Genomic DNA, 288,358 nt, shown 5'->3' on the forward strand with positions numbered 1-288,358 from the left:
TAATAATCGTAAAACTGAAGTGTGTGGGGGGCTGTGAGTAGAAAATATTTTGAAGCGTGCGATTGAGTGATTCGGTGTTGCCAGATCTCGCAAGAAAAAGCAGTTTGGTTTATGAATCAGGAAAGGTAAATTGCTTAAAGGGATAGTTCACCCAAAAATGAAAATTCTGTGATCATTTACTCACCCTCAAGTGGTTTCAAACCTGTAAGAATTTATTTTTTCTGCTGAACACAAAAGAAGATATTTAGAAAAATGTCAGTTGATGGACCCCATTGACTTCCATAGTATTTTTTTTTTTCCTACTATGGAAGTCAATGGGGTCCATCAACTGACATTTTTCTAAATATCTTCTTTTGTGTTCAGCAGAAAAAAGAAATTCTTACAGGTTTGAAACAACTTGAGGGTGTGAGTAAATGATGACAGAATTTTCATTTTTGGGTGAACTATCCCTTTAAATTCACTGATCAAAATAGAATTTGAAAAAAAATAAAATATAGTTTATCAAAGCTAGGCTAAATTGTGACAAATAATACAAATATATTTTTTTAATAATTAAAAATAATTATCCTTTTGTAAAAAAAAAAAATAATTATTTTTTTACAAATACAAATGGACACTTAAAGGTAGGGTAGGCAATTTTCAGAGAGGCTAGCAATAGCAAGCTAGCTTTGAAAGCATAAGATCCCACCCTCCCTTCAGAGCGTCTCCAAAGCTCCAGAGCTCCTTCAAAACACATGAACGTATACAGCAGGGAGCAAACAAAAGCGTCATGAGAAACGGGGTTAACTACCTCATGTTTCAAAGCACATAACATTACAATAATAATTAATGTAAATTACTGAAAGATCACTGATCTGTACCACCTGACAGTTGCAGATTAATTTCAGCGTTGATAGTGTTGCCACTGAAACGCATAATTTCGAGTCACGAACCGCTCCAAGTTTAATGTCACTCTTCCCAATTACAGTAGGTAGTAACGCTGCATTCACACGGGGCGTCTACGTTAACACTTCTCATTTACTTTGAATGGGTGAAGTCATGCTTTGCTGAACTGAATTGTGGGTTCCATTATTGCATCCCACTGGCGTTGCTCATGGCAAAAGTTGAACAAATTTCAACTTTTCAAGCGCCAACGAGGGCGTCAGCCAATCAGATCGCCTATGCAAATACCCTAGTGCAGACGCTAGCCAATTGCGTTCACGCAACACCGGAAAAGTAATGTGATTGGCTGTCGTCACTATGGTGGTCGGGTCAGCACCAAGCTTCAGGCACGCCCTCCGTCAAGCGTTGACGCCCGTGTGAATGCAGCGTTATGCCGTGAACGCATTATAAGCTGGTTGTTTTGGTTCAGGAGGAACTGTAAAAGGTGGCTGCTGTTTCGGTTGCGGTGCTCAGTGACTGAAGTCTGTCTAACTTTGCATAGCATGAAACTCGCTGATGATGTGTAATGGTGCGCGGAGTTATGGAAATACATAAGTTGACAGGCAGGAACGAATGCGATGATTGGACGAACATTGTATGGTCCTACGCCTTCCACAGATGATATGTAATACATATAATTTAGATAGACCACTTAACTTATTGCTATCAGGAAGTGAAGAGACTTTCAACCAGCATAACAAAAAAATCACCTAGTCTGCCTTTAATTAATATAAATATAGTATAAATGTATACCTATTATAAATTATTTATTTATTATTAATAAATAATTATATACATCTATGGTGACTTATACTGGCATTGCATATAGAGGGCATGGCTTGAATAGTATGGGGTCTTGGGGATATTGGAAGCTGCTATTAGTGGTCATACTTTATTGTCAAACATGCACCAGCAATTACTCGAAACGTTACTGTAAATAAGACCAACAACTGACCCGCGATTGTCCATTTTTTGTTAACCACAAAAAAAAAAAAAAAAAAAAAAAAGTTTATAATAAGAAGACATGATGGCAACACTGGAGTGACTGCAAAACGCGAGCGGTCCATTCTGTCACCCGGGTTACCCGCACATTCAAATCTGCAGTTCGCTGTGGCTCGGAAGACCATCCATCAAAAGTAAATGGTTAACGGCTTCTTTGTACGACTCACATTCATCATCCAGTCTCTATGGCGCACGTCTTCATTAGAGACCCAAACTTCGCCTCTCCACCTTTTACCAAGCCCCTACCCCCCATATGCTCAGCTCTTTTCTTCCGGGAAACAGCAGGGGTGAGGGGGAGACTATAAAGACCCTCGGGGACACTGCTGCAACCTCCTGGCCTCTGCCAGGTCACCTTTTGTGCCTGCGTAATTCTCTTCCCTCGCGTTCTCTTGCTCCCGTCAGGATCTCTGGAATTTCCACCTCCCTCAGAGGACCCTCCATGTCTCCCTCAGCCCCAAACGGGGAAGACGGTAACCACAACGGAGGCAGATCCAGTTACAGGAGCTTGAGTGTGCGTTGATTTAGATAGCCGCGGGAATGGACAAGAGGGACTGAACTTGACAGAGCTCTGTTTTAACAATCAGTCTGACAAATTGCCCTGTATGTTTATGCTCATATGTGTGTCCTACTTGTACACAGCTTGTCTGCCACAGAGAGAGACATCTGCACACATGTTAATTGTGATGTCTCTTGTTGAATGTTTATTCTATTCCATTCTATTATTTTCCTACAGCTTATATGATAGTATTATTATTATTAATATTGAATGGAAAACAAACATGCCAATAAAGTAGCTACCTGAGAAATAGCAGGGAGGGCGTAACAACACCACCAATAATTACGTCAGTGGGTCCCAAATTTCACCAATATTTTTATATATTATATTTTTTTTATATTTTGTATAGTCTATATAACATTTGTATAAGTAAATCCCCATTTTATTTATTTTATTCATTACGTTGTTACCTTTTATTTTGAGTGTTTGCCTACTACCATGGAGTGCAACTAAAACTGTTTATAAATAAATAAATAATAATAAATAAGATAAAGAATGTAAAAAAAAAGTTTAGTTAAATAAATAAATAAATAAATAACGTTAGATAACAACAAATGATAACAAATAGTTATATAATTAAAAAAATGTATAAGTAAATTACTAAATTAATTCATCTAACAGTACAATGCTATAATGATTAGGGCAAAGTTAATAGAAACTAAATATTTTCCAAATAATTTTTTTCACAGTATAAATTTATAGGCTATAGAGGCCTTTTAAATCTTAGGATGGGGGACCCTCGCACGATTCGAGGTCGATCAGGTGGGTCCGCGGCATCTAAAAGATTGAAATAGATCATTTGGCACGATTGTGAATAGCCCATGCCAGTAAAACAGGAGTAAAAATAAAGTTTTAGCAATAATTTTCAATGTACAGTAATAAACAAAGTCGTATTCATTTAAATATTTAAGGAAAACTGTGCAAATAAATAAATAGGCTATATTAAAATGAGCTCTAATGGGCGTTTTCAAGTGCGCACATGTTTTCAGCGGGGCGTGGTGTGGGCGGGACAAGATCATCTCGAAGTATCATTGGCGCCTTGATTTGACAGGGCAAATAGAGGGTGGGGTTTCTCAAAAAAAGGGGTGTGTGCGCTCACAGATTAAGCGTGATAACTGGCCCGAATTTTAGGTTCAACCTATTCACCACAAGCCATAACGTTTGGAAGAACTGAATGAAAGTCTTAGACGGGAAGAAAAAGGCACCCACCGATTGACATCTTCAGTTTATCTAGTCAACGGCGGAAGACAGAGAGAGCAACAGAAGGGTAGAGGAAGGAGAAAAAAAATCATTTTAACTTTAGCAGTGGGAACACTGCTTTCAGAATCAAAGTTGCAGGTACTTTTAGAGGGTGTCAGGATCAAGGACCGTCACTCAGCCACACACCAGAGAGAATATTAGTGGGATACACTCTAAGGCTCGACAGAACGCACGATGGATCGCAAAATCCCCGATTTTGCTGGTACCTGGAAAATGAAAAGCTCAGAGAACTTCGAGGAGCTTCTCAAAGCACTGGGTAAGTGTTTATCATGATGCCGGCGAGCGCGCAGAGAGAGAGAGAGAGCGCGCAAATCCTATATGGATTGCGCTACAGACCAACACATTCATTACCTCTCTTGTGTGTGAATGCAAAACGCTTTAATATTTATCCCGTAAAACTAGGCCTACCAGTATCTGTTTTTTTTATTTAATACGTATTATTTAGTCTATATACTAATTATACTCCAACTTTAGTGCGTTAAACAAATAGGCCTAGCCTAAATATTATTAGACACTATTCATTTTTTAATAGTTTTAATAAAACTAGTCAGGTTAAAATCAATTGGCACTTAGATTTGACAGTGCTGAGCTTATTTCACTTAATTTCCTTGAGCAATATGATACTGTCCTGACTGGTGCTTTAAAGATCCATTCGCTGTCCTTTGCGTTTTTGTGCTGGATAGAAAAACACCTCGCGCTCTCAATTTGTGGGTGCGTAAATTGCATTTGTGTGTTTGGAAAAGTCGGTTCACTTGCTGTATTTCTCGGCCAACTCGGAAAATTCTTGTTTAAATGCTTACCATTGCTCAAGCCAGAATCCAAGTTTGTCTGTGGGTTCCCAAAATTTGACTGACGTCCGATTTAATGAGGGCACCCCTCTTCAACAGTCTGTGCCGAACAAAATAAGCAGATTCCCTAAGAAGGGAGAGTGGGTCCTTCATGTCACCATTCAAAAGAATGATGAAATGAAGCAGACAGGTTAAAGAGGGCGGAGAAGGAGCACAATAGAGAGGGAGTCCCGCTGTTTCTGACATGGGAACATGATGTATTACCAGTATATGAATACAAAAAAACTGCAGGAGATGAGATCTGCAGCCACACGAACTTCTGAGGACAAATGTCACCGAATATGCATGGAATGTGGAATGAACTTTGCAACTTGTTTTAATGTTTTGCACAGACACACTCACACACATGCACATAACTCTTAAATTCACACGCAGTAAAATTCTTTTTCAACACACAAGTGTTCCTGTGCACAGCTGGGCCCGACCTGTCGCCACACCCTGTCATCCACCCTCCTCATCTTCATCCCTCTATTCTGAAATGCTTCCTTTGACCTTTAACCTATGACACTGACCCTGACCGTCTGACTCCTAGCATATTTTCTCGGTTAGTTGTGGAGTTTGAAACAGGGCTTGATCTGACAGGAGTCAGTCTAACTTTATTAGCTAATGTTTTTTTACAAGGTTCTGCCTGCCTCAGTAAATTGTAAATAGGTTTAGATTAACATTTTCTTGTGTTTATCACACAAATTTTATGTGAATGTGTGTGTGTGTTAATGGATTCTGCTAAAAGTCATTGGAGTAATTGACAATGTGTTTCCGCGTCTCTGCCTGAATGTGTGTCTAAATTTTGGCCTCCATCTTGTCTGCCTTCATGTGTATATATTTACCCTTGGTGACAGGTGGGAATGTGTGTGAGGTGAGTAGTGTGAAATTCTACTCGATGCACAGAGGGACACACACACACACACACACACACACACACACACACACACACACACACACACACATACACAAACACAAACACACACACACACACACACACACACACACACACACACACACACACACACACACACACACACATACACAAACACACAAACACACACACACACACACACACACACACACACACACACACACACACACACACACACACACACACACACACACACACACACACAGAGAGACTGGCCTCTTTATATCTAGCTGTCTTTTCCCACACTTGAATACCCCTTTTCTATGTCTTTGTTGCCTTTCTTGCTTCTTTTTCTTCTCTTGTCAGTAATCTTGCCCTCCCTCAACTGTGCCATGTTTTTTTTTTTTTTTTTTTTTTCATTGTTGCCTCTGCCCTTCCCTACTTCCACACTGCGCTCTATCCATTTCCTGTCAGGAAGGTTTAATAGATTACAGCATCCCCTGTGGCTGGTTGAATAACTTCCCCCTTTCAATGAGTTCACCCACCTACACACACACACACACACACACACACACAGCAAGAGTGAGCATTTTTCTTGGTTATAGTTTCTTTAAAGGGATAGTTCACCCAAAAATGAAAATTCTGTCATAATTTACTCACCCTCAAGTTGTTCCAAACCTGTATGAATTTCTTTCTTCTACTAAACACAAAAGAAGATATTTTGAAGAGGAAGGGAAAAAAAACATACTATAGAAGTCAATGGGGTCCCTCAGCTGTTTGGTTACCGACATTCTTTAAAATATCTTCTTTTGTGTTCAGCAAAAGAAAGAAATTCATTCTGGATATTGGTGACTATTAAATTGGTATATTAATTAAATTGGTATATTAATGTAACATTTAAATATGTGTTAAATTATTTGTGATTGTAGAATATCAGGCCATCTTTATATGTTAACATCATTGAAAGACTATGTACGGGTAGTACTGTGTGGATTACCATGCTTTTTAATTTTCATTTTTATGGCCACCTGACCTCATCTTGTCAAATTGCTTTCCCAATATATGCGGGATTATATCAGGTGATGTCATCAGACATTGTCAGAAGAGAGCGCAGATGTATGGAGCACGGCCAGTCTTAATAACATCGCTCTCAAAAACTCTATAAATGAAGACTTTCCCATAGCTTTTTTGGACGCCAGAGTTCTCGCTGTTCTTCAAGAGATTGTTCTGATGTGCATGTGTGTTTTGTCAGGTGTGAACGTGATGCTGCGTAAGATTGCGGTCGCAGCAGCGTCAAAGCCATCCGTGGAGATTACGCAGGACGGAGAGACACTTTCAATCAAGACCTCCACCTCTGTGAGGACCACCCATGTCACCTTCACAGTTGGACAGGAGTTTAATGAGGCCACTGTGGATGGACGTCCCTGCACGGTATATACACACCCATATAAAAACACTTCAAACGTCATCCTACATTTGTCGATCTGTGTTTTCCTATTCCAAAATGTTCAAAAAAAAACATATGAAAGGTCTGTGTTTGTAATCTGATGTGGACTCAATCACACCCTCCATCTCAGAGGAGCTATCAAACTCAACACACACCCTTTCTCTGGAACTCACATTCTCAATCATTCTGTCTCTCTTTTACAGTCACACATTAAAACAGACCAAAGAAAAGACTGAAAAAAATCGACCTTTACATATTTGTCTGTCTCTTGTTTCTCTCAGAGCTTTCCTTGCTGGGAAACAGACAGCAAAATTAGCTGTGAACAGACTTTGCAGAAGGGTGAGGGTCCAAAAACCTCATGGACCAGGGAGATAACCAACGACGGCGAACTGATTCTGGTAAGATGTGTTATCCTTGTGATTCTTACACACAAATTGGTCTTCGATCATATTTTTCCTTTTAATAGTCTTTTTTCCTGTTTTTTTGCAGACAATGACCGCAGATGATGTAGTGTGCACAAGAGTTTATATCAGAGAGTGAAAGTATGCGGAAAAAGGAAGAATATCCATCCAGATTACTCTCTTCCCTCATTAACCATTGACTGTGATTTTATATCATCTATTTCCTTTCTCCCTCATCTCTTCTTTCATGCTTTTTTTGTTGACAATGTATTTGAATAATACATGACAGAGCCATGCAAATAATTGATGCGAGGTTCCAGATTTTTTTTTAAACTGGGCCCTGATTGGTCATTTAACAAATACATCATTTGGGCTCAAAAGCACTTTTGAGATAGATGAAGACCTGGATAACTACAGCCTTTGGTAAGACAGTCCATAATCACCACTGTAAGAATCTCAGAAAAGGTGCAGTCATATTTTTCATAAATCGCAGAACTTTCACAAACAAAATCCACGCGATTGAGAATTTCACAAGAGGGTGGAAGATTTCCCCATTCAATTTTCGCAACGGATTCAACTGTTTAACCAACATAAATGACTTGTGTGAGCTCTGCTTCATACATCACCACACTGATGGCAATAGACAATGGACTTTTCTTTTGCCTGCAAAATTTTGTGAATGTAACCGTACCTTAAGAATGTACATCAATGTACGATATTCCCTCGGAACATGTTATGTCTGTAGTTTAGTCCATCAGTTTTTTTTATTTTCTCAGTTGACCTTTTGCTTAGCTCCGTCTTAAAATGTTACTGACCAATCCTAACTTACTAACTGTTGCAGGCCTCCATTTTCTCAGACAGGCTTTTACTCTCTAACTCTATGGAGAATCTGTGTTTGGATAGCTTTTAAATTGAATTTTATGGTTTGATTCAGTTAATTGTGAGAAGTGTATGCCTTCATTCTGATTTGCTGTGGCCAAAGTTTACACGTTACAGCAGAATTTAACAATTTGTTTAAAGAAAAATGGCTGATAAAATGCTTTTCCAACTTCAAGTCATTCCAGCCCAAAGAAAGGACGATATTCAATCTATTAAAATCCTGCTGTTCATGGAAATCTCCAGTTCATTCCTATGTGACGTTCTGCAAATCTTGTCTGAATTAGCAACAGTTCCAAAGGGAGCGGAGCTAAGCAAATGTTAAACTGTGATTAGAAACCCCCGAATCTTCAATCCTAACCTACTCTTTTTCTCTTTATTTTTGTATATATTTTAATAAAAGCTGAATCTGAATTTTCATCCAATTTTTATTTTTATGTATAAACAATTTCAGCAATCATTACTTGTTTCTGTGCATGGACAATAAAGATTATTGCCGAGAGTATGTGTCTTTCTGCCATTCATAGCATTTATCCACACAGAAGCTTAGTGGTGGTTCCATGATGCCAATGGAATGAATGTTCGCTGATTTTATTTTAAAATAAGAAGAAATGAAAGAAATCACATTGAACTTTATAACAAACCCTCACTCTTTCTCACTCTCTTTTCTCACTCAGACATACTGCTGGGTTCACATCTTATTTTAGTATTTCTGCCAGCTGGCTGTAACTAGAATAACTTGTCTGTCCCTCTCCACCCCTTCGTCTCTCCCTGATTTTTCCATCTCAGTCTTTCTTTCTCATCATCATCACACTGTCTCTGGTTCCTGTCTTTCAGCTCTCTGTTTTGCAAGACCCTACACTTTTAATTCACTAATCACTGTTCAAATGAATGGAATGTAAATGTATTGTAATGTAAAAATGGATGGAAAACCCACACAACAAGTCATCAAAGAAATTTCTCCAGAAACCTAATCTAAAACATTAACATTTCCATTTTGCCATGCCGGAAAGCATAGGATGTGCTGGCCAAGGGTCATTTATTGGAAACTAGATTAGCCAAAGGGATAAAGCTGTTAAATAAAATAGATCCAGGCAAAGAAGCCAACTATCCATTCTGAGCAGGAAATGCCAGTCGGATTACAAAGTGAAGATGATTAACGGCAGATGTGCTTTACAAGGAGCAGGATCAAGAGGGAATAGAAACTCAGAGTCAAAAAATTAAATGAGGACCAACAAACACCCATATGTATACTGTACATATATATCTATAATACACAGTACACCCATTCAGGACAGTAAAGAACAGAATATTAATAGACGTAGGGCCTAATCAAGTGTATTCACACTTACAATGAAAAACAAAGGTAGGAATGGAGGTGATGGTGGAATGTGGAGAGGTTTAGGGGTGATGCCTGCAGCTGTACTTGGTTACTGTGTGACCCTAATAAAACCAACCCCTCTCTACCTCCTGCCCCTATAAAAGACCCCAAATAACTGGCTCTCTTTCCTCCTTTATTACCCCCTGGGGCAGTAAAAGGCAGCTGTCTCTCTCCTCTCGAAAACCACCCGCACATTTGCACACATATGAAACCAAACATGCACATTCTTTAGAACCTTCACATGTGCCATCAAACACTTTGGACACTGTGAGCACAGACCATAAAACCGCACACTTACACACACTCACACATGCGAGTGCCCACAGCCAGTGATTGGCCCTAATGTACCAGAAACACTCGCATATTTGGTCATTAACTTCAAAGGAACACAAGCAGATAGTCTAACAACTCATAAACACACACACACACATATGCTGATTTTGCCCAGCTATGTGCAGGGCAGGTAAATCTGGAATAACAATCTCTTCCCAACATCTATTCTGTTTGCTCTGGATTTGGCTGGCAGGCAATTTGACAATCAGATAAGCATTTATGCAGCAGAAAACACACACACACACACAAAGTTACTGTTGCAACTAGTGAAGTGACGTGAGGGCCAATATGGCAAACCATACTCAGAATTTGTCCTCTGCATTTAAAGTTAGGTGCCTTGCTCAAGGGCACCTCAGTCATTTTCTGCTGGTATTAAGAAGAGAACCCATAACCTTCAGGATATAAGTCCAACTCCCATTAGGCCACAACTGCCCCAAAATGATGTCCAGCATGCCATTACTCAATAGTGAAGTGACTATTTTCAAAGACATCCAAGAGCAGACTTCCAATTCTAACATTCAGCAAGTTCTCAAGACAATTTTCATATTTTACAAGTAAAATCTGAAACAGCAGTAACCCCTTATCCAGTAGTCAGGGCACTGATCAGGGAGTCGGCCATTTTAAGGGCTGTTTCAATTCCAGTGCACTAAAACGTTTGCTCCCTAAAAAGTCTCACAATGCACTGGGAAAACCAGGGAGCATCAATGATAGTGACATTATACAATGAGGATGTTGTCATGTCACCATCAGTGCGTAATGATTCACGACCTACGAGCCAAGGAGCTGAATGAAACATACCATATGAAAATCTATCAAATTAAAAAGAAAAAGTCATTATTAAATTTTTAAAAATCATTATTTCAAAAATTTATTTTTGTTTGTGTGTGTGTGATGATTCATATAAGTTTTTTTTACATTTACAATTGTGCCGTCATTTCTACCACACAAAAAAAAATTGCCCCAAATAAAGTTTTTTAGAAATATTTTTTAACATTTTGTTCTAAAAAAAGGCAACGTTAAGTTCAGTAGTTCAGTCTTGACTCTTGAATTTCACATGATCTTTCGTAAATCATTCTAATATGCAGATTTGGTGCTCATGAAACATTTCTTGTTATTATCAGGGTTGAATTTTTTAACAGAAAGTTCAAAAGAACAGCATTTATTTGAAATAAAACATTTTGTCAAACTGTACAAGTTTTTACTGTCACTTTTAATAAATGTATTGCATCCTTGCTGAATAAAAGCATTAGTTTCTTTAAAACAATACTAAATTCATAAAATCTTACTGACTCCAAATTCAAATAGGCCTACATATATTTTCATGAAAGATTAAACAAACCCGATGTTGTTAGTAACAGCTCTTTAAAAATCACTCTAATCTCTCTTATCATTTAAATGGGCTTGTAAAAAAATGTGTGTGTGGCATAGACAAACCATGGGATGTGAGCTTGTGATACTCAGACTATGAGCTGGCTGTCATACAAAGTCAGATCTTAATCTCAGTTGTTGAAAGATAACAGATATATCAGATCCGTGTTAAATCTGACAGCACTGTGTGATTTGGATCAGATTTATGCATGTAAATATATGGACAGACGGCTTGGTATGATAATATTTTGTGCCCTGCAGCAAAGACCGCACAGGACATTGTGAAAGATAGAAAGATTTATATGACTGTGTGTGTGTATGTTTGTGGATATGCAGGCAAAAACAATTTGTCAAGTACACTGAGTGGCAACAGAGAGAGAAACTGAAGCAGAGGGTGGATGTGCAAAAACTGTGTGGGCACAGAGTTTTCCAAGTATGACATGTACAAGCGTGTGTGTGTGTGTGTGTGTGTGTGTGTGTGTGTGTGTGTGTGTGTGTGTGTGTGTGTGTGTGTCAAACAGTTAACAGTAAGAAACGGCTAAGAGACAGAACACGCCAAAAGGCCCTGTGGGCTTAATTCAAAGCAACTACTGTCACCTTACAACCGATTGGTGGATCACAGCTGGCCCTGATCCATGAACCTCAAGGGCAGTCTGCGACATACTTATGCACACACACAAAAGTAAACAGGGTTAAGGTCGTATCAAATATGTTTTTCACACCCGTCACGCTATACGCATTTTGCTTGCACACTACCAAAGAGGCAATTCATGCACGACTATACACACATGCACTTGGGCATTTACTTCCAGCCGAAAAAGACAAACAGTCTAAAACATTTCTCACAGTGGTGCTGACTCAAAGTGAGCTGGCGGTGAGGATTCCAAGATTCCAGACGTGCGGAAAGAGTGAGTCCCGCACTGAGGTGTGGAGAGCAGAATCACACGGAAACAGTCACATCTCGTGCCCAGGCTTCTAGGTCAACTGTCAGTTTAAAGGAATATTCTGGGTTCAGGACGAGTTTAGATCAATCGACAGCATTTCTGGTGTAATATTGATGTTGAAGCTTCACAGTTCTGCTTTTAAATCCTAAAATGTATATATAAATCCCTATTCACTTCCATTGCAAGTGACTCACTGTATAACCTCATTGAGTCAAAATTACTTTTGGTTAGTTATCAACATTATGTTGCAAATGCTGTCGACTGAGCTTAAAGGAATAGTTCACTAAAAAATGTAAAATTCTTTCATCATTTACTCTCCTTCAAGTTGTTTCAAACCAGTTATAATTTCTTTCTTCTGCTGAACATAAAGGAAGATCTTTTGAAGAATGTAGGTAACCAAACAGTTGATGTACCCGATTGAGTTCCACAGTATTGTTTTCCTATTTTGAAGTGAACTATTCCTTTAAGCTGTATTGAACCTAAAATATTTCTTTAGGCCTCTGGCTCATATGGATATAGAGATTGAAGAGTAGTTTGGCAAAGTGTCCCTTTTGCAACACAATTTAAAGAGAGCATACTCTTAAAATAGGATCAGATCCCTTTTTAAGTAGTATTTTCAGCGAGAATAACATATAGGGAAAATTACAGATGCCCGAAAGGGTAGATGAGATCAGCAGACATTACTAAAAGATCACAGCATTGACCCCAGTGACTCACTGTGGTTTTTATAGGGTAAGATATCATTACATGGAGCTCAACGCATGAAGGGAAAGAGTGCAGACAATAATAAGGTGACATTTAAGCTACCTTTGCACAGTCAGCATTTGGGGCTGATATCAATTTTTAATTTTAAGAGAGAGTCTTAAACTGTCCCGGTCACTCAACAGCTTTCATAAAGCATTTGACTATACGAGGTGAATCACAACAAACTTTATTTGAACCAAAACAGTTTTTGAAAATCAGACAAAAAGACAAAGGTACAAGACTGTGTAGCTACTTAATGGCTTTAGCGAGGCAAACCCATAATCTTATTAAAAACGATGGAGAAATGTACTCAAAACTACTCATTTATGAATGTTGAATATATGTATAAAAACAATATATTTTAAGTTTGTTGCAAAATATCCATATATATACAAACATTTCAGCATTTCGAGAGCGTAGGGAGATGATGACTTGATTACGTTATTTGCAGTGCTTCATGGAGTGGGCGGAGCTAAAGAGCTATTTTGGAGTGTTGCTTTTTTTTACTCTGATTTGTGTCATTTTCTGTCCAGCAGGCACGTGCACAGGTAGGGCTCAACCAGGGGGGCAGGGTTTTCTATTATTTTGAAGGTACCCCCGGGCGCCGCCATTGGCTAGCGGACCCCCACCTGCTGTTAGCATCCCATTGACTCCCATTCATTTTGGCGTCACTTTGACAGCGAATAACTTCACATCTGAGCCGTTTAAAGACTCCATTTGTCCATTATTTATTTCTAAAGAAACACGAAAATGTATAAAAGGCTTCATTACCTTGTAGCTTCCGTTATGGCCCCGTAGAAGCAATTTTTGTAAAAATAGGCTAACGATTGCGTCATAACCACACGACTCTCTGTCGCACAGTAGAGAATTACCGTATGGACAGGAGGAGAAGCTCGCGCGCAATCGGGGGGACGTGGAGGCAAAATGACAAAATAATGAATCAGAATACATAGCAAAAGTTTCTCCTGCTGCTAGCTCATGGACACCTCCTACTCACACTCTCCGTCTCTGCAAGTTTCGGAAGGGAATGATTTAGATTTCTCTTGGCACAGCTACTAGAAGACAGACGGGTTGCTCACGTCACATCTACGTCGTCAAGCTCAGTTTGAGTCTGCGCAGTACGCTCGACCCCCAGGAAGTAAGAGCTTCTATTTGACTTCACTTGTCTCCGTTGAATCGGGGTCGCTGTGTCCAGTTTATATACTGTCTATGGGCTCAACCTGTGCAGAGCACATGCCCTTTTTTTGGGGTGTTTTTTTTCCCCCTTCAATATATCAATGCTATTGGTCACCCTTTACTGTCTGTCCGTTTATACAAATATTTAGCCAATGAAAGTTCTTAAAAAGAGCTTGTGTAAATCTTGTTCATCCTCAAACTGTCAGTGAACTGATAACTCCGCCCCCTCTATCTTGACTGAATGAACTGCAGTTCAGCAGCAGCCGCAAAGCAGACAACAGCTGAAGTTTTGCAAGGGTAAACAAAAATCTTGTTGTTTGAATTAGTACTAAGCACTATGTCTATAAAGGCTCATATTTTATGTCAAGGCCATTTGATGTCTGACTGAAACATGTGGGACCTGAGAGAGAGGTCTAGCATTTGCCATATTCATAGTCAATACATAGCCTAGGCCTACACTTAAATAGCCTGTGCATAAGGTAGCATTTCATCTTTTATGAAATGAGATTTTGGCCAAATGTATTTTACAACAGGAAAAACTGAGCGCCCATATAGCTACAACAAACTAGTTTGTAACCTGTTAATGAAAATGTAATTTGATGCCGCCGGCTCCGTTTTAATGAGACAAAATGCACATTTGCACAAATTCGCTGGATTAACTGCATTTGAGTTTGACTTCTGTAAAATGTTAACAATATATTGATAAGTAGGCTAATACAACAAATAATTTGTTTTTACCATCGGAAAATCATAAGCACAGGATCGCCCCCGCGGCCCGCGCTGTTTCGTACTGGAACTTCAACTTACACAAAGTGACTGCGTGAGTGATCCTCCCCAGCAAACACGTTTAAAGGAACACTCCAACGTTTTTTTAAATAGGGCTTATTCACTTTCTTTCCTACATTTAGATAGGTGGGCAAATGCATTTTTGTCTCAGTGCATGCATTGTTTTAGTTTGACAGGGTCGGCGCTAGCTTAGCTTAGCATAATGAATGGAATCCTTTGTTGCCAGCTAGCATGTCCTGAGTAAAAGTGATATAAAAAAATAAAAAAAACCCCACCTAATTACTTCTTGTGGCCTGCGTATTCACAACAAGTACAAATAGCGATGCAGATTAACACTAGGCGATTTCCTAGGCAGATATTGACTTATATATTAAGGACTATATTAGGGGGAAGCACAGGCGAAGCACTGCTACTTGGGCGTGATATCTCTGCGCCCAAGTAGCAGTGCTTTGCCTGTGCTTCCCCCTAATATAGTCCCAAGTCAATATCTGCCTAGGAAATCACCTAGTGTTAATCTGCATCTCTATTTGTACTTGTTGTGAAACACAGGTTGGGCTTCCCACTGATGCCTCAGTCGCGAAGTTTCTACTTGACAGGTAAAGTTTGGCATGCTATTTGGAGAAATCCATTTAAAATCACTGCTAGTAAAAGTTAATGTAAGCTATGATTAGCTCGTGCATGCTCTCTCGTGCACACGTTTAATAGGCGTTCCCTCTCGGGAGCAGGTAGAGTGTTGCGCGTGTGTATTTTTTCAAAAAGTGGAGAGGGCGGTTCTTTTCTAAAATTCGGGAAAATCCTCCGCTATACCTTTAAGTGACACGTTGCATTTCTGCTATGGCAACACTGTAACAACATCGTAGAATTGTAAGATGCGACAGGGCTGTAGCAACGTTGTTGCGCGACATTCAGCAACTGAGAGACGACGTTCTGACAAAAAAAAATGTTTATGCTAGATAGGCCTCTATAGATATCCCCCATTTAGCAATTTAATTTTAATTAGTTAATTTTTAATTAGTCAGATGTTAGATGATTATATACTTTTTAAATATTGTTTATCCTTATTATTGAATGGGGCTCAGTAATCTGAACGGCCCTGAACGGTGGTTTAATGTCAAAATTGTGACAACGCTGTAACAACCTTCACCATAGCAACCTTTTGGCCATGTTGTTAGAAGGTTGGGTATGTTGTGCCAACATTCTGTGTTTGCTGGGTCGTCACCTAGGTAACATATTTCTAAGAAATTTCTTATTTGAATTATGATTGCTGAGCCTGATCACTTAATTTATTAACCTTTTATCATGTTATGGTAACATTAAAGCCGCAGTTTTTCCTCTGTTCGAAATCTGCAATTGCAGTTATCCGCGGAATTATTCACTTTACGTGGGTTGTGCCTCGGCACGGCACAGCGCGGATGAATCAAATGTTTTGAGGAGAATGTGGGCTGTCAGTCACCGCGCCGGTGTGGATGTCATTCGGAATCACAGATTCTACTTTTTGTTTTTGGAAGTATGACCAACATAAGAATAAGAACAACATAAGAAAATGTCGTCTGAACAAGTAAGTAACATCCACTTTTGTTCTGACCAACTAAGGAAAAAAAAAACATTGCAGTAAATCGCGCTGATTAAATCTAACGATCGCTTATCATATCACATCAAACCGTGCAAATTATACTTTGTTCTCAAATTGTTAATGGCTACAGATGTAATGACGCAAAGACATACTCCAATTTCCCGCGGAAATCCACCAGTACCACTGGAATTAAAACATTATTACAAGCTTAACATTTTGAATAGAGCTAAGGCAAGCAGATAGTTTTGAACACTGGCTGGTTATGTACTTGCTCAAAAAATTATTTTGGATAATTTTTAACCGAAAAAAGCTACGGACTGCAGCTTTAAATTATGGTTAATTCAAGGCTGTTAATGTGCACGTATTCGATATCTAGCTATTTTTTTAATCTATAGTAGGCTATACTCTCCGCTTGTCTTCACATTTATAAATGTAGTAAAACATGTTTTTTTAGGGCTTTAGCCCTTTAGGAAAAAAAAAACTGTATATTTATATTATTATTATGGTTGTTATTAATAGTGAATAAATCTAAAGCTTTTGAGACTATTATTTTGTGTTATTGAATTTGTCATGAAGATGTGACCATCTTTTCCTGCACTGTCAGAAATAGGGGTACAGTAGGAGTCCATTTCTGTCCCCCAAGGTACAATCTACACTAACTTACCCCATAGGGCTTATTATTGGACCTCAAGGTATTTATGTACCTTTTTGAGGGTCAAAAAGTATTAAAATTTCTTATGGAGAAAATGTATAGAGTTTTTACATCCGGAACACAGCTGTTGCACTCTGTACCATCTAAGTCATGCGTAAACCACAGATATTGACAGGAACAACTCTGGTGGAACACCTGACTGGATCTAAAACTTTAAGATGACACACATCTCCGTCTTCGTATGTTAGTGAAACCACACTTGAAAGCACGCAACACACACAAGGTTAGTTGTCAATTACGGTTGTGTTCAGACAGCAGGGGTTTGCTGTAAATATGGTGGCGAGTCCTACAAATTCACAGGTTACAGAATGCAGCTGTCATTCTCATAAATAGCCAAACTGTACATTAACTTATAGTCTTTTCTTCCCTATTTGTTCCAAGTGAAACAGTTTCACAAACAAGAAAAAATGTAGGACGGTACTTGATTTTGTCCATTTGGAAATTGATTACTTCACAGTAATAAGTACAACGATCCGATGTCTTTACTTATTACTGTGATCTCATGTGATTGACAGGGTGTCCCGTCCTCACGCCGAAAAACACGTAATCAAAGAAGAGAAGAGATTGCAAGAGGGAGGGGAAGATATTTTGAATAAAGATTATGAGGGCATGTGAATTTAATTTAAAAAAAGTATGTGCACTGATAAATAATTCATAATAAATACTGCAATATTACATTAAAAAAACATAAATTGCCAAATTTGAATTCATGGTGACTTTAATTGTATTTAGCACTGAAATATAGGACTGACAACTGAATGCTTAAACGTACAATATGTAAAAAATTTCGCCGCTAGGGGTCGCTAACCTCTTACAATAACAAAGGCGTAGTTTGATGACGCAACACTTGCTAAGAATTATGGATCTTGTCGTCAACGTCAAGCCGACCGATCTAATAATGTTTATGGATGAGTAAATACATCAATGTTTTTATCATGACTGTGATATGAAGCAGGTCGGGATTGCTAAGAGACAGCTATCAGCTCCACACGCGACGCGAGTCCCGCAGATATAAAAGGAAAATGGACATTTCATTCTACCGAACTACACGCAAGTGCAGAATTACAACTCACAGGTCAGATTATTAGACAAATTAAACTTGTGAGGTAACGCAGCGCTGTTTCACTTGGTCTAACATTACACTATCACACTAAACTGCATTTGAATGTGTTGAAATTTATGTTATTCTATGTGTTAGTTTGTCTGTATGAGACTAGCAGTAAGCTAGATCAACATTAGAATAACATACAGATCATATTCTAACATTTTGTCATTGTTGAACTATATAACATTGATTAGTTTTATGTAAATGTGCTCACCTGTTTAATAAAGTACATGTAGGAGCGGTCGAAGTCTCGGACGTGGAGCTCTCGGCATCTCGAAAACACCGCGCTGATATTGATTCTCGTTTTAGTTCTCCTTTTTTATCCAAAGTCTGCTTGCCATGGTCCATAATGTTTGAACGAAACAACAACAGCGTGCAGATAGACATTACGAACTACACAGTTGTCTACGTCTGTCGCCTTGGTTACTATCAGAGGGCTCTGGTTACTATGGCAGTACGAGCGGAAACCAGGGAGAACGCGGATATGACGACATTGACAGCAACAAAACGGAAATAAAGAAATGGGACGTGTCTTCGAATTAAATTACAAATTTCTCCTGGTTTGAAAGTTGTTGGAAACAGTCGGGATAATGTAAGTACACAACTAAAAAAAATATATAACATAGATATAGAGATTTTTGCTATTTTTAAAGCAACAAAATTACATATTGTACCTTTAAAGTTGAACATGGCTTTTTTCTCTCTCTTTCTTCATCACTCACATACTGTACTGAATGGAGTCCCAGGTTTCATGCAATGCTGTATGGTACCATATCTGTGGGAAGCCACATTGCTAGTAACAGCAGGCATCTGGCGGGGTCAGGTGACCGCTGAGTTTTGATTATTTCAGAGAACTGAGGCAGAAGACAAGAAACGGTCAAAATCTGTTCCTTTGTTAAGAGTATGTTTTGGCCTCAATGCTCACTCTTTAATGGCAAGAGAAGTGTGTACTTGGAGAAGATGTGAACACCCAGTTAAAAAGTTTTTTTTTTTTTTTTTTTGTATTACATAAGTGTGAGTCAGAAGGAAAATCCTGCTAGTCCAGTTAATAACCATTGATTTGAATTGTAGCTTTTGCATGTACATGACTAGTGTTTGTGGGTACTTGTGTCCATGGTGGTGCGGTGACATCACTTTTGTTTTAAGACCAGATTCCTTTACCTCCCCAAAATGTGACAGTATTAAATATGAGCTTTTAATGCAATTATCTTTTTTTCTCCAAACATAGTCTATTTCACATTAATCACAAGCTGTTAGCATGAACGCCCCCCCCCCCCCCCCTCTCTCTCTCTCTCTCTCTCTCTCTCTCTTTCTCTCTTTCTGTGTGTGTGTGTGTGAGAGAGAGAGAGGTTAATAACAGCGAGACATTTCATTTGTTTCCACTCCCACATAACTGTTACCTGTGTGACATTTCTTAACATGACAAGCAGTGCACCACATTCCCACAGGTGAATTGCACAATATTCTGCGGTTACAAATATTAAAATTTGTTGTGAAACTTAACACCCTTGGTAACGCTCCATGCTGAAGGAAGACTGAAGGAAATCATCACTCGTAACATACAATTACTTAAAAGGATAGTTCTCCCAAAACGGAAAATTCTGTCATAATTTACTCACCCTCAAGTTGTTCCCAACATGTGTACATTTTTCTTTGTTCTGCTGAACACAAAAGAAGATATTTTGAGGAATGTTTGTAACCAGTTGTGGGGCACCATTGACTTACATAGTATGGGGGGAAATACTATGGAAGTCATTGGTGTCCCACAACTGTTTGGTTGCCAACATTCTTCAAAATATTTTCTTTTGTGTTCAGCAGAACAAATATGACAGAATTTTCAGTTTTGGGTAATAAAAGGTTATCCCTTTAACGCCGGTGGTCTCAGATGGAAAACTGCGAAATAGCGCCACCTCGAGGATTCTTGCTGAAAATGTTAGAAGAAACTAAATAGTTTCAAATGTGTTACTCTGTTGCCATCTGCTGGATGAATATTGCAGGTGCATGACTGAAATTCACTCAAGCACTTGAGTGCAAGGTAGCAGGCAAAAAAAGCACATAATAATGCAAACAATTCTGGTATGAAGTAAACGTTCAATCACCGTCAGTTGTTAGTCAATAACTACACCTAAAAAAAATTCAAACATTGGAGTAGCTACTTTGTTTACTTAAGAGACAACAGTTCATTATTTTTCAATTAAGCTTTCATTTTGTGTAGATATCATGCAAAAATTAAAATTAAATTACAAACATTTTAAAATGTGGTTAAATTATATTGTGATGGAAATTTGGTGATGGGGAGGAGCGAACAGGCAAATAAATTACAGTAATAACCCTATAAGTAGGAAAAAAGAAATAAGATACAATTGTTGCTCTCTCTTAGACCTCATACTCATACAATCATAGACCTCTTACTCAGGCAACACTAAATTAGTTTTCTGGGTTGTGGTGAACCCAGACATGACCCAAAGCACTACAATGTTTTGACAAAGTCTTAACATAACAGAGCTGATAATATATGTGGCACGACTGTGGCGAGAGAACAAAATCAACCTAATCTTGCTTTTTTAAATAGAAGGTCAGTCTGCTTTTCATGTTTTCCATGCATAGCGTTAATGCGCATTGATGCGTTGAACATATGACAACACGATTCTGTTATAAAAACAAAAGGTTTATCAAAAGGAAAAGGCAAACTAATTGGTCTCTGTTATCGTAACCAGAATCTACATGGAGTTGGCAAATCCATAGCCTAATATATTTGTTATTCGATTCACTCCGGTTGGAAACTGTAATACTATTTATTTTCCCCTCAAATCTTTCCAACAAAACCGCATCTGATGTAGGCTACTTCATGTACAATGAGAGTAAAATAAAGCGTGTGTGTGTGTGTGTGTGTGTGTGTGTGTGTGTGAGAGAGAAAGAGAGAGAGAGAGAGGTTTGTGGGCTAGGCTCAAAAAAGGGTCCAGTTTACTGAGGGAGACTCCTGCTGCAGAATCAAGGCGCTCTTTCATTTTTCTAGAAGGCTATAGATAGACTATATATATTGGATACACGGAGCAGTCGAAGGAAAGCAGCCACGAAGGCAATTAAATAAATTTCACCTCAGGAAAATAATATTTATGATAAATTCCACATTTCATATGTAAAGGATAAAGGCTTCTGTAACAACATTGAGAGAAAATCCCTGGATAAAGTCTTTTTGTCGGTTGTTTTTGTGAATGTATTTATTTTGGGAACCGCTCGTTTGCAAGAGCTGGACTAAACTCATGCGCGCGCTCATTTAACGACAGCAGGTGTTGGAGGCGAGCAAACCTGGATTTTGAATAGCATAATCGTTGTTTATGTGGGGAACAAGACGGTAAGTTAACCTAAGTTTTTAATTTGTTTGTTTATGGAGTTTTTCTTAATAGCTACCGTTAAACTTCGTGTTTGCACAAATTATGAAAATTAGCCTGTCATGACTTGACCTCAAGTTGTTTCAAACAGTCTTATTTTCTTCAGTGAGACACAACAGGACTACAGGAGATGTGAATGATGACTGAAAATCACAGTTTAAGTCATTATTCACTTTATTTAAATATAAAAAAGTACACTGACAGTGTCAGTTCCTATAACAGTCTGCCTATCATCTCCATTTGTGCTTCCCTAAAGGAAAAAAGGTCGGTTTTGGAAATTTGGAATACCATAGGCTGTGCATTTTAAATGAGTTAATTTTCATTTTAGGTCCCTGTAGTTTGCCATTTATTTATCATTTATAATTATTAGAAACTTATGAGTTGTTATTATGAAATAACACACTATTGTGTGTATGTTAGGCTACTTATTACATGGTCAAACGATACTTGTTTGAGCCAAAATTAGTAGAATACCATACAGTGATGTCTTTCATGCACAGGGAATGTGAGAGCGGCGCGCGTGCTGCGTACTGCACTGTGAGCGCGTGAGTTACAGTATGCCACTGGAGAGGAAGCACATCTCCACCTGAGAGAACACGCGCGTGCACCCCTGCTTCTGTGCGCGCGCTGTATTTACAATCACTGCTGACATTTCCAAATTGAAGAAGGAGAAAAAGAGACTGAATCACATAACTGGCAAATGGAGATCCACAAGTACCTGCTGTTGTTAAAGATCACTGTTCTTCTCAAAGGTGAGTTTAACCATGTTAGGCATGTGTGTTTGCATTGATTTGTGCTGTATACCCTCTCAGTCACGTGATGTTCTCGTAGTATAGTTTCTTAAATAATTTAAAACATGCAAATAATGTAAGTAAAAGCATTTGAAGCTCTCATCTGTAAGATCTCTGCACTTACAAGACAGTAACCCAAGCTGTTGGCTCTGACTCCAAGGACATTATTTGTTCAGCTAGAGTCTTTTCTACCACATGTTTTCTACCAATGTTATATAGAGTAATTACTAATTAAAGTGTAAAGCATGAAAATGTTTAATCTAATCACAACATCACTTTCCTTGCACTAGTATTTTTACTGGAATTACTTGCAATATAGAGTTATATTCTCTTTTAACCGACTTCATCTAGACATCAACAGACTATTATGAGGGAGACTTTTGTTTAAATTCACTGAAAGAAACTAAGTAGCCTACTTATCATGGCACAATTATGTCACATATCACATAGCAAATTACTGTAAACGCTATGGTGCTTTATGGACCACAACAGATGCAGTCGAAGTATTTCCAGACTGTGGAAGTGCAATGCCTCTAGCTGTATTGTACACACTTACTACCTATACTGCATGACATGTTTATATACAATTTGTTACCTAGACTGCATACTGTAGGCATTGGTGTCTGTTTTTGTGCATATATGCTGCTGTGGCTGCTGATAGATTCTGCAGATGCTCAGTGATGAGCAAGCTGTCTTGTGTTTTGCTATGTTCTTCTGTGCTTTAGATAGAGAACACAGGTGTGGACTCTGGGAATTCCACCCCCTTTTACCCCCTCATCTCTCCTGGCATTTCTCACTCTCAAGCCCCCCACCCCACCTCTTGAGAGGGTTGATTGAGACATTACATGAAAAACAGGGGCAACATAAGGCAGTTAAGGAAAACAGTAGACAAGAAATCCCCTGAAATGGTTTTTAAAGTGTGGAGCAGATATATTAAATCTGTTTGGAAAGAAGTGGGATTTAGAGTAAAGTGACGTGAGAAACCAGTGTATATCCTTACACTGAAAGTGAGGATAAATGTGTGTCTGCATGGATATTTCATTGACCCAAAAATAGTCCGAAACGAGAGAGACAATATAGGGATAACTAAAGAAAAGAGAGTAATAACTAAACTGCACCATTTAAACTTCACAGTTTAAATTAACATGGATAAAATTGTTTACCATTTCAGTGGGTTTCTTAGTAACATGTTCTCTCTCAGTAATGTGTCCCATATGTGTTCGCATATTACTCATACTGGCATGGCTGAACTGTACATACTGGCATGGCTGAACTGTACATTTGCATTTATAATAAGACTCATTCAATGTGACAGCGGTGGGTGAGAATGCTTCTCTCAATGTGGTTAAGGAAAACATTTATGTGTGTAATAGTGTATATGTGTGTTTTTATATGTAAGGAGTGAGAGAATCTCTGCTGCTTTTCCAGACTGTTCACCACCAAGTTACATAAATGTTTACGGTTGTCATGACAGGGCCCTTTAGGCATGGACCAAGAAAACCCACTGAGCTGAAACAGAGGACCAAAGATACTCTAGAACTCTTTCACACACAGAAACAAACATTGAAGAATGAGATCAAAACAAGTGTGAATGAGAAGAGGGGAGTTTTGCTGGGTGGTTTTGGATGAAGATAATTTGGAAGAGATAAATGATTTATGAAGTCAGTTCACTTCAAGTACAAGTATCCTGCAGAACCACCACAGGTGTAGTTCATCACATTAACTATGGACATTTTCCACTAACACAGTGGTTCTCAACCTTTTTGACTTGAAGGCCGCCCACTGTCCAACACAATATCCTAAGACCCAAGATATTTCTTCTGCTATTTCTGCTGTAATTACGGCAATGCTGCTTAGCAGTGAGATCTGGCTTAAAGAAGGTTGCATCCACTCGTTCAGATTTATCCTTGAGGTCACCTATAAGCTCATTCCATTCACTTCGAATGACGGATTGCTGTTGTTATGGCGCAGTTTAGCAGTCTCTCTCTACACCTTGCAAAGTTAAGTGCAAAAAGAGCTTCCCTAAGCGTTTCAGCGATTTAAAGGAGCTACTTTCCTCTAAAATAGTAAAACACTGGCAGAGAGTGTCTTTTTAAAGATGTATTTCTGCCTGTGTGTTTCTGCGTGCAGTCGAAATCTCTTGTTCTCGGACGACCACAATCTCTGTCTCACATGTTTGAGTCGCACCTATACTGACACAGCATTCATGGATGATTCACGTCCTCACAGCGAGAACATGACCATGGCAACGTTGTGATCGTGACTGTCTTTTCTAGTAAAAGGTGTCACCTCAGCTGCTCCTTGTCCCGGTCTGTCTGTAATGCACAAGGTTGCGCCGGCTAGCGTTCAGGGTGATCTGAGGGCAACAATGGGAGCATTTCCGCCGGGTAAATCCCCATGGAGCTCCTATTCCTTGTCTTGCACGGTGGAGTTTCTGGATGAGTTTTACGTTGCATCACATAGCGCACCTGATTTCTCATCCAGAGCTTACTTAAATGTGGGGACGCAGACAAAGTTTGCTTTCTCAATGACCCCATTTTGCAGAATGGACTCTTCGGCAGAACTTCGGTCGAGGACTTTGCCCAGCAGTTCTCGGCAGAAATTAAGCAGACGGAGGCCATTAAACACATCTTGCCTCTGCGCGATTCCTCTGCAGGACGCAGAGGCCGTGCACCGTGTCTATTCGTCGCAAAGAGCGTCCACCTGTGGCTACCGCACATCCTCCACCGCAGACTGAGCAGCCTGCCACTTATTCAGCCCTTGGATAGACCTTGCATTTCTATGGGCAGGGGATTCCCCAGAACAAGTGTCCATGCGCGTTGTTGTCACAACAGACTGGCTGGGGTGCAATGGGCACACAGCATCGGGCTCCTGGACAGGACCTCGACTACAGTGGCACATCAACTGCCTGGAGTTGCAAGCGATATTGCTGGCCCTGTGGAGATATCGACCGTTGATCCAAGGCAGTTTATGCTTACAACGCATGTCACAACTCGTTCATCTCGTCCTCTAGAGTCAGCCGTGACTGAGGTCGCTGTGGGTGACTTACATCCCAGTCTAACTCTATCGCGCAGCGGACTTGCTCTTGCAATGTGTTACGCTTCAGGGGGAGTGGAGAATCCATCTTCAGGCGGTCCAGCTGATCTGGAGTTGATTCAATTCCAAGGAATCCTCCTATTGCCCTCTGTGGTATTCCCTGACCAAGGCCTTGGCCTTGGAACACTTGATGATTATCTAATCAAAATAACAATATGTATTGTAGTGATAAAAAAATAACTGAAATTGAATGCGTTTCTGATTTGTTTATGTTTCTGTCGGCTACATGAACATATCAATGTTGAGAAAGCAATCATATCACTAGCTTTAAATTTGCAACTTCGCTGGCTAATGAATGTATAAAAGTGACCAGCTGGATATAAACTAATGCAAATAGATGGTAACAATTGCGACATTAAACATTTGGGTCAGGTTTGCTTGTGTTTTTGTCACATTGTTTTAACTGCTTGAGGAAGCCACTCCTAATGTTAGTACTCTCAGCCTCGACGGCAAACATACTGCTGGACTTTCTTTACTAATGCAGCATCTAGTCAACAAATTAATTATTTTATAATGATATGGCAATATGTACTTTAGTGTTATGTATTCATACCGTTGAATCTGCCATCTGAAGTGTAAGCGCTCTCCATGAAGCGTGTTCTCTCCGTGCTGCGTGCAGCCTCGCGTGTTAAAATAAACAACTACAGGTGCCAGTAATAGTTTTTATTTGGCCTCTAGAGGCCGCTCTCGCTCTCTATAATGCCAGCAGTCCCTTCTCAGCGCTCTCGTACTGTGTAATGACAGCGCACCCTTCTCAGCCGCTCCAGCAACGGACACAACCCGAAAAACTATCGGTATGGATTTTTGCTCATAACCGATAGTTCCACCAAACAACTATCGGTACCGATATATCGACAAAAGCAATGAATCGGTTGACCTCTACCCTTTTCGAGACCAAGTGGATGTTATTGTAACCTCCGTTCCCTGTCCTCCTGCCACAAAGGGACACTGTCTCGACTACTCAGTACAAACTTCAATGAGTGGATGCACGCCACTTCCTTTTATGCCTGTTTGTCCGGTGGAGTGGCGCATGCAAATTCCACTCGCCAATTCTCATTGGCCTTTTCTCAAAGTATCAGAGGTGATTAGGGCTCCCAAGTACGACCCCTAGTGTCAGTCATCGACACCACATCTCGTGGGAGTGTTTATATAATCATTTTGTTATTGCAGAAATCCAAGATTCTGATTCAGTATGTTGCATATACATATACATATATATATATCCTGTGGCCCCTTTGGAGGTTTGCTGAGGCCCCCCAATGCCCCAATGAAAAGAATCCAAAAAGGAATTAAAGAAAAGAAAAAGAATAATGACTTGTGAGCATAACTACAACAGAGGAAAAAATGCAAAACAGGGATAAGGAGAAATAGGAGCACAAGAGAATTGTGGGAAGGCAAGTTAAGTTTTGTGAACAGTTGGGCAGAAAAAAAGAATGAATTACAGAGTGTGTCCCATTTCATCTTTGATCCATATGGATCCCCCTCCATGTTCTCTTCCACTGGAAAGAGAGAGAGAGAGTGAGAGACTAAAAGAGAGAAATGCAGGCTCCCTATTTGAGGTCTGTGGGGTTTGGTTCTCTGCCTGCCCCCTTTCTGAAAGCCTCCCCCTCTGCTTTTTGGGTAAACAATCCTAAGAAATCCACTCAGAGCACAACTTCACCCATAGTGAATGAGACCTCAGTGTACTTGTGGGTCAAAACCGTATCACACAAAACAGAAAAAATCCCTTCAGATAGGTTTTACTGTTGGAATTATGCTGGGAGTGTGATTGACTGGTCATCTTTGTTCCACACATCTGTTTTGGCCAATCGGGTTGTTTTGAATTAAACTTGCCATGAGTTACAAATCCTTGGGTGAACTTTCCCTTCAGCCTCTCTCTGAATCATATAAAAGCCAGGTCTGTATGTCATAACAGGGAACCACTATGTTCGGTAGTTATTGCAACCGACGCCCTTCCTTCTCTTTCCTTCTCTCTTTTGCCAACTCTTTTTCTCGGGCCTTTTCCTGCCTGTCTATCCATCCATCCAGTTCATTCATCAATTACAGCTGTTCTTTAATGCTTTTACTCTCCAGCATATAGGACACTTGAGATGCCAATATGAGTCGTTCTTGATCTTTATCTTTACATATATTTAGAAGCTTTGTACAGAGCCCGGGAAGTCACCTGTGGGAGAAAAAAAGAATCTGTGGCGACGGTTTTGCAATCCGTCCCCTCAGTTTATAAACCGTACTCACAAATTCTTAAACCGTTCCCTCGGTTTAACAAATCGTGCCCATGGATTAATAAACCGTACCCACGAGTTCCTAATCCGCGCTCTCAGATTTATAAACTGTGCCTTCAGTTTTTGCAATCTGTACCCACAAATTCATAAACCGTGCCCACGCTTTCGCAATCCGTTCCCACAGGTTTGTAAACTGTACTCACGGATTTGTGGTCCCTCCCCCAGTCTGTGCCTGATTCAACCAGGCCACCTATTTAGGTGCGGGATGCATTGCATTGTGTTTAAACTTTATTTTTCAAAATGGATAATTTCCTGAAATTTCTAAAAAATGATTTAGGCATTTAGGCTACATATTTAGAAGCAATTTATCCAAAACAACTTACAAAAAAGGAACAAAGCATTTCGTCAAATGTCAGTCATAATACAGGTTAGACAATAATAATAAAGGGCTAGGATTATCACAAATAACCACAAGATTTTGACGCTCACCATATTAAAATGTCTATTCCAACATATTCCACAATTATTGTGGAGCACGCTTTACTGCATGACATGGAGGCGCTGGTAAGATCACTTGCATTTTCCTATCAACAGTGGAAACAACTTAAAATACTCCATAATTTCTGGTCATACAGAAAAGAATAATACATCATTCGCAACTACTTTTGTGTAAACTCACAATAACAAGAAAACAATGTGCTTTTGTAAAATAAAATAAAACAGGACGTGCTTTCATGGTCTCCATGAACTTGAGCGCGTCTCATAAATGAACTGAAAAACAGCATATACTTTATATACATATTAAAGGCAGACTATGCAGTTTCTGTTTTTCTCAAACACGGAGTACTTGTATTTAATGTGACTGTCGTAAGTTGCATTGCTGGTTTTGCCAGCGGTGTCCCCCCCTGCTTTGCTATCGGGATGATTCGCACTACTACGAGTTCGTTTACCATTGAAATGATTTCAAACAAATTAGAATCGAAAGCAAATAGCCTACTCTCTGATTATGTAATCCGTATGAAAGGTGCATTTCTCTCTAAAGGCGCATCCCCTTTACAGCGGAGATGGAGATATGTTAGCAGCCTCGTTATTTGTTCAGACACATTTATTATCATTAGCCTACTTTTAGGCTTTCTGCATATATGCATGCGCTTGAGCACGGGATAGGCTATATTCCTCCATGCACCCAGTATTTAAGCAGAAATTTATATAAACGTGTGATTAGTCGACTAATTGCTTAAATGGATGACTAGTAGTCGACTAGAAAAATCTTTAGTCTGTGGCAACTCTAATCAGTACATTTAGTTGACATTATTACTTAGTAGCCTAATTAGTATCCAGCTCATTACATTAAATTAGTTGAGTTTACATAATTAATGAACTAATAAAATGATCAAATAAAGATTCAATTAAGATGCTCACCATATACAAAGGACTGTTTTTAAGGTGACAATCCTTTATACATGTGAAGATTGTAATGTATCTTATAAAGATGAAAATTGACATTTTGTTAATTAAAAAAATAAGCACATAATGTTGTAAAAAAAAATAATAAACAACTTATTCTCTGTTAGATGTGTTTTTACTACGTTTTGTATTTTGTATAATTATATCTATAGGTAATGAAGATATATTAACAAAAAATATTGTATATATTAATATATTAGGCCTATATATAAAACTTATATTATTATTATATATAAAACTTATATATAATTACTTATATATATTTTTAAAAAGGGCCTCATTGATTAATTTTGCCCCCACTCAGTAGGTTCGCCTCACCCCATAACCCGCTACAATTGAGAATCACTTTAAGCATGCAGACAATGTGATGTATTCCACTTAATCCACAATAAAACAATATGCAATAAGATTCGTTAACAACATACCGCTTGCTTTTCTTCTAAAATGAGGGCGGGCCACAAATCCGTGAGTACAGTTTACAAACCCGTGGGAATGGATTGCAAAAGCGTGGGCACGGTTTATGAATTTGTGGGTACAGATTGGCAAAACGAAAGGCATGGTTTACAAATCTGAGAGTGCGGATTAGGAACTCGTGGGTACGGTTTATTAATCCGAGGGCACGATTTGTTAAACCGAGGGAACAGTTTAAGAATTCGTGAGTACGGTTTATAAACTGAGGGGATGGATTGCAAAACCGTCGCCACGGATTGTTTTTTTTTTCTCCCACAGGTGACTTCCCGGGCTCTGTAGCTTTGCATTTTGGCCTCAGCATAGATCATTTTTGAATTTATTCAAAATTTGTGTGTAGAAATTTGAAGAAACGAAGTGGAAGAACTTGGAAGAGCAGTCTAAACCCTTATAATTTTCAACATAACCACATCATCTTAGAAGAAACTATGGTTCCCTTACAAAAAATAAGTATAATTCAACTTTATTTTATTAGGTATACTTAAGTAAAGTTCAAGTATATTTTAAGTATACTTTATGTAGTATACTAATATCAATGTACTAGAAGTATACTTGCAAGTGTACTGTTTCAGTACTACTTGGGACTAAATTGGCCCACTTTTTAGTGTATAAAAGTATACTTTTAAGTATGCTTTAAGTGTAACGGTAGTAAACTTTGAGTGCATAACTAGTTTTCTGCTTGTACTGCAACTATACTACAAGTGAACTTGTAGGTGTACTGATAGTTTACTAGTCAAATGTTTTAGTTTTTAAAGTACACTTTGAAGTAAACTCTCATTAATCTACCAGCACTAATTTATAGTTTTATACTGCAAGTAAACTTGTAAGTTTTCTTTAAGTGTTCATAACATCATACTTATAGTTTCCTATTTATATATTATTTTTGCACTTTACTGTAAGTATACTACTATGTTACTATTTAGGGATACATTTTCATACTTTAAATATACCTTTAACTGTACCATTTTTAAAACATTTTATCCTAGCTTCATGCATCCTTTTTTATTAAAAAAGTTTCATAAAAAAACAAAAACAAAAACAACAAAACACATAAAATCTTATTTTTGTCGAAGACTACATCTGGAGCGGATTCAGAATGATGATCAAAACACAGATGGAGTGGATTGAGTCCATCAACACCCCCAAAGCTTTACAGTCATTAACCCTTTCTGGGTCGACATTTCATTTGGCAACGTTAGGCAGTTTTGAACTTATATGCTGTTTAATGTTTGACAGTCGCATTATTTTACATATGAATAGATTTAAAGTAAATTCCTACACTACCAGTGGACTAGCCTGCTCAAAAATTCAGATACTCAGAATTACGAACATATCTGTTTTCTTAATAAATCTGTGTTTTCAAATAATATAAGTTTATAAGCCAGTATGTATAACTATGTGAAAAAAAGTATTTAATAGGCTAGTCAATCAAAAGAGTAAACACAACTACAAGCCAAGTATACTTAGCTTCATTAAACTTTTAAGTATATCTCAATCAAAAGATTGAGTACAAGTATATGCTTATCTATATGCTTATATATAGACTTATCTGTCATGTACTTCTTTCTATGTAGTCCATCTATTTATCTAATGCATAATCTTTTAGTGAAGATGTCTATAATATGTACTACTATATAGCCTAATATACTATATGCTACCTGTAAGACTCAATCTCGCTCTCTCTTTTAGGGCTGTGTGAGTGTTTTAATATTGATGTGAAGAGGCCACGGATCTTCAGTGGGCCTGAAGATGCTCTGTTCGGCTTCTCTGTGCTACAGCACGATGACAATGGAGAAAAATCGTGAGTATACTTTTTTCGTACTTTTTAGTTTTTAACTCACATTTAGAGGTTCTTGATGATAAATAAAGTACTAATTCACATTATATTAAGATGTTATCAGGCGATTAGGACCTATAATATAACAAGCTTATGAATGCATAATGTTTTGCTGCTCTTTGAAGGTCTCCTTGGTAAAGGTTATTTTGTAATTGTATTCTGAGTGACTCATGGTTTTATGAACAGAATTCTGGTTGGTGCTCCATGGGACGGACCACAAAATAACAGGAAGGGAGATATTTACAAGTGCATTGTGGGAGAAGAGATAAATTCCAATTGCTCAAAAGTTAACCTAGGTATTGGATTAACTCTTTGGCTATCAGAATTTACTTCAATAGCAGTGTTGTGCGTGGAGTACTAGTTTACAACGTGTTTTTGTGTTATTCTGTACATAGGTGAAAGTGCATTTCAGAACGTGTCTCGAAATCTTAAAAACTCTCATTTGGGGATGACGCTGACCCCTGCTGCTTCAGATGGCTTCCTGGTGAGATTATATTTGAAACTCTTTAGACGGTATTTAAAGTCTAAAAAACATCTCATGTTTGAGCACTGACATCACAGCCATTTTTGGATTAATCAGACATGTTTATGTTTTTATATATATGTGAGTGGGCATGAGTGTGTACATGTTTGTGGTATGGTGTGTAGAATGAGTGGTTCTTCTGTAAATTCCCCTTCTCTGTCTCATTCAGCCACTACCATCTGCTATGACCACCATCTTTATGCATGTGACCACCTGCAAAACAGTGGCCACTATTTAAATGACACATTATAGAGTCAGTTTAGTCTCTAAATGGGTGTTCTTAAAGAGACAATAATTTCATAATAGTAATAATAGTAATAGTAATAATTTCATAAACTTAAATAGTCATAATTTACAAGCCCTTGTTTCATTCCAAACCATGTGATTTTTTTTTTTTTTTCTGTGGTGTACAAAATTAGAAATTTAGCTAAATGTACTCAGTTGCCCAGTTCCATTGCATGTCTATTCAACTTATGTGCTATAATTCAGGTCTTCTGAAGCCATATGATAGGTTTGTGTGAGAAACAGAACAATGTATGTCAATATTCACTGATAATCTTCCCCTCCATTATTTATTAAAGGAATAGTTCACCCCAAAAAATTTTATTCTATCATCATTTACTCACCCTCATGTCATTCATCTTCGGAAGATACAAATGAAGATATTTTATATATTTTTTCATCCATTCTTTGAAAGTCCATGCAACCAAAACTTAAACAAAAAGTACAAAATAAGACATCGTACAAGTAATCCAAATGAATTGAGCAGTTTATTCCAAGTCTTCTGCAGACACTAGTGCTTTATATGATGAACACATTCGATTTTTTCAATGTTTCTTTCTGTACTTTTTGATGCATGAAAGTTTTGTTGTGAATGGAAGTCTCAGGTTTCATAACAAATATTTACATTTATGTTTTTCAAAGTTAAACGAAATTCATATAGATTTGGAATGACATGAGTGTGAGTGACACTCACAGAATTCTTTCTTTTCTGGTGAACTATCCCTTTAACTACTGCAGTTGGATCATTGTTTCAATGAATTGAACAAGAGAATCACATCAATTTGTAAATGAATCATTCAGACCACTTTCATTGAAAAAAATCCAGCAATGATTCATTCACAAACCCATCAATGTGCTTACGAGAAGTCAGATGTCAAGACTTCCAAATTGTATTTTTCTCTTATAAAGCTATCATATGACCTCAAAAAATCTTGAAATATAGTAGACAAGTCTTATGGAAGTCCCAAGGTCCAAGTCCTGATTTGCATATAAAGTAAAGAAAGTCATGCAGGTTTGGAACAATGTAGAATGATGGTTTCATTTTTGAGTGAACTATTTAATTAAAAGCTATAGGGTCGATGGATGGATGGATGGATGGATGGATGGATAAATGGATTAGATAGATAGATAGATAGATAGATAGATAGATAGATAGATAGATAGATAGATAGATAGATAGATAGATAAAGAAACTCATAAAACCAGCTAGAACCTCACCTGACCTAAAACCCAACCAGAACAGCTAGTTCTTAATATATTTATGGTTTCAGCCTCTAACATTCTTTTACCCACACACACACTTCCACATACACAAAGCTTTTTGTGTGGGGCAGAACGCAGTGAACCAGATCAGTCCAGTTCTGGAGCCGCTCCGCTGTGGCTTTGGTGGAATTGCTGGGTGGCTTTCGCCAGTAGTCAGACTTTTTATGAGAGCGAGCAAATGTTTTGGCGGGGAAAGTCTGGGTATGTGTGTTAAAACAAAAATATGTTTTTGCGTGTGTGTGTTTGTGTGACAGAGGGGTTAAACAGAGAGCAAGTGAGCACAGCTTTTGGGATGGAGTCACACATAGTTCACCATGGTGTATGCCAACTAAAACTAGCACTCACAGTGTGGATGTAATGAGCCCCCACATTGCACATTCAAATATCACTAACCAAATCATCTATTTGAATGTACCTGACTGAGGATTTGTGAGGCTGTGTTTGTTCCTTTGGTCAGTGCTATAACAGGATAAGAATGTGACTCAAGCCCTTTGTAATGACAGGCCGGGGAAAAGCCATAGCACCTCTCACCCTCAGTGCCACTTCAATTCTGTCTCTCACACTCATTCTATCCTTTTTCCTTTCCCTTTCTCCATCCTCCCATCCTCCCATCCCTCTGTTACAGGCTTTCATAATAACAGGGTGGGGAATTGCAGAACCTTTACCCCCCCTTAACCACTTCTTCCAAACACGTCTTTCTTTATTCTCATTCTCCCTCTTTCAACTTTTGGTATGTTTTCTTTCTCTCCATTCTTTCCCTCACCAATCCTCACAATGGTTTTTCAGGCACATAAATGGTACGCTTTGAAGATGTACTATTTTTATGTGTTTTTTTGCCCTTCTCCCCCCAATTCCCACCAAGTACGTTTTAAATTGCTTCATTGCAGGAGCAGCCGCCAACTCTGTTAAAGCATTTATGACAATAACCGACATTTATCAGCAATTCTCTGTTCATATTGTTACCTCTCTTCTCAGTCTCATTATTTCTCTCTGTCTAACCCAATTTAGTGATTATTTCCCAAAGGGAAGAACATTTACAAATTCTCATAGGCAGCAGTGAAATGAATTGAAGAGCAAATGCTGCTTAAGTCTTCTGCTTTTTAGATGTTTCTCCAGATTCAGACTCAAATAAAGAACCAAAGTTTCAAAAGGGCTCTCAACAATACCTGAACTCTGGTCCGATCTAAATAATTTGAATATGAACTTAAATATTTTTCATCAAATGATTCCACAAACTTACACTTAAAAATGATCTGAAATCCACATCCATTTTATAGCTCTATATTATATTATAATAATAATATGTGAAAGTATTTTGAAAAAGATTCATTGATTTGAGACAGTATCTTATGCTCATCAAGGCTGTCCTTTCTGCTTTGCTTCTCTCCTTACTTCTGTTTCTCTCTCCTACTTTCCCTGGTTCACTTCACTTCACTTCAGTAGATTTTATTGGTCTGACCAGCACACCGCTCTTCCCTCCATTTTAACAGAGGACATTTGTCAGAAAAAGGCCCAGATATCAGACTTTTACACAGAATATTGAATGTGCAATACTAACAAAATCCCTCATTTGTGCATATATCAACATGTTCTGTGAGCTATTGTGCATAATAAGTCTACAGTGTACCTCGAGTGTTTAATATTTAGTATAAAGGTGGTACTACAGATGTTGGATGACTTGTTTAAAGAAACTTTTTTCTGTGTTCTTTTAGGCCTGCGCTCCACTGTGGTCCCAGGAATGTGGTACATCCCTGTTCAGCACAGGAATCTGTGCGTCTGTCACCAACGACATGAAGCCCAAGGACATCATTGCACCCACTGCCCAGAGTGAGATAAACATCCTCTATCCATCTGACCTGTTTGATTTAATGAAACAACCATATTTAACTGATCTTTTTTTGTGTGTGTATTTTTAACAGGATGCACCACTTACATGGACATAGTGATTGTTTTAGATGGTTCTAATAGTATCTATCCCTGGTCTGAGGTGCAGAACTTCCTTAGCAACATTCTCAGCAAATTCCACATAAGCCCTGAGCAAATGCAGGTATGTTTTTTTTTTTAACAAATGATGGAGTTCCTGTTTATTTACTATTTTTGTGTGTGTTTTGAGGGATTTTTTTGTGATGAAAATGGCTTAAAATATGTTCTTTCTAGATTTGACTTGCACAATGGTTCCTCTTTTTGGCCCTGTTTACATTTACATTTACATTTATTCATTTAGCTGACGCTTTTTATCCAAAGCGACTTACAATTGCTATATATGTTAGAGGTCGCACGCCTCTGGAGCAACTAGGGGTTAAGTGTCTTGCTCAGGGACACATTGGTGTCTCACAGTGGATTCGAACCCGGGTCTCTCACACCAAAGGCATGTGTCTTATCCATTGCGCCACACCACCCCATTGTTTAATGTTTAATATGCGTTTCGGTCAATCAGATCACAAGTGGACGACGCTAAATACAGGTGTAAATGGGGTCTTAAACGTTTTGAGCTTGGCCACTTTTGACCACTTGCAAAGGTAGTCGAAATACACATTTGACCATATAGCTTTCGTAGTGTAAACGCTCATGTGGTCAAATGTGTTCGAACAGCTGCAAAAGGCTGCCTACTGACCTAAAGCATAACATTACGGGAAGAGCGCTAGCCAGACGGTACCAAGCACAATGTTTTCTCATCATTCCTGATTTCTAACACACACTCACGGCATTCGGTGTAGTCTTGCGGCTGTCAGAGCAGAAACGAAAGCTGCTCTGGTATCGTTAATATGTAAATTGCGCAAGCTTATTTTGTCCATTAGATTAAATGATCTGAAAAGAAAACATACATTTACCCTCTATAGATCCTCCCCCTAGAAGAAATCTGGGCAGAAGTGGTTGAAAGTGGACAAAAGAGACGGATTAAAACACCAGGTGTAAACGGGAATGTGTCTCCCTTGTCTACTTGTGATCAGATCGACCAAAACGCATCTTAATACCTGGTGTAAACAGGGCCTTTAATTTAATCAAGGTCAGAAGAAGATCTGAGCTTGAGTTAACATCAGTTTTGATTGAGTAACTCATTCTGCAATCAAATTTTTTTTATATATTTTTTTATTTCAAGAATATGTAGTCAAAAGAAAGGCTCCTATGTAAATAGCAGGGAATTTTAAATGCATATTTTCCAGGCCTAGAAAATATTTGACAGTTAGTAACATCTTCTGTAAAAAATAAATAAATCTGTAATTAAAAATCTTCATTTCACAGTCTTTACAAATGACTGGAAAAATCATTGCAATTCATTGGTCAGAACATGATATGCATAAGCATAGAGCAAAGAGAGTTAACAAAACCTCTACTTTCAAACGATGTGCTTTTAGGTAACAGAGACCTGGCTGAGGTTTTGACAGATGTGTAGAACTGACTTTTAACCTTAAATCCTGTCAACGGCAGCTCTAACACAGATCTAGCTTTGATGCATTTATCCGGGATATGAGCGACTGTGAGTAATAGAACCGCAAGCCAGTCTGCATAGAGAACTGATCCCAAACAGAAAAAGGGGAAAATAGATGACAATGTTAATGTGAATAGACAGAAGTTGTGGTTTCTAGAGGAGAAAGACCGAAGGGACAAAATTAGACGTATGAATGTGTACTAGTGGCAGTGTGTGAAACCAGAAAGTAATAAAGAGAAGATGGACTGATGGATGCATGAATACTGTAGTTGGATGGATTGAGAGAGAGACGGATAGATAAATGTGAGTAACTATGTTCCTAGCTTTCATATTTTTTTTATGTGAGATATTTAAGGTGGTAGGCAGGCTGGGGGCAACACGAGGTAAAAGGAAATTCCTCTGGTTTGTGGCGCATATCTTGCTCCGGCAGATTTGGGCCTTCATGTTGGTGGGGTGGAGTGCATAGTGGAGATGCTCATCTACATCTCATTCTAGAGTTATCCACCCTGCGCAAATTACTGCTGCTGTGTTACTTACAGCAAATTACCTCAAACATCTGCTAGTCTTTTTTAAAAATATATATATTTTTTTTTTTTACTTTTTAATAGCAGGGAGCCCATATTGATGATCTTCCTAAAATATAAAGGCAGATAAATACACTGCTGTTCGAATGTTTGGGGTCAATAAGATTTTTTTATTCAGTAAATGACAGTATGACAGTAAAGACATTTATAACATTACAAAAGGTTTCTATTTCAAATAAATGCTGTTCTTTTGAAGATTTTATTCATCAGAGAAACCTGAAAAAAATATTTCACGGTTTCCACAAAAATATTACACAACTGTTTTCAACATTGATAATAATAAGGAATATTTATTGAGCAGCAAATCAGCATATTAAAATGATTTCTGAAGGATCATGTGACACTGAAGACTCAAATTCAACTTTACCATCACAGCAATAAATTACATTTTAAAATATTAAAATAGAAACAGTTTAGAATATAACCAAAGTCATTTAAGACTAGTCATTTCTCTCAGTAGCCATCTTTGAAACGCTTCTCGGGCATGCAAGTGCAGCTCCTATCTCTTTAAATGGGGAAACATCAAATTCTCCAAAACTGTTCGCCAAGCTTACGATTAAATTCCATATTTGAAATAACCAATGAAATTTGACAACAACTGTCTCATAAATTGTGTTTTTACACGCTCGAACCATGACATGCGCAGTGGAAGCGCCTGTCTGACTGTTTCTAACGGCAGCTGCAGTGACGCAATTACTTTACCAATCGGCGATTGGCTCTTATTTAGAAGGCGGGGCTTATTCCGCCATATTGATCGTTGCACTTTTCCACATTCAAAACAACACGAGTGACGAGTCTTGTGTTATTCTATAGACCTTATGCGCCAGAGAAACGAGGGCGCCGCCATCTTTAGAATATTGTCTTTGAACTTCGCTCTGTATATTTCTATGGCATTGCTGTCCAGGAGTAATTAGCTTTTGAAGTGGATTTACTTATTATAAAGTTAACGAAAGTTATCATGAGGATTGTAATGTTTAAAGCAGATGTCTTAACAAATGTCAGTAGACCGGGAAGATTTTAAAACGAGCCGTTCATTCATAAATACGCAAGATCGCTGTGAAAATACAGACCGGAAGTCAAAAGACAACGAGCGCAGCGCTGAAAAGGGGTGGGGCTACATAAGGTCTTTGATATAACTCAAATGTATTGGTATAGTACTTTTAAAAATATCATTCGCTCTAGCTGTCCAGCTGTCACTGGAACGGTACCCTTTAAAAAGTTTCTAAAATGTACATTTGAGATACTAATATGCATGCTTTAGGTACAAAGGTGTACATTTTAAAAGGGTACCTTTTTCTGAGTATTTCAAAGCAGATTTACAGCTATATAAGTCTACAGTACCAAGCATTTTCCAGGCGTTTCCCTGATCAGACAAATAGATAGCCCCGCCCACAGACTCCCACTATTGGTTGAAACAATGTTACTGTGTCAAGCTGGTCAGGATATTCAGACAAACACAGAAACAGTCCATGTTTAAGCATATTAACTGAGATGGGGAAAAATGTTAACATCAGAAATTATACTTATCAACTTTAACTTTCACTGTTTGTGACTATGGTGTGTAGGTTGGTGTCCTGCAGTACGGGGAGATCTCAGTACATGAGTGGTCTCTCAGGGACTATCAGACAACACCGGATGTGGTTGAAGCCGCCAAGAACATCAGTCGTCAGGAGGGACGGGAGACCCGCACTGCGTACGCCATCCAAATGGCCTGGTATGGCGACCCACTGCTCATTAAAAACAAATGTAGCACAGCCCTCTCTCTCTCTCTCTGTCTCTCTCTCACTCCTTTTTGAAAGGTATCGCTTTATGTACATTCTGCCCTTTCCCTGATCCCCACCACATCTAGAGATAATGTAACGGGTGTAGCATAGTTGAGTCTGTCTGGTCAATAGTGCCTTTGTTTTTATGTTGATGCTTTTGAAGGTGCCTCCTCAAAACTGTAATTCCATTCTTTCCCCGGAGACTTGCACGCATGAGCAAAGATTTGTTTAAAGAGGCTCATATTCATTCTCTGTGTCCCATTCACACTCCTTCCATTCCTGTCATTTCTGCTTCTGTCATTCTTCTTTATTGGCATCCCAATGGCGAATCCCTCCAGCACACACATGCATAACACTAACCATAGCTGGCACTTGTTGACCACAAAAGCAAAAGCTCACAAAATGAAACTCGCCTCAAATTTTTCAGTGACTGCTGGAGAGAAACACTACTGTCTGAAAATGAGATTTGAAAAATCTAGTCAAGCTATGCATTTTAATAGGACCATTTAATTGAAAACATAATATAACTTGCTTTTTCGAAAGAGAAAATAAATAGAGGAACCAAATGCAACACCACTTCTAAATCTACAACGCGAAACATACTGCACCACCTGTAGTTTGTAGTCTGATTCGGGAACAAACCACTCTTATGAGTTTGTTCTTTTTAGTGAATTGAAAACGAACAGCGTGACCAGTGTAGTCTGATTCCTGAAAGAATCTCTGTTTTGATACTGTTCTTTTTAGTGAATCAAAAATGAACAGTGAGACCAGTGTAGTCTGATTCCTGAATGAATCACTCTTATTAGATGGTTCTTTTTAGTGAATCGAAAATAAAAAGCATGACCACTGATAAGAATGTAAATGTGTACCTTGAAATGCAATGTAAGTCGGTTTGGATGAAAGCGTCTGCCAAATGCATAAATGTAAATGTAATGAATCAAAAACACAGGTTGAACAGTATATTTTGATTTCCGAAACGAATGGCTCTTATACAGTTGTTCCAAATAGAACACTGTAAAAAAAAGTTGCTGCCTTAAAATTTTAAGTATAATCAACTTCAACCTAAATTACATTAAAGATAAATCTTGTATAATTTATTTTTAAAAAGTAAAAATTGCTTAACCTATTTTGATGAGTTAAAGCAATGTAAAAACATGTCATAACTTATTGATCATATAATTTTTTACAGTGTATATTTGTACTTAAGCTACAGTTAAAATGTATGAATGTCTTAAATCATATTTTACAGTAATGTAGGACAAAAACACTATTCAAGCACAACGTCGGGGTCTACAGTACACGACTACTACAGCAACAGCAATAATAATAATAATAACAATAATAATAATAACAATAAGCAATTATATTTAAAACAATAAAACAACATTTTATCTATTTTATTTCTGAAGCATTTCTCAAACAAATTACTTTTGTGAGCCGTTTCTTTTTAGTAAATCAAACACTCAGTTTAAATGGCTTACAGTGTGTGGTTAGCAATGAAACTGAATTAAAAAAAAATCAGGAAATGTTCTAGTCAAACATCTCTGTCAGTGCTGAACACAATCCTTCATTTTGTATTCTCCACAGAAGTTGAAGGGTTTCATAGACTTTTTTTTATTTATAGCAGGTCCTTCAGCTCTTTTACTGTGTGGGGGATTGTTTATGTGTTTGTGGTGTGTGTCTTTGTTTCTACACAATTAAATACTCATTTAAGACTTTCCATTCTCTAGAAGGGACACAAGGGAAGGGGAGTTGAAGTGATAGCAGTAGTTGGGTGAGGTGAGGGAGGTTGTGATAACATTCAGGTTTGCTGATGCAGAGAGAGGAGAGAGCTGGCTCAGCAGAGCCGCAGGTGTGGTCACCATCCAGTAGACTTTGCCTTCGCCCGTGCAGCTGTTCAAACACACATAACCATGTTCAGACATACACACACACACACACACACATGAACGTGAGAGAATTCAAATATAGTAATTAATTCAAACACACAGTAAAATGAAAGAGAGTGTGAGTTAAAAACCACATAAGTCCAGATGTAGCACTCAATAAAAGCACAGCAGCCTTTAAATAACACCAGCCTCGGCAATTAACAGACTTATTTGCTCAAATCACTTTCCCTGCAACTTTCTTTCTTTCTTTCTTTGAAAATGAAAATGTATGACAGTTTAAATTTGCATTAAATGCAATTAGTTGAACAGTTTTTAACCTACTTAAGCAGGATTTAAGTACGTATTATTATTATTATTTAAATTCATAATTATTGTCTTTGAAATATTGTTAAAGTGTACTGAAAATTGAATGTTACTGACAAGCATTTATGGTAAGCTAAAATCTACTTTAATGTAATTTCTATTGAAACCTGTACGTCATGTATTTAAATATTTTTGTAATAATGAAGTGGCAATTTAGTACATTTAAAATAAATGAACTTTAAATGTTATATTGAATAACACACTACAATAACACAATACTTTCATTTAATTTCATTGATTGAGTACACATTCAATACAATTGAGCGCACATTTTATTGCTTGCTTTCTTTCTAAATCCCTTTCTAAATCTGCATTCATAACTCATAAAATCCCAGTCTGAAACATCTGTGTAACAAATTTTTCTAATAATCGAGACTTGTTTCAAGATGTCTGTCCCTCACAACAACTTGTGTATAAATATCGTCATGAAACAAACATTTTTCTCCACCATTAAAACCTGCCCTCTATTTTTCACATACCACATCAAAACAGTCCCTTGCTCTTTTGTCAGATCTCCTTTTGTCTCTTTGTGTGGAAAATCAGAGAACCATTTTTCGCATGATTTTGATACCATGTCATTCACAGATGATATTTTCAAAAATATTTGTTTTCACTCTTGTTTCCTTCTTTATTACATCTACCACTCCTCTCCTCTCCTCTCCTCTCCTCTCCTCTCCTCTCCTCTCCTCTCCTCTCCTCTCCTCTCCTCTCCTCTCCTCTCCTCTCCTCTCCTCTCCTCTCCTCTCCTCTCCTCTCCTCTCCTCTCCTCTCCTCCTCCACTGGATGTAATTAGGCGGAAGGCTGCTGGTTGTTTTTAAACTCTGCACTCTTGCGGGTAGCCACATAGTTATATTTAGCTAGAGTCTGGACGACCGCCTGAAAATCACTAAGTTGACTAACGCTGGCTGTGCCACGAAACTTACATCTTGAAAAATGCTGGTCACCCTCACACAAGCAGCACAGAAACCTGCATGTTATAAATGCTGCATGTTAGTTTGTGTTTGTGTGAATTTTAATAAGAAATATGGACAGTTTTCAGATAGATATACATCTTCAAATTGAAGGAATTATACAGGGGCCCCTAAAAAGTATTTGGAAACTTAAAGGGCACCTATTATGCCCCTTTTCACAAGATGTAAAATAAGTTTCTGATGTCCCCAGAGTGTGTATGTTAAGTTTTAGCTCAAAATACCCAACAGATAATTTTTTACAGCATGTTTCAATTGTCATTTTTTGGGGCTCAGAAAAACGCACCGGTTTAGTGTGTATCCCTTTAAATGCAAATTAACTGCTGCTGCCGGCCCAGGGGGCGGAGCCTCACGAGCTTGCGCTAAGAGCCAGGACATTCTCATCTGATAATATCAAAACAGAAACTCCCACTAGTTCATTTCGACTCGGAGTCGGACAATAATGCCCACAGAGCCAGAGAAAATATGCTGTATGGAGATAGAACAGGAATTAGGAAACAGTTTAGTTTAATTACGGTTATTTGTCATCTGCTTTTATCCACTATTAATACAAGCCTGCTGTAGCAGACCCCGTCCGAATGATGACCAAAATATACTGATGAGTTCAATTAAGTTTATTGTACCTCACACAAAGATGAAGCCTTAGTTTTACTCCAGAAAATCACTGTTAGAGCCGAATAAACACAGTATATAAGTGCGCATTAAAGTCTCATCCATAAACTCTCTCTCTCTCTCCCTTTCATTATCATGGAACATACACAGCGAAATACACAAAACACTCGTTACAACTAACAGTAAACAATTATATACACACCTTTTAAGTGGGTGCTAAATCAACTGGTAAACTGTATATCCACGACTGGAAGAGCTGTCATAAAGTGCGCGCTCTCACTTTCATTTTTGCCGTGATCAGTAACGTTAGGCCTGTCGCTCCGGAGACTGTAAGCTGGATCACGAACAGTACAGATCCATCCTCGAGTAACAACGAGAGTAAATTAAGACTGCTAAGTTCATTCTTACATCCAACAACAAAACACCTCAATCACTTAGGAGACATTCTTGTCTACAGTTGCTCCAGCGTGGAAACAATGGCGGACTGTGTCCAGCTCACTCAGGGCGGGTCTATGCTCAAACTGCAGTGTCAATCAACAGTCGTGGGAGGGGCCTGTGCAAAGTGACGTCACATTGCCCCGAATCTGAGAACAGCTCGTTCTGAGACAGTGCTTATGATTTATGGGGATTTTAAAAAAAGCACTTGGTGGATTTTTATCATTATAGGGTGGTTGTGTACACACACTGCCAACACACATTTATGTTCAAACACCATGTAAAAGTGAATTTTGCATAATAGGTGCCCTTTAAGCTGCACTTAAAATGTATATTTTGTTATACTGTATAACAAAATATTAAGCCATACTACATTTATTTCAAACTAACTATTCAAGCAACACTTTTGGGGCCACTGTACATAACTCTAGCTGAATTGTTATTTATTCCTGTATTGGCAAAGCTGAATTTTCAGTATGATTACTCCAGTCTTTAGTGTCACATGATCCTTCAGAAATCATTCTAATATGCTGATTTTCTGCTCAAGAAACATTTCTTATTATTATTGGTGATAAAAAGTTGTGCTGCTTAATTTTTTGTTTTTTTTCCAGAATTCTTTGATAAATAGAAAGTTAAAGAAAGCAGCGTTTATTTGAAATAATTGAATTTTGTTTAACGTTTCATCAATTTTATGTTTACTGTTTTGATCATTGCTGACATTTCTTTAAAAAAATGTTACTGACCCAAATGCTTGTGTTTAACTGTCCTATCTCTTTCTCACTCACGTCTAGCACCGAGGCCTTCAGTCCAGACAGAGGAGCAAGGGAAGGGGCCACTAAAGTGATGATAGTCGTGACAGATGGAGAGTCCCATGACGGGGAAGACCTTCCTGAGGCTCTGGCTGAATGTGAGAAACGTAACATCACCAGATATGCCATCGCTGTGAGTACAGATACACATTCATACCATAATTAAACCTGACCCCTGATGTAGGCTGGAAAAACCTACAACCCCTCCTAAAAAAAACAGCGAGCATCAGAGTCTATGCCTGAATATCAGATCTCCACTTAAACTGACCATAATTGGCACTGCTCTATTTTCAGTGTCTCTGCTCAGCTCCACCCGGTTCTCTCACTCTCTGTCTGTGCTTGAATGATAAAACTGTCTTCCCTCATTCTTTAAACAATCATAACCACGATATTTCTGCTCAGAAATAGACTTAAACGGGGTTCCTTACCATCAGAGGAATGAACCACACCCTAAAACCTCTCCACACTGACACCCTGCCCCTCTGGGCTGGTCAGTAGGCGGACTGCGCCCCTTTACTGCCACCCTAAACCACAATAGCACAAGAAAAAGACAGAGTGAAGCTGCCTCCACCAGAGCCTGGGGTGTCAGTGTAGCCAAAATGGCTTTCTCCCCTTTAGTAATCTATTTATCTATATCTTAAAGAACACAAATACATACTAGCAAACTCAAAGGGTGTGTTTGTTCTCACAATTTTCTGCCTATATTCATGAGCTCACAATCATGAACTGTTAATTATGGACAGTGGGGTCTATTTTGCATTAGTTTCGAATTTATTACATAAACAATATAGTATCTGACTTCTTAGAGGGTCTTAGGGGACATTTAAAATGTACATTTTCTGAAGAAAATGTGAGTGGTGCTTGCCATGGCAAAACCCGGCACTAGGCAGTTACTCTGGTCTTTTACGTGATTGCTAGAAAGCTAGCTCTCAAGTCTGTGCAATATTCTGATCAGGGGCGGCGCTATGACAGATTGACAGCTTGCCTACCCTGTCAGATCCATGGAAATACATTATTTTTTAATAATAAAATTTTCTTAACGATTAACATTATTTTAAATGTGATTTATTTTGTCATGAATTAGCACTCTATCCTAATATTACATAGGGCTGCCAATTCCCACGCATTCAGCGTGACTCATTTTCTCAAGCCAAACATATATTTTCTCACGCAGTGAAAAAAAATACATTGCGGAGCATAGAGAACACTGACAACACACGACAAAAAGACTTTTGAAATGAAAGGAACTCTCAGCTTTCAAATGATCTCAATTTTATTATGAAATACAAATAATGAATGTGGTTTTTGCGCTGTTTTAATGTGTTGTGACAGATCGCTGTAGCGTCTCAGTTCAAGTGGAATGTGAACCGATCATCTCGTCCTCTTTTACTACTTGTTACAGGACCAAATAAACATGAATGAACATCAGACGGTATTTTGAAAGATACAGTACAACTTACTGAAATGTATCCTAATCGCCCAATCCGCTGCGGGAAGAAGTCAATAAAACAGCTTGTAACCTATATGTCAGATGCTAGTACATAATACATATTCAGGCAGATAGCAAAGTTGAACCATCGTTTTAAAGAGGATATGGAATTGTGAGAAATCAGCCATATTACAAAGTGAAACATGGGTAAGTTTTTAGTCTGGCAAGCCGTGGCATGGTTATGCAATATTTGCGTAACGTGTACATAGGTCACATACAGTAAACGTACTGTATTCGCAATGGTAGGTTGTCGATACAGGACTCAGACATTGTGATTTCGCTTAGTAATATAGCGGTTGTCAGCACTTGGGTTTGATCTAGATCCTCTCCTGGTTTGTTTTCGTTTTCATTTTTCCACATGGCGGCTTCTGTTACGACTAGATGCTTAGAAACCAAAAACCAATAGCATGCCTCATATTCACATGCTTTGGACAGTCACGGAAACAACATGCGTGGTATAAACAGTAGTTTCAGCGTTTGTTTCACAGTTTCAAGAAGTAACATACGAATACCTACGATTAATTGTTAATCCTGGTTAAATTATGAGCAATGTGAAACGTGAATCAAGATAACCCACTAAGTGTGAAAATCACTTTTGTCTGGACACCTGGACACCCCTTTAGACTCAGGGCTGTTTGTGGATCTGACTCGGGACTCTGCGGCCCAAATGTTTGAGTTGATTAAGAAAGCACTGTTGATTTGAATTCCTCGCTCTCTGTTGCAGAACTTGACAGTGCTAAAGTCATAGGAGTTTATAGTGCCTCGCAGGGAGCGGTCCGACAATTCTTTTCTCTCAAATTAAGCCAATTGAATTATTCCTGCCCACTCACACTTTGAGAGGTCCATCCATCATCTACTGTCTGCGTCCGCCACTGGTTCTGGTGTTGAGATATGGCGTGTTCATGTTGCTATACGGTTGCTAGGGTGCTTTAAATGGTTGTTAGGGTGTGGCTACACAATTACCATAGTGATACAGATTAGTTTCCAACCAAAACAAAAACCCAACCCCTGTACCAAGGATGTTGTGGTACTGCTGTTCTGATATGCTTATTTATGCTGCCGATATGCTATTTATGCTGTTTATAAACATCATAGCACACTTCTCAATAAGCCGCATGATTTGACACCTTATTCATTGGTCTACGACAAGCAGTGCGGGACAAGTTACGTGCCAAAATGTATACGAAAAAAGAATAATAAGCAAATGAGATAGTAGTGGTGATGCTTCATTTCTATTTCTATGCTTCCTATTTTATATAGAGCATATCGTCACCTTCCTAAAATAATTGCCTAAGTCATTTTTTGACAAAAAATCCCCACATCCTCAGTTGAACAGATCATGCAGTTCTACCACTGCAGTGTAATGGCCTATGTCAAGAGTGTGACTTAGGCCGTTTTATTTGGCCTAAGTCAAAAGATTTTACAAGCAATTTTAAAATTTTAAAAGGCAATTTTACAAGCTTTTCAAGATGGGAGCTGCATCAAGAAGACCGAACCTCTGAAGTTATTTTTCATTTTTTTTGTGTTTTCTGAGAAACCTGAAAAATGACGTAGGCAATTATTTTAGGAAGGTGACGATATTCAATTATTGGTTCCGTTTTTGTGTTTTCTGAGAAACCTGAAAAAATGACTTAGGCAATTATTTTAGGAAGGTGACGATATTCACATTGACTCAACCATTTGGTGTAGAGTTAACTGCCTGTCTAACCAATTGAGGAAGGGTTATTTTAAACTCGCAAACATGAAAGCAGTCTTTATTTTAGCATTTCTGTTTGGTGTCACTAGTGGTTCAGAAATTAGACACTTTAAAATAGTCTGACAGTGGAACTTATGTTTAACAGATATTGGTTTCCTTTCATCAGGCTGTTCATAATTGCAGTCATATCTTGTAATGTCTGCAGGCAAACAAGTTTTTTTTTTTTTTTTCTACAATCAGAGATCAGTCCAACAGAACCTATTTTTCACAGGGAGGAAAGAAAGCTGATAGTTTGGTCTAACTCATGGAGGATTCATGGAGAGCTCTTGCATATTTTAATTGTGGTATTTGTAATAAGACCATGGTAACCACATGTAAAACCATCCATTGCTCATCATTACCATGCATAGATGTGGCTAAAGTTTCTAAAATAAAAAAAAATGACATTTGTTATTAAAAAAGAGTAGTTTAGACATTCAGAATGTATAAATACAAGTACCAATAAATGTTGTTCGGTGTTATTTTAGTATTATTTACTGTATATCATGATAGGCCTATCTATCAATCTTTTTAATTAGCTTTTTTTCATTCTCATTTTAGTTTAAATTTGAGTAATTGTATGTGCTTTTGTGATTTTTATTAGTTTTTTTTTATTTCTATTTCTTTTTTCTATTTTTTATTGTATTTTATTTAGCTTAATTATTTTATTTCAGTTAGTTGCCAACTTTCATTTCTATTTCATTTATTTTATTTCTACTTTATTTCAATTAACGGAAACAAATTCTTAATAGTTTTAGTTAACACTGATTCTGTTATTCTTATAATGAATTCCTATTCTCTCATATTCCCTCATTTCCATATTAAATGATAAAAATAAATAAAAACAATCATATTAATATTATTTAGTAAGCCATCTAACATTGTCCATTTGGCAGTGCAGGTAGTTAAGTTGTGCTGTTTTGCTTTTTGTTTTACCCATAAGCCACAGTCATTGACAGTAGATAATCAAAAAAGAATGGTGCAATTTGGATCGTTCTCCAGTACAAAATTTAATATAAACCCACTGGATATACAGTGCAGCAAAACCACTTGAAAGAGTCCAAATAATTAAAAACCATAATAAATGTCAGACTGTCTCAAAGTTTTCAATTTTAAATACCCCTGAACAATTCAACATTTCTACTGTACTCTTGCTCATTGGAACGGAGGAGAGCATGTAAACCTGCTCCTGAATGAGCCCATGTTTTCCTCTCTTACACAAACAGTGCCAGAATGGTGTCTGGATTTGCAGAGTCATCTGGGTAATATGTCTTTTTGCATCTCCTCAAGGGAACTGTGGAATAAAATTATGACAGCTGGTTTTGATGCTCCGCCAGCCAATGCATAGCTTTCATGTTTTGATGTGTTTTATGTTCTCCCTTTCCCCTTTAGAACTAGGGAACGGATGGAAAAGTAAAGCACTCGCGGGAGAGTAGAGAAACAACCTCACTGTATTGGTCGTGTGGCTCAGCCAGGATATGTTTTAGACATTACAGGATAGAGATGCTGGGAATGTGAGCATGGTGGGTGGGGAAGTGGGTGGAAGTTCAGAACAAGATACTAGGAATGTGCAACAATTACCACGGCAAAATAAAGCAGATTAGTACTAAAATGCATTAAATATTATAGGTTTGATTGCTTAATGATTGCTTATTAACTCAAATACTGTAAACCAAGTACTAGTTGGGACTGGGAACATGCTTGGAAAGTTTCCACCAATTGCTGTCTGATTGTTTTTGAGAGCAGGAACGCACCCCAGCCTCAGATGAGACCCAAATAAGAAATCCTCAGATCTCTGTCCAGGGTGCTGAGCCATCATCTCTTGATAGCATGAACACTCCTCACTTCCAAGGGGTCAAGGTTTGGCAAGGTTTGCTGGTAGATGCTGTAACTGCACCAATTTGTGGGCAAAAAGAATCCTTCTCTTTTGACAGCCATTTAAATATAGCTGTGTAGTCTGACAAAAAAGAATTTACGATAATTTTTTTAACCTTTTTGCCTTTATTGGAATGGGTCATGTCGTCGAAATTTTAAACTGTATATTAAACTAACCATGTTTCTAACATTTAAAGGAGAACTCCGGTCAATTTTAACATTGAGCTATTGAACATTTAACATTTTTTGTAAATTTGGAGTGCTGTCAGTACAGAGAACAACGACAAAAATCGGTGTTGCCTACACCGTGTTATCCTCTTTTTAAAATTTGCACCCTGTTGAAGTCCACAGTAGTCGATTGTCGAGTTCACGCGCGTGATCATAGGTACAGTACAACAATCCAACAACTACGTACAATATTCTCAAAACACCACACAACACTGTCATCGGCTGACAGCTGACAGTCTCCACTGTTGCTTAGTTACCTATGATCACGCGCGTGAACTCGACAGTCGACTACTGTGGACTTCGACCGAAAACAGGAAGTAAATACAGGTATGTGCGCTGGCTGAATTAACATCACTTTTATTCATATCTCACATCTACTGCAGTCAGATTCACCCGCGTTCACTCTGAAGGAATCACTCACATGGCTGGGCACTTGTAATGACACATCAAGGATGTTAAGAGGCTAAAAGCAGGTTTAAAACTTGCCCCATTTAAGTCAACAGGGTGCAAATTTTAAAAAGAGGATAACACGGTGTAGGCAACCCCGATTTTTGTCGTTGTTCTCTGTACTGACAGCACTCCAAATTTACAAAAAAATGAGCTCAATGTTAAAATTGACCGGAGTTCTTCTTTAACCTTATTTAACATCTAGCAATGGAACAGGATGTACTGTATGAAACCAATGGGAAATTTGTGTCTTTGAGTGTGTGCATGTTTGTGTATTAATATCATAGTTTGGGAAATGAAACTAGACAGTCTGTTAGAATATTGTGATTAGCAAATGAAGTCATCATTAAAACAAAGTTTGCTTTACCTAGTAACAGAGGGGTTTGCATATGAAGAACCAATCAACTAGTGAGGAAATTATGTAATGCAGCCTGACATTTATGCCATACCTCTATACTATAAAAACTGTTGTATTCTTGTGTACTGTGGGATTGTCTCAATGGAATTTGTCTGAGATCCTCCGGCCTTGATTCTTCTTGGGAGAGTTTCTCTGAGAACTGCTCGAAGACTCTCCCGGCCATTATTAAAGCATTAGAGGACATTTGCTGATGTCTGTCTGTTCATATCTGCTGCACAGCAGGTCAGTTTAGGGAAGCAAGTAAGTTAGGGTAAGAAACTCGGTCAGTTGTCGACGGAAGATGCAAAGAGCTGGAGTATAAAGGTTATTAAGTGTCGATTTGTAGACGCTCTGTGTCGATCAGTAGATGCGACAGATTTTATTTATTAAGTGTTGATTTGCAGACGCTAGATAGTCAGGGTTTAGGGGGAAAATCCACTACAGTCAGTATAGGGAATTGACAGGAAGCAAAGAGGGAATAAGAAGGGGACAGGATCAGGAAAGGACCACAACTCAGGTCGGCTGAATAGCAACTGAGCTACATGTTATAGCGCTTTCCATGAGGCTGTCGGCACCAACCAATAATATAGTAAATTTGGCGGATTATTGTGAGGGCTCTTAAAACTTTGCAAACTGTAAACTACGAGAGATAAAGTCACATTGATATAAGATATATAAAGTAATTTTGCGATATATAAAGTTAAAATTGTGAGATATAGTCAACTTTGTGAGATATAAAGTCACACTGAGAGATATAGTCACAATTGTGGGATTATTATCCTTCAGTATCCCAATAGTTCCAGACCTTGGTCATAAATTTGAAAGATGATGACCAATACATGACTGGACAAAAAAAAATCTGATTTCTCATATTGATTAGTTGGAGTTTATCAAGTCAGCATATCCAACCAATGGTCTTGTTGGGAAAGATATAAGTACATGTCAATGGAGAGTGAACTCATGATCTGGCACCAATGGTTTTCAAGGCTTGTCATTAGTGGTGTGCTGCCAGTTGGTGTGAGTAATATTCTCTCTGTTTCCTCTGCGTAGGTGTTTTGTTTCTAGGATGAGTGTCCTCTGAGTCCTGTATCCCTTCATTAATCGATCTATCAGATCATCTGCTTTCGCCCCAATGGTGTGGAGGAGGTGTTGGCTCTACCGATGAGAACATCTCTGTTGTTATTCCTCTCCCTCTACTATGTGACTTGTCTAAAACATGACTCTGAGAAATCAACATTTCTGATTAATTTTCAATAAACGAGTGACTCTCTCTCTTCCACAGGTATTAGGTCACTACATCCGCAGACAGCAGGATCCAGAGACCTTTATCAATGAGATTAAGTACATTGCCAGTGACCCAGATGAGAAATACTTCTTCAATGTGACGGATGAAGCGGCACTAAATGACATTGTAGATGCACTGGGAGATCGCATTTTTAGTCTAGAGGGTAAGAACGTTCATTCTCAATGGCCAGAGAGAAAAAATAACAGATATCCTTCCCTTGAAGAGCAACACTTGTGGTAAGCTGAAGTTTAATAGTTTCTAAAAAATACCAACGTGTTTCGGCTTAAGAGCTTTCCTTAGGGTATACAACAGACAAAATACATAAACATTTTAGGAAAACATCTCCATATTAAGTTACTCACAAGCTCCACTCAAGACTTCACACTGATTGGTTAAAAAGGTTAATTATGAAATGAAACAATCACCCAATCAGTTAATGAACTCAACAAATGTAATCAATCAGTGTGACATCTTGAGTGAAGCTTGTCAGCTGTTGTTAATTTTCTTTGTATGAGTTACTTAATACGGAGATGTTTTCCTAAAATGCTCATGTATTGTGTCTGTTCTATATCCTGAGGAAGAATCTTAAGCTGAAATGCGTTGTTGTTTTTTAAAAACTATTAAACTTCCCCTTACCATGAGTGTTGCTGGATTCCCCTTTGTACATTTATATTGTCTGCTTCCACGCACCCTGTGAGCTGGTATGAGCCAGATCTAACCTTACTAGTACTTCCCTTGAAGAGCAACAGTGGTTCTTTGACCTAAAAAGAACAGAAATATCAGATTTCCTTTTCATTAAGGATGTTGATGTTGTTGTTTTTCAACATATTTAGACACTTTTACCACACTTGACAATGTATGCAAGTACACAAGCAGCATTTATTTAATTCATACATTTTATGTTTGTCCTAAGTCCCGAAATACTTTTGGGGCTATTGTATAACATCTGATAGCAGATCTGATATTTACCATGGTCCAATTTTTTTGTCACTCATTTAGACATAAAGTGCCTATGAACCTTGTATTATTATACGAATGAATATGCTGTGAGATATTTTACCAAAAGATTTTATGTAATAGGTGACATAGACATCACAAAAAATAGGGGAAAAGACAGGACAAGATGTCTTTTCATAAAAATTATTTCCATAAGAACTGGGTGTGATGCTTGTGCCATCTAGATTCTGAGGAAAGCCATGCAGGAAGAAGGGTGGAAGGGAGGAGACAAATTACCTTAAAGTTGGCACAGCTGTGCATCCACAGGACACATAGGTTAGATGAACAGGAAGAAATATGATTAGCCAAGGCTATGCACTAACTAGAATTCACATTGCAAGTAGGCCTATATTGTACATTCAAATATCTTGTACTGCCATCCTGTATTGATAATGTTTACCTTAGCAATCCTTAGCTATGTTTTAGACATTTTTAAGACGAGTTTCCCAGTGTACTCTTTTCTTGAACTTTTCTTGTCCAGTTCAACAGATTTCTGCACAATTACAGATTTTTTTGTAATGTTTTTGAAAGAAGACTCTTAAGCCCCGGACACACCAAGCCGACTGTGTTACATTTACATTTACATTTAGTCATTTAGCAGACGCTTTTATCCAAAGCGACTTACAAATTAGGACTAAATAAAGCGAGTCATCATGAAGAGGCAAAAACAACAACAACGCAAGAAGTGCTCAGAATACAAAGTTCAGGCATTATTCAGAGTAGCATAAGTCTGATAAGTGATGTTTCAAAGGATTTTTTTTTTTTTTTTTTTTTTTTTTTTTTTTTTTATGAGGTTAAGTGCTCACGGAAGAGATGGGTTTTCAGCTGTTTTTTGAATGTTGCCAGTGATTCTGCATTCCGGATGAGGCCGGGGAGAGCGTTCCACCAGCATGGAGCTGTGAATGAGAATGTTCTGGAAAGTGATTTTGTGGCTCTCTGTGATGGAACCACGAGACGTCGCTCGTTGATCGATCGTAGGCGTCTGGTAGGGATGTAGACTCGTAGGAGTGAGTGAAAATAGTAGGGAGCTGAGCCTGTGATAGATCTGTAAGCAAGCGTCAATGCCTTGAATTTGATGCGAGCAGCGAGAGGTAGCCAGTGCAGAGAGATGAACAGAGGAGTGACGTGGGCCCTCTTGGGCTCGTTGAAGACAAGACGAGCTGCAGCATTTTGGATCATCTGTAGAGGTTTTGTTGCACATGCTGGAAGTCCGGCCAAAAGAGCATTACAGTAGTCAAGCCTAGAAATGACCAGGGCCTGGACCAGAAGTTGTGTTGCATGCTCAGTTAGGAAAGGCCTGATCTTCCTGATGTTGTGCAGTGCAAACCTGCATGATCGAGCTGTCTTTGAAATGTGATCTGTGAAGGACAGCTGGTCATCAAGCGTTACTCCGAGATTTCTGACCGACCTTGATGGGGTGATTGATGATGACTCTAGCTGGATGGTGAAGTCGTGTTGTATAGACGGATTGGCAGGGAGGATGAGAAGCTCAGTCTTTGCCAGGTTGAGCTGCAGGTGATGTTCCTTCATCCATGTGGAGATGTCCGCCAGACAGCTTGAGACCCGTGCAGCTACTGTGGGATCATCTGGTTGAAACGAGAGGAAGAGCTGTGTGTCATCAGCATAGCAGTGGTAGGAGAAGCCGTGTCCCAGTGATGTAGTGTAGATGGAGAAGAGGAGGGGACCAAGAACTGAACCCTGGGGAACCCCTGTGGTCAGTTGATGTGCTCTGGATACCTCACCTCTCCATGCGACCTTGAAGGACCTACCTGTGAGATAGGACTCAAACCAGTGGAGTGAAGTTCCTGTGATGCCCAGTGATGAGAGGCTGGGCATAAGGATCTGATGATTCACAGTGTCGAAGGCAGCAGACAGATCCAGGAGAATGAGGACTGAGGACTTGGAAGCAGCTTTAGCTGTGTTGTCGCCTCTCGTCGGCTGCGTCTCAGCCAAAAAGCGCGCTTGAACACACCAAAAGACCTAAAGGCGACCGTCACCTAGCACATGCGTTTAAGGAAACAGCAGGTGTCAATAGTCTATTTTCTTTATTCAAAAAGGGAATCCGAAATTAGGACTGCAGATATACAAACCATAAACAAACCAGCACTTGCTTACCGTTGTGAATATCAGTCACGCTTATCACTTGCTTCGTTCCAGCTGGCTCATGTTATTAAGAAAATATTTGTGCATTCGAATGCTCAGGTAAAATAACGTACAATTATGACACTTATGCTTTTATTCTCGTGCACTGTCTCGGTCTAAGCTGAACAGCCAATCAGAGTGCTCTCTCTCACCAACGGCCCGGTTCCGATTAAGCATGCTGAATCTGCCCAAAAAAAACTTGACTTAGAATTTAAAATGACTAGTTTCTGTTTTAATATAATTTCAAATGCAATTTATTCTTGTGATGAAAAAGCTGCCAGGTAGATTTCACTGTCACATGATCCTTCAGAAATCATAATATGCCGACTTGCTGCTCAAGAAACATTTCTGATTATTATCAATGTTGAAAACAGTTTTGCTGCTTAGTATTTTTGTGGAAACTGATACATTTTACACGATTCTTTGACGAATTGAAAGTTCAAAAGAACAGCATTTATTTTAAAGAAAACGTCTTTACTGTCACTTTTGATCAATTTAATGCTTCCTATTATTTTACAGAGTGTAATTCAATGATAACGTGTTGTGCTGTTACAGGGACCCTGGGATACAATGAAAGTGCCTTTCTCATGGAGATGTCTCAGATTGGTTTTTCGACACACATTTTGGACGTGAGTCTAAATTAACTTTACGTCCACGTGTACTTAAGCCTATTCAAATATTTGAAATGACAAACTGAGTATAGAACATGCAATCATGCTATAATGTGCTATATAATTTTGGACTGTAGGATGGCATCTTGTTTGGCATGGTGGGAGCATATGACTGGGAGGGAGGCGTCCTGAAGGAGAGCAAAGAAGGGCAGATTAGGCCCTCACGAGAGGCCTTCGAGAAAGAGTTCCCACTGGAGCTGAAGAACCATGCAGCCTACCTAGGTAATGTTTCACTTCATAAAAACAACCACCAAATAATCAATCCTTCAAGTTTTTATCTTAAAATAACATTTGCAGCAATTTATTAATATTTAGTGATGGTCCGATTCTCTGTATGTACATCTGTTGCAGGTTACACTGTGTCATCGGTGGTTGTAGGTGACTGGACGAGGTTGTATGTTGCTGGTGCGCCCAGATTCAAGCACAAAGGAAAGGTCATCTTGTTTGACCTGACCCCTAAAGGCGATGTCATAATCACACAGGCCTTAAATGGAGAACAGGTGGCAATCTCTCCTTCATCGCTCTATTTATTTACACTGACACCCTCCCCCTTGACACACATTGTCTCTGGTACAGCACAGAATAGATCTCTATCAAACCCTTGCGTGAAGTCCAATGCTTTGAGTTTTGCAATATCCTTCTTTTCTTAGTTGATCTTTAATTGCTTTTCCTCTCTCTGTCCTCCTTCTTTTACACCACATTCCTGCTCTCTCACAATTAATGAGTTTATTTTTATATTAAACAAAAGCAAACGGGTTTCATTTTCTCAGGCCGCTCCTAAAATTAAAGTGATTCTCAGAACAAAATCCAGAGTCAGGGTTCCCACAGTCATGGAAAACCTGGATAAATCAGGGGACTTTTAAATTGGGTTTCTAGAAGTGGAAAAGTCACAGAAATTAATAAAATCTTAAACATTTCTATAATAAATATATTTTGTCTAAAATATTTCATCAACCAGATACTGCTTTTGTTTAGAGCTTTTGTAGAGTAAAACTTGTGAAAGATTTGTTGTTGTTGAGTCGGTTCTTTTCGCTGTATCATTCAAATGGGTTCACATATTAGTTTGAATGATTAATTTAGCAAGTCAGTCTAAATCAAGATTATTTTTTTATTATTCTTAACAGTCACAAATGAGTAGAAGGTCAATGAAAAATTATGAATATTAGGGATACACAATATATTTGTGCATATTCCTATTTTTCATTTTCTATCTATATTGTGAATATCTACCAGACAATGGGAATTTTAAAAGGAAATTGAAACTGTTGTTTTATTTGTGTACATTTAAATATATTTATATACATTTTCAGCATCATTACTCCAGTATTCAGTGCCACATGATCCTTTGGAAATCATTCTAATATGCGGATTTATTGCCCAATAAACATTTCAAATTATGTGTTGAAAACAATATTTTTGTGTAAACTGTGATATATGTTGTAATAGAAATCTTTTGTAACATTATAAAAGTCTTTACAGTTCAGTCTTTAGAGATTTTAATTAATACATCCTTGCTGAAACATAACATCAAAATAATTATTGCCTTATTATATCCACCAGAGTTTTAATATCGGTGTAATGAAAATACATTCAAGAAGTGTGGAAATCTTCAGATTGCCTAACATCTTTTCTCTCTCTGTCCAGATTGGCTCATATTTTGGCAGTGAGGTGTGCGTGGTGGATGTGGATCAGGATGGAATAACAGATATTCTGCTTATAGCTGCTCCAATGTTCCTGGGAGCAGGAAACAAAGAAACAGGCAAAGTCTATATCTACTGTCTGGATGGGGTGAGAACCACAGTGGCAGTACTGTTTGTGTGATTTATATGTAAATGTGAGAGACATACAGAGTGAAAAAATAAACATCAAGGGTATTGTCATGATCCCAGCCTGTGTTCCCCTGGTCTTGGGGGAACACAGGCTGGGATCATGACAGATATTCACCAGGGCAAATCCCCTTCATGCGAAACAATTTATTCCTCTTTTTAGTCTTAAACTTATACCCTTTCAGTTATAAAAGTCTAAATATTATGCTATATCTGTAACTCACACTCTGTCTCACTATCTGCCTCTCTCTACCAGGATGGTTTTGCACCTAACGGTACGCTGCATTCTCAGCAGAAGGCACAGGATGCACGCTTTGGTTATGCTATGGCCGTAGCCAGTGACTTAAACCATGATGGATACTCTGACCTGCTCGTGGGAGCTCCGCTAGAGGATGACCACCAGGGAGCTCTTTACATCTACCATGGCGACGAATACTACATCATACCACAGTACAAACAAGTAAATATACCACTATTTCATGTGTACAGCCAAATAAGTCCACTGAGACCAGGTAATCTGGAAATTAAATTTTTTCTCTCCTAAATAAACAATGTTTTAGGCAACAGGGCAAATTAGCGTGAAAGCGCAATTCCAAAAAAGCGCGGATGGGAGTGGAAAGTTCTGCGCGTGATCTACTGACGACGCGCAAATTAAAGAACACAGATAACGCAGCCGGATCATTTCCATAATAACCAACACAATCTACCAGGTAGCGTCTGGTTTAAGACGTGCTTTTTTGGGGCGGTAAATAATGGCGCAAACACCAGTACATTGACGAGCGCAAACCTTAGTAAATCACCTTGCGTGATTCATTTAAATACTTTCCTCCCATGAATTTTGCGCCTGAAAGGGAAACTCCTACTTATTGCAGGATTGCATTATGCAATAAGGTCAACTGCAAAAATAACTATGTCCACGCCTTTTCAGCGCTAGTTTTTCACTGCGTGTCTTTAATAAATCCTGACAGTAGTTTTTTAACGCCAAAAAAGGGGTTTGCGCTGGCGTAAGCTGTTAGTAAATCTGGCCCTTAATAAATAAAATGGAATAAAAAAAACAAAAACAATAGACTTGATTTTTCAAATGACCTCTGCAATGAAATTGTTCTGATAAGCATTTGATTTGAAATGAAAAATGTTATTGTGAGAATGTATACTAACGTTCAAAAGTTTGGGGTTGGTAAGATTTATTTGTTATTTAATTATATTTAATAAAAAATATTTTATTGAAGAAATATTATGTGTTTTCAGTTGAATTTTCATTAATCCAGTCTTCAGTGTCACATGATCCTTCAAAAATCATTCTAATATGCTGATTTGCTGCTCAAGAAACATTTCTGATTATTATCAATGTTGAAAACAGTTGTGCTGCTTGACTTTTGTGGAAACTGTGATACATTTTTGTGGGGATTGTTTGATGAATAGAAAGTTCAAAAGAACTTTTAAACCTTTTTTAACATTATAAATGTCTTTACTGTCTCTTCTGATCAATTTAATGCGTCCTTGCTAAAAAAAAAATCTTTGTGACCAATTTTTTTGAATGGTAGTGTTAATCTAGTGACCACTTTTATTAGTGGTCTTAGACTTTTAGACCCCATATTACTTCACACACTAATAAATCCCTCTTTTTCTCTCTGTAGCGTATCCCAGGCTCCTCTCTCTCTGCAGGGCTGCAGTATTTTGGCCGTAGCTTGAGCGCTCTGCTGGATCTGGATGGGGATGAGTTACTGGATCTTGCTGTGGGAGCACAGGGCACTGCCGTCCTGCTGAAGTACTCTATGCCTCATTACAATCTGGTGTTTTTATGCGTCGTCTAAATGCTGCCGTCATACAAGTCAACAATTCGTCACATTAAATTGTGTCAAACAGTAGTAAAGTCAGGTCTGAATATGACCCGTGGTGACAACTTGCTCTCCTCATGACCTCTGTCTGTACTCTACAGATCTCGCAGTATAGTGCAGATCAACGTCAGCCTGTCCTTCCAGCCACACTCCATAAATGTGATCCAGAAGAACTGCCACAGGGCTGGCCGAGACTCCGCATGCCTTAACGCCACGGTTTGCTTCCTGGCCCTGTCTCGCTCTCCTGGCTCTTATGGCACATATTTTGGTAAAGTGTCATGTAACCTTTTTTCTTTTTCATTTTACTCTTTCATTGCTGTACTAAATTCTGCTTATGTACGGCAGTTCTATTAATAGCAACTCTGATACACTTCCTAAAGTACCACATCGGCTTATTTGTATAGATATGCAGATGGGGGGCATGCTGGATGACAGAAAGATCTCGGCTCGTGCTCTATTCGACTACAACTCCCAGCGGCAGACCCTTATGGGCGTCAGTGTTCGTGTGGGGCAGACCATGTGCTACACGCTACCATTTCATGTCTTTGTAAGTTCAAATGTCTTTCAAAAATCAATAAAGCAAAGGATAATGCCCAATTAGCTGGTCGATATCGCAAAAAGGGGGTTGTTTTGCTCTAATGGTTGGCTCACTGTGCATTATCCTTCTCATTACATGACTACATACTGATTGTTTTGAAGGAAAATTGTTTTTCTTTCTCTTTCACACTTTGTACATCTAGGATACAGCTGATTACATCCGACCAATCAGCTTCACTTTGCGCTTCAAAATCAATGACACAGAGAGCGGCCCGGTATTGGACGAAGGCTGGCCAACAACATTCAAGAAGTCTGTGAGTGCTATTAAAAAGCACTATTCCTTTTTGAAAATTGGAATATAAATGAATGTTGCATGTACAGGGTGGATTAAGGTTTTTCCCTTCATACAGCTGGTTTTCAACAGACATTTTTGATCTTTTTTTACCTTTAGATCCCATTCTTTAAAGACTGTGGGGAGGATGATGTATGTGTTACTGATCTGGTTTTACAGGCCCATATGGACATTTCCGGAACAAGGTAACAGAGAAATTGTCATGGGATTCACAACTTCTGTGACTATGACTATAGATTTGAACATACTGGCAGAACTTGTTAGTTCAATTCAATCCCTAGTGCTATGGTATTTATTATAAAAAGTTTAGAGTAGCTGCCTACTAAACCTGAAACGGTGATTGAAATAGCACGTGTTGTGTATGTAACTTCAATGTTGCTCTTATCTGTTCTTGTAGGCAACAACCCTATGTTATACGCAGTCCCCGGCGTCGGCTTGCAGTAGAAGTGCAGCTCCAAAACCGACTGGAAAATGCTTATAACACTAGTCTCACTCTTAATTACTCCAAAAACCTGCATTTCAGCAGCCTGAGTATACGGGTACCAACATGATCTCTCCTCTTAAAACATAAAAGCTTATTTATAGGACAATTATTTATCATTTACTAATAAAGATCGTAATTATGTATACAAAATATACATTAACGTTCAATAGTTTAGGAATCAGAAAGTTGTTTGAAAGAAATTAATACTTTTATTCAGCAAGGATGCATTGAATTGATCAAAAGTGAGAATAAAGACATTTATAATGTTACAAAAGATTTCTATTTCAAATAAATGCTGTGCATTTATTTAAGAATCTTGAATGAATCTTGAATCTTTTTGCGGTTTCTGCAAAAAGCAGGACAACTGTTTTCAATATTGATAAGTGGAAATGTTTCTTGAGCAGCAAATCAGCATATTAGAATGATTTCTGAAGGATCATGTGACAGTGAAGACTGGAGTAATGATGCTCAAAATACAGCTTTGCCATCACAGGAATAAATTACATTTTATAATATATTAAAATATAAAACAGTCATTTTAAATTGTTATGTATAATATGTAATATTACTGTATTTTTATTTAAATAGTTGCAGCCTTGGTGAGCATAAGAGACTTTCAAAAAACATTAAACTACCCCAAACTTTTGAATGGTAGTGGAATTATTTAAACAAAATATTTCTAGTTATACATATCATTTATACAAAAGTATAACTGCAAAAGTATAAACTGCATTTTGTCTGGCCTCTTCATTTCTCTTTCTGCCTCATGTTTGTCTCATTCTCTCTCTGTAGGAAGACGCCCAGTTTAAGATTGAATGCACGGCTCTAAGTTCCAACAGTCACTCCTGTAATGTCAGTTACCCAGTGTTCCGCTCTCACACGAAGGTAAGGCTCTGGAAGAAGAAAGGTTTGTCGTCACGCTTCATTACAACAGTCACTGAGCCGTTTTGGTTCATTGACCAGTGTTTCTCCCAACTGCCTCGTTTTTCTCAGGTGAACTTCATGTTGGAATTTGAGTTCAGTTGTACGTCTCTCATCAGTAAGGTCCAGATGAAGCTCGTTGCTTCCAGGTACACACAAACACACACAACTTAAACCATTAGCAAATGGTACTATCCAGGGATGTCATGCAAATATGTTTTTGAGGGGGGCACCAGGGTGGTCCTGGCTCACTTAGTGCTCTAGACAAAATAAGACATGACCAAAGAAGAAAAAAAAAACTGTTGATTGGGCAGCATTCCTACATTATGTGTAAGTTTAGTTTACAAATCAAGGAGAATTTTTGTATTATATAATTTGACAGTCACTAATCAACTTAATTATCAAAGACATTTTTGGCATGACACTTCTGTGCCATTCTGCGCACAGTGCACCAATATCTGTATACAATATTTAAAAATACACATTCAAAGATGTAAATAAAGGTATCTGTTGATATGTTAAGATGAATACTGAATGTGTATCTGTGTGTTGCCACAGTGACAGTGTGGAGAATGAAGGCACATTGTCGGACAACCGTGTGCAGTTACAGAGTATTGTACAATATGAGCCTGATCTCTTCATCACAAGGTGATATGAACTTTGAGACTCTTAAAGATTTTAGTGTTTGTCTTCAATAGTATAGTTATAGGAGCTCACATCTTTAATAATATCAAATAATTATTATAATAATATTTTGTATTACTATTTTTATTATTATTATTATTCAAGTTCACATTAGTTGGTGACAATTAAGAAAGGCCCTCAGAGATGTTTATTATTATTATTATGGAAAAATACAATAATAAATAATATATAATAAATATAATACATAATTTTAATAACAAAAAGTTTTTTTTAGTATTAGCATTATTTTCATTATTATTATTATTATTATTATTATTACATTAAAACACTACATTAATGAAAATACTACAAGAACTATTACTATTACTACTACTACTACTACTACTAATAATAATATTATTATATTTATTTATATTTAAATATTAAATAAATATTTATAAATAATATTTATTATTATTATTATATAATTCTAACAGAAGTTTAGTTAGTATTAGCATTATTTTCATTATTATTATTATACTAAAACAAAAATGATAATGAAACTACTACTACTACTACTACTATTATATTACTAATTATTATTACTATTATTATTATAACAAAAAGTGTTGTTGGTATTACTATTATTTTTGTTTTTATTATACATTTTCTAAAAAATATTGCTAGTATTAGTATTATTTTTGTTATTATAATAAATTTTATAAAAACTATTGCTAATATTGGTATTATTTTTGTTATTATAGTTTTTGGTTAAATATTATAATAATATTTATAATAATAATAATACTTTTATTATATTATTATTATTATTATTATAACAAAAACAATAATGAAAATACTATTACAACTACATGTTATTTCCTTGATATTTACCAACATCACCTTTTAAACCTAATTACAACCTCAAAACTCTATGTACAGTGTACAGTATCCATATGTGGTGGTCTTATTTCGGCTCGATTCACTACAGTGACTCCAACCTGAACCGCTATGAGGTCCATCCAACCAGGACAGTGTCAGAGGGGACAGGACCCGAGTTCTTCACACAATTCAGGGTGGGTGAAACTAAACCTGATAGGCTCACCAGCCTCTGTTTAAAATCAAACCAGAAAGCTCCTGACTACATGTGAGTATGTTTGTTATCAGGTGCAGAATCTGGGTTGTTACGCCGTCAGTAACGTGGAGCTGAGCGTCAACTTGCCCTCCGTGGCTTCAGGAGACAGAGTGTTCGCCACTGTGGTTGATGCATTCTCTCATAATGTTAGTGTCTCACCGCAAGTCTTTCTGTAATTCTTATACACCTTTGTGTGTTTGATGTTTTTGTCTGCTTTTTTTTAGGCTTCAGGTGTGAACTGCAGTGTAGTCAGTGATCTTTCACAGTTGAAGTCCGGTCAGAGAGATGTACGTCCACTTCACCCGGAAGACATGAAGAAAACTGAACTATTGGTGAGAATACAGACACTATGTTCGCACACAGTATGGTTATGAAAGAAATTGAAAACCGAATAACTGAAGTTAACTCCAAGTTTTCAAGACTTACAACCGAATTTTGCGAGCGAGTTCAGTTGGTTTGAGTTCAGTCACGGAATGGTACAATCATTAATCAAGCTGCTCTGTTCTGTTTACATGGGATGTATACTTTCTTGGTATATGGGATTAAATATATATTTTTTTTTTTAAATAGACTAATTGGCAGAACGCCACCATTTAAAAGAAGTCAGAAGATATGATAATTAATTTTGGCAAGTGAATGAAAGTGCCTTGGAAATTGCCCAAAAATACACTTATTGGGTAATGGGTTGTAAGTAGGTTGTAAGAAACTGTATAAGAATGAGAATTTGTAATGAGATCACGGCTTTGTTGACTGGACCGATGAAGTCTAATCCTTTGGTATCTGGAACTTCTTGATTTCTTGCTAAGAGGGAAAGACTTCGTTATTCTACGACATAGTCAACCTCTTTTTGTCTGGTGAGACAAAACTCCTGTGAAGTGTATGATTGGAGAAGAAATAAAATAAAAACAAACTGGAACGAACCAAAGAGTTTTGGCAGAACATCTAAGAGGGTGAAAGCAGCTGCCTGCAATAGAAAGTCACAATACAAAATTTTGAAATGTAATACTGTTATATTAGATTATGATTACAGGCATTACTCAAGGCTATGAGATGGGGATTGACCCCCAAATATGATCATCCTTGTGTGAGGGGCCCCATACTAAAATTTAAAAGGCATCTATATAATTTATTGTATTAAAATCCCATTTATACTGTGAAAAATGTATATTATAGATATATCTTACATTTTATTTGCAAAAAGTTACATTATTATGTTTTTTAGTCTGGTATTTTTCATTAATGTATTTATTTGCTCATTTTTTATACTTTTTATACATTTCCACAGACCCCCTATTAATTCCTCGCAGACCCTAAATTGAAACCCCTGATCTAAAGTACAATGGCCGTCACCACCATAAGAAGATGCGTGAAATGTTTCCTAAAAATAATTTTGTTTTCGTTTATAGAATTGCACTTCCTCATGGTGTGTGGAGGTCGTGTGTCACATCCAGCAGCTACTGAAGGGAGAGACAGCCTTGATCCGCATCACCAGGAGAATACACGACAACTTCTTCAGACAGGTGACATCTCTCACACTTACGGTATTCACACACACTTTAGTATGTGCTGGCAGATGGTTGCAAAGGTCAGTAGAAAGACATAACACACAAAATATGCACTGGGATCTGTTTGTGTGTCAGTCTTTAACCTCTAACTCCTGTGTGCTTCTGGCAGGCCAAGTTTAAAGCAGTAACAATTGTGGGCTCTTACCAGCTGTCTGCTCGGGAGTCCAATCTGATTACAATGGGAAATGCTGCCCTCGTGAGGGAGGTGAGAGAACTGACGGGACATAAACACAAATCATTCACAAAAAAAAAAAAAAGGGTAGGATTTACATGATTTAATCAACATGAATCAATTAAGTTAAACAAACATAATTATATGTTAACTTATATAACTTATATATTTATAGGATAACTTGCTAAAAGATATATACCTGCCAAAGAAGGCTGCCTTGTGTAGAGATTATAACTGTAAAAACTCGAGACACAGATCAGAAATTTGTTCTACGTATGATGATATAGTTAAAGCACTGGTTGATTCAAGTGATCTCTCACAAAGATTAAAAACCAAAAAGAAAGTGAAACCAGGTTGGATATAAGCCCGATATAAGTACGCTGTACGTTTTAGTAGTAAAAATGAGAGAGCTATGAGGGCTGATTCAATGGCCAGGAAACTTTTTTGAAACAACATGCATGACTTCTGGAAGGAAGTGAAAGGCATGACTGCCAGTTAAATGTCACTACCATCCCAGCAAGCAATTTTGCGTTTAAAACACATATAATAGCTGTCCAAACACAGCCCAGACGTCTAGGCTAAAACAAGGCAGAATTTGGGCTGTCGGTGAAAATTTAATAGACGTCTAAACCAGAGCCCAAGAATAGACTAGTCATCAATTAGATAACAAAGAAAGTTGAGTGAAGAAATGAAACCAAACACCTTGTAATCACTGTTTGCTTTGCTTACATGATGGAATATCACACATCTCGCAAGAAAAACGACATAAACCAAATTTAAGGTTATTTTGGCTAGAAGTGTGTTACTCATAGCTGGACTATATCGGGTCTATAGTTAACCTAAACGGTGAAATGACGGCTATTGCTTGCTGGGATGTGTGGTTGATGGCATGTCAGGTACTGATAATATCTTAGAACTTTGGCGACAACACTACAGTAGTTTGTTTAATTGTGTTAAGAGTGAGTGCTATACTATAAGTGAAGTTGACTGCACAGATATAATTCTGTCACTTGAAGTTTTTAAAGCAAATTGTCTTATAATAAAGCCAGTGGGTTGGATGGTGTTGCTGCTGAGCATTTAAAGTTTGCAGGTGCGAGGTTGGCTCCACTGCTTTCTGTTTTCTGTTTTACTGCTTTTCTTGTACATGGTTTTTTGTTCATGTTAGTTTCTGTGGTCAAAGACAAAACTGGGAAAGTCTGCAGTTCTGACAATTACAGACCAATAGCATTGGCCAGCATAGTGTCAAAAATTATGGAAATAATCCTGCTGGACAGGATCTCAGAATTTGTTAAATCTACGGATAACCAGTTTGGTTTTAAAGCTATGCTGGGCACAGACATGTGTATATATGCTTTTAAAGAGATAATTGCTAAATATAATATGACATACAGTATAATGCAGCTAAGAGTGTGGTCATGATCTGTAGGACCAAAGAAGACAAGTTTATGAAATTTCCGGACTTCTTTCTGTCAAATGTTGTGCTTGAAGTCACAAGGATAATCAAGTATCTTGGGCATATCTTCACAGAGGACATGTCTGATGATGAAGACATTTTTAGACAATGTAGAACTTTGTATGCCCAGGTTAATACTCGCACTGAAGTTTGGACACTGTACTGACAATGTTAAGATTACTCTCTTTAAGACATATTGTATATCTCTGTACACGGCCCATCTTTGGACTAACTATAAAAAAGCCAGTCTGCAAAGGCTGCAAGTGGCCTACAATGATGCTTGTCGTGTGCTTTTAAAGCGACCAAGATGGACTAGTGCGAGTGAAATGTTTGTCACAGCTCGAATTAACACTTTGCGAAAGTTAATGTATAGCTTTATCTGTAGGTTAAATAAATCTGAGAATGAAATAATTATGTCACTAACAAATATTAGATTTAGTGCAGTCCGCTACCAGTCCAAGCTGTGGAGGCACTGGTACAGCTGTCTTTTTAAAATGCCTATTTAAATTGTTGTTGTTTTTTCTATTTGGTGTGTGTGTCTTGTATCTATATTGGACCATGAGTCCAGAATAAAGTTGAATTTAATTTAATTGAAATAAGTAGATCACATAATTTCAACATCACAGAATAAATCCTTTTTAAGTGACCCAAGAAAGTAGTTATCTTAAATGGCTCCCTGTCAGGATTAATTCAATCAATATCACATATTTTCGTGTCCTATGACTGAATTTTTAAGGCTGCGTCCGAAAGCTTAAAAATGATGCCTTCGGAAGTCGCATTTCAAGGTAGGAAGGCATCAAGGCACAACTGAATCCAATGTTAGCTTCACTTCCTGTCTCTTGATATACCTACAACTGATCAATTTTTGAAGGCAGCATACAAGTGTCCTTCGCTGCCTTTGATATCCCACAATACTGTGCTTTCCATTCTGTGACAATTGAGCTAAAAAATAAAGATGGCGTCTGAAAGTTGCGTTTTTTATGTAAATTCACGTTTTTGACCAACGTTTTCCACTTCTGATGTCATTTCTAACCAGAAATTACTATTGTATTTGCTTAGTTATTACCAAAGATCGCTCTATTTTGCTGTAGATCATTAAACTGTTACGCTGCCTCAGAAATCTGTCCGAAATCAGTTTCGTGAGATACCTTTGTGCGCAAATGCTGCCTTCAAAGTCATTGCCTGCCCTAAAGCATTGCCTAAAGTTTATGAATGCAGTCATAAGATTGTACTAGTAAGCTTACAAACTATTGGCTAGCAATAGCACATATTAGCATGCTAAGTGTTCAGTATTAATCATTCCTTGAGCAAAGCAGAAATGGAATTAGTTATACCAGTCCATATTTAAATGGTTCTAATAATTCCAACAAAATTGCACATTAAAAACGATCAAATCTCCCCCTTTTCTCATCTTGCTAAAAAACCCATAAAATAACTCTCCCATTAAGTCCCAAGCAAAACATGCTGGGAACCAGTTTCAGAAAAATCATCTTTGAGAACTTGATTGATTCACATTCGCCCTAATTAATTTAATCTAGTAGATTGCACATTTTAGAGAATTATATTAATCAAATGCATAGAAATCAAGTTTAGAAGAGAAAAAAATGTGTTGCATAGATCACAAGTAATATAATTGAGTAAATTGGACAATATGTGTTTTCCTGTTTTTTCAGCAGTACGTGCAGGGGGTCCAAAAGACCACTCGTGAAATGTTTCCGGTTTACTTTTTTCCATCACAAATGATACTGCAAGCATGACAATTTAAGTCAAAAGTTTAATTTAGAACAATTCACAATCACAACTTTACTTATTTGATCAGTGACCTTTTTTTTTTTTTTTTTTAAATACTACAGCTTTATTTTCGGGTTTAAATTACATTTTGAATATAAGATTTGAACCTTTCAGAAGCCCACTGTACATAAAATCATGTTTGCACATTATTAATGTAATTTCTATAGTATTAGCAGTTTTTTCAACTTGACAAAAAAAAATAAAAAAATTTAAATCCTTACCTACAACTCCACTAACATGCACCTGTAAACTCTCTCGCTCTCTCTGTATCTGTGTGTATAGACAGTTTTGGAAGTGCTGAAGGGGCGTTCGATCCCGATTTCTCTCTGGATTCTGATTGGCAGCATCATTGGAGGACTGCTGCTTCTTGCACTCTTAGTATTCATTCTTTGGAAGGTACGGAGCACAACAGCTTTAAACATAAACAGGTGTACAGCAGAGTGGTTACATCTGAAGTGAATTAGTACTCAAAACACTGAAAAAACACTTTATATATACTAAATACTAGCACTCTGCAGTCTTAACCAACGTGTCGAATGTTTCTTCACAGATGGGGTTTTTCACAAGGAAACAGAGGAAGGACGAGGATGAGAACGATGACAACTGACACTGCAGCACAGATTGAACCTTTACATGAAGGAAATATGCCTTTTGCAGCCATTACTTCCCCTTTGAGACATGACACTTCTGCTCTAGGACAACAAACCATCCATTATCAGGTCCAGCTGGAATCTAGACTTCTTTTTGTGCGCTGATTTTGGGGGGAAATCTGCAGAATGGATTTAAACCGGATAAAATATTTTACATGGAACTGAGAGCACTAAACAAATGTGCCAAAATAATAAATAAACACGCAAAGAGTGCGTAAAACTTGATGAATGACGGTTCTTGCGGTTCAGTCGAGTCTATTATTCACTTTCACGCCCTGCCGGGTCATAAGGTCTCACATCTAATATTTTATTTGGATTCTATTGAGGCAAAAACTACACATGAATCCCAGTATATCGCAAAAGAGAAAAAAGGTTATCTGGGAGATTCTCTGGCTTCACAGAGACAGATCATTTACAATTGCATTGCATTGATGGACCAGAAAACAAGCAAATGCACTATTTGTAAAAAATAATGAAATATGTATTTAAGTTGAAAACATATGGTTTAATACCAAGGTCAATGATTTTGCCAAGTAAGTTCCTGGATCAACATATTTTGTTGATCCTGGAACAACATTTCTGTCCAAAAATGTAGTCCTAATCCTATCCCTACCCATTAGTTATTCCTAAAATCAGAGGGAAATGACAGGTGATTGACACTGATGTGGAAGCACCTAACCCTGGTTGTAAGCCTAAACTTGACTTCAAATCTGATTGGTTGATTGGAATGTAGTTCCAGGATCAACAAAGACATTGATCCAGGAACATGTTGTACATGGTGAAATCACGTTCACCATAATACCAAACTATCAGTTTATTTAATTTTTGTTTCCTTAACAGAAAATCACAATGTTTCAGTCAGCATGGTCAATGCACAGGTTTGAAAATTGTTTTTCATTTTTTGACAAATTATTAAATAAAAATTTGTAAACCGTTATAAAAAGAATTCCATCTTTATTTTTCCCCGTTGAAAACAGAAATAAAACTGCATTCACAGCTCCACAAAACACACACACTCTGTTAAATACAAATCAGTCCTTGTTGCAAATGAAACATCTGTTTGAAAATAGCATGAATCTCAAAATAATAGCTCCATCGACTCTTCTTTATCCACCCCTTTTCACACAAACATAGACCAGTATGTCTTCTTGAACTAGCCTACAGTTGTAAAATAACTGTCAACGAGAGGCCTGTGTAGAGGTAATGTAGGATTCCAGAAGAAACATGGTCTCATCCACCTGGTTTTCACTGGAATCCAACCTGCCCCCATGAGCACAGAGAGAAGAAATGAGATTAATGATTGGCTGAACATGAATCACATGACTCTGATCCATGTGTAGAGAGCAACTGGTCTGTGTAGTACTTGTTAATGTGGTGTCGCAGGGACTCGAGCTGCTGTCTTTCTGGAGCTGTGATCATCTCCTCCACCTCCGTCAGTTGTGTGGTCTCCGCCCCTGTGGCCTGCAAGGATGCCAGGATGGCCTCAATTCGCTGAGACTTTTCCAAAAGTCGCCTGTCACAAAACAACGAACGGATTAATGACATAATCAAAGACGACGACTACTAAGATGAAATGTTTCGTATTGTCAAAAAGGGAGGGACTTGCTTGTTCTCTTTGGTCTCGTACAGCCGCCTCTCGATCAGGTTCCCAACTGTCTGTATGGTGTCCACATACAAATATATATATCAAAACATTATAAAAAGCATTTCAAAAGGATGCTCATGTGAGCTCTGTACCTTGTAGCAGTGTTGCAGCAGCAGTCTGGCGGTGGGCAGCTGATTAACGGTGTACAGGTAGAAGGTGCGAGAAGGGGCGTGGTCTGGCGTTTTGGGAATTTCCTTCAAACACAATACACAAAGAGTGATATGAAGCCTGATCATGATAAAAAGAGACCCCGTTTACACCTCAGATACATTTCAGATCGTCCAATCACAAGTGGACAGTGCTTTAAGAGTTGTAAATAGTGTCCAAAATGTTTTGTGATCACTCAAAATAGTTTCAGGGGTAGTCAGAAAAACATGAATAAATCGCATTGTAGTGTAAATGCAAATCCGTCCTGAAGCATCCCAGACAACAGCCAAGGACCGCCTACTCACCTGTCAATCATCAACCGTGCTAAAACATTAAATCCAATCGAACGTTGACTTTTTAGTGGTGTCAATAATTCTGACATTTTTTATTAAAAGTATATTTGTTAGAAACAGTCGCTGTGTTCAAATATGTCTATTTTACTACTGCATGTATGGCAGGTAAGCGATGCAACTGACAAAGAGTACGTCACATGACAAAGCCAAGAGATTACTTTCATACTGCCTACATAATCCTACATTGCAGAAATAAGCTATTTCCTGTGAACTTGGGAGACTTTCGGTTCAATATCCGCTATAGCTAAACTATAAGCATACAAAGAGCAGTATATGGTAAAACTATATGTGCCACAAACCAGTCTGTTTATGATTACAATAATTTGAATTAAAATAATACCAGTTCGCAACAAGTAGCATAACGGACTGTTTTTGTACAACTAAAATAACTGGAAGCAACTGATACCGGAAGCATTGAACATTTGAGGTGAAAATGGCCGCCTCTGCTCTTCTGTTAAAAATAAGGTTAGTAGAACATACTTTTTTAATGGTCGTAAAATAAGTCTGTCATCAAATGTAGTACTTCATGATCTTTGGACATGAGATCACAGCCATAGCAAACCACAACGATCCAATCGTTTCCCAACTGACAAAAACAAATCCTGCCCTACATTTTTTCTTGTTCGAGAAGCCACTTCGCTCAGATATACGTCACAATGCGGAAGAAAAACTATCGCAACTTCCGTTTCATGCTGACTTTAATACCAGGTGTAAACTGGGTCAGAAGGACAAGCAGACATAGAACAAGAATGACTGAAATAGAACAAAAACTGAATTTTTGAGTGATATATATATATATAAGCAAGACCTGTGAGTGTGTTACCTGTAGCTGGACCAAGTTCTCAGATAGGAGTGTGTACAGCATGTCTTTAGCCTCTTTGGCTGGAATCATGGCAAAATCCTCCACCTGCTTCTGTTCTAGGTGTCTTTTCCGCAGTAACAGACGAAAGATGCGTGCTGAACGGGAACCAAACCTGCCGTAAAGCAAAGAATCTAAGAACAAAACCAAAAAAAGATTTCAGCCAGCTAAAACACTGAGTCTACTAACCTCTCTTGGACCACAGACTCCAGGGTAGCTCTGGCCAGGTTAGCCAGTGCACGGTGTAGATCTGACCACAGGGTCAAGGGTCAACCAATCCATTACAAGATTTCTACTATTTTGTTATAAGATTATTAGATATATACCATTCAAAAGTTTGGGGTTTGTTAATATTGTTTCAAATGTCTCCGTTGCTCACCAAGGCTGCATTTATTTGATCAAAATAACAGTACAAACATTAATTTTGTGAAATATTATTACAATTACGATTAACTGTTTTTTGTTTTAGTATCAGGGTTCCTGCAGGTTTCAGTTAGTCAAATTTAAGACCTTTTTAAGACATTTTAAGACCATAAAGATTGAAATTTAAGACCTACTTAATAGGTAATGACCTACCTTGGTTGCATTGCCAAAAAAATATTCAAATCAAAGAATTCATTTTATTTCAATGAATTCAGTAATTGAAAAAGCATTAACTTAATTTACAGATAAAGCAATCACATTAGTAACCTTCCAGACCCAACAACGCGTGTCAGAGAAAAGAACAGAATCAGATATAATTTCTTTATAGAAAATTGTACTTTGCATATTATAGGCCTACTGTAAAAAACACATAATTAGTTGATTTTAGTTGATCATAACTAGAGATGACATGGCATGAACATTTCATTTAATTATTATAGTGCCAAAAATTACCACTGTTATCACAGAATCCTGTTCAAAAAGTACTAATACTACACAATGAAATCAATTCACCAAGTTTTATGTAAAAAAACAGCAAATAACAAATAAAATTAGCATCAATACACACTAACATAAACATTAAAATAATACGATTAAAAATGATAGCCAGATTTTAAAAGTGTCTTGCAACATGTTATATACTAACATGTACAAGTTCAAATGAAGTTGACAAAAAAGGTTTTTATAAAAAGATAAACCTCACATATTTCAGACTTTAATTTCTCTTTTTTGACTCATTCTTTTTATAAAAAATGATTTACTGACATTTACAATACAGTTTAGCTTATCTTTTATTATTAATAGTAAAATTCGGTCCGATTTTCCCGTGGCGTCTGTCGTTGCTATGCAACCACTGCGCTCTCCACAATAACAAAAAAGTTTTAGTGGCTAATGGATTTCCACCGCCGAAAAACACTTGCTGTAGCTCTGTTACAAGATTTATTTACGGATAAGAGAAAAACACCCGTAGTGTTTGGGTACACCCGCATCCTTCATGTCTTTTTTCATGTCGCTGCGCCTGGAAAAAAACGAGCGCGTCGCTTCAATTATAAGCGCGCTTACCGCGCGCCTACATTTGAATGAACTTACTTGAGCGCGAAAAAGACGCGATGTGAACTGCCTCTTGGCGAGCGACTTCGATACTTTTTTGCTACTTTGTAATAAGGGGTCAAATCTTTTTTAAGACCTGACTAAATGAAATTTAAGACCGCGGATGAAAATCTGGCTGTTTTTAAGACGTTTAAAGTTCATAATTTAAGACTTTTTAAGACCCCGCGGGAACCCTGTAGTATATTTTAGATGGTTGAACTGAATTTTCAGCATCATTACTCCAGTCTTCAGTGCCACATGATCCTTCAGAAATCATTAATATGCTGAGAAACATTTCAGATTATTATCAATGTTAAAAACAGTTGTGCTGCTTAATATTTTTGCAGAAACTGATACACTGCTTTCAGGATTTTTTGATAAAGTTAAAGAGAACAGTCTTTACTGTCACTTTTGATTAATTTAATGTGTCCTTGCTGGATAAAAGTATTCATTTCTTACTGACCCCAAACTTTTGAATGGTAGAGTAAATAATTAACAAATAAATTATAATAAAAATGATTTGCAGTTAGACATGGAAAGCTTCCTTTTGTCTTTCAGGTGGTGTTTTAAAAGGATACTGACGACAAACATCCCTCCTCCACTGTCACCTGTCTTCCCCACAAATTCCATCTATGAGAAAAAGCAAAGATATTGAAGTAATTTAATCCTTGGATAAATAGCAAATATAAAGTAGTGTGTATTGCTTTACCGGATCGTCAACCAGGAGAGTGAGGTATTGGTCTAAAATTGGCCTGGCGATGTTGTAATTGGATGGAAGAGCTCGGAAAATCTGACGGGAAACAATAAGGCTTTGATCGCACTTCATGACAATCTGATTTAGTTTTCTCAGTAAGGGCTGTAAGAAAACAAAAATGTGCATGTTCATCCATTATTACCTCGTTTGCTGAAAGAGCTTGTGTGAAAGCAGCGTTAGCCGGCGTTGTAACTTCACTCATCCGTAACATGGTTCTAACTATCTCACTGCTAGTCTACAGGGGAGAGAGAGAAAGAAATTTAGCCGATAAAGACCTACATTCTACCGACTTATTATTTCCCTTGAGGAGAAAGCCTAAATGTGAGAATCCAGAACGTTCTGTCTCAGATTCACAAGTGAAAGAATATTCAGTCCACAGCCTAATTATATCTCACAGCACACCTTAGATTATATGATGTTTATAGTCACCTGATCAAGTTTACAGGAAACAGCATTAATGATGGCTTGATCCCTGAAGTGCAAGTGAAAGCGTTCAAAATTCACCTGCCAAAAGATCCCTTCATCCCCACACTGGAGAAAGAGAGATAAAAACAGACGTAAAAGACATGAAAAACTCAACGAATGAAAATGTCATGTGTGATGTCATCATCTCGATCGTAATACCTCATTGTTGTCTGTTTTGGCTTTCTTTGCTGCACGCTGGTCAGCTTCACCATCCTCACTTGATCGTCTGCGTTTCCCTTTACCTGGATGAACACACAATTGAATCGCTTAAATTTTTGTCTCAATGTGTTTAAATATTTATCTAGAAAATATAATCTAGCAATATGCCATTTGGTGCCCCCAAAAAATGTGCTTGTATTTTCCAATAAACAATATAATTATTATATTATTATAAAATTAGAATTTAACTTAAATAAATTACTGAAGCAAGTAAAATTGCGTCTTTAACGTAATTTACGTCACAGAGTTAGGTGATCTCAGAAGTCAGGACTCGGGAGTTTATCACACTGACTGAGCATCTATTTATATTCTAACCTTTTACCAGATTTCGCTTCTCTGTTTGCGATCAGACGATTTTAAGCTGCTAAACTCTGGGAAAGTTTTCAGATCAATGATCCAGTAGGTGATTTCATTCAAACAATCAGTCCAAAACCGCACTAATGTAAAGAAAACCAGACTGATTACATCAGAGATGACAGAGAGAGTTTCTCGGCTAGATAAAGCAAACCAGCTACTAAAGTTTTGTTGGATGAGGATTACAAACAAGTTAAAGATGATTGCGGTGATCTCAATTTGGATTTGCAACCTGACTTGTCCAAAATGTAAACAAGCTCTTTGCTTGCACTGTACACATACTATATACTGTTCATTCTGAAAAGAAAAAAAATCCTGTAATGTTTTTACTTCATGAGTGGTTTGAATTGGACTCCTTATATCATTTGGTAATATGGTGCCCTTTTGAAGTCTCCAAGTGTCCTTTTTTGGAAAGACACCTAAATTTACATTGAAAAAAGCTTGCAGAAAATACATTTTCATGAGAATCACCTTTGAATCTGATGGATTACTTTGTTGGATATATCAAATGATGACTGAATGAATGTTTTAAACAAGATAAATGATGTATGCTTAATTGCAATTAAAAAAGTTATTGTATTGACAGCCCTAATACACACATATTATATAATATATATATTATATATATATATACACACATACATACATGTATATGTGTGTATATATATATACACATACACATACATACAGTATATATACATATATATACATACATACATACATACATACAACCTTTATTGGATTAGCTAAACTTTTGACTGGCACTGTATGGGTTGACCACGAAAAAGTTTTTTTAGTATGTGATTAGTGTTTTGACAGCAGTAACTGACCAGTGAGATTGATATAGGGTACCCTGTAGCAGTCTGGGTGGTTCTCTGGTTCAGAGGGTGTTACAGCTGGAGGAGGAGGGTCAACCGCTTCTGAGTTTGATGGTCCTGCTGAGGCCACAGGAGGACAGCGCTGAAGGAAATGAGTCTCCACCAACTGGGAGAATGCAGAGACAACCTCACTGTAGTCCATACTCTGACCCTCTGGTACAAAAAAGTTTAAATAGGTAAGTTTCAAATGGGAATCAAGACACAAGAAGTTGGGTTGAGCATGAAACATATTTCAGATGCTATTTTAATTAAACCTTTTTACTATATTAGTCTGGTTATTATTATTATATTGAATGTTAGGGTACAATTATTAACAGTAACATGTTAATTAAATGTCAAAGGTGCTCTATAAGTGATGTCACACGTTTCTTAGGCTGAAACATTTTTTGTCACATACAGCAAACATCTCCTCACTATCCGCTAGCTGTCTGTCCCCTGAACACACTGTAAAAAAACGTGGTCTCTGTAGACAGCCCAGGCTCCACAAACGACAACAAAAACAAACTGAGCCAACCTGGACCACGAAACATAAACAGTCTTCCAGCCAATAACCGACAAGAATGATTTGGGGGTGGGTGCGTGTGCACATGAAGGGGGGTGTGGGGAGTGGAGGAGAGAGAAGCATGAAGAGGGAAGTTAGCTAGAGGAGAGAAGTCCTAGACAACGACAACGACTAACATTAGAATATTCTCTTGAATTTTGATATGGCCGACACACGACCACAGAGACGACGTTCCGATGAACAAATAGCAAAGAAGAGGGAAAAGGAGAAGGAACACGCACTTCGAACGTCAACAAGAAGTGACGTCACCCAACATTGCTTAAAGCACCTTTAATAAACATCCAACATTTTTGAAACAACAAAAAGACATTTACATTTTTGTTTAATGGCATCTTTTTACTTAGCACTATGAATGAATGCCAGTCTCTATTAAATGGATTGTTTTCCTCAATTTTAGCCATTAATTATAGCCATTCAACATTACAGTATTATTGAAAGCTATCAATTTTATCATTCAATAGGCTTAAAAATATATAACAACTTTTAATTTAACTGAACTTAAAACAAACTTCACATAAAGCCAAATGTCACATTTAGCTATGGTTCAACGCTAATGTTTTTTCTACTGGCCCAGTCGGGCCGGTTCACATTTTTACCTGCCCTTCTAAAATGCACAAAAAAGTTATTGTTTTCATTGTTTTTTTTACCCATGCAACCTTCAAGCATGAAAGAATTCAAAGACCTTTGAGTTTACATATACTGTAAACCAAAATATTTACAAAAAAGGGTCAATTTTTTTCAAATCCTGTTTTGTTTACATCTATGAATCAGCCCTTCAGTCTGCTTGTGTTCTTACCTGGCATATTGTGAGTCAGCCTGTCTGCTACAGTCTTGACTGTGCTGCTCATAGTCATCTGGCCTCTCTGCAGTATCTCCTCAACAATGAGCTCGCCTGTGTCCCCATAAAGACTCTTGGCAGTGTAGATGTAGCGTGGATAACGAAGCATGTGTATGATGCGCTCACAGCTGATGCGATATTCCACAGGTCCCGCTGGACCACGACGCCCTGCACCAAATGTACACATCCCATGCTGCACCAGCACACACAGAGATTTCTTGACCTAGCAGGAGGAGTGTGTGTTAAAGAGGGAAAATGAAGACAGAGAGAATGCGAACAAGATAGTGAAGAATGGTATGTGGTGATAACAGAGACACCCAAGAACAAGACATTACCAGGTCAAGAGCAAGTTTGGTCTCATGAGCAAGAGCTCGCAAGTTCAGAACTCCACTGCGGATGAGATGAGTGCCCACTTTCTCCACCACATCTCCAAAGTGCTCCTGCAGTAGCAGCCCACACAAACGCACCTCCTGTGTTGTCATCTTCAGGAAAGAGAGGAACAACCAAATCACTAAACAAACCGCTGACGGAATAATGTATGTCTGTGTGATGTATGGTTTTATGAACATTTGAACCTGAATTAAGCTGGACTTGACAATAGAGTAGAACTGTAAGCTCAAATGGAGTTATGAGGTTTTTTGACCAGCGAAAGTCGAACATATGTGTTGTATCTGTCAATAGAGGTTTCCACCCTGAGAGCAACAATATATAGCTTACAAGACAGACCATATAAGCTCTGAAGTGGTTAATCTGAATCTGATAACCGGTCGCTTTAAAACGTTCCCATGCAAGCGCTCTTTGTAGAGCATCAAAGGTTTCTATTTACATGTTTTTTACAGCGTTGAGCTTTGTAGCAAATCCCAGACATATCTGTTGAGCGCGTGAACGCAATGGCCAATCAGATCTATTAAGTCAGAATCTGCTCAACAAAGCTCAAAACGCCGGAGGTTTTGTTCAGCACGAGTTGTGCACGCTCGCAAATCCTTTCATTATAACCAACCAAATATAAACACAATGCCAATAAGAGATTCATTGTAGACAGCTTCATTGATTATAATGGGAGTTTTCGCAAGAGTGCAGCTTTGTGTACACTGCGTTGACCTAAAGTAATTGACAGCTTCAGTGATTATAATGGCAGAAATCTTTGCTCGCTTTCTGTATATATTTTCCATGCTGCTAACTAAACATTGCAAAGTTTCTGGATTGACAACCATATTTAGTCTAAATGAGCGATTGATTGCCCGATTGACAGTGAAAGCAATGGACAGAAAAAAACAATCTGATACAGTGTGTCAAATAATCTGTGCATTAAGCCTTGGAGTGTAAATGCAAAATAATAGACCTGTCACTTTGTATTATATATTTACAATGTGTTACCTTCAAATCAGTCACTCACTGATGAATAATAACACATACCTTGGTTTAAAACAAAATACAATAGTGACTTACTACAGCTATTACTACCATAATTCTAAAATACAAATATGATTGATATATTCTTACAACTTTTTTTTTGCAGGTATATATATATATGAAAAAAAACACATTAACATTTAGTCAGGTAGTCTGACCATAAGTGGACTTTAATTTAATAGACTTGTAAAGTAATGGACTTCACTTAACGTGCTGTCACATCATCCCATGTTGTATGCTGATGCTAAGAGCGGCATGCTGAAAGCACTAAAAGAGCATCCTGTTCACAATACAGGAATAATCATATTTAAGTTATGAGTGATGCGCATTACAAAAACTAACACATGAACGTTATTTGCTTTCTGGCCTTTCTACAATTCATACATCTCACGTAAAGTTAGCCTAACATTGCACAAACAGACACAATCATGCACTTACACAAAAATGAGCCTACCTCTAAAAAGTAAGTAGCTGTACGTTTTTAGAGTTAAGATGAGTTTATTCTCACATGTGTTGTTCAGGCGGTGTGTAATGGTCAGCACAGAGCACTGACGAATTTCCGTGGTATGATCATGTGGCACTCAATTGATTTGTGAACAAATCGTTGATATGAATCGATTCTTTGTAATGATTCAGAAGAACCGAATGTGAATCACTCGACTGTCAAAACTATATTTTGAAAGTAAAACAATTAGATAAATGATCAATTGGGAGCATAAGCATAATAATATACAGCAGTGTTTAAAACATATTTATTTAGCTAGAAAAATATACATATATTGAGACACTGTAGGAACACATCTGGCGCGAATACTAGTGATATTTCATCAATATTATGGATGGATTGTTTAATTTCATATTGTAATAATCATTATTGCAAATAAATCACTCACTTTATTTTAATGTTACGTTGTTACTGAAATAAAGCACAGTCTGAGGCTTGTACAAAGCACATTTCACTGCCTCTGCCTGTGTAACAGTTCATTTAAACGAACCGCCCGAGTGAATCGACTCTGTAAAATGGCTCGGACTTCCGAATGCTGATGTCAGAGCGCCTCCCTCTGCAGTGGGCGGACCGACGACCAGCGCTGCTGCTGTTTGGGACACAGACAGTCTCACGGAAAACATGGCGGAGGCTGCGGCGGTCCCTCCGCATCGCTTCTTCTGTCACTGTTGTAAAGGTGAAGTGAGCCCCAAACTGCCGGTGAGTCCGCGTCGCCTGTAACACACAGTCGGTTCATCTTAGTGGGATTCTGTAGTTCTGTTGTCGGTCTCGCAGGTTTCGCTGTTGTGCTAAAGTTAGCATGTTAGCAGTGTATCAACCTGATGTAGGCGAAGGGCCTGCCATGGCTTGTTGTTTGTATATAAAAACCACAAATTGATGTATTTAGCGATGACCAGTATTACTAAACGTAATACTGGTGCTCGTGCACGTACTCAAGGAGAAAACTAAAGTGTTTTGTCTTCAACACAAATGCTAACGTTACACTCATGTCTTGTGTTTTTGTTGGTATTGTTACAGCTTTCGTTTAAATAATGACTTTTTAATAGATATTAGACTTTAACAAGTGTTCCGTTCATGCTGTTACCGTTTAGAAATGCTTACAACATGTCTTTAAATGTAAGTTACTCAACACTGAACTCTTATCAAAAGCGAAACTGGAATATTAAATGATTCTGTTTCTATTTCACTTAACTTATTTGTAATGTCGTAGCTCACAGAACTGTCAGTGACTATTTAATTTCAGCACTTGTTGGTCAGTGTGTCAGTAAGTCAATCCATCATGAGCTGTCCCGATGAGGATGAGTTGTGTGTAATCCCTTGTTTACTGCCCATTTCACTTAGTAAACTTCTTACTGTACTCAGAAGGTGAATCATAACTGGTTCATGCTTAATGCATATAGTGTGAATGAGGCTGAACAGTGTTTTGAGTTGTACTACAAGTCAAGATAAGCAGCCATTGGCCTTCTTTTTTTGGAGACCCACAGGATGACATGTCTTGACCTCTTCAAATCAGAGAAAAAATAGGGAAGCAACCTCCTGAATCAGCCAGAAATTGTTATGACGCGCATTACAGGGAGTGTCTCATTATACAGGACTATTTGCTTTAAAATTCAAATAAATGTGTGTTGTAGTGCTATGCAAATGTGGGTGTCCTCACAAAACCACAGCTATCCCTTTGTTTATTTACAGTGTTGAGGTCATCAGTGTGATTTTTCTGTATTCTGATTCTGATTGTGATTTTGCTTGCATTTAGGAGTATATCTGTCCCAGATGTGACTCGGGCTTCATTGAGGAGGTTACAGAAGACTCCAGGTGAGCTTTTCAATGGCTGCACTTCCTCATTCGTTGTCTCTTATGGCATGTTGTAACTCCTGCACTGCTAGATTACCATGGCGGCTCTTTCAGGGCCTTCTGGTGTATGTAAATAACTCTATTGTATCACCTGATTCATAGCACCAGCAAACGGGCCTGAGAACAAAAAGCTGTCAAAATAGGTTCCTATGATGTTTTTTTTTTGTTTTTTTAGTATTGATAAATCAAGCATATGATCATTCATAGTTTGTGTCACCATTCTGCCAGCGGAAAACATCAATGAAATTAGTTAATTGCATTTAATTCCAGCTCAGTTTAAGTTTAATTTGTTTTAGGCCTATATTGGAATTTATTGGGGAAAGGTTTTAGATCAGTGGTTCTCTTAGATTACTGCACATTGTGGATCTCCTTTATTAAGACAATTTATTTATATGATTAGGTCTTCAGTAGACATGTGCTGTGTCCGAAGTCATCTTTTTACAGTGTGCACTAAATATCAGAACTAGGGGTGTAACGATACCCTAATTTCACGATTCGATACATATCACGATACTGAACTCACGATATGATATTATTGCGATACTCCAAGACATATATAATAAAAAGTTAAGAAAAAATTTACTGTTGATTAAATGCTAAATTTGATATAACATTGTGGGTGTAAATGAATAGGCTTGGACAATGGTGACACTAGAATAAATATATTCATGATTCTGAACCTGAAAATACAGAATTATTTTAGACGAATATGCTTGAACTCTGTCACTGGCTGGATATATTTAAAATAATATAGGCCACTTTTTACTGGTAACATCAGACTTATAACATAAGCATTATCTGGACCCACTAATATTCCCCCATTATTATATATTATATTCAACATAATATATTGTAGTTTAATGTAGTACTGACTCTGAAAACTTCAATTTTTTCTCACAGGGTAATTTTTATTTTGGGTGAACTATCCACGATACATATTGTTGCATTTTTGTATTGCGATATATTGTGACACGATATATTGTTACACCCCTAATCAGAAAAATATCAGATAATTTGACCATTTTCTTACATGACAACTTAAGGTTAGTTCAAGTTGTGAAATGTCATGTGCTACAACCCTCCCAAAAACTGAACTTACCTTAAGCTAGCTGTGCAATTAAACTATTTTAATGCATGGCGTGGAGGTAAAGAACCACCTGTTGTGAAGCGATTCAAATCGTTTAATGCACTGCTTGCCGTGGATTATACAGCATATTCCATGGTCATTTGACAGCATTGACAACTTAAAGCTGTTATTGATGTTTACAGTACAATATTTGACCGGAAGGGTAAAAATGACTTTTTTTGTCAGTTACAGCTCGTTAGATCTAGCATTCTGTCCGCTTTGAGTATGACACAGAGATATGGTAGTGCTGTAAGATTACATTTATCTGAATGCATGAATTGTACCATTTATTTGAATGAATTATCAAGGGAGAGAGATGAGGTTCCTGTGTGAATTGCCTCTGTGTGTGTGCAGCATCTCTGTCTAATAACAATGAAGCTGTGAGTTCAATTACTTCAAAAACAGCGGTGTTCCCCTCTTTGCTGAGAAATATAATGTAGTGATTCAGTTTTATTTATTAATAAAATCAGTGGTGTGTGTGTGTGTGCGTGCGTGCTTCAGTGAAAACCGCACATTAATATAGAACGGTCATTAAACTGAGTGAAACTACCTGTGCATTAAACGGTCTTAAACTTCCAGCCATTTAGAATCGAAGTATTCAGACAGACCATGGTATACGTAATAATATTTCCGATTTAATAATTCATGATGCTATTTGCTTAAAAAAATAGGTGTGTGCATTTACATGTGTTCAAGATGTAAAGACATTTTGTTTTTACTTTTCTTAATGGTTACTTCACAAAACATTTTAGGGTCACTCAATTGTAAATTGTAGCTTGGAAATTGGATAAAAGTTTTTTGAAACCATCATATGAATACAGTAAGTTAATTTCTAAGAACTTGGAACACGAGTTTTAAACTAGATTTATAAACTAGATTATTTATTTTTTTATTATTCTTTACGTCTTTATCTTGGGCACCCTTAGTTTTTTTTTATTTTTTTATTATTATTTATTTTGATATGGACATAACAATAGCATTGGACGCACCAGATACAGTGTTTTAAGTGTTATAGCAATACTGCTAATTTGCAACACTTGTCCATAGGAGACTACATATTTCATAAAACACAACAATGCGATATACAAAACATAGTGCAAAACAGTAACAATACACATCATCAATATTCATTTCATACAGCATTACCATGTGTGCAGATTTGACTTGATTTCAGCCACCGTTTCAAACCTCTATCAAAGGTAATCATGTCTGTCTGCAGTTTTAAGTCACTGGGCAGAGAATTCCATAGTCTCGATCCATTAAAGGAGAAACTGGACTGACCAAAGGATTTAGTAAATCTTGGCACTACACAGTCACCACTGACTGAGGCTCTGGTGGACGGTCTGAGTGAGCCCTGACGTCTAATAATGAGAGCTGAAAACAGCGGCGACACATGATTGTTCAAACATTTAAAAACCAATTTCAGAGTACTGAAATGTATAAAATTTTCGAAAGTAAAAAGATTATGTCTACTAATAATGTCACAGTTATGTGATCTCATAGGTTTTCTGGCATATATCTTGACTGCCTGCTTGTACAATGAAACAGCCGGCTTGAGTGTGGACGCAGATGTTTGTGACCAGGATGTGATGCAATAAGACAGATGTGATAAAATCATTGAATGCATGTATAACATGGCGGCCTGATTAGACAGATCCCTCCTGATAAAACGAAAACAATTCAAATTGGACTTGACCTTTTTACAAACATATTTGACTTGACTTTGAAATTTAAGGTTGTTGTCAAGAATAATTCCCAGATATTTGGTCTCTTTTACTTCTTGAATAGTTTCATTATTTATGCTTACTTCAAATATTCTGTCAGAGGGTCTTGTTTTAACTGTGAAGCAGAAAGTTGCCAATTGCCATTGACCTTTCACTTGAAAAGAGTCACTCAACTCACAGATCTCTCTTCAATTTATTATTTTTCAACTTTTCAAATCTGATGGCTCCTTGTGGCATTGGTTGAACACAATGTCAGCTGATGCAGTAGGTTATTAGGGTATTGTTCATGTTTCACGTTTTATATACTGCTTTTTGCATAGTATGTAGTAGGGATATACTGGTCAGCTTTTAAAGGCAACATAGATGCCTGTGATATTCCACAGTCCTGTTTGTGTCGTTCAGATGTTAAATATAAATAGTATCTGATGCAGCGATTAAAAAAATTACAGTAATTTAATATTTGATTGGTTACTGAACTAAAGCTCACAAAAAAAGACCAGTTTACTAAGGAGCTGCCTTTATACTAAAATGCTTTTGTCATTGACTGTATGGGCACTGGAATAGCAAGGCAGCTGTTTTAGCTTTCTGACGCAGTCCTCAAATGGGTGAGACATCCAAAATGTGCATTTCGGGATCGATGACTCCCTCACTGTGACAATCAGCTGTACTGCAGTTTATGTTGCCAAGTTCCACGAAACAATATGTTCAAGCAATATATTTGTAATATATAATAAATATGTTCCCTGGCTATCCCAGTAGCCAGGTCTGACATGAATGTGATTGTTTACTCCTCAGTCTTCTGGATAGTAGCTCAAATAGCCTTGATGACACAGCTTCACAATTTGCTGAGGTATGTGGACCCCTTCCTTCCACAACATCATCTTCTGTCTTGTGTAGCTGTTGATAAGGAGTTTTTGGATGCGTTTGAATGAGGTACATTGTACTGCTCATTCATAACTATCTCTTTCACTCCCTCTTTTTCTGTAGCTATGGCAGCTGTTGTTCGTGGAGAGGCCGTTCAGTCTGGATCTAGAAAGTCCTGACTCTGAGCGGGTCCCTGGAGGGGGCAGTGGCTCTGGGAGTCTCGGAGCCGGACCGTTCGGCGGTTCTGTCCCAGGTGGGCTTAGTGGGACTCTGGGTGGCCCTCTAAGTGTAGCAGAGCACTGGGGTCCTGGTCGTCCTCCTCGCCTGCACACTCAGAGGAGGTACCGATCCAGAGGAAGCAGTCGGCCGGATCGCTCTCCCGCTGTCGAGGGGTAAGTTATATATCTTAGTTTTTTCACTTGGTCATGTTCTGTATCCCAAATCTGTGGATGTTTTCATTCTCTTAATTTTTTTGCAGGTTGCACTTTCATCTATCATAGTTTCTCTTTTGCATTTGAACTATAATTCGAACAGCACGAATAGTCGGCATGCTTAATGAAGACCAAATTATCTCCGATTCAGAGATAGAGCTGATCTACAAATGCATATTTAGCTGACAGTCAGACAGCAAACATGCTGACAGTTTGCAGATTAAACAATGCATTTTGAGGAATATAGACTCATTTTGTTTGCAAGTACAATGATGCATAAATATACCTCTGTGTTTGTGTGTATGTATACACATACTGTGTATATATATATACTCACACATGTATATTACAATCAATGTTTTCTCCAATCTATATGTACATGCTTGCAGACAAACACACATTATGCATTTTTAATGCCATGATAATAACATAAACTTAATCATGAACATGAAGAAAAAACACTAGTTGAGTGTTAGGTTTTTTTTTTTTAAATAGTTTTTTTAATATTCATAGTTGGTGTGAATAGGCCATTTGATAGTGTTATTTCTAAATGACAGAATATTTAGATTTCTTCAATAACAAATGAATTCAACTTGGCAAACTGGATATAGGCATAATGATTAGCAAATTACAAATTAAAAAATACTGGTAATAGATCAAAAATCAATAATAGGTCTACAATAATATTACAAATGGTTTTATGTCCCATTGAGACTCTTCTTCTCAAGTGCAACGTATAAAACTGTTTTGTTCTACAATATATGTAGTGCTATTTAAAAAAAAATATTACTGGTAATATTTACATGTAATGTACACTCACCTAAAGGATTATTAGGAACACCTGTTCAATTTCTCATAATGCAATTATCTAATCAACCAATCACATGGCAGTTGCTTCAATGGATTTAGGGGTGTGGTCCTGGTCAAGACAATCTCCTGAACTCCAAACTGAATGTCAGAATGGGAAAGAAACGTGATTTAAGCAATTTTGAGCGTGGCATGGTTGTTGGTGCCAGACGGGCCGGTCTGAGTATTTCACAATCTGCTCAGTTACTGGGATTTTCACACACAACCATTTCTGGGGTTTACAAAGAATGGTGTGAAAAGGGAAAAACATCCAGTATGCGGCAGTCCTGTGGGCGAAAATGCCTTGTTGATGCTAGAGGTCAGAGGAGAATGGGCCGACTGATTCAAGCTGATAGAAGAGCAACTTTGACTGAAATAACCACTCGTTACAACCGAGGTATGCAGCAAAGCATTTGTGAAACCACAACACGCACAACCTTGAGGCGGATGGGCTACAACAGCAGAAGACCCCACCGGGTACCACTCATCTCCACTACAAATAGGAAAAAGAGGCTACAATTTGCACGAGCTCACCAAAATTGGACAGTTGAAGACTGGAAAAATGTTGCCTGGTCTGATGAGTCTCGATTTCTGTTGAGACATTCAGATGGTAGAGTCAGAATTTGGCGTAAACAGAATGAGAACATGGATCCATCATGCCTTGTTACCACTGTGCAGGCTGGTGGTGGTGGTGGTGTAATGGTGTGGGGGATGTTTTCTTGGCAAACTTTAGGCCCCTTAGTGCCAATTGGGCATCGTTTAAATGCCACGGCCTACCTGAGCATTGTTTCTGACCATGTCCATCCCTTTATGACCACCATGTACCCATCCTCTGATGGCTACTTCCAGCAGGATAATGCACCATGTCACAAAGCTCGAATCATTTCAAATTGGTTTCTTGAACATGACAATGAGTTCACTGTACTAAAATGGCCCCCACAGTCACCAGATCTCAACCCAATAGAGCATCTTTGGGATGTGGTGGAACGGGAGCTTCGTGCCCTGGATGTGCATCCCACAAATCTCCATCAACTGCAAGATGCTATCCTATCAATATGGGCCAACATTTCTAAAGAATGCTTTCAGCACCTTGTTGAATCAATGCCACGTAGAATTAAGGCAGTTCTGAAGGCGAAATGGGGTCAAACACAGTATTAGTATGGTGTTCCTAATAATCCTTTAGGTGAGTGTATGTGAGTCAGCCGACTGATTATTAACAGCTCTTTTTTTTTTGTCAGTAAAAAATAAAATTAAGGAAGTTGGCAGAATTCCCCAGTACTAATATCAGTTCCTCACTCTGATGTCTCTGCTCTCCTTCTAGAATAGTACAGCAGTTTCTCGCAGGCCTTTTTGCCAATTCAGGAGTACCAGGCTCTCCTCCGCTGTCATGGTAAAGAAAACATTTTCATTCAATATTTTTCTATATTATTATTTTATTTTCATTCAAAATTACTACGTAATTTACTGTGTGTGTACACATTCTGACAGCAAATTACAGCTATGTATATTACAATGCCCAATCTCAGTTTAAATATGGTACAGCTGGTAATCTTGATGTTTGTGTGTGTGTGTTAGGACGGGCATGCTGCACTCAAACCCCGGGGACTACGCCTGGGGACAGGGAGGTCTGGATGCAGTCATCACACAGGTAGTTGAGCAGGATGATGCGTGTGCATGTTGCCTGATCCGTGCCTCGGTGCAAACAAGCTGATCATCTCTGTGTTTCTCTCACTCAGTTACTGGGTCAGTTTGAGAACACTGGTCCTCCTCCTGCTGAGAAAGAGAAAATTTCCTCCCTCCCCACTGTTATCATCACTCAGGAACACACTGGTTAGTCTCTCCTCTCTCTTCCCTTTTCTTTGAAACTTTTGTCGTTTTTCTCCTCTGGTCTTTGAGGAACACCGTGTCATTTTAGTTATGATTTAAGGCTCACAGACTCAGTGGGGGTCATTGACCTACCAGTATGAGCCTTGTGTGGTGATGAATTATAATTCCTATTTAAGGCAACGCTCCTCTACCGAAATCTCATTATTCTCACCCCCTGCATGCTGTCTCTCCCCCTCTCTCCTTCTCCTTGTCTCTTCTAGACTGCAATATGGAGTGCCCTGTATGTAAGGAAGACTATACGGTCGGTGAGCCGGTCCGGCAGCTGCCCTGCAACCACTTCTTCCATAGTGACTGCATCGTGCCCTGGCTTGAACTGGTGAGAGAAACAATAGAGAGGAAGGAACGGGATAAAAGGGAGAGAATGTTCAGGAAAGAATTTAAATATGAGAATCTTTTGAAGTAGGAAAACAAATGGTGTGGTTATGGAAAGTTTCTAGATACCTAGAAAGCACAGAGTTTTCTGGAAAGCATTTTATTTTATTTGTGTACAATCATCTGATAAATAGAATGAAAAGAGTTTTAGTAGCGTTGTATTAAGAGACTGGTCTCGACTTGTCTACGGTCTCGACCGCATTTGTACTCGTTCTTTTCTCAGTATCAGACTAAGAGGACTCAGGATTTAATTCATGACCAGTCAACACCACAAGTGGGGATATTGCTAAATTGCTGGTGCATTGTCTGATTTATTTATTAACATCACTAATGTGATTGGATGTAAAACCTCATGCTTTAAAGTCCGCGTGAACCGGAAGTTGCAAACGATTTTTCTCCAGTGCTGTGACGTATTTCCCAGTGAAAAGGAATATTGAACAGAGGGCAGGGTTTTACTCTAGTGCTCCTCCTCGCCATCTCTCGCTCATTACAGACTAACGATTTGAGGGGAGTGGTTAAGCGTTTCTCAACCCAAGCCGTCAAGCATACGTCATCAGGGAAGGTCCTCCAATGCAGAGGGGAGGGGCATTTTCAGATTTTGATTAAAGATTACGAAGCCAAAACATTTTTTTCCGTGTTTTAACTTGCACGGATTAATTGTTCACCACAAGACTAGTAATATGCGCTAACAAAGTAAATAGGGTCCATTTTGATTTCAGTTGGACTTTAAATGCTATTAATAACAAATCTAATTAATTTTTTTTTGTTACTGCAGTGCTGGGTCATAAATGAATTGGGGAATTGTCAAAAATGTCACCAAAATGAATACAAATGCCCACAAAATTTAAAATATGTTTGCAAAAAATTTACTTCTAACTTTTTAATCATAACATAGGCTTATGTTATAATTAAGCAATATCACAAGAGCAAAAGAGCTGTTTCACGAAAATGAGCACGATTGTAAACGTGCTAAACAAGAACCAGTTATTCTAATGGGAACTGGGATACCTTTTTTTAGGATTCTTTGAGGAATAGATGGTTCAAAAGTACAGCTTTTTATTTGAAATAGTAAAGATGTTTATAATGCAAAGTAAGTAAAGACATTTATTTAATGTGACCTTGTGGAGTAAAAGTATTATGTAGTATGATGTAGTAAAAAAGTATTTTATTATCATTTAAAAAGGCATTCAATTCAAACTTTTGAATGGGAGTGTAAGTGTGATATTAAAAAAAAGACAGCGTTGTTTGTTTGTTTGTTTAATTAAATGATTGGCTTATATGTTGTTATTGTTCTAAAGCCAATGCAAATTAAGGAAATATTATCTGGAAAATATTAACTTTTGTATTAAGTTGACTGGTGGTGTAAGTGTGTTCCTGATGCAAATGTTGTTCAAAGAGGTAGACAGAAAAATTATGCTAATATTAAGTTGTAGCCAATTGTGAAATTAAATTGTAGGATAATCCTTTGTGGATAATACAATCCCAGAATGCATTGTTATGAGTTGACGGATACCAAGATAGTGGACAGCGTTGTGAGTTAAAAGTAATTATATTTTGTTCAGAAGTGGAAAGTGTTTTGTTTTTTTGTATTTATTAGATCCAATCTAACGTCAGACTCTGTTGGAATAAAGTTTCTAGTCACTTGACAGGTTCTAGTTTTTGAGGTTCAAACTGTACTTTCATTATTACAAATATTCACTGACGTACCCTTCTCTCTTCTTCCTCCCTGAAGCACGACACGTGTCCTGTGTGCAGGAAGAGCCTGAATGGGGATGAAAGCGGCACTCAGTCCTCGTCAGAGCCTTCCTCCTTAAACACTGATCCTCGCACAACGGAGAGATGGTCCTTCTGAAACACACACACACACACACACGTCCGCCCGTCTCATCCGAGCTCTGTCTTAACCCAAGCTTGTTTGTCTGTCTTTCCTTTTTGTCAATACTTTGTGTTCATCCTACCATGATGGTATATTTTTACTATGGTTTATTTACTTATTTTCTCTAACACAGTCCTTCTTAGTTGTCTATGCCAATGTATCTATATCTTTCCCATATTTTCAGACGTCTGAATTGATTCCTTCCACAGTTTTCGGCACAGTATTTCCTTTAGTTTATCCATTCTTATTCCTACCCCGGGTGAACAAACAAACATTGCAGGATGAGGGGTAGGGTCGGGCACATATTGTTGCTTTAGCAGCACAACTCCCAACCCACAATTAGATCGTACAGTGTTTGGTTTCCCAGAGACGAGCTGTACTCCCCAGATAGCGCCTCTTACCGTTCAATGTGAATTCTCTTTGGGATGGGGTGGTGTGTTTATAAACGTCGCTTTACGTCCACAGGCCTTTCGTTGTTTTTGCATCCTTTTTTCTTTTTCTTTTTTTTCTCCAATTGTCCAGGGGATCATGAAGTTTTGTCTCTCTCCCCTCCATCTCTGGTGTGTATATATCACAAACCCATCAATGTCATTGTTTAATTTGATTTAGTTCTTTTCACTCTCATTTCTATTACAGTTTTTTTTTCTAATGTAAATAATTTTAGTTGGAAAACTCATTAAAGGAAGACAAAAAACCATTGATGATGAAAATGACAATGAATCGCTAAATATTAAAGTATATAAATATATATTATATGATGTGTATGACCACGATGTATTAATAAAAAAACTGAATAAAAAACAGGAAACATGTTGATCTTGCTATGACACAGGCAAACAACAAAAGCATTCAGCCCTCCATATTGATTTTTTTATTTTTATTTTTTTTACATGTGTATTCTCAGAAAAAAAAAAGGCTGATAAGTTGTATTAGATTATTTTTAATTCATAATATCTTCAGTGCAAGAAATTATATACATCAAGTTTTATCCAGGGATGTTTTTTGTTTTTTTTAAACATGACTCAATTACATCATGCTTTTTATTGCCTCTAAAACGTATAATCATGATTTCTTTGTAACCGTAGTGCTGCAGTCATTTGAAATGTTAAAGTCCTTAAAGCATGATTGAAATGATTTGTGTTAATCATTAAGGTGCATGTTTGGGTTATTGACCCAGCCAGTCAACGTCTGCTCCACAGTAGTGTGAGGATGGAGTGAGGTGAAGCACTTCCTGGTAAAAAGCCCAGTGTTTGATCCCAAACTTCAAACTGCACCTCCTCTTCAGACCTGCAGTTTCAGAAACATTTGATATCAAACTGAATTCATGTAATGACTGCTAAGTAACAACGCCAGTTGAGTGTAAATGATGAAATCCCAGTCTTTTACCTGTTGAGAATGATTAACACTGCTGAGGAATCAGGTCTGATAAAGGCAGATATTTCCAGGTCGGTGTGTTGACTGAAGGACACGCCCACTCTCTGTGACCCCTCCCACAAGAACTTGCTGTCAGTTTTAAAAGCACAAAAACTTAGAAGTTGAGACCCAGTTCAGCATATTCTATTGAAAAATGTTGTATTTGGATTATATGATTCAGATTTATAAAACACTGTGTCAAACATGATACAAAAAAGTCAAGTGCCTACTTCCATGTTTGCTATTAAATTATGGCATTGGCAACATTTAATAGCCAAATTTAAACTTTAGATGGCATTTTTGTGCAAGAGCTGAGTTAACGGTGCCTTAAATGAGTCGAACCTGAAGTGGGCCATGCTGTAGAAGGTGGGCTGCTTGTAGAAGACATCTTTACTTGGGTCCACAATAATGGGGCTGTCCACAAAGTTCTTAACCCAATTTGGCCCTCCATCCTGATTAAGGGCCAAGTTCCAGTCCGTCCAACCGGTCACATAGTTATTCATGTCCTAAATAAAGAGAAAATTGGAGATAAAAGGTACATTATATAACATTTAAAAATGTCTATATATTATATTGCAGCCACTTTGTATATTAGTGGCAGTGCGGCCTCAACACAAAATGTTGCCTGAAATATTTTAATATAGGTTTTATAATATATATAATTCAATATTAAATAGGTTTTATAATATATATAATTCAATATTAAATAATAATGTTAAATATACTCTACAGGTAAGCCTTTACTAAATAATAACAATAATATGTATTTAAAGGTACAATATGCAAGATTTTTTTCCTCTAGAGGGCGCTACATTCCAAACAACAACAACGGCGTAGCTTGATGACGATGTGAAGGAGCGTGGAATGATGGGAACTGTCGTTTTCAACTCCACCGTGGATGTAAATCAGTCAGACGGGAATCGAAAAATCATGTTCATGGATGAGGCTAAGTTCTATTTTTATAATGACATGCTTTTTGTGGTTCAGCGTGGTCTGTAATGGGAGAGAGAAGAGACGAGCAAGTAGGTCAAGTGCAAATGACGAACACCTGTGTCTTATTGCTGTGATCCGCGTGGAGAGACCGCTTTTAAGCCGCGCGCTGGAACGAGAGAGACTGAAGAGAAAATTGGACGCAGAGAAAGAAAACCGGTGGATCCGAGCTCTCATTTTTGAACTGTTTTGTGCCGTCGCGGTTGCCACGGTGAATGCGCGTTGTGCACGACTTTTGTTTGTTTTGCTTTATTTTAATAAAGTACGAGTCCCAGTCACGCCGACCCCTGTCTACTTCCTTCCTGACTCTTGAACCTCATCACACTTTTATTTAATTAAAATGAATTAACCGCAAGAAAAGTAAGGTTTAATACTAATTTGGTTATCATAGATGTTACTGTATGTCGAATTCATTGTTGTGATAACGCTGCGCAGTTTTACATGTTCTTAACAATTGTTGTAAAAGTACATTTGAACATACCCACATCATTTGCCAAAATACTGATTAATCTTTATGTATAACACATGCTATATTTATTTACATGGCCATAAACACCAGACGTGATAAACAATGTCAATAAACTAAACACAAATCTAAAGCAATAATACTTCCCTTACATAAACATAACTATTACCGAATGCTACATTTGGAAAATATAAAATTAAGCATGCTTTGTCGACAGAACCAGCTGCAATCAGTAAAGAATAATTGTGTTCCATAACGACTGCAAGAAACAAGCTAACGTGTGTTGCTTGATAGACACTACAACTACAACTTCCGCATTTGTCCAGGACTCCACGCAGTACGAGCGGAAACCGAGGATAACGCGGATATGATGCAATTGACTGGCGACTCCCAGCTCCCTCCTGCTCTAACGCCCCGTTTCCTTGGTTAAAATCGCAATTTTCTTACGATTTAAAAATAGTTGGAAACATTTGGGATATTGTAAGTAATCAACTTAACAAAATATATAACACTGGCCTTAAGATTATGGGATATTTTAATGCAAAATTCTTACATATTGTACCTTTAATATGTAAATCCTCAATTAAGATTGTTATTATATAGTATATAATAATATTTTATCTATTGATTTTTCTACATTTATCTACATTGATCAAGTACCTGTATGATGTCATGTGCATAGTCCTCTGCTCTGTCCCAGCTGCCCAGACGCACACCATGGTCCCCCGGTTTCCATCCAGAACACGCCTCGGTTGCAAACAGGAAGTACTCTGGGTAGAGGTGGTGTGTGGTTGACAGGCTGATGTCAGGTGGTACAAGACTGTCCAGGTACCAGTGAACACCAATGCCGTGGACATAACGTGATGCTTGCACGTCACTCAGAACCTGCAACCGGGAAGAGAGGTCGACTCCATCATCTGCATCTTAACGAACATCTTCCTATCCCTCTTTTTGTCCACCCAACACTTACCACTTTGGCCCAGTGTGGAAGCAGAAGTCGGTTGTCATCGAGGATTATAAGGCGGGTCTTGGGAAAGGATGAGGAATGGAGTGCTGGACCCAAATCCAGGACAATCCAGTCACGCTGTGTCTCCGGAGTAAAACCCAAAGCCTGAAAACTGTAATTTGTCATTTGGCCTGCAGTGGGCTCGTTCCCTGACGTCAACCCCCAGAATGAAAGATTATATTTCCCATACTCCTCTAGAAATCTGAATAGGGCACGTAAAAAGGATCAAAATGTAAGAATTAGTATAATGAAAAATAATATTACAGTCCATTTAGTTTAGATATTTGTATTTAAATGTGCACCTAATGTAGTACTGAGCCCAGGTCTTATGCTCTTTGCCTCCTGGCTTGCCTTTGAGTGAACCCTTCCCAGTCAGTGCGCCATTAGTCTTGAGCCAGGCGGGGGCGCTCCAGGCACTGGCAAACAGATTGAGAGGCTGAGCAGAGAGAGCCTGTGCCCGCTGCAGCAGGGGAATCTGGGGGAGAAAGATTCAATTAATCAGAATATGACTGTGGTGTTGTGATTAGTGGTGTGCATTATGTATCGTCTACAGTCATTTTGTGATTGTTGTTTTAATGATGTCATGTTGAATCTTTATTGAGTCAAAATCGCACCTTGAGAGTTCAAGCATTTACTGCGTGATGTAGCCTATTAGAATCCATTTATAATGCCAACGAAAATAGTTAAACAGAACCGCTGCACATCTCAAAGCAACACAGTGATGTACATTACTGAATTAATCTATGTTTTTGAATTAATTGATTGAGTGAATGATTCAGTAATTACTTATAAAACACTTGCTTCTTTTCCAGATTAATCAGCCATTTTGAAATAATCAACTGAATGATTTAATGACTCACTCATTAAGACAGGGACTACTGGTGGTTTTAGGGTAATTCTACACTACAACGATGTAACAAAAACGGAAAATAAAATTTCCTTTGTTTTTTGCTTACAGACAGCAAAGTTTTCAAACTGATACGTATTCACATGGATCAGCAAAAACGACTAAAAGCGATGTAATATGCTGCCAGGCCAGTAGTTGGCGATGTCACTTTATAAAGAAACACTATGCACCTATAGACTGCACACGTAATAAGCATGTGCATGACGTCACCGTTTTCACAAAAAATTTTTACACAGCCCTTAGGGGTCATTTACACAACAGCATTTTCAACTAAAAACGGAAAACTTTTTATATGTTTTGGCCGTTCATTTACACGCAACAATGTTTTGTGGGGCATGAAAACTGAAACTTTTGAAAACTTTTCAAAGTGCAAGTTTTTGAAAACAATACTGTTATCGTCTCCGTGTAAACTACAAAAATGTGAAGATTTGTGAAAAGGTGACGTCATGGGCATGTGTATTATGTGTTCAGTCTAAAGGCGTGTAGTGTTTCTTTACAAAGTCACATCGCCAACTACTGGCCTGGCAGCATATTATAGCGTTTTTCGTCATCCGCAGAGAATGTCTAATAAGGCGAGAAGTTTCACTCTCAGTAAACTTCCGGCTTCTGAACTGGTTGCAGTTCCACTCTGATTCCACATGAGGGCGCTCACAGGACGAGTGCAGAATGAATGGAGGTCAATTGCGCTATACCCATCAAAATCCACTTTTCTCAGGATATCATTTTTTGTCTAGTAATTTGAATATTGTATTCGAAAGGAGATGCAAAGAAATTACACACTGCTGGGTGTTCGATTTTTTAGAGTCACTTATTTGCTTTAAAAAGTCTTTTAAAGTGTCAATGACGTCATACACATCGTACGACCAGAGATACTGCTTTACGGCAATCCTTCAGTCACTTTGGTGCTTTCGCGCTCTGCACTTTCTTTTCTCTCGAGGCATCGACAACACATCTGACACAGGTAAATACACGTGCTAGAAGAGTTTTTGTTTTGTTTGTTTCTGGTCCCGCTTCGGATGCCACGATGCCATCAAGTGGTATCTCTGGTCGTAATCAGTCCTTCACTGACCAATCAGCGTTCATTAGCAGAATGCTAGCGTGTTATGGGCAACAACAACTCAACCTGTAAGAAATCGAAAGGACATAAGTACTCGTTCATTCAACTTCCGACCTATAACCCATGCTGAACTTGCAAAACCTACAATCAAATCTGAGATTTCTCAACGGCAATCGGGTGAAAGAGACAAATTTAGCCGTCTAGCCCCATAGACTCCCAATCATTCTGCACTCATGGACGATCGCCCCCAGTGGATCTCTGGTGGAACTACAACCAAAATTCGGTACAATAGGACTTAATAGGGAGTGGGCAGGCTCTCCGTAGACGGGCTCTGGCATCCGTGTGAATGAGGATCATTTTGACTATTGTTTTTGTCTGTATGCGAAAAACATAAAGGAAAAACTGTTCCGTTTTTAGTACATCACTGTCGTGCAAACGTAACTTTAGTTGCATATTTTAAAATATCAATATATTTTTTATACTTTTTTATTTCAATTATTAACACTATAGTCTTATCCTGATTTTAATTATTGATTAAATGTAAGAATTAAACAAAAGATTACATTTAATAATTTTAGAAATAAAGGACTTATAATAAAGGAATTTTTTTTCAGATTTAAACACTATTATTCCATATTTTCCATCCGTCTTATTATTCTAATTAATAAATGTATTTATTAAATGTAAGAATTTAGCATATTTCAAAATTTTAGAAATAAATTGCTATTATATAGGTAAAAGAAAATCATGTGAACTAACCACAACATAGAATATGAAGAATATGAAAAGTTTTGTGAGATGACAGGCCTAAACCAGCCAAGGTTCCTGGCCAGCACAAAAAAACAATCCACAAATGTCGAGTTATTATTTTTTGTCAATATCGCACACCCAAAATTTGTGATGGTGTGTTTCTGTTTGTGTACGATACCTTCATGTGAATATCCTCTTCGGCCAGGGTGAAGTTCTGGAGATCGTAGTCCCCTGGAGTGTCAGCGTATGTGTAGAGGCGAGTAGAAAAATCACAACTGGCCACTGGCACTCTCACGAAACGGTACTCTATACCTGTGACAGACAGGGATGCGCACCATTCAGAACTAAGTATGCTGAACACATTTTCATTCTCTGTCACTCTCACCGTCTGGGGAGAAGTACTGTCTGAGCAGCTGGTCCTGAGCTCCAGAGGACAGAGACAGAATATTCATAGCTGCCGCATCTGTCATGGCTCCCCCAAATCCTTTAGTGCGCTGGTACTTTTGACTGGGATTCAGAGTGATTCTGAGAGCTAAGATTCAGAAGAGAATGAGGAGAGGGTTTCAGCATTTGACATAATATTAAATAAATATATTTATATATTTAATACTTCTTCCTCTGCTTGCCTTTTCCCTCTTTCCTTAAAGTCACCATGAAATAAAAACTGACAATTCTTATTTTTTATGGAATATTGCAGTATTTATTATAAATGATTAATCTGTGCACATCATTATTTATTTATTTTACATTTCATGTGCCCTTGTAATCTTCAATCAAAAAAAAAACGTCCCCTCCCTCTTGCAGAAACATTTCTTCTTTTCTCGGATGATGTGTTTACTGGAGTGGGGGCGGAGCAACCTGTCACTCACATGACATCACAGCATTCTGTAACACTCTTTCTGTGACAAATGTATTATTTTGATACGATGGTCAAATAAATGTAACAATACAATAACTTTAACTTTTATCGATTCATTTATTTATTTTCACCCCAAAATGAAAATACTAATTTACTCTGTCATTCCAAACCCATAAGACTTCATCTTTAAGGCACAAAATTCTCATCTTTTTGTCCATCCATTGAAAGTCCAAGCAACCAAAACTTTCATTCACATATAAAAATTGAATGCAAATAGAGTTAATCAAATATGGTAAACGCAGAAGCTCAAAAGAACAAGCTTGATGCAAGAACCAACTTGGTTTATTCTCTCGCATCAAGCAATCACGGTTGAGCTTCAGTGTTTACCATTTTTGATTTACTATATGTTTACATGTGAATGAATGAATGAAATCTGTTTACTGTATAAAGTGATCATGTATCTTCAGAAGTATCTTCATATGGATTACTTTTACAATCTCTTTTTGCACTTTTTGATGCGTGAAAGTTGTATTGAATCTCCAATGGATGGAAAACATATCTTCATTTGTGTTACAAAGATGAATGAAAGACTTGTGTGTTTGAAATGAGATGAGAGTAGCTACTAAATGATGACAGGATTTTAATTTTGGGGTAAAATAACTCTTGAAGACCTACAACATATAGAAATCTCAGTTGCACACGGTCTCTTAAAGTCGGCATGAAACGAAAGTTGCCATTGTCTTTTCGTCACTATTGTGTCATATATCTGAGTGAAATGGCTTCTCGAACAAGAAAAAATGTAGGGCGGGACTTGATTTTGTCCATCGGGAATTGATTGGATGGTTGTGGTTTGCTGTGATTTCATGTGAGTGACAGGTTGTCCAGCCCTCACGCCAGCATAGCAAAAGGGAGGCCGAGGGGGGTATTATTTTGATTAAAGATTATGAGGGCACATGAATTTTAAAACTATGGGAAAAGAAAAAAATCACTAATAATAAGTGCTGCAATATTTAGAATTGTCTAGTTTGATTTCATGGTGACTGTAAGAGCACTCACCTGCACCTGTGCTGTTTTCCTGGAACTGGCCTTGACTCCTCACGAGTCTGCTGCCAGTTTTACTGCTGACATATGACACGAACTGACCGGGATCTGGCAACACAACTCGGCCCACCGAGTCGCAGTTTGTCGCATTGCACGCGCACACAACCGAACCATGACCGAAATTCAATGCTTGACAGTCATTACTGTCAGCTGGACAGAGTGACACAAACAAGCAGATACATATAATAAAGACACCAGTAGTTTAACATATTTCATATATCACTTATCTGTTTATATTTAGATAATAAACACACCTCTTGCTATAATGATCAATCCAGTAAGCAGAATGAAAATAGCTGTTTCTCTCATTCTGTCGAGATGCGGCAGAGATTCTTGTTACATGTAAGTTAGCCTAACTAATCAACAACGCTTATTCAAATATTTAATCGGGCTCTCACGACCTATTATTAGCAGACAACCAAAGTTTGTCCGAAGCCTAAAAACGGAAACATTAATATAATTACTGTCCTCTAAATGTTGTTTAAAAGACCACTTTCTTCACTTTTTCTGGGCTGTAAACAGCGGTAAACAGTCAGTCACACACCATGCGACTGAGTTCCGGGTGAGGCTGCGGCCACATGACCATCTCCTCCACCACGTGACTTTCAACAACAACGTTTTTCATGAGAGCCATTTCAAGATACTTGTCATTTTATATATATATATATATATATATATATATATAAGAAAAGGCTGTAAACGTTTTCCAAGTTTTTTTATTATGAAAAATTCTGCATGCTTATAAGTTTATTGAATTCACATGATATACAAGAGATCCAAGATAGACACAAATGTGCATTACAAGAAGGCACACAATCGTTCCAGGATAGATGGATTTTTGTTGCTGAGAAAGATGAGCTCTTTCTTTCCTTCTTCAGTTAGACCTGTTGGTAACAGAATAGAGATACTCAAAATGGGGTTTGTAACATACATAATAGGTTATTCTGACTTCAAGTCATGACAGAATGATCTTAATTCACGAGATGAACAGACATGAACATCTGTTTTATAAAAGGCATTTTTTGGTACTGTGGATATAAAATTGTTATAAAGTTCGTCAGAAAATACTACTCATTTAGACAAGAGGTTTTCAATCTTTTGATTCAATCAAACGAACCCCAAATATGATCGTACTTGTTCAAGGGACCCCCATGCTAATATTTAAAAGTAAATATAAATAATAAGTCTAAAATATTATTTGGAAAATATTAGTTACTATTAAGCTATATTATCACGTGTTTTCAACTCATAGTACTGTACTGTTTTTATTTATTTATTAAAAATCGAATTGTATTTATTCTAATATTTTACTAGTTACATTTTTTCTCTAAACATTTCCATGGACCCCCTAGGACTTCCTTGCACCCCCCTCCCGGGGATTCTCAGACCCTGATTTAAAAACTCCAGATTTAGACAACAGAGGGAATGCATAAATAAAACAATTACACACCAAATGAACATCGTTTGCTGTTCACCATGTAGCGTTAATACTAAACAAGCTTCCTACTTTGCCAGGAAGTGAAAAAGAGAGAATGAAAAAAAGACATTGCCTGTCGTTTTCATTTTATTCAGTCCAAAAATCACTTGAATGCACATTAAATCATAATTATGACTTGAAAACTTGTAGGTACTAATTTTATTTTATATGACCACATTATTCTCTTTACATACAGTTGCCAGTGATTGCACTCCAGACACACAAATACACAAACTTACTGTGCTGATGCTGCAGCCAGTTCCGGTCTAAATAGTACAGATAACAGCTCTCAAACTCCTTCTCATTGTAGATGGGCACAGAAACTGGCACAAACGGTTCCATTTGATCAAACCCCTCCTGATAGACAGAAATAGGGGAAATCAAGAGAGAGTGAGAAGAGAAAATACATTAAGCCCTTTTAACAAATCTAGACGATACATGCAACAGCCTCTAAAGTTTTGCAAATGCTTCAAAGTCTATTGTTGAAGTAAAAAGCAAAAACAACGCTTTGTTAACTTAGGGCATTTACTCTGCAGTTTAATGAAAAAAAAAAAGGCATAATGAGCTTTTGTGTGTGAGGGATGCTGACCTCTCCTAGTAACTCATTGGGAAGGTAAGCAGACCGTGGCTTGAACAGGGACCCGGTCTGAGACAGTGCTGTGAGAATGGCACCTCCACTCTATAACAGAGCAATATAAAGTGAAAGTAAAAGCACGCTCACACCTAGGAAGATAACTAGATCGATGACGATAAAGAGTTAGTTCTAAGAATCATTCTAAATATAAAAGAACAGCAGAGTCCACACCACAACTATAACGATAATGACACAGTGAAACGATATAGTTGAAATCACTCTCAGGACTTTTTACATCTGATGAACGATAAAAACATCGACAGCCAATCAGAATCCATCCTGCTTTAAGAGCTCGAGCATTTAAAGCAGCAAACTTATAAACAGAATAAACAGAACGATCTTATCCGCTGGTGTGGACGCTAATATAGTTATCATATAGTTATACTTTCTTGGTGTGAACAGGCCTTAAATTGAGAGTAAACAACTTACTGAGAGTTCAATCTGTATTATAATATTAAGTGAGAGGTTTTTTTTACCCAATCGTTTTTCATCATCTTCTTCAGATTATGAATCAGAGTCAGTTCCTCTGGCTCACACTGCATAAAATGAATGATACTAATTATTTAATAACATTAATATAATAATGTTTTTTAAAAATTTATGAATTCATATTTAATACTGGCTAATTTATGCCAACGTACCATGGTCTTGTCTTCCTTTTTTAGAGATGTTTTTCCCCACAGAGCATTTACTCCATCCACAGCCACGGCCAGTTTAAAGGCCCCCTCGCCATCAGTGGCGCCTCCTGCCTGAAGCCTCAGCTCTCGCATCACTGCACCCACCACATCACTGCTGCTCTTCATGCGATTCACACCCTGTTCAAATTAAAATCAAATTATTAAAAAAATAAACATGAAATAATTCATGCATATACAAGAATAAAATAATAAAACAAGGTGACAAAGACAAAGTTTATGATATCCTCAATTTAAGGTAATAGAAATGGGGAATTATTTGATGAAGAAAACTCACCTGATCAACAAGCTCCCCTAAAGGCTGCCCCTTCTCAGTACTTTCTCTCTTTGTCCACACATATCGCTGTGTTGTCTTTATCTGTCAATTGATCAGATTGACATCAGAGCAGCTCGATAAAAGATTAAAAAAAAAAAAAAAAAAAATCTACAATTTCAACTTTTTTCATATTTTTACATTAGACAACTTCAGCAAGTCCATATTTTGTAAAAAAAAAAAGGTATATATATATATAATATAATATATATATATATATACACAAGGGATAATGTAGAGCGAGGCGGTTGTTATAGCGAATACAACCCCGACAGGCTGATCAGGACCCCGACGCATACCGCTTATTACATGGCTACCTACCAAATAAATCAATAATTTGACACAAAATATTTATTTAAAAAGCAGTTTATTGATTTAAAAACGATTGTATTGCTTCCGCTAAAGAAAATAGTCTGTTCCGTCTCTATGGTTAGAATCCTGCGTCCATAGCAACGCTCTGCTTTTCATGACAACGGTGTGTTATACTTAGCAGCGGTCTGTTATCAAGAAATAACAGACCGCATTCTACATTAGAATTCAACCAAGCCATGTAATAAATATATATATATATACTGCCGTTCAAAAGTTTTGGATCAGTACGATTTTTAATGTTTTTAAAAGAAGTCTCTTCTGCTCACCAAGGCTGCATTTATTTGATTAAAAATACAACAAAAAAAACAACAACAATAATAATATGGTTCAATATTATGAAAATTTAAAATTACTGTTTTCTGTTTTAATATATTTCAAAATGTAATTTACTCATGTGATCAAAGCTGAATTGTCAGCATCATTAATCCAGTCTTCAGTGTCACATAATCCTTCAGAAATCATTCTAATATGCAGATTTGATGCTCAAAAAACATCCATTATTATTATCAATGTTGAAAACAGTTGTGTAATTTTTTTTTCAGGATTCTTTGATGAATAAAAAGTTCAAAAGAACAGCATTTTTTTAAATAGGACCTTTTGTAACATCATAAATATCTTTACTGTAACTTTTGATCAATTTAATTCATCCTTGATGAAAAAAAAGTATTGATTTCTTTTATTTATTTCCCGCAAAAAATGAAATAAAAATTCTTACTGACCCCAAACTTTTGAACGGTAGATAAATGCTGCTCTTTTGAACTTTCTATTCATCAAAGAATCCTAAAATAAAAATGTAAATAGCTGTTTTCAGCACTGATAATAATGAGAAATGTTTCTTGAGCATCAAATCATCATATTAGAACTGAACACATGTGACACTGAAGACTGGAGAAAATTCAGCTTTCATCACAGGAATAAATTACACTTTACTATTTATTCACAAAGACAACTGCTGTTTTAAATAGTAATAATGTTTCACAATATTACAAAAAAAAATTTTTATTAAAAAATGCAGCCTTGGTAAGCAGAAAAACATTAAAAATCTTATCGATTCAAAACTTTTGACTGTTAGTGTACACACACATACACGTATATATATATATATATATATATATATATATATATTTTTTTTTTTATATAATTTATTTCCGTGGACCAGACAGTGTGATAAGGTGATCACTCACCTGATTTCATACCCATAAACCCTAATAAACACATCGAGTCGTACCGTGGATAAAAAGCGTTCATTGGTGATTCTGAAGTTCTTCAGCCATTGGGAAGCCTGGATCGGCTGGTCAAAGCGTGAGGGGCGAGAAGAAGAGGGTAGCAGCTCTTTACAGTTCTTGACCCACAGATGAGCTACAGAGAGAACATCACAACATCATCAGACTCCAAACTTCACCTCATCTTGCATTTTGATTGAGTGAGTGCAGCTCACCATCAGGTATGTGCAGGATCAGCCAGCCCTGAGTGTAACAGTAATGCAGGGCGTGACACAAAGACAGGGTCTTTCCAGAGCCAGTATCTCCATCTAAAGCACATTGTCAAGGAATGTGTGAAATATGGAAGAGGAATATGCACAAAGTAAAACGGCTCACTGGGAATTTTCTGTTTGAGGATACAGAGTATACAACGCAGGGGGGGATTGCTGTAATCAGCTCTTTTAAGATATGAGATAAGCTCCAGCGCCGGCGGCCTCACCATCACGCAGCCTTCATTAAACGTCTTAATCTGAAAAAGAGTACCAACACGTATTAGAGCACTAACACGTTCAGGCAACTTCAACCACAAACATCATGCCATTTCTATTTAGACTATATTAAATCTATACTAAAAGTGCTCCACACACACACACACAGAGTACTGTTCCCAAACCTGCAACTGGAAACGTGGAGGCAGTCCATGGGGGAATAGTTTTTGGATATGAGCTGGGGGGATTGTGTAGTATTGCCCAGTATGTCTTTCCGAATGACATGCCTGAGAAAGAAAGAAAGAAAGAAAGAAAGAGATGGTTGGCGAGGAGGACGGAATGTCACAACATAAAGAGCTTTGAGCTTTCCATAACATATTTTCCATGCTGTACATTCCATAAATGTTTAGGACGTACTGGATCCTGCTCTGAAGTTCTGAAGACTGACAGCGGATTCAAGTCAGCTGATGATGTTTCTGCAACAACCGCTTCCAGTTGCCGGCCACTTCCTTGGGTGTGGAGATGTCTGAATTTCTGTGTGACCTGAATATGACATCATTTATTGTTATGAGTTATCTGTCCTTTAAAATAGTTTTAACTTAAGTATATTTTATATATATGAAAGGTTAACGAAACTTACTGTATGGCGCAACCGCGAGGACAGTTTGTGCAGATTCATATTCTGAAACAAAAGCGAATCAATTAGTATATTTAACCAGAGATGTTCTCTTAATGTAATTAGGTTGACAATGAAATCTATGCTCACATTAAAACTGTTAAGCTGATGATTTGTTATGCAAGCGTCTAATTATGGACATTAAGTAATATATTTGCCGAAATTAACTCCTATAATGTTATTCCCAGAGAGAGTCTCGTAGATCTTCATGTCTTTCACCTTGCGAGAGAAATGCTGGCTGCATGAAAGTGCATGAGGTTATGATGCGGCTGCTACACCATGTACAAAAAACGAAATAAGACAATGACTTACCACTAGGATAAAAAGTCGTCAGATGCTTAGAAAACTACTTGTCAGTAAAATGCTACGTGTAAAGCGATAACACGTATTGCTGATTACTGCAAACGGTCGTACTGTCACGGGCCACGGCCGATGGAGGTCGCCATCATTGTTTCAACCGACGTCGGAAGTTACGTCATTACGCAAATGACGAAGACGTATGACCAAGAGGTCAAGGTTTGGCTGGTAAGCATCAGATTTGAATTATGTGAATTATTTATGATTAGTTGGTTATGAATGAAAGCCTCTGCTGGTTAATAAGTATAGCCTACCATTAAGCTTCATTTTTCTTCACTGACGGCCATTCGCAAGTAGCCGTATATTCTGACGAAATAGCCTAAATCTTTCTGCATCTCTTTATGTCCAATAGGTTTAAACTAATAATATATATATATATAATCTTTTTGCCTTTATACTTTTTTTTTTTTTACTACATAATTGTATTCTTGTACCCTGTCACATACCCATTCAATCTTTAAATATGAAAATACAAAATGTTTAAACCCATTTTACATTTTGTGCCATTCATCCATTTTTTTGGTTTGAAAGTTGATTTGAAAGTACTTGATAGCAGGGAATAAAATGTCAAAGATGTTAAAATTGTTAGAAATACCACATATTTTTATGGTGCATCATTTCCGATTCAGGTTGTTGTTGTTGTTGTTGTTGTTGTTGTTGTTGTTTTGTGTGTGTCAATTTTTGCTTTAGTGATAAAGTTTAGTGAGACGTTTTGTATCATAAAGACAGTCAATTGTCGCCACCTACTGGCGCAACAATAAACCATAACCTCTTTTTATACAGTCTAGCTATGGCTAGCTATAACCAGAGCCGTTAAATATGTTTTTCAACGGCTCTGGCTATAACATACAATTTGTATGTTATATTGTTGCGCCAATAGGTGGCGACAATTGACTGTCTTGTTTTGTTCATTGTGAATGAGTCATCATCATTAATTGATGATTATCATTTATGAATTGTTCATCATTAATTAAAATATTAAACACTAATCCGTTCAGGAACAAAACTGCGTGTTGCTCGAAGACCTGCAACGTGACTTTCTACAGCAGGTAAACAACTTCCATTGAAATTGTATCATTTAAACTTAAAGAGGTTATCTCTAAAATTGCCTACCGAATAGGCTATATCATGTGAAAGAAACACTACGTGCTTTCATTCGAAACCATTGAATACAATTGCTGGTTTTGTAATTCTGAAAGTGAAACCATTGTACATTTATTTTTTGAATGTCCCTGTTCTTCTCTCTTTTGGCCTGAGATGTCTCAATTTCTGATTTTTAAAATTAAATTTAAAGTAGCCCTTACATCTGTCAAAAGTTTTACTTCACTCTACATTTCAAACAGAAAAGGGTTATTCTGTTTTTGTTTTTTATTAGGAAATTTTCATAGCAACTGGAGTGATTTAAAACCCTATTGTCTTCGTTTGCAAACAGCCCCTGAAATAAATTTTGAACCCCCCCCCCAAAATTTTTTTACATTTAAATAAAAAATAAAGAAATAATAATATATGTTTGTGATGCCCGTTTTTAAAAAAATGTCTTGAGAACTTAATTGTTGGAATTCAATAAAATAAATAAATAAATGACTTCCATTGAGATGAACGGGAATGTTAACAGATGGCATAATCCAAGTATTCTAGACTTGTCTAAATACAGCTATTAAAGGGTTAATTCACTCAAAAATACAAATCTGTCATTTATTCACCTTCATGCCCCTTCAAGACTTTCGTTCATCTTCCAGCATGTTGTGTTGACGCAAGAGCAGACTTTGTTTCTTGAGATTCATATTTTTTTAAATAAAGTGGAAATATGTTGCATTGGTAAACAAGGTAATTGTTTACCAATTGTAATTGGTAAACAATGTTGCATTGGTAAACCAAGCATTGGTTTCACTTCATTAAATTATGGTTAAACCACATGAATTACTTTAATGATGTCTTTACTACCTTTCTGGGGCTTGAAAGTGGTAGTTGCGTAGGCTGTCAATGGAGGGACAGAAAGCTCTCAGATTTCATGAAAAAAAAATCTGTTCTGAAGATGAATGGATGTCTTACGGGTTTGAAATTACATTAGGGTGAGTAATTAATGACAGAATTTTCATTTTTGGGTGAACTATCCCTTTAAGTCTTCTTAAGTCATTACCTTTGTAGGCCTGGTTTCACAGACAGGGTTTAGATAAGCCAGGATTAGGCCTTAGTTCAAAATTAGGGCATTTAAGTAACTTTTATATATGCCTTAGAAAAAAAAACATTACTGGTGGTGTGCATCTTGAGACAAAACAATGGCACTGACATATTTTAAGATATGTCAGTAAAGTTGCTTTCAGTTAAAACAGCTCAAATGTGCATTTTAGTCTGGGACTAGGCTTAAGCCTTGTCTGTAAAATTGGGGGAAATGTTTTCTGCTTTGAGTTTTAAACGAACCCCATTCAAATTAGGCTAATAAACAAGGATTTGATTCTCGATTGAAAATCCATTCTTGTTTTTTTTTAGATCATTGTTATTGTTATGTATTATAAATGTAATTACATAGCATATGCTTAGTGTAACATATGCATTACATAACTTGCATATGTAAAATGTATTTGCAGTTCGGTCACTCAGTCGCTTAAGTGCGCAGTTTCTCCAATATGTATGTTATACAACTTAATGCAAATAAGTAAAGATACAAAATATGTGTTGGCAATAGAACGCATTTGGTATTTCAAGAGCCAGATGCCTGGGCACGAAGTTTTCAGATGGTGGTTATTTGTGTGTATTATATTAAATAAAATATCAAATATTGATAAATTCCAAAATATCGATAAATTCCAAAATATTCTTTCAAATGAACTACGCAGGCTGGCTCACAATTCAATTACATCATTGCTCATCGATTCAAAGTCGGCCATCTCGGATTAGATTATTCAATATCATATTCTAGCACACACACACGTTAGATTTAATGATTATCGTGTCTTTGATCCGCTCTTTGATAGTGTAGATAAGAACAGCATCCGCTGGGGTGATAAATGTGCGTGTCTGTTTACATTTCTTTTTTCTCCTGTTATTGGTTGGTAAATTTAGCTCAAGTTGCAAGGATCAGCTCAGTAACAGAACATATACAGCATGGTCATTCCTCTCCTCCGTCTCCCCTCTTCGGTGAACTTGGGTTGTGGCTATCTGGGTACACAATGTACGACCATGCTTTTGATGTAAAACAACTGCGCAAGAGACGGATAGAAACAGGGGGGCTGAGAGAAGAAGAAGGGGGGACGTGAGTACCGTGTGGTGTTGCACAATGTTCATCTTCATGGGTCCTTCGCTTCGCGCAATGGACACGCAACATCCCTCCATTTATCGTTTCAGTTCGTTGCGCACACTTGTAAATTAGCTGTTCTTTTGCTTGCGATACCTCCTCTTTGCAGCTCGGGTAAGTCATTTTTTCATTTCGTGAAGCAATGTGGAAATGGTTGTTATTGTTTTCTTAAATCTCCGACTAGTTTTAGAGAACATTTTCGGAGTGCACTACTCCCCGTTGCTTAATAAAAAATGTAATTTGAAACGGGACCTTCATCTGTTAGGCCCTCGCGCATGAATACGCAAAGACACTTTTTATCGTAAACATACATACGCGCGTGCAGTGGCTATATCGCTTATACAATTTGAGGTATTCAAATAATAATGCTGTAATATCGATAAACAGATCGAGCCTCGAGATAGCTGATAATATATTAGAAAGCTAAGTCGCTCTCTTCCTTTTGCCACTTTCCCGAGAACTTTATATCGATTATGTCCTCGCGCTGCAGGGTCGTATTGACATTTCTCTGTTTTCATTTGACTGAAAAACCTGTTTCTTCAAATTATATCTACAGCGAGGGGAACAGTAACTTATTCGACCCCCCTACTTATTATGTCCCATCAATCAAGTCGTGTTCACACTGCATTGACATGCTGTGCTCGTCTTCTCAAGCGGCGAACCAACTAAAACATAAACACCTAATTAATTGACCATATCTCTGGTTCTTTTTCTTTAAATGTTCTAATTTTCTGCTATTTTTGGAGCACCAGGCTATATCTAGGTCACAGATGAGCCTGTAGAATTGAAAAAGCTTTATTCCTTTGTATTTTCAAATTTGGCAGATGGATTTACGGGCAAATCACGGTCAGTTCTCTGAGTTTGCCCAGGGACCCCTTAAATCTTGTCAGGGAGAAAAGCTTTGCCAAATGAAGGGCAGTGCTCAGTGATGTCATCTTGTTTGCAACTCTATTGCACTTCAGTTTGCTACTTTAACACTGCACCGATTAACAATATTTGACTAAATCTGCTTGACAAGCGAAACAGAGGAAGAGCTTCTCAGGTCTGCTTGCCTGACAAAGGCTGGTGTTAACCTGCGTATTGTTGTCTTAAAGTACATTAGAGGACAGAAGACCCCAATGGGTTGAACAGTATAAGATAACAGTTTGTAATGAGATAACATACACAAACTGAAACATAGTGAAACCTAATAATAACTTCCTCATTGCACTTGACACTGAAGGGTTGGATTGAAAGTACATCAGGTAAAAACGAATAAAAGGGAGACTATAATGAAATGGAAATGAGAGGAGCAGAACGAAAGGAAAAATGCAAAGTTAACTGAAGATGACAAAAACGGTTATTTCTGGGAGATTTGTATCAGCAACACTAAAATAGAGTTTTAAGCAAGAGCATATGTTTTTGATTTACAGGGAAACAGTGACTTATTTAACTGTTCAGTGTGGCCTGCTTTGAAAAGATGCCTTAATGCTTTAAAGATAAATTGTAAAAGAGAGAGCAAATTATATATTGAAAGAAAGAGTTATGAACAAAACCAGAAACAAGAGAGATGAAATAAAAGAAGAGAAAAAAGGCAGAGAATAGAGGGGAAAGGAAACCTGTGGATAGATAACGTTGATGGAGTACAAGAAAATGAATAATTATGGTAAATGTTGAAAAGTAGGCTTATGTCCCAGGGAGAGAAAGACCCTCAAACGTCCTTCTCACTTTGCTTCTGAACTGTGCTACTAATAGCCACTGAGCTCCCTCTTCTGCTCTCTAACACACACATCATTGTACTTTGCTCTCTCTCCTCTCCTCGGGCCATTTTTCTTTTCAAGCGTTCCATTGGGATTGTTTTCTTAGCACCAAATCCTAAAGGAGGAGCTGAGAAGATTGCACTCAGGAAGTGAAATGCTGTTGGATTTTGTCTTCTTAATGAGTATTGGCCAAGACTGAAACAACCTGCAAAGGGTGTTACTTTTACTAGCTAGAAATGGTCGCAAAAGCACTTCACAATATGATTCAAGAAAGACAGAGATTGAGAGATCAGTGTGGGACACGTTACCTTACAGTTAGACAAGATTGTATGAGTGGTTTGAAGTTTTGATATTGGAAATGCTTTGACAGAGTCCAGTCGACAACCCACAGATGTCTCAGACTACCGATCCTGGGCTTTATTAGCCTGTTCTTCCCTGGAGCCTGGAGGTCAAGCCGCTGGATTTTACTGGTCCCCTGTGCAAGTTAACGCACTGAGGTCATTATGCGGAATCTTCCATAGAATGACCTCACTCTGTGTGGGAAAGCACCTGCCTTTCAGACTACTCAAAACAGAGTTTCGGACAGCTTTTTGAAATTGCTGGGGATTTTTATGTGGGTATGTCCCGAAGGAGCTTGTATATAGAATATTGAGATGTATCATGCTGGTCATGTACGTTATTGTGTAGGTTAAATGATCAGTATTGTAGTTTCAGAGTTAATTTGAAAGTAGACTCTACCTGGCTAACCTACTCACATTTAATGTAAAAGCTTCCTTTAGAGTTAAAATTTTTCATCTGACAAGTTAATTCTTTATATTAAAGAACTAAACTGTGTTTAGATAAAGCTATCTGGATTTTTAGAAAATGAATTCTTCATCTCATGCGTCATTACTCACTGAGCTGCCCTTCTATTACACCAAATTTGGAAGTATTCTGAGCTGCTCTGACAGGGCAACAAATGGAGAAACCATAATACAACTGAAAATTTGCAGGTCTTAGGGGAGCAGAGAAATCATTGCATTTCTAAATCAACAAACTCTGTTGAATATAGTTACTAGACATTTCTCCCTTCTTCTTCTTCTTCTTCTTCTTCTTCTTCTTCTTCTTAAAAAAAAAAAAAAACGGGTTTCCACTTCAGGCTCCAGTTGAAAAGTACTGTTCTGACATGTAGCGAGATTGCGCTTTGCCTGAGTTTGAATCCCAGCTCGTGGTCCTTTCCCGATCCCGCCCCCTCTCTCTCCCACTTCATTTCCGGTCCTCTCTCCATCTATAATTTCATCTAAACAAATGCAAAAAAGCCAAAAAATAAAGAAAAGTACTGTCGAAGTTGTAGCAATGGGTTACATTAACCATACACCAGTGTCTCTGAATGTTTTTGACTCCAAGGCCCCATTTTCCACAATAATATTGAACGTTAAATTGCCGGATTCAGAAAGTTTTAGGAGCTGAATGTTCTTCAGTGTTTCCACGAATTTACATGACAAAAATAAAAATAAAAACTTCTTTTTTTTTTCTACCCGGTAAAATATTTTAGAACTTGGCATAACCACAAAAATGTATAATCATCATAAAAATATTATGGGGTTTTAAGATTTCGGTTTAGATGATTTTAATGTTTTGTCTTAATTCAAATACTTTTATTGTGTCATCTTGAGGCCCCCTTGAAAGTTTGCTGAGGCCCACTAGTGGGCCCTGACCCCACCATAATATACCATAAATCTGTCAACATTGAAAGATTTTCTGTCTGGAAGTGTTAACAGTTCAATAGATGAAATGTCCTTTAATTAAATCATAGTTGAATGCTAAATTTGCAAATATTTGTAATAAATATTTTACAACAAAAAGCAGAATGTTGCAACCATACATAGCTGAATACATCGACACATGCTTAACAGATTAATCTAAATGAATTCCTCTATATGTAAGCTTTTGTTGTTGATGTTTGTTTGTTTTAGATCAGTAATCAGACCAATTAAATGTATGTTCTAGAGATATAGTATAGCATGTCACACTGCTGGATATCTACTTTCTAAAAGTATTTAATGTCCTACTCAAAAACAGATTCCATTAGCATCTGAATCGGCATGTTCAGAGCCAGCTGCACATACTTTAATAATCCATGCCTCTAAATTGAGCACTCAAGTATTTGAACTAGTCAGTCACAGTAATAGCTCAGGTAACTCGCTGGTTGAATGTAAAGTTGCAGTCTTTTTGAGCTGGATATGTGTTTTGATCTGGGTAAATGTTGAAAAGTGTAGCATTTTCTGTTGTACCACATGTATATCTAATCTTCTTTGTGATCTATATATATATATCTAAAATAACTTTGTGCTGAGGTTTTCTGATGAAACATTTTGAATGTGTCATATTATCTGAGACATATACACTGAGTAATCTGTGACCAATGTCTGTCTCTTTCTTGTTTTTACTTTATAGGCTCTTCCATGGTACCTGTACCTCATTACTCTCTCAAGTCAAGTGAGATGATAGAAGAGTATTAAATAAGACTGAAAAACATAACGTTATCTTTTCTCATAAGCTGAACATTAATTATCAACAAAACTTTGACATTAGTCAACATACTTTTCCTATAAACATATGTTTATGAGAGTTCAAATGGATAAGAAAAAGCAAAAGACAACACCTGCACCAAGCCTGGAGAAAGAAGAGAGGACAGAAGACAGGAAGAGGATGAGAAAAACCAAAGGGGCAGAACTAGAAGCTTCCTCAAAAAATACTAACAGTGAACTTGAGCACCAGCAGCAGACTAGGCCGGGGGAGTTAAGACATACAAAGTCCGACCAGTCAGACGGAAATGTAAGAATGAAAATAGGGGTTGGAGCAAAACGGACGAAGAAGCCTCCAAAGAGCCTCGAGAACTTCATATGTAGGCCCACAATTAGGATCTCTCAGAGGCTTGCACATGGAGATGGTCATAGTTCATGTGGAGGTGAAGTCTCCAGTTCTGAGATCAGAGTGGGCAAGCAGTCACATCGAGAGATTAAGAAAAAAGATAGCAACAATTCCCTTTCTCCAAAAGGTTCCACAAGGATGAGTCTCCCACTTCCCACTTCATCCAAAAAAGGGGACTCTACACCAGACATTACGGCCTATAAAAAGGTAAGTCTTACTTTTATTTTCTTTATTTCTTTCGTGCTTTAGTTCTAAAGTTCTTTAAAAAAATATAGAGACAAATGCTTGTTACTATTTTTGGCTGCATCTTGCCATTTTCAGACACCAGCAGTTTGACATCTTTTATCTATTTTTATATCCCCTCCATTTATAACATGCTTCTCTCTGTCTTTTTTTTTCTTCTTTTTTTTTTTTTGCTCACTCAGATCTAATTTTCTCGCTCGTTCTTGCTTCTTTTTGTCCCCTTCTCCCACATACTGAAAAATATCCATTTGGAAGTCTTCCATCTGTGATCTGTTATTCGTTTTTGTTGTTTCTTATGACCAGAAAACAGTTACTGGAAAGTCCCATTCCCAAGTCCCATTTGTTTTATTTTTGCTCAAGTGTTATGTACCATCTCCCTCTCTCTCATTCACCCAAATTCTTTTAAAATCCTCCGATCATAGTGCCATGGAATGGTTACATTAAAGTAGTAATAAATAAAAATAATTAAAAACCTTATTTACCATTAGTGATGGGTTATTATGAAATGGCATTGAAATTAAGTCAGAGACTGTCAAAGTCATTATGTAATGAAGCCTGTTAGATATGTTTAAATGTATAGCTTTAATGGATATCATAGAGTGACCTGAAATACTGAATATCTTCAAATATTTCCTGATGAATTCTAGTCAGCACATATCCTCTCTTCCAACAGACACCATCAAAAAACACAAGGAAGACTGACTCAAAGTCATTATTCCCATCAGATGGACCTTCTTATGCAGTTCAACCACAGACAGATAGCAAAGTGCCACTTTCAGATAGGACAACCTTCTCTACCTTGTTAAAGCAGACGTATTCACCTCCAGCTGCCCCTTCTCCACCTCCCTCATTACAACAGAACTCCAGTCCACAAGACAGCACGCAAGTTTTAAATGCTCAAAAAGAAAAGGGCAAAGATCTTCCAAGTGGAGAAGTAATGACCTCCTCCCTCAGTTCAGAAGGTTCAAAGGTTATGACTCTGAACGCTCAGACATCTCACCAGTCTTCTTCCAGTCTTGAAAATGACAGCACATCATTTCCAATATCATGTAGTGAGAATTCACTTAAGCAAACTCCAAAAAAGACTTCTAGAATCAGGGAAAGTAATGTTGACAAGCTTTCGAATGCAAATGAGAAAGAGGATGGAGATACTACATATTCCAAGAACATGTGTAACACCATAACTAACAGTAGGAGTAAGGAAAATGGTTTATTACATCAGGCAAGTCCCTCTATCAAGACACCTCTGCTTCTTCCTGCTTCAGATAAATCTGCTGCATCAGCAACTCCTGAGAACAGCACTTGTACGAAAGAATTACTGGAGAGCAGAGAAAGAAACAAGAAGTATAATGAAAGTGAAATCATAGATGACACCAGAAAAATGACCATGGAACCTGCCCAAACTGTTGCTGTCCAGTCAAATGATGGCACAATGATGGGGCATATCATTGACAAGAATAAGAAAAGAGATAGGCATAGTTCAAACCAAGAAGAAGATGTGCAGTGTTCCTCTCAAACTTCCAGCTGTACAGATTCTCAGTTTAACAGTTCTGTTCTAAGTGACGAGTCACCTTTACATCCCAAACAAAACACCATCTCACAGAAAAATCTAAAAGCTGTTCAGATGACAAAGGTGGCAAATAAAGGGGAGAAGATGGATCTTGTGAAAATGGTTAGTTCCATTGCCTCTAAAATGATACCTCAAAAATCAAAACCTATAAAAGTTCCTTCCATGAAGTCCTCAAAGGCATTGTCATCACAGCAGGGTAAACCAAGACCAGTTGGCCGACCTCCTAAATCTAAACAACTGCAACATCCATCACCCAGATTAGAGTCCTCATCCCTTGAGCCCCCTGCTAAGAAAAGGGGCCGTCCAAAAATCATCAGGTTGGATGAGTCTCCTCAGGGAATTAAGTCTCAGAAGTCTTCTACTAATCTCCCCATACTTGAACACTCAAATGTCCCTGATCCAGGGGATGGACCGAAACTCCCAAAGCCAACACCCAAAACACAAGTTCATCCCAAATGTTCCTCCTCTGTCCAGACAAAGAAATCTAAATCACAGGACTCATCATCTGGGAAGAAGGGTGCTGATGGAAAACTTAAACCCTCCTTGTCCAAAGCTAGAGATGCTCAAATCCGCCGCAAACGAAATAGGTTAATAATGAAGACAATTATCAAAAATATCAATAAGATGAGAGTGAAGAAGAAGGATAAAGCACTCACACAGTTTCTTTCAGGGCAAAGTCAAAGTTACACAACTGATTTTGCTCAGAAGAAGAATGAAGGTGATGCTCATTGTTCAGTTTCAGATGGTACACATGCTTTATCCTCACTTCTTACATCTTTTGGGGCAAAACTTGGTCCTCAAATTAATGTCAGCAAACGTGGGACCATCTACATAGGAAAAAGGAGAGGTCGTAAACCTAAAACTCAAAGGGAAACTTCTGGCCAAGACTCTGGCCAAGTTCTGAGTCAAAAGTCTCAGCAAGTCTTGACAGAATCTTCAAATCAGTTGAGCCCTTTATCCACCTCTGATGAACATAGCCATTCATTTAATGGCCAATCTGCTTTGTGCAGCTCCCCCTATTCATTTAAACATCTAGAGTCCCCTTCGCCCGCTATTAGTTCTTTCCGGAGAAAACCTCATCCTGGCAACCATGAATATGATCAACATTCTGCTCCAAAGGCAACCAGTTCCCAGAAGGTTAAAGCAGTGCCTGAAGAGAAATCTAAACCTCCCTCCTCTTCGCAGTCAGCACTACACCCTTCGGCCACATCCCAGTTAGGGTCTGTAAGGATTCAAGACCACAGAACAACACACCTTGCACGATCAGTATTGATGGAGCAGGAAAGACTTAAATACAAGTGCCATAGAAAAGGTCATAATTGTTTTAGCCATGATAAGACTAGGAGACATAAACACAAATGTAAGAGAAAGTTTCTTCAACTCAGGGCCAAAAGGCAAGACCCAGCATTTCTGGCAGAGGTTGAGGAGTTAGTGGTCAGACTTAGTGAGATTCATATTGTGCATCATATATCATCACGAGGGTGTGGGGATGAAGCGAAGTCTGGAAGGAAGAGTGGGAAAGGCAAAGCTCACGTTCTTCAGTGTCTGCCGCAAAACCTTCACCATCCGACTATGTTTCAAATCAACTTCAGTGGTTACTACTCACCTCAGTCAGACTTTTCCCGTGACTCTCTGCATTATGTTGGAATGACAGATTTGAAAAGGAACAACGGATGCCCCTCACAACCAGGTGAACATATTGTTACACATTGTCCGGTAGTGCACAAACTTGGCTTCCCTCTGTCAGGAGGTGGTTGTTACCACTCGCCCTACAAAATGCCACTCTCTACAACTTCATTTGGTTTTGGACTTTATAGTGGATACCCTCCATCTGCAACTATATACCCTTCGTCACCTTTTTTACCCTCTTTTGTGCACCCCTACTCCAAAAATCCAATTTTAAGCCCATCAAAGTTCCATAAAAGGAAGCACAAGTTTCTGAAACGTGACTCTGTACTTTGTAGCGGGAAGCCACAGGCGACGTACCCTAATGTAACATCTCATTCCTCTAGTGACTGGTTCAGTAGAAATAGCTGGCAAAGAAAAGACAACAGAGAGCAAGGTAGAGATAGAAGATTTGTGGATGATAGGCTTAGAGAAAGAGAAGGAACAGAGGGTTTACTAGGACAAAGTAAGCTTAGAAAAGACCATTTCAGAAGGGGTCTGTCCTCAAATTCTCCCTGCTCTTCCTCAACACCCTTAAAACAAACAGACAAACACAAAACTTCACCACTTTCATATATAGGACCTGCACACCTGAGACCGATATCAAAAGTTAGGTGGGCAGAGCATCAGCAGCAATGGAGGTGGAGAGAGAGCTTTCAGGTAGAGCAGAGGAACAGGGGCTTAAACCAAGAAGCTGGGTCAGGGTACCCGGAGGACGATGATGAAGGGGATGAAGACATACCATCATCTCCCCTAGTAGACAGAACAATCTGCCATCATGCTTTCATGAGGAACCCCAACCTTGCTAGCAGTGGGTACAGTCGAATGACAGGCCAAAGGAATACTGATGGAGATCAGTGTGCTTCAAGAAACTTAATGAGACCTGGAAGCTCAATGATGAAGGAGTCTTGCTCAGCTGGAGGCAAAAGAACATCAGGTAAGGTGGCATGAGATTATTTTATTTGTTTGTTTGCATGTAACAACTGTCACTGCTTGGGTGACATTTTATGGAAGACTATTCCATAATATATATAATGTAGCATTTTTTGGCATTGAAAAGTTCTATTCAGTATTCCTTTGTTCCTGTGAACTAAGTGAGAAAATGCTTGGGAATGCTTGTAGAAGTAATTACAATCTTTGAACAGTGAAATAAGACTAATTTATTATAGGTTTAAAAGTCTATGGTCTTATTTATCTCCCACCGTTTTACTGGTGAGGTACCAAAATGGAGCTTCATTTTGTTCTGCGTGCAATTGGCTACACAGATTTTCCTTGGCAGAGAATCTGTTTATAAATCCACTGAGAGATATATGTTCTTTTTTGTGTGTAAATATTGTTATGCATTAGCTGTACACATTATGTGGTATTCTGGCATTGATGTTGCTATCATTATTTAGTTGTTTTGTGTTATTTTCTCTTGGATAGTTTTAGATGGAGATTGGTGAGGGAACTGCAAAATCCATATACATTTTTAATGCCTTTATAAATCTCATACTTTCATGTGACTGTGGCTAACTGTCCATAGTAGCACCAGTTGAAAACTTGATTTATTGCCAAGTTGAATAGAATTTTATTTTTGTTCATACCACGGATATTTGTATTATGACTCTCAAACCTGAAATCAAGAAATCCGAATCAGTCTTTTTATCTTCAAGTACACACCTTTAGAGGCAAAAGCAATGCATATTTTTCTAATTAGCATTGCTGAAAACATATGGTAAGAAATAAATGCCAGCATGCGAAGAACTTCTCACAGCAGGAAGATTGGGACATTTGGTGTATCATAGTGTGTTCTGTCTGCTTGTCTTTGTGCATGCAGCTTTTACTGTTTATTAAGAATACCTGCCCATCAGGGGCACTTTCTCAGAGAAGGAGGCTGCCACTGCTGCAAAAAAAATCTAAATAAAAAAATAAATAGAATGAGAAAATAATTGCAGGTACAAACATAAACAATATTATGTAACATGAGATCAGATTGCGATCATTTTTCTAAAGCAACAATTTCCAACAGCCTTCAGAGTGTCAGGGTCTATATCTGTTTATTTTCATTGTGTTTTGGTTTCCTTTTTCCCATTTTGCCTGTGTTCTTTGGTCATTAGTTTCTGATTAATCCTGCACCTGTTTCTGTTCTGGTTAATTAACTCTCCCTGGGTATTTAAGCACTTAGGCACAGTTTCACAGACAGGGCTTAGATTAGTTAAATTATGACATTTAAGTAACTTTTATAAACTTGCCTTAGAAAAAACATTACTGATGTGCATCTTGAGAAAACCCAAGTGCAAGTTTCTTTCAGTTAAAACAGCTCAAACATGCATTTTAGTCTGGGACTAGGCTTAAGCCTTGTCTGTGAAACCGGTGGTTAGTTTCCTTAGTTCCGGTATTGTTGATGGTTTAATGTAGTTCTGTTTCTCCCTGGATTTATTATTGAATATATTTCTCTGAATCTTCTGCATCGTGCGCATCATTACAGCCACACGTGTGGCAGAATACCGGATCCAGATAAGATTTTTGTTTGCTGCCGTTTTTTTTTTTTGGGCTGCCCTCGACTAAAGATTATTCTAGTCGACTAGTAGTTGTTCATTTAAGCCATTAGTCGACTAATCGCGCGTTTATATTAATAAACCATTAATCATAATAATGTGCCTTTAATTGCTTATATAAAATACATAGCCTAATCAGCGCTCAAATACACACATAAATCTTACCACAGCGCACCGGCAAATGTAATCATTTTTAATGTGTCGTGAAAAAAACAGGAGGAGACTGTCTAAACATTTTAATAATTTATTGGTAATGTTTTCTGTTTTCAGCTGCAGAGATTAAGTCAACGATGCTGACTCGTCATCCCCGCAGTAATGGCCTATGTGCACGCTTCATACGGATTACATAATCTGAGAATATTTATTTTCCATTTGAATCTGTTCATTCAAGCTTTCTATAGATATATATTGCATGTCGGTGAGGCATTCAAGTATGAGTTTCGGTTCATTTATGTGATGCGCTCAAGTTTACTGAGACCAAATCGACCTTTATTTTACAAAAGCACAACGTCTTCTTGTTATTGTGAGTTTAAAAAAATAAAAGTTGACCCCCATGCATTACTCTTATCTGTATGACCAAAAATGAAGTTAATTGTTGTTAAATGCATGAAGTTAAATGCAAGTGATCGTGCCGGTGCCTGTATGTCATGCAGTAAGCGCGCTCTCCACACAAACACTTGGATATGTGCCTAATTATAGCGCACATTTATCTAGGTTAGCATTAGAGCGAGCGGACTTGTAAAGTTGCTACTACTTACATGTTTCAAGAGATAAGCCATATTTGAGGTTGAATGATTGACAGGTGAATGTTTGGATTTTCTGCCATTAACGATCTGTCCGTTACAGCCTGCGTGATTTCGCCACTTCCTGTGGAGTTATTTTTTTTTTCTGCGACTAACCGACTAATAAAATCTTAGTCGACCAAGCCTGTTCTAATCGACTAACGGTTAGTCAACTATTGGGGGGCAGCCCTAGTTTTTTCCTCCTTTTTTTGTTATGGACTTACCTGCCGTCCAACTGCTTAACCTAGAGCAGAAGGAGCAAAAACCTGAGGACCACACCAAGGACTTTTTTAGATCTGGCGTGCCTTCCACACTGTCCTGATCGCTCACTTTCTGTGTTTCATTATACCAGCCTCAGCAAGTGATCCAAGGCACGCCTGCCTGGTGTTGGTCCTCGGGTGATTTCCCAGCGTTTGTGGAGTGGGTGCTGGTGAACAACTGATCAGTGTTCTCGTGGAGTTAGAGGGCATGGAGAGGAGCCACGCCCACACTCCCGTTGCTGAGGGTGAGCTTCAGCTGGCCTCTACATTATATAATGAGGAATTGGAAAGGGATATTTCCCTTTGTCTCCTGTCTCCGTTGGTCCTGTCCAGCTCTATGTCTCCAAAAATCCCGCCCATCCTCCTCTCCCATCTCCTCTGCTTAAAATAGCCTGTTCCTCTGCCCCACCTCCACTGTTTCCCTTCAATCCCTCAGTTCCTCCTCTGAATCCACTCTACTGTGTGGATCTGCCTCCGATCTTCTGGTCTCCAGCTCCGGATTTAGAAGAGGATCCCCTGGCTCTGCCTCCAGTCGCCATGCCCGTCACTCCACCTCAGCTTGTCTTCCGGGCCTTCAGCTCCGCTTCGTACGTCCACCCCTTCGGCTCCGTCAGGTTCTGCCTTCCCTCTGGCTACGCCTTGGTCCTCAGTATGGCTGTCGCGGTGAAGGAATTTCCCTTGTGGTAATTTTGAGTGGCTCAATAGTGCAATATACTATATTATCGCCATTTATTTATTTATTTATATATAAATAAGTGTTACGATGTGGTCAGCAGGCACAAAAACATATTCACATATTCAGTAACCAATGTAACCGAAACTAAACCGTGTTTATTAAACAAAACGAACGCAAACAGAAGATAATGTCAAAACAAGGGTCCACATAACAGAACATAAACCTGACAATAAGCTTGTTAGGCTATTGTTATATGTATAGCAGTTAGTTCCGATCCTCGTATCTGACTGGACAAGAGGCTTTTTGCTGATATTTCACCAGTATCATCATCGCTGCGCATAGACAGGCTGTAAGTCAGTGCTGTTACATTGTTACGCCACTAGGTGGCTGCAAGGGACACTCTTTGAGTGAGTCATTAATCTGTCATTCAACGAACACGTTCAAAAACGTTAATTTATTCAAAGATAGATGTAATGAAACAAGGTTTTAATTATTTGAACTTTGAGCTCCACTTTACAAGGCTCAGCTGACCAGCAATGCGTCACATGGGTAACGCTGAAGCTGATGCTTCACTTAATAGAGACCAATGGCATTGATTCAGTGCATTGACCAGCTGATGCCGCAGGCTCCACTTCAGTCTTCTGGCTTCACCTCGGACCCTAGTCGCTGTGGCTCTGCCCTTGATCTCCAGATCCATCAGTGCCCCCCGGTCTCATTGGCTCTTCTACTCCTTTTCTGTCTGTCATCCCCCTGCTTAAACCTGCTAATTGTCCTCCATGGCTCCTCCCTCCTTTGCCATAGGGCCTTCGTCCTGGCTGTGGTCTGGGTCCGCGCCTGACTCCTTTTGCTCTCCAGCCTAGCTCCTCCCACGGATCCCCTCCGTGAGACTCAAGACCGGTGTGGTGCGCAGGTGACTGCCCTGCTTGCCACACTGTCATTAACACTTACATCGCTATGATTTGTTAAAGGTAGGGTAGGCAATTTTCAGAGAGGCTAGCAATAGTGAGCTAGCTTTGAAAGCATAAGATCCCATTCTCCCTTCAGAGCATCCACAAAACCATGCTTCCTCCAAAACACATGAACAGGTACAGCAGGGAGCAAAGAAAATCGTCACGAGAGACCGCATTAAAACTACCTCATGTCTCAAAGCACATATCATTACAATATTAATGAACAAACAACTTAAAGAGCACTGACCTGTATCACCTGACTGCTGCAGATTCATTTTGGCGTTGATAGTGCTGCCATTGAAACCCATAAATTCGAGTCACAAACCGCTCAGAGTATAACGTCATGGGTTTTCATCTCTTCACAATTACAGTAGTTATGCTGTGAATGCAGCATAAGCTTGTTGTTTTTGGTTTAGGAGGAACTGTAAAAGGTGGCTGCTGTCTTGGTTGCGTGCTCGGTGACTGACAACTGTCTAAATCTGCATAGCATGAAACGCGCTGATGATGTGTGATGTCTGTGCGAGCAGGGTGCGCGAAGGTATGGAAATACGAATGTTGAGAGGCAGGTAGGACATTGTATCGTTGCCCTCAGAATGATTCAACGAACATTTTAAGGTCCTATGCCTTCCGCAGACAATATATATATATATATACACATATAAATATATTTAGACCACTTGACTTAGTGAGTGCTATCAGGATGTGAAGAGACAGCATAACAAAGAAATGTTTCTGGAACAAATCACCTAACCTGCCTTTAATTGCCCTTTCTATGTGGTAGTGCCCTGCCTATCATGTTCGCATCCAGTCTGTGAATCAAACTAATGTTAACATCTCATTTACTTGGACATCTCCACTTTCAGTCACGGCTGAATCAAAATTAACTTGAAATGATAATCTGTGAATAACAAGTATTATGTTACTGATTGCTCGTTGATAATCCTTAAGTTTATATGCCTATTACACAGAAGTCATCAATGGAAAATGAATCTGGAACATGAACTAAAAACCCAAACCCAGATAGGGGGATTTTCCTTCTCATTTCAAAAGTCCACCACATGCCACTCCTGCAATGATACCTTTTTCTAAACAAATAAAAAATGTTTCCTGATTTCCTCAATGAAATACCAGTTCTTACAAGGAAATAAAAGAGTAGTGTTAACATTTCCGCAATAATAATCTTAGCTTTAGGGTTTGGGTTCTCTGTAATGAAATCCCTCATTAGACACCGCTTTACTGTTGTTGCACACAAAATCAAAACAGTCATTTTGTGGATATAAATGCTTAAACTAAAGTACTACAGGGATTTTCTTAGTCTAAGCAGCATTGGTTCTTTTTCTGTCATGCTGATTCAAATAGGGAATCAAAACTGCTTTTACATTTCAGTGAGGTATGAAAGTGCTTATTTTTATGTAAACACACGCTTTAATCTTAATACTTGACATTTGAGTATTTCTGTAAAAGGGAACCACCCAGATTTCTGCTATACATTTAACCATTTTGAATTATATGCTTATTCTGTCATGTTCCTGCCAAAGAATTTCCATTTAAGACTCTGCCATAGACCTTCTGTCAGCCTGTGGCCAAAGCAGTCTGTTTGATTTGGAAAGGGTGAAAGAGAAAGAGCAGGCATTCAGCAGCGGTAAGGAAATTTGGTGATGCTAGTGGAAAGGATGAAATCTGAGTATGGAAATCTACAAGTGAAATGTGAAAAGTGATTGACAGAAAGAATAGGGGAAAGGAAGGAATGTTTTTGTAAGCGAAAGCGAATATATGGCAATAACACGTTTTGTAATCAGAGCCAGATGTGCCCTAAAAATGGCACTCTTGTGTATCTACTCTGCCTAAAAATGATATTATTACTGAGTATATCTGATATATCAGATGTTAATGTGTCCTCAGACATTCATTCAGAGGTGTTTTTTTGTTTTTTGTTATCTAGGTTTGGCTGTCATCCAGAGACTAGAAATAGCTCCTTTGTAGATGGTTGAGAAAACAAGTACATAGGCCATTTTCATACCCCCCCCCCCCCCCCCCCCCTTTTCTCTCTCACTTTATTCCTTCTTTTCCATCTCTCAGAGAGGTTTTAGAGAGATAACAGGAATGTGATGTTATGCAGCCTTTATCCTCACTGCGTGTCTTTATATGCTGTCAAATGTGTTATTTTATCACTCTAGTAAAGTCTGTTCAAGCACACACCCTGTCTTCATCTCACAATCACTGGGGACACAGGGTATGGCTCACTGTGGAATGCACTCCAGTGGAGCTTTGTGAAATTGATTTAGCTGTACAGTAAACAGTAAACTAGTTGTACTGGTAGAGGAGAGTAGAGGAATTTGCATTAAAGGAGTAAATACGGGCAGTATAATTCCCATGGTCAGGATTACAGTAGTTCTCAAAAACATTTGCAATAGTGCTTATCCAAACCATGCCGTCTCACCGGTTCTCAGTGTTTCAGTACTGGTTTAAATAGAGTGATAATTAATGATGACTCTGTCATCTTCAGTAACAGGAAAGAAACTTTACTTCCTTTCATTCCCTCACTGTAATTGTCATTTGTACCAACAGTAATTGTAATCATTGTGGCATAATTGTAATTACAGTTCCTGTGTAGGCTGTGCTAAGACAATGTCCAAGGTTGTTCAAACTTTCTTGCATGGGATTGCAATGGAAATATCATTTTACCTCCCAAATTGTGGTTGTGCCCTATACGCTTCATAACCCTTGACATTTACAAAATAAAGACGAACATCGTATTCAGATTGTTATTTTGTTTTATTTCTAATGTCTGGTTACAGTTTTATGTATCTTAATATGTGTATATTTATGTGTACACTGTAAGACTCAAGCATAAGTTGCTCACAAGATATTTCCATTTGCCCAATAGTAAGAAAAAAAACAAAGTACCAAGGACAATGTCGATGACAATAACTATAAAGTCTAGAAAATATTCTAGTCCACACTACAGCTGACAATGGCACAATGACTACAATGACAGAGAAACAATATGGTTGTAATCGCTTTTAGAAAAAAATACAAATAAATTCTAGCCGATGAACGAAACAAATATTGACAGTCAATCAGAATCCACCCAACTTTAAAGAATTTGAGCATTTAAAGCGGCAGGCAACATTACTGCAGCACACGCTTATAATGAACCTTATCGTTATAGTTCTCTTTATAGTGTGAACAGGCCTTTATTCACTTCCCACCAACAATTCATTTTGACCAGACACTTATTGTGTTTATTTTAATAAAAAAATTTCAGCACAGACATCTCCTTTCAAATTTAAAGAAGCTAATTTCAGATTTTGTTTTATTCATGAAATTCTGCCAGCAATAAAGAGCCAATTCAGGTACCAGAATCACAGTAGGGGGGGTGATGTGCTGCAGCACACTGCAATCTATATGCCAGATTGTTGTGTGCTGCATCCTTCACAACTTGGCACCCAGAACTGACCAGCAATCATGGGGAATTGCATCATGGAAGTTAAGCTCAGCACAGCTTTTTTGGTCATTTGGGTATTACTTTCACTGCGTTGTTTTAGAACCAGTTTCACCAGAGTGTGCAATTTAAAAACGACATCAGTGGTTGCAATTCATTAGTAAATTTCCCATCTTTACTCTTTTCTTTCAGAGAGCTTGCAGCCTGGCGGTTCACTCTTCAGTGAGCACTATCCACATGCTGGTCCATCTCTCAATGAAGGACAAGAGGGAGGAGGAAGAGAGAAAAGAGCCAGCAAAACACACTTTCAGACCAATGATATCAGGCTTTTTCCCTCTTATTCTGCTACCAAAAGCAGCTTGTCTCATTTAAATAATTCTAAAAACACAACACAGAACAAGTGTACATTGAAACATGCCAAAAAGCCTCTCAGGAAAAAGATTCCCAAAGGTCAAGAGGTCACTGGAAGCGAGGTGAAGAGGAGGGGACCAGGTCGACCAAGGAAAAACCCTGCGCCGTGTTTTTTTCCACCTCTACTGGACACACCTTTACATCACGAAGTGACAGAGAGCCCTGCAAAACGGAAGAAAGGTGAAAGAGATGAGTACACAGTGCTCAATGCGATTGATGCCATGGCTCAACATGAGAAAAGGAAAAGAAGGAAAAAAAGAGATGAAGCTAGAAGCAACGAAGGGCAGGTAGATGAAGGAAAAGATGTAGCTCTGAGCCAAGAGCCCTCACATTCGCACACTGACACATCCTCACCTTCCCAGAACCCATCAGAGTCAGTAAACAGCCAATCAGAGAAGAGGTCTGCTGTGCTACCTGAAAAGAAATATGAGTTGGCGGGGCTTTACTCGAATGTGTATAAAAGCGAGAAGTGAGTGAACTCTCATGTATTTACAAACAAGTCTTAAGAATATTTGTTTAAATGCAGCCTTCATTTACAGAGCTCTCTACAAAGAGCTTGACAAATCGTCTGTTTCTTTGTTTATTCTTCATAGCCCCATGAGTCTGTCCTCTTCAGTTCACACAGACTGCCTTGAGTATGACCCCGAAGAACATGAGCACGGCCTGCTTCCTGCACCTATACACGTAGGTAAGTTTGTGTATGTGTGTGAGTTTAATGGGGTCATTTGGAGGTCACTATGAAAGTTGAACTGAAAGTTAGAAATGATTTCTGTTAGTCTATAATGAGCTTGTATTAAATCCAAACTTAATTTGAATTGAATGAAATAATCAAGAGCTCTTGGTTCAGGCACACAAGTTATGAAATGCCACTGGCAGGCTGGTTGAATGAATAATAATTAAAGGTACACTATGTAACTTTTGGCCCTCTGGCGGTTAAAAAAACAAAAGTAAAATGGGCGATTCCCCAGAGGTTAGAGACGTCAGTCTTTCTCGTTCATTGTAACAACTAGTCTATGTCTGATTAATTTTGGGTTTGACTGTACAATTATTGACTTTTCTGTACAATGTTTGACTTAACCTAATTATTATTAATGGGCCAAGCCATTGTCATAATACAATTCATAAATTAAGGGCCCATGCATGTACTCTTGAGTTGAAAGTTTTTTGTGTAATGTAAACCATTAAAACAAATTATTATTAAAATTACAAATATATTTTTCAAAATATTAAAATGCACATTATTGTCATCAAAGATTCCTAAAGAAAAGATCATTGTTTTCACAAAATAATTATGCATCACAACTTTTTTTCAACCTTGATAATAATAAGAAATGTTTCTTGAGCACCAAATCAGCATTTTTTTTTTATAATTTCTGAAGGATCATGTGACACTGAAGACTGGAGTAATGATGCTGAAAATTCATTTTAGCCATCACAGAATAAATTACATTTTTAAATATATTAAAATAGAAAACACTTATTTTAAGTTGTAATAATATTTCACAATATTACTATTTTTACTGTATTTTTGATCAAATAAATGCAGCCTTGGTGAACTTAAGAGACTTCTTTCAAAACTTAAAAAAATTTTACCAACCCCAAACTTTTGAACAATCTCCTCAGTAATTTTCAACCATTCTATATTCATATTCAAAATATATGTCATACGTTATTGTAAACTTCATTCTTACACCTGTGCGAGAGAGAGCGATAAAGACAAAGACATTACCGTGGTGACTTAATCTCAATGATACATTCATAACCCCTGTGTGTTTGTGTGTGTGTGTGTGTGTGTGTGTGTGTGTGTGTGTGTGTGTGTGTGTGTGTGTGTGTGTGTGTGTGTTTTTTTTGTGTGTGTGTAACAGGAAAGTATCTGAGGTTGAAACGGATTGACTTTCAGTTGCCCCATGACATATATCAACTCTGTGCACACAAAAAGGTATTTTTTTTATTAGTTTGAAAAACATAAAACATGAATGGTCTGTCATCCTTTGTTAGCCCCTATGTCATTGCAAACCCGTATGTCTTTATTCTGGAACAGAAAAGGAGGGAATTTTGTCGAACTTCTTTCTCTTAATTAGACTAAATCGACAAAAGCCCCATATGACTTGTGCTCTACATTCCAAGCCATTCAATAGTTTTGTTTGAGGAACTTTAAGTCATTATTTGCTGAAAATCCTTGACTGTAGGTCTCAAATCTTATTCACACATCTGCACATCAAAAAATGGTGCCTCACAATTGGTAACAAGACACATGAGAACCAATGATGCCATGGATCATTGGTTCTTAAGGGTTTCGAATGACATTAGGATGAGTAAATGATGAAAATTGTAATTTTTGGGTCAACTGTCCTTTTAAATATAGTTTTTTTTATCACTGTCATACTATAATTGTGACGCAATCTGTTCCAATACAGCGTCCTAAAAAGTCGAAGACCCCACGGAAGACAGCCCCATCCAGTGAGTAGGCTTACCTGCTAATTTGTATGTGTCGTTGTTTGTGTATGTAGGTGTAAGGAGGCCTAAATTTACCTAAATAACTAAACATTTTCAGTTTTCCGCTCACATACTGTGATCTGTATGGAAGCCCATTTGTACCACATAAGAAAAAAAATATCATGCAGTGGTAAATCATAATTATGAGATGAATTTCATTATTATGACTTAAGTCGAAATTATGATATACAAAGTAAAAAGTCAAATTTATGACATATCAAGTCATTAATACGAGATAAAAAGAAAATAATGACATCAAAATTTGAAATTAGTAGATAAGAAGTCATTATGACAAGTCAAAATGATTACAAAACAATTAACATTTATGGCATAAAGATTGTTATGGTATAAAAAGAAAATATTCTGACAGTCATCGTAATGACTCAAAAAGAAACTCAAAATCAAAAGTCAAAATTATGAGAAAGTTTTTATCCCATTATTATGACTTTTTATCTCATAATCTTTTACCTTTGGTCATAATTTTAACATATATCTCAGAATTTTCACTTCTCAGTATTCAAAATATTTTATGTGATTTCAATATATTTTTCATGTCATAATATCAACTTTTGTCAAATTATGACAAAAAAAAATGTTTGTCAATTTTGACTTTATCTCATTTTGACTTTTATTTCATAATTATGACTTAGTATCTCATAATTTGTACTTTTTATGTCATGATTATGATTTACAGAAGTATGGGTTGTTTTTTCTTATGTGATGGAAATGGGCTTCCATAGTTCTGTAACACTGCAAACACAAACAACCAATCAACAAACAACCGCCACTTGGCCAATCAAATTTGAAGACTGTCACTGACTACTGTGTAATATTATATTTAAAGGGGTGGTATAATGCCCCTTTTCACAAGATGTAAACTAAGTATTTGATATCCCCAGAGTGTGTATGTGAAGTTTTAGCTCAAAATGCCCCACAGATATTTTTATATAGCATGATAAAATTGTCACTTTTTGAGGGTGAGCAGAAACGCACTGTTTTTGTGTCTGTCCCTTTAAATGCAAATGAGCTGCTGCTACCGGCACAGAGGGCGGAGCTTCAAGAGCTCGTTCTTAGCAGCTTCGATTACCTCACACAGACATGCACTGAAACTTTCACAGATCTTTAGCCTTTTATGTTCAAACCGGAGTCAGAGAAAGATGGAGAGACTCAAGAAGAAGTGACAACATGTAGAATGCAACAGGACATTTCTGAATGGTTAGTTGATGAATTTATGTAGCTTATGTGTAGTTATCTTCTAGTCATTGATTAGCACATTCTGTCATGATAATCTATAAATCGCGTTCCCGGGGACGGGGTTCATGTAAATTTTAGGGTTTGTGATGTCACTAACCTGGGAGGAAGCTTGTGTAGTCCCTACCAGCCGTTTTGTGTAGTCCCTAAAAAGCTATTTCTTTAAAAGAAAATATCTCCCTTTGCTTTGAACTGTAAGCGTCGTAACTTTGCAGATGTTGTTTATGCTCAAACAGAAACATTACACACTAACTAAAGTTAGAAAAGTGAAATCATAATCAACCACCCCTTTAAAATGGCTTTGTTCTCTGAATTAAGTCTTTAAAATCAGTGAATATTGTGTAAACATTTTCTTCTTTGTCTTTTTGAGATGGGTCTTTTGATGTAAAATCTCACACTCAGACCGAAGACAGTTTCTGTAAACCTCATAAGCACAGTGTGACTCGTGACTGCGTTTCTGACAGCCTTAATAGGTAAATAAACACACACATACGCAAGCACATTCGCAGGCAAAACATCTATTGTTGAATTTAAAGTGTGAATTTCTTTTAGGCTGTCTTTTACACTTGGTTTCAATTTGTTTGTCTGAACCTTTTTTCTTAATCATAGAAATGTCAGCTGTAGACCAACTACAGAAGACGTTGGAGAAGAAATCAGTGAAACAGACACGGATAATAAGCTTCCCAATCAATCTGACCCATTCGAACAGCAGGTATATTCAGATAAAGCTTCACTCCTCCATTACTCCTGTTCCATTACGTCATGCCTGAATGTGTCTTCATCATTGTGAATTAGTTTAAAGTGCATGGTCAGTTGGGTCACATTGCGAATGACTTTATTTGCAGGAGAAAGGCAATGATGCTGAAAATGTCCCCTCCCCTCTCCTGATGATGCCCTTGTCTTATGAGGAGAGGCAAGAACACACAGTGATAACAAATAACACGATTTCTACCCTTTCCTCACATTCCTTTTTTGTTTTATGGATCGTTTTATGCTCTTCTCTTACTTGCAGACTCACATTTCTCACTGTCTTGTACTTCTTACGTTTGTTCATACATCTGTGATTGCTCTTATTCCCCTGATAGGAGTTTCGTCTTGGAACATGGCATTTTTCTGGTGAGAAACTATGAAAAAATGAGAGACAGACAGGCATTGCTCCTGAGGGAGGACGTGACAAAGCGAGAGAATGAAAACAAAGAAGATGGAGGGAGCAGCCAAAGTCAGAAAGGGGATCTGGAAGACTCCAGCACTAAGTCAGGTCCAGCAGTGTGTGTATAGCTGTAAAGTGTGTGTGTGTGTGTGTGTGTGTGTGTGTGTGTGTGTGTGTGTGTGTGTGTGTGTGTGTGTGTGTGTGTGTGTGTGTGTGTGCGCGTGTTGTCAAATTATTCTCAGCTGTTAAAGGGGTATATTGCCTAAAAAAATATTCTGTCATCATTTATTTACATTTTATGACAATTTTCCATACACTTTGACTCTTATCTTAATTATGCAGGCTGTTTTGCCTTTTAGACTGTCATCTTCGCATGAGAAATGACACAGTGTGTTGATGTGCTTTTACTCACAAGCCGCAGGTTTGCTGTCAAGTCCAACATAGTTCCCTCTTGTGAAAAAGAAGTGTGCTTATTTGTATTGAATGTGCACTTGTAGTGTATTTTGTACCTTAAAAGTCTATGTTCAAAAAACTGTATTTGCAGATAATATAATATCAAAGAAATAAAAGGCAAATAAATAAAAAGTGTCAGCATCACTAAACTGAAATTTTACTCAAACTATTATCAGGTATCAGAGACTTTCTTTAAAAAAGTATCTCTAAGAAAAAAGTATCTATTCAGATTTTTCCTTAATATGGGCCAAGTTTCTGAATACCAATTAGATCAAACTTGGAGTCATGTCCATTCGTACAGGGTTTTTTACCACTGGATGGGAGTTTTCAAATGTATTTGGTTTGTGTTCGAATGTATTTGAGTTGTGGAAGTATGAAAGCCATTTCAGTGTAATTTCAACAACTGTTCCTTTTTTAAGTTTTGAGTGTAGTATGAAATTGATCCCTCATGATATGACTCTAATATTATACATTCTAAGTGTGCAGCTGAAGTGAATTGGTTTGCCAGCAAACCTCACCTTGACCTAAGGCTAGCGTATGTACTGGTGCTACAAAAGACACTTAAATTAAGTGGGACGCTCCGTTTCTAGCGCTTTTTTTGACCGGAGGCAGTTTCTTGATGAAGAACATGGCATCAGCTATTCCTCCTCCTCCTTCATGCTCTGTGGGCCGTAGCTCTGGACCAGCTCCCAAAACCACCTCAATCCTATTTCCACTCCGCATTAGTCAAAAGGGCAGAAGAGGACATGTGGTTAATGGCTTGCGCAACTGGCACGTACAGGCTACCCTGTCCCGTTGAGTTCATGGAAAAAGTGTATTTAAGTGCATTCCGATTATTGCACTTAAAATAAAGATGACAAACTGTGAGAGTCTTCAGATTGCAGTCCGTTACTGAATGTGCATTGAATAGTCTGTGCACGTTTTTCAAGTGTGCTGTGTATCATGTATGTGTAATAATAAGACTATATTCTGTATGTGTAAGAGGATGTGTGTTCTGCACATTACAGACCAGCACCTGACTCACTCGAGCACAACTGAAAACAGACTCGGCGGCGAGGGAGATGAGGAGGGGAGAAGTGTACGGAGGAGAAACCTCACGCAAACACTCCAGGGGATCTATGACGTCATTGTCAGTCACAAGGGTACGTCTGCTGATTTTATTTATAGAGACGTGTCGCAAAAGCCTGAGACAGAGGCTCAGTGTGAAGACCAGCACAGCTGATCACTCTTTCTGTCATTTGTGTTTTTTAGGGTCATCTGGACAGTCCCTCGCCGCTCCTCTGCTCAACCTGTGCTCCAGAAAGAGGTTTGTGTGTGTGTGCTTTTCCACTCGCAAGTGTTGTTTGCTCAGCGACTCTCTGCTGTTCTCTTCACAGTCTCCAGATGATTAGAGAATCAGGGAATCTGGGAGTTGAATCCTCTTTCCACTGACAGCTACAGTAGATTACAGAATGCTCTTAAAGCGGTGGCGTGGTGATGATAGTTATTAAAGGGGTCATCGGATGCCCATTTTCCACAAGTTGCTATGATTCTTTAGGGTCTTCATGCAAAGTTTGTAACACACTTTGGTTAAAATTCCTCAATGGTTGTGTAAAACAACACCCTTTTTACCTCCTCAAAAACAGCTCTGTTCACAGCAACCTGTTTCGGTGCATGTCTCTTTAAATGATAATGAGCAACTGCTCACCCCACCCCTCTCTTCCATGGGGGGTGTGGACATGACACGTAAAGTGTTGCCTTGGCAGACAGTATACAAATGGCTGAGGGCAGCTCATGCTTAAAATAATTCTTCAACCAAAACTGAAAATTCAGTCATTTATTAGTTGGTGCAACCAAACACACAGCAATGAACTTTGATTTGCTCCTTGCTATTGCTAGTCGGAGACTGTACATGGTACACTACTGCGCAAAAGTTTGGGGTCGGTACGAAAGTCTTACGATCACCAAGTCTACATTTATTTGATTAAAAATACAGTAAAAACCCTAATATTGTGACATTATAACAATTTAAAATGAGCTTTTTCCTGAAGAAATCATTCTAAAATGCTGATTTGGTGCTCAAGAAACATTTATTCTTATTCTTATCTACATTCAGTTGTGCTGCTAAATATTTTGGTGTAAACCATTATGCATTTTTTTCAAGATTCTTTGATGGATAGGCATTTATTTGAAATATAAATATGTTGTAACATTGTAAATGTCTTAAGTGTCACTTTTGAACAATGCTTGCTGCATGAAAGACTTTCTTTCAAAAATCTTACAGACTCCAAACTTTTGAATGGTAGAGCATGTATAATGTGGCGGTAGGGGATGTACTCACTCTACAGAACATTTTATCAGACAACAATTTGTATAGTACAACATAGAGTACAACATTTCAGTCAGTACACTACAATATAGATGGCCTCAAAGCGACCAGACAAGGACTAAAATCACAAACCTCCCATTTTGATTTCATGGGTTTTTTATATTTGTTGGGGAAAATTTTATTTAATTTGTGTGTTTTCTCTTCCAGATCAGGCTCGGCTCCTGTTGATCTTAGTATGTTGCAAAGGCAGCTCCTCTCAGGCCACTATGAGAGTCTGGACACCTTTCATTCAGACATGCTGAAGGTGTTCCACTGCGCTGAGGTCAGTTTCACACAGTATTGATGGACTCACACTGTTTGATGTTGTTCTGCACCTGTCATGGGTCTGCCTAGGTCGTACCTCATACTGACCATCAAACAAAATTCCGAATAGAATAGATCCTGAGTATTTTCCTTGCAATGTTACCATAGAACAGCACCATTCATTTACTGCAGTGACAGTCGCTCTGGAGCATCCTGAGCTTCAGTGTCTTATGCCTCACTGGTTTGGCAAGGACATGCTGATTGAAGCCTGATATCTGCAGATTGGAGCCAAGCCTAAAATCTGCCTCAGCATAATGTTCAGAGATGCACTGTTAATATCTCATCCTCTCATTATATTTTGAATCCTTTCAGAAATACTACGGTTGCGAGTCCTCGGTGGGTCGTAACGTGAGGCAGCTGAGGGAAGTGTACCATAGTGCTCATCGGGAGGCGTTAACTCAGACCGGCAGTTTCCTGTGAGTGACAAAAAACACATCAGCAAGCCTCTATCAGGGCGTTGCTGTGACCAAACCCAGAGGCATGATGGGCCTTCCAGAAGGCAGATAATGCTCTCCGATACCAAAGACCTGCTGTATATTGCACTCACAGATGCACTGTACAGGTAAAAGGTTTGCCATTTATACACAAACACACACATACTGTACTAACGTCCACACAAGTCCCAATTCACACAACTGTGCTATGAAAGAAATGAATTCATTTAGAGAAATCACATCAGTTATAAACATCACTAATGGAGATGCACAATATATTGGTACCATATTGGTAATCATCCGATATTAGAGGGATTTTTAAGTTAACAGTAAAAGTTAGATGTACAGTATATTGGACAATATTTAATTGTGCATGCTCATATCTCATATTTTTGCATTTAGATCACCTTTGTTGTCATTTATCAGCCAATTCAATTTAATCTTTAAAAACACTTATAATTTAGTAACACTATTAAATGTAATTTTGAGTAAATCTTCAAATGAATATTAATTTTCATACTGAATATTATAATGCTGTGAATTCACCTGTTGCTTTTAATACAGTTTAGAACAACTGATTAATTTTTTTATTTCAGATTTAAATATTATAGTGTTTGTAAGTTAATAGCCATTTATTAGTTTTCAATATTTTAGTTTTTTAATTAATTTATAGTAATAAAATAATATTTAGCTTTAAATAGTATACAATTGTAATGTTAGAAAGTTATTAGTTATTAGCCATTTACTAGTTTTAAGTAATAATTATAAAAATAAAACATTTTAATGTATTTGATTTAAGTAATCTAGAATTTTATGTTAGCTATTTATCAATTAATAATCATTATCCATTTATTAGTTCTTAATATTTTATTTTTAATTACATTATAATTATAAAAAATAAAACATTATTTTTTATTTATTTTGATTTAAATATTATATAAAATATGCTTTTTCAGTTATCGCCCAGAATATGAAAATATTTATTGGCTTATCAAATCAACCAGAATTTAATGTCAGCACATCCCATTACTGCAATAAATTATTTTCTTCTTATATTTCAGTAAAAATATCCAAATATTATAACAGAGCAGTTAAAACAAGACTGATAAAAGAAATGAAGGCTTGTTTACGTAGAAGGTTTCTTTTACTTCCCCTAATGACAATTTTTTGTTTCTTTCCCTCAATGATTCAAGGCTAACCAAACCATTTGCTATTGGAAATGTACAGTAACACAAGCTAATATTTTCCATGTGTTTTTGTGGACAGTCGGGCTCTAGAGGCGAAGCACTAACTATAACAGCTATAAGGCCACCGCATGGATCAAAACCTTTTATTTCCCCGCACTTCAAGGGTCCTTTAATAATTCCCATTTCACTTGATTCATATTCGCTTGTAAGGTGCTCTCGCTCTTACTATTTCTCTCATTCTTTGTCCTCTGCAGGTTAAGACAGCACTCCTGGAAATGCCATTTGTGAGCATGGACACGGCTGATGCTTGACAACATGATTAGTTGAAAGCCCCTCAGCCTTTCTTTCTCTCAGGGCAAAGAAAGTCAAGCGAAGAAACAGGAGACTTGATCAAACAAATCAACATCTGAGACCCCAGCTCCTTTCATATACCCGAACAACATGCAATTCTTTTATTTTGAGATATTACAGCATACTGAACATAAACATGTTGAGCGGGATGCAGGAAACCATGCAAACAACGAGACGTGGTGCAGTTTGGGTCGAAGGAATGAACACACACAGACTGTTTTAAATCATTCAACACACTACATCAGCATACCTACAAGATGCTGACTACTTGCCTACAGCTGACTGAACAGTTTTGAAGGATGTGAGCAGAATTGTGGTCTACAGCCTACAGTTTCATGTTGGAGTTATAACTATAAAGTAAGCAATAATGCATGAAAGGTTTAATAACACAGCCTTAATGTAAGCAAATTTTAGAAAAAAAAAATGTATTTTAAAGGGAATTTACCACTTTGTGCAGAGCTGTCTTGTGCTAGTGATGTTTTGTAATATATTGATTTGAGGCAGTAATCTTTATAGCTTTGAGACGTTTTATATCGTTGTATATTGTAAATAATGTATATTTAGCAAAATTATGTTTTAGTATGGTTCAAGAAACTCTATTAACAGTCTTAAATTGTTGTGGGTAAATAATCTCTATCTTTAATAATATTTTTATAGATAGTTTTTTCGATGGTGTCTCGATGCATGTGTAATTTGGAACAGGACATTCAATGCCTGTAAAATATCAGATTTTCATAGTCTTCTTTATGCATGACATACTTTATATTGCTTAATGTATAATCGCTGTGTATGCAACAAAGTACATGGTTATGCTGAACTAAGAAATTAGTTGTTAGAAGCTCATTAAGCAGCTTAAAGCAGAACAAATGAATTAAACCAGCTACATTAGTTAACTAATTAAAGTGAGTCAATATTTGAACCGTTGTGCTTTCAGATTTAATAGGTTTTATTGTTTATAGATAATAGTGCTTGAAGAAAGTTGTAACCAATTACTCTACAGAGACTAATAAACCCATAGCCAGAGCTGCAGATCTATTTTTATCTTTTGATTGGTCCATAAACGTATTAGTGCTTCATAACCCAAATTTAATTTTAGCCCTTTAGCTTTGTTTGTACAATTAAATGTGTCAGTGGACCTACATTATCTAATTGTGTCATATTATTCATTAAATATCATCTCTTTATGGTATTAACACATTATTATCAAATTTGTTTTCAAGGCAAAAGCAGGTCACAATGTAAAAGTGTTTAACTGAACTCCTGAGTAGATGGAAAATTGTAGATAAAGTTTCTTTCCAGGTCTCTTTTTACATAGTGGACTTGATTTCATCCCTCTAGTTATATAACGGGATAAGAATAGATTCTGGTGTGACTGATTTTCACATACATTCATTTCTACAGTGGAATGTGCAAAGTGTATTCACAAACGAGATTGAAAGAGAAGAAGCGGAATATTATGACTAATTGTGTCTGAAGTGCTGGAATTATTAAATGTATAGATTGTGTACCTGCTAGCTGTATTAGCTGTTATTTCATTTGATAGAGGTGTCTGCATTGTGGTTTAGAAGGGAAATGGCACTCTCTCGTGGTAATAATATTAACACTGAGATACTGATATAATATGCAGATTTGAAACTGCAACTAATCAAATGTTAAAATAACCTTATTGAATGAAAAGAATAGTCCAATGGCATTTTGATAAAGAGACTCGTATCAAAAATTCCTTGTTTTCCTAAAGGTCTACATGCAAAAAATAGCTTGAACTTGTCTACAAAGGAGCCAGCAGGGTCACTGGAGAGCATACTTGAGATTAAATATCGAATAAATAATAAATAAACATCACATATAAAATCATTTCGTATTAATTAGCCTATATATATGTCTATGAATAAATCTACGTGTATATACACACTCACAGACATGTTCGAGTTTGGACTTCGTTCGTTGACAAATTTAACTAGTGAGAAAGTGAAAAGTGTGCTTTAAGGAAGTTTACATTTTCCATAGGAGTGGAGGTGAATTACACTTGCATAATATCGCCATCTAGTGGATTAAGTAGATCAGTGCAGGGTATCTTTGTATAATCCCATCAACCTCGACTGGTTGAACAACACAAGGATAGACATGAAACTGCTCTTTTAATTCTTTCAAATAAGTAAAATAAAATTGCATAAATTATATTAAATTGACCAAAGTATTTAAAGGCTGGAGGTTACATTAAAAACATAAATTGTAACATTACATGTTAATTCTTTTTTAAATGTTAAATCCACTATTGTTTTATATAGAATTGTTCTATTGCCTTTATTGATAGAGTGGGGGGAAGCGCCTAATTTTAATTTAAAAAAATTAAATCACGTAATTTTTTTCTGTGAAACGAAAGTTAAATGTGTCTAGAATAGTTATACTAGTTTTCAGTGACAATGGCATAAATTATAAACCAAATATGAAAAATGTCCAAAATTTTAATTGTTATTAGATTTTTGACAAAAATTTGACTCCACCACAGGTGGGGTAAAATGCCCCCACTCTGATAAAGCAATTTGCTTTATACATTTACAGCAAAATCAGAGTACAAGCAGCTTTAGCTTAAAATAAAAATCAAAAACGCCTAAAATATGAATATTTATTAATGAACCATGCTGAAAACCAGCCTATTTGAAAAATACTGTTAGCTGCTAACTGGCTAGCGAAAAGAGGTGTAGAGCAGCAGGTATGACGTAAATTTGTGGGCCAAATCGCGGAAACGAGTTAGCGTTTTAGCACTTCATAGTCCCTAAGTGCTTTTTTAGTTTTTTTTTTTATGGGGTTTTTGGTTAAATGGCTGAAATAATGTCTTTGGTGAACACAAGCTCAAGATACTTTCACATTTTATTCTACAACATAAATTACAGCAGTTTTACTCCCCTCGTGAATTTTTAAGCTGTTATGTGTCTTGAAAAAGGCGGTTGCTAACCAGTTGCTAAATGGGACCAGAGCTGCTGAAAAACAATGGGGCTACAGAGGCTGTCTGGGACATTAAACGCCATCATGCATAACAGGTAAACCCAGTCTGCTTTTACAGCCTCCTTATGCTCATAATTGTGCTCTTATTAACTATTCTAACTTAAACTTTCTGGGAAAATGTTGTTTAGGCCTAGATAAAAACTGAAAGAGTTTTGGAATCTTATGATGGTGATGTTGAAGTCATGCAACCGTGGTTTAGTTAGTTTTTAGCCTACCTTTAGCTTTTTACTTCTGCCTATTGTTTTTCGGCTTCAAAATTCATAAAATTTGCATTCATCTGTGAAAACAATCCAAAAGCCAATGGAAAAATCCCATTGGGTTTTTGTCGAGGTAACCAGCGTGATACTAACTGCCGATTGGCCTACAAAGTGACGTCATACCTGCACCACTCTTGTCAATTATTCACCAAAAAAAAAAAATTTCACTCTTGTCAATGTAGTCTATAGCAACAACAAAAACATATTTTAGCTCCATGGTGGTTATTTTGGGGGAAATAGTAGTGTTTTACCCTGGGTATTTCCCCCCACTCTACCCTATAGCCTTGTCTACTTACTCTTATTAGAGTGTTGGTATTAGTAGACTGGTAGGGTTAGGGTTAGAATAAGTTGACACGTACTTGCAAAGTTACTTATAATCAGTAGAATGTCTGCTGGGGGACCATCACAATAAAGAGTTAGCAGATACTAAGCAGACAGTCTACTAATACTCTAGTTGCAAAATTACTTATAGTCAACAGATTGTCAAAAGGAACCATCAAAATAAAGTGTTACCAATTAGGCTACAGCAATGAATTACTTAGTAAATAATTACACCCAACAGTATTCAGTATTCACCTTGGTGGGGGTACGAGAAAACAGCTGTGACAGTAAGATACATGTTGTAGCTCAGACTTAAGCATTTAAATATAAATGAATTCCAATTGTAATCAATACATATTCATCATTGTATCAGCTGTATTACTATAGGCTAATAAGCCTTATATTAAAACCTATAGGAATACCAGTGAATCTCGGCCATTTCCATACTGCATATCATTATGAGCTAACCATGTGATGCAGCAGTGAAAGACCTGTGCTGTGCATAACTGAACCTCTGCTAAAGCACGCATCATGTCAATCATTTTTGACACTGTCACCGTTGGTTGAAATAACAAGGAGTGAAGCAAAACAAAAACCAAACAAAACCCACATTATCCACTACAGATATCTGATGGCAGCTGTTTTTACAACTGCTCATTCTTTCATGGTCTTTAGCTGATGTAAGCGCCTGGACTACCAGCTGTTAGGGTTGAGATCAATTTGTTGGTGGTCAAGCGAAGTATAGAAACTTGGACCTGGACCAGGAACAGTAATGCGCATAGCACAATATATCTTATCATAATACAATTTCTGTTCATTATATTTTACTGTTTTTTTATTATTATTATTATTATTATTTAATTTATTTGTATAATTGGCCTTAGCCCTGGATAATTTATAAACTCTGACTTTGATTCTGATATTTATTTATTTATTTGTTTGTTTGTTTGTTTGATATTTATTCTAAGCTTCATATTAAATGACACATTTTACATTTAGGGACAGTAAAGACATTTATAATATTACAAAAAGATTACTATTTCAAATAAATGCTGTTCTTTTGAACTTTCTATCCATCAAAGAATCCTGAAAAAAATATGTCATGGTTTCCACAAAAATATTAAACACTGTTTTCAGCATTGCTAAAAATAATGTTTCTTGAGCAGCAAATCAGCATATTAGAATGATTTCTGATTGATCATGTGACTATGACAAGAATTATGATGCTGAAAATTCAGCTCTGCCATCACAGAATAAATTACATTAAAACAAATAGAAAACATTTAGTTTACATAGTTTTATAATAGTTCATAATATTGCTGTTTTACTGTATCAAATAAATGCAGCCTTGGTGAGCAGAAGAGACTTGCTGACCTCAAAATGTTGGCCATAGCTTAGTTAATTTACAAGAATATAAATGCTATGAGACTCATATCAGCAAATGAAAAAATAATACAGCCTACAGTTTACTCTGTTGATTATTATAGTAGCTAAGACTCTAATTATAGAGATGGCAACAGTATGGTTGTCCCTGCTTGTATTATCTGCACATGTGATCATCCAACCACCTGTTGTGTCCCTCAATATGAGAGGGAAGGTCAAATCTGACTTTGGTAATATGAGCTAACCATTTGTTTTGTCCTAAACGAACAAGTAGGCTTCTCTTGATATGAATCAGTCAGACTGTAATTTAAATGTGTTTGAGGTGACACGATTTATTGGGGGAAGTTCATCTGTGCGGGGAGTCGAATATGGCTCCCTTTATTTAGAACACTAGGACAAGTCAAGTATGGGCAGAGGAAGAGCTCCCAAACACTCCTGCCCTGGTGGACATGTGTGTTGTCATTTGTCTCTGCAGCTGTTGGGACAACACCTCACATCTAAACCCCCTGTGCCAGCGAGTGTTTGGGACATTTAGGGGACACAAGCAGGGTCTTGTCAGCCAACGCATTTCAAACAAGTAGTTGTAATGGACTCTCGGCTGTCGAAGCAGATCCAGTGCTCCGTGTGTTTGGGGGACTTCACGGATCCCGTGAGCCTGCTGTGCGACCACACGTTCTGCCGACAGTGTATCAGCAATCATTCCCAAAGCAGCCGCTTGAGACTGTGTCCGGAATGCAGGCGACCCTATACTATGTGGGACCTCCGGTCCAACCGCGTCCTGCGGAATATGGTGAATGCCGTGAGGGAGCACTTGAGCGAGCAACAGGCGCTCAGGGACGGAGCCGCTTCGGGAGCAGACGGTGGGACTGCAGTGAGAGTGTTTGAAGAACCGGAGAAGCTGGTGTGTTCAGATCATCAGGAGAGACTCAGGCTGTTCTGTGAGACGGACCAGAAACTGGTGTGTCTGATCTGTAGGGACGGTGAGAAACACCAGGGCCACAAGTTCAAACCCGTGGAGGAGGCAGCGGAGCCCAGGAAGGTCAGTGAGTTAGGACTGAAAAGTCATAAACTGTAGATATTACGTTCATTAAGTTTGTGTTTGATGCTACTTAAATTGCAGGTCATATCCAGGTCAGAAATCTGAAGTTTTTTGGTTATATTTTGCATCTAATCCCACATTGAAGACTAACTGAAGAGATGTGATCATCTAATAAGTTGCTGTACATTTGTCTTATAAACTGAAAAATAGTTATGTAGGGCAGTTATTGCAGCAAGTTTGTTCTGGGTCTCGGAGACCCTAGGAATCATTTACTGTTTCTCAATATAATAAAATAGGCTACTTGATTGAAGTATGAAGTTGGTTCTTCATGACTTTTCACAATCTTAAAGGGATAGTTCACAAACCAAACCTGTGAGACTTTCGTTCATCTTCGGAACACAAATTAAGATCTTTTTGATGAAATCTGAGAGCTTTTTGACAGCTAAGAAACTACCACTTTGACACTTCAAAAAGTTAATAAAGAGATCGTAAAATAATCCATATGAATTGAGCGGATTAGTCCAAATTTTCTGAAGAGACACGATCGCTTTATATAATGAACAGATGTAATTTAAGCTTTTAGTCACATATTAACATTCATCGTTTCACACATCAGTTATGATAAATGGAAGCTCAAGCATGTTCGCTTGTGAGAGAACCAATGAGGTTTCAGAGTGGTATGTTTTTTATGTCATTTTTTTATTCATTTCAGATATATACCATTTAATCATGATAATTTTCGATCACAAAACCATGATTCATTTTCATAAGAGGCGGTGAGGCTTACAAAAGCGAGAGCTTACAAAAGTGAACAAAAAACAGCTTTGCCCTTTGTTTACATAGCAACAAATTAAAACTTTTAATTAGAACTGTTAATAGAAAACACATCTAAATAATAAGACATACTTGCAAAGTGGGAATTGCTCCATTCCACGAGCTTTTGTGCAGTGTTGTTTTCGTCAACGATGACGATAACGAAATGATTTCGTTGACGCACCTTTTTTTATGACGATAACGCGACGATGACTAGCTAAAAATGGCTCTAAGGTGACTAAAACATGACGAGACGTTTTCGAGTTTTCGTTGACGAGACGAGAGGGAACGAAAATTATTATAAGTCTGATGTTCAATTAGGGTTGCCAACCGTTCCGTATAATACAGAATCGTCCCGTATTTGACACAACACAATAAAGTCTTGTTCCGTATTGAACTGATACAGAACGCACTTTGTTCCGTATTTTTGAAAATCAATTCAGTGCAAATCCATGACAGACACATAGCTTCTAATATGTCAGACTATGAACGAAGACATTTGTAGGCTATGAGAAAAAAAAACCCAGACGGTGCGGTAGATACTAATTTCTCCCCCTGCTTGTCTATGATCAGCGTAGCGTTTTTAACATCTTGGAACATCATCAGAGAATGCCCTTTTAATAGGGGTTATGCGCAACATACTTCCGGGTTCTACAAAACAGATATAACTACTTCCGGTCGTCAGCTACTGAGGTAAACACAGCGTAGGAATGGCGACCTTTTATAGCCGGTGTTTACAGGAGCTACCCATTCTATCCATTTCAGATGTACATCGTATTGCCAAACGGACTTCCAGAGTACAGCCCCGAGTACTCCGTTAGATAAAGGATTTAAGTTTTTACGCCTGCTCGTTTATTCATGATTATGAAGGTAAGTTAGTATATGTAGCTTTTGCTAATGGCATCCGATGTAGAGTTAGCTAACTATCAGTAAGTTAGTTTAGACTTGTATGCTATCATAGTAGTTTAACCTTTTATATTTGCTTGCAGACGATTAAAACAATCAAATGAAGACTGCATTTTTTTTTTTTTATAAAATTTTTTTTTCTGATACTTAAGCATTCGTGACATTTGAATTAAAACCGAAATAAGAATTGTATTCTAAAAAAAGCGCAAAATAAGTTACCTCAGAGATCATCTACCGCTGCAGATGCGTACGTTAATGCAAACCGGAAATGTTTATACCTGTTTTCCGGTTCGAACGTTGGGCGTTCCGCATAACCCCTATTGGTCGTTTCAGTCATTGGTGAGTCACGTATCGTAGCAACGATGACGACAAGTGACAACAGCGGGAAATGTAAAAATGACTACCTCCGAGCAGCCGGCGAAAAAGAAAAGAGCACAGAAATGTCAAATTGAATGGGAAAATGACTACCCGTGGCTGGAATGCGTGAGGGACAATGAATACAAGGCCAATTGTACCATATGCCGTCGCGTTTTTTCTGTTTGTCACGGCGGAGTGTGTGATATTAAGCAGCACGCATCAGGAGATAATCTAATAATTCTATTGAATAAGTTCGCACATAAGGCTAAGTTACAGAAAACTGTTGTGTTTATTTTTCTTCAAATGCAGTCTAAGCCGGTGAGTTTTGAATGTTATATGTTGTATTTGTTTAAGTTAAAAATAAAACGTATTATAAACTAAACAAATCCATGGTTCATTGTTGGCAAAATGATCATGATAGCCTTTATATTTCATGTGGTTCAGTCTTGTATATTGATAGGCCTACTTTGCTATTCTATAAATATATAGGCCTAATAAGTTGTATTATAATATGCTATAAGGTATGAAATATATTTATCTAAATGTATCAATTAGTTTCCACAATATTCACCAGAAGTCATCATTTCAGAGGTTATTTTTCAAGAAATAAATTATGAATTGCAACACTTGCTACAATCTGTCAAACCTAAGCCCATTTCCAATACTTTTTAACCTAAATGAATTTGTTAAAGACTACTTTTTTTCTTTCTTTTTTTTTACTAAAATTGACTAAAACTTGACTAAAACCTTTTTGTGTTTTCGTCGACTAAAACTTGACTAAAACTATGAAGTTTATAAGTGACTAAAACGTGACTAAAATGTGACTAAAAAGTCACAAGACTAAGACGGCTGAATCCCAATTCTCTGTCTTACCCCTAAAGCCTGTAAAAATCAGTCTTCATGTATTTCACAACACTTCAGATTGTGATTCTTATTAAGTGGGGGTCATTTTTTAGGATTTTTTGCCTAACCTAAGTCTCTGAGACCCTGACACCTTGCTCTTCTGGAGACTCCAGGTAGGTTGCAGTTCTGGAAAATGGTGGCGCTGGAGAATAAAGGGTTCCTGGTGGTTTCACACTTAATTCTTCACCTTAATTCTTAATTCTTTTGCAGTTAACATGTGTCTTTTCTTCTCCACCTGTTTTTGTCTGACCCTGCTGACCCAATGAGCATTTCACTGTCCAATGGTCATGCCTTAACTGCAGAGGTGTAAAATACTTGAGTAATTTTACTTGATTACTGTACTTAAGTATTATTTTTGGGGATTTTTACTTTACTTGAGTACAATTAAAAATCAGTACTTTTACTTTTACTTAATTACATTTTTTAAGAAAAAAAAGTACTTTTTACTCCTTACAATTCTATTTATAGTCAAAAAGTACTTATTTTTTGGAGATCACTTCATTTTATTTTCCCTTGCTATTACCAAACCAATTGAATTGTGCTGATGCTGTTTAATTTAAATGTCATTTATTCTGCCAATGAGATTCGGTTTCACATTTCACCAAATTGGTCAGACATGTTCATTGGTCATTTGGAAGTGACATCATGTCGCATCTATTACCACAACGCACAGCACCTTGACCTGGAAATGAGAGAAATTATAACAGTCAATCACAGGGGGTCAATCCAGGGGGGCACTGTTTCATATTTTATTGAAGCCTCCCCGGACGCCACCATTGATTAGCGGACCATCACCTGCTGTTAGCATCCCATTGACTCCCATTCATTTTGGCGTCACTTTGACAGCGAATAACTTTACATCTGAGGCGTTTAAAGACTCCATTTGTCCACTATTTATTTCTAAAGAAACAAGAAAATGTATAAAAGGCTCCATTACCTTGTATCTTATGTTATGGCCCCGTAGAAGCAGTTTTTGTAAAAATAGGCTAACGATTGCGTCATAACCACGCGACTCTCTGTCGCACAGTAGAGAGATTACCGTATGGACAGGAGGAGAAGCTCACGGGCAATCGGGGGGACGTGGAGGCAAAATGACAAAATAATTAATCAGAATACTTAGCAAAAGTTTCTCCTGCTCCTAGCTCATGGACAGCTCCTACTCACACTCTCCGTCTCTGCGAGTTTCGGAAGGGAGTGATTCAGATTTCTCTCGGCACAGCTACTAGAAGACAGACGGGTTGCTCACGTCACATCTACGTCGTCAAGCTCAGTTTGAGTCTGCGCAGTACGCTCGACCCCCAGGAAGTGAGTGCTTCTAATTGACTTTACTTGTCTCCGTTGAATCCAATGGGGTTGCTGTGTCCAGTTTATATACTGTCTATGGGTCAATCCAGCAGCCTAAAAGCGTACCACCCCCGGGGGCCGCCATTGGCTAACGAGCCATCACCTGCTGTTAGCATTCCATTGACTCCCATTCATTTTGGCATCACTCTGACAGCGAATAACTTTACATCTGAGACGTTTAAAGACTCCATTTGTCCATTATTTATTTCTAAAGAAACACGAAAATGTATAAAAGGCTCCATTACCTTGTATCTTATGTTATGGCCCCTTAGAAGCAGTTTTTGTAAAAATAGGCTAACAATTGCATCATAACCACGCGACTCTCTGGAAATTACCGTATAGACAGGAGGAGAAGCTCACAGTCAATTGGGGGGACGTGGAGGCATAAAGTCAAGGGAGAAGCCCATAGAGAGTCATAAAGTTGCTCCTGCTCCTAGCTCATGGACAGCTCCTACTCACACTCTCTGTTTTCTGCAAGTTAGATTTCTCTTGGCACAGCTACTAGAAGACTTACAACGGTCAGACAGGTTGCTCACGTCACATCTACGCCATCAAGCTCAGTTTGAGTCTGCGCAGTACGCTCAGCCATCAGGAAGTGAGTGCTTCTAATTTGCTTCACTTTTCTCTGTTGAAATCTATGGGGTCGCTGTGTCCATTTCTTATACTGTCTATGGTCAATCAGTGGAAGAAAATGGAGGAAGAACGTGATTCAGCTGCAAACACAGTCCAAAATCAGCCACAGGATCAAGAGTACCCGTGGCCGTACCTTAGCGAATTCTTTTCTTTTAGTGGTAAAAGCATGTTTAGTGGATTGTTTAAAAAATGTTGCATACTGGCATTAGATAGTAGTCTTATAGTTTGATAAATAAATACAATTAAATACAAACAGTTCTAAAGCAGGATAAAACCTTGTATGTGGTTCATTCACTTCATGATTTTAGAGATTAAAAGCTTAAACAAGAATCTCTAGTTTACATTATTGCTGTTACTTTTACTTCTTTAATACTCAAGTACAATTTTAATGTGGTACTTTTTTACTTTTACTCGAGTACGATTCTGGCCAGATACTTTTACTTTTAATTGAGTAAAATTTTCCCTCAGTACTTGTACTTTCACTTGAGTAACATTTTTGAGTACTTTTTACACCTCTGCTTAACTGCAATCTCTAGTATTGCATTAGTATTGTATCCTTCTCATGGGCATTTAATACATTTTGACTTTTCAGGCTTAGTTAAATCTCTTTTTTGGCTTATTTTATCTGTAAAAGAAAACTTGCCTAATAATTCTGCACACCTGAATATAAGGCGTTTTCATTTCCAGCCTTCATGAACAATTATATATCACTTATAAATGATTAAATACAAAATGAATAGTAGTTATTAAGATTAATATGGTTTGGAATTGGCAAAATGTGCCTGGGAATAAAATATGATCAGAAAATCAACGTGCCTAATAATTCTGCACACACTGTATTTTCAGTTCCTAATACACTTTGTTTGTTGTCATCCAGTTTGAAATGTTGACTAAAAACACTGAGGTTTTACAGATTTTTTTGTTGCGGTATTCTCTCCATACGTATACGCTTTGCAGTTTTTAGCTAAAGGAAATCTTTTTGAGTGAAACGGTTTAAAGGTAATGCCTGAAATATGAAATATCTTGTGTGTTGTAGAATTTATTGTTAGAGCCTCTGAGTTTCCTGTCAAAGGAGAATGAAGACCTGCAGACTCTTATCAAGAAACAGACGAATGAGATCTCTAAAACTGAGGTGAAAAATACACTTTACACAAAAGAGTGAAACAATCGATCAACATCCCTCTAAAGACTCCATAAAGGATCACAGCAGGGTTCATTACTATCCGTGATTCTTTTTTTCTCAGGAAAGGTCTCGGCAGCTCTCTTCTCAGATCTCTGCACAGTTTGAAGAGATGCACCAGTTCCTGAGGAAAAAGGAGGAGCAAGTGAAGAAAATGTTGGTGAAAGAAGAGAAGGAAATGATTGAGAAGATGAAAAGAAATAGAGCAGAAATAGAAGAGAAGCTGAACGATGGAAGAGAGAAGGAAGGGATTCTACACTCAGTCTTTGAGTCCGATCAGCCAGACGGGTTTCTGCAGGTTCAAACAAACATTTGCATTCAGCACAATTTGTCCAGTTAGCTATGTCCAACATACTTGCAGTAGGGATTAAAAGGGGAAAATATGTTGTTATTTTTAATGTTATTCAATATTGATGAAGAAATATAATTAGTCTAAAAATTAATAATTCGATTTTATACAGTTTGCTTTGATTAAAAATCATACAAATATGAGTTTTAATCAGACTTTTTTACCTGAATACAATCCTTTCACTTAATAATAATCTGCTGATTTAATCACTATAAACAAAACTGACAATCATAAACATGATCCTAAATTATAGAAATATTATAATATAGAAATTAGGTAACACAGTTTCCGCTACACATCTTGTTATGTAGTTACCGGTACTATAGTAATAACAGTAAATTACAAGCAATAAACCCTAAAACAAACTCATACCATAATTCTATAGTAGGTACATCTTTGTAACGTATCCACTGGGAGGCAAATTTAACCAAACAAACAAATACAAAGACTTGACATGACTTGGCTAAACTTGAATATGAAACAAGGAAGAAGAAACTCACCATAACTCATGTCAAGCGCATATGAAGATTGATATCTAAAAAATTTGATATCTTAATTAAAATAAAATAAAATAAAACGCAGATAAAATAACTAGTTTGTTTTGATATCACCGTCAGTTCATACTGCTGTTAACACTTTCTCTGACAAGCGGATGCGATGAGACCTGTTTGTTCATGTCACATTTAAAATAAAGCCTACATAGAACATTTGGAATAGTTAGAAAAATAGTATATATAATTTAATCTTTCTCGTTGCATGCAATGACCTCAACACTGTCAGAAATAATGTGCAAAAATTGTACCATCAGGGGTACAACAGCTTGTCTCTTGGTCAGTACCTTTAACAGGACAACTTTACCTTCATTTGTACACCTAAAAGGTGGATATTAGTGATTTAGAGATATATGTACCTTTAAGGTACTACTATGAATCGTTTAAGTGTGAATCAAGTATAAAGATGGCCCAGTGAAATACTGTTGTACCCCTAAAGGTATTTTTTGCATATTTTTCTGAGAGTGAAGAATCAGATGTGATTTTTGGGAGGTAAGAAAGGACTAGCTAAGCACAAATTATTGCATATATTATCCATAACGTAACACTGGGTTATCCATAGCCGCAGTTTTCATGATGATAACAATTTGCTATGTCTGGTTCTTCTCCTGTAGTGGTGGACTGAGAAAGGGCTGGAATTTGTTGAAGAGATGAAAGAGAAAGAAAGCTGCAGTGAAAATAATGACAGTGCTTCTCAAACAACCAAGTATGACAATACACTGTAATGATTGAGGTAAACATGACCAATTATGTATATATCCCATCAGTCACAATTCATCTCCTGCATTGTAGGTTCAAATCAACAGTGAAAAGCGTAAATTTCACACCTAATTCTTTGTTCCTCGGCCTTCATGAGACTCATTTGCAGTTTATTGTGTGGAAGGAGATGCTGGGCTCTATCAAACCAGGTGAGGACATCAGTTATCTATATGTAGACAACACTATATTCAAATACATGTAAAAGTATTTTAGCACACTAAATGGTGAACATAAGAAACTTCTTTCAAAAACATTTGGAGAAAAAAGAAATCATAATTATTTCAAAAATATTTGACCGGTAGTTTTTGACCGGTAAACTAAGCTGCATTTTTCTTTCAAATTTTTGTTCGTCTTTCTTAGTCCCTGATCGTAATGTCATACACGACTGTCATGACCCATACCTGAGGGTCTCCTCCGACGGGCGCAGCGTCATCCGCACATCCAAAAAGGGGATTTTTTTGCAACACAAAGACTATAGGCCTCTGGCCAGGACCCACAAGACCTTCCAGTCAGGGCAGCACTACTGGGAGGTGGACGTAGGAGCGAAGATAGACTGGAGCGTGGGCTTTGATGGTGGCTGTATAAGCAACTTAAACAAGGACATTGGGCTTCACCTTAAGCATGACCAAGGCTACTGCATCAAAGAGTACGAGACAGTGACAGAGATAGATCTGACAGTGAAACCACACAGGATAGGGCTGTACCTGGACTGCGACAGATGTCAGGTGTGCTTCTATAATGCCGATGGCATGACTCTACTGCACACCTCCACATACCCTTCCTCCATCCCTTACTCGCTCAGCCTCTCTCCTGGAGCTTATCTGGCAGGGAAGAATGCTGATCCTCTGACAGTGTCCTGGAACTGATCCGTCCCGGAAACAATTAGGCGCTTTATTAAGAAGAAAAAAAAAGACCACAGGAGATTTTGTTCTTTATTTTAGACAACAAGGGAAATAAGCTTATCTGGCATTTCTGCTGCATCATGCTTTGGTAAATAATAATTATGACATCCATTGTCAAAATGATCAGATACTGTAGTAATTATGAGAAAAGTCAAAATTATGACGTACTAAGACAATTATAAGATTAAAAAGTCAATGATTTTGACTTTTTATGTAATAATTATAACTTTTATCTCATAATTGTAACTTTTTCATAATTTTGGTTATCTTATCATCTTAACTTTTTGTCAATTTCAACTTTTTATCTCATAATTATGACTTTTTTTTTGTAACTTTTTTGTCTTTTGTGGCAGAAATTGACTTCTGTAGGAAATAGTTTAGATGCAGCTACCATAGAGTCACTTTCATTCTTTCAACATGGTTAATTACAGTAATAACAATATAGAGTATATAATTATAGAAAATACATCATATACTGTATATATATAGTTTATGGACTTGGTTTGTTTGATATTAGAAGTGTTGTATGGTTATACTGGTGTAACTTCTGCATGGAAAGAAAAAGCAAAAGCATTTTTTGAACAATACCAGCAACACTTGTGAAGGTGATAATTAAAAATAATACTGTTTATTTCATGAACGGGTTTTGGCGCACAGGCCTTCATCAGGGCTAAAATATGTGCAAGGTGCACAAAGACTCATTTAAATACAAAGACAAAATTCAAATGTACAAACAACTAATAAGAAAGTCAAATGTATGGCAACAACCAATCATAACATATGAGATAAGTGATCACAAGTGATCTTTGATCAGTTATGTTATCCTGCCTTGTCCTCCCCTTTGTCATGTGATTCCCTTGTCTTCTTGTGATCATGTCATGTGCTTCCTTGTTTAATGTGTTCTCATTGGTTCATTGTTTAATCCTGTCTTGTCAAGTCATTAGTATGTGTATTCATTGACCTCATGTTTCCAGTCTTTTGTCTTGTCCCTTTAACCAGTCAGTGAGTGTCAAGTTTTTTATTTTGTATCTGTTCACGTTGGGTGTTAATAAATACTGCACTTGGGTTTTATCAAGCGCACCTTCAGTGGACTATCTGTCACGCTAGAGCCTCATCAATAGGGCATGCATGCGCTGAACAGTAAGTTAAAGTTAGTAACCGTAATCTAATCCTGGAACAGAACCTGCACCTGAGCATGTTCAGAGAGTAGGTTTGCTTGCTATGGCTACTTACACACCCTGAAAGTTACCTCCGTTTTTGGAACTGAAAGTTGAGGTTATCCGTTTACTTACCCTTAAACATACCCGGGTATGTCACATAACCTGCTTTCTGGAATACCCCCCCTGTAGCATTGCAGCTGACGTGTCTAAACAACACCAAACACTGTGCATTCGTGGCCACAGCACTCATACTCTTCAGCACCACACACTCTTTGTTTCTTTTCATATTTTATTGGGTATATTTACAAACACCAACATGCATAGAGCTGATTCACAGGGAATTACAGAACTCAAGAGTTGGTACAGAACATATTATGTTTTAAGTGTGCTACCAGCGATGGGCAATACCACACAGAGCTACGCAACTCATCACCACACAAAAGTACACACACAAGTGATAGAAAGAGAGATAGATAGACAAGAGAAACAGATGAATAGCAGATAAATTGGTATAATTAACCACAAACAATCAGTACACTATATTTATAATGCAACATAGCCGTCTCTTTCTCCAAAACATACTAATGTAATTCAAATCTCACAATTATAATGAAAATAACAGCTACAAGAAAAAATGATATAATAATGATGATAATAATAAAAAAATGATTAAGTCATGCATCATTGCAGTTTGCCCTGTGAGGTAAGACTATGATACTAAATATGATTTTCTACCGAACCCCTGCTTAACTCTCAAGCCATAACATTTTATTATATTTTTCTTCATTTTTAAAAGAGACATTAAAGTTCAAGCCAATTACAAAGTTAACTTCACAAGTTCTGTCTCAGATTTTTTTCTAATATACCGCCTAAACTATAGGCTATCCTAAAAACAGTACCAATTGTCCCAGACAAAATTCCAGACATTAAGTTTCAATTGTAAGCTTTCATACGCTACACATACAGTAATGTGAATGCTCAGTTCTTTCAGTGCTCAGTTGATACTGTAGCTGGCTGCTTTTCTACATTTGGATGGAATCGTCCTGAAGGTAAATCACCATGTGGTGTAATGGACAAAGCTGTGTTCCATGCGGACTGGCACGTTACCGGGACAAGATTCATCTTTCATTTTATCGAATATGTTTTTGATTAGCAGCTCAGCTGAAAGCAGTGCCAAGCCAGAGTTGTGACACAAATGTATACTACACATGAGCATTCAGTTGTGGGAAACACAGAGGGCCATTTAATGAAGAAGAATTAGCAAGCTCTAATTTAAATCACCTTTCCCACTACAGCCACTAAAATCCTCGCCATACCTTTAGCATGAAGCATTTTTGAGTGAATGTGTCCGTGCTCACAAATAAGTTGTATAGATGATTATTACCTTACATTTGCTACACACATTCATACACATTCATGCAGGTTTAGTATGTAAACCCCTGATTCGACGCATTATACTGATGCAGAATATCCATTCAAAAGAAAATCATCAATGCGATCAATCATATATGGGTTTCCCCAGCAACAAGCCTCATAAACAGTACAGTACAGAGTATGCATAGTCACTATCAAGCTCATGGTGATGTAGATCTTACCACATAAGCCATCACACTGTAAGAAATATAAAAGAATCATCTACACACTACCACACTAATATATTCGACTGTTACCATTGAGAGTTACAATAATAACAATAAGACAATAATAATAAAACAAAAAGTTTTTCCTTTTTTCTGGTAAGTGAGATAATAAAATTAGGGAATCTTCAAGCAACACAAAGTTCATCTATTAATTGATCGAGAACAAATTATTACTATTTTGAGGAATAAATTATTTTTTATTGTCAAGCAATTAGTTTATAGACTGACTAGTCAGTAAATCCTTAGCTTTTTAATCAAATAAAAACATTAATTGTATAATAAATTAAAGAGTTAATTAATGCAGCACCCAAATAACCAAAACTTATGCCTTTGCAATAATGAAGTTGTTGGCATTTTTATAAAACATTGCTGGGCTGATGATATGACAAGAAAGGGTTTGGATAAAAAAAAGCCACATATGCATATTGGTTGTTTATTGGACTTAAAATTATGATGAAATGCTGTTTTACGAATATACGTTTTTTGATAACTTTGCGCTGAGCTGTTTAATAAGGTAAGCTTGTGGGCAAGTCATTTGTTATGGCAGAACACCTAATAATAAATACAATATGATGGTTTTATTTTTTGTTAAACTTGATACTTAATCATTACCCATTTCTATTTCCAGTTTATCTGTCTATCTATCTTTGTAAAATCTAAATATATATATATATTGATAATTTATACAGTAATTTATAATGATTTTTTTTCCCCTATATATCACAGAAAATATTCCAGACATCACAAATCAGGCAAGAGGGTCAGAGATAAACAGATAAACACGTAACACGGCTACTAATAACTACGTCTATTATATGGTCTCTTTTTCCTTGTATGCTATCCCCTGATATTTTCTCCACACAAACATACGGTCAGAATTAAAGATAAGTCACATGATAAGTGAAGCATAACCAATGGGAACAAGGCCCTCTTTGTGACCTTGACGACATCGAATCCAGTCGTGGTCCACACCTCCCAACAGAACAAGCTCCTCCCCCTTCCTGAAGCTCAGCTCGGCTCCAGTGCCTGTGTGGTCACACAGAGTTCTGACCCCCCTGATCAACCAGAACACAAGACTCAGAACATTGACAGTAATAGCAGCCGTTAAATAAAATTAAATGATAACAACAGAACCTCTATCTATAAATTGAAATCTCAGCTTAAAAACTATTTGTTATTGCAATATTATCAGTCATAGTGTGTATTTGCTTCATGTACTGCTCACTGTGTTTGTATGCTTACATCTTTCTTTGCTGTCTACACTGTGCTGTGTTCATCTTTATGGATTTGAATGTTTTGCACAATTTGATATAACTGCTAAACGCAACCGCATTGGCTCTTGTTCTGGACTAGGCAAATGTCCATTGTCCATATGACTGTGTGTGCATATGATTGACTGTATGATTTTCATGTTATTGTTCTTTATTGTGAAGCATCCTTGAGCTCGGGAAAGGTACTATATAAATTAAACATTATTATTTATCATTATTATTATTTGAACTAAATCTGAAATCCTATATAATGTGGATATTAGATAAGTGAAAAAGATTTACTAAAATGAAACTAAAACCCCCCAAAATAAAACTGAAATAATAAATGAAAACTATTTAGAAATACATAACAAAAAGTACGTAACAAAAAAACTAAACTATACTATTTAATTTAAATTAAATCAGAAAATATAAAAATAAAAGCTTATTCAAAATATAAAAAAAAACTACAATAGTATATGAATAATATTAACATAAGACTGAGTAAAAATTTTCAAAGACAAAATTGATTGTGCTTTATGGGTCAATGAGATATAAAAATTGTCCATGATAAATCAAACCTTAATGACTCTACAAATGTAGTGTAAAGTACACATTTTCCTTTCACCTTAAATACGTGCACACATCTTATTATTAAGTTATATATTTTTAAGGAAAAGCTGTTGTTTTGGAAATATAATGAAATATAATTTTGTAAGTATTGGATTTTTTTATTATTTCTGAATTCATTAAATACTTAGGTAATTAATTTATAGAACAAAATGAAAACAAAAATAGGAAAAATGATGCCATTGACCTAAATACCAATGACCCCCCCCCCCCCCCCCCCAAAAAAACCACTTAAAAAAGGCCCTAAAAAGGTTTGAACATTATTCTCATAAAATGCATAAATGTAAATCTCCTAAGAAGAATGTGAATAATACAATAAGAACTTTACCTCAGGGGCTTTGGCTGATCTCTGGTTTCATTAATCTTTTCATTTTCATCTTCTTCCTTATCTTTGTTTCTCTGGAGCTCTTTCTTCTCAGGCGGAGAAACCTGGCCAAGATTCACTATGCGAGAAAAGACGGATACGCCAGGGGAGAGCCACTGAGATGGACGTCTATAAACAGAATACAAAGATCCGTCGCATGAATAAACCTGACACATCTGAAACAAACTAAACTGACATTTTAAAAAAAACATCATCAAACCTGCTTGTTGGTGGGTTGTTGGGGCTCTTAGAAGCTCCAAAGAGCCGTCCCATACCCCAGGGAACAGCTGCTCCACTATCCCACAAGGAAAGATCCTCTCTTGGTTGCTGCCTGTTTTCAACTGGACTTTTTGGATTCAGTGACAAGCCTGTTTTGAAGTCATCTGGTGAGTTAGGACCTTTAACGTCCTCTGTGTTAGTGGCCAAACCAAAGTTCTGCCCTAAACGTTCCCCCAAACGCATTACTGCCCCCCAGCCTTGCTGAAGAGCCTGGCCTGCCTGCTGGGAAAGGCTTCCGACATTAAGAGGTGCGGAGATCTCATTCCCGTTAAACCATGATAATGGCGGATTGGCTTCCTCGTTGGTGCTGCTTGATGACAGCGAAATTGGATTGCGATAGGCTGACACATCAAGAACCTGACTTGTGAGACCTGAATTAGGGTTGGTGTCTAAACCCAAAATGCCAAGGTCTTGCTCTAACATGCTTCCAAGATTATGGCCATTTCCTTGGAAAATCCCCTTGGGTGACAAGTGGAAGCTGAAGTCTTCATTTGGCGGGCTATATATGTCAGAAGTGTGACTGGCTGGGGTAAGAGTTGGGGAGGAGGGGTCAAGGTGGTGATGCTGAAACAGCAGGTCGAGGTTAAAGGTCAGAAGAGAGAGAGGCTGCAGTAGGAGGAGAAGCTCCTCAAAAAGAGGCTGGCAAGAAGTGAGTGACAGACGCATGAAGGAAGTGGGGCGATAGTATGTTTCCAACACATCTGCGGGACAGTAAAAAAGTTATTACAGTTATTATTATTTAAAAAGTTAATTAAAAAAATGATTACATCTCGTCACTGGATCTTAAGATCTTTAATGATACTACAGTGACCTTTCATACATCCCTAAAAAAGTCCTAAAACCTGGAAATGAGTTAGTATTTTTAAACTTCCAGTTGCACTGTCAATGGGTTTTTGGTTAAAGGCACTGTATTCTAACTCAAACTTTACAACTTCTAGATTTTAAAGGAAGTTCGAAAGAGTCGTCGGAAGTGGTGGTGACGGTGAAGTCATGTGACTGTGGTGTAGTTTGTTTATAGCATAACTTTAGCTTTTTACTTCTGGCTATTGTATTTAGGCCTCAAAATTCACAAAATTTTATTTATTAAGATTATCTTGATGAAAAAAACAAGTAAGAATAATGACTTTTTGTTTTTCCTGTGGTAATCAAAACACCAGTTAAAAAATCTAAGGGTACCAGGGTGATGCTCACTTCACTTCTTTTAGCAGTTGTTAGTACATTTTTATCAATGTGAAATGATTTGAAGAAATGTAATGTTTGTATTTTTACAATCCATCGTTGGCATCACAACCCCAGAGCTGATAAGATATTGTTCCAAAAACTAGCTTAAGACGGATTTTCCAGCACTGACCACTAGAGAACAACAGTAAATATGAATGCTTACCACTGCAGGACTGTAGATGCGAAAGCCAGTAATCCAGAAGCTTGACACTACATGACAGATTAGAAGAGAATAAGAATAAGTGGAGAAAAACAAGAAGAAAGAGACACATTAGTCATTTTGCCAATGAAATCATCTTAGATAGACGGAGGAAAGTTCTGCCTTACTTGAGGAGGCCAAACAGGAAGGCGTTGAACCTGTGTCTGCTCTGCTTAAGCTGGGGAAGCCCCGCTACTTTAGTCTGGAGGTTGTGCAAAGCCTGTGTGCTTGGGCCTAAAGGAGCACCATAAATGAAGAGAAAAGATTTTTTAAAGAAACATTTAAAGGTGCAGGATGTCATATTGACAGCTAGTGGTTGAAATGAGTACGGCAGTTTAAATTCAAAATATTGGAGAGAGTTGTTTGCCCCGCCACCTCCTCCTCAGACTAGCTCACACGGGTTGCCAGATTGAGGACACGCAACAGGAACGAGCGCAATTTACAATGGAAGGCGACAAGGTAATTTATCTGCATTTTAATATGCCTCTGGTCATAGAGCTTTTTAGATGAATGGCAAGGCTTTTTAGGTCAGATAGAATCTGTAATCTCTTTGAAATACTGTCAGATGCTCTCGGGGTAAATGTAGAACCAAACCCAGTGCTTATTATATTAGGCCATTCTAATGATGTACATTTGTTGAACAGTGCTCAACAGAAATTTCTCATATATTGTTTGATAACAGCCATGGAAATGTTGTTACTGTAGTGGAAAAAGGCTGACCCTCCACCTATTAAATTGTGGCTTGAGGAATTGATGTCTACTCTACACCTGGAACGAACAATATACCTTTTGAAAGGCAATATTGGACTTTTTCATAAAATTTGGGACCCTTTAATTCGTTACCTCAATAGGAATGTTATTCATTAATGCAATATACTGTAAGTTAATTGAAGTGTTGTGAATTAATATCAACTGATTATATTCAACAATTATATTTTTTGTGTTTTTTTGTTGTTGTAATTGTATATAAGAAAATCACTCCTGGAACATGTATTTATTTTAAGGTATTTGATGACTAAATAAAAATTGAATTGACAAAAAGAATCTGTAATCTCTGACCAATTTCATTTGCTGGATTTCCATGGCTGCAATATGCAGTGTTTTCCACCAACTGGCAACCCGGGATGTCGAAATACTATTGGGTAAATTGGCAATGGGCGGGATTACATGAACCAAAACAAAAACATACATTCTGACATAGAACGCTCATTTTGAAGTAGAATAACTGGCTCAAGAATTGTTTTTTCGGAGAAACAAGAATGTGAACTTAGCATGTTTCCTAAATAACTGCAAACATAGTAGTTTATGCTTTACTACAGTCAAAAACATTGCATACAGCAACAGGAACGAGAAACCCATGTAGAAGTTGCATTTAAGCAAATCATTAATTATTTTAAATGCTAGGAAGGGCAACAGAATGAATGTGTACAATGCTGTACGGTTTATTTAAAATCATACTAAAGCTGCAAAAAATATGACACAATGAATATGAGCAGCAAAAACAAAAAAAAAACATTGAGGGAGAAAACCGAGGAATATTTAAAGATTGGAAGTATGACAGAGATGCATGAGTCAATACTGCAGGGATTCACAGTGCCAGAAAAGAAGAGAATGAAACAAGTTTGAGGATGAAGGAGAGAGAAAGAGAGGTAGAATACAAAAAAATTATATTTAATCCAGGTCCAGATGTCTTATACCTGGTTTGGTGGAGGCCTGAACCAATCCCCAGGGTGAATTTGGCCTTCTGCCTGCAATGAGGTCACTCTGGTGGGGCTTGAGTCCATCACAGAGAAGGCTGCGCAGGGCTGGACAAAGGCACTGCAGTACCAGACGACCCAGAGAAGGATTTACACTGCTGTCTCCAGAAAGAGTCTGTCAAAAGGGGTCAAGAAAAGGGCAATGGAGGATAGACAGATAAAAGAAAGGGAGACAGACAGAAAGAGAAAACATAAAAATGTGCAAAGCAATGGAAAAAAGAGATATGGGATATAAAGTATTTAAAATGAATAAAAAAGGGTAGAGTGGACAGAGGGAGCAAGAAATAGGAAAAAGAGGTGAAAAGGTGCATGACGTTAGTGTGCAAATAAGTCATTTGCAAAACTCGTGTTTATGGACTTTGATGTACCTTATTTACTGAGTAAAACTGGAGAAAGAAAAAGGAAGAGATAAGCCAAGTGCATGGAAGTGGCATGGAGAGAAGGGGGAAAAAAAACAGGTAGGGATTTACTAATTTTAGTTCAAAATTTGTACGTTTGTTTTTTCTGTGGGAATTTTTCTATTAAACTAAAGTGGGGTTAATAATGCCAAGTTTGAAACAGAAAGTTAGCACAAAACTGACCTTCTGTACAACAGTCCTGGATGAACTGAACTGAGCCAAAATGGCCTCCACTGCCACACTGACTGAACTGACAAGAGCTGTGTGACAAAAACATATAAATTTACTATTTTCTTTACAACAAAAAAGAAATAACTTTTTGTAATCATGAGATATACTATATTATATTACTTTTCTTTTCTTGCAGGCATGCAGAAGACAGCCCTTCAGCACTCAGTGAGGTCCTCACATCATCTCCCATCCAGGCCGCTTTCTTCTGCTCAGAGCCGGCAAATGAGAAGCTGCGAACCGCTATTAGGAGGGAAAGACAGCAGGGTGGAGTTAGAAACTCGATTAACGGAAGATAATGTATTACAGTTGATCCTGATTCATCCAGTGCAGTACATGACAGCAGTTCGCGAGGATTGTGTATAGATCTGATACAAATATTCATGAATAAATTATGAAAGATATTTATTCATTCAAGACATATTTGGATCTGATTTGACATATTTAGGTTTGTCACATGCATTACCATAAGGTAAGTGAAAAACAAAACATGCTGAGCAGCATAAAAAAAGAAACACCAATTATAAATGTAAAAAATTACACATATATATTATATATATATATATATATGCACTAAACACAAATAGCAAAGGTTAAATGAAAGCAAGAAGTATATTTAGATATATAAAAAATTATTACAGCTACATTATGTAACTTTTTTGTTGGAAATTAACTACATTTAAATAATGGGTGAGTACACTGTAAATCCATCTTCCAAACAATGTTTTTGCCTTGGCCTATAATAATTTACATTTTAGAGTCGGGACAGATTTTAACGGAAAATGCATGCGCCTTCGCCCAGCATTAATTCCGTGCATGTTTACGTCATAGTCATAAATTAAATAAGAGAGAAGGTCAGGATACTACTATATGTAATGGAAGGTGCATAAACAGTTTTTAATCTCTTAACCAATTACTACTTTGGTCTATTTGTCTTTTAGCCAATACTAGCTGAGTTAATAGTTAACTATAACAGTTTACACTGTTTCAGTCTGATGGCCTCAAGTCATCAGATTTATCCATGCAAAGTACCACTCACGCAATTACCAAAACAATGTTCCTCCACAAGTAACTTGCTGTATGATTCATCCGCTGGAGGGCCAAAAGTTACATACTGTAGCGTAGCTTTAGTTAACAGAATTTATAACAAAAAAAAAAGGAACACTAACAGTTGAAAAGTGACAAAAAATTACTTGAAATAAGCCATATATTATCACTTTCAGAAAGAGGTTGTTATGTCATCATGCAATGGACAACCACATATTTCACACTGTCACAGACACTGACAGTGCTACAATATCCACAGGATTATGAATGAGACACACAGACAAACAGACATAGAGCTTTACAATCAAAGAAAGTGGGAAAGAAGTGGAAGAAAGAAACAGAAATGAGAATGGACTGATTTCTTACTCGAAGTGAGCGGTGGTGGACTCTGAGAGTGAAGTATGGGAACCGATGGCTCCCGCAGAGGGGCTTGAACAGGGGGAGTGTACAGATAAGGGTAGTAAAGGGGTGCAGCAAGGGCAGGAAGGGTGTGACTACGAGGAAACAGGGGTGAGCAGAGACGGGCAACATCTGTGCCTGGAACTGGAGGCCCGGACCTGTGGGGAGGTGAGATCGCTCCTACGGGGGACAGCCGTGGTGGGGCGCCTTTATGCAAGGGGCAGTTTTTGGGGTGGTAAAGATAGTAGGCAGGGAAAGATACAAGCTGCTGTTTGTTCATTAGTGTGTTTTCATTGCTGTCATAAAACGGGTTGATTGGTGGTTTTGAGTTATCAATGTTGTCTGAGGTCAAATCAAACAGCGAGTTGTCATCTTTATAACTCTTTTTATTCGCATAGCTCCTATTTTTGAGGTTTCGCATAGTAATGTAAGTCTGCATGTCAATGTTTTTGTATGGTGTTATGTCACCCTCAGTGAGTGTGTTAATGTTAGTTGGTGGTTCAGGGTCAGTGAACAGCTTCAGGGTATTTCTTGTGTATTTGGCATCACTGTAGAGTGAATCATCATTTCTGATTGAATCTACTTCATTGTTATACTCAGGACAGAAGTTGTTTTTTGTGCTGTCAGGATCATGCCCACAGATGTATAAAGAATCTAGAAAGGTGTCAGCATGATTACAGCGGTGGTACAGAGAATTCATGTTACCACTGAGATCATTGTCTTGTTTACAGAACAAAAACGCATTGTTTTCTGGCCCAGCACAGTACAGGGAGTCCGTATAGTCGTTTTTGCTGCAGTCAGAAGTGGAATTTATGCATAATGGGTTTGAGATGTTTATGGAACCCCCACAGTGGGCCACGGCATGATTCCTGTTAGTGTCAGTGTGGTAAAATTGGGAGGCTTGTGACAGGGGAGCAGAGTGCAGGTAATAAGGTGAGGTCAAGGAAAGGGATAGGGGAGGTGAGGACACTTCAGCGGGAGCATTATGGGAACAGGAGTGAAGAATTATGAAAGTATAACAATAGAGAAGATTCAGAATCGAAAGGATGGGCAGAATGGTAAAACAGCAAACAGTAAAGAAAGAGGAAGAAAAAGAGAGAATGGAAAAATGTTAGTGTCATTTTGAAGAAGAGAGAATGCACTTGATGAAACATGATAGAGAACTCCTTCAAACATTCAATATGCTAAAGAGAGTATATTCTGCGTTATAATAACCATACAAACATTAGAACACAACACAACACAACATGACACAGTGTATGGGGAAAGTATGTATATTATTCACTGTACAAAGATGAGAACATTTATACTGTATCATAATAATACATTTAATGTGGATAGCACATTTTATGAAATGCAACTCAGTGTTTCACATAACATTAAAGGAATAGTTCACTTAAAAATGTAAATATTGAAAGATGAAAGTATTTTTTTTTTTTTTTCCTACTATGGAAGTCAATGGGGTTCATCAACTGTCTGGTTACCGACATTCTTCACAATATTTTCCTTTGTGTTCAGCAGAAGAAAGAAATTCATACAGGTTTGAAACAACTTGAGGGTGAGTAAATGATGACAGAATTTTCATTTTTATGTGAACTATTCCTTTAAATTAAAATAGAAAAAAAGAGAAAGACTAACTATTTTAGCCTAAATAAACAAGGCACAAGACAAAATTGCATTAATTGAAAACAAAGTAAACTGTTCCTCAACAATTTCCTCAAAAAATTTATAAAAATTAAAAAGTACTCAATCCATGAAAATGTATTTAATACACAAATTCCTTCTTATAACTGCACAGTACAGAGTGCCACACCCTTATATATTTTCTTTGTCTTTTTTAGCTACTTAAACATCCTACAATCTTTTATGGCAGTATATGATGTGCAAAGCCTAACAGCACTATATCTGATCCCCCAACATCTGACCGGGTGCAGAAAAGCATGCACTCTTTGTCTAGGATCTCACTAGGAGCTGTACATGGATCACATTACACCTGCAATGGCAACTTTGACTTAAAAGGCAAGCTACAAGACATATGCGTTTCAGGATATGCTCTTTCATATGCACAATATTGACAATTACTTTCTGACTCTTATCAGTAGATTGCATGTTTCATTTCAATGGATTATGGTGACTAAGTGCTGTAAAACTAAACCATCCAACTGAACTAAATTTTGAATCATACAATACATACAGTATATATAGAGAGTATTGTGATTTACTCACATAAAACCATTTTATTTTACCTTAACATGTGCTGATCTCTCTCTCTCTCTAAAATGAAGTCAGTTTGACTCAGTATTTCCTGTTTCCCTGTTGCTGTATTGTGATTGGTGTAAAGGTGAGTCACGCCTTTTCTACACTTAAAGGCATATGGTCATTTTCTTGTGCTAACTGATAAAGTAAAAAATAGGAGTGATGATGAGTGTAATGATTCACTAAACAGCAATTTAGTAACACGAAATGATAACAGACACACACCTTGAAGAACTAAACACCAAAGTGTTTCATTTATAAATAATAATATCCATGAAAAAGATGAATATTACAAATATTGCCAAAGCATGGGTTAGCAGAGTTGAAAACTAAACTTGTAAACAAAAATTATGGCTCCTCCAAATGTATTTGCTACTCAATTTACAGGCACATTAGAGGCCATTTATATCTGTTGTCAGTGAAGTAACCTGATCCAAGCAAATTTGCCTTTTCCATTGGGCAGATAAAAAGTGCAGAAAGGAGCACAGCAAAAAGGAAATTGCAAATAATAAGAAGCGAGAATAACAAGTATAGGAGTATCAAATTAATAAAAGGACACAGCAAGGCATGTCAGAAAGATGACAAAGTTGAGGACAGAAGCAGAAAGATTTGGGATGTGCATCACACTATTGTATGAGACAATATTTGTGATGGTATGATAATATATCATTTAAAGGGAAATGCCAATTTATTTGATTTATAAATTCATAGAAACTATTGACTGAAAAAATAGAAAGGTTGACTGAGGAAATTATGACAGAATGTGTGGCACGGCAAGGGAAGAGAGGATGACAGAAAAAGGGAATTAGCCTGCTGAGAGGATGAATAATTAAAAGGCTTTGTGACATCATGAAAAAACAACAGAGCATTAAGCTTGCTGCATTCTGAGATTCCCTCCAGTCTTGCTCTGCTGATTCATCTACCCATCTGCCTGTGTGACTCTCATCTTGGCTCATCACTTTCCATGCCATCAGAGCATTGTTCTTTTACTTTATCTTTAATATTCCACTGAATTTGCACTGTTTAATGATGTTGATGAACCTTCTAAGACAAAACAGGTCAGAGAAAACAAATATATTTATGAAATGCAACTTTACCTGTTGTCCTGGATTCCAAAGTCCACGCTCCATCTGCCATTCCCCTAACTTCCACTTCATCCTCGTCTTCCATCATTTTGGTGTGAACAGCTTTATCTCTTTCATCACAAATAGTCCTGAGGCTGCCTTCGCTTACGGAACAGCCAATTTGTTGGGACACTTTGGGTTCTGCTGGGCAAACATTTTGTATATTCAGGCGGCACATTTCCCTAAAGAGGGACAATGAGACAGGAGTGGGTGGCGGCTGAAGAAAAGAGGCTTGTGCTTGGGAAGTATATTCCCAGCCATCCCCATCAATTTTTTCTCTTCTCCATTTGAGGTTGTACAGGAAATCAGGGTCTGGGGTGACGACAGTTGGATCGGGTTCTGGTTGAATAGGGGCTGGATTGGAGCTCTGTTTGCTTCTGTTGCGTAATTCTTTAAATGTTGTGACTTTTAAGCCTGAAGTTAAGCCTTTTTGCAATGTGCCATCATTGGACAATTTTCGTATCTCAAGAGGTGGCGATTCTGTTTCTGGGGTGAAGGCTATCAGCCAATCAAATCTATCCGGGCGAGATGCATTGGCAGGTAGAGTGCATGGCTTAAGAGGGGGAAGTTCAGGAGGATTGGAGACAATTGGTGGACAAGGGGGCAATGGTCGTGGAGGTGGAGGAGGAGGGGTTTCTGAAATCATAGAAGTATAATCAAAACTCCCAAAGCTAACATTCGGGATGTTTGTATTGCTAAGATCAGTGCTGTAATATGAGTTGGGAGATAGGCTAACATTGGATCCACAACTGCAGCTATGATTACAGTTTCCACCATTTCTCTTACGTCGTCTTGCCATTTCTGTGAAGGATGTTGTCCTGATTGCTTCTTTCTGTTCATCTTTAGAAATGTCCTTTTCAATGAGAGTATCTAATTCCTTTACACCTGTAGATCTTTCTTTCTCAAATATGGTTCCTTCTCTCAATATGGAGTGCAACCCTTTATCTACACCATCTTCCTTGTGTGTTCTGTTAACACTGATTTCTCCAAATTGAGAGACATCAGACATTGGCGGTTGCTCATTCTCCAGGACTACATCTACACACACACCCAACTCGGGACTAAGTTTAAGCAATTCAGCTTGGGTGAGGCCTGCTAGTGCAAGCAACTTTCTGATTTCCACATCCAGAGCATGGAATGATGGAGGGGGCAGGAGTGATGGTGGAGGTGGAATAGCTGGAGGTGAGGACATTGCAGGTGGAGGTGGCAATGGAGGAGGTCTGGACGTTGGTGGTGGAAGGGACAGAGGAGTCTTTTCTCTTTCAAGCTGAGCAAGCCTTTGAGCCTCTAGACGGGCTTTATGACGTCTTCTTGGAGGAGGAATGGGTGGTGTGGGGGAGACGAGAGTAGGTCTGTCTGTATTCAGGGAGAAGTAGGGCACAGGCTGTGATGGAGGAGGAGGAAGGGCAGGAGGTTTCAAGGCTGGGGGTGAGGATGACAGTGCAGGCAAGGTAGGAACAGGGACCCTTGAAGAGAAAGGAGTAGTGTCGCTGGTGGATGAGACTGAGAAGGCATGTCCACTGATGTTCTCATAAGTGTGTGTTTCTGGGTGAGCACTCACATGCCTTGTTGGAGGCTTTGGGGGCCGGGGAGGAGGATCCAATGGCGATGAAGCAGGTGAATCAGAGGCAGGGGTTTCATCAAGGTCAGAAGGAGCTGTCAGATCTACCCCTGCATCAGAAAATTCCTGGGAATCACTTGATTTGTTGCTTTTATACAAATTCCATGCAATGTCAATGTTGCCCATTTCATCCAAAACCCCAGTGATATCCTCACTGTCAAAGTCTAACCCTTCCTCCTGAAGTTTCACAAGATATGCCAACTTAACCTCTTTGTTGACCCTCTGAAGCTTCTGCTGGTGATCCAATCTATCTCTGACAATCATCTCACCACCCAATTCCCAATGTGCCAGCCTAACAATGCGGTAGAATAGATCCATTTTGCCCAACTCTTCTATGGAGTCTAAAAAATGGAGGAGATCCACTTTGATACATTTTCCTTCTTCTGATTTCTTGCTCTCTGTGTAGTCAGAGGAAGGAGAGCAAGGGGCTGAGGGATAGCCTTCATCAGAAGAGCAAGGCGATCTTGCAGGGTTGAGATCTAATGGTAAGACATTGGAGTGAAAGGTAGGGCAATTAGAGACCGGTGAGCGAGAAGATGGACAGCTTTCAGTGGCCTCTTGGTCCTGTGATGACAATGAAAATGTATCAGGGCAGTCACACTCCAGATCTGAGCAGCTGCTAATGGATGTGGAAGAAGATGAGGTAGAAGATGTGAGGGACAAGTCTAGCATGGATTCTGGGCAGTTGCAACAAGAAGGGACAAGAGTATCATCATCTTCATCATCATCATCTTCTTCATCATCTTCACCATCACAATTGCCGTTGCCATTGACATCAATATTGCCATTTACATTTACACTGCAGTCATGATTTTTGAGGTCACCACCCTCTTTTTCATCCAAATGGTCATTTTCCTTCTCTATCTCTTTCACTGGGATGGCATGAGGTTGCTTTACTTCTGGCTCACACTCGTCTTCTTTGATGTCTTGTTTTGGAACTGCCAATTCCTTCTGAGGAGGTGGCGGCGGTAGCTTCATTTGTTGCCTGATGTTTACAGTGTTATTGTTGTTATGGTTGTGATTAAAAAGGCTGTTGCTATCCTGAGGTGAATGACCATCACAACACAGACAAGGTAGACTGGGCTCATTGCAGTTTGGATCCACAGCTGGGGCCAGGTTTGATACAGTGTGTCCACTTTTTGGTTTTGAGATTGCTGGAATTGCGTGAGCACCATTCTTCTGTGGCCGCACCAGTTTGGACTGAACCACTGGGGCTCGTGCACCTAGACCGGGGCCTTTTAACTTGGAAGACTCAGGTGGTCCCCGAGTGCCACGCCGAGGGGATGAAGATGCTGTGTTCATGTTTTTGTCATCCCTCTTAGCCCCTTGGCTTGGTTTTGCCTCTGTGCGCCTATTGTCAAACCTGCGGGAACGTGGGGGCACAGAGGGACGAGAGGAGGGGTGCATGGTGGTATAGTTTTTATGTGCCTGATTATTATTTTGATGTTTGCCTAAGGAGTTTGTAAACATATGGGGTCACATCCTGGACTTAGTTAGTACCTGAAATATCAAAAAGACAGATTCTATTTAGAAACACAAAAGCAAAAAATAAAATAAAATAAATACCACCTTGCTTGAGAGGTCAGACAAACATTCTTCATAATTTAACATAATTTGGTAAATTTAATAGCCTAGATAAAGTATTTATCTGTTGTTCCTGGACTAATATTGAACATCATTATTTTTTTCCAGTTTCTCAGAACATCATAATATACACTATTATGTTTGACTGAAACACAAGTACCAACTGTACACCACCATAACCTACTGTACACCACCTTTTTTTATTGCTGACATTCTTAGTACTAATATTACATTTTCTGTTTTACAAATAATATATAATTGTAATAATATTGACATAATAGGCCTATATAATACTTATCTATATATGTGTGTGTGTGTTTGGATCAGTATTTTGTGTACTGTAGGCCTATTATATCAATATTATAGCTTTGAGAGTCTTTTATTGTATTCTCCCAATCCATGGCCTCAGAACAAATTTGTTTTCATCCTCGCAATTCTTACATTGTTTGGAGAATAATAATATAAATATATGCTCATGCCTAGAGGGAATAGAACGTGCTGTCGCAAACTGTAGCTTTAACATATCCAGAAATCTCTTTATTTCACTATACAATTATCTATATGGTTTTTCTCTGCGGGTGCCATGTGGAGCAGAAAATCATAGCAATAACTAACGCTGTTTTCGCTCTTTATAAACACCGTGGGCAATGCACTGCTCGCGCCCAATGTCCTTGGATACAGAGGATGTAAATCTAGGCCTAGTGAGCGCTTTAGTAGGCTAAATAAACTCATGATCGACATAAATACATGAACATCCCGTTCTCTTTTTAATGTTGGTGGCTATTATATTAAATATTTAAAGAGCGTTTTAATATTATATTTAACAAGATGTGATGATACGAGTTGTGTTGACACCTCCTCCGTAGACTTTAATGCTACTGTATCAATACGTTAGACTAAAATTCACATTAATAACGTATCGGGTTATGATATAGCTTCGAAGAATTTCCATACAAGCAAAACTAAAATAAAAAGATCAGAAAATAATCAGAAAATTCGTCAATAAAACAAATTGCATCAAATCTAGCGTACAATGTAATACAAAAAAAACACGAATTTACCCAATTCCCAGAAGGATATAAAGGATGCGTTCTTCTTGATCTCGATCTCTATTCCACCGCACAAGCCATGACTCTGAAATGATTATATGCCGTAATTCTCTTTCCTCCAGTCTATCGCTCCGTCATCTAACCCTCCCCTACTCTCTCTCATCCCATCCTCGAGACCACACCCCTCCCTCAGCAGCATCTCTGGAGTGCTGCGCGCGCGCCCCCGCGGCTCTCACGCACGACTCGACACTTCTCTTGCACACACTCATTCAAACACCTCACAAAGAGAAATGCATAGTAAAAACCGTTGATCAGATTTGTTTATTTGCACATTTTTCTGTATTCTACATTTACAGCAATATTGGTGATTGATGATCACCTGACTGGACACTTGACAGACATGAATGGTAGTCTATAATAAATGTACAGTACAACCGTTAATGTGACAGGTTTCACAAAAACAAACCAACAAAAAAGCTAGAATTCCGAATGAAACTGCCCTGAAGTGCCATTGTGTTCTGCTTGGAAAGATATTTTCTCTAGGGTATTTTCTTATTATTAAATAAAATATTTTAAGGAATATGTGCATCTGTCCACTGGGTTGGTTCTTATACTTAAAAAAGTTAAATGTTGACAATACAATGCAAAAGCTGATGAAAATATATGGTTTATACATATGTATCTCAATTTAAACACTGACAGATGTACTATTTGTAGTACAATGCCTGACTTCTGAATCACCCGATTGCATTTTTGATGCAAGAATAAAAGGGGAAAAACAAATAATGATGCGACATAATTAGACTTTTTTTTTAATGCATCTAAATTCTTGACAGTATATTTAAAGTGCAGTAAAATCTACCATTTTCATATTCCAGTAAAATCCCTCACTGCATATTTATTTGACCCTGATTTCTGTGTGCCTAAAATACTCAACTACACTGGTCAAGTCCCTCCAGTTCCTTGAACCACACCCTCATTTGTTCCTCTTATATATTTTCTTGGCAAAATTAAGAAAAACAGCATGAGGCAGATTCTTGGCATGAAGCTGGATGAGTTTTTGAAGGCGGTGATAGCTCTCCTCCTCATGTTGATGGTATCGGACAGGCATTTCCAGAGTATCATACAAAGCCTTGACCCTTTCAACACTTTCAGCATCACTACGCCCATAACATGCCTGAGAGAAAGAAGACAAGTCAGAAAACCGTTAACTCTCCCACATTAATGTGTTCTATTTTTGCATTCATTATATTTGTTTGTCATTCAGCAGCCCCACACTTTCTCACCTCTAGTTCTGCCCTTTGTTCAGGTGTCATGATGCCCAGTGCGGTCACCACCAGCCAGCTGCATTTGTTGTCCTGTATATCTGTGCCGATCTTTCCAGTCACTGCAGGATCACCATAGCAATCCAGGTAGTCATCCTGTCATTGACAAACATGTTATGAATGCTTTGAGAAATTGCAACCAGATCTGATTGAGGATATTAGGCTTCAAAAGTGTTGCTTTATACTAATACCGTATACCTGTATCTGAAAGAACTCTCCCATCTCAAGTAAAATTGTTTTAGCATTGTTGTGTTCAGTCTCATTCTCAATCCCTGCCTGTAATCAATAAAAAAAAATGATCACAATAATAATTATTTTAATAAAATATACACAGAACACCTGTATGCAAAACTCACCATGTACATGGCTGCAGCCACAGGGAGATAAAACGAGTAGAATGCAGTCTTGTATTTCACAATGGCTTTGTACCTGAGGCAAATATACTGTAAATCAGTCAACGATAGGCAATTGGCAAATAATAAGCTATAAATAAATCAGCAAGCAAGTATTTAAATTGTCTGTGCCATTAGTTTAAAAAGTCCAGCTCAACTTCTCACCTCTCCATGGTGAAGCGATCAAGGTCGATTTTGTGTGGAGGTGCAGTCATCAGATCTAGAGTTTGACCTAGCTCTGTCTGGAAAGAGGTCTGTAAGGAAAAAAAGATTCACAGCTATGTATTTGTCTATTAAACAATATGCAGCTAATGTGATAGAAACAGCTTAACAGTTTTGTGTACCTTTGTATGATAAGTTAAAATGTGCGTGCATGTGTTACAGCAGACTAATAAACCTTTTGTGTGTTACCTCAGTAAAAAGCTCAAGCAGATGGACATAGTAGCGCTGTCCTCTGCAATGTCTGCGAAGAAGGCGGTAGATCGCCCCCTCCAGGAGAAAAGCGTCATTAATGGCATCCAGACCAATACCTTCCTGCCAAATTCAAAAAGAGCACAATTATCACAGTAATACTGATATACATTACTGTTATATAATATAACATAATAAACTTACAAATATAATACTTATTCCTCTTAAACAACTATGAATTTTCAATCCCGCGATCTGTACCAATTTCTTTTTAATTCAGACACAAGAATACTGATTTTTATTTTTATTAAAGGAATAGATCCCCCAGAAATGAAAATTCTGTCATCATTTACTTACCCTCATGTCGTTCTAAACTTGTATGACTTTCAGTCTTCTGTGGAACACAAAAGAAGATATTTTGAAGTTTGTTGATAACCAAAAGGTGTGTGTTCCATTTTTGACTATACAGTGGAAGTCAATGGGAACCGAAACTGTTTGGTTACCAACATTTTTCAAAATATCTTCTTTTGTGTTCCACAGAAGAAATAAAGTCATGCAAGTTTGGAATGATGACAATTTTTTGGGTGGACAGTGCCTTTGACAGTAAAAATGTAATAATCAGAATAAAAATAATCAATATTCTTTGTGTTTGGAAAAAAAATGAAATGAGCATAAATCAATTACCTTCTTATACCAACAGGGTTGACCCCTTCTTGTCATGGATGCATCCATGATGTCATCAGCCACCAAGAAAAATGCCTGAAGCTGTGAAGAAATCAAAAAGTTTTGCACAGCACTATTTTATCTTTTTTTCTTAATTTTTTCCCCAATTGCAATTAACAGTATCAATTTTACACACCAGTTCAATGCACCATCCAACCAAAAGGGCTCGGTGAGCTTCATCAGGTGGCAGTTCAGAGGGAGAAACTAACTCCCGTAAAGAACCAATCACAGACAAGCCTCGGTTTCTCTTGCCTCCAGGGGCATTGTACCGAAGCACCTAGAGAAAAATGACAAATAATACAATAGATTCAGTGCAGAGTTAATTCAGAATTTTTTCAGATCTGTTCTGGAGTTTTAAACTGCAAATGCTTTGTGTGCCAGTCTCCATGTGTCTCAACTCTAGCATAATTTGTTCTTTTGAACATTAGCATGTTCTTTATGTCTATGTACTGACACCATGACATTGACATTTGGTTGCTGATGTCACATAGTATACCTCTTAAAATACATTTCACATTAAATAACCAGTGCAGCCTGTCATCTTTTATCTTAGTCTTGCTCATGTTTCTTCAGTACTGGTTGTGAGAGTTTACTTTACCTCTCTGAGTCTGTTGAGGGCATCGGTGAGAACTGGATCAGTGAAGTCCTGCTCTGTAAGTTCAGACACCAGATTTTCAAATTCCCCATCAAAGAGCTGAGCATCTGACAACATCTTTCCTTTCTGCTGGACACCGTTACTGCACCTGCTGTCACCCTGAAGTGATGGAGCACACAAATACAGTGCAATGACATAGACATAAATACAAAAATTAGGCAAACATCTGACAACATTATTACTATATGATTTGGAAACAATGGAAATAATATATTATCCTAAATTTAAAATACATATACTACATACTTCAAAACGTATAGCCAGCTTATTGTTCATGCGTTGGGTTTAATCCGCAGTAAAAGCCTGATTTTGCTTGCTTGCTTTTATGTAACATTGCCAAATGAATAGCCGTATACCAATTTTAGGAAATAACAGCAATAATATTACTTAGCACGATCAACATAACATAAGCAATGCAACTCTCAGATGTAAACATGATCGCATAAACTTTGCTAGCTTCGCTAAGAGCCATATTAACATAATAGAACATAGCATTTAAGATTTACTCATTCACTATACACTTTTATCATGTAAGAGGTTTACTTTGACTTACCATTGGGAATCTATCCTTGTTCAGACTACTGACACACACATATTTGTGCTTTTATTTCACATGCCGAATGCAAAGTCAAGACGGCCCATAAGATCGAAGGCGTACCTCATATTGTAGTTTTTCTGTATATTTGTTTCGGTCTAAAGTCTTAATTTTAAACTTCAAGTACCGAAATGCTTTGCACATGATCTGTTGGGGCGTGTAAGCAAAAGCTCATATGACATCACGAACATCCATTGGCTGACGTAATCGAACGAGGATGGGCTCCAGAGAAATTAGCCAATGAGAATAATCTATCCAGGACGCAAAGGGTGGAGTGAATGCAAGTGAACCTATCAGATTTTGGCAAATTGTCTCTTAGCATAACATGATAGGGGAGAGCGGGGCACAGGCTCAACCTAACACTTTTTGTCTTTCTCAGTTTGTGTAGAAGTAGGGTTTAACTTCAGAGTATTTATTTTTTCCCGCATTAATTTCACACATGACATGTCTAGTACAAGTGTAGCAAAACACAAAACAGCAAAACACAGCTATAAAGCATAGTTCAAAACATTATAATAATTAACCATTTCTAAACATTGACTCTCAGTCTTTATTCACCTTTCTTATGGTTTCTCAATAGAATTCATAAAAGTATAGAATAGAATAGCACAGAGGCGTTGCTAAAGCTCTACTGGGGCACAGGTCCCCCATTGTTTGTCTGAGATAGCAACAGTAACCAAGGAGGCCGTGGCTTATGGAAGGAATATCCTGCCAAATTTAAATAAATAAATTAAATGATTAAAATGAAAATTAAAACCATATTAACGATTTCATTACAGAAAACAGCACGCAAAATATGTGACAAAATTGAGAATAAAATTAAATGATTTCATTTTCACAGCATTATCCCTGTCAAATTGAAAAATAAAATGCAATTGGTGATTTCACATTTCATTTTCACTACAGTCTCGAGGCAAGACTGCCAATATTAAAATGAAAAGCCAAACGTGAAAAAGAAACTACAAATACAGTTTTTATAATGCTCTTTAGTAATGCTCACGCAATAATAGTGACACAATTCAAATACAAATGTAAATTTTCGTTTTCATTTTAATTCCTCTTTTATTTCAGTTTTCATTTTCGTTTTCATTTTCAAAGACAACCTGCATGCAAATTCTATGTTAATGAGTGGGTGTGGCTTATTCAAGTAACGGCGCTGAGACACGCCTTCTAGCTAAGTCATCGATGTCCCGCATGAGTTAAAGGGGTCATGAACTGGATTGTTTTATTATTTTATAATGTTTCCTGGGGTGCCCTTATAATGTTAGTATGATTTTTACATCAAAAATTGTCATAATTTATAAATAAAAGCCATTTTTCCAAGCCTGATTTCAGCCTCAGATTTGAACGCTCCGTTTTAAGGGGCGTGTCTGCACTCTCTTTTTGCACTCTCACAAATGCTTACTCCAAATCACAATGTAAACACGATGTGAATACACAGTAAGAGCTTCGTTGTGTAGTGTAACAGTGTCATTATTTCATCACGAGTTTGGTAAGTGTCCAGATAAGCTCTCGCGGCTCGCGCTGTGCTGTTTGATTGACAGCTTGGGCGAATGGAAAGGGATCGTTCTTTGATCGCTTTCTGTATATAATTTAATAACAGTTTAAAAAAGATTATTTTCATAATACTACGAAAAATTATGTGAAGTTGATCGTTTAGTCACTGATGCATAAATAGTATTGAACGATTTTAAGAGAAAGATATCTGAACTTGAATAATTACACATCAGAAATCACTGATCGCAGATCAGGCATTAGAGTACACATGGTACTTACATGTTGCTGGCAGATCCGTCGGGAAATTGTGATTGACTGATTTAATAAAGTTTAACCATGCTGGAATCCGAAGGAAGCTTATGCAGACTGTCTTCTTCCACAAACAGGCACTACACAATATTTAGTAAACAGCATGTTTATTGCTTGGAAGTAGCTCGATCTGGTTTAGCAATCATCATGTCGTCCTATGTTATTTAGCATGTTTGGGCGAATCGGTGGGCGGGGCTAAACAGGCCGTGTTGAAGTAGGCGTTGATCTTCTTTTGTGGAGGCGGTGTTTTATCCTCTTTGACGTCATAGTTCCCCACTTTGAAAAACGAGTCGTTTGCTAAGCCTGATGTTTATAAAAGCTTTTATTGGACTAACAAGGTAGTTTTCAGTTCTGAAACTTACAGGATATTATTATAGTATGATGATCTCTTATATGTCAAAAGCTCAAGGAAAATTTGATTTCTCAGTTCATCACCCCTTTAAATGTGTGAAACGAAATTATTTAAATGTGATTATATTGTAATCGAGACGACGAGATATGGCGAAATCTGTTAGTGAGCTTTTGCGGGAAGCTGCCGCAGCATTAGACCGTGGAAACAACCAGCCTGACCATGTTAGTTATGATGTTAGACTCAGACTAGACCATAATCGACGATGAGGTTCATTCATGTATTAGGCTGTTTTGGAAATTCAACTATTTGGGTGTACAGAAGTCTTAGTAACACAGTTTCTACAACAATTATAGCCAGACATTAATACCCACTGGCTTTAACCGAGGACCTCGGCCACATTTAAATAATTTCGTTTCACACATTCAACTCTTGCGGGACATCGATGACTTAGCTAGAAGGCGTGTCTCAGCGCCGTTACTTGAATAAGCCACACCCACTCATTAACATAGAATTTGCATGCAGGTTGTCTTTGAAAATGAAAACGAAAATGAAAACTGAAATAAAAGAGGAATTAAAATGAAAACGAAAATTTACATTTGTATTTGAATTGTGTCACTATTATTGCGTGAGCATTACTAAAGAGCATTATAAAAACTGTATGTAGTTTCTTTTTCACGTTTGGCTTTTCATTTTAATATTGGCAGTCTTGCCTCGAGACTGTAGTGAAAATGAAATGTGAAATCACCAATTGCATTTTATTTTTCAATTTGACAGGGATAATGCTGTGAAAATGAAATCATTTAATTTTATTCTCAATTTTGTCACATATTTTGCGTGCTGTTTTCTGTAATGTACGGAGCCCCCCTAGTCCCACTTTGGCAAAAAAAAATTATTATAACTATCTTGTGGCCTCAAGATAGTAACTCGTGGCCTCAAGATAGTATCTCGTGGCCTCAAGATAGTATCTCGTGGCCTCAAGATACTAACTCGTGGCCTCAAGATAGTAACTCGTGGCCTCAAGATAGTATCTCGTGGCCTCAAGATACTAACTCGTGGCCTCAAGATAGTAACTCGTGGCCTCAAGATACTAACTCGTGGCCTCAAGATAGTAACTCGTGGCCTCAAGATACTAACTCGTGGCCTCAAGATAGTAACTCGTGGCCTCAAGATACTAACTCGTGGCCACGAGAAAGTGAGTTTTTTCAAGGCGAACGTTTCCATGTTAATGTTTCCATGGCGACGCGTCACGCGATACACCGCAGCCACAATAATACATGACAGATGTGTCGCTTTTATTTCGCTTTTCCTTTTTTATTCAAAATATTCACAAACTTGCTTACCATGTCATCAACTAGCCTATCTGATATTCCGATTCTCACATACGTGTAAGTGAGTGTGTTTAGTCGTTTAAAAACCTTTATAAATAATCTTGATCTATAACGTAATAACATGATGATGGGCGCTGCAATGTTGTCCGTCGGATTTACAGCACGTGAATTCATCAGTTTCTCCCGAAATAAATGCAAGAAAGTTGCCGGTGAACTGAGAAGAATAGAGTAAACTTTATAGTTCCTTGTCTTGCACTATGTTTGTCTAATATGAATAACACATGTCGGCAAATTATATTTGAATAGATTGTTATTGCTGCTTCACAGACATCAGTGTGTTTTACAAACTCCAAATGTATTGTTTTACTCGTGCTTATGTATTTAAATATCTGAAACCAAAAATAAACATTATGAAGTTGAAAAACTGCTTAGTTGTGATGACAGCGCTGAACGCGTCCGACTCTGGCTCAGCACCAGCCAATGCGCGAAAGCACAGTTTGAATCTGGCAGCACTGAACATTCTAAATGTGGCGCCGTATTCTCAGGGGCTAGTTGATGACATGGTAAGCAAGTTTGTGAATATTTTGAATAAAAAAGGAAAAGCGAAATAAAAGCGACACATCTGTCATACAGTATTATTGTGGCTGCGGTGTATCGCGTGACGCGTCGCCATGGAAACATTAAAAGGAACGTTCGCCTTGAAAAAAATTTACTTTCTCGTGGCCACGAGATACTATCTTGAGGCCACGAGTTACTATCTTGAGGCCACGAGATATACTATCTTGAGGCCACGAGTTAGTATCTTGAGGCCACGAGATAGTATCTTGAGGCCACGAGTTAGTATCTTGAGGCCACGAATTACTATCTTGAGGCCACGAGTTACTATCTTGAGGCCACGAGTTACTATCTTGAGGCCACGAGTTACTATCTTGAGGCCACAAGATAGTTATAATAATTTTTTTTTGCCAAAGTGGGACTAGGGGGGCTCCGTAGTACGGAAATCGTTAATATGGTTTTAATTTTCATTTTAATCATTTAATTTATTTATTTAAATTTGGCAGGATATTCCTTCCATAGTGGCTTACCGATAGGTCAATTAAATATAAATTTCATATCCGAAAGAATGATTCATTGTTATCACAAACAATCAATGACAGTATTACAGAACACAACAATGTGTTTATTTTCTGTGTGATAGCAGGCAGCGGCAAAAGTTGGATTTCTCTGACCTACATAGGCTATGTGTATTTAATTTAAGGTGTTTGAAGGCCAAAAAATTGGATAACGTGAACGTAACTCTCTATATGGCTCTGGTGTGGACGCATATATAGTTATCTTTATCGTTATCTTTATAGTTATCGTGCTTGGTGTGAACGGGCCTGTCATACTGTCATGCCTCTTGTCATACTGTAATTATAAGAATCCACAAGGTGGGAGTGTTGTGTTGTGTTGTGTTGTGTTGTGTTGTGTTGTATTATAGAGATTCACTGGCTGTATCATTTTCTTGCAAGCCCTTGAACTGGTGTTATTTTGTGAGAAGAGCTATAGGCCTATTATTTTTTATACCTCAAAAACATGAACACTTATTCCATTGTTGTCATTTCTGCTGATATGCTGCTACATAGGTCCAGGTTAAAATATTTATTTACAAGTATTAATATGTTGTTATTGTTTTTGTTTTTTTTTGCTTATGTAAGTATGAATTTTAATTGGCATTACACTAATATTACTGAACATCTGTTAACTCATTTGTTGCAACTCATCAGTGAGATTAAAAAAAGTAACATTCTAAGTGTTTCAATACAAAGTTTAAAAAGTTGGCTTAGAAAAGGGAAAGAATTAGGTCTACAGAGATACAGTACAACAGAGCAACGGTAAAGTTGTAGTATAGTAATATTTATTTTATACTAAAGAGGCGTTTAGTAACAGCAATGCATTAAAATGTAGGCTAATTAATATTCATTCAAGGACAAATTTATCATACACAGCCAGCTAAAATGATTCACTAAATACTTACAAAGAAAAAATCTACATATTTTTCTTCTAAATAAGTTTAAAAGCAAAAAAAAAAAAAAAAAAAAAAAGATTTATTGAAAGCAAACATTTCCTGTCACTTTCACTTTCCATTAAAGATCATTCAATCATGCATAATATGTTTTTAGTAAGAATCATTTGCAAGCTAGTTATATGATGATTATGGTATTATGATATTAAATTAAAATTTAAACAGAATACAACAACTTTCTAACTCAGCTTTTAAAATCCTCTCCTAGACATACTAGTCTAATTCGGATTTACAGTCTTAAACATTTCAGTATCAATTGTCTTCTGTTAGTGCAGATAAATCGAGCTGTCGTGACTGCATGTTACTGGACAGAAAAGCTTAAATCTTAACTATGGTTGTATTATCTTGTTTAGCAGGCTTGTAAAATATTTGGTAGATTCTCTCAGTAGTATGATGCTTCTTCTTCCTCATTGAATCCGGCTTTAACAGCCTCTTGAATACTCTTGATTTGCTCTGGAGGAGCAGCAGGCAGAATGGCAAGCAGCTCTCGGTCGATCTTTTCTTGTCTTGCAGTGCTCTTCCTGTCAAACTCCTCTTTATTCTTCAGGACAAGCCTTAAAATGCCTTTTTGTGCCTCATCACAGGAGCTCTGGAGCTGTTGTCGCTCATGCTCAAATTCTGGTTTACTTTTATCCATGGCCATCAGTTTGCCCAGTGAACTGACACGGTCCATCAGGTACTTGTTAGAAACATCTGTGTATGTTCCAGAGATCATATGAACCAGACTAGCAATGTTACAGGCTTGGAAGGCTTGAGAGTATAGCAGATCTTTTGAGAAGAGCTTATCATTGTAGGAGAGGCCTTGAGTTTTCTCAGATGTTGAGACAAAGTTTTTGAGAGTTTTGCTCAGGCTGGTTTTTATAATGTTAGAAACCATCTGAAAGAAGTGAACCATCTTCTCCCACTGCACCTTCACTCTCCCCATGGCATCCATTCCCTTGACCAGCATCTCTATTGTAGTGTTGAAGTCGATCTCTTTCAGTTTGCAATTTCTCATAGTGACCAGGATATCAGTTAGTTCCTTCTGGTTCTTCTCTAGGTTCTCCACACACTTTTCATAGCTCTCTCTTGTCTTGTTCATCTGAGCTCGGCTCTGCTCTATAGCGAATCGTGAATTCGCTGTGGCCTTTTGTGAAGCACTCATGTTCTCTGACTTGTTTTCTTCTTTTTGCATCATTGGTGGTTTTGGAGAAATGGCTGGAGAATTTGTGATGTCTTTGCTTTTGCAATCAAAAACATGGGCTGACTTGACCAATTCCAGAACCTCATGTATTATCTTGATGCTTGTGCTTTTGTCACATTTGCCATCTGGTGCATATTTGGCCAGCTGGTTGCATATGTCCATGCCGTCTTTGCATAACGTTTTAGCTTGTTTCCTTACTTGGCATTTAGGGATTTTCTTTAAATCACCATTGATTCTTTTTAACTGTTCTTCCATGAAATTCGTTTTTGTCATTTTGTTCTTCTGATCATAGAGATTTGTCCAGGCAATGTCATCATCTTCACTTTTTACTTTCATTTCTTCCTGGATTTTCTGCACACAATACAATATTTCAGCAGATTTACTATACGCGTTTATTTCAGCAATCACATCTCTTGCACTTTCCTGATCTCTAATGTTGTGCCAAGTATCAGCGATCTTTGTTGTTGCAGAACACGCATTTCTCACTGGGTGAGTAATAACAGATGTAAGTCCATTAACCAGGCCTGTAATGCTCTGTGTTATCCCACCAACCACATCCATGCCAATCATTTCCCATCCACTAGGGAGAGAATCCATGGCTTTCTTGTAACTCTCATGAGCCTCTTCCAGTTCCTTCTCCATGGCATTCACTGCCTTCTCTGTCCTTTTCTTGGTTTCTTGAGCTGACTGCTCCCTCAGTTTACTCTCTTCTAGTTTCTTCTTGATTGCTTCCATCTCCTCCCCGTAGAAGTGCTCTGCATTCACACACGCTTCTAGCAGCTCTTGGATGATACTGATGACATCAGTGAAACGCTTTTCAGTTGCACTAGACAACTGCAGACATTCATCTGCAATGACTCTGATATTGTCCAGCTGATCAGGAAGATGTGCTTTGACAACTTCATCACTGCCTTGAAACAGAATCTTCACAGCTGTCTTCATGTAATCTGGAACTTGGGCAGTATGGAGGCGAATCTGATCCATGCTCGTATGGGCCTCATTAAATGCCCACCAACCAGAGTTACACACTTGCATGAGGCAAGCGCGAAAGGAATCAGGGTACTTGATGTATTTGTAGCCATCTTTGGGGGAATTTTTATTGATGGAGAAATCTGTTGAGGACGAGATGAAAACCAGCTCTCCCATAATGGCTATGGACAGTGGAGCTGGAGTCAGATACTCTTCCCAGTTGGCATAGGGCTGCATTATAAGTTTGGTTTGGTTCCTCATGTCCTCAGCAGTGGTAAGACTTTGAGTTGTCTTTGCAATTTTGGAATTCATGGCTTCTCTATTCCTGCTCAAAACAAAGACAAAATTGAAAATCTCACTTTTTTTATTCCACAAATGGCAGCATTCATTAAAGCAACTTTTTAAAGAATATATAAGATTTTTTTTCTTAGCTTGAAGAAAACCAATGGACAGTGCCATATAAGTGTTTTTTAGCAAGAAGTTAAACAACTGGTAAGGGGAGAATATAGAGTGAAATAGCCTTACACAACACAACTTACTGCAGTTAGCCTGGTTTCAGTAATCCTGAGGAGAAATCACATAATCACATTACATGAGTTCAAATATCTTTGCAATCATATTAATGAAATCATGGCAATCACTAATGTCCCATGTGGATGATTAGCAATTGTTTGCATTCTGTGTTTATGCAGGTTTACTCATGTCATCAAGGTAATAGCCCACAAGGTGGGAGTGTTGTATTAAAGCTAGAGATCCGTTATGGTTATATTCTGCTGTTTTTAGTGATGAGTGCCAGTCAATAGTTATTTTAAAATTATGGCAAATGTTGCACCAGACATGAGATGTATACAAATCCTTACTGATTTTATATGTTCATTTGGAAATGAAGGCTAACACAAGTTAATCTACAGCATGCATATCTGAACATTATCCTACTTTATGATTTAGAATAGGAATTTAGAATAGTCTTCTCTGCAACACCGTATGTCACTTTTACACGTACATTTTTATTTTCATACCTTCTGCATAAAGCAGTTTAAAATGACCCAAAGATGCAGGACCTTTACTATACAATTCTTGGACAAAATGGCGGATGACAACAGTTTCCAGGGTAGGATTGGTTAATAAAATATTTAATGTGGGGTGTATACAAAGGTGTATTTGCATGCATGTTTTAGATATCTATAAAATAATTTTGACTAAGAATGTTAATTCTAGATATCTCTTTTGAAATTCCTCCCAGTCACAAAGCTAAATGCAGATATCTCCAAAGAAACATCTTCAAAAATCAAATATCTTGCAGATATCTTTAAATGAGATTTGACAAGGAATTCCAATTCTCAGTCAAATAAATTTCTTATAAAGTTTTGCCTATTCAAAAATCCCATTCAAAATATCTACAAATATGACTAGTAGCTAATAAATTACTTTCAGATATCTACAAATGTATTGTGTACAACTTTAAAGATGATTAATTAAAGTTATCATAAATTTGAATTATGACTAGTCAAAAAGCCTACCAGTTAGCCAAATACAAGATATCTCGAATTATAATTTTTTTACTAGTGGTAATTCAGTTAGTTCAAATTGAATTATCACTAGTAAAATTGTAATTTGAGATATCTTTAATTAGAAGTAGAACCACCTATATAAATTATAGATATCGCTAATTAGCCATCAATTTCTACTAGTTAAAACTCATTTGTAGATAACAGAAAATATTTTCCAATGGAAGTCAATAGAATATGACTAGTCATAATCACATTGTAGATATCTTAATTCAAATTAAGATCAGTCTAAATTGCAGAATAGATATGTGAATAGAATTTTGAATAGTCAAAACTAAATCACGACTAGTACAGACAAGGGGATTAAATGCTAAAACAGCTTGTCATAGTCCTGTTGTCTTTGGCCGTTCGCTTTACACTAACGTGAAACCAGACTTCATTCGCCCCAATGGAAAGCATATTTACACTGCCTGAATTGTAACAAATCTGGATCGCTTAAAGCTAGAATTGATATTTTTCTTATTTCTCATGCTATTTTGAAAGATGTCCATGCTGTTAATCATCAATTTGCCCCCTTGATCATATGTTAATTTCTTTGGATCTTGTACAACATAGAAAGTAAAATAGAACAAGGGGTTATTGGAAATTTAACAATTGTCTTTTGAAAGACGCCGACTTTAATGATAGTGTAATTCTTTGTTTAGTAATATTGAAGGCGACCTTGGCTCTAGTTGGGAGTTCTTTAAATTTAAAGTTAGAGACCTTGCTGTTAATAGAAGTAAACAAATTAAAAGAGAAAAAAATAAATAAAGTATTAGAACTCATTCATAGATAGGTTTGTTACGGCAAAAGGAAAATCCCAGTAAATTAGATGAGGTAGGCCTATGTCAATTGCAAATTGCAAATATGTGTACACAGAGATTGTTAAAGGTGCCTTTATACGCTCTAGAGCAAAATGGATAGAGAAGGGTGAAAAAAAACACTAATTATTTTTTCTGCTCTGGAGAAAAGAAATTGTAAAAAAGACATCTCTCTCTGCCCTAAATATTAATGGTGTTTTATGTACATGATCCAGGAATGAAAAAATGGTATGCTTCTCAGTTTTCTCAAGAAAAATGTGATGATTTTCTTTCGAGTATTCATGATACGGTTTCAGGTATTAATGAAGATTTTAAGCAACTTTGTTATTCTGATATCTCTGAAATTGAGGATGCACTGAAATCTATGAAGAAAGGAAAATCTCCAGGTGGTCTGCCCGTTGAATTTTATTTACATCTTTGGGACGTCTTAAAGCAACCACTTTGTTTAAAGAATGTCTTATTTCTCTTATTCCCAAAACACCCACTTTTAATTGAGATCTGGAGACCAATATCACTGTTAAATATTGATTATACATTTCTTGCTTTAATATCTGCAGTTTGTTTAAAATCAGGCCTTAATGGTATAGTTGGCGAAACATCATTTTTCATGGATTTATGAAAAATAGACATGTTAGCTCCAATATAAGATTAGTTCTCATTGATTATTCAGAGAATATTGATTCAGATGCTATTATAATGTTTTGGGATTTTTATAAAGCATTTGACTCTTTAGAACACCATTTTTTGCTTAAATCTCTCAATGTTTTTTGGTTTTGGATGTACTTTTATCAACATTGTGAGAATGCTTTATAATGACATTAACTCCTCGTAGTTTTGGTCGGCTTTCAAACTACTAAACAATTTAATTGTGATAGAGGAGTGCTCCTCTATCTAAAAGGTTGCCCCATTTGCCCATTTCTTTTTCTTCTAGCTGTTGAATTGTTATTAATTAATATTTTACAAAATCCTAGTTTAAAAGGTATCTCTATATTTGGTAAAGAATTAAAAATATCTCAACTAGCCGATGATACTACTATCTTTAAGACCAAAGTCAAATTCCCTTGAGTATCAATATTATTAAATCTTTCTCTGAAGCCTCAGGTTTATATTTAAATTTATCTTACATTTAAATTAAATTTAAATTAAGTGTGAACTTTTTTGTCTTTATGATACTCAACAACCATTGATATACCTGTTAAAGACTGTCTCAAGTTCCTGGGGAGTTTCCTTACTAAAGATAGATTGCTCCGCCAACAACTTAATTTTTTATCTAAAATAATGAAAACTAGAGCAATATTTAATTGTTGGCTACAACTTACACCTGTCAATCTATGGTTGAGTTCTTATATCCAAAGCAGAGGATTTGTCTTGTTGTGTTTGTCCCTCTCTAATAGACGTTCTGAGGGTGGACTGGAAGTTTTAAATTTTGAGGAATTAATCAGCTCTTTTAGAATTAGTTTGTTAAAAAAGGTCTTTAATGACTCAATTTGGTACTATATGCCCAATGCCATATTTTGGATTAGGTGGCTTAGAGTTTCTTTTAAAATGTAATTTCACCCCTTCTAAATGAGTTATCTTTCTAAATTTCACCAACAAGTTTTACTTGCTTGGAAATTGTGTTCCGTGTACAACTTTTCTTAATTCGGTTGGAATAATTCGAACATTTTAATCCAAAACAAATCCTTAACAATTGGTATGATTGAGTTTTTGTTTCTGTTTTGGATTTATTTAAAAATGATGGCAGTATACTGCAGTATGAAGAATTTATGACTTTGTATAATTTTTGTATAATACCTTTGCTTTAATGAGAGAAAAACAATTATGCCCAAACTTTTATTGGATGGAGTTTGTTTTCTTGATAAAAAATGTAATCGTAAACATATTAAGCTATTGTTACATTACACAGTTTACACATAGATGAAAATATTTTTGGAACAATTTTTTTTACAGTATTCAGTGGAAGACTACGGAGCCCCTGAGGGGAGAAAGTTTCGCGTGCTCACCCGTTACAATTTCCGGTTTGGTTATAGTGTCATTACTACAAATGTGGGAAAAGGGATGAGATGAGAGTGTGCTTGGAGCATGCTTCCAGAGATTTGTCTTATTATAGGGAGTTTGCATTTGAGATTGTTTGTGGACTGTGCTTTACTGTAAGAAAAAAAGCATGAATATCACATTAAATGAATATCAGGTCCCACATCATGGATTACATAATCAGAGAGTAGGCTAGCCTATTTCTTTTCGTTTTGATTGTTTCGTTTAAAGACATTTCAAGCTTTCTTCAGATGTATTTCTATAATGTACCGGTATGTGAGGCATACACTGAGTTTCGGTTAATTTATGATGAGATGCGCTCCAGTTCACGAGCAATGCAAGTGACCGCGGCGCGCCTCCATGATTATATTGTCTGCTATATATTTGCTTCTTATTAAATACAGGCAATTGGTTGATGAAAAATCGATTAAAATTAAGATACAATTTATACAAAACGAAATTCACTTTAAACAAAGGCTTTCTACAAAACAAAACTTAATGAAGTGGTCAAAATCATGTCTGACCCACTCCATGTCTCATATTACGCATCATATCTTACTCGTGCTGTTCACTTTTCATAATCAATGGAAAAAATATACATTATAATATTTTAACAAATATGAAACTAAATGCGCTTATTTAATGGCTACAACACATATAGTAGGCCTACAGACTCTCTATTTGTACAAATTGCTGCACATTCATTTAATTCTGAATTTTGCACATAGTTGAAAGGCATTTGTTTGTGCATAGTAAAACATATCTGCAACATTTATCAATTTCACGGATAATTGTGTGTGCATTTATTAATTAGGCCTATTATCTTAATGAATAATGCAACAAAGATGAAGCATGTAAACTGCATTGTTTGTTTATTCAGAATGGAATGGATCGCAAATGGATTTTGACCACTTCATTAAATTTTGCCTTTGTTTAAAGTGAATTTCGTTTTGTATAAATTGTATCTTAATTTTAATCAATTTTTCATCAACCAATTGCCTGTATTTAATAAATAAGAAGCAAATATATAGCAGACAATATAATCATGGAGGCGCACCGCGGTCACTTGCATTGCTCGTGAACTGGAGCGCATCTCATCATAAATTAACCGAAACTCAGTGTGTATGCCTCACATACAATGTCAAGCTTTCTTCAGATGTATTTCTATAATGTATGACATACATTATAGAAATACATCTGAAGAAAGCTTGAAATGTCTTTAAACGAAACAATCAAAACGAAAAGAAATAGGCTACTCTCTGATTATGTAATCCATGATGTGGGACCTGATATTCATTTAATGTGATATTCATGCTTTTTTTCTTACAGTAAAGCACAGTCCACAAACAATCTCAAATGCAAACTCCCTATAATAAGACAAATCTCTGGAGGCATGCTCCAAGCACACTCTCATCTCATCCCTTTTCCCACATTTGTAGTAATGACACTATAACCAAATTGGAAATTGTAACGCGTGAGCACACGAAACTTTCTTGTGCGCACGCGAAAGTCATATTATTTTATTTTTTGCAAAGGTCCCCTCAGGGGCTCCGTAGAAGAGAGCATGGTTACTCCCTGAAAAATACTATGTCCAATAAGATAAGAGAGGTACACTTCAAGATTCTACATAATGTCTATCCAACCAACTCTCTTTGTTGATCTTTCTAACATGTGTATTTTGCAAAGTTGAGGAAGAAACTTTGCTTCATTTATTCTACCATTGCAATCAGGTTAAATCTCTTTGGGAGATCTTAAGTTGTTATCTTTCTCCTTTTATAAAATGTGTAAAACTTTTTATTGAAAGATATATTTCTTTATTTTTCTAGGAGTGACTATGCTATTGATCTTGTTCTTAATTTCTATGTGTTGCATTGCAAATATTTTCTATTCGGGTATCCTATTCGGATGCTAATTGTTTATCTTGGGCTCGTACGGTATTTTAAACATTTACAGGGGTAGGGGAGAGCGGGGCACAAAGTAACGCTTTTTGACTTTCTCAGTTTGTTTAAATCTACTTATGGTTCAGAGTATTTATTTTTTCCCACATTAATTTCCCACATGTCTAGTACAATTATGTGGTTTTGTTTTATTAATGCAGTATATACTTTTTTCTGGATATACCCCGAAAGAATGGAACTAGTGAAATGTGACAACATGCCCCATAGGTGGGGTACATTGTAACATGTGAGGGGTACATTGTAACATGACATATGACAGCTTAAAATGTTATCTGATCTAATAAAAAAAAATATACAAGACAAACTAAAATATTTTCTAAATAAAATACAATTAAAAAACTCTTTCATATAAAATAATGGCATTTTTTAATAATTAAATATAAACTCATTTTTGAGTTTTGACTACGAACACAGAAAAACACAGCTATACAACATAATTCAAAACAAATAAACAATTAGTAATTTCTGAACATTGACTCTCAGTCTTTATTCACCTTTTCTCATGTTTTCTCAATAGAATTAATAAAAGTATAGAATAGAATAGCATATTTCGAATAGGGGCACACTGTAAGGCAGTCTGACAACATGCCCCGCCTGCACAACTGGGGTTTAAACCCTGCTAGTGTCTTCTGCTGGTTAGCGAAGCATTAAAGAACTATCTCAACTGTTAAATAACATCTTGGAGATTAAAATAATATCAGATTTGTCTAATTTTAAATAAACACAAAAAATAGAGATGAAAAATTATCTTAAGTAAGAAATGTACTTTTACTATGGTTTAATAAATGTCTATGGATATCTTCCAAAATAAAATTAATTTTGGCGCATTTTTTTCTCTATATAGTGTTGATATGGCAACTAGTAAATACACTAAGTTTCGTCATCCTAGCATGTGATGTGTGGAAGTATTTAAAACAAGTGTGTTACAACTAGCCCCGTGTTACGTTGTGCCCCGCGCTCCCCTAAGTGATTTTATTGCCGTCCGAATCCATAATGTCAGTGTTTTTTCGAGCCCGATCTCATGAAAGTGCATATCTATAGCACGAATGATGAAAATAACTCGTTTCATTTATACGCCAAAACGAGTTTTAGCGTAAATATGGTACGCAGTTTTCGCGTGCATATGATACACACTTTATGGCGTGTAATATGCACGCCCTCCTCACACCTAATCCTACCCAAGGGGTTTGCAGTGCGTATCATTTGAACGCTAAAACTCGTTTTGGCGTATAAATTATACGAGAATTATCATTCGTGCTATAGATACGCACTTTCATGAATCACCCAACCCGCGTAAAAATCCCTGGCCAAATTGTTTTTTGACAAACAGGTCTTGTGGGAATTTAATTGCCGTCTGAATCCACATCTCTGAGTTTACAAAGAGAGATTCAAAATTCATTGTTTAAATCATTTTTGATCACTACCGAGTACCGTATGTAAGCCTACACTTTTATTACTGAAATGCTGGAAAGTATTTACAAGAACAATATTCCATCGCAGCTCCACCTCAGCGAACAAAATGGGAAAGAGATGAAGATTTTTTAAATGGTTATTGTGGCAGCAATATATGATACAATTTTAGGCTATTATAGTTTGGATTATTTTTTATAATATCCCATGAGTCCTAATAAATGCAATTTCAACTATTTCTGAAGTGCTTCTTTTATATTTTTAACTATTTCTGAAGTGCTTCTTGGTAGATCCAAGATGGCGGCGCAAGTACATCGCGAGGCTCGCGGTCTCTCCAGATTCTGTAATTTAGCAGTATTTTTCTTGCTCATTTCGGGTCTGTTCGTCCAGAACAGTTGTGCCTTAACATCGTACACCCAAGGTGAGCTTTTGGATATTGGTTTGCGAATTTCCGACAGTTTTATGGACAACCTTCGACTCCTTCCTGAGATCACCAGATCACCCGAGGCTATGCACTCTGCCCGGCCGGGCGGAAGTGCTCGCAGGCGCCGGCGAGATCGTAAACAAAGGCGGGGGAAGCGCGGAGGACTAAGAGCTAAGCTAAAGCTAACACCACACCGGCTCTCTTTACCCAGCATTTTCCTTGCCAATGTACGGTCGCTGTTGAACAAAATGGAGGAGATTCGACTCAACATCACATACAGCAAGAGACTTTTGAACTGTAATGTTCTAATTTTCACGGAAACATGGTTAAACAGCGGAATACCGGACAACGCTATTGAGCTAGCGGGACGCCATACATTCCGGGCGGATAGAACATTACATGGCTCCGGTAAGACCAGAGGTGGTGGATTGTGCATTTACATTAACAAAGCTTGGTGCACAAACTCTGCTATTGTTGGGAGACATTGTTCAGCTAACCTTGAGTTTCTCATGGTTAAATGTAGACCGTTTTATCTACCGCGGGAGTTCACTTCCACTATTATAACTGCAGCCTATATTCCCCCGGATGCTGATGCCAAGTTTGCTATGAAAGAACTTCACGCAGCCATCAGTAAACAACAGACCGTTCACCCGGAAGCTGCGTTTATTGTTGCGGGTGATTTTAATCATTCAAACTTAAAGTCAGTGCTACCGAAATTTCACCAGCATGTTTCCTGTCACACCAGAGGAAACAAAACCTTAGACCATGTTTACACAAACATGGCTGAAGCTTACGTCGCGACACCCCTCCCCCACTTGGGACAGTCAGATCACCTTTCTTTGTTCCTCACCCCCAAATATGCACCTCTGATCAATCGCGTGAAGCCATCAGTGAAGACCATCAAGGTGTGGCCTGCGGGGGCAGATTTCTCACTCCAGGAAAGGTTTCTACACACAGACTGGAGTATGTTTGCTTCTCAAGCCACCAGTGGCTCTCACACGGACATTGACTGCTACACCTCCTCTGTACTGGACTATATTAATACCACCATTGACAGTGTTACAACCCAGAAGCAGATCACCACATACCCAAATCAGAAGCCATGGATGAACAGGGAAGTGCGACTCCTATTGAAGACACGCAATACTGCCTTCAGATCAGGAGATGCACAAGCCTATAGCACATCCAGAGCAAATCTGAAAAGGGGCATCAAAGAGGCCAAGCACTGCTACAAGCTTAAGATAGAGGGACACTTTTCCAACGCTGACCCTCGGCGCATGTGGCAGGGCATTCAGGCCATCAGTGACTACAAACCCTCTCACTCCACCCCCGCAGCCACTGATGTCAACTTCCTGAACGAGCTAAATGACTTTTATGCTCGCTTTGAAAGAGACAACAGAGAAACTGCCACCAAGCTCAAATCCTCAGCTGACCACCCACCGATCACACTCTCCTCCACAGATGTCTGCAATGCACTGAGCAGGATCAGCGCGCACAAGGCTGCTGGACCAGACAACATCCCTGGACGCGTACTCAGGGCATGTGCGGAGCAGCTCGCTGGGGTTTTTACAGACATTTTCAACCTGTCTCTTGCCCAAGCAACTGTACCAACATGCTTTAAATGCACTTCCATTGTGCCAGTGCCAAAACACTCCAGCCCGAAGTGCCTTAATGACTACCGCCCTGTAGCACTCACACCCATCGTAATGAAGTGCTTTGAGCGGCTGGTCCTGGCACACCTAAAAGACTCTCTACCATCCACATTGGACTCACACCAGTTTGCCTACCGTAGCAATAGGAGCACAGAGGATGCAGTCTCCATGGCACTGCACTCTGTGCTCACACATCTGGACAATAAGAACACTTATGCACGCATGCTGTTTGTTGACTTCAGCTCAGCATTCAACACTGTCATCCCAACTAAGTTAATAGCCAAACTTGGAGACCTGGGCTTCAACACCTCCATGTGCAACTGGATTTTGGACTTCTTGACCAACAGACCCCAGAATGTTCGATCAGGCTCCAACTGCTCCACATCCATCACACTCAACACTGGTGTACCACAGGGCTGTGTGCTAAGCCCGTTCCTCTACTCCCTCTTCACCTCCGACTGCAAGCCTGTGTACGGATCTAATTCCATCGTCAAGTTTGCGGACGACACTACGGTGATTGGTCTCATCAGCAACAACGATGAGACTGCCTATAGGGAGGAGATCAAGCACCTGGCCACATGGTGCACCGAAAATAACCAGCTCCTCAACACCACCAAAACGAAGGAGCTCATCGTGGACTTCAGGAAAGTGTCAAGAGGCACACACGACACCATCCACATCAATGGAATGGCTGTTGAGCGTGTCTCCAGTTTCAAGTTCCTGGGGACCCACATCTCGGCGGACATGACCTGGACAACCAACACCTCCAGCCTGGTCAAGAAGGCTCACCAGCGCCTCTTCTTCCTGAGGACACTGAGGAAGAATCAGCTTTCCTCCACTATCCTGGTGAACTTCTATCGCTGTGCAATAGAAAGCATCCTGACCAACTGTGCTACAGTGTGGTATGGGAGCTGTTCTGTTGCAGAGCGCAAGGCACTGCAGCGGGTGGTGAAAACCGCCCAGCGCATCACTGGGACTCCACTACCTGCCATCGAGCACATCCAGAGGAAACGCTGTCTGCATCGAGCTCGCAGCATCCTTAAGGACTCCTCTCACCCAGCCCACAGACTGTTTTCTCTCCTGCCTTCCGGCAGGCGTTTCAGGTGCCTCCGGACCAGGACCAGCAGACTAAAGAACAGTTTTTTCCCCAGAGCTGTCTCTTTATTAAACTCTAACCCTCATTGATCCCACTCCCCTTATATACTGATTGACTCTCCTCTCCCTCCTCACACCTGCCTCCATTTTGTTATTTGCAATACTATAATGTTCATTTGCACTGCTGACTGTTATTACAGTAACAACTGTTTACATATGCATCTTGCACTACTACCTTGACTGGAATATGCTCATTTGCACTGCCGACTGTTTATTTACAGTACCGACTGTTATATATACATTGCAATATCGTACCTTAACTGTAATATGCAATTACTTTCCACTGCACTCACTCGGATAGCTTCTGTCCAAACTTTATTTGCACTACTTTAAATCCATTGTTATACTGCTCATTAGCCTAACTTATACATATATCTATTTGTAAAATTCTGTTTATAGTAATATCCATCTGTATATTATGCTCACATTCTGTTTATAGTAACAGCCATCTGTATATATATTCATAGTACATATCTATCTGTAAATTATGTTTATAGTAACAGCCATCTGTATATTATATTCAGTACATATCTATCTGTAAACATTCTGTTTATAGTAATAGCCATCTGTATATTATTATATTCAGTACATATCTAGCTGTAAATTCTGTTCACAGTAATAGTTATCTGTATATTATATTCATAGGACAATCTATCTGTAAATTTTTGTTTATAATAGTATTCAACTCTATATTTATTCAGTACATATCCATGTTCTGCACTTATGAACCACTGTATATCCTGCACTTGCTGCTATTGCACTTCTGGTTAGACCTAAACTGCATTTCGTTGCCTTGTACCTGTACTTGTGTAATGACAATAAAGTTGAATCTAATCTAATCTAATCTAATAAAGAACACCCCTTTCTCACATAATGCAGTGAAGCAGCTCCTGCACAGGGAATAATTGATTCTCGAGCCATCGATATCAACCAGTTCAGCACCACCGCCACGGACAGCACCGGGTAACGCCGCACGTAAGAAGGTATATCTTAAGCAGCTTTCTAAGGTATAGTTCGGGGAACACGCGTAGTAATGGTATACCTTTAGTTAAGTTATACCTTAAGAGTCAACGTTATCGGGAAACCCAGCCCAGGGCCCGGTTTCCCGATAACGCTCACTCTTAGCCTGCTAAGAAGACTCGAAAGATATATCTTACCAAATTTGTTTATTTTCCTAAGTGTGTTCCCCGAACTATACCTTAGGAAGCCGCTTAAGATATACCTTCTTACGTGGGACGTGACCAGGCGCTGTCCGTGCCAATGGTGCTGAATTGTTTGAAATCGATGGATCGAGAATCAATTATTCTCTCGTGCAGGGGCTGTTTATGTGAAAAAGCGGTCATCTTTATAAAAGAAGCACTTCAGAAATAGTTGAAATTTCAATTTATTATGATTATTGGATATTATAAAAAATAATTCAAACTATAATAGCCTATAAAAGCGTAGACTACATATTTTAAAATTGTAACATTATAGCCTATTGCTGCCACAATAACCTTTTCAAAAATTTACGTGCCGCCTTTTCTTTCCCATTTTTGTTCGCTGAGGTGGAGCTGCGATGAAATATTGTTCTTGTGTAAATACTTTCCAGCATTTCAGTAATAAAAGTTTACATCTTGTACGGTGCTCGGCAGTGATCAAAAAGGATTTAAACCATGAATTTTGAATCTCTTGTAAACTCGGAGATGTGGATTCAGACGGCAATTAAATTACCACACGACCTGTTTGTCAAAAAAACAGAAGGTAATTTGGCCAGGGCCAAAATTAATTTGGCCACTGATATTATGGATTCGGACGGCACTAAAATCACCGACTTACCCCTGTAAATGTTTAAAATACCGGACGAGCCCATGAGAAACAATATTAGCGTCCGAATAGGACTTAACTGACAGTAGCCTATGCTTTCACTGGCCTTTAAAAGAGCGTTTTAATTCAATTAATAATATTGTATAATAATATAATTAAAAATCTAACAACAATCAGTGTAATGACAATTTTATTCTTTGCATGAAAACACTTGAATTAGCCTAGTTTAATACTGTCTGGGTGTATTAAAACTTCAGAATTATATTCATTTAGACCTGCAACAACGCTAAGAGAGAGCTACGAATGGTCCAGACCAACCTTACGAAAGTGTGACTTACAAAAGATATACTTAGCGTACGAACGTTTCGGGAACCGTCCCATAAGGTTAAGAGAGAGGTTAAGGAATAGGTTAAGAACTACTTAGAGATAAGAACGCTTTGGGAAACCGGGCCCTGTTCATATTTTTTCTCACTGGTTGAGGTTTGTTATTTCTCTACTTTTCTTTACTTTTCATTTTATGTCAATGCAAAAAGTTCACACTTAATTTAAATGCAGTGCTGTTTCTTTTCTTGCTATAAAAAAGCAGCAACAACAACAACAACAACAACAACAACAACAAAAAAAGGAAAATAAAAGATGTTAGATTAGCTTACTCATTTCAAAAAGTGCAGCAACATTCATGTACAACACAAGCAACATAATCTGACTGGTTATAAGCTCGGGCAAGAAAAATATGAAGGAGTTCCGTTCAGAAAATGAATGCATTAAAATGAATGCATTAAAATGTAGCTGTTATTAGATGGAAGGTTTTAAAAATCTCAATAGAGCAAATGCGCATTTCCAAATTAGTTTTGATCTTTCGTTAAAAAGAATCTCTCAAAATATTTGAATCTGATTATAACAACAGCCGCTTTTGAAATAACAGCCGCTTTTGTTTAAAGCTGCACTTCAACTGAACTGCTCTCATTATAAAAAGACAAAATAACCATATAGTTGTCTTACCCTGAAGAAATGGCAGATGCTTCAAGTTCAGGTCCGTCAACGGTCTGAAGGAATGGGTGAAGCCGTTGATGCTTTTATAGCAGACATGGAGAAATCCCCAAGTTTCCCCGAAATGCTTTGCTACTTTTGCTTTCACTAAAGGATGTATTTGGCTGGTGAATAATGAATGCCCATATCAAGCGAATATCGCATTTATTTCAAAACACGTGACATAGCTAAGCCAAGGAAGGTGGTCCCTCAATACTTCTCTCTTGAAACCAGGGGATTTCTGCATGTTGGTTATAAAAGTAGCCTATCTAAGACACTATGGCAAACCCTTTTAACATTTAAAAGCTAAGTTTGACTATCCGGAATTAACATTGTAGATATCAACAATGTCTTTCTGACTAGTCGTAATTACATTTTGGATAGTTGGAATTGTCATTCAAGATATCTGTAACGTAATTGAGACTAGTCAAAACGACAGATAGAGATATCTGTAATTCAGTTTTGACTAGGCAAAACTGAATTACAGATATCTGCAATGACATCATTGAAAATGACATTCAACTCGTCACACATCTTAAATTGCAGATATCTGTAATTCAGTTTTGACTAGGCAGAATGAAAGTTGAAGATATCTCAAACATCATTATGACTAGTGAAAATTATTGCCTAGTCAAAACTCAATTACAGATGTCTCTATCTGTACGTTACAGATATCTTGAATGACAATTCCAACTATCCAAAATGTAATTACGACTAGTAGGGCTGGGCGATATGGACCAAAAGTCATATCCCGATATATTTAGGCTGAATATCGATACGATATATATCCCGAAATTTTTTCTGCAAAGTGAGAGCAAATGTTCAGTCAAAGTCAAATATGACACGTCACAAGTAGTTTTATTGAAACCAGCTATTTCAGTGAACAGTTGCAAAATCAAATGAATAAATAATAAACAGGGCCCAATAACGCTCACTCTTAGCGCTAAGAGAGCTCAAAAGATATATCTTACCAAAGGTGTTTATGTTCCTAAGTGTGTTCCCCAAACCATACCTTAGGAAGCTGCTTAAGATATACCTTCTTACGTGCGACGTTACCCGGCGCTGTCCGTGGCGATGGTGCTGAATTGTTTGATATCGATGGCTCCAGAATCAATTATTCTCTTGTGCAGGGGCTGTTTATGTGAGAAAGCGGTGATCTTTATAAATGAAGCACTTCAGAAATAGTTGAAATTGCAATTTATTATGATTATTGGATATTATAAAAAATAATCCAAACTATAATAGCCTATAATAGCCTAGCCTACATATTTTAAAATTGTAACATATATTGCTGCCACAATAACCTTTTCAAAAATTTACGTGCCTTCTTCTCTTTCCCATTTTTGTTCGCTGAGGTGGAGCTGCGATGAAATATTGTTCTTGTAAATACTTTCCAGCATTTCAGTAATAAAAGTTTACATCTTGCATACGGTGCTCGGCAGTGATCAAAAAGGATTTAAACCGTGAATTTTGAATCTCTTGTAAACTCAGAGATGTGGATTCAGACGGCAATTAAATTACCACACGACCTGTTTGTCAAAAAACAGAAGGTACTAATTTGGCCAGGGATTTTTACGCAGGTTGGGTGAGAAAAACACTGATATTATGGATTCGGACGGCACTAAAATCACCGACTTACCCCTGTAAATGTTTAAAATACCGGACGAGCCCATGAGAAACAATATTAGCGTCCGAATAGGACTTAACTGACAGTAGCCTATGCTTTCACTGGCCTTTAAAATAGCGTTTTAATTAAATTAATAATATTGTATAATAATATAATTAAAAATCTAACAACAATCAGTGTAATGACAATTTTATTCTTTGCATGAAAACACTTGAATTAGCCTAATTTAATACTGTCTGGGTGTATTAAAACTTCAGAATTATATTCATATAGACCAGGGCTGCGTTCTCCGATAACGTTGTCTCTTAGCGCGCTACGAAGACTCAAAAGGTACACCTTAACTACAGGTATACATTTCCTACGTGTGTTCTCCGAACTATACCTTAGGATGTTGCTTAAGGTAAACCTTCTTAAGTTCGACCTTAGCAGGTGCTGTCCATGGTGGAGGTGCTGAATAGGTTGATATCGATGCCTCGATGATCGATTGTGCGCTCTTTCCTTCACAGCGGTATAGGTAAAGTATTGAGAAAACAATGTTCTTTATAAAGAAGCGTTTTAGAAATAGTAGCTACAAACTGCATTTATCGGGGCTCATTGAAATATGTACATGCAGAAATAAATATGAGTATATGTTTATAATTTAGCAAGTGTGCAATCCCAAACCCTCACGGCCATGTGTGTTAATGTTCTCCACAACGTATGCTGAGTAATTTTTTTTACAATGGTCTCTTCTGACATGGTAGTCAGTGGACTAAAGTGTTCTCTTATAAAGTAGTTGACATACACTAACTGGCTCCGCGGACGGCGCCGTCTTTGATTTAAAACAAGTACTCGCTGTCTCGCTGCCATAGCTATAAAGTTTGTGTAAACTCATCTTTCTTTATATAGACTCCAAAGCCTTTTCTGTCAAATGGTTCGCCAGCTGATGTGCCTTAGGATAGTAATTAAAAAAAGCTAACAACCATTAGTGTATGGAAACTTTATTAATGAAAACAGTTCCATACACTGGGTGTAGGCTATAACAACTTAAGTATTTTATGTGTAAAATTTTAAAGTAAAGTAAAAGTGTAATTTTAATACTAAATCAGATTTTATATTAAATGTTCATATACAATTTTCTATGTGTAATTAAACTGCGATGTAAAAAAGCTTTTTGCGTAGTGGTGGCCACTAGCGGTATGAACCGTCAGCAGCGATAAGGTATAGCTAAGAGCGCTCCAGACCAACCTTACGAACGTATGACTTACAGAAGGTATACTTAACTAAGAAGGTTTCGGAAAACACGTATTAACGATAAGGTAGCCTACTTCTTAAGGTACAACTTAAGAACGACGTAGCGTTAAGGTAGTTTCGGAGAACGCAGCCCTGCAACAGTGATAAGGTAAAGCTAAGAGTGGTCCAGACCAACCTTACGAAAGTGTGACTTACAAAAGATATAGGCTACTTAGCGTACGAACGTTTCGGAACCGTCCCATAAGGTTAAGAGAGAGGTTAAGGAATAGGTTAAGAACTACTTAGAGATAAGAACGCTTTGGGAAACCGGGCCCTGGTTTCTTCACCTAAGTTAGGGCTGCACGATTATGACAAAAATCATAATTGCAGATTATTCCCTTCGAATTGTAATTGCGATTTATTAATTATGATTATCAAAGTTTATATATATATAAACAAATTTTGTGTAAACATGTTATAATTTGCCTATATACTGTATATATATGGCATTTTGGGGTTAATATGGAAACGACAGTTACCATGGTGAATACACAATATTAACGATAACTGTTAATGAAACATGGAAACTGCTCCTGGTGAATAGAATGAAAATCATACCTGCATTACTTTTATTTCGTGTAATTTACAACGTAATGGCATTGCATGCTAGTAGTTTCTTTTGCACTTGATCAGTGAGGCGATACAACGCGCACCACTGCATTGGCGCGTGCAATTGAAGAGTGTGCGCTACGAGAACAGGATAACGGCTGACAGGACAAGAAAGTCCGTTTTTCTGAGGTGAAAAACTTTATTTCAGCGTACACTTATGTCACTGCCTGGTAGTTCCTATTGTGCTGGGTTTTCTGAAGTAGTCATGATTCGCCTCTCATAACATAACATGCTCTAAACACGCACGCAGAGTGTAAAAGGAGGAGCGGGGGCGGGGAGCAAGGATCACAGTGCAAATTTGAACTATATCAATATATGCCATATGGTCTAATTCCATATCGCATTTCAAAAATATATCGATATATTTTTTATATCGATATATCGCCCAGCCCTAACGAATAGTCAGAAAGACATTGTTGATATCTACAATGTTAATTCCGGATAGTCAAACTTAGCTTTTAAATGTTAAAAGGGCTTGCCATACAAACACTCCATCCTCACGAATGACGAAGCATATTTGAAAAGAAGAAACTGCAACATTAAGCCTGTGTATCACTTTCAGGCTTTTTTAAAATTGATGTTTTAATGTTTTAAAATAAGAGCTGCATGGCCACTATTTTTTTGTACTTATTAGAAATTAGGTATTTTTATATGCATCTGAAGTATAATAATGTGATCAAAACACTGCAGTGAAATGGTTTCATATGAGGTAGACCATGCGTGACATTGCAAAAGCAAGAATTGAGTAACAAATGCATTTAAAAGTAACTGTCATTTCAGTAAAGTCAAACAAATGAAATTGTAAAAATAGGTTTTTAAAAAGAGTAAACACTTTATTTTTTTGTGCTTTTTGCAAAGATTTATGCTGTGCATCTAAATAAAACAATGACTTGAAATGTGACCTTTAAAGAAAGAAAAAAGCGTATTCAAATAATACACCACTGTCAAAGACACTGCGTATAAATAAAAAGGATAGGCAGAAGTAGGCTATCAATTTGGCAAGCCGTTTTAGCATTAAATACCCCTGGCTGTACTAGTCGTAATTTAGTTTTGACTAGTAGAAATTGTAATTAAAGGTAGGCTATATATAATTGATTTTGTACTATAGGCATAATCCTAATTTGAGATATCTCGAATGACAAGTTTAGTGATAATTAAATTAGAGATATCTCTAATTTAATTAGTAAAAATTATAACTCAAGATATCTCTAACTATGGCAAACCAAACCATTTTAACATTTAACAGCTAGACTGGATATGTGTTGCTGATATCTGTAATTCAGTTTTGCCTAGTCAAAAAGAACATTTCAGATATCCGCAACTACATTCTTCCTATCCATAATTGTAATTTCAGATATCCACAAAGACATTCTTCCTAGGACAAATGACGTCACTTTTGCCATTCATTTGTAATGGGTTTATCATTACAGATATCTACAATTAAGTTGCAGATATCCACTATGTGAATTACGGATATCTGCAATTGAATTGTAGATATCTGTAATTCTAGTTTGAGATATCTTCAATTTGATTCTGACTAGTCATAACTCCAGTTCAAGATATCTTTAATTCACCTCAATTCAAGATATCTACATGTTCCTTTTCAGATATCTTAAATTAAGTTTTGACTAGGCGAAATGACGTTGTAGATATCTGTAACTGGAGTTATGACTAGTCAAAATGACATTTTTACACATTTGAAAAAATAAAAAATAAGAACTAATCTGAACTAAGAACTTTTTTTCTCATCTAAGGAAGTGAATGTTAATGTACTTCCATGGCAAGAATAGCATGTCAGCATCTTTATTAAAGTGAATTAGTGTGAATCTCTTTCACGCATAAATCTTACGGCAACAATAACCTACGTAATTTTAAGCATGATCATAAACATAGCATTGCAACATTTTTTTTTTTTTTTTTTTTTTTGTACTGTATATAAAAAACATTTTCTGGTGTTTTTTTCGATTACAGCCAACGCCATGACTGCTTCTTTCTTCTTCCATTCATAGAAATAAGGAAATGAACCCACTTCTTTGATTATGGCGGGGAGGGGAAATTACTTATTTATGGATATCTAAAATAGAGCAACGTCATATAATAATAATTTTCACTAGTCATAATGATGTTTGAGATATCTTTAACTTTCAATCTGCCTAGACAAAACTGAATTACAGATATCTGCAATTGTCATTTAAGATGTGTGACGAGTTGAATGTCGTTTTCAATGACGTCATTGCAGATATCTGTAATTCAGTTTTGCCTAGTCAAAACTGAATTACAGATATCTCTATCTGTCGTTTCGACTAGTCACAATTACGTTACAGATATCTTGAATGACAATTCCAACTATCCAAAATGTAATTACGACTAGTCAGAAAGACATTGTTGATATCTACAATGTTAATTCCGGATAGTCAAAATTAGCTTTTAAATGTTAAAAGGGCTTGCCATAGCATTCAGCTTTGTGACTAGGAAGAATTTCAGTGTAGATATCTTGAATGAACATTCTGACTAGTCGAAATTATTTTATAGATATCTTAATTGTGTACTCAAACCACCCCTTTGCTAAGCCCCGCCTTTTCTAACCATTTTGTCTTCGAGGAGCACGCCAAAAAATCTCAGAACGGCCTGACCTGGTTTTCAGGTAATAAAATTACTGTAACTTGTAACTGTGTATGTTATTAACACTGGAATAGTAACTGCATTATTTGCAAATCGCGGGATTTTTTTGCGTTGTCAATGAACCGTTTTCTAAGGTTATAGTTGTCAGAGATAGCCTATAGGCCTACCGTCGGAATCATCTCTTTTGCCCCATAATAATTTACGTTTATGTTTTTCATTTTGTCGTAATGTTTGATAAATTGTAATATCAAAGTGATATATCAGACAGAAGTTATCTGGTAGGCTATTTTTAAGATTTTAAATGTTTATCCATGTTTACATATGGTCGGATTTGCTCCATGTAACGTTAACGTTAACGTTAGTCATTACATGTCAGTCAGTGGTGTAGTCTAGATTTTTGTATATCCGTGACAGCAGTGAAAAATTTCACTTTGCAATGTAAAGTAGCCTATGCTATCTGTTCTGTAGAGTGACCATTACGGGCCATTTCTACGTCTAAAATATCCAGGTTTTGTTTTCCTGTTGCTTACTTTAATGTCATAAGCTGATCAGTCTGTGCAGACCTGCTTCAAGACAGAAGCAAGTGAAAACAGAAAAACAAAATCTGGATATTTTAGGCAATATTGAATTCCTGGCCAAGATGCGTTTGAGAAAACGTATGTTTACCGTATGTTCTTTTTTTCTAAAAGTTTTAAACCAGTTACAAATTCTAATAACTTAGTTCTTTATTCGAATTAAAAATGTTTTTTTTTTTACAACAATGTGTAAAGGACAAGATCCTTTTAACCAAACAGTAGGCTACTGAGTAATAAAAGTAGGCTACTGAAAGGCTAGGCCTACATGGCATTTGTGGTAAATAATATATGATTTAGGAACAAGAGGAATCAGTGATTGTTTAATCTGTATGACATCTCACTCCAAGGAGACTAACCTGCAGTCATTTAATCCACTTTAAACCAGTATATATTTAGTAAAACAATATAATAGTCCTCTACTATGGCTACAGATTCTTAAACTGTACAGGGTGTGGTGTCTTGTTATGCAGTGCAATACTTACTGAGACACTAGGGGGAAGTAGTTGTGAATAAGGAGAGAGAAATGAAGAGAAAAGGAAGAAGTAAGAGCACGAGTATGTGTATGTGGAAAAGGAGAGTAATAAAAGAAAAATGTACCCGTTCACCTGCATGGCCTGGCTTCATATTGATATCTAGAACTCCACAAATTGGCGACGAGGCAACCCACTATTGCTGCAAAGATGGCATCGTCTGCACCATTTCCTAACTTCTTCTTACTTGCTCCGGGCGACCCCGCGATTCCTTTCAAGACATGGGAGCGAATGTTCCAGAATTATCTACTAGTGATCAACGTTGAAGGACAGGAATGGTCGGAAGCCAGGAAAAGAGCCCTTCTGTTACATTGCCTGGGCACGGAGGGGCAGAGAATATTTTACACATTACCAGAAACGGGCGATACAATGACCGCAGCTATTACTGCTTTGCATGCTCATTTTACACCCAAGTTGAACGTGGTCATGGAGAGACACACATTCCGGAAAAGAATTCAGCAAGCTGGTGAGCCTATAATTCAGTATGTTGCTGCACTGAGAGAACTCTCGTCTACGTGTGAGTTTACAAATGCAGATGATATGATTCGTGACCAGCTGGTTGAAAGCGTCATTAATCCGCGTATCCGAGAGAGGCTGTTGCTGCATGATAAGTTAACGTTAGCGGATGCTGTTACAATTGCACAACAAGTCGAATCTGCTGGAGAGCATGCTAAAGCGTTTACGAGTACACAGAACTTTTCCGTACAGACTGTGAATATGCAAAGAAACGTGCGTGGACGCGCCACTGGGGAACCTAAAAATAGAATGGCTGACACGCGCCCCACTGCTTCATTCACATCGCCTCGAACGGTGACGCCACGCTCCTGCTTTCGCTGCGGATCGGATAAACATCTTGCAAATGCGGTAGAATGTCCAGCAGCCAAGGTAACATGTAAAAATTGCAAAAAAAGAGGACATTTTGCACGTGTCTGTAGAACGACGCAAACTCACACAGTGCATTAAGTTGTAATGCCAGAGTACACGCTACTGCTACTACAAGATAAGGATGTAAGCACTAAACTTCACTGTACCGTTCAAGTCGAAGCCGGTGCGGTTCAGAGGCCGGTTACGCTGACCGTTGATACTGGTGCGTCTGTTTCAGTTCTGCCAAAGAGCATGTATGATGATTACTTTGGGGAAGTACCTTTAAAGCCACCTGCAGCCTGCTTAGTCACTTACTCCCGTACTCCGATTAATGTGATCGGCTGCTTGCATGCAACTGTAGTAAAAGACAGCCGCAAATGTTCAGTGAACTTCTATGTGGTGGATAAAGGAACTGCATTAATGGGCATGGATCTCATAACTGCTCTTAAACTATGCATTAAAGGAGATACAATTCTGTCAGATCATGCTACAGCCTCCACATCTTGCTCTGCAGAACCAGTGCTACAGCTTTCTACTCAAGTGGACTCAGTTGGCTGTGTTGCTGGATTTATGCATAAGTCAAAGTGGTAGAGTCAGCCGTGCCAGTTCGACAGAAACTCCGACGCCTTCCCTTTTCTGTGAGAAAAGCTGTGACCGCTGAGTTGGACAGACTACTTTCTGCTGGAGTTATAGAGCGAATTGATGCATCCCCATGGGTGTCACCAATTGTGGTTACAATGAAAAAGACTGGTGGCATAAGAATGTGTGTAGATCTCAGGGAACCAAACAAGGCTGTAGTAATAGACAGTTACCCCCTGCCTCACATGGAAGAGTTATTGACTGCTTTAGCGGGATCTACAATCTTCTCCACAATCGATCTTGAGAGTGCATATCATCAAGTGCCTTTACATCCTGAGAGCCGTGATTTAACAGCGTTCATCACGCATGAAGGACTGTTCCGGTTTTGCAGGGTACCGTATGGGTTGGCTTCAGCACCGTCGGTATTTCAAAAGATGATGGAGCGCATACTCAAAGGTGTACCAAACGTGCAGAACTACCTTGATGACGTTATTTGCTTTGGACGCACAGCAGCGGAGCACGACGCTGCGCTGAACACAGTACTGAGCCGACTAAAGGAGGCTGGGTTACGGTTGAACGAACAAAAGTGTCAAATTAGGCAAAAGAGCCTGCGTTTTCTGGGACACCTGGTTACAGCACAAGGAGTTCAGCCAGATACTGAGCACTTACAGGCAATCGTACAAGCTCCAGCTCCTAAGGATGTGCCAGCCCTACGTTCGTTCCTGGGTATGCTCTCATGGTATAATAAATTTATACCCAATTATGCTACTGTTGTTGAACCCTTACGGGCATGTATTCGCCAGGAGGGACCATTTCAGTGGAGTGAGGAAATGGAGAACTGCTTTGTCACTGTGAAGCAATTGTTGCTTGCAAGTTCAGCATTAGCATTGTATGACCCTAATTTACCGTCCATTATCTCGACAGATGCATCAGATTATGGCCTTGGTGCCGTGTTCACCCAGATTCACCCAGACAACACAGAACGGACAGTTGCTTTTGCCTCCAGATCCTTAACTCAGGCTGAGAGGAAATATGCAACAGTGGAGAAAGAGGCTTTGGCATGCGTGTGGGCGGTAGAAAAGTGGAGGACCTATCTGTGGGGGCATAAATTTACACTACGAACCGACCACCAGGCTCTAACGACACTTCTTTGTACAAAAGGAGCAGACAGGGCGGGAATGCGCATAGCTAGATGGGCTGCGCGCCTGTTATGCTTTAATTATGACGTGGTCTATCGTGCAGGTTCATTGAACTGTACAGCTGATTGTCTTTCAAGATTGCCCTTGCCATCCACCACAGACATGAACTCGGATGCAGAACCTGAGCTAGTCGCGTTGCTGTCAATGTCTCTTACGTCTGTTATTCCAAAGGAGTTTGAGTCTGCTTCTATGGCCTGTTCTGAGCTTTCTGCCCTGCGTGCTCAGATTGAAAAGGGTTGGCCAGCTTCAGCGAAAGCCCTGGATTCCCAGCTACAACCGTACTTCAAAATGAGACATGAACTTTGTGTGACAAACAATCTAGTGTTCCGGGGTTCACGGTTGGTGGTGCCAGTGACATTGCGTAGAACCATGGTCACTTTAGCACACGAGAATCATCAAGGCATAGTAAGGACCAAGCAGCGGTTGCGTGAGCTGTATTGGTTTCCAGGAATAGATGCTATGGTTCAAACCCAGATTGCAGCATGTTCGTTGTGTCAGGAGTCAGACAGGACGGCAAAGACTACTGCTTCTCCAGCCGGTGCCTCTTCCTGACGGTCCATGGTTAAAGTTAGGTTTGGACATAGTAGGACCTTTTGAGACAGCGGTTCATGACTGTAAATATGCCATTACACTGACTGACTATTACTCAAAATGGCCTGAAGTGGCGTTTACGCCTTCCATTACGACAGCTGTCGTCATTGGATTCCTGAATTCGGTTTTCAGTAGGCATGGAAACCCTGAGTGTCTGGTAACAGATAATGGACCACAACTTATTTCTTCAGCCTTTAACGCTTTCCTGGACGAACGAAATATTGCACACACCAAAACATCGGTATACCATCCTGCGGCTAATGGGGCTGTGGAAAGGTTTAACAAGGTTCTTACACTGTAAAAAATTTGTAACACTCCCAAATAAAAAATTTCAATTGACCGATAACATCTAAATTTTTCAATTGGCCCAAGTGAAATTCTGTAAATTCTAAAATTAAATGTACAGATTTTCACTTGGGCCAATTGAAAAATTTAGATGTTATCGGTCAATTGAAATTTTTGATTTGGGAGTGTTACAAATTTTTTACAGTGTAAGGACTGTGTGCAAATGGCCATTTTGCAAAAACAACCGTGGAAACAAACAGTCTTGGACTTTTTGCAGACGTACCGTTCTACTCCACATGCAATGACTGCTGTTTCACCATTTGAACTGTTTTACGGCAGGAAAATGAGAACCAAACTTACTGTGTTCACATCTCACTCCAGTTACACACGAGACCAGGAAGTTAGACAACGAGTGTCAATTCGTCAAAACAAAATGAAGCAATACTCTGATGCGAAACGAGGGGCTCGGGTGTCTACATTTCAGGTGGGCAATAAAGTGCGTGTACGTAAACCAATGCATGTTCCCAAAGGACATTCAAAGTTCACACAGCCAGTGGAAATAGAGAAACAAGTGGGCCCAAGCACATACAGACTGGCAGATGGAAGACTGTGGCACTCTTCTCACTTGTCTTTGGTTCCAGAGATCTTGAAGCCGACCTCAGATCAGTCGGCCGTTGATGTTTCAGTTGCAAAGGTTCCGAACACTGAACAGAGCACAGGAAAACGTTCGGTTCGACAGCGCAAACCACCTTTTTGGTTGAAAGACTATAGCCGCGTTTCCACCGCAGGAACTTTCCCCAGGAACTAGGAACTTTGGGCTGGTACTCAATGTGTTTACACCGCAGGAACCAGGGTCTAAATGAAGTTCCGGGTAAATATTTCCCCCTCCGATAGTCCCTGCTCACGAGGTAGTACTTTTTCAAAGTTCAGGAACTTTCAGGGGTGGGACTTGTGCGCTGCACAAGCTGATTGGTTGTGTTCACGCCGCATTTTGGTTGGATGACTCCACGCAGCATTTTCTTTATTTTTAACCTCCCTTTTAAAAAGTGGCTTCATGCAGTAAAGTTGTCTGTCTGCAAATATGGAATTTAATTAAAAAAACTGGGGGACTGGCGACGAGTTTCAGGCTTTATTATTTGGGTATTTGTGGAAGAGGAAACTTTCTGCGCGTTCGTCACAGCCATCTCACGGCCAATGTCCGCAATAGCTGATAACATACAATTTTATATCTAACGTTAGCATTACGAGCTCTGAACACGCTTTATCAGTGCTCGTCTCTTTTCTGCCACAGCTTTTAATATTAAGTCATTATGTTTACACATTGTCATCTATTGCAAGGCAAACCATGTTACAAATTTACTATAACAGGATTGAAATAGCGCATTGAGGTTGGTAACAAACAACTATTTACAAGACTGTCACTATTTATGATTGATAGACGGGGTTCAGGCTTTTTTTAAGAGTATTTGCGCAAAAGGAAATTTTTGCGCGTTCGTCCCAGTCATCTCACAACGTACCTTGTCTAATTTTATACGCATACGAGCTTTCTGAACACGCTTTAGTATCAGTGCTCGTCTATTTTGTTATGTTAATTAGCCTACCTCGTTAGTAAACCAATAACTGCAGCACAGTTTGAATCTCCTCCATACTTATAAATGTGGCGCTCAAAACTGATTACTGTCCGTCGCAGACTGGGAGGAGCAGTTGCGCGCAGTTTACCTTCCCGGTACTTTAGACCGCGGTGTAAACGCAGAAAGCAACCGGTCTGGGGCAAAAAAGGTTCCTGGGAAAAAAGTTCCTGGGACAAATTGTTCCGGGTAATTTCGGTGGAAAAGCGGCTTATGAGACTGAATGAGAGCATACAGTGGTTAAATTACTGACTGTATGTAGGTATAGCGCAGATGGAGATTGAATATAGTCATGTTAAGATTCTGTAATTCTGTTGGAATTATGAAGACGTTAAATTGAGAATTAACTAATGTAATTACAGATGTTTAACAACTGTAAAGGAACTTAGTTGTAATAAGGCAAAAGGTTATGCTTAAGTGTTCATATGGTAATCTAGTACTGTTTTGAGTTAAGTATTACTACTTGAAATTGTTTTACGTAATGGGGGAGATGTGGTGTCTTGTTATGCAGTGCAATACTTACTGAGACACTAGGGGGAAGTAGTTGTGAATAAGGAGAGAGAAATGAAGAGAAAAGGAAGAAGTAAGAGCACCAGTGTGTATGTGGAAAAGGAGAGTAATAAAAAAAAATGTACCCGTTCACCTGCATGGCCTGGCTTCATATTGATATCTAGAACTCCACACAGGGCAGGTCCTATTGGGCTTTCTTCTGTGCAACTTTACACGTTTCACAGAAATCTTTACATCAGAAATATTAATTAGGCCCTATTAGTCTGCCACCAGCCTGTTTTATTTAGCTGTGCGGAGTTAAATCTGTGTGGTGAAGCTGCGCTTGACAGCGCCGAGCGGGAGAGGCTCACTGACCAATGTTCAGTCAGAACTTTTCTTTTACGCTCCGTTTTGCCACGGGATGGTGATTGCAAATACTGTAATGCCAATCGGCTGAGGGTGGGTTCCGATGATGGTGAAATAAATTTTTACTGAAACTGTAGCCTAATCATAGCCGCGACCCGCGAGAATGAGGCAGATGATTGACAGGACGATAGCGGAAACAATTAAAGGCGCAAGATAACTTCTGTTAACAAAAACATAAATAAAAAAGTGTTTAATATAACACTTTGTTTTATTGTTTTTGTTGTTTTTAATCAAATAATTGTGAACCACAAACTGAGCCTTCGTTTTAAAGGGCAATTTCCAAATATATCTTATTTATTTGTTATAATATGGGTATTTTATAATACAGCATAAATAAAAACAAACACAAGTAATATGTATGTCTATAGGCAAAACACCACAGTTTTTTGGTTTTGTTTGTATGAACTTCTATCCTCAACCATATTTCTTCATGGGCTCCACGCCAGGGGTCATACTCAGCACCCCTACTTCCCATGGTACTAACTGTAATAATGCTGACCCAGTTTACATGTAAAATCTTGGGTATATGTAATCTATATGTAATATCTAAAAACACTTTACAGTGTGATGGAAATAAACTCTTCGGATAGCCTGCTTATTCGTTTGGTCTGAATTAGGCTACATTTTTTTGTAAAGGTGTTATACATTAAGCAAAAGTTTCTTTTTATTCATGTGGAGATGTGGGACTTGAAAGTAAATCATTACAGGATTAGTGTAAGAATATAGTCTGTTGTGGTGAGAAACCGGGACAATTTTGAAAACTGAAAGGAGGACTCTCATATTACGAGCTGTGTGTGTGCGCCTGCACCCTCACATTTGCTGAGGATTTGGTGCGACGTTTATTTATTTATTTATTTATTTGTTGTTTATTTGAATAGGGACAGATACAATCCGATGCATGTATCACAGTGTTTATAGCCATGGCTAATTCGCAACACCTGTCCCTAGAAGAGCTTTTAACAGTCAAGATGATGAAGAAATAAAAATAAAAGAATTACAGCGAATACAATAAAATGTCTAGAAACCCGTTAGCACCAATAAAGATAAGTATAATAAATAAACACATTCACTCGAACTCACACGGCATGATCACACTGCTGCTGCTGTATGAACCAGGCTTTTGTTCGTTTTTTAAAGGTGGACAGTTTAGTTAAAGTCTTTATATTTGCAGGAAGCCAGGTCCACAAATTGGCTCCTTTCACAGAAAAAACATTTTGGGCAAAAGATGTTTTACAAAATGCCACTTTACAGTCTCCACATGTAGCCGCTCTTGTTGATCTGGAGGTTTCCAGCCTGTTCACAAATTTGCAAAGTGGCTCAGGTGCAAGTCCAGTCAAACATTTAAAAAACAACTTTATGTGTCTAAGATTAACAAAATTAACAAAATTTAAGATTTTATGTTTACTTAAAATGTAACAGTGATGGAATCGAATGGGCTTTTTATCTAAAATTTTTAAGGCACGGTTATAAAGCCTCTCGATAGGCTTTAGAGTAGTTTGGCTAGTCTGGGACCAAACAGTGGTGCAGTACGACAGGTGGGACATGATCATAGTATTCAGAAAGACATGAGCACATTCAAATGTTAGACTGCTCCTAATCATTCTGAAACAGTTCATACTGGCCTTCATTTTTCTTGAAATATTATATAATATATTTCTTGTTCTACCTGATCGATGAGCTCACCATTCATTTTAACGTTAAGGTCATTTGTTATCCTTGTTCTTTTTATAGAAAAACACATTGATTTAGTTTTCCTCAGATTAAGTGTTAAACATGATTTATTTAGCCAATTAGACACTTTCTCAAGACTTTTGGTCAGTGTACTGCCGATAACAACAGGGCTTGACACATAAACCACAGTGTCATCGGCATACATCTGAAGGCCAACTTCAGGACACACTTCAGGCAGCTCGTTCACATACAGGCTGAAGAGAACAGGCCCCAGTATGGTTCCCTGAGGAATTCCGGTCTTAATTTTACATGGGGCAGATTTTACATGATCAATAACTACACATTGTTCTCGGCCCTGTAAGTATGACTCGAACCATAATAATGCCTGGTATGACATATTATACGATGACAGTTTTGAGATAAGACGGCTATGGTTTACTGTATCGAATGCCCTCTTTAAGTCCAGGAATACTGCACCCACGATGTTTCCTCTATCAAGCGGCTGCACAATATTTTCCAATAATGCGCAGATGGCTGATTCAGTGGAATGGTTCTGTCTGAAACCATACTGTTGAGGGTGTATATGAAGAGTTCAGATGCAAAAGCCTCTAAGTGCCATGATGCCATCTGAAATTTTCTTCTAAAATGACCATTTTTATCAAGCTCGTGTATTTAAGTTCAGTAATTTCACTCAAATGGCAATGAAGATTACCTATTAATTGTCATTAAAGTGAAATTACTGAACTTAAATATACGAGCTTGATAAAAATGGTCATTCTAGAAGAAAATTTCAGATGGCACTTAGAGGCTTTTGCATCTGAACTCTTCATATACTGTTTCTAAATATTGTGTTAGCTGTTCTGAAACTATTTTTTCTAGTATTTTTGACATTACCGGAACTAGACTTATTGGTCGATAGTTACTAACGTCTGTGGTATTCCCGGACTTAAAGATGGGTTTAACCAATGCCTTTTTCCACGCATCTGGAAATATTCCAGTCTTAATAGAGACATTTATAATGTGGGTCAAAGGTTGAATGATAATTTGAGAATATTTTTTGAGGAAAGTTGCATCTATGTTGTAGTTGTCTTTGGATAAATTAGTATTCAGGTCTGAAATAGCTTTCAGTACCACTGCCTGATCCACTTCTCTAATTTTAACCCTCTGGGGTCCTTCGTTTAACAGTCACACTCAGGACCTTCGGGTCCAAATGGACCCGGAGGGCGGGATTAATATATATATATAAAAAATCATATATATTTTTTTTATTTGTTTTTTATAATATTTTTTCTTTTCTTTTTTGGTGTTTTGAGATAATTTTATGATTTTAATTAATATTTATTCAATAATTATGACCCATTTTTTCCCATTGAATATAATAGACATTTTTTATATATTTTTTTATTTTATTTTATTTTTATTAAAAAAATGTGTGTGTGTGTGTGTGTTTTTTTGTACTCTTGATGTTTTAGAGATTCACCCCTTCACTGTTGAGTCCTTTTTTTCTGCATCCTGGCTGATTTGTAGATTGTATGCACAAAAAAATTCTGTGTTTTCATATTTTTGACAATTTCCCATTCATTTCCTATGGGGGTAATTTTTGACCAAAGAGCAGAAGTGTGACGTGCTTGGATCATGACCCCAATATTTTTTGTGTGTTCACATACCTAATACCATAAAAGTCACCAAGTTTCGGAAAATTCAGATGAAGCTGTGATTTTTAAAAATTCAAAACAGATTTTTGTAATCTGAATTTATTAGTGTGTATGTGTATAAAAGTGTGTTTGTGTGTGTGTGTGTGTGTGTGTGTGTGTGTGTGTGTGTGGATGTGTCTGTTTTGCACTCTTGATGTTTTATAGATTAACCCCTTCACTGTTGTGTGCTTTTTTTCTGGATCGTGGCTGATTTGTAGATTGTACGCACAAAAAAACTCTGCATTTTCACATTTTTGCCAATTTCCCATTCATTTCCTATGGCGGGTCCATTTGGACCCGAAGGTCCTGAGTGTGACTATTTTTTTTACAACCACTTAGACTATTCAAATCCTGTCCCCAATTTTTTTGGGTGTTCATATACCAAGTACCAACAAAGTCACCAAATCTCGGACCATTCCAATGAAGCTATGATTTAAAAAAAAAAATTATTTAAACGCTTCGGGTCCATTTGGACCCGAAGGACCCAGAGGGTTAAAGGAATTCTCATTTGCTGATGACAATATGTTTAAGTTGCCACTATTGGGCTCATCATCTACAAAATTTGAAGCAAGATCTTGTACTGATTTAATAAAAAATTGATTAAAAGCATTAGCAACTTGGACAGGGTCTGATATATTTTTTTCTTCACATTTTAGGTCATATGAATTATTTGTATTTGCATTAGGTTTAATTAAACTGTTAATTTGTTTCCACATTGCTTTACAATTTCCTTTAGCTTCAGTTAGAATTTTCATATAATAGTTTGCTTTTAAGTTGCGCAATTCTTTTACTACTTGATTTCGTAAACCTTTAAATAACATCAAATCTGTGTCATATCTGGTTTTAAGATAGGTTTTTAAAGCAAAATCTCTTTTTTTATTAACTGTCGTACTGCATCACTTACCCATGGAAGCTGTACTTTTCTTTGTGGCCTTTTACATTGTTTTAAGGACTTATTTAAAATGTTACTCATTGTAAAAGTAAATATACACTGTAAAAACTAAAGGAGCCTCAAATATCCTGTTGGATACTCAAGGACCTTCAAAATGTAATTTAGGTGCCTCTAAGATATTTCTCCTATAGTAGGGTTACTGAAGGAGCATTGACAATCTTTGAGGTTCTTGCTGGAACTTATGGGGTCCTTTAAGCACTTTGTATTTACTTCAGAGGTTCTGGAGTCACCTTTTCATTACCACGAGACCTCAAAGTGCTTTGGGGGAAAATAGAGGAACCTGAATGCGATAAAAGGGTTATTGGAAGATCTTTTAACATTTAAGTGGTTCCTGGAAGATCTCTTATGTTAAAGCCAGCATCTGTGTTGTGATTCATCAGACTCAGTCAGGTCCATTTGCAACAGTTTATTACTCAAAGTCAACAGGCAAGGGTCCAATACCAGCAAGAACAGTGTAGCAGGGCAGGCAAGGCGTAAAGGGAACCAGGCAAGGGGTCAGAGGCAGGCAGCAGACAATACAAGATCCAGGAATCAGGCAGAAGGTCAAAGGGCAGGCAGCAGACAATCAAAGAGAGAGTTACAGCAAGGGTCACAAACACAGGCAGGATAACTTTCTAGACAACGCTCAGAGATGCACACAACAGTGAAACAAGACTTCGTGTGCTGTGAGTGTGGTTTATATAGGGCTGGGAATGAGCAACAGCTGTGTGTGATCATTACTCACAGGTGAAAATGGGATCAGTGCAAGAGTGAGGCATTGTGGGACTTGGAGTTCGAGAGACAGTCAGTATTCGGGTGAGGGCGCCAGTTGGCGGTTACTGAGAGAGACTGCGGGACTGGTAGTCGTGACAATCTGGAGGAACCCAATGGTTCAGTGAGGCCAGAATAATATTATTATTATCCTATTATTATTATTATTATTATTATTATTATTATCGGCTACTTAAGTTTGATTCAGTATACATACCCAGGTGAAAAAGACGTACTATTAAATGTATTAAAAATGTACTTGAGTGTGTTTTTAGTAGACCTACTACAATACAAATAATACTTTAATGCATTTTAATACATTTAACAGTAGCCTACGTCTTTTTCACTTGGGTTACATATTTAGTATAGGCCTAGGCTATTTTATTAAGTAATTTAAACCTTACAAAACAACACTAAATAATAATAATATTATGGAGAAGAAGAACCAGGAGGAGAAAAGTTGTATTCTGTCACGAAACTGCTGCTATTCCTCTGCTGTCGTCGCTTCAGTGATGCTCGCGCTGCTCGCGCGCAACAACAATAGTGACGTCATCGGGTTTGAAAGTAACAGCTCCAGACCAGTCCTCTCATCAAAGCTTCCGCCGTGTGTTCGGCTCTCCGTTACAAGGTTTGTAAACTCGCAAATAAATATAAATACAGAGTCTACTGACTCACTATATATTCAAACACACACATATATATAAATTTAATTTATTATAAATTACTACGTTTTTACAGTGTTTACCACTCGTTTATTGCACAGTATCTGGTATGAAGGTTTTAGCCGCTTTGCTAACTAACGTTACGTTGATCTAATGTAATGAACAAATGGAAATTATTGGCTTATTGTCTTAGATTGATTTAGTCATTCAATTCAACATATTCTGAACAACTGTGTCATCAAATTGCTGATATAGCCTATAATTTAGCTGATTCCTGCTGGCATTGGCGTTTGTTATGAATAACAAAAGCAGGTTAATATAGTTTGGTCTGTTTTTGTTTAACCTAACTTTACTTACTACATGTGCCCTCATTCTCTCAAATACGTTACAATTTTAAAGCCATTTACTGGTCAATAAATATTATGTTGTGAATAATCAGCTTTTTTTCTTTTGTATCCCCAGAACAACCATTAAAGCCCCACTAGGTAAGATTTCCGTTTTGGTCAAACAACGACCCCTACAGTCGCTGTGGAATACTTGTAATTAACGTTACTGTCGTAAATACCACTCACGCAGCAGTCTCTTCACTCACGGCCTGATCCCCTGTATACTGGTCCCTGTTCAGTCGGATGGAAGCTATAACGAGTGGAAATAAGGTGTGGCCCCTTTAAGAGCTGCGCGCGCCCTGTTGAACTGGCAGTCTGTATTGTATGTGCGCCTCGAACACCCCGTAAGCGGGTTGTTTCTGTTTGATGCTCATTCTTGTCCTATTTTTGTCTATCAAGTAATGCTGTGGACGGTAGAACATGTGACAGACAGTTACACGAGTTCGATTGGGGAATAAACACAACGCGTTACAAATCGTCGGACATCGAACAAGCACAGCTAGCCTCCGAAGATGTCTACTAATCCATCAACAAGAACGCCAGGTGCTTTTTAGCTCACACCAACCAGTGAAAGCTTGTCCGAGTGATGTACAATATAAGCAATATAACGTTATTTACAAGTCCAACAGCATGTGAGGACGTGTTGTGGGAAGTGAGGTAGCCTTTGCCGTAAAGCAGTCGAATTTTGTAGTTCTTTTTGTGCTGCTCGGGTTACTACCCGAAACCCGAAGTTTTAAAGTACGATTAAAAACGATACAGACCCCGTCAGGCTATGGCAGACGTGTCATTCAACCTATTTTAAGTCGATGTACCATCACAAGAGTCTTGGAAATATACTATGAAGGTTGAAAAGTTACCTAGTGCTGCTTTAACGTTACATTTCTAAAATTATCTGAACATTTCAGTGGCAACATTGAATTACAGTAACGTTAAGTTACCTGCACCACATGCAAGTACTTTATTACAATGAACTTTCTCTGTGTGAAATTGTATTGTTTGACTGTGTACTAGTGTTTTTTTAATCAGTTATTCTCTGAAAATCTTCCCTCATGCTCTCAAATCTCATTCATGTTACTCAGAAAAATAATATTAGGTTTGGTTCACATTTGCATTTGAATATAAGACATTTTAATTCTGAATTATAACTTCAAGTTTAGTCTTTTTCGACAAAAAAAAAGAAAAAAAAAAAGGAAAAAGCTATTATGGCTTCAGAAGACTTACAACACAACCTGTAACACATGAGTTGTGAACTCATTGATTATTTTTAGGATCTTTTCTGGGACATTTTTGGAGCTTAACCATTTTTACATAAATTGTTGCATTGAATTGAACTAGACAAGTGTACATAAGAATGGTTTCCTGAATGATTTACACAAAGTTTTTCTGCTTGTTTCATGCAGTGATCGGTAAGTGATCAGTGACTAGGGCTGCATTATGCCTGAGATCTGCTTTTGGGTTCCACAGACAGAAAGTCAAACAGGTTTGGAACGTCACAAGGCTGAGGAAATTATTTAAATTTCACAACTATCACTTTAATAACCTTACTAACAGTACATTTTGTACTTTGCAGGGATCTCGGTAAGCTGAAATACAAGTTTGAACAAGAATAAAAATCCTCCTGTAGACCTGAAAATCACTGAAGTGCCTGGACCATCCACCAGGAAAGAGGAAAAACAAACTGAAAACGAATCTGCTGTACCTTTTCACTTTTCTAACTCTTTAAGTACCTCACACCAACTTGGTCCCATAGTGACATTTTTGACCACAAACGAAATTGCTGACCATGCATGTAAATTCTTATTGAAATGACTGCATTCACCAGTGAACATTCACAGAACAACAGATAATTTTACTGCACCTTAACTCTGTTATAATGGAAAATGTTTTCTGCTTCTTGTGACATAAGGAATACTGTTTACGGGTCGAAGCCTCTACTTCTACTTCCTCTATCTTGTTTCATGAGAATACTCAACAACCATTTATGAACACTGTTGATTCAAGTCACACATTTAAGCTTTTCAAAAGCCATAGTGTACATTACAGTCTCCAGTCTCACTGCATCCCAGACTTCAACATTTTATGATTCAAAATAGCTGAATAACTAACCATCAGAGATTTCGGTATAGAGATAAAGGTTAGGATCATAATTTTCAGGAATATTACAGCACAATGAGTGCATATTAGCACTGTTTGTTTGTTTTTGGCATCTGATAGAGCTTTTGTACTTGGAAACTGATGACTTATCATCGGACTGAAACAAATGTTTTAAAGTTAAGTGAAGATGGACATTTTTAATTAATCAAAATGTAATTTTTTTACATTGATTTATTTCGTGGAACATATGCGTTTCCATGCATTTTGTTGAGATGTCTTTTCTTGTATAGCCTATTGTATATACAGTACATGGTTGATTATTCATGTTGCTTATGTATTATACTATTTTTTGTGTATTCATTGATTTTAATCTATAGTTAGCTTTTTTTTCCCCATGCATAGAAGTGTATGTATAAAAATGAATATAAAATCTGTAATGAACAATTCTTATTTTGTATTTGGTTCAATTTGTTTATTATAATAGAAGTCAAAGGTAACCATAGTAACAACATGAAATTAAATATAAAAAAAAAATGAAATTTGGTTCCTGGAGGCACCCAAAGAGGTTCCACACAGTGCCTAGTATAAGAGTTCCTCAGGAAACCTGTGTGGTTCCTCAGAGAACTGCCCCTTTTTAAAGGGTGCCTAGAGGATCTACAGACAGTTCCGCCGGTGTGGCAAAGTGAAGAACCCCAAAAGGTTCCTCCAGGCACCTTTTATTTTTACAGTGTATCACAACACTTGTTCGCTTGACTATGTTGTGAGACTTCATCCCAATTAGTGTTTGCTAACTCATTCTCAAATTGAATGAGATCTTTGCGGGGGATTATTAACTTGATTGCCTTTCGGTCATATTTATATTCATTTAGACGTTTTTTTGAGAGTTTTCTGGAAATTAATATCATGTTATGATCTGATAAGCCACACACCAAATTGTATGTTTTTAAGACTCTTTCCGGCTTATTTGAGAAAGCTAAATCTATTGCTGTCTGTGATGTTTTTGTCAAGCGAGTAGGTCCATTTACAAATTGATGAAAGTCATATTTTGATGTTAGTTCTTTGAGTTGTTTCCTACTAGATTTAACCAATTAACATTAGTATCTCCATAGATAAGCACCTCACTGTTCGGTTTAAAAGATTTAAGAATTTTTTCCAAATTTTTATTTGTAGGCAGCTAGATGGTGGATTATACACTACAAGGATGTTAAACATCATGCGTGAGGATAGAGCCACATTTACACATAGACTTTCAATTGATAGAGATTCATCTAATTGGACTTCCTTGGTCTTAAAGGAGTCTTTAATGTAAACCAGAACTCCTCCTCCTCTACCAGTAACCCTGTCCTTTCTATAGCACTTATATCCAGGCACATCTATCATTGAGGTGGGGATTTTATCATGCATCCATGTTTCACCTATGCACAAATAATCAAGATTGGAACCAATTAGCAAAATTCTAATTTCATCACATTTTGGATACAGGCTTCTAATATGTAAATGCCCTCCCAAAATATCCTTAGGCTTTACTGTAGGATCCCAGATTATTTATACGTGATGTGGTGGCTCCTGTTTCATCAATTTGTCCTGTTATTTTGCAGGTACTATTGTTACAACAACTTGATAATATTAGTGGTGGGCAAATCGAGGCTTCGTGAAGCAATGAAACAGTTGAACCAAATGGGCCATATTGTTTCGAGGCTTCGAATCAATCCGACACCCGTCTCAACGGTGACACCTAGTGGTCACTTGCAGGTGTTGATCTGAAACAACCGTGACGAGCCATTTAAAAAAATGTGTTGTTTTTTTATTATTGTATTGTAATGTGTGCTGCATTTTCGGGATTTTGTCTTGGTAACTAATTAATGAGACTGATTGAGAAATGAGAAACACCGGGGTGGGAGCTGTGTATTGGGAGGCTGGGAGTGGAAGAAGGTTTATATGGAGCGAAAAAGGCTCGGTTCCGACACAGTGTGGACAACAGGACGGCGGTATTCACCTTTTGTTTGGGAGGGGGGTGTCGTTCGCGGTCGGTTAGGGCCGCCGGCGATGAAGATAGACAGAGAGCGGGTGTGGGGAAAGATTATATAGATGGGAGGTTAGGAGTGCCGTCGTCGCTACTGTGCTGATTCGGAATGCTGATACAATTGAACCACAAGAGCCCGGCTGGACTTTGCCCTTTTGAAACGGACTTACGATGGGATTGCCCCATTGGTGAATGACTCCCCGATGTCAATGTGAGTGCTGATGTGAAGACACACCGCGGCGATACTGCTCATACTTCCCCGTTTATGAATGGACGCCCCGAGGTCAACGTGAGTGTTGAGGTGACGACACACCTCGGCGATACTGCTCATATTTCCCTAAACAGAACGGTGTGTGATCCCCCCCACCCCCGTAATTGGGAGGGGCAGCACGTCGCTGTGGGCGAGTTAAGTGATGTTTTTTTAATGTTTTATACCTGCTGTATTTATGAAATTGATGTATTGAATAAAGTTGTGCTTTATAGTGATAGAGGGGGGTAGTAAGAGTGGGTTGGACTAAAACTGAGAAGGTTTAGGGAACAGCTGTGAGTGCCCATTTGGTTGCACATGCATGAAGTTGAGGTTTAAAATGAGTTTGAAGTGCCACTGTGATTAATTTTGGGTGTTGTCACCATGCAATGAAGTGAGTGAATGCACGTAGCACTCTGTGTAGTTCTACGGCTTTCTAGGTTGAGTTGAGCCTGTCCTTCTGGTCCCCTTTGTTAATAAAACTGCTAATTTTGATTGAAGTTGGTGGTGTGTTGTCTTCTCTTGCCAGACCATACTGGCTAAAATAATTAAAGGTGGTGGCAGCAGCTTATTAGTAAGAGTAAATACTACACTGGTGGCAGCGGTGGGACGTTGGGGTCCATTATGTTGGACCAGGAGGGGGATAACACACCATCAGCTTCTCGTGATAGGGTGCCGGTAGGGCAAGGTTCAAGGATGGCAACAACACGACCGGTTTTTATGCCTGAAACATTTACAGGAGTCAGTCGTGATTGGTCAGACTGGATAGGACAATTTGAAATGGCTGCTGAGGTGAATGGCTGGGATGACAGCTTGAAATTGAAGTTCCTCTCCTTATTGTTATCTGGTAGGGTTCGAGACATTTATTGTGGATTATCCACTGAGTCCCGAAGCAGTTATGCAGTATTAAAAGCATCATTGGGGAGGTGTTTGGAGCCGTGTGATAGTGATGATTGGAACCGGGCCAGTTTTTTAGCCCGTCGGCGATTGCATAGTGAGACTGCAAGGGAGTTTGGGAATGCTTTGCGTCGTTTGATTACTAAAGCTTACCCCTCTGCTGATAATAATACACGTGATCTATTTGCTCGTGACCATTTTATAGAGCACGTGGGGAGTGGGGATTTGCGTGTCCAACTTCGCAGTGCAAAACCATCCACCTTAGAAGAGGCTGTTAATTTGGCTTCTGAATTAGAATTAATTCGAAGTTTGGAGCGTAACTGCTCTGTTGCAGATACTAAAGTGCGAGTGGTGGCCGAAAGTTTTACAGATAATAAACAAATGGAGACACTTTTGGGAGTGGTTGAAGGGTTGAGACAGGAAGTAAAAACCTTGCAGCAGACAGTTCAGTCACTACAGGCTTGTGTTGAGAGGCCACCATCGGGGAGGCGAAATGTTGCTCCTGAGACTTGGGGACAGATAGGTGGGGCTATGGACCGGTCCTCTCGTGATCGAGAAGCCTGTTGGGAGTGTGGGTGTAACCGCCATTTACGTCGGAATTGTCCCTATTTGCAGGGAAACTAGAGGGGGTGGACACAGAGGGCCAAATGCCTGCCCCCTCATTAGTGAAGTCCATGAGATTGGCCCTGTGTAACCAACCCAGCTCTGGAGTGTATCTCAATGCTAAAATAGGTGGGTCTGATGTACATTTGTTATTGGATACGGGGGCGCAGGCCTCAATTATCCCTAAGCATGTGTGGTTACAGTTAACGGAGGGGGGGTGTCAATTGTCTGATTATGGGGGGGAAGCGTCTGCTGCTAATGGGGACACTATGTACATTCTAGGCCGGTGGCAAATTATTTGTCAGTTTGGTTCCCTAGCATTAATAAATGAGTTTCTTGTAGCTGATATATCTACTCCTGATATTTTGTTGGGGATGGATTTTCTGCTGAAGTATGGGGTAATCATTGATTTGAAGGAAAAGTGCTGTTCAGTCATGGGCAGGAAGTTCCCCTTAATTTTATCAGTTGACGCTTGTCAGCCCAAGACTGTCACTGTTCAAACAGACTCCATAATACAGCCGCGTAGTGAAGCTATTATTTCTGGGGTAGTAGAAGGGCTCCTTGCAGGACCGGTAGCTGGGATGGTGGAGCCCTCCTCCTCTTTATTAAAACACTGTGACCTTTTAGTGGCTCGAGTAGTTTGTAATGTGGGGCAAGGGGTTATTCCTGTTAGAGTGATTAATGTAACAGATAATCCTCTCACCCTTAGGCAGGGGACAAAGATTGGGACCTTGTCTACAGATGTAGTAGTTGGTTCTGAAGCAGTGGCTTTCAGCCAACAGAATGAGTTAGAGGTGCCTGGAGGGGGGTCTGTGGATGGTCTCTTAATGCAGCTTGGGTTAGATCAAAAGGGACTGTCTATGGTTGAAATGCAGGCCATCCGTGAGTTGTTGGCGCAGTACGCTTCAGTGTTTAGTACCGGAGATAATGATCTAGGGCGAACCCACCTGACCTTGCATCAGATTAATACCGGGGATGCAAAGCCGATTAAGATACCTCCATGTCGGGTTCCGTTGCATTTGCAACAAGAGGTACATGATCATATTAAGCAAATGCAAGAAAATGGGATCATACAGCCCTCCTGTAGTCCATGGGCCGCTCCGGTTGTCCCAGTAAGAAAGAAGGATGGTAGTTTGCGCTTTTGTGTAGACTACCGGAAGCTGAATGATGTTACAGATAAAGATGCCTACCCCCTTCCCCGAATAGATGATGCCCTGGATAGTCTGACTAACGCAAAACTATTCTCCACCCTGGATCTTGCCAGTGGTTACTGGCAGGTAGAGGTAGATGGTAAAGATAAGTGCAAGACTGCTTTTTCCACAAGACATGGGCTATTTGAATTTAACGTTTTAAGTTTTGGTCTTTGTAACTCACCTAGCACCTTTCAGCGCTTGATGGATTTGGTTTTGGCTGACTTGCAATGGACTACGTGTTTAGTATATTTGGATGACATTATAGTGTTTGGTCGTTCGTTTCAGGAGCATTTATCGAGATTGGGGGAGGTATTGGCTAAGTTGAAGGCTGCAAATCTGAAGGTAAAACCTTCTAAGTGTGATTTGTTTTCCTCCCGTGTCCAGTATTTAGGGCATGTCATTTCTGCAGAAGGAATAATGGCCGACCCTGTAAAGGTGGAAGCAGTGAGGGGGTGGCCTATCCCTAGGACGCAGACGGAAGTGAGGAGCTTTTTAGGTTTGGCCTCCTATTATAGACGGTTTGTAAGAGGGTTCGCAGACATAGCACGTCCATTGCATCAGCTGACTGAGAAGGGGAGGAGATTCAGGTGGGGTGAGGAGTGTCAGGTAGCCTTTAATCAGTTGAAGACTAGGTTAATTACTTCCCCTGTGCTCGCTTATCCTGACCCCCAAAAAACGTTTATATTGGACACTGATGCTAGTGATGTGGGGGTAGGAGCTGTGCTTTCGCAAGAAGAGGGTGGGCTGGAACGAGTAATTGCTTATGCCAGTCGGGCCCTTACTAAAGCGGAACGCAAGTATGCTACTACAAAGAAAGAGCTGTTGGCAATGGTGACTTTCACAAAGTACTTTAAGCATTTTTTGCTAGGTAGAGAGTTTGTGTTACGCACAGACCATAACTCTTTGAGATGGTTGCATAACTTCCAGGGCTTAGAGGGACAGCTAGCTCGATGGGTGGAGCAATTGGCAAGTTTTCACTACAAAATTGTACATCGTCCTGGAAAGCAGCATGGCAATGCAGATACCTTGTCGCGGCTACCAGCTTACGGGGAAGTTAAGGAGCAGGAAGGCTCTAGTCAGGGACCAGCTATATCAGTGTGTGTTGTTAAGGAGGGCCCCAAGGTGGTGCAAAAGAAAACTAATGGTGGGGTGGGTGATGATTTAGCACAGGCCCAGCGAGATGACCCAGAATTGGCCCTCTTAATTAATCTTAGACAGGACCCAAATGATAATGCTGCTGAAATACAGCAGAATGCTGCCCTAAAGAAGTATAGTTCTGTTTGGGACCAATTGCGGTTGCAAGATCAGCGGTTGGTACGAGTGCCCCCTTCTTACTCAGATGCATCCTCAAAAGTACAGGTGGTTCTCCCTAAGGTGCTGGTGGCATCAGTGTTAAATCAACTGCATAGTTCGGTAACGGGAGGCCATTTGGGTATTCAAAAATTGCAAGAGAAAGTAAGAGATCATTTCTATTGGCCAGGTTGGTTTGCAGATGTAAGACAATGGTGTAGGCAATGTGTAGACTGTGCTTCACGAAAGACACATGGAAAGGCCCCTTGTGCTCCAATGAATTCCTCAGTTACATCTCGTCCTCATGAACGTATTGCTTTGGACATTTTGGGACCTCTGCCTGAGACGCCTAGGAAACATAAATATATCCTTGTTGTAAGTGATTACTTTTCTAAATGGACTGAGGCATTTCCCCTTCCCAACCAGGAGGCACAGTCAGTGGCTTGTGTCCTGGTGGAGGAGTGGATATGTCGCTTTGGCACTCCCCGTAGTATTCATTCGGATCAGGGGCGAAATTTTGAGTCTGCCCTGTTTAAAGAATTGTGCCGACTGCTGGATATGAGTAAGACGCGTAGCTCCCCATATCATCCACAATCGAATGGTTTGGTGGAGAGGTTTAACCGTACTTTGCTGTCAATGTTGAGTTTGTTTGTTAATGAGAATCAATCTAATTGGGACTGCCTGTTGCCATATGTGTTGATGGCTTATCGGAGTAGTGTACATGCTAGTACAGGGTTTACACCTTACAAGATCTTGTTTGGACAGGAAATTGTTCTTCCTCTGGACGTGATGCTGAATGTAGGTCATCCTGAGAAGTTTGTGTCCGCCAGTGAGTATGTGACTGGGTTGGCAGACACATTATCCACAGTGGTAGAAGCAGTAAAGAGACATCAGGCTAAAGCCTCTGGGCAGCAGAAGGGGTCATTTGATCTCCGAGCTAATTTTCAGTTTTATTCTATGGGGGAATTGGTGTGGGTACGGAATAAGGCAAAGAAAAAAGGCATTTGCCCAAAATTACAAAGGCGTTACAGAGGCCCTTATAAAGTTGTGGAACGTGTCTCGGATGTATTGTATCGCTTGGTGTTAGGAGATGGGGGGGGCAGAGATAGTGGTGCATTTTAACAGAATTAAACCATATGTTCTTCCTTCTCTCTCAGAAACCGTGGCACCCTTGGTCCTTCCGCAAGACGGAGCTCAATGTTCAAGTCAGAGGGTGGCTGGCCAGTTGGATGTCCCTTTGGGGGCCAGTTGGGTTCATCAAAGAGCACTTCTCCCTGCACTGCTTTCTCGTAATTTGGAAGCTCCAAAGGAAGGGTCTGCATCAGAGGCTGCTGGTCCTGTACAACAGCCTGTCCAAGGGCCGGATAATCAACAAAAGGACCCTGACGGACTGCAGGATGACTCTACAGGGGCAATACATCAGCCAAAGTTGCAACGGCCAGTGCGAGAGCGACGTCAACCTGGGTGGACACAGGACTATGAGATGGATTCAGTATGACTCAGGGACGAGTCTGTTCCATTGGGGGAGGGGATAGTGTAATGTGTGCTGCATTTTCGGGATGTTGTCTTGGTAACTAATTAATGAGACTGATTGAGAAATGAGAAACACCGGGGTGGGAGCTGTGTATTGGGAGGCTGGGAGTGGAAGAAGGTTTATATGGAGCGAAAAAGACAGTGCAGGCGGCTCGGTTCCGACACAGTGTGGACAACAGGACGGCGGTATTCACCTTTTGTTTGGGAGGGGGGTGTCGTTCGCGGTCGGTTAGGGCCGCCGGCGATGAAGATAGACAGAGAGCGGGTGTGGGGAAAGATTATATAGATGGGAGGTTAGGAGTGCTGTCGTCGCTACTGTGCTGATTCGGAATGCTGATACAATTGAACCACAAGAGCCCGGCTGGACTTTGCCCTTTTGAAACGGACTTACGATGGGATTGCCCCATTGGTGAATGACTCCCCGATGTCAATGTGAGTGCTGATGTGAAGACACACCGCGGCGATACTGCTCATACTTCCCCGTTTATGAATGGACGCCCCGAGGTCAACGTGAGTGTTGAGGTGACGACACACCGCGGCGATACTGCTCATATTTCCCTAAACAGAACGGTGTGTGATCCCCCCCCCCCCCCCCACCCACCCCCGTAATTGGGAGGGGCAGCACGTCGCTGTGGGCGAGTTAAGTGATGTTTTTTAATGTTTTATACCTGCTGTATTTATGAAATTGATGTATTGAATAAAGTTGTGCTTTATAGTGATAGAGGGGGGTAGTAAGAGTGGGTTGGACTAAAACTGAGAAGGTTTAGGGAACAGCTGTGAGTGCCCATTTGGTTGCACATGCATGAAGTTGAGGTTTAAAATGAGTTTGAAGTGCCACTGTGATTAATTTTGGGTGTTGTCACCATGCAATGAAGTGAGTGAATGCACGTAGCACTCTGTGTAGTTCTACGGCTTTCTAGGTTGAGTTGAGCCTGTCCTTCTGGTCCCCTTTGTTAATAAAACTGCTAATTTTGATTGAAGTTGGTGGTGTGTTGTCTTCTCTTGCCAGACCATACTGGCTAAAATAATTAAAGGTGGTGGCAGCAGCTTATTAGTAAGAGTAAATACTACAGTATTTTTCTAATATGTGAAGCTTGTAACCTATAGGCTCCTCACTGTACATAATGTTATTTTGGTCCTGCAAAATGAATATTAATAAAAGAAATCAAGCCACAATGTCTCACTTTTTTTTAGATATTTTTATTCAAAAATATTAATTTCTCTGCTGTGGAAGGACTTAGCCTACTATGTCACTACATCACCCAAAATCCGCTATCTCAAAATCAATCTCCTCTCACAAAAACGCACAAGGTCAATATGCGTTGATTTCACTTTTATACGTGCGATTGTGTGGTTTCTTCCAGACCGTGTCAATCAAACGCTGATTCGGCGGACCACACCTGATGAAACACTTAGGCCCTGTCCACACTACTGCGTTTTCGTTTAAAAACGGAGACCTTTTGCTACGTTTGCACCTCCCGTCCACACTAAAACGGCAAAAACGGAGACCCAAAACGGAGAAGTTTAGAAACGCTGCCGATCCGTTTTTCGTTTTGAATCTCCGGAGGGCGTTTTAGTGAAACACTTCGAGGCTTCATTTGGTCATAGTCATGTGACATGGGTGTTTTGAATCACGCTTCGGATCATTAGGCTTGTTTGAGATTAGCAAAATCTGCGCAGAATCGATCACCGGTGATCAGCGCGAGATGCACGCCGGTTAGAAATGTGTCCGAGTGCGGTCCGCCTTGCTCTGATGTCATGCTGACGTATGTCAAAAATCTCTCGCGAGCGCAAGGCGCACCTGTCGGATTCTGCAGTGGAGCGCAGTTACTCTCCACCGACTGCGCTGATCAAAAGCATGATGGGAAACGACTTGCTGACGACACAGCTTAATGTTCATTGGTTTAAACAACCGTGATGTATTGTTAACAACAAAAGAGAATTCTCTTTTAAAATGTTTGATTTTAAAACTCTGATATCATGTTTTATGTATATGTGAATTTTCCCAAACTATCTAACAGTGCGATCTCTATGGATTATGCAATGTATTTTTTATAAAAAATAAATAAAATAAAAAACATTACTGTATTAAAGAAAAAAAGACTGATAAACATGTATTTGGAATAGAATTAAATAAGTAGGCTACTTTGGGTGTCTTGTTCATTATATTTATTTTCATATAAAAGCAACAGAACTTAAATTCCATCCAGTTTATTAGCAACACTGTGCACGAGCGTGAATCCCGCGAATCCCGCGATATCCATCTTTGATCTCACAGCTGTCAGATCCACTGCGAGAAGAGAGATCTGTCCGGCTTGCCTGCGCTTTTTTCACTCCTCCTCTCACTGCAGCCGCCTACTCTCGCCTACATTTCAGGCGAGGCGAGGCGAGGCGAGGCGCATCTCAAACAAGCCTAGTGTTTCGAAGCATCTGCGCTTCGGGATCTCGCAAAGCTTCGGAACGACTGTTTCGCGTCAGCCATCCCTAGATAATATGCACACGAGATCTGTAATGTTCATACCACAGATAATAGGCTTGTTTGAGATGCGCCTTGCCTCGCCTGAAATGTAGTCGAGAGTAGGCGGCTGCAGTGAGAGGAGGAGTGAAAAAAGAGCAGGCAAGCCGGACAGTTCTCTCTTCTCGCAGTGGATCTGACACCTGTGAGATCAAAGATGGATATCGCGGGATTCACGGGATTCACGCTCGTGCACAGTGTTGCCAATAAACTGGCTGGAATTTAAGTTCTTTATGTTGCTTCTATATGAAAATAAATAAAATGAACAAGACATTCAAAGTACTTGTTATTTAATTCCATTCCAAATACATGTTTATCAATATTTTTTTTCTTTAATACAGATATGTGTTTTTATTTATTTATTTTTTATAAAAATTACATTGCATAACCCATAGAGATCGCACTGTTAGATAGTTTGGGAATATTCACACATAACGTATACACATAAAACATGATATCAGAGTTTTAAAATCAAACATTTTAAAAGAGAACAATACATCACGGTTGTTTAAACCAATGAACATTAAGCTGTGTCGTCAGCAAGTCGTTTCCCATCATGCTTTTGATCAGCGCAGTCGGTGGAGAGCAACTGCGCTCGACTGCAGAATCCGACAGGTGTGCCTTGCGCTCGCGAGAGATTTTTGACATACGTCAGCATGACATCAGAGCAAGGCGGACCGCACTCGGACACATTTCTAACCGGCATGCATCTCGCGCTGATCACCGGTGATCGATTCTGCGCAGATTTTGCTCATCTCAAACAAGCCTATTTTTTGGGTAATGACGTTCGGGGTTGTGAATATGTTGAATTTTTTTTATGAATTTTATTAACAAAAATTTACAGAACAAAACTGTTTGCCAGGGGTACAAACATTAAAAGAAATAAGATTACAAAGAGTATACACAAAATACATTAGTTGCATAGGAATTTTTTCAGAATAGAATTTGTTTTTAAAGCCTTTGACTGTTTAAGATCACTGATAGTGGTGCTGTAATGAGATAGCTCTTGTAGAAATAGGTTAAATAATGGCTTGCTGTCAGTCCACTTTCTTTTATGAATGTGAAATTTTCCTAAAAATAAAACAAGTTGTACAAAGAAAATCAAGTCCTTTTCCAAATTAATGTCCTCAAAGTAAAAAAGAACGTCCTTCTCCTGCAAATATAATGACTGTCCTGTTTTCCTTTTAATAAAATTTTGTACATTCATCCAGAACATTTTAGTAAACACACAGTGATAAAACAAATGTTCAATAGTTTCTTCATTTAAGTCACAGAAATTACATGAATACTCAATATCAATCTTAAATCTTTCTAACGTCTTTTTTGCCGGATATATTCTGTGTATAATTTTGAAAGATAATTCTTTTATTTTATTGTTAAGACAAAATTTATTACTCATCAACCAAATTTTTTTCCAATCAATATCCTTATAAAGAGATGTCCAAATTTTTTTTGTGAATATGTTGAATATAGATAGATCTATGCAGACTGTCCGCCATTTTGTGAACGCTGTAACACACGAGGTGACTGAAATGCGTTTAATTCGATTCAAATGGACTCCAGTTAAGGTTATAGTGTTCATTATGAGTTTACTTTTATTTGTGTTTGGTTTATTAAGTTATGTTTACATATAAAGATAGGATGTACTTATTTTGCAGAACTGTCTTATCTCTCTAACGTTACTTGGCCTTCTGCGCAAGGCCTGCAACATTAAGAAATATATAATATATGTATATATAATAATATATATATATATATATATATATATATATTATATATTCTGTGCCCTATGCAGTGAGCAGCCACAAATATTATTGTGCAGTAAAAACATAGACAATTTACATGTAACATTATGCAATTTGTCATATGAATTGCATAGAGAGAGAGAGGGAGGATTGTTTTCTATATATTTTGTATAACTTAACTATGATTGCGCTCTTGCAAAGCCTCTCATACCAGGTAATTATTAAACAGAATAATTATTTGATAAAGCAAAAAAATCATATTTCAGTGACTGACAACTTTGTTCTTTTTTACAGAATGTACCATATCAGATAGTACCATATCAGACGAACGTGCGTCACAGCTTAAATAATGGTTGAGAAACAATTCTCAGCCCCTCAGCCAGATAGAGACCTACATGCAGAACATGGCAGTCTACAGGGCCAAGCGGATTAGGGACAACAATTGGACCATCGATCAGATCCTCGAAGAGTTCCCTCGCCTGATGACCAAAGGCATGGTAGGTATAGGGAAATATGATCTTGAATATGAGGATGCATTGTTTAAAACGTTTTATTAGTATGCTACATTGAATTGGTTTTAAAAATGTGTTTTCCATTTTATAGATTGCACAGGACTTTCTTGTCCTGCATTGGGATGCTGCATCAAAGTTGTTTGAAACTTGGCTACCCATCTATGCTGAGAAGACCCTGTACCTGGCAAGACAGGAGCGGAAGCTGACATTGCCCCTGGATGGATTAACACCAGGTAATATATTCTTGTCAGCAGATCTTGTAAATGCAGGGTTTTCAGGGGTCTTACGTGGGTGGGTAGCAGTTGCAGCGGGGGGGGTTAGCATTCCTCTTTCCAACATTTTTGAAGGTTTTTAACCAAAAACAGTGCAATTTCACATCATTTTGGCCAGAATAGTGACTTAGTGAATAGAGAATATTTAGTGATATCATCATAGGAATAGTTAAATAAATCCGTCAGCCTCTTTATGCTAATTGGGAACAAAAAAGTCCAAGTTTTTTCAGCAGAGTCAACACAGCAGTACCGGTGTAACTAATAACATTAACCAGTCCCTCCAGAAAAACGCAGAGTTTTTTTGTGATTGTTGCGGGCAAAAATCCTTGATTATGTGCCAAGTTTTCTTAAAAAATTCAATGGAATATGCAGGATATTTATTGCAATGATATTGCGGGGATTGTGAAATCACAGGTATGCCATTCCACATCGTATTGACCACCTATGTTTTACAGATGGCGTTGGGGAACTCGCCCTGAGGCAGCTGCCAGCCTTGCTTCCACCTACAACTTGGAGAGTTGGCCATGGCTGCGGTGCGAAAGTGGTTTGCCACACCATTCAGGAATCGACCATAAGCCTGTAAGTCTTCAAGCACATCTAAAGGGGAAACTTTATTCATTTTATCAACATATCTGAGCTCAAGACTGTGCACGCACACATGCATATCCAGGTTTGTTTTACTATACTTTTGGGGACAGGCATCAAATATAGCCTGACAGTATTCGGAAAATAGCTGTTCTATAAGCTTAACTTGGTCACTATCAAAGCATCCTGGGCTTCTAGAACACCTCAGCAGTGCCACAGGCTGGTTACCTGTGTACCACATCACACTGATGCAGTAATTTGTTCTAAAACAGGCACCAACAAAGTATCAGGTCCGTAGCCAGACTATTGAAAGGGGGGGTTCTTTTTTTCAAAAAGTGGACCTTTTTGCAGTTTTTCTCGTCCTTTTGTATTTTGTTTTTGTATTTAAATTGTGTCCAATTTCCTGTGCCCTGGGCATCAAGACTCAAAACCCCGGCGCAGTTAGGGGGGTTCGGGGGCATGCTCCCCCGAGAAAATTTGGATTTCTCTGATCTACATATGTGCAATTTAGGACTTTTGAAGGCCAAAAAATTATAAGAAATAGGCTAGCTTTAAAACCTTATCATTGGATTATTTGTCAATACCTCTCTTCATCTTCATATTTCTTTTTCTCTCAGTCTTCTTATCCTGGCCTATTTCTTCCCCTCCTAAAGCTGAACTTAGTCTTTTCATTTTCGTCTGTGTCAGTGACGAAAGTAGGCTCAACTGATATTTATACGTTTTAGGAATAATTTTCTTAGACAAGTTAATTTACTCAAGGCTAAAGCTGTAGCCTAAGTCAGTATTGACATTAGGAACCTTCTGCAAGCTTTGGAATTTGAAAACGTCTGTTTTTAAATGTTAAAAGTAATTTTAAATCATAGAAATTATAGTCTACGTTTACCGCAGTTGGTGGAATTGGCAGACGTTCCCTTAAGCATCGTGCGCTGTGGAAACGCGTCAAAGCATTCTCAGGTATAATTATGCAGCATTAATGCATGAATGATTTTGAATGAATATTTTCATCATGTCGATATACAATGGTCACATAATATTAAAACTAATCTTGCTATTGATATCTTTGTTAGACCCGACCCTATAGAACAAAATGTCCGGCTAATATCGAACCTAAAACGAATTTACCGCGCTCAACCAGCGGGAGTGCATTTCACGAATTAGTAATCGCTGGAATTCAGCGGGGAGGGAGGAAAGTCTGCGTGAACCCGCAGATGCACTTTATGCAGTGAAGACTGTAAAGTGTTTGATAACTTTATTAAATTTCTGTGTATTTCCTCCTACCTGTCATTGCCCCTTAGATGGCATGTGCCCCTGAGCAAGTGACCAGTTGCCCTAATGGTTAATCCGGCCCTCACCTGCCATGTCTATCGGCTCGCTTTCGGGTTATAGCCTACTTTCCGCGACTGCGCAACTGGGTTATAGGTTGCCAGGTTGAGGTGACAAATGGGTTGAAATTGTAGTATATGGTGTGTGGATTGTGTGAATATAATGCATTTAATACAAGATCTGGCAACTGGTCAACATTAGACAAACTTGGTCCGATTATACATTAAAGGTGTTTGGGCCATGCAAATGACGGGAGCTTCCCGGGAGAAATTACCAAACCGGGAGGGGTCCGGGAGATAGGGCTAAAAAACGGGAGAAACCCGGGAAAAACGGGAGTGTTGACAGGTATCCGCGGCACACACACACAAGTCCAGCTACAATAATCATATTAATTTGAAACGGCAACCCAGTATATTTGTCACAAGCATTGATTAAAACAATGATGACAATAATCACATAAAAAATTTTTTATAAAAAAACGACTTAAATTCTGGACCTTTGGCAGTGAGGGGGGGTTCGTTCGAACCACCCGAACCCCCCCTGCCTACGGGCTTGAGTATTGAGTGCAGAAATTAACATATTTATCAGAAAGTTGACACTTTTGTATTTTAACTAGGGGTGTAACGATTCGTTTTAACAACGATTCGATTCGATTCGCGATTCATGGTTGTCGATACGATTCAAGGACGATATTGGTTCATTTAGAACGATACGATCCGAAACGATTCAGTGACTAGAAATCGATTCAGTGACTTTTTAGCCAAAAATTCTTGTAAGGGAATCAGGTATCAATTATAAACAAACAAGTAAACAACAATTAATGTCAAATGCATTCACATTTTATTTTAATAAGTAGGACTGAACGATTATGACAAAAATGATAATTGTCGATTATTCCCTTGAAATTGTAATTGTGATTATTAATTACGATTATCACAACATTGAATGATGTTTTGAATAGTTTGGCCATGGGACCCACATTTCCCCATGGTCATCAAGCCGTGACCCACCTTTTTAGGAATTATATAAGCCTATTATAATACATTTGTTTACACAAAAATTGTTGACACACAAGTTCTGTCCCCCTTTACTTAACATAAAAAAAGAAAAAAAAATTGTAAGAATATGACAAATACTGATAAACAGTAGGCGCTGCGAGGTTAAGCTATTAAATAGCAGTCCCAAACTAGTTTTTGTTAATACAATCTTGGTATGAGCCACCACAGTCATATACAAATATACTAAATAACCAGTAAGTGGCATTTTGTTATAGAAACAAACAACAATTAGGCTACCATGGTCATACACAATACTTAGAAGAACTGGTAAATAAACATGGAAACTGCTCCTGATAAATAGCAACACACATGACGTAATTTATTGGTATTTTACTTTTATTTCTTAACTTACTAATTTACGACGTTGCATTCTCGTATGTCTTTTGCACTTTAGTGAAGTGATACAGCGCGCTCCACCGCATTTGCACGTGCAATTAAAGAGTGCACGCTACGAGCACAGTATAGCGGCTGAGAGGACAGGAAAGTCCGTTTTTCTGAGGTGAGAGACTTTGCGCTGCTTGACTGTTGTCGCGCTGCTGGTGCTGGCACGTCACGCATGGTGACGACGTCACAGATAGGCAGACTGAATCGAGTAACGTTTAACGCCTTTATCATTAAAAGTGCAAAGAAAAAACATCCATATATAGTCTAATGTGCTTAAATCCAATGCGCTATTTCCTAGTATCGATACAATCGATTCATTACCTTTTGAAACGATATTAGATCGATATATGTCGTCCGGAAGGCCAACTTGCCGAGCACAGATCGATGCAGTTGGATCGTAGGAATATAAATCGATACATCGATGTAGTTGATGAATCGTTACACCCCTAATTTTAACCCATTTGGACCTGACTCTATGAGGTTGACTCTAAAGAAGTCTTCTAAATCTACAAAGCATTTGCGGCCCATCTAACCCCGCTGCCCATCAGCCAGATAGGATAGTCAGATAGATGAGCCGCATGCATTTTCTGAGCATGTTTATTGTAATGATATATCATCAATCAATTTATGGCTTTTTAGATCAATTGAGGTCTGAATAATTTTTTTAATTGTTTTCTGTAATGTGAGCTATAAGACTTAATCAAAAAATATTTCGTTATGTGCAATGAAATGTAGACTATTACAGTTCAACTTTTTGAATTAGAAATGCACCGAATCTTTTCCAAATTGTAAAGCTAACTAGACTTATCATAAAACAATAATTTCTCTAGTGAGGACCAAGAAAATGGTCCTCACAATGTCTATATTTTAATTATACTATAGTCGGTAGACATTTGGTCCTTACTCACTTCCTAACTCTCGCTCTCTTGTATTTTCTTTTTTAGCCTGGAATAAACATGGTGGAATTACAGATATCTCTATCTGTTGTTTAGATTAGTTACAATTACGTTACAGATATCTTGAATGACAATTCCAACTATCCAAAATGTAATTACGACTAGTCAGAAAGACGTTGATATCTACAATGTTAATTCCGGATAGTCAAACTTAACTTTTAAATGTTAAAAGGGCTTGCCATAGATAGCCTACAATTTCTACTAGTCAAAACCATAGACTGTAAAAAAATATGGACGTAGTGTCCGTGACGTCACCCGTAGGTTTCTGAAGAGCATTTGTGAGACTGTGTATCGTGATTCTGTACTATTCTGCTAGTTGAAAATGTATTATGCAGTAACTATTACTCTGAGAGTGTGTGTGACAGTGATTTATGTGCATAACAGTTACATGTCAGTAGGCCTGTCACGATAACAAATTTTGCTGGACGATAAATTGTCCAAGAAATTATCGCGATAAACGATAATATTGGCATAATAATGCAGGTACACCTTTTCAACGATCTATAAACTTTTATTTCTAAAGAATATTAAACATTGAAAATGGAAAACATTTTAAATATCCAAAAAAATGAACAAAACAACCAAAAACAATAAAAGCAATGGACTCTTAGTGTCTGTTAACAAAATAAATGTCTGTTAATAAATAAAATGGATGTAAACAAAATTGCACTTAAAAAAATATTAAACATTAGGCTTTAGACATTCGGCATAAATAGTGATACATTCCATAACAGGCAAAACTGACAGTTAGGACCTTTGTAAACAAAACCAAAAAAAGCCTCAACAAGCCATATCGCACAATTTTGCACTGTTACTCCTGTTACTTTGTCCTCCTGTTACTTTGTCAAGTGATTGTGTACTGTCGGGAAGACGGAGACGCGCTTTATTGCGTGTATATGCTACGCACTGAAAATACTTGGTTAGGATTAGGGGTGAAGAGTGCGTGCGTATTACACGCCATAAAGAGCGTATCATATGCACGCAAAAACTATTTTTGGCGTATAAATGGCACGAGAAATAACATTCGTGGTATAGATACGCATTTTCATGTGATCGGGCTCGCTGTCGCAACTCACAACTAGCGTCTTCTCTCTCTCCCGGCAGTCGCCGCAAACAGTCCCGCCGGCGCTTTCCCACACAAAGACCATGTGACTGACAAGCGCCGCAGCGCCGCCTCCCCACACAAAGACCATGCAACTGACAAGAGAGTTCACTCCTCCTATACGCTAAAGAACCTAGAGTGGTCATCCAGTCTCTTTGGTAGAGACTGAGAGAGAGAGACGAGGAAAACAAACAAGCATGCAAATGGAATTATCGCGGCCGGAAAAATTATCGAGCTCATTTTTTTTTATCGTGCGATTAATTGACTTATCGACTATCGCGACAGGCCTACATGTCAGTCACTCTTTTATTATAGTCTATGGTCCGTCAGCGCGGCATCGCTCGTCAAGTTTGTAGAGAGCTTATTTTTTCCGCCTCTCAAATGGGTTAAACCATAGATATATTACCTATGAAGTTCAAGTAAATGCGATAGAAATCCGCGCTCATTCAAGGATTTATTGCATGGACGGAGAAAGCGCCGACACCTGCAGGATTTCATCTGACGGTACATAAGCATATTATAATCTATCTGTTCCGTGAGAGCAGAACGAACAAGCCTTTATATCTATTGAAGTTTTTAAATCTGAAAACTCCAAAAAGCAACAAAATTGTCAGACATCCATTAGTGCATGTTCACAGAGGAAAACAACTGAAATACAGCGCTGGTTGTTCTCTCGAACGATACTCGACGATAACGACGGAATCCAAAGCCGTGGGCTAAGTAATGGGTGTATTAAATTGTATGAAATAATCCCGAAAAAAGCACAAACACTGCAGAGATGGCAAGTTCAGCAGCTAAAATTTGCTGAGGTGAAGTGACGCGGCAAACAGCAGACAAACGGCTAGCATTGACATCAGCGGGAATCCACCTGTCACTCAAAAGTGGACACACCCTTAATTATGCAGAACTTTAAATATGAATCAACTAAACGGATGAGTTATAAAAAAATTCACCCCCCTCACAGTTGTCATGAAGGGCAAAATTAGCTGTATAGACCAAAAAAACATACAGACACCAGGCTGTAAACACGTTTTTTTCTGCTGTAAAATTTGGCATTTTAACATGGGGGAGATGATGATTTGACTCACTTTTGACACCAGCCTCAAGCGGCCAGTCAACGAATTGCAGTTTAACTCACTTCCGTGTTGGTTTCAAGAGAGAGACGGGGAGGTTGCCGCTTAGTCAAAACTAAATTACGACTAGTACTGCCAGGGGTATTTAATGCTAAAACGGCTTGCCATATTGATAGCCTACTTCTGCCTATCCTTTTTATTTATACGCAGTGTCTTTGACAGTGGTGTTACTTTGAATATGTTTTTTTTCTTTCTTTGAAGGTCACATTTCAAGTCATTGTTTTATTTAGATGCATATGTTAACAGTATAAATCTTTGCAAAAAGCACAAAAAAATAAAGCGTTTACTCTTTTTAAAAACCTATTTTTACAATTTAATTTGTTTGACTTTATTGAAATGACAGTTACTTTTAAATGCATTTGTTACTCAATTCTTGCTTGCAATGTCCCATATGCATTGTCTACCTCATATGAAACCATTTCACTGTAGCGTTTTGGTCACATTATTATACTTCAGATGCATACAAAAAGACCTAATTTCTAATAAGTAGAAAAAAAAGAAAAAAAATGGCCATGCAGCTCTTATTTTAAAACATTAAAACATCAATTTTAAAACAGCCTGCCAACCTGAAAGTGATGCAGGCTTAATGTTGCAGTTTCTTCTTTTCAAATATGCTTCGTCATTCGTGAGGATGGAGTGTTTGTATCTTAGATAGGCTACTACTTTTATAACCAACATGCAGAAATCCCCTGGTTTCAAGAGAGAATTAGGGAGGGACCACCTTCCTTGACTTAGCTATAAGTCACGTGTTTTGAAATAAATGCGATATTCGCTCGATATGGGCATTAATTATTCACCTGCCAAATACATCCTTTAGTGAAAGCAAAAGTAGCAAAGCATTTCGGGGAAACTTGGGGATTTCTCCATGTCGCCTATAAAAGCATCACCGGCTTCATCCATTCCTTCAGACCGTTAACGGACCTGAACTTGAAGCATCTGCCATTTCTTCAGGGTAAGACAACTATATGGTTATTTTGTCTTTTTATAATGAGAGCAGTTCAGTTGAAGTGCAGCTTTAAACAAAAGCGGCTGTTATTTCAAAATTTGTTATAATCAGATAATCATTATATCAAAATAATCAGATTCAAATATTTTAAGATAATCTTTTTTTAACAAAAGATCAAAACTAATTTGGAAATGCGCATTTGCTCTATTGAAAGTTTTAAAACCTTCCATCTAATAACAAATAATAACAACTACATTTTAATGCATACATTTTAATGCATTCGTTTTCTGAACGGAACTCCTTCATATTTTTCTTGCCCGAGCTTATAACCAGTCAGATTCTGTTGCTTGTTTTGTGCATGAATGTTGCTGCACTTTTTGAAATGAGGAGTAAGCTAATCTAACATCTTTTATTTTCCTTTTTCTGTTGTTGTTGTTATTTTTTTATAGCAAGAAAAGAAACAGCACTGCATTTAAATTAAGTGTGAAATTTTTGCATTGACATAAAATGAAAAGTAAAGAAAAATAAAAAATACAGAGAAATAACAAACCAATATGACCAGGGCTGGGTTTCCCGATAACGTTGTCTCTTAGCGCGCTATACGAAGACTCTTAAGGTATAACTTAACTAAAGGTAGGTTATACCATTACTACTTTGTGTTCCCCGAACTATACCTTAGAAAGCTGCTTAAGATATACCTTCTTACGTGCGTCGTTACCCGGTGCTGTCCGTGGCGGTGGTGCTGAATTGGTTGATATCGATGGCTCAAATCAATTTTTCTCTCGTGCAGGAGCTGCTTTAATGCGTTATGCGAGAAAGTAGTGTTCTTTATAAAATAAGCACTTCAGAAATAGTTGAAATTGCATTTATTATGACTCATGTGATTGTAGGAACTGATTTTCCTGTTAAAACAAAAGCTGAGATAAAACTCACCCTGCAATAAAGCAATAAAACGCACCCTGGACAGAAGATCGCAAAGAAAGAGCAGGACATTGTCTTGTCCAAACTTTTCTGCATCCCCCTCTCCCTCCTCCCTTCCTCTCCCCCTGAGTCAAGTCACCAAAAGTTCACTAAGAATGTCTATATATATGATGTATCTTGTGAGTCTATTTTTTTTCCTTTTCATGCTTGGTATTTCTATTTATGGTATCATTTTAAATGTCTCAGTGCGATTGGTACTTTCTGTGAGCTCTTCTTGGTAAATATTATTATGCAGGGCCGGCCCCAACCAATTTGCTGCCCTAGGCAAGATTTTACCTGGTGCCCCATGCATCACAGCCCATTTCACCCCGTCATTGTGTTCATGATTATTTAGCATATATATATATATATATATATATACACACACACACACACATATTACAGCCTAAACACAAATAACAAGAGCATTACATCTAGCATTCAAGTCAAGTCACCTTTATTTATATAGCGCTTTTTATAATACAGATTATTTCAAGGCAGTTTTACAGTGATAACAGGAAAATAACGCAAAAAAGTTTCCTTCTCCTGTACAGCAGCTCTAGAATAAAATAGTGTCATAGTCCAGCTTAAAGGAAACATATCATGCTTTTAAATTGTTCCTTTTTACATATAAATCATACATTTGTAGTCTATATAAAGCGGAACTGCAATGCTTGGGTCTGAATTCTTCATTATTATAGCTCCACAGGCCCCTTTTCTGATGTGCGTCTGAGAGCAACTCGTTTTGGTGCGGTCTCTTTAAATACAATTGAGACACTTCATACCCCGCCCCCTCTCCAGGTTGCAGAGGTTCAACTCCACCCCGTTCGGCCATTTTTGTAGTTTGATAGCAGAGATACGATTATCTAGCGGCACAGAAACTTTTTATTCACGCTTTATTAACAAAATGTCAACAACGGAAGACTTGTCCAGCCAGCCTTACATGTTCGAGCCAGAGTCGGAGCCGGAGCGAGATGAAAATGAAGACGACGAACCTGTAGAACAACGTATTCATATGGATGTATAGCACTGGTGTGTACTATATTTACACATGAAACTTTGGTCTTCCGACCTTTTACCACCGTGTCGATTTATTTCGATTAATATGTGCGAGGGAGAGAGAGCAAGACAGCGTCTAGTTTGGAGACGGTGATGTCTTGTTTACACTTTCGCCTGGCTCTGAAGAGAGAGAGAGAGAGCGCGCGCGCGACCGGGTCTCTCTCTCTGCTCGTTCTTTCAGTTAAACATGCGCCCTTGTCACAAGCGCGGCAGTTTATCTACATTAGACGGTGTAATGAAGCGTGTGGGTTACTACATCCAACAACCGAACATTTTAACTTACCCTCTCGTAACTTCTGCATCCTTTAGCTTGGACTACAAAATTGCAGCGAGAAATAAAAATGGCGGATTGCTCGAAGTGTTGGGCCGGAAGTCAATGTCCTTATTTGGCAGTTCCGCTGCAAATACTGTGACGTAATAGTTCAAAAAACGTCATAGATAACAGAAAAATCGGAACAGGTTGAAAAATATGACCAAAACAGAATATAAAGATATCAACGAAGCACCTGAAGAGAATAATTTCATATTTTCTGTACTTCTAAACACTCCAAATATACAACAAAATGCATTTAAGGGCTAAAAAAGTGCATTTGGCATGATATGTCCCCTTTAAGTAAGTTCAGTGATGGTTTAATTGTGTTGTAAATAAGTTATTAATTTAGTTCATTTATATATAGCACTCTGGATAAAACAGTGATGTCATCGTCCAAATGTCATTCATGCACAAACTATTCATGGAGCACCAGCAAAAGTGTTTGTTTTCCAGTTGATGGTAGCAGTTCCACTAAACTATGGCATGTTTCATGTTTTCACCATGAATGAAACTGAGAAATGTCTTCTTTAATGTGAATTTTACATAAAACCTTGCTATTTTATAAAACCTGTATATAAATATCATTACTAATTTTGGCAAAAAAAACCTAAAAAAAATCCCCCCAAAACTGCACAAAGAGTAAAACATTAGTTAAAAAAGTGATAGTAGGCCTAAATGCGTCTAAAAAAACTGACATGATTGTTACAAAATCACACTGTCTGCGGCCTCTGGAGAACTCAGAACAACTGCTAGCATAAAGTTTAAGGTAAAAATAACTTCCATTAAATTCTTACTACTATGCAATTAGATAAACTGTTCATTCATTCCATCACTTTACCTCTGTCTTTATCCCCTTTTATCCTCTTATCTTCTTTTTGACACTGTATCTATTGCAGACTATGAGTCTGTGCCTTGGTATAACGCTCCGCGAAACTCTTGACCGCTGGGTCGAACCATAGACTGTAAAAAAAGATGGACGACGCCCCTTCGCTCTCTTCCATTGATGAGAACGGAAGCCGCCAGAGTCCCGATATGGCGCTGACATATTGGAACTTGAATCTGCGCAGTAGCGATTTCGGGACCAGACCTGCGCAGTAGTGAGCAGGAAGTAAAGCCGCGAAATCAACGCTCCGCCCTCACTCGCCTCAGGGAGAGTGCATTCTGCACACTTTTTAAAAAATGTATTGCAGTACGACAAGAGGCTTGTTAAAATAAAGTAAATACAATCTCCTCAGTCCTCCGAAGATCCCGAAAAAAATGTCCGTTGGTGCTTCAGTGACTACTTCGCTCGGAGAACCTGTCAATCACAGCTGTCAATCATGACGTTACACCGCATCACGTAACTAACTAAAAACCAACTTATTTTTGAAACAGACACTTGAATTTACATCAGCGTGATAAAAACGACAGCAAATGAAAGAAACCACCTTTGGAAAAAGATATTTGAAGTGTAATTTAATTGTTTAGTTGGTCTCACGTCCCGTTGAATAACACGTGGAGGCGGGGCTTATGACCTATACTAGGACCAGTCACCGGGGGGCGATCGAGACGTTTTGGCTTCACTTTTCAGGGCTTGTGCAGCACGCTTGGGTCGAACAGACCGGTGGTGGAGATAGGGGAGTCAACAAAAGCTGCCCTGTCTGCCTCCTTCATGTCCGTCAAAAGGGCTAAAGGCGGCGACAAGAAGCCGGCGTCCTCAGAACTGCGATGCAGCTGCTTGTTCCGCTGAAGGCATTTCGACAGCAAAGATTCTTCTATTCCGGAGATCAGCGAAGTGGTGATTTCGCTGAAGAAGATAATATCTGGTTGTCCTAGGCGAGGTATGGGATATTTATAGGCTAAAGCCACACCCATTTTGGCGGGCTCTGACGTGTTAGGGCGGGAAGTGCCCTGAGTGGTTCACGTGTCTGATCCGCCTCGCCATAGGTTTGTGCAGTTGCCGCAGCACAGCCAATGACTGCGCTGGACGCTCATCTGTGTCTACTGTGCATTTTTGCTTCAATATTCTTGAGAAAAGGAGTTTTCCCATAGCGTAAGCTAGCCTTGCGCAATACGAGAGACCTCTCGAAAGGGAACTCCCTTTTCTCTGATTTAAAGCTACACTGTGTAGGATTTACTCCCATCTAGCGTGAAATTGTATATGACTACCAACTGAATATTACTTTCTAGCCCCTCCCATTCCGTGGGCGTTTTAACTCCTACGGTGGCCTTATTATTTCAAATCTGCCGGCAGTCGCGAGTAATCTCCCTCTCGCATTCATCACGGTGCCACTGAGTGTAAAAATACGAAAGGCGAAGCTTGAATTTCCAGGTATGTCCCTCTTTGGCTAATGTATTTTCAAGATGGATGCGCAACATGGCTTCCATCATTCGAGCGACTTGCTCGTATGTATTCTAAATGGCAGATTATACACTTACGAGAATACTTAATTAGTTGGTTGAAGTGATTACACATTAATGAGAATGTATAATTTTGAAAGAACAAAGTGTTTTTTTGCTAAAAATCAAGTTAAAATAGTACACAGTGTAGCTTTAAGTTTTAATAAAATCACGCAGTGAAACTGCATGAGCCAATGGTCATCCCGCAGAGAGAAATAAACCAATACCCATGCAGCATAACTGCACGAACCTATGGTGTGAAAGCCAGAGCCCACCGAAATGGGTGGGGCCAGCTCTCTAAATAAGCGGGCATTAAAACTTAAATCAGCGAAAAGGAGTTTTCCCATTGAGTCTAGCAACGCAGTACGAAGTGAACCGTATCGATAGGGAAACACACATTTCTTAACATGTATTGCATCAAAATAAAGTAACGAGAGGAACGTCGCCCACCATAACAAAGTAAATGAACAGTTTTTTCATTAATAATGTACTTGAGTTAAAGTCAATTTACGTACTCACATTTAAAGGTACAATATGTGAGAATTTTGTATCAAAATATCCAAAAACCACTTGCACAGTGTTATATATTTCTTTCAATTGTGTACTTCCATTATCCTAAATGTTTCCAAGAATTTGTAAATTCAGAGAAATTCACTATTTTAAAATGTGCCCGTCCCTGTTTACTTGTAGCCTGTCAATTAACATAATATCTGCTTTATCCCTGGATTCCGCTTGTACTGCCATAGTAACCATGACGACAGACGTGGACAACTGCGTAGTGGGTAACGTCTAGCGGCACACTGTTGTTGTTTCGTTCAAACATTATGGACCATGGCAAGCAGACTTTGGGACAAAAGGAGAACTAAAATGAGGATCAATATCAGCATGGCATACTCTAAGATGTATATGACTTTCCTTCTTCAGATTAACACGAATGAAGGGTTTTAGGGGAAAAAAACATCTCTGGGAATACATATAATGCAAGCTCATGTGTTCCTAAAAGTTGGAGCATCAAACAGCGCATACTGCAGTAATCCATACGACCAATGGATGGATCAATGTCTTCTGAAGTAAAACGATAAGTGTTTGTAAGAAAAATTACAATATTTTATACTTTTTAAATTGTAGACTATCACTTCAGACCAACTGTAATAAGTTGTTTTTCAAATAAAGGTTTCTGAGTCAGTGATATAAGATTATCATTGATCATTTAAAGCATTTTTGCTGACCCTCAAAAAGTGACAATTTTAACATGCTATATAAAAATATTTGTGTGGTATTTTGAGTTAAAACTTCATATATACACTGGGGACATCAAATAATTATTTGACATCTTGTAAAAAGGGCATTATACCACCCCTTTAATAGTTTTAGCTTTACTTGCCTTGAAACATGTAAGCCCAAACTTAAACATCTTTTTGGTATAAAAAAAACAACTGTATAAATGCATAGATATGTACCCTGTAATTTTAAAAAGCCTATACAGTATGTATTGGTACACCATTATTACAAAAAGGTACCCAGTGTATGTTCTCGCTAAATTGTTCCCAAATGTAAGATTGTTGGATCATAATAGTAGAATAAGCACCCCTTAGTTCTATAATACTTACAGTATAATGATTTTTTAAATCTCCTGGTTGTTACCCTTTTTTCCCCTAAACTTTACATATTGTTCCCTTATACTTACATGTAAGTACTTTATAGGTACACTATAATTACAGAAAGTTACGCTGTAAATTTGTCTTAATTACATAGTACTTTCCGTGCTGTAATCTAAAGCGTTACCAAAATATGATTTAATGGATTATCACTTTCAACCAATAGGTGGCACAATTACGAAATGTATGTGGTGTGGTCACAGTGAGGTGACAATAATACAAAGTTTGGTCAATATGTCAAGGCATTGCAGAGATAAAGCCTGAATAGTCATTTTGGCATCATGCCTCAACTTTGCTGCTGCGGTATACAAAAACGATTTCGTCTATCGACACGATCTGAATCCGGCACGGTCTGGAGATGATACGATTCGATTTTGGTGAAAATCGGACAAACGGTCTAGGAGAAGTTTGAAAAAGTATGTTTTAAAAGAAAAAAAAGATTGCGGACAGGAAGTTTGGCTGACTATGGCAAAATTGGTATCATTGTTTTTGGCATAACCCAAGAAATCTATTAAAGCTGCAGTAGGTAACTTGTGTAAAAATGTATTTTTTACATTTTTGTTAAAACTGTCATTATGTCCTGACAGTAGAATATGAGACAGATAATCTGTGAAAAAAATTAAGCTCCTCTGGCACCTCCCAGTGGTCCTATTGCCATTTGCAGAAATACACTACTCCCGGTGAGAAACAACCAATCAGAGCCAAGAGGAATGTCTTAGCAGTGTCAATCAAGCTCGTGTACACGCTGATAACACCCCTCTCTTGCACAGCGCATACCGTCGTTCAAAATTAAGATTGCCGGTGTGCCGCAGCTGTGCTAATGGCAGACAAACAACCAAAACTGCCAATTTCTCGAGTGGCACCTGCTCATAACAAAGACAGGTAAACGGAAAAAGACAGATGACGATAAACAAGCCCGTCGGAGCCCATTGACTCAGTGTCAAAACTCTAGCTGCATAACATACAGATAAAATGTCACGCACTGTGCAAAGCAACAATTGAAACCTGCTAATTCACTGGCTTGTCATGTTGCTGAAATAATGTACTAGCAAACCTTATTTAGCATTACATATTGCTAGAATAATTACTTACTGTAACGTTAGTTACCGTTATATTATCTTACTAGCTATTTATAACTTATAGAAAGAGTGCAGCGTTATAAAGTTACATTACATATATTGCAAAATACGTAATGATTTGAGGACCAAGTTTGTAGTCAAAGTATGGGCAGGCCATTGTCAATGTAAAGCATATTGTTGATGTTTCGTCCCTACCAGTGAATGTGCCATAACTGTTTATCCGCCGTCATCGGTGGCCCTGCTTACTAGCCTGCACGTTCATGGCAGGCTCCGTTGTAGGGGAGGAGCTGTGGAGGGAGGGCTGTAGCGCAGCAGAGAACAAGGGGGAGTGACCTGTAAGTTGTGCTTGTTCAAATTTTCAGGCTAAGTCAAGGTTTTCTAAAAACTCCCTACTGCAGCTTTAAGACCAGTGTCATTACAATAGGCACATTTATTCAAAAGTTATTAGTATTTTTGGAAATTTTGTTATAACTTTTTTACCACATGGTGGCGCTGCCCCAAAATTTTAGTACCTTCAAGGCATGGTGCCAATGACTCATACCGAGTTTCGTAACGATGCGCTAATGCATTCATAAAGTATAGCATTTTATATCACAATACTGTATTGAAGTCAATGGCAATTTCATGTTTTGTTCTATTATAGCGCCAACAAGAGGCACAATCCCATTATTTTGTTCATGTGTTCTCAGAGTGAGCCCATACATTTGTGTGTCAAATTTGGTGAAAATATCTCATTTCGCTTTGGAGTTATAAACATTTATATGTATTTAAACACATAAGAAATCTGTGTATAAAAAATTCAGGAACCTAAGGAGATGAGAATAAGTAAAAATAAGTCAACCACACCCAGAGTTATAAGCATTTGAAAAATGTATTTTACCACTAGGTGGCGCTGGTTCAAAACTTCTCTGGCTCCTTCAGTGCATCGTACTGATGACTCATACCGAGTTTTGTAACGATACATTCATGCGTTCATAAAATACAGCATTTTGGTACAAAATTCAAAATGGCCGACGCCTAAAATGGTCGATATGGAATCAGTTGACTCGGCATGACATCCTGAATCTAACGAGACCATTTCTATGATTTTTGGACAAACCGTTCAAATGTTATAAGCTAAAATAGCTATTTTTCGTATATCTCCGGACCAGAGGGTGCCACTGCGCCGAAACGCAGCATGTAGCCTCAGGCAGGGACGGACTGGGACTAAAAAACGGCCCTGGACTTTGACTAGGCCCAGCCCAAAGCAATCGGCGCGCGGAAACTCGACAACAACAAAAACAACAACAATAACGCCTGGCATGAGTGTAACAAGACTTTAATTGTGGCTCATGATACTATACCATCCAAATTATAGCAATAGCACTGATGTTGACTAGATGTTGTGTTAAAAGCACATTATTCTAGATTAACTTGAATACTCACATATAAATGGACTTGATCTAAGCTCAACCTGAATAAACAAATGATGGAATGGATTTAAAAAAAAAAAAGGTTTTATTCCAAGATAGCATGGAATAGATTATATAATATGCTGTTATAACAGCATATTATACAATCTATTCCATGCTGTCTTAAAATTAATTTATTACTTATTAATTAATTTATGCTGTAATTAATCTTACTGCACAAATAATAATACATCTAAATGAAAATACACCATTACAAATGTAACTTCTGTATTCAAAATCTTCAAAGTTTGTAAGCATTAACTGTAACGTTACCAACATTTTTAAAAGTAAAAGCACAACATATTTCTTAATATTAGCTACTGCATGTGGCATTTTACAGCTAAAATGTTGAAGTTTTGCTGTTTTAACTACTGTAATCATTAAAAATGTAGCAACCTGAATATCACTTCCTAACATCATTCAACTCACTTTCTCCTCTCATGTTCCATACTTACTTGCCCTGGATCTGTCTGTTCATCTTTCTGTCCCTCATCATCACTGGTGGCATGTTGCTGTCTGGCTCACTTCTTCACTGCTGCAAATATTTAACTGCGAGGTGCTGCTGCTGGCTGTGCTGCTAAATATTTCAGTTAGTTTGCGACATTTAGCGGCTTCAGTATCTAAATTCCGCGATTTTTTTTCTCTCGCCTTCTCAGCCACACCCTTTTCTTTCCGTTTTTTACCCGCGGCCGCGTTATGCATATTGTTTGTTTGTTTCTATGCTTCTATCTAACGTCTTTGCTTTTCCTTACTTGGCGGCCACGGCCAGTGCAGCTGGCATCCAACTTAAAGGTGCATTGCTGCCACCTACAGTACTGGAGTGTGAAACAGATTAGTGGGGGGAAAAACAGGTGATAACTGCGTGCGTGGCGGGTGGTGGGCCGGCCCGCCGGCCGTCCTGGAGTACCGGCCGTTCTGTGATTCTCCAGATCACACAGATGGCCAGTCCGCCCCTGGCCTCAGGTCATGCTTGTGATGACATGTACCAAGTTTGGTCTGAATACGATAAAGCATTCCGAAGATACAGCCTTACGTCTGCTTTTGCAAGAACTACGTAAAATTAGTTTGCACGGTATTCGTGAACGTTTGACGAATCAACATGAATTCCATAACTTTTTGTCGGCATGGTCTGAAGATGATCTGGTTCAATTGTCATTAAAATCGGAGCAACGGCCTAGGAGGAGAAAAAGTAGGTTTTCAGAGAATTCAAAATGGCGGACCAATTTTCATGACGGAAAAGACATCAAAGGGTGCAAGACTGAATTGTCTTGAGCCAAGGAATTAGAGGAAACAAGAATTTTGTTTCTAGCCCTTACAGTTCAAAAGTTATTAGCATAAACATGAGTGAAACTTTGGACAGATGGCTCTAGAGGGACTGAGACTCCAAATTTGCTATGGTGACAGTTCAGATCGTCCTCTATCAGTGTGCCAAATTTCATAACTTTGGCTTAACTATTGACTTCCATGACGGAAGAATAATAATAAGAACGCCAACGATTTCAAGAGTTGCCAACGCACTTTCAGTGCTTGGCCCCTAATAATAAGGGTAACAACAAACATGTGAGAATGATCAGGCAAGGGAACCAGGAAACAGGAACACAAAGCACAAGACAGAACTAACGAAAAGATCACAAAACAAAAGCACAAGGAATACATCATTTGTGACAGAAGATTATCATTATGTGCCTGAGAACAACAGCATGCTTGTGTGATATTGTTATTTAATCCTTTCACTAATTGGCTCAGTGTAGACCACAGATATTTGATACATTTAAGTTTCTTTCATTTCACGAGTTCACATCTACATATAATAGTACAATAAGTTTATGCGTATTTGGCGTGCTGTCCGGGGAGAGGGCTCCGAGCTCGGAGTTAGGCCCGAACCCAGAGTACTCCCCCCAGTTGGTAAGTGTAGATGGAACTGGAAGTGAGGAGATGGGGTGGAGGAGGGATGCTGACAAACTTTCAATGAACAGAGATAGGTCTGCTGTGAATTTATACCCTGTCATTGAGTTGATTACTGATTAATCTCCAGCTGTGCATAATTTGGTTAATTATCTGAACCTGCTCCTCCCGAACTTTGTTAATAAAACATCATTTTGTGTTTCAGTATGACAGTCGAAATGAGACGGTAAGCTTTTTTTAATCTAATCTCTTCACAAAGTGTTGCTGCAAGTGAATGATTAATTATTGATATGATTTTGTAAATTAAAAATGACAAATATTTCCATTGTAAATGCCATTCAATGTGTCAAAATATTTTTCTCTTTCCATATCTTCGAACTCGCAGTGTAATGGATTTGCAGGACATGGAGGCAGCTTCTGGGCCTCTAAATGAGGGAATTGTCTCTATCTGCAACATCTGCAAGTCCCTCTTGGATGCACATGTAGATCCCAACACTGGCACATGCTCCAATTACAAACAAATCAGGAAACACATTGAGCACGCTGAGCAATGCCTGAAAAAATCAGAGACAGTGATTAAAGGAAAACTGGGATGTTTGGATGAACGCATGGAGCAACTTACTGAAGAAAAAGAAAATGTTGAGCAACGGAACAAAGAAAAACGCATGGCCATGGATAAATTACACATCGAGAAGAAATCTGCCGAAGAATCATTAAAGAATTCTAAAGCAGCTTTGGAGCAAGCTAAAAAAAATTTAGCATTAAGAAAAGATGAAATAAAAAGAGAGACGGATAGGAAGAACACAGGTGAAGGTGTAGCAATTGCAGGGGCAGTAGTGACTGCAATACCAGTTTTGGGATGGATTGCTGGTGAGAAATCCTCTCTGATTCACTACTCTTTATATCATCATCAATCTAATGAGTACAACTAACCAGTATTGGTGGCTGATATGATTTCTTGCTTTCCTTTAGGTCCAATAATGATGGCTACGGGAGCAAGTGTATGTGAGGATGCCTCAAAGGCTATACGCGATGCTGAAGATGAGCTAAAAAAAAATGAGTCCCAAGTGAATGACAACAGCATAAAGGTGTCTAATTACCAATCCAGGATCTCTACCATTCAGAATGAGATTAAAGAGACTGAGAAGGTGCTGGATAAAATTCATAGGGAGATTGAAGAGGTGAAGCAGCATCTAGAGGTCACAGCTGATTTTCAGCAAATAGTCAGGGAAGCTGTGAACCTTCTGAGTGTTCTTAGTGGAAGAGTCACTGTATTGGAGAGGCAAACTCAACGTTGCATCCTCTGGGAGCCTGTGATAAAGTGCATGGAGGATGTGATGAAGGCAGCAGGAAAAGTTGGAGAGAATCGGCTCCTTTATAGTCGGGGTGTACCAGGCTTCATAAATGCTTTAAGGGAGAATGTTGGAGGACTGCTAGCTTTATGCAACTCACCCAAAAATTCTGAATATGACAGCCAGAGCCGTCGCATAGACTGTGCGAACTGTGCAACCACACAGGGCCTCGCGCCACTAGGGGGCCTTGCAATCCTGCTGTTTTTGTTGTTGTTTTTTTTGTTTGTTTTTGTCCCCACCACTTTTTAAAACATCTCGCGGCACTAATGTAACAATTCTACAAATAAATAAAACATCTCCAGTTAACTGGCAGAGCATTCATTTCGTTCGTTCGTTTTTTTTTTTTTTTTTAAATAAGAGACGATCTAGCGCTGAAATGTGTTTTTTATCAAGTGATCAAAGTGCTCGTTGTAGCTGCGATCAGTGGCAGGGATACAGTGTTTTCTCGTGTGGCTCGCGCACACGCCGCACTGTCTTCATTTGGACGCGCGCTTCAATCCGTTGTGGATACTCTAACATAATGCACACAAATGTGTCCCTGCTTGATATACAACCACTGATGAACATAATCGGTTTTAATGGGGGAAAAAAAACTAACGTTATACAAGAAAAAAAAATATATATATACGAGTACGGAATCGAACCCAGAACCTCTAACACGCTTGGCGAAAGTTCTACCACTGGACCATTACGATATAGGTTGGTTCAGCAGGCGGATCTATGTATGTATTCAGATAAATTCTCGAGCTGACTTTATGTAAAGCCACAGTTGCACAGCTGATTTTTTTCCCTCTGAAATAAATAGCAAAAAGTCATAGCTATGTGCATGATTATGCTGTATTATTCTACTTGATAAAAACGTATTGCAGCGAGATTATGCGTGCAATAGAACTAGAACAGCTACGTCCACGTTTTTTGTGCTCTGTGTTGAACTGATAATCACTATTTTGTGTGTTAAACACAATCTACTTAATACAGACAACTTCATTATAAAGAAAAACAAATATATATATATGATCATAATCTGACATAAATGCTATTATAAACTAGATTAGTGGATAATTCAGCAGTAAAATTTAGTCTAGGAAAATCACGAGTGCACAATAATTGTATAAAAACAATATTTAAAAAGTATATAATTATATAACGTCTGACTAATTAAAAATTAACCACAAAACATAACATGCTACATGGGGGATATCTATAGACCTATCCAGCATAAAAAAAATATTTGTCAAAATGTCGTCTCTCAGTTGCTGAATGTCGCGTAGCAACGTTGCTACAGCCCTGTCACGTCTTACAATTGACCAGAGACAATTTATATATTATGTTTAATATCAAACGTAACCGAAAAGTAACCTGGTCTGTCCTGTCTGTCAGCACGTGGCGTCTGCCGAACGTGACCACGTCTGCGTCTGCAGAACGTCTCGTCTGCGTTTGCCACATCACTCGTTCGTCTGCAGAACGTCTCGTCTGCGTCTGCTGCAAGGGGGTTTCTAGCACATTCCACACACTTATTCGTTCTTTATTATTTTTCCCCACTGATCTTCAATTGTATTTTATTAGCAATTAAGTGATTTTACCTTGCTTATGTATAGCTTTTTATTCCAAATAGTAAATATTGATTTACACAAATGATCATGTTAAAATTTGTGTTTGCCATTGTTTCTTGTCAAAATATCCACAGATAGCCTATAGCCTACTTATGAAGAAATCATGTAGGCTACTATTCACCACTAGGAGTCTCTTGACCAACACAAAAGAACGTAGTTGTAAACATTTGGGCTGATTTAACTAACATAAATAATATTTGTAATTTGTCATATGTAGGCTAATGTTTAATTTTAAAGTTGTAATATTTTGTTTTAGAGTTTCGCCGAAGTTTGATTGACAGGCGATCTGACTGTTAAGAAGGTTTCATCCAATCAGGGAGTCATTTAATGAATGACGTCAGTCAGTGCCTAGTCAGTAAGAGACGAACGAAATATGAATGCTCCGATGCAGAAGATTAATATCTCATCTTTCCTTCAGTAGTGGTCTTATGTGAGCGAGTTAATGACAAGAATGTAAGTTGTTTATTTCCTTTTATCTTGTGATGTTATATATGCGTTTAAAGCAGATTTGTGTACTTTATTGAGTTATCACGAGCTCGTTTTGCTCACCATTGCGGCAGCTCGCGCTAGCGCCTAAGCGCCAAAGTTCATCCCTTATGTTTAAAGGTCCCGTATTATGCCCCTTTTCACAAGATGTAAAATAAGTCTCTGATGCCCCCAGAGTGTGTATATGAAGTTTCAGCTCAAAATACAAAACAGATCATTTTTTACAGCATGTTTAAATTGTCATTTTTTGGGGCTCAGAAAAACGCGCTGTTTTAGTGTGTGCCCTTTAAATGCAAATAAGCTGCTGCTGCACGGCACAGGGGGCGGAGCTTCATGAGCTTGCGCACAGTCTCAGGACAATTTAATCTCATGGAATGATGATAATATCAGAAACTCTCAGTAACCGTGTTCATTTCGAGTAGGACAATTATGCCTACAGAGTCAGAGTGCTGTATAGAGATGAAACAGGTATAGTTTAGTAGTTTAATTATTATAACGTATTTGTCATCTGCTTGTATGTATCCATTATTTATTAATAGCCTACAAGTCTGCTGTCTGAATGATGATCAGACATATACTGATGAGTTTAATAAAGTTTATTGTACATCACACAAAAGATGAAGCGTCAGTTTTACTTCAGAAAATCACCGTAAGAGTAAACACAGTAAGTTATTAGAAGTGCGCAAGTACATAAACGAATTTCGGTAGAGTTGAGGGAGCATTTCTGTGGGCGGAGGTTAGTCAAAAAACGGTTTTAACCCCCTGGGCTTCTTCGGTCAAAAATGACCGAAACCGTATACATTTTGAATTTTAAAAATTGTTGCTTCATTGGAATGGGATGACACTTGGTGACTTTTGTTGTATTAGCTATGTGAACACACAAAAAAATCATGGACATGATTCGGATATGTTAAAGGGTCGTAAAAAAAATTGTCACACTTAGCTTCCTCCCGGTCAAAAATGACCGACATAGGAAATGAATGGGAAATACGAAAAAATACGAAAACTCAGAGAAACTTTTGGTGGTACAAACTACAAATCAGCCACTGTGCAGAAAAAAAGTGCACAGCAATGGAGGGGTGACACTCTAAAACATCAAGAGTGCAAATAAGACACCCTCCCCCCCCCACACACGCACACAAACACACACACACACACACACACACACACAGAGAAATTAACTGGTAAGACTGAAACAGCAAATTTTGCTCCAAACTATATAAAAATTATATACTCATAATAACTCCAAAACTATAGCAAGGAGAGTCAAAAGGTAGGTATCGTTTGAAAGAACTCTTTTTACATTTTTTGAAAATATAAATTACATTACATTTGGACATTGTCCTGCAGAGAAACTGCGGATAAAAGACAATATATATATATAATTTTTATTATGATTTTGCATATCTTTCTTATTTGTCATGGAATAACTCAGGAAGGAAATAAGGTAGGAGGAAAATTATTTTTTAGTGAAGTCCCCCTACATGTTAGCTGCATCTGGATAAAAAAAAAAAAAAAAAAATTGGACAAAGGAATCAAAAGTTACAGCATTTGTAAAAGAGATAGCCTTTTTGTACAGTCTTTGACACCCCCTCATGGGCAATTTTTTCTCCATGAAGAATATCTTGTCATAAAAGCAATAGATTATGTTTATTTTGGGCTCATTTTAATTGTAATAATATGCTGTAAAAAATGAAGTGCTATTTTCAATGATCTGTGAATGTTTCATGAGCTGTATGATGTTTTTGGCACATTGCAGTACATTATTTTATAGATTATGAAAAAAAGGAAATTCTATTTATCAGCAAATAACTCAGCAATACTTACGAGTTTTTCAAAGTGGATACATTCACTGTAAAGTTCAGACTCTAAGCTTTCAAATGACATCAACTTTGTGTTAATCAAGGCAAGATTTTTGAAAAATATGGTAAAGAATATTTTCGCAGCTAGGTGGCGCCTGCTGGCGGTACACTCGGTTTTAGAGGGATTACTCAGCACTCTTTAGGAGTTAATACATGTAATTAGATGCATTACAAAGCTGAGATCCTAAGCTTTAAAATGCTATATAATTTGTGCTGTTCCATTCAGTGGTTGCTTAGTAATTAATTTTTTTTTTTCCGAATGGGAACAAAAATAAATAAATAAATAAATAAATAAATAAAAAAGCTATAGGCAGCCTATAGGCGGTTATAGGACATGACACATATTTATATATTTAAAGCCACTAGATGGCGCTCTTCTCACTTGAATTTTTTTTTTTTTGAGGCCTGCACTCTATTTTGATGTGAAATGTTGCATTTATTGAAAAAAATATATATATAAAAAAAAATATATATATATATATATATATATTATATATATATATATTCACCTTATTCCGCCCCGCCCACTTTTACTTCTGTCCAGTACTTCCGTTGTAAACCACCTTCCGGTTTAGCGGACCCTCATTCAATTTCGAGGAGAACTGCAGAGAAGTTTCACTGATAAAATGTCACATAAGATAAGTTAATTTGTGCCAAATGTGCTATGTACGTGTGTACCAACAGCACAGCAATGCACTGTTTCTCGGGGTAATTTTTAAACGACTTTTAGGTGTTTATATGACCCGTCTGCCTGTCTGATCGCAGCCCGGCCGATGTGTAGTGTTTAGCCTACATTAGCCACAAACATCTAATGTTGTAATGGTCTCACTACAGGACACATACACATGCTATACCTTGTTTGAAAGCTATGGTCCTCTAGAATTCAGTCGCTGGATTTATTTTACAGCCATTACTTGTGTTAGAGATCAAACCATAAGAAATTGCAGCTAGCAGTTAGCTAAGCTAACGTTACCGTCTTGTTCATCTAGTTGAGGCTCTACTTTCTTTCTACACCAGTTCGTGGCTATTTTTTTCTCATCTGTTGGCTATACACTGCAAATGTATCTGGTGATTAAGCAAACAAACTGTGGTGTAATAATGTTTCAAACTTTACATGTAGTAGTGTTTGTGCACATCTTCATAACTAAGTAATAGCTATTAGAAAGACACAGCTATTAAATAATTTGATTGTGGCATTGTTTCAAAAGCTTCAAGTGAAATGTACTTTAGTACGTTGCAGCAGTTGTTAATAACCATAGGCCAACGCATTTGGCTATAATATTATAGTCTATCTACCAGGGCTCGAGACTAACGGCGTCCTATCGTCCTGGGGACGACAGAAAATGTGTTTAGGACGAACAGAAATATTCTCCAGGACGCCAACAGGACGAAAGACATTTTTGTATGTGTGTTCATTTATTACTATTAGGGTAATCTTGCTTAGAAAATTTAAATACTAACTGACCAAGCGCTGACTACAACGGAGCGCGTCTTCTCATGCTGTTACTATAGTTACTATCACTGGCCGGCTACTCACCCGGAGACTTGTTTCGCGGTACATCTATCACATGGCTTATTTTCACAGATGAAAATGAGACGATAACTAAATAAAAACTAGTTTTGAATGACAAAAACCATGACGAAAATCTATTGACATTTTCGTCAACGAATAAAAACTAGACAAAAATGTTAGATAGTGACGATTTGCGAAGCGATCCAGTCAGAACTGATGTCCTGCGTTTGTGGTAGATGCGCACATTTGTACTGTAACGTGCTGATCTACCCAGCGGCACACGGGTTGACATGCGCTGCATGTCTCATAAAACGTTAAAAAATGTAAACGTCTGGGAGAATGAGTAGAGCAGACATGTAGATCTGAATAAGAGTGACGACGCAAAAAAAAGAGCTGTATTCAGTACGGTTTTCTGTGCGCACACACCCGACCCGAAGCGTGCAGCCATGCACATAGACACCTATACAGCGTGCGAGTACTGAATTGAGCTCTCTTTCGTGTCTGAATGGACAAATGCACACAACATTATGTCGAAATGTCAGTTTTGGAGAGTATTCACGTAAACTATGTTGGTTATGTCTTAAACAGTTTTGAGTGTATCGGATGTGCATCAGTGCAATTGGATCCGCATGTCATTGGACATGATCCGATGTCTTAAAGTGACAGTGTGTAATAAACCTAATGCGGTCTGTGTCCTTAATATTGATCAAGCAACAAAAGAAAAAGAGAAAAGCATTCACTGCTCGTTAATAGCTTTAATAATGATTCATTATATTTAATTCATACAAATAAGTAAGTCTGCTGCTTGAAAGAATAAAGAATGATGATATTTTTGAGATATGTAGGCTAGTCACCAGTATTTATTTGTTATTTTTTTAATCCAACTCAAAAACGTTTTGAGCTGTATGTATTTTTATCTTAATTTTCATATATGTAAAAAAAAAAAAGATTTGTTCTGCATGAATACAAAAAAGCATTTAACTCCTGTTATTTTTTATTAAATCTGTTTTTTACCTGTTTACAGATAACTACTTTGAATGGAGCTAAATAAATATAATAATATATATCATAAACATTTTAATGGTGTTTTTATTATGTGACTAACAGCTAACAACTATAGATGATAATAACAAAGTACAGAAACAACATGTTTATTTTGGGACGGTTGACATTCACTTTAGGACGGTTCAAATCATTTTTCAGGACGGTTCCAGGACGGAGTTGAAAAAAGTTAGTCTGGAGCCCTGCTATCTACTTATATCAAGACAGATAACAGATTGGACCATTGACAGTATATAAACTGGACACAGCGACCCCATTGGATTCAACGGAGGCAAGTGAAGTCAATTAGAAGCACAAACTTCCTGATGGTCGAGCGTACTGCGCAGACTCACACTGAGCTTGACGACGTAGATGTGACGTGAGCAACCCGTCTGTCTTCTAGTAGCTGTGCCAAGCGAAATCTGAATCATTCCCTTCCGAAACTTGCAGAGACGGAGAGTGTGAGTAGGAGGTGTCCATGAGCTGGAGCAGGAGAAACTTTTGCTAAGTATTCTGATTAATTACTTTGCCATTTTGCCTCCACGTCCCCCCGATTGCCAGCGAGCTTCTCCTCCTGTCCATACGGTAATCTCTCTACTGTGCGACAGAGAGTCGCGTTGGTATGACGCAATCGTTAGCCTATTTTTACAAAAACTGCTTCTACGGGGCCATAACGTAAGATACAAGGTAATGGAGCCTTTTATACATTTTCGTGTTTCTTTAGAAATAAATAATGGACAAATGGAGTCTTTAAACGCCTCAGATGTAAAGTTATTCGCTGTCAAAGTGATGCCAAAATGAATGGGAGTCAATGGGATGCTAACAGCAGGTGATGGTCTGATAGCCAATGGCGGCGCCCGGGGAAGCTTCAACATAATATGAAACGCTGCCCCCCTGGATTGGACCAGGGCAAACAAAGCGCTAAGTAGCTAAACCAGGAAGTGAGATTACGCGGATGGCGCCACCCAGTGCTACTTCCGGAATAAGGTGAATATATATATATATATATATATATATATATATTCATTCTAATGGAAAAAATAGCTCATAAAAAACAATATAATTAATGCAAAGTATCATAAAAAACTCTAAAAATTCTAAATAATAATCAGAAAATATTATAGAACAAAAATATATTTGATTGGTTATCCTGGGAAAAAATAAAGTTACATTTTAAGGCTTCGTCCGTTTTTGACCGGGAGGAAGCTAAGTGTGACTCATTTACAAAGAAGCCCAGAGGGTTAATGACATCATTAAAGACGGAAGTAGAGGGATGTAGTCCAAACGGGCAGTTCGATGCAGTCGACTTCTGTTGAATAAAATATCTCGCTTGGCATTGAACTTTGAGCTTTATAATTTTACAGATATTATTTATACTCTAACAACAACATTACACACTAACTAAAGTTTGAAACATGGGATCACGAAGAACGGGACCTTTAATATAACTTATATTAAACATAAGGGATGAACTTTGGCGCTTAGGCGCTAGCGCGAGCTGCCGCGATGGTGAGCAAAACGAGCTCGTGATAACTCAATAAAGTACACAAATCTGCTATATAAGTAATGCATGAGTACTTTCATAGTGTGAGATATATCTCTGGATGGTGATTTATATGGTTGTTTGCCTATATTTGTGTAAATATTGTGTTATGTGCTGTTTCGTATATCGGGTGTATGTTACTGCCTGTAATGACACTATAATGGCGTCTCACATAACTAACTCCATGTGCGTCCCTTGAACGCCACCTTGTGGATTATCTAGGAACTGCAATAACTTTAATAATGTAACCAGTTCTATTGCCTTCGTGAATGTTATTGATTTAGCTGTATATCTAATATTATTGTTATTCTTTATTATGTTCAGACCACTTACTGTTACCACTCACTGTTACTATTCAACCTGAATCAAGAGTAAACTACAAACTCTGCTTCAAACTCTGAGTCGTATGTGTTCTTACCGACACACCAGTGCTGATACAAATCCACCTACTCCAGTAAAATACAGTCCTTAATTAATCCTTCACAATACTGACAGTTAACAGAATTATACTTAAAAACAGTTAGGCCTACACCTCAAAAGAGAAAGGCGAGCACAGTTTATTATTATTAGGCTATTATTATTATTTAGCCTAAATTTCTTTGCTTGTGCATAAAAACATTTAGATTTGTATCTACAGGTACAGAAATATTTTGGCACAATAGTCATAAAAGCCGGAAGAGAATTAACATAGAGCCAGAGTTTCTCTTTCAATTCTCCCATGGTTTTTAACATCACACTTAAACAACATATCCTGATATTCATTCATGTGCTGTAACTAGAAGAGATAATCGATCAGTTCACGTCCTGCTTGGACAGTAAAGAGTCACGAAACGGTGTGTCTATTTATTATTTGAAGTCCTTAAAAATGAGAGAGAGTGTGGCTTGTTGGACATAGCAACAGTAGGCTACTTAAAGAGGCGTGCTTTTTGCGAAAGTCTGTTGTCATTTGTGGAGATGAGGGGAAACCATATAGTGTTTTAGTACCTGCAGGATAAGCAGGGAATCATGTACAATTAATTTGTTGTCATGAGAGCATTACTAAATCAAATACGTTCTGAAATTGTTCATGTTTGACCCAGTTTTTAATTAAATAAGGGCTATCATAATCTTATGGATCGCATGGGAGTAAGAACAGTACCAACACAAGAGAACTTGAAAGCTGTGCTTCTCCAAGTGGCCCACAAGCAAATAATCCAGCAACCAAAATATGCACTGGATAACATTGCAGCAGTCGCAGGACCAACTCTCAGGGAGTTCTTCCCCAGTGTGCTGGATATGCAGAAGATGTATGAGGATCTTAAACCGGAAAGGTATTAAAGTTGATCACGGCCTCTCCAGCTACTCCAGCAGAGAACCAAAGTTTGCGATTTTTACATCAGTACATCAGGGGATTAGATGAGATAGGCCTCCGGAAGATGTTGAGATTCGTGACAGGGTCTGATGTCATCTGCGTTAAAGACATTCAAGTCATATTCACCCCTTTGAAAGGGTTATCAAGGCGGCCTATTGCACATACTTGTGGCCCAACTTTAGAGCTGCCATCAACTTACAACAGCTATCCTGACCTCCGAGCTGAAATGGAGGCTATACTGTCCAGCAACTTCTATGCAATGGACATTGCATAGAAGTGTCTCACTCACTCACATGTACACACTCTTCCCTCTTGCCCAGTTATAGCCTTATCAGTGCCATCTGTTTACCTTTAGATAGTGTGTGAATGTGAGACAGAGCACATAGGGGAAGTAATTAACTCAGGTGGTGCATTGAGCGCAGGGTGATTTATTTTTTATGTTATGTTTTTCAGTTTCAGTTTTATCCAGAATGTCGTTACCAAACTTACTGTGGAAACATGTTTACTGGCTGATGAAAATTTTGTTGATGGACTCTGAATATATCCAGCCCATAGAAACAAGATACAATAATCAGTTTGATTTATTGATAATGATACAGGACTGTAGGGAGGCCAACCAGTTGGAGTGGAAAAGGGAAATGACGTGCTGTACAAAAAGTTGATGCAAAATCCAAAAATGGTGTTTTATTGGAAGGTGATAAATATTTACAGTGCAGGAGAAAACAAAAATAAATAAAAACTGTACAAAAGGAAAAGAAAACAGCAACAATGTGCTAATTTTGGCTAAACCAAATGGCCCAAGTTCGCAACGCTGCTCAGTCTTAGAGTCCACAATCAGAACTGAAATCCTTTCAGCCAGCAAGCCTATTTATAGGCTGAAGCCCCTCCTATAGAGCATACCAATCACATGTACAAACATTTTAGTTTGTAATGATCAAATTAAATAATATAAACACCCAAAACAACACTTAAACCTTCCAAACAGGTTAAACAACAACCATTAACAGAGAAAGAGTTTAACAACAAATTAAATTGCAAAAGCAACTGTTTCTAAATCCCCTCCCCCTCTGACATCACACCAGAATGGTATCTTCCACAGGAAGTGATGTGGCTGTTTCTATAAAAAACAGATTAACCTGGATTATGGGTTTGGTTGTACAGAGTGTGAACCGGGAAGTTTAACTGCAATAAGGTTTGTAGAAATTCTGTGGAAAAATAAAGGTAATAATTATTATATGAATTATGTGTTCTGGCATTCTGTTATTTTTAGAAAAATAATAACATCTTTAAAGGGAATTTATCAATAATTGAAAACTATAACAAAAACAGCAGCACCAAACTTTAGACTAAACAAAACAAAAACTCCATAACACTTTCCTGATGTGTACACAGATGTAACTATTGCCGGCAATGCACAGTATTAGTGAAATGGGTGTGTTTGTAAGTCCAAGTTTATAGAGTCACCAGGTTAACCTGTGACAAGGGCCATTCAAATGCCATTTAGGTTGCCCTGTTTGCAGTGGGCCCAAAGTGTGTCAAATCACATTTGTTTATGCTGAATAGTTCCACCATGAGGACAAATTTGCCATTTTGACAATGGCAACATGTTTTGCAACGTTTCATATGCAGTTGCTGTTATTACCAGACTTAAACTGTCTGTAGAAACATATTGAGTGGCTGAACATTTTGTTAATATACTTTAAGGTCCACTTAACCAAAAAAACAATTATAAGCCTGTAGTGGCAATTTTTCATTAAACAATCATCAACTGCGTAAGAGACACTCTGAAATTCAAATGATCATTAAAGTATTTTATTCTTGCAAGAAGGCCCAGTTGCCACACAGAAGTCATTAGTACAGTCTGTGCTCTGTGGAACAAGTGCGACGAAGGGAGGGAGGGCAGAGGAGCCTTTATAGTACCTTCAAGGTCTTCTGCTCACAGGCCCTTATCTAAACAAGGGAAGGTTTCTCTGCTAGTGACCTAATCCTGCTGAGTTTATTCCTACAAACTCAGAAGTCCCAAATGGGACCACCTCTGATCCCAAGGGGTCAGAGGTTCCCTTTTCAGCTGTCTCCCCCTTTGTCTCACAGTGTTCACATTAATCATTATATTGAAAAATCAGGAGCACACCTAGAGTGTGAAAATTAAAATTCCCATTACAAAGCCTTTTACACAATGTATGTTATAAATGCATGTGGATACATTTTCATTTTTATGTGATTTAGATACAGGTACCAATATTTTAAATGTACTTTTATGTAAGCCATCATTTCTGTTAGCAGTTTAGGAGCATACTTTTTGGGACAATTTAAAAGAAATGTTCTTGTAAAGTTGCATTTTCATAGAGAAATTATAATTATCTTGGACCCTGAGGTAATGTCAGCTCATGTTAAATCTTAATATTGGCAGTGTTTGGAAATCTGTTCTAACATACAGCACTGTACATTAGAAGGTGTTCTGCTTTTTACAAATAAAAAGCACAGGTTTCTCTCTTGTTTTGTACAGATGTTTTCAAACAAATCGGGTCTTTACTGCAGATAACACACATGGATCTCGTCTCACACAGTAGAATTACTGAGTTTTGACAACTGCACGGCAGTTCCTGCATTCACCAGCACTCTTTAGACAACACATTTAAAGGACAATTCCGGTGAAAAATGAACCTAGGGGGGTTTCCGGTTATGGCGCACGAGGAGTAACGTTAGACGTGTACGCGGCTCGCTCCCTAAACTTTTAAGTTTATCTCTAAAACCTCAACATTAGTGATGGCAAAATGAGGCTTCCTGAACCACTGAGACCTCGCAGTCCATTGCTTCAGCCAAAGGTTCATTACTCGAAGCTTCATTCAGAATTGCTCACTAGTGACACCTAGCTACTGTGCAAAGAAATAGCAGACAAATTAATTCATTCTGAACCAGTGTTCAGAGCCACGCTCCCTCCCTAATTTTATAAAAAAAAATATATTTTTTTTAATAAATTTTTTTATATTTTATAAAAAACTTTTAGAAATACAAATATTTATTTGTAATGTAAATATACAAATAAATATTTATATTTATTTGTATATTTTAATTTAAATGTATATTTTATAAAAATATTTTTATAAATACAAATATTTATTTATTTATTTTGTAGGCTACTCACTGTTGATGTCTGTAACCTTTCATTTGCAATAATAAAAAGACATGATCAGACATTTGTCCATTACTGTGTGTGTATAATATAAAATATGTATCTTTCTCTGTCTGAATTTACTTGTGCAGAGTCACACACACAGTTTATTAATTATTCATACATTTTTTGGATAGTGACAGTATGAACAACAACAGTGACACTGTGTTGAGTGCAGTGCTTATGTTAGAGGGAGTGTAATAAAGTAAATTTATTCATTTAGCAGATTATAGATAACAGATTAAAGTAAACTGCAACAGAATAGTCCGGAAGGAAGGATTACAATAGATTTTTTATTGAGAAACAGAATTATTTCAAGTGTGTTGGGGTTTAGACGATTCCTCTTATTGGACAAAATTTCTCTAGCCTTGGAAAATATCCTTTCACAAGGAACAGGGGATGCAGGGGAACGTAAAAATGGCAGTGGTACAAATGAGGATACTGATGCTTCTGTTGAGCCCAGACAGGGGAGGATTCCCTCTTTCTTGCTGACTCCATTACCAGGAAAAAGAAGAGTCACAAAAAGCAAACACATCCAAAAAGGCAATCCAAATCAAAAAGCAGTCCAGTCCAGATGCAAAAATCCAGAGCAATCCAAATAATCTTATCTAATTAAGACTATAATATAGCTAGGCCTACTATAATAATAATATACTATAACTATTCTAACCTGATAATGTAATAATATACAGCCCTCACATATGACACAACAGTTATCATCTAACTCTCTGACTCTCTGACACTACTACAACTTCTTCTACTACTCCTGACAACACCCACAAGGAGGCGCGAGATTCGAACCGCCTTTTATCCGGAAGCGACACTCAGACCGAACCGATGACGTATCCACACAAACCGAGGCCTCGTTTGTCATTAGTCACGTGATTTTTACGTTAACGACACAAGCCTCGAATCGCGGCTTCATCTGGCACGCCCACTTTTTCTCGACACACGCTCCGACGCCTCGGTTCAAATGTCCCATCACTACTCAACATTTTCGTTGACATCTGACAGCATTTGTTTTATAACCGCTTCGGGATTTTATTCGATCTTGAAATGTCCAAAGGAAGGGGAAAACAAGTCGATAAAGAAGGCGCCTCTTCGACGGGTGTTAGCGTTACGCTAGCCGAGATCAGTGCTTTACACGATGACCTCAGAGCATCTATCGCCGCGGACTTCAAAGCATCTTTCGAAAGTTTGGCAACGAAGTTGGACAACATTCAGTCCACAGTGGCAGATCATGATCTTCGCATCGGAAGTCTTGAGGCCGGCACTACGGAGATCAGTCAACAGCTTGAACGACTCGAAGCTACGTGTTCGGGTCTCCAGAAGGATAACGAGTGGCTTAAGGCTAAAGTCTCAGATCTCGAGAGCCGTAGTCGGCGCCAAAACATTCGAATCCTGGGCTTACCTGAGTCAATCGAGGGGCCGCGTCCAAGTACATTTTTTTCCCAGCTTCTGGTCGATGTCCTTGGATCTCAGGTGTTAACCTCGCCGCCCGAGCTAGATAGAGCTCATCGCAGTCTCGCACCTAAACCAGCCCCTGGGCAGAGACCGAGACCCGTCATCTTGCGATTTCATCGCTTTCAAGTGAAGGACCTGGTCATCCGTGAATCTCGCAAGAAGGGTGAGTTGATGTATGAAGGACACAAAATCCGTATCTTCGAGGATTACTGCCCTGAGGTTTTGAAACTTCGCTCCGAGTATAAGGATGTGATGTCGTCATTGTACAAACGCGGACTCAAGCCTGCGCTTCTGTTCCCTGCTAGACTGCGAATTACTCTTCCAAACAGTGAGAGGAAATGGCTGGCTTCGGTTGCGGAAGCCAACAACTTCATCTAGAGCTTGGACTCATAGTAAACTGGACGGACTGTATTCTACTATGAGCAGTCTTGATTTTTTTGGCGTTTTCCCCCCCATTATTTTAAGTAATGGCTTGGCCGTCCAAGATTTGAGTCTAGACACTTGGTTAAACTGGACAAAGTTGTTTCATTTTTTTTTTTTTTTTTTTTTTTTTTCTTCAAACTTGCTAACTACAAGGTCCCTTCAAATCTCATTTTAGTTTGTTATATATATAAAAAAACAACAACAACAAAACAATAATAGTGTTTTGCAATTAGATTTTAATTTTGGCATACAGACAAACAACTTTTAATTTTCAAATCAGACTCCATCATACTGCGAGCAGGCTGCTTAATTATTACTTGTTAAGGATAATGTGGGCTGTTTAGTGAATTTAACATTAGATTGTTTGTTAAACTTGACAAAGTTGAGTTGTTTTATATTGAACGTGTTCACCACAAAGTTCCTGCTATTTGATTAAGCTTAATTCATACAGGGTGTGCTAATTTTGGACAGCTAGTTTTACTGTCCTTTTGCCCAAGCTATATTTATTTTTTATTTTTAATTAATTAATTAATTAATTTTTTATTATTATTATTTTCTTTAAAAGTTTGCGCTTATATGTTACATTTAGATTTGTTTCTGAAGAATGTCTGTCAGTAATTTCTGATAATCACTATTGAGGTTATTCACCTTTTATGGGAGGACAAGGAGTTAGGAAACGTGTTATGGTAAAGTGGCTCCAGCTGCTGTTCTTGTCAGCTGATGGGAGGGGTGGGGGTAGGGGTTGTTGTGTGTTTTTTTTTTTTTTTTTTTTTTTTTTTGTCTCTTGGTCGTTCTCTTCTACCTTTGTCAATCTGTGTGCAATCACTATGGCACTTTATATCCTTATATGCTACAAGCAAGGTGTACTATTGGCTGGGATGTTTGTGTGGGGGTCTCAGAAATCTTGTCATGTTCAGGGAATTAATTATCCACGCCCGTGATGAATAACAAGATGGCAACTCGTGGTGCACTGAAATTCACCAGCTGGAACGTCAAAGGACTGAATTCTCCGGTGAAACGAAATAAAGTTCTTAATTATTTGAAACAATTGAATACTAGCATAGCCTTTATTCAGGAAACACACCTCAGGCCTGCAGACCATCTAAGTATTAGAAAGGGCTGGGTAGGCCAGCTCTACCACTCCAGCTTCCAGGATAGGTCCCGCGGGGTAGCTATTCTCATACATAAATCGGTTCCTTTCTCCGTTTCTGAAGTCATCTCGGACCCCAATGGGCGTTTCATTATTCTTAGAGGACAGATCAATGGAGTTTGTTTGATTTTGGCCAATGTATATGGCCCTAACTGGGATGATGAGGCTTTTTTCAAAAAAGTTTTGTTTTCCCTCCCTGATTTGAACTCCAACCAGCTAATTCTGGGTGGGGATTTTAACTGCTGCTTAGACCCTCTTTTAGACCGTTCCTCATCTAGACCATGTGCACAGTCTAAGTCCAGCAGGACGATTCAGGTATTCATGGAGCAGTATGCTATTTCTGATGTTTGGCGTTTTTTTAATTCTAGCACAAAACAGTTTTCTTTCTTTTCCCCTGTACATCATACTTTCTCCCGCATTGATTACTTTCTTGTTGATAACAAATTGCTTCCATTGATTAGCTCATGTATCTATAATACTATTGTTATTTCAGACCATGCTGCTGTTACATTTGACCTCGCTTTACCAAGCCTTTCAATGTCCCGATCTCCTTGGCGTTTTAACTCTCTGCTTCTCAATGATTCTAATTTTATTTCTGTCATTAATGATCGTATTGACCTTTTTATCTCCACAAATATTTCCCCTGGTGTTTCAGCTAAGACAATTTGGGAGGCATGTAAGGCTTATTTAAGGGGAGAAATAATTTCATACTCGGCCTATAAGAGAAAAATAAACAATGAAAGGAGAGCTAATCTTTTGAATACTTTGGCAGACCTTCAGTCTAATTGTGTTAATTCTACAAACTCAGATGACTTTGTTAAATTTCTGACAACAAAGACAGAGTTTGACTTACTTACTACAAATGAGGCAACTGAAGCTCTACATAAGACTCACTGCAATTATTATGAATTCGGTGATAAATCAAGCAAATTGCTTGCCCATCAGTTGCGTCAGTCTGCTGCTTCACATCTCATTACTCAAATTTCCACCTCTGCTGGGTCTTCAGTTAATCCACTGACTATTAATAATGAGTTTAGGAATTTTTATTCCTCGTTATATACTTCGGAAAGCATAGCTGAAGTAGCCCAGTTCGATAATTTTTTCAATTCCTTCAATATGCCTTGCATTGATCCTGATATCTCCTCAAATTTGATAGGCCCTCTTACATTGAACGAAATTAAGTCTGCTCTTAGTCTAATGCAGAATGGCAAATGCCCAGGGCCGGATGGCTTCCCTGCTGAATTTTTCAAGACATTTTCTGACAAATTATCACCTCTTTTACTTAACATGTTCAATGAGTCTTACAGCTCAGGTATTCTCCCTCATTCCTTACGGCAGGCTATCATTTCTCTTATTCTTAAAAAAGATAAAGATCCTTCTCAGTGCAGCAACTATCGCCCCATCTCCTTACTTTGTTCAGATGTGAAATTATTAGCTAAAGTCCTAGCAAGACGCCTGGAGGTGGTCCTTCCAACTTTAATTTCTACTGACCAAACAGGCTTTATTAAAAACAGACATTCTTTTCATAATATTAGACGCCTTTTTAATATTCTTTATTCTTCTTCTTTAAATGAAACACCAGAGTTAGTTATTTCCATGGATGCTGAGAGGGCGTTTGATAGAGTCGAGTGGCACTATTTGTTTTATACACTGAAGAAATTTGGCTTTCCTGATCAGTTTATATCTTGGATTAGGCTTTTATATACATCTCCCTTGGCCTGTGTTCGAACTAATAATAACTATTCTGAGTATTTCTCCCTCGGTCGCGGGACTAGACAAGGTTGCCCGCTTTCTCCCCTTTTGTTTGCAATAGCCATTGAGCCTTTGGCAATTGCTCTAAGATCCAGTGCGATGGCTGGCATTCAAAGGGGAGGATTGGAGCATAAGCTATCTCTGTACGCAGATGATCTTCTCTTATATGTCTCTGAGCCTGGTACTTCCATTCCCTTGGTGCTTGATTTGCTAATGGATTTTGGCCTAATCTCAGGCTATAAGTTAAATTTGAGTAAAAGTGAATTAATGCCCATTAACCTCTTAACCAGCGCCCCTATTTTTGAGAATTTTCAGAAAATGACATACCCAAATACAAATGTCTGTAGCTCTTAAACCCTATGGTCCACATTCATAACTCTGATCTTTTTTTAATCTAGACACTTGAAATTTAGTTACTCAAGAGTCATTATAACTCAAATTAGCATAGGAACAGAATAAAACAAGGTCAAATTTACATGAAAGTGACTCACGATTTCTTTGAATTAACTTCACTTAGGGAAAAATGTATCAGACTTTTATGTTAAGGGCCTGAAAACACCATACAGATAAAACTGAATGTCTGACCATGTTTAGATTCAAATTTGAGGATGATACTCCCAAAAATGTAGTTTCTGTAAGCTTTTATTCAAGAAAAGTATAGGCGTCCTTTCCAAAATGCAATTTGGAGACTCCAAATGTACACCTGGCACCCAACACCTTCACATAAGGAGTAAACACTACATAGGCCTACTACATACATGTATATCAATTCAGAACTGTTCTGCCCTTCAAACCACACAAGAAAAAAAACGATTTCAGCACAACATTTGAACATTTGAACAAAATTCCCTTTATTTTGAACAATTCTAATAGCAAAAACAGTGATTTCTCACTACATCTATAGACATTCCATCAGTGATCGTTTTCAAACTAATGTATAACATACATAAAAAGAAAACAATAAATGTTTTAGAATATTTTGTAATTACAAACGTGGTTTTTACTCAAATAAATTGCAATAAACTGATAATTATAATGAATATCCTATTACTTTCTGCTGCTCTTCGTCGCGGCTCCTCTTCATCTTCATCTTCATCAATAACACGTTCAAATCTCTTCTGTAGTCGACGATCCATGATCGAGATGATCAGAAACATGCTTTGGAGTAAATCCGTGCATTTATGCAAGCTTCATGTGTCAAAACGTTGCGTGTGTGTGTTTGTTTACAGTCTATGGTCGGTGCATTATGTGTGTGCGTGTCTGCGAGCCGCGCGTGTGGCGAAAGCGCGCATGTGAATGAAAACATTGAGCACTTGAATTTGACGAATATGCTTGCATAAACGGACTATCACTGCAATCGATTTTAGTTGGCTAATACTCCCATCAATCAAAACTTTGCCGACTGGACATTGGCCGGCTTTATCCAGGCTTTTATCCAGTCGAAACCCCAGGTGCGAGATTGACAGCGCGCTCAGCCTGTCAGTCGGTCTCTTACTCTTTTGGTCAGTAACAAAGCCTGTGATTGAACGAGAGAGCTGTGGATTGTCTCATTTTATCCGGAAGAGTGTAAAGTACGGGGGTGAGATGGCTTTTGAGTGTTGGAATACGGATTAGAATCGATATTTCTTTGAAAATGAACGTGATGCGAACTCTATCTCGAAAACGCTCATGCAAACAAAGGAGGATATTTCATTTTTTTCCCTATTTTGTCGTTGTTTTGGATTAAAAAGTGGGATGCATTTTGAAGAGTGGACCCTTACAGTGTAATGTATGCTGTTGTTTCTTGGATTCGTCCGAACTGATATGAACCATACGAGATGAAAGATGAGTATAGCGGTTCATTTTGCTTATTTTTTCATAACCAGTCCTCTTGCATTTAATTTAACCCTTTCCTCTCTGGTGTATTGATTGCAAAAACAAGTTTAGAACATGATTCTTGAGTGTTTTAGCTTTCAAATGATGCATAGTTTATGATTGTCAGTTGAATATTTGTTATAAAACAAAGCATAAAAAATTAATAAAAGTTTAGCCACGGCGGGCCGCTGCTGGTTAAGAAGTTAACACAGCTGCCTTGAATTATCCATTAGCATCCCTACCTTTTAGATCTTCCTTAAGTTTTAGATATTTGGGCATAAATGTGACAAGAAACTTTTCAGACTTATTTGACCACAATTTTGTTCCACTGCTTAATCGTCTATCTCAGGATTTTAATCGTTGGTCTCTCCTTCCTATATCCCTGATCGGTAGGGTTAATTGTATTAAGATGAGCGTGCTCCCTAAATTTTTATATTTATTTCAGTGTATTCCTATCTTTATTCCAAAGTCTTTTTTTGTTACACTCGACAGCTCTATTTCTAGTTTTCTTTGGAATAAAAGGACCCCAAAGATTCGAAAAGGCATTCTGCAGAAGACAAAACAATTAGGTGGTCTAGCTCTTCCTAATTTTCTAATATATTACTGGGCAGCAAATATACGCACCACTCTTTACTGGTTCCAACCAAGCAACTCCGTCAACTCCCCATCCTGGCTGCATATCGAGAATGCCTCATGTAAATCATCTTCCCTGGTGGCTCTTTTATGCCTCCCATACACACTGTCCCCAATTAAATATTCAAATAATATAATTGTTAAAAACAGTCTTAAAATCTGGACCCAATTTTTGCGACATTTCAGTCTTCATAATACCCCCCTGTTATCCCCAATACATTCTAACCCGTTGTTTTACCCCTCCATTTTAGACCGTGCTTACACCTCTTGGAGAGATCTTGGGTTGGTTTCTGTTGCTGACCTTTACATCGATGGTGTTTTTGCCTCTTTTGAACAGTTGACTTCTCAGTTTAATATTTCCAAAAAACATTTTTTCAGATATTTACAAATTCGAGACTTTGTACGAAAAAAAATGGTCAACTTTCCAAATGCACCTCTCCCTTCAGATTTAGACATCATTCTGGGTGTGGATCCTTGTACTAAAGGGTCAATTTGTAAACTAGTGAATATAATTGTTCATTTGCAATTTTCCTCTGATGATTTACGCCTTGTCTGGTCCCAAGACATCGGTACTGAGATTAACGAGGAGACATGGAAGGCAGTCCTAAACAGGGTTTACTCCTCTTCCCTCTGCGCACGTCACAGGCTCATACAGTGCAAGGTGGTTCATAGAGCCCACTGGTCGAAGACCAGGTTAGCACGCATTAACCCGTCTATTGACTCGGAGTGTGACAGGTGTCATTCTGGTTCAGGCACTTTAATTCACATGTTCTGGTCCTGCCCTGCTCTGTCTTCCTTTTGGAGACAAATTTTTGTCTCATTGTCAGCCATTACCTCGGCGGATATCCCACTCTGCCCAGTTACAGCTTTATTTGGGGTTCTCCCGCTTGGCCATTCTTTGCCTTCTCACTTTTCAGATTTTGTAGCCTTTCTGACTCTTTTAGCTAGGCGTTTAATTCTATTGAATTGGAAAAGCCCTCACCCTCCATCTTACACTCGTTGGATAAGAGATGTTCTTTATTTTATGAAACTGGAGAAAATTAGGTACTCTCTTCACCGACCTAGCACCATTTTCATCAAGCTTTGGCAACCCCTGTGTGAACATATCAAAACTCTACAGCTTGACCCTGCTCTTTGTGTGTGATCCCCTTATCTCCCCCCACATCTGTCACCAATCTAGATGTTGATACTAATTTTGTATTGCCTGGCCAATACACTGCTATGTTTACTGTTACTGTATGTGATTGTACTTTATTTATTTGTTGAGGGGAAAATATTCCTCAGTGCATCTTCTCTCTGTAATGGTTTGTGTATTTTCATCTTCCCCTGTTTCTGTAAATTCTGTTTTTTTTTTTTTTTTTTTTTTTTTTTTGTAATGGTTTAAAGTGTATAAATAAATCATAAAAAAAAAAAAAAAAAAAAAAAAATGAACCTAGGGGTAATTAACACATGGTTACCGAGTCGATCGTTCTCTGGGATGCGTTTTCATGATAATCGAATGCAAAGAGTTTAATCTCTAAAAACAGATTAGCTTATAACGCTAGTATATGGGGTGTAACCCAGGTCACTGAAGAGATTCTGTCGATGTAAGGAAGAGAGAAAAAAAAGACTAACACTTGTGAATATATAAAACAATTATTTTATTAATATCTGTGGGGAAAGAAAAAAAATAGAAAGTTTAAGATTCTAAGAGAAAATAAGAAAATGCATAAAATAAAATAATAAAACTCCATTTAGAAAATTTATCCAATTTAGCAAGACAAAGATTGGTTCAATTCAACGAGTGGGAGTTAGCCCCGCCTTAATAGGTGGACTCAGGGCAAGGGTGATGCAACACTTTTTGCGAGACACTGAAGCGGCTAGTTCAAGTTAGAGAAACTGCTGGTGCGATCCTAAAGAAAGAACCAAGAGAGAGAATTAGAACGAACAAACCAAGAGTGAAATCAGAGAAACACTAGAGAGACTTTTAGATTAAAGTGCGGATTGAGTTTCATCGGTCAAACGTTACGAGTGAACGTGTTATTGACTGCTACGAAGAGAGTACATATCCAAAGTTGGGAGTTTTGCCCTTCATAGCCGAGAATTGAGTTCTCTTGGTGAGTGTTGTAATTAAATAATTCTTTTTGTGTGTAAAATGCTTGATAAATGGTATTAAATTACTAAATTCTGATGTTATATGCAGTTGTATGTAAAAGAGTTGACCCTTTTTGTTTATAATGGGAAGAGTATTGCATGTATGTGTTGAATAATTAATGTTTCAGAGTTAAAAGTCACCTTGAGTGGTTAATAGAGGTTATTTTAACGAATTTCGTCGTGTATTTGAGCTATGAGTTAATGCGCGGTCATGACGCACATGTAATACGGGCAGATGAGGCCTAAGTGCGTCATCGGAAAAATAGCTCTTCGCACATACATAAACTTTATGTGCTAAAGTAAGACGGAATTTCAGTAAAAGGAAAAAAATGTTGAATGTTGTTTATATGCAGACTAACTGCTCTAATGATGTATATTTTTGAAAGGAATGTCTAATTATATTTTTGGCCTTGTCTTTGCAAGGTTGGGTCTATTCCTTTCTTTCCTTTTCCCCTTTTTTGTTGTTTTTTTCCTTCTTTTCTACTTTTTGTCTTTTCTGAGTCGGATGCTGCACATTTCCTGGACACCGGACGATTTTGAAGGAGAATTGTATGTGAATTGTCCCTGCTTGCTTCACATCGGGAAAAAAAACGTTGCGAGCGGGAACTGGCGAGCCATTTGCCCATATAAGGAAGGACCGAGTTTGTGAATCAAGGAACGATCGGAGTGGTATGATTGTGCACACATCTGAATTGAACTGTGTTGATCCGAGATACATTGCGGAAGAAGGATCTCGTGAGAGCGGCATTCGAACTGGAACTGAGAATTAGTGTGTATATAAATTATATACATATAAAAAGAGGAATCTGAATTGTATTGAATTTGAGACTGCTAATTAAGCAGTAAATTTTGACCTGTATTTTATTTTCTCTACTGTTATTTTTTTCCCAAATTCCATTGTATTTCATTTCAATTCATTTTGATTTTATATTTTATTTTTATTTATTTTTCTTGGAGAACGAGAGTAAAAAGGGTATTCTTATAGGGTTATCATTTGGAAGGATTGCATTTGAATTTAAAACGTTTACTTAACCTTAAATAAGCCAATTAGAAACAAATTGAATAAATAGGTAAACAAATAAATTATATACATATATTAATAGAATAAGGGTCAATTAAATTTATTAGCTTGAAACTAAATAGGTAATAAAAAAGGAGAGAAACAATAATAATTATAAACTAAATAGGAAATATAAATTAGGGTTATATTAAGGTTACATTTATTTGTTCCACGGCAAATCTTTGCTGTTCTCCTGGTCATTATATATATTATTTTTTTTTCTTTCCCTCCTGTGTGATGTGATGTATTAAATTTCTCTGCTTTATCATTTAATTCCTTAATACATCATTCCAAATTTTCTAATGCAACGAGTGTTTGTCACAAATTCTTTCTTCCCTTGCTGTTGACGCAGTCTCTTGAGCGAATCTGGTCTTCTGGTCACTGGTCCAAATTTTGAAGCGGTGCACTTCACGCTCATTTGCATATTTCGCTATTTGTAAGTGAGGGTTGTATTGTCGCCGCGACGCAGGTTACAGAAAGTTGGCGAGCCAGCCAGGAGACTGTTGCTTAGCAACAAGGACAGTAATAGGAAAGGTAGGAAGCGAGCAAATTTGTGAAAAAAAAATCCCCAGAGTGTTGACCCTACATTGTGATAATGGAAATCATAGAGAGAGAAAGTGTGAACATTGAAAATGCGCTTTTAGTCAAAGGCCTCACGTTGACCGAGGCGGATGATGAGCTAGTAACTTTCTTGCAAAAGTTTGGCTCAATTAAACGTAACTTGATAATTGATGATCAAACTTCTGAGTTCCATCAGCATGCTATTGTGGAATATGTTCACAGCTCTGCGATGCTGAATTTAACGCCAATGTTACCCTTAACCCTGGGAAGCCTCTTGAACCCAAGTGTCACATTCCAAGTACGAGCTCTGGCTAGCGTCTGTAACCGGACAGCTAGTGATGAAGTCACTGAGGGGTATATTGAAAAATTGAAGGCCCTTGCTAAAGAGAGTGAGAGGCCCCTCTCAGATGTGCTTCAGGAGGAGTTGGAAAAACTCCAAGCTCACTCTGCTAACTGTACTCCAGAAAGAGCACAAAAAGCTTGCGTTGATGATTCCCTTAGTTCAGAGGCGTCTTGTTCTCCGATACTCTTATCGACCAATGCAGAAACTGTAGGAATGCGAATCCCAGAATCCAAAGACCCAACCAAGAGACGGATGGCCCCAATGACCTTCCCAAATCCAGAAACCACTGTTGATGGTGTCACAGTGACTACCAGCCCTGGTTTCCCTGTGAACATTGCAGACCCACCGGGTATTCAAAGAATGGTAGTAGAGCACATAGTAAAGACAGCTGATGCTGCAATGGTGCAACAAACCTCAGTTCGCCTTAGGATTTTCTCAGGGAGGTGCCCACGCCCTCCAAATGAACCTGATTTTGATACTTGGCGAGCAAGTGTAGACCTTCTGCTAAGTGACCCGTCTGTTTCAGATTTACATAGAGCACGTAGGATCTTAGACAGCTTGCTGCCTCCCGCTACAGACGTAGTGAAGCATGTGCGACCTCCAGCCTTGCCTGTGGTATACCTAGAGTTACTAGAGTCAGTGTACGGTTCTGTAGAGGATGGTGATGAACTGTTGGCCAAATTCATGGGCACCTTACAGAACCAGGGTGAAAGGTCATCTGATTTCTTGCATCGGTTGCAAGTTCTTCTGAGTTCAACGATCAGGAGGGGAGGTATTGCGGAGAAAGATCATGATCGTTGCCTCTTGAAACAGTTTATGAGAGGGTGTTGGAACAATGGTCTCATTGACAGCCTTCAGTTAGGAAAGAGCGAGTCTCACCCACCCACTTTTGCTGAATTGGTTGTGTTAATTCGAACAGAGGAGGGTAAGCGTGCCTCCAAAGAGGAGCGAATGAAAATACACCTTGGGTTGTCAAAAACTCCTGTTGCTTCCCCGAGGCCACGGTCTGCCACTCAGCAAGTGTCTGTCTATTCACATGAGACATCAAATTCTAGCAATTCGGAAACTGACTTCCTAAAGAAACAACTTGCAGAAGTACAGGCCCAAGTTGCTACTCTAGGTCAAACTCCAAGCCAGAAGCGCCTGAGTGGGTGTTCTGAGAAGGCAGAGTTGAACACTTTGAGGAAAGTAGTGGAAGAGTTGCGCACTCAGGTAGCCTCTATGAAAGCATCCATGGCTCAAGAAGTGAAGTGTGGAAATTCCGATGACTCAGAAGTCGCTAACCTGCGACGACAAGTTGCTGAACTGCAAGCTCAGAGTGCTGCTCAAAAGAGTTATAGAGACTACTCCCGAGAGACTGCTAGTCCCCGAGTTTTTCCGCCACAGAATTTGTTTGAGACCGACACAGTTAGAGGTGCTAGAAGGGCCCAACCAATGGCCAATCGGCCTCGCCCTGGGTATTGTTTCCGTTGCGGAGAGGATGGCCATTTGGCTGTTGCTTGCGATAATCCTGCAAATCCCCCGAAAGTTGAGGAAAAGCGGCGTAAGTTGAGGGAACAACAGGCCCAGTGGGACTCTCTGCATGGGAATTCCTCTTTGCCTTTAAACTAAGGGAAGTCTCTGTAGCGGGGCATACAGAGACAAGGTGTAAAAGTAACCGCCCTAAATGTTATAGGCAAGTGCCTGTCGCTAGCAATCATGAGTCACCCTTAAAGAATCTACCGAAGGGGTTAGTAGGAGTAAAGTGCACTGCGCAGATCAGTATTGGTGGTAAAGAGGTAGGCTGTCTCCTAGACACGGGCTCTCAGGTTACTACGGTTCCCCAGTCATTCTACGAGGCACATCTGTCTAATCACCCGCTGAAGTCGTTAGAAAATTTGTTAGAGGTGGAGGGAGCTAATGGGCAAGCCGTGCCATATTTGGGTTACATCGAGTTGGCCTTGAGGTTTCCGAAAGAGTTTGTAGGTGTTGAAGTCGAAGTCCCCACTTTAGCTTTAGTAGTTCCGGATCTAAAGAGTATGTCACAAGTTCTTGTCGGTACAAATTCCCTGGATGTACTTTATGGCCACTGCATTAGGGAGAATCAGAGTAACCCTTGTTCGAGCCTCCAAGGATACCAGGCAGTGCTTAAAGTCCTGGAGGCAAGATGGAAGCAAACTAGCAGTGAAGCATTGGGGCACGTGAAGCTGATAGGGAATTTACCTGAAGTCATACCTGCCGGGAACACGGTGGTCCTGAATGGTTCAGTTCAGCTTAGGGAACCTTGTATGGAGAAATGGGTGACTCTTGAGCAACCATCGGCCCCATTCCCAAGCGGTCTCTTAGTTGCAAGCTGTGTGCACACATTGCCTTCTAGACGACCTTCTCAGCTTTCCGTCTTACTTAAAAATGGTACTCAAACAGATATAACGATCCCCCCTAAAGCTGTTCTTGCTGAGATCCATGCTATACAGAGGGTTATAGAGAAAACTTCCCAGAATTCAAGCGAAGTTGAATCATCAGCACCTACCCATGCCAACCTTACCTTTGATTTTGGAGACTCTCCTTTGTCTTCAGACTGGAGGGAGCGGATATCAAACCGGTTAAATTCTATGCCTGAGGTTTTCTCTTTACATGATCTTGATTATGGCTGTACAGGTCAAGTAAAACATCAAATCAGATTAACTGACGAGACACCCTTTAAGCATAGGGCACGCCCGATCCACCCCCAAGACATTGATGCTGTTCGAAAGCATCTTCAGGAACTAATGACTGCTGGAGTAATTCGTGAGTCTGAGTCCCCCTTTTCTTCACCCATAGTGGTGGTCCGAAAGAAAGATGGCTCGGTGCGGCTCTGTATAGACTTTCGGAAGTTGAATTCCCAGACGATCAAAGACGCATATGCCCTGCCCAATCTAGAAGAGGTTTTTTCTGTACTTACCGGCTCAAAGTGGTTTTCGGTGCTTGATTTAAAGTCTGGGTTCTATCAGATTGAGATGGATGAGGCAGATAAGTGTAAGACTGCTTTCGTATGCCCTCTTGGATTCTGGGAATTCAATAGAATGCCCCAGGGAATCACAAATGCGCCAAGTACATTCCAAAGGTTAATGGAGCGGTGTATGGGTGACCTCCACAGGAAACAAGTACTAGTCTTCATTGATGATTTGATAGTCTTTTCAAAGACCTTGGAAGAGCATGAGTCGCGGTTAGTACAAGTCCTCGATCGACTTAAAGAGTACGGATTGAAGTTGGCGCCTGAAAAATGCCGTTTCTTCCAGACATCAGTCAAATATTTGGGGCATGTCGTCTCGAGGGACGGGGTAAAGACTGACCCGGCTAAGATTGAAGCTCTAAAAACTTGGCCAAGGCCCACAAATTTGAAAGAGCTGAGAGCTTTCTTAGGTTTCGCGGGGTACTATAGAAGGTTCGTGTGTGACTACTCGAAGATAGTTAAACCTCTCACAGGACTCACTGAAGGGTACCCTCCACTTCGTAGGGGCCGCAGCGGGAAACGAGAGGGGGGGGAGTACTTCAACACCAAAGAGCAGTTCGGTGATCGGTGGACTATTTCATGTCAGAATGCTTTTGACGTCATCATTTCTAAGTTGACCTCTGCTCCTGTTCTGGGCTTTGCTGACCCCAAGCTCCCATATACACTTCACACGATGCCAGTACTACGGGGCTTGGTGCGGCATTGTACCAGGAGCAGGATGGGCAGATGCGGGTAATAGCGTTCGCCAGCAGGGGACTGACAAAGAGTGAGGCAAAATATCCTGCACATAAGCTTGAATTCTTGGCGTTAAAGTGGGCTGTTACGGCCAAGTTCAGCGATTATTTGTATGGCACAGACTTCACTGTTGTAACAGACAGTAATCCTCTGACATATGTTTTGACTTCTGCGAAGCTTGATGCTACCAGCTACCGCTGGTTGTCTAGCTTGTCGACCTACACCTTTAAGCTCCAATATAGGGCTGGGAGTCAGAATCAAGACGCAGATGGTCTCTCCCGACGTCCGCATGGTGAGCCCTTGGATGATCTGATCTCTCAGAAGGAAAGAGAAAGGATCAAGCAGTTTACACTTCACCACCTTGCGGAGCCTGGAAACGGGTCTGATTTTCTCATGGCAGATGTAGTGAAAGCCATTTGTGAGAGACATGAGGTGATTGGTTTGCCCGAAGGGCCTGGTTTGGCACACTTTTCAATTACATTAGTTGAGTCCCTCACTCATTGTGTTGATGCCTTGCCGAATGAGTTGCAGCACGAAGCTGAGCATGGTCTGCCTGATCTCCCTAATCTCTCAGAGACCGCATTAGCAGAATGGCAAGGGAAAGATCCAGAGCTTGAGATAATAATTGAGTGGATGAGGAGTGGGACTAGGCCAGGTACTCTGAGGGGCCAGCCACCTGAAATAGTATTGTGGTTGAGGGAGTGGAGTCGACTTGAGCTGAAGAATGGGCTGTTGTATAGGAGGAGGCAGGAGCATGGGGTCTCTCACTATCAGCTTGTATTACCAGCAGGGCTAAGGGAAATGGTATTGCGCAGTCTACACGATGACATGGGGCACTTGGGTATTGAGAGAACCCTGGACTTGGTGAGGTCCAGGTTCTTCTGGCCCAGGATGTCCCAGGCAGTTGAGGAGAAGATCAAGACATGTGAGCGTTGCGTGCGCAGAAAGAGGGCTCCAGACAGAGCAGCTCCACTGGTCAACATTCAGACCAGTAGACCTTTGGAGTTGGTCTGTATGGACTTTTTGTCGTTAGAGCCAGACCACAGCAATACCAAAAACATATTGGTCATAACAGACCATTTCACGAAATACGCCGTGGCGATACCGACCCAGAACCAAACAGCTCGTACAGTCGCGAAATGTCTGTGGGAAAATTTCTTGGTTCACTATGGCTTTCCAGAGAAGCTGCATAGTGACCAAGGGCCCGATTTTGAATCCCACACCATCAAGGAGTTGTGTTATATTGCGGGTATTCATAAGATTCGTACCACGCCATATCACCCCAGAGGTAACCCGGTAGAACGTTTCAACCGGACACTTCTCCAAATGCTGGGAACATTAGATAATGAGAAAAAGTCCAGGTGGAAGGAGTTTGTGAAGCCCTTAGTGCACGCATACAATTGTACGCGCAACGATACAACCGGGTATGCTCCTTATGAGCTCATGTTTGGGCGGCTGCCTCGCTTGCCAGTTGATTTAGCTTTCGGGTTGCCAACAGAAGCTCCGGCCAAGTCTCATTCCCAATACGTGAAGGATTTGAAAGATCGGTTGCTAGAGAGCTACGAGATAGCTAAGAAGAACTCTGTTAAATTAGCAGAGCGTAACAAAGGAAGGTTTGATAAACGCGTGGTTGTTTCTACCTTGGAGGAGGGTGACAGAGTCCTTGTGCGCAATGTTAGATTGCGAGGGAAGCATAAGCTCGCTGACAGGTGGGAGCAAGGTGTCCAAGTAGTAGTTAAGAGAGCGGGAGACTTACCGGTGTACACTGTCCGACCAGTTGGGCAGAGTGGTCCTTTCAGGACGTTACACCGAGACTTGTTGTTGCCCTGTGGGTTTTTGCAGTTGGATCGAGATGAGCAGCAGTCTAAACAAAGAGTTCGCAGGCCCAGAACTAGAGCCTGTGCTAATAAGGATGATTCACAAGAGTCAGAGTGTGAGTACGAGTCTGAGACCGATCAGTTCTTTAGTCCTGTACTTGGGGACATGTTGGACTTTGAAACTCGGGTTCTGGTGAGCCCTGAGCAATTACCCTGCTCAAACCCTCAGAAAGTCCCAATTGACTTACCTGCTGTTGAACCTGCAAGAGAGAGTATACCTACCTGTGAGTTATTAGAGGAGAATTCAGAGGAACCTGTAAGGGAAAGCTTACCTGAGTCTGGAGAAGTAGAAACGCCTTATGTTGAGCTGGAATCTGGTCATAGTGATCCAGGGGTTTCGGTAAGGGAAGAGCCAGGATTGGATCTCTGTCCTAAGTCTGTAGGTGAATTTCCTTCTCAGGAGGTTGAAACAGACGTTGATAGTGAGGTTGAGAACATAACTATGAATGCTGGAGTTGATGAAAGTGAACGAGAGAATGACCCGGAGTCCGAGGAAGGAGTTATTCCCAGGCGCTCGCAAAGAGAGCGACGACCTGCAAAAAGGCTTGAGTATCCCCAGTTAGGGAATCCACTTACCGTAGTGATTCAATCTCTGTTGCAAGGTCTAAGTATGGCATTCAGTACTTCTTTGGAGGAGGTGAATGCTTCTACTATTGATGATGTGCCTGTGGTTGTGGCTCAACCCAAAAAATATGCAGATGCAGCGAGGACGTGCATGTATTCAGGAGGGGAGGGTGTAACCCAGGTCACTGAAGAGATTCTGTCGATGTAAGGAAGAGAGAAAAAAAAGACTAACACTTGTGAATATATAAAACAATTATTTTATTAATATCTGTGGGGAAAGAAAAAAAATAGAAAGTTTAAGATTCTAAGAGAAAATAAGAAAATGCATAAAATAAAATAATAAAACTCCATTTAGAAAATTTATCCAATTTAGCAAGACAAAGATTGGTTCAATTCAACGAGTGGGAGTTAGCCCCGCCTTAATAGGTGGACTCAGGGCAAGGGTGATGCAACACTTTTTGCGAGACACTGAAGCGGCTAGTTCAAGTTAGAGAAACTGCTGGTGCGATCCTAAAGAAAGAACCAAGAGAGAGAATTAGAACGAACAAACCAAGAGTGAAATCAGAGAAACACTAGAGAGACTTTTAGATTAAAGTGCGGATTGAGTTTCATCGGTCAAACGTTACGAGTGAACGTGTTATTGACTGCTACGAAGAGAGTACATATCCAAAGTTGGGAGTTTTGCCCTTCATAGCCGAGAATTGAGTTCTCTTGGTGAGTGTTGTAATTAAATAATTCTTTTTGTGTGTAAAATGCTTGATAAATGGTATTAAATTACTAAATTCTGATGTTATATGCAGTTGTATGTAAAAGAGTTTGTTTTCTCACAGTAACTGCCATGCAGGCTAGAATTGTGAAACATTATTGGATAATTCTTATAATTGACATTTCTCTGGGCCAATCGGAATCTTAGCACTTTTTCTCTTGGCCAATTGGAATCTTAGGACTTGCGTCAGAATCTTGAAGCACACAGCGTCAACTGAGCTGAGCTCGCCATTTGATGAGACGGCTGGCTACCGTGCGAGTCTAATGGAAACTCGCGCATGAATTTTCCTGCATTTTAGCGCCCACCAAAATGATTTTTTGTCCCGCCAAAGTCTTATTTGATCGGTGAGTAATGTAGATGAACGGCTGCGTTTGTGACAGGGTGTATGTTTAACCAGTGTTCGAATTATACCGTGAGCTTCGAGGGGTACCGCTATTTCGACTGGTGACGTCACTTTTTTGCCCATTTTATAGGCTTACACAGAAGAACCACTAATCTATATCAGAGTTTTTCCTGGCTCAAAATGAGGCGGAGGTGGTAAAATCGTAACTCTAGGGGGGTTCGGGGGCATGCCCCCCCGGGAGAAAATTTTGTACATTTTAAAGTTAAATTCATTAATCTGGTGCACTTTGAGTCACTCGAATCTGTTTTTAAAAATAAATAATAATCCACCCGCCAACCGCCTATATTCTTTGATTTAGATATCTGCATCTGATCATCACATTACAATTATTCAATTAAGCATGATAATATGGTAACATATCACACTGAAGTAGGCTGATTTAAAATGAACATTTATTTAAAATAAAAGTTCTTCTTTTGGCAAAATTACATTTCCTTTATAACCTAAACAGAGGCTTTACTCCCTTTAAACTTAAATTGTCAATGTTTCATTTTTGAAAACACTTATCGGAATAATTTTTTGTACCTTTATAAAGGGCATTTTTCCCCTAATTTTATTTAATGCATGCTCTAAATTTCATTTCAAATTCTTACATTTTATCAATACATTCAATTAAAATAATAAGACACTAGGCTGTTACCAATCAAATTAAATAATTTACATTGAAAAATTATAACTGTATTAAATGAGATTATGAGATTGTTTTGAATATTTTTTGAATATACAAATAAGGAATGTTGAAAAGAATCATACTTTATTAAACTAAACCGCCAGTAGGAGGCGGCAGGCGACCGTCTTAATGAGCGAGTCATTGAGTCATTAATTTAAACGATTCGTTCAAACGGCTGATTTATTCAGAATGAGGCAGTTTAATAATGGGTAATTGAATCTTTGACTCGAGCGATTAGTTCAAAATGCTGAATCATTCAGTAATGAATCATGGATGCGTGTTGCTGTGAGATGCGCTATGGTTCTGTTTGGAACTATTTTCGCTGCTGAAACAGAACAAAAACAGTCATTGCGTCTAAAAATGTAAGTAGCCTAACTTAGTTTTAATTATTTGTTTATTGAACTGTTATGAAATCAATATCTCGGTTTCAATCGTGATAGCATTCAGGAAAACAGCATTCTGGTCGTGTGTAGCCTATAATGTTATTGTTTCTTAACTATAATTAATATGTTATAAATAACTGCGCGAACCTCAACAGCGCAACTTTGTTACCGTCTGTACATTAGATAAGTTACCATGATGGGAGTCCCGTGTCTTTATTACACTCAACACATTATAATGATTTATCTGTCATCCACCCTCGATTGAATGGAATGTTGTTATTACTTGGCCCGCTCGACCCGCGGATTATGATCTGTGCAGCACTATCGACAAACTATCGAGTAGCCTACGTATGTAACGCAGCTAACGTTAGTGATATAAAAAAAAATGGTAAAGAACAGAGGCTGAACGTACCAGAAAAATAATACAGCCCGATGGGGGGTAGGGTTTGAAATCGTATTTAAATACATACTATTTTGGATAGGCTAACATTATATATTTTTTATTTTTTTAAATCTGTACCCCCCAACTATTATTTTCCTCCCTTTTGGGAGGTACCAAGTCTCATCTAGGGGGGTCGGACCCCCCCAATACCCCCCGTAATTCGAACCGTGTGTTTAACTGAAAGAACGAGCAGAGAGAGAGAGAGAGAGAGAGAGAGAGAGCCGGTCGCGCGCGCGCACTCTCTGTGTAAACGACTTCACCGTCTCCAAACTAGGCGCTGTGTTGCTCTCTCTCCCTCGCACGCACATATTAATCAAAAATAAATCGACACGGTGGTAAAAGGTCGAAAGACCTTTTTTTTCTGAATTACTGCTGGGTGTGAATTTTGCTAAATAAGTTTCCTTATCTTCTCTGAAAAGCGTTCTGGACATTCAGCTGACTTAAACAACACTTTAATTAAACGAAATAAAACTATACAGTGATGAAATGTTTTTATGTTGACACAAATCTTGGATGTCAGTGTCCTAACTGCTGGCATAATCACACAACGCGCACGACACGTCCAATTCGCGAACTAATGACTCCTTTGAACCGATTCATTTTAATGAATGGTTAAAACAACTAATCTTTCCAACAGTGAACTCAGGTGACGTCTGAATCGGTGTAACTAATCAGTAACACTTTACAATAAGGTTATATTTATTACATAAATTATATAAAAAAGTACAGTTTGCTAACTCAAGCTTAAACTTCAAAATAAAGAAAACCACTTGTTTAAAAAAAAAAGAAGCATATGACTACATTTTTCCACACAGTGCTATCAAGAATCGATAAGAGAATCGATAAAGAATTGGATCGATAATCAGAATCGTCAGTGGCATTATTATTGATAAAATCTTATCAATTCCCATCCCTATGTGAAGACCGTAAAATTATAATCAAACATTAAAGAACATACATGTTTTTTTTAAGAGTTTTTTTTTTTTTTAAGAGTTAAAAGATTAAAACATTTTGCTAACATGAGGTCTTATTGTGTCACTGTCAGTCTTTTTACATCAGTGCAAAACTAGGGTATGCATATTAATTATTATTATTATTATTATTATTATTATTATTCATTGTTCATCAGCATGCATTGATTAATCCCATGGCATGTAGCAAAAAAAAATTTTTTTGAAAGGAATGTCTAATTATATTTTTGGCCTTGTCTTTGCAAGGTTGGGTCTATTCCTTTCTTTCCTTTTCCCCTTTTTTGTTGTTTTTTTCCTTCTTTTCTACTTTTTGTCTTTTCTGAGTCGGATGCTGCACATTTCCTGGACACCGGACGATTTTGAAGGAGAATTGTATGTGAATTGTCCCTGCTTGCTTCACATCGGGAAAAAAAACGTTGCGAGCGGGAACTGGCGAGCCATTTGCCCATATAAGGAAGGACCGAGTTTGTGAATCAAGGAACGAACGGAGTGGTATGATTGTGCACACATCTGAATTGAACTGTGTTGATCCGAGATACATTGCGGAAGAAGGATCTCGTGAGAGCGGCATTCGAACTGGAACTGAGAATTAGTGTGTATATAAATTATATACATATAAAAAGAGGAATCTGAATTGTATTGAATTTGAGACTGCTAATTAAGCAGTAAATTTTGACCTGTATTTTATTTTCTCTACTGTTATTTTTTTCCCAAATTCCATTGTATTTCATTTCAATTCATTTTGATTTTATATTTTATTTTTATTTATTTTTCTTGGAGAACGAGAGTAAAAAGGGTATTCTTATAGGGTTATCATTTGGAAGGATTGCATTTGAATTTAAAACGTTTACTTAACCTTAAATAAGCCAATTAGAAACAAATTGAATAAATAGGTAAACAAATAAATTATATACATATATTAATAGAATAAGGGTCAATTAAATTTATTAGCTTGAAACTAAATAGGTAATAAAAAAGGAGAGAAACAATAATAATTATAAACTAAATAGGAAATATAAATTAGGGTTATATTAAGGTTACATTTATTTGTTCCACGGCAAATCTTTGCTGTTCTCCTGGTCATTATATATATTATTTTTTTTTCTTTCCCTCCTGTGTGATGTGATGTATTAAATTTCTCTGCTTTATCATTTAATTCCTTAATACATCATTCCAAATTTTCTAATGCAACGAGTGTTTGTCACAAATTCTTTCTTCCCTTGCTGTTGACGCAGTCTCTTGAGCGAATCTGGTCTTCTGGTCACTGGTCCAAATTTTGAAGCGGTGCACTTCACGCTCATTTGCATATTTCGCTATTTGTAAGTGAGGGTTGTATTGTCGCCGCGACGCAGGTTACAGGGGCATATTTTAAGTAAAAGTAAATCGCTAGTTAATACTACTAACAAGGCTCAAAATAGCCTCACACTAACACGGTAGCATAATGAGGGTCCCTACATGCGAACCGAAGCATTGAGAACTTTGTAAGTGTACAGACAGTTTAATAATAAGATACTTTATAAAGACAGTACACTTCGCGTATACAGACAGGATCCATCTTGGAAAACAGTCTTGACTAATTGGGCGAATTCTGTGAGTGTTCCAGAGGTGAACAACATCCTGCAGTTCTCTCTAAAAATAAAGAAAAAGAGTGGGAAAGAAAGAAAATTAGTCCACACCGTTGCAATACCACCTGCAGGCAAAATAAATGCTTATGGTCCAGTATGATACAGTAGAGCCGTTTCTCAAACAGTTTCATGCATGTTAAATTCTATATTTGAAAACAATAAATCTCTGTATGTTAAGATTTGTGTTATATGATCAGGGTCAGATAAGTCATCCCTCTCTCACATACTGTGTCCCACCAATGCAGAGAAACAATTTTCTTTCACCAAAATGTACATAAAAGTACCAGAATGAAATGAATAAAAGTAGGCTACTCATAATGCAGTAAATTTTCCTTGTCAGTGTTTTACTATTATGATGTTTTTGGGTTAATATTAGATAGCAGTTTGTGCAACATCCATAACAGGATTAATATTACAGCTGCATTAATGTTTGTGTTGCTTTTTATTGTTGTAGATGTAGGCTGCTGCTAATTCTAACTACTTATACTGAGATCCACTACATGTAGGAAAAATTGTGATCTACAAATTCATTTCTAATTAAATAACTAATGGTTATCGCACATCTGCTTCTGTTATGGAACAGTTGTTAGACCTATGAAATGAGATAATTATGCTGCATGTCACAACATTTTGGTGTATTGACAAAATCTATAGCTGAATAACATATCACAATTTACATGTCTAAAGCACATTTATACCTCTATTATTTCAAGACAAGTGAACTGTATTAGACTTTTGTCTAGGAAGTCACCGGAGAAGTCGTCAGAATCTTTTAGATCTTGAAATAGGTTGATCCAGAACTGTGCATGCTGCTTCCTCAAAAATCTCCACCAATGCTCTATCCGTTGGTTATGATTGCTTGAGCCATACAAATAGCAATTTCTCGAAAAGTCGTCCGTATGATCATGTCTCAAGAACATCTGCATCTGTTCCATGTAACAGTTCTCTGTCCCTAAGTCTGAGCGAATTCGGGTGGCTGTCCCATTCCTTGATGACACCGCATCAATAAAGTATCCAGCGATGACCTTGGGATCACTACTTGTAGCCTAGAGTAGGCATGTAGCCATATCATCATTCATGAAAACCCGTCGATTGCACCATTGATGCAGATCCCATATGGTTTGAGTTTATCATATGAATCAACATGCCATAAAAAGTTCGGGCCTGGATTATGATACAAACGTCGCCGAAGACGATTCCGGCGCCTCAGTTGCACTCCATGGGGATCCAGTATTTTCAACAATTGCCTGATTGTCTCTTGTGTCACCACGTAGCCAGCCTGAATGCATTTCAGATGCATCATCTTATATCCGTGAAGCATACCATATCGGTTCAACTGATCCTGGAGAAACACAGCAATGTCAAGCATCAGAATGTTCTTTTCGTCTGAGCAGGCGCAAAGTCTTGAGATGTCTGCACAAAGTTGACGCACTAATAACAATACCATTTATATTACTTAAAGACAGCAGTATCTCCCAATGTCTCAAACCCAAAGTGAAATAAGACATGTTTACTTCCATGCAATCCAGTATGGAAAGTATTCCCTCCTGTATGGGAAGGATTTTGAGGGATCTCATTAATTCAGAAAAACAGAACAAAATATTTTTTTATGAAAAATTATCTCATAATTCTGAGATAATTAACTCGTTAATTCAGAAAAACAGAGAAAAAACTTTTTTTTCATGAAAAATTATCTCGTAATTCTGAGATAATTAACTCGTTAATTCAGAAAAACAGAGTAGATTTTTTTTCCTCAAGTGAATGCAATACGCTTCCGTATTAGCCTAAACCATTCATAATTGATTCTCCCTCATTCTTCTTTTTCATGCAAATGTTCCTTTCTAAAAAAGCATATCACTTATGACCATTCAGAAAGTCTTCTAGATTTGTGAAATTGCACACACAAGACCACCCAGAAGTCAGGCTATAATTAGGCTACATGGAAATTAAGAAACCAAAGCATTTGACTACTGGATTTACAGAAATCAGTGTTTTCACTCAGTAAATCATCTGCATTGCTATGTCTTTGGAAGGCTTTTCTCTTTCAAACACATTTTTATTATATATTTTTTTTATTTTAAAATGTATTTAAATTTTGATAATTTACATTTACATTTATTCATTTAGCTGACGCTTTTATCCAAAGCGACTTACAATTGCTATATATGTCAGAGGTCGTACGCCTCTGGAGCAACTAGGGGTTAAGTGTCTTGCTCAGGGACACATTGGTGTCTCACAGTGGATTCGAACCCGGGTCTCTCACACCAAAGGCATGTGTCTTATCTATTGCGCCACACCACCCCGATAATATAGGCTAAACTTACAAACCCCCTGCAGTTTCTTCAAACCCCAGTTTGGGAAACCCTGACGTAATGTAGAGTTTAATGCACTTCATGTTGTTGATAAAAAAAGAATGGAATATATTTTCTTTTTCTTCATATTTTTATATCAATATGGTAAAATATTATCCTATTAAGTTCAATGTGAGAGATAAAAGAGATAGGTCAAAATTGTTCGGCCCACTTTGTGTCTTTAACTAAGATACTACTAACATATAAATCATTTGATACAATGCACTTATTATGTGTACCCTAAATGTTTTTACATTGAACTTAAAAAATACTTGCATGTAATTACAGCTGTAATTAATTTCTGTAATTACATCTATAATTACACTAATGACTGTCCTGACTGTACTTACTGACCAATCTGTTCATTTTTGACCCTTTGAGTCTCTGAATTGTTGGGTTTTGTGTCCAAGTAGCCCAGGGGCCCGTTCTTCGTAAGTCGCTAACTCAGTTAGCTGGATTTGATTGTTGACGATTTGGCATGATCTTGGATTGTTTGGTTCTTCGAAGCTCATCCTGGACTTGCTGTCATAGCAACAGGTGCGCAAGCTTAAACCTGCTCGGGAGCAGGCTTATTTCATGTAAACAGGATTAGATCGCGGCTTTATAAGCAGAGCAGATTCACATTTATGCACATTATTTTAAAGTGGTAAGGAAAGTTCCACAATTAAATATCAAGCTCACTGTATTACATACACTTATGCTGATCCTAACAGAACTGCATTTTTTCATAGGTGATTATGACATGTTCCTGCCTGCAGACAGGTGTTTTATGACCCCATTCCCTGACCCAAACCAGTTACAATGCAGCTCTAGCCAGGACAAGGGCACACATAGAAATGAACTTTGGCTAACTAAAGGGAAGATTTCAGTGTCTGAAAAGTCTGAGGGTTACACACCTGACAGGGCCTGTGACATTGTTGCATGTGCCATATTACACAACATTGGCAAAAAAAAAAAAAAAAAAAAAACACTTTTCATTAAATGTTTAATAAAATACAAATATGCTTAGTTCCTTGAGTTTTATTTCAATTGTTCTTTGTAAAGAAAAGCCAGTGGTCAAGTGATATTAGACACATGCCTCATGCAACAAATAAAAAGGAAAAGTTGGCTATACACTGCCCACCTGTAGGCCTATGTGTCCTCTGTCTGTGCAGACTCTTCTGTAGGCCTTTCTGTAGATGTGGAATCCTGCAACTTATATTGCAGCCATAAAGCATACAAGTATAAATTAAGTAATTTATGTAAAAGTTATTTATGCACTTGCAGGTAGGCTAGTTCCTCCATGACAGTTATCTGAGAGGGTTTATTCACTGTCCAGTGCAATGGAAACAAATGGACATTACAAAGTCTTATACTTTCTTTCCTTTGGAAAGTTAGAAAATGTCCACTTACTGCACATATTTCAGCCACCACTTTCTTGGGAACAGATACAAGTGTTGGTGTATTATGTAAAAGTGCACAAAAGAGGAAAACACAATGTCATTACAATGACCTACACTCGGGAAAAATGTGATCAATAACTCATGGCAAAATATTTTTACATTAACATAAGTTTATCAGTTTTCACTTTCACAAGTCAAAGCAATTCTTCATTACTCAAGATTTAACAGTTGAAATGACTATTCAGCCTTAATTTAATGCAGCAAAAATTATTTTACAGTGTAGGCTACTAAGATCTTTTCTTTTTTTTTCAGCCTTTTTTTTTGGTTGCTTTTAAACACAACCATTTATTTAACAGTGCCTTTTATAGAAGAGACTATAATATAACAAAAAATTATACCATTATGTAGAATATTTTTGTACTTCACTTTTATTTGTTCCCATGTTCTAGTGTGGTGACTCTGACATTACAATGAACAAAGTAATTATGCAATTATTAAAATACAAAAATATAGGCTAATAAGTGATAAAAATATCTAACATGGCCACTTCTAACGGATTTAAATTGTCTGCTACTTTTTGCCAGCCCTCTCTCCTGGCTTTTGCAGACTTTGAGGTGTTCCCTGGCATTTTGATTAAACATAAAAATTCCGAATAAACTTCGACTATTAGTTCTTGCTCTGCTGAGGAGAAAAACTGTGCGCGCTCTTTTGCCACGTTGAGCAGCCAGTAGCAGCGTTGCTGATCAATGTTTCTACTATCGATACATATCCCCTTTTAAACCAGCGCATGAACACGTAGTTATCTCAGATAACTCAATCCAGCAATACTAATCATAAACAACAGGTGTGTTCAAGGAACCCAATTAGCCGGATCATGATTAGCACGATGATATCATCTTGGATGTGTCATTTGAT

The 288,358-nt window shown here is 38.1% G+C and overlaps 12 protein-coding genes across 23 annotated transcripts; 6 read left to right on the top strand and 6 right to left on the bottom strand.

Annotated features, from left to right (window-relative positions):
- Positions 1–3,619: 3,619 nt before the first annotated feature.
- crabp2a (cellular retinoic acid binding protein 2, a) lies at positions 3,620–8,668 on the top strand. Its single transcript, XM_084385008.1, has 4 exons — positions 3,620–3,995; positions 6,696–6,874; positions 7,172–7,288; positions 7,380–8,668. Exons 1-4 carry the CDS (start codon positions 3,914–3,916, stop codon positions 7,428–7,430), a joined length of 429 nt encoding a protein of 142 aa, XP_084241134.1. The 5' UTR covers positions 3,620–3,913; the 3' UTR covers positions 7,431–8,668.
- A 12,575-nt stretch (positions 8,669–21,243) lies between these two features.
- itga10 (integrin, alpha 10) lies at positions 21,244–70,032 on the top strand. Its single transcript, XM_084435430.1, has 31 exons — positions 21,244–21,644; positions 22,182–22,433; positions 31,415–31,526; positions 31,749–31,858; positions 31,958–32,046; positions 35,343–35,457; positions 35,550–35,677; positions 39,210–39,358; positions 44,466–44,616; positions 51,937–52,102; positions 55,633–55,706; positions 55,826–55,970; positions 56,100–56,248; positions 57,393–57,536; positions 57,831–58,034; positions 59,212–59,342; positions 59,514–59,680; positions 59,817–59,959; positions 60,153–60,263; positions 60,401–60,486; positions 60,699–60,840; positions 61,578–61,670; positions 61,779–61,855; positions 62,265–62,354; positions 63,322–63,406; positions 63,498–63,611; positions 63,690–63,797; positions 64,872–64,985; positions 65,140–65,235; positions 68,729–68,842; positions 68,997–70,032. Exons 2-31 carry the CDS (start codon positions 22,382–22,384, stop codon positions 69,051–69,053), a joined length of 3,516 nt encoding a protein of 1,171 aa, XP_084291556.1. The 5' UTR covers positions 21,244–21,644; positions 22,182–22,381; the 3' UTR covers positions 69,054–70,032.
- polr3c (polymerase (RNA) III (DNA directed) polypeptide C) lies at positions 70,031–79,678 on the bottom strand. Of its 2 annotated transcripts, none has more exons than XM_084435432.1 (15): positions 79,604–79,678; positions 78,018–78,164; positions 77,641–77,905; positions 76,235–76,435; positions 74,991–75,073; positions 74,796–74,897; positions 74,509–74,601; positions 74,322–74,402; positions 74,191–74,242; positions 72,290–72,350; positions 72,065–72,215; positions 70,834–70,935; positions 70,703–70,752; positions 70,460–70,609; positions 70,031–70,356 (listed from the first exon to the last, which is right to left on the bottom strand). In XM_084435432.1, the coding sequence occupies exons 2-15, from the start codon at positions 78,162–78,164 to the stop codon at positions 70,275–70,277; spliced, it is 1,620 nt and encodes a 539-aa protein (XP_084291558.1). In that variant the 5' UTR covers positions 79,604–79,678; the 3' UTR covers positions 70,031–70,274. The 2 variants fall into 2 exon arrangements, with proteins under 2 accessions (XP_084291558.1, XP_084291557.1); XM_084435431.1 differs by having other exon boundaries at positions 79,550–79,671.
- A 435-nt stretch (positions 79,679–80,113) lies between these two features.
- rnf115a (ring finger protein 115a) lies at positions 80,114–91,456 on the top strand. Its single transcript, XM_084435434.1, has 9 exons — positions 80,114–80,299; positions 81,354–81,412; positions 85,097–85,151; positions 85,289–85,557; positions 87,764–87,832; positions 88,018–88,090; positions 88,179–88,272; positions 88,530–88,645; positions 90,434–91,456. Exons 1-9 carry the CDS (start codon positions 80,222–80,224, stop codon positions 90,551–90,553), a joined length of 933 nt encoding a protein of 310 aa, XP_084291560.1. The 5' UTR covers positions 80,114–80,221; the 3' UTR covers positions 90,554–91,456.
- On the bottom strand, positions 91,440–99,719 carry gba1 (glucosylceramidase beta 1). Its single transcript, XM_084435433.1, has 10 exons — positions 99,381–99,719; positions 99,082–99,276; positions 97,552–97,698; positions 97,345–97,478; positions 94,755–94,927; positions 94,417–94,654; positions 94,107–94,331; positions 92,333–92,496; positions 91,964–92,080; positions 91,440–91,864 (listed from the first exon to the last, which is right to left on the bottom strand). Exons 1-10 carry the CDS (start codon positions 99,433–99,435, stop codon positions 91,759–91,761), a joined length of 1,554 nt encoding a protein of 517 aa, XP_084291559.1. The 5' UTR covers positions 99,436–99,719; the 3' UTR covers positions 91,440–91,758.
- Positions 99,720–99,824: 105 nt separating this feature from the next.
- On the bottom strand, positions 99,825–105,496 carry dap3 (death associated protein 3). The gene is made up of 13 exons (XM_084435567.1): positions 105,296–105,496; positions 104,948–104,989; positions 104,725–104,850; positions 104,493–104,594; positions 104,240–104,348; positions 104,056–104,148; positions 103,846–103,976; positions 102,210–102,290; positions 101,879–102,052; positions 101,714–101,773; positions 101,193–101,282; positions 100,843–100,960; positions 99,825–100,010 (listed from the first exon to the last, which is right to left on the bottom strand). The coding sequence occupies exons 2-13, from the start codon at positions 104,984–104,986 to the stop codon at positions 99,925–99,927; spliced, it is 1,209 nt and encodes a 402-aa protein (XP_084291693.1). The 5' UTR covers positions 104,987–104,989; positions 105,296–105,496; the 3' UTR covers positions 99,825–99,924.
- Positions 105,497–108,201: 2,705 nt separating this feature from the next.
- Positions 108,202–136,844, top strand: LOC311276357 (histone-lysine N-methyltransferase ASH1L-like). 7 transcript variants are annotated; one of them, XM_084385977.1, is made up of 16 exons: positions 108,202–108,749; positions 112,811–113,494; positions 114,204–117,702; positions 125,611–126,298; positions 126,423–126,517; positions 127,695–127,768; positions 128,247–128,289; positions 129,947–130,049; positions 130,186–130,288; positions 130,422–130,489; positions 130,662–130,834; positions 132,187–132,321; positions 132,431–132,485; positions 133,695–133,809; positions 134,163–134,412; positions 135,726–136,844. In XM_084385977.1, the coding sequence occupies exons 2-15, from the start codon at positions 112,973–112,975 to the stop codon at positions 134,268–134,270; spliced, it is 5,781 nt and encodes a 1,926-aa protein (XP_084242103.1). In that variant the 5' UTR covers positions 108,202–108,749; positions 112,811–112,972; the 3' UTR covers positions 134,271–134,412; positions 135,726–136,844. The 7 variants fall into 7 exon arrangements, with proteins under 7 accessions (XP_084242103.1, XP_084242105.1, XP_084242109.1 ...); XM_084385979.1 differs by having other exon boundaries at positions 130,662–130,829; positions 135,726–136,843; XM_084385983.1 differs by having other exon boundaries at positions 126,423–126,513; positions 130,662–130,829; positions 135,726–136,843.
- A 1,665-nt stretch (positions 136,845–138,509) lies between these two features.
- Positions 138,510–151,589, top strand: trim109 (tripartite motif containing 109). Its single transcript, XM_084386116.1, has 7 exons — positions 138,510–138,863; positions 141,265–141,828; positions 147,821–147,916; positions 148,029–148,262; positions 149,479–149,570; positions 149,657–149,772; positions 149,984–151,589. Exons 2-7 carry the CDS (start codon positions 141,376–141,378, stop codon positions 150,487–150,489), a joined length of 1,497 nt encoding a protein of 498 aa, XP_084242242.1. The 5' UTR covers positions 138,510–138,863; positions 141,265–141,375; the 3' UTR covers positions 150,490–151,589.
- Positions 151,590–153,915: 2,326 nt separating this feature from the next.
- Positions 153,916–168,897, bottom strand: rusc1 (RUN and SH3 domain containing 1). Of its 4 annotated transcripts, XM_084386112.1 has the most exons (12): positions 168,744–168,897; positions 164,451–167,598; positions 161,065–162,066; positions 159,775–159,894; positions 159,607–159,683; positions 159,394–159,411; positions 158,966–159,140; positions 157,397–157,502; positions 157,233–157,279; positions 155,790–156,549; positions 155,534–155,698; positions 153,916–154,380 (listed from the first exon to the last, which is right to left on the bottom strand). In XM_084386112.1, the coding sequence occupies exons 2-12, from the start codon at positions 167,566–167,568 to the stop codon at positions 154,215–154,217; spliced, it is 5,754 nt and encodes a 1,917-aa protein (XP_084242238.1). In that variant the 5' UTR covers positions 167,569–167,598; positions 168,744–168,897; the 3' UTR covers positions 153,916–154,214. The 4 variants fall into 4 exon arrangements, with proteins under 4 accessions (XP_084242238.1, XP_084242240.1, XP_084242239.1 ...); XM_084386114.1 differs by lacking the exon at positions 161,065–162,066; XM_084386113.1 differs by lacking the exon at positions 159,394–159,411.
- Positions 168,898–169,237: 340 nt separating this feature from the next.
- fdps (farnesyl diphosphate synthase (farnesyl pyrophosphate synthetase, dimethylallyltranstransferase, geranyltranstransferase)) lies at positions 169,238–172,892 on the bottom strand. The gene is made up of 10 exons (XM_084386117.1): positions 172,791–172,892; positions 172,181–172,336; positions 171,719–171,859; positions 171,544–171,624; positions 170,860–170,982; positions 170,614–170,702; positions 170,413–170,485; positions 170,255–170,332; positions 170,018–170,152; positions 169,238–169,908 (listed from the first exon to the last, which is right to left on the bottom strand). Exons 1-10 carry the CDS (start codon positions 172,791–172,793, stop codon positions 169,708–169,710), a joined length of 1,080 nt encoding a protein of 359 aa, XP_084242243.1. The 5' UTR covers positions 172,794–172,892; the 3' UTR covers positions 169,238–169,707.
- Positions 172,893–178,619: 5,727 nt separating this feature from the next.
- On the bottom strand, positions 178,620–194,390 carry LOC311275824 (uncharacterized protein). Of its 2 annotated transcripts, none has more exons than XM_084385077.1 (3): positions 194,345–194,390; positions 181,075–181,099; positions 178,620–180,860 (listed from the first exon to the last, which is right to left on the bottom strand). In XM_084385077.1, the coding sequence occupies exon 3, from the start codon at positions 180,845–180,847 to the stop codon at positions 178,766–178,768; it is 2,082 nt and encodes a 693-aa protein (XP_084241203.1). In that variant the 5' UTR covers positions 180,848–180,860; positions 181,075–181,099; positions 194,345–194,390; the 3' UTR covers positions 178,620–178,765. The 2 variants fall into 2 exon arrangements, with proteins under 2 accessions (XP_084241203.1, XP_084241202.1); XM_084385076.1 differs by having other exon boundaries at positions 181,061–181,099; positions 194,345–194,384.
- Positions 194,391–247,388: 52,998 nt separating this feature from the next.
- On the top strand, positions 247,389–248,737 carry LOC311275623 (uncharacterized protein). Its single transcript, XM_084384762.1, has 2 exons — positions 247,389–247,867; positions 247,970–248,737. Exons 1-2 carry the CDS (start codon positions 247,402–247,404, stop codon positions 248,596–248,598), a joined length of 1,095 nt encoding a protein of 364 aa, XP_084240888.1. The 5' UTR covers positions 247,389–247,401; the 3' UTR covers positions 248,599–248,737.
- Positions 248,738–288,358: the final 39,621 nt, after the last annotated feature.

The sequence above is a fragment of the Rutilus rutilus genome (genome assembly GCF_951802725.1).
Source record: "Rutilus rutilus genome assembly, chromosome: 17".
NCBI classification, from domain to species: domain Eukaryota; kingdom Metazoa; phylum Chordata; class Actinopteri; order Cypriniformes; family Leuciscidae; genus Rutilus; species Rutilus rutilus.

Excerpts from the sequence above, each read along its gene's own strand:
- fdps (XM_084386117.1), bottom strand. Across the intron at positions 171,625-171,718 it reads TTGGATGGTGCATTGAACTG|CTTCAGGCATTTTTCTTGGT; the intron begins GTGTGTAAAATT and ends ATTTCTTCACAG. Across the intron at positions 170,703-170,859 it reads TGCTTGAGCTTTTTACTGAG|ACCTCTTTCCAGACAGAGCT; the intron begins GTAACACACAAA and ends TTTTCCTTACAG.
- LOC311275824 (XM_084385077.1), bottom strand. The coding sequence starts at position 180,847 with ATGAATTCCAAAATTGCAAAGACAACTCAAAGTCTTACCACTGCTGAG.
- dap3 (XM_084435567.1), bottom strand. The coding sequence starts at position 104,986 with ATGAATCTGCACAAACTGTCCTCGCGGTTGCGCCATACA. Across the intron at positions 104,851-104,947 it reads CCTCGCGGTTGCGCCATACA|GTCACACAGAAATTCAGACA; the intron begins GTAAGTTTCGTT and ends TGTCATATTCAG. Across the intron at positions 104,149-104,239 it reads CCCCCTGCGTTGTATACTCT|ATGGAGATACTGGCTCTGGA; the intron begins GTATCCTCAAAC and ends AATGTGCTTTAG.
- polr3c (XM_084435432.1), bottom strand. The coding sequence starts at position 78,164 with ATGACAACACAGGAGGTGCGTTTGTGTGGGCTGCTACTGCAGGAGCAC. Across the intron at positions 75,074-76,234 it reads ACCCTATATCAATCTCACTG|GTAAAGGGAAACGCAGACGA; the intron begins GTCAGTTACTGC and ends GTGTTCATCCAG. Across the intron at positions 70,753-70,833 it reads TGCTGCAACACTGCTACAAG|ACAGTTGGGAACCTGATCGA; the intron begins GTACAGAGCTCA and ends GACACCATACAG.
- crabp2a (XM_084385008.1), top strand. The coding sequence starts at position 3,914 with ATGGATCGCAAAATCCCCGATTTTGCTGGTACCTGGAAAATGAAAAGC. Across the intron at positions 6,875-7,171 it reads TGGATGGACGTCCCTGCACG|AGCTTTCCTTGCTGGGAAAC; the intron begins GTATATACACAC and ends TGTTTCTCTCAG. Across the intron at positions 7,289-7,379 it reads ACGACGGCGAACTGATTCTG|ACAATGACCGCAGATGATGT; the intron begins GTAAGATGTGTT and ends GTTTTTTTGCAG.
- trim109 (XM_084386116.1), top strand. The coding sequence starts at position 141,376 with ATGGACTCTCGGCTGTCGAAGCAGATCCAGTGCTCCGTGTGTTTGGGG. Across the intron at positions 148,263-149,478 it reads AGCCAGACGGGTTTCTGCAG|TGGTGGACTGAGAAAGGGCT; the intron begins GTTCAAACAAAC and ends CTTCTCCTGTAG. Across the intron at positions 149,571-149,656 it reads AGTGCTTCTCAAACAACCAA|GTTCAAATCAACAGTGAAAA; the intron begins GTATGACAATAC and ends CCTGCATTGTAG.
- rnf115a (XM_084435434.1), top strand. The coding sequence starts at position 80,222 with ATGGCGGAGGCTGCGGCGGTCCCTCCGCATCGCTTCTTCTGTCACTGT. Across the intron at positions 81,413-85,096 it reads GAGGTTACAGAAGACTCCAG|TCTTCTGGATAGTAGCTCAA; the intron begins GTGAGCTTTTCA and ends TTTACTCCTCAG. Across the intron at positions 85,152-85,288 it reads CAGCTTCACAATTTGCTGAG|CTATGGCAGCTGTTGTTCGT; the intron begins GTATGTGGACCC and ends CTTTTTCTGTAG.
- LOC311276357 (XM_084385977.1), top strand. The coding sequence starts at position 112,973 with ATGTTTATGAGAGTTCAAATGGATAAGAAAAAGCAAAAGACAACACCT. Across the intron at positions 132,322-132,430 it reads CGTCATTGTCAGTCACAAGG|GGTCATCTGGACAGTCCCTC; the intron begins GTACGTCTGCTG and ends TGTGTTTTTTAG. Across the intron at positions 132,486-133,694 it reads AACCTGTGCTCCAGAAAGAG|ATCAGGCTCGGCTCCTGTTG; the intron begins GTTTGTGTGTGT and ends TTTCTCTTCCAG.
- itga10 (XM_084435430.1), top strand. The coding sequence starts at position 22,382 with ATGGAGATCCACAAGTACCTGCTGTTGTTAAAGATCACTGTTCTTCTC. Across the intron at positions 31,527-31,748 it reads GATGACAATGGAGAAAAATC|AATTCTGGTTGGTGCTCCAT; the intron begins GTGAGTATACTT and ends TTTTATGAACAG. Across the intron at positions 68,843-68,996 it reads TAGTATTCATTCTTTGGAAG|ATGGGGTTTTTCACAAGGAA; the intron begins GTACGGAGCACA and ends GTTTCTTCACAG.
- rusc1 (XM_084386112.1), bottom strand. The coding sequence starts at position 167,568 with ATGTTTACAAACTCCTTAGGCAAACATCAAAATAATAATCAGGCACAT. Across the intron at positions 162,067-164,450 it reads TTTGGAATCCAGGACAACAG|TGTCCTCACCTCCCCTATCC; the intron begins GTAAAGTTGCAT and ends CTCCCGCTGAAG. Across the intron at positions 157,503-158,965 it reads TCAGGCCTCCACCAAACCAG|GCCCAAGCACACAGGCTTTG; the intron begins GTATAAGACATC and ends GTGCTCCTTTAG.
- LOC311275623 (XM_084384762.1), top strand. The coding sequence starts at position 247,402 with ATGGAGGCAGCTTCTGGGCCTCTAAATGAGGGAATTGTCTCTATCTGC. Across the intron at positions 247,868-247,969 it reads AGTTTTGGGATGGATTGCTG|GTCCAATAATGATGGCTACG; the intron begins GTGAGAAATCCT and ends GCTTTCCTTTAG.
- gba1 (XM_084435433.1), bottom strand. The coding sequence starts at position 99,435 with ATGAGAGAAACAGCTATTTTCATTCTGCTTACTGGATTGATCATTATA. Across the intron at positions 99,277-99,380 it reads ATTGATCATTATAGCAAGAG|CTGACAGTAATGACTGTCAA; the intron begins GTGTGTTTATTA and ends CACTCTGTCCAG. Across the intron at positions 94,928-97,344 it reads AAGAGGATATTCACATGAAG|ATTCCCCTGCTGCAGCGGGC; the intron begins GTATCGTACACA and ends TTTCTCCCCCAG.